The 287,549-nt window shown below is 45.3% G+C and overlaps 4 protein-coding genes and 1 long non-coding RNA gene across 21 annotated transcripts; 3 read left to right on the forward strand and 2 right to left on the reverse strand.

Annotated features, from left to right (window-relative positions):
• The first annotated feature begins 11,097 nt into the window (after window positions 1-11,097).
• Window positions 11,098-19,298, forward strand: LOC105481579 (adaptor related protein complex 5 subunit sigma 1). Of its 9 annotated transcripts, none has more exons than XM_011741252.3 (4): window positions 12,924-13,411; window positions 14,807-14,867; window positions 14,943-15,134; window positions 17,867-19,298. In XM_011741252.3, the coding sequence occupies exons 3-4, from the start codon at window positions 14,959-14,961 to the stop codon at window positions 18,291-18,293; spliced, it is 603 nt and encodes a 200-aa protein (XP_011739554.1). In that variant the 5' UTR covers window positions 12,924-13,411; window positions 14,807-14,867; window positions 14,943-14,958; the 3' UTR covers window positions 18,294-19,298. The 9 variants fall into 9 exon arrangements, with proteins under 9 accessions (XP_070935722.1, XP_011739553.2, XP_011739554.1 ...); XM_011741250.3 differs by having other exon boundaries at window positions 13,148-13,170; XM_011741248.2 differs by having other exon boundaries at window positions 13,176-13,314.
• A 3,985-nt stretch (window positions 19,299-23,283) lies between these two features.
• Window positions 23,284-69,442, forward strand: LOC105481575 (mitochondrial antiviral signaling protein). 6 transcript variants are annotated; one of them, XR_987034.3, is made up of 8 exons: window positions 38,428-38,502; window positions 46,195-46,378; window positions 49,587-49,761; window positions 53,000-53,172; window positions 53,923-54,082; window positions 55,920-56,455; window positions 57,342-58,645; window positions 59,565-69,442. XR_987034.3 is itself a non-coding variant. In XM_071079619.1 (7 exons), exons 2-7 carry the CDS (start codon window positions 46,262-46,264, stop codon window positions 57,804-57,806), a joined length of 1,626 nt encoding a protein of 541 aa, XP_070935720.1. In that variant the 5' UTR covers window positions 23,284-23,576; window positions 46,195-46,261; the 3' UTR covers window positions 57,807-69,442. The 6 variants fall into 6 exon arrangements, 5 of the variants coding, with proteins under 5 accessions (XP_070935720.1, XP_011739539.2, XP_011739538.2 ...); XM_071079619.1 differs by lacking the exon at window positions 38,428-38,502 and adding an exon at window positions 23,284-23,576 and having other exon boundaries at window positions 57,342-69,442; XM_011741237.3 differs by lacking the exon at window positions 38,428-38,502 and adding an exon at window positions 37,937-38,281 and having other exon boundaries at window positions 57,342-69,442.
• Window positions 69,443-75,156: 5,714 nt separating this feature from the next.
• On the reverse strand, window positions 75,157-85,184 carry LOC139358492 (uncharacterized). Its single transcript, XR_011613488.1, has 2 exons — window positions 85,001-85,184; window positions 75,157-75,689 (listed from the first exon to the last, which is right to left on the reverse strand). It is a non-coding gene; the product is annotated as an uncharacterized lncRNA (long non-coding RNA).
• Window positions 85,185-85,329: 145 nt separating this feature from the next.
• LOC105481577 (pantothenate kinase 2) lies at window positions 85,330-120,022 on the forward strand. Its single transcript, XM_011741240.3, is given in 8 exon segments — window positions 85,330-85,491; window positions 85,493-85,985; window positions 104,051-104,403; window positions 106,182-106,435; window positions 108,083-108,259; window positions 112,627-112,750; window positions 114,389-114,514; window positions 119,558-120,022. Coding segments are annotated over 8 exon segments (1,740 nt in total). The 3' UTR covers window positions 119,609-120,022.
• An 8,496-nt stretch (window positions 120,023-128,518) lies between these two features.
• On the reverse strand, window positions 128,519-220,368 carry LOC105481574 (ring finger protein 24). Of its 4 annotated transcripts, XM_011741232.3 has the most exons (7): window positions 220,174-220,368; window positions 176,509-176,577; window positions 165,073-165,222; window positions 148,691-148,733; window positions 145,925-145,966; window positions 131,241-131,320; window positions 128,519-130,441 (listed from the first exon to the last, which is right to left on the reverse strand). In XM_011741232.3, exons 2-7 carry the CDS (start codon window positions 176,562-176,564, stop codon window positions 130,303-130,305), a joined length of 510 nt encoding a protein of 169 aa, XP_011739534.1. In that variant the 5' UTR covers window positions 176,565-176,577; window positions 220,174-220,368; the 3' UTR covers window positions 128,519-130,302. The 4 variants fall into 4 exon arrangements, with proteins under 4 accessions (XP_011739534.1, XP_011739535.1, XP_011739536.1 ...); XM_011741233.3 differs by lacking the exon at window positions 176,509-176,577 and having other exon boundaries at window positions 220,174-220,367; XM_011741234.3 differs by lacking the exons at window positions 176,509-176,577; window positions 220,174-220,368 and adding an exon at window positions 219,939-220,140.
• Window positions 220,369-287,549: the final 67,181 nt, after the last annotated feature.

Genomic DNA, 287,549 nt, shown 5'->3' on the forward strand with positions numbered 1-287,549 from the left:
AGATATAATGTCTCCTAAGCCCACCCAGCAGGTATTCAGCTCCTTTTGCAGGAGAGATGGGGGGATTGGTCAAGCCAGGAGACAGCTCTTCCCTAAGAGAAGGCCCTGGTGCTGACATCTCTGCTGAGGAGGCAGGAGCCTGGGCCTGGGAAAGGGGGTGCTATGGGCTTGCCTCTCAGTTTCTGACTCGGGACCCCCTCTGCCCTGGAAAGTTCAGGGAGATAGGGGCAGGGGTGTCTTGTCTCCCTTCCCCCTCAGCAAGAGAAGCTATAACTTTCTTCCTGGATGTGCTAAAGGGAAGTGGATCAGGCAGGAAGGCAGTTTAAAATCCCAGGCTGCCAGCCAGCTTTAAAAGTTGTTTAGCTTTGGCCCGGGTGGGGCAGGAATTCCAGCCTGCAGGAGTTCCAAGCAGCCACGTGCTGCCAGCTCACATGGTTAGAGAGCTGCATGGGGCTGGCATAAGCACAGACAGCCAGTGGGGGGAACAGTGGTGTCTGGAGGGAATGGGGAAGAATCTTCATCCACTTCAATGTCTGAATTGTTCACCTGGTAACTTTTGCCATGACAATTTTACAAATTAAGGTTTTCTTTTAAAATTGAGGGATAATCGACATTTCATCAAGGGCACAGATCTTCAGCATGGAGCATAGACCCAAAGGACCACCACGAAGCTCATTATGTAGGACATTTCCATCAATTCGGGAGGCTCCCTCCCAGTTACCCTCACTCCAGAGGTAACTACTATTTTGACCTCTGTCAGTAATTTAGTTTTATCTGTTCACGAGCTTCCTATAAATGAAATTATACAGTGAGTACTCGTTTGTCTGGCTTCTTTCACCCAGCACAATGATTTTGAGATTCATTATTTTGTCCTGTATAGCAGGAGTCTGTTTCTTCTTCATTGCTGCATTTCTTCTTCATTGCTGCATTCATTATTTTGTCCTGTATAGCAGGAGTGTGTTTCTTCTTCATTGCTTCATTGGTGAATATACCCCTACTCTCTCTCTCTCTTTTTTTTTTTTTTTTTCGAGATGGAGTTTCACTCTTGTTGCCCAGGCTGGAGTGCAATGGCATGATCTCAACTCACTGCAACCTCCGCCTTCCAGGTTCAAGCGATTCTCCTGCCTCAGCCTCCTGATTAGCTGGGATTACAGGCCCCTGCCACCACACCCAGCTAATTTTTTTATTTTTATTTTTATTTTATTTTTTTTTTTTGAGACAGAGTCTCACACTGTCACCCGGGCTGGAGTGCAATGGCATGATCTTGGCTCACTGCAACCTCTGACTCCCGGGTTCAAGCGATTCTCCTGCCTCAGCCTCCCAAGTAGCTGAGATTACAGGTGCCTGCCACCACACCCAGCTAATTTTTTGTATTTTTACTAGAGATGGGGTTTCACAATGTTGGCCAGGCTGGTCTTGAACTCCTGACCTCATGATCCACTCACCTTGGCCACCCAAAGTGTTGGGATTACAGGTGTGAGTCACTGTGCCTGCTCTCTTTCTCTTATCTTTTAAAAAATACTTATTTATGGCTGGGCATGGTGGCTCCTCCCAGCACTTTGGGAGGCCAAGGCAGGCAGATCACCTAAAGTCAGGAGTTCGAGACCAGCCTGACCAACATGGTGAATCCCTGTCTCTATTATACATACACACACACACACACACACACACAATTTATTTACTTATTGTTATTTCTTTTGAGATAAGGTCTTGCTCTATTGCCTAGGCTGGAGTGTGGTGATGTGATGTCAGCTCACTGCAACCTCTACCTTCCAGGCTCAAGCGATCCTCCCACCTCAGCCTCCCCAGGACCTAGGACTATCAGTGCATGCCACCACAGCTAATATTTTTTGTATTTTTTAATAAAGATGAGGTTTCACCATGTTGCCCAGGCTGATTTTTTTTTTCTTTTCTTTTCTTTTCTCTTTCTTTTTTCTTTTTTTTTGAGACAAGGTCTCATTTTGTTGCTGAGGCTAGGGTGCGGTGGCACAAACGTGGCTCACTGCAGCCTTGACATTCTGGGCTCAAGTGATCCTCCCATCTTGGCCTCATGAGTAGCTGGGACCACAGGTGCGTGCCACCACACTCAACTAATTTTCCTTTTTTTGTAGAGACAGGATCTTGCCGTGTTGTCCAGGCTGTACTTGAATTCCTGAGCTCAAGCAATCCTCCTGCCATGGCCTCCCAAAGTGCTGGGATTACAGGCATGAGCCACCGCTCCTGGCTTGTTTCAAAATTAAAATGAAAAACTTACATGCGTAAAATTAAGTCTTCCTTTTTTTTTTTTTTTTTTTTTTTTTTTTTTTTGAGACACAGTCTCACTCTGTCGCCCAGGCTGGAGTGCAGTGGCCGGATCTCAGCTCACTGCAAGCTCCACCTTCTGGGTTTACGCCATTCTCCTGCCTCAGCCTCCCAAGTAGCTGGGACTACAGGCACCCACCACCTCGCCCGGCTAGTTTTTTGTATTTTTTAGTAGAGATAGGGTTTCACCGTGTTAGCCAGGATGGTCTCGATCTCCTGAGCTCGTGATCCGCCCGTCTCGGCCTCCCAAAGTGCTGGGATTACAGGCTTGAGCCACTGCGCCTGGCCAAGTCTTCCTTTTTTTTAGCATATGTGCTGCCAAAGTTAGTGCTAAAATTTCCCCTTTTGCGTGTACAGTTCTGTGAGTTTTGACAAATATATACAGTTGTGTAACCCCCACTACAATTGTGATACAGAATATATTCATCCTACCCTTGATGTATTATTTGGGCCTGTTACGAACTGTGCTGGAAATATACCCAGGAGTGGAGTGCTGGGTTACTGTGTGTACATTTAACTTTAGTATTTTCCACACAGTTGTCCAAGGTCCTTGCACCAACTTACCTTCCTACCTACCAGAGTTCTAGTGTTCCACAGTCTAGATAAAATTGGTAAATGTTGCTGGGCATGGTGGCTCACGACTATAATCCCAGCACTTTGGGAGGCCAAGGTGGGCAGATCACGAGGTCAGGAGATTGAGACCATCCTGGCTAACACAGTGAAAACCCACCTCTACTGAAAATACACACACAAAAAAATTAGCCAGGCGTGGTGGTGGGCGCCTGTAGTCCCAACTACTTGGACCCAGGAGGCGGAGCTTGCAGTGAGCCGAGATTGCGCCACTGCACTCTAGCCCGAGACACAGAGCGAGACTCGGTCTCAAAAAAAAAAAAAAAAAAAAAAATTGGTAAATGTTAATTTCACTCCCTTAACCAGAAAATGTGATTGCTGTATCTAGCAAAGAGATCTGTTAGCTGTCAAGTGCTGAACCCACATATCGGGATGTGGTGGTGGCAGGCATTTGGGCGTCACAGACTCAGCCAGTTTTCTGACTCTCCTATGTTGAAAGATGAGGCTATATTAGTCTTAGTCTTGATTTGTTCTCAAGTCAGATTCTTCAAAAATCAAAGAGCCTCTTTGGAGTTCATTAGCTGTATGTTAATTGCCTTGAGTCCTTCTGCTGACAACAGCCCACAACCATCTAGAAAACTTATGATTTCTACAAAGTCTTGATCCTGGAATGGAGCACACAGCCCTTGGTCTCCCCAGGCCATGATACTGCTGGTGGTGCAGAACGAAGTTTAGACAAGGAGGTGCATGGCCACAAGCAATCTGGAAACGATCAGAGGCCAGTTGCGTAATGATGGAGAAGCCGCTGTTTTGCAGTCACGAAAATCATGCCTGGAGACAGAATGTTCGGGGACATGAAATTATTCACAATCTATTATTCAAAGAAGACAGTTGATTATGGGACAGAAGGTAAGGAGCATTCCCACCCTCTCCACACAGGAGGAGTCTGTGTGGGTGCCAAGGGGCGCAGCGAGGGTTGCCTCGGCCCCACCCAGACCACACTGGCACGCACAACCCTGGGAGGAGTGCCAGGCTCTGAGTCAGCTGGGCCTGGGGCAGCAGGAGGGGAAGGGGCCTCACGTGGCTGGGCCTCCTCTGCCTCGTGGGGCCTCCTGGCTCTCAGCCCTGCAGGCAGTGCGGCTGTTTGAAAGGACAAATCACACATGGCCTAGTTCTCCTGGGGCCCAGCCAAGACTATGTTCTTGAAGGATGGCGGAAGGGAGGGTGCCTCCTGGGTTGGGATTGGGAGCACTGGGGAAGGAGGTCATCCAAGCATAGGGCGGGGAGGGAGCTCTCAGGGTTGGGTCATAGAGGATGATCAGGGATGGGGTTGCAGGGATGCTATGGCCTTCCAGAGCTCCAGGGGAAAAGGGCCGAGCCAGCCCTTGGGATGACCATGAGAGGACAGGGAGGAGACAGGGAAACAAAAGGGGAGTAGAAGGCTTCAGTAGAAGATTTCAGTAGAGGCTGAAATCTACTGATATGTACACCTCCAAGGACACATGTCTCACATCAGAATAGTTGCGAATCCCACTGGGCCTCTATTTCCTCATGTGTAAAATGGGAATAATAAAGTTCCTACTTCACAGGGCTGTGGATTGGATCAAATGAGCTGATGTGTGCAAAGCACTCAGAACAGGGCCTGCTGATCGGGTGCAGTGGCTCATGCCTGTAATCCCAGCGCTTTGGGAGGCCAAGCTGAGAGGACCACTTAAAGCCAGGAGTTGGAGACCAGCCTGGGCAACATAGGAAGATTCTGTTTCAAAAAAGAACAAGGGCATCTACAGCAAGTGCCATACAAGAGGCTGCTCTGGCCATTATTGCTTAGGGCCAATGTAGAGATTGACAGGGGATCAGAAAGGTTAAAAGGACATGCCTAGGCCGGGCGCGGTGGCTCAAGCCTGTAATCCCAGCACTTTGGGAGGCCGAGACGGGCGGATCACATCGAGACCATCCTGACTAACATGGTGAAACCCCGTCTCTACTAAAAAATAGAAAAAACTAGTCGGGCGAGGTGGCAGGCGTCTGTAGTCCCAGCTACTCAGGAGGCTGAGGCAGGAGAATGGCGTAAACCCGAAAGGCGGAGCTTGCAGTGAGCTGAGATCCGGCCACTACACTCCAGTTTGGGCGACAGAGCGAGACTCCATCTCAAAAAAAAAAAGGACATGCCTGAAAACATTTAATTAAAGGAGGCAGTCTGAAGGTTTCCTTTTCTTTATGCACATGGACAAGATTCTGGGTGATGGGTAACAGGAGAAAAGCCCAGTCTGGCAGGTCGCAGTGGCTCCCACCTGTAACAGGGAGGCTGAGGCGGGTGGACTGCTTGAGCCCAGGAGTGCAAGACCAGCCTGGGCAACAAAGCAACACCCTGTCTGTACCAAACTGTAATTTAAAAATTAGCTGGGTGTAGCACGTGCCTGTAGTCCCAGCTACTTGGGAGGCTGAGGTGGGAGGATCACTGGAGCCCAGGAGTTCAGGCTGCTGAGCTAGGATTGCACCACTTTGCTTGCTCCAGGCTGGGCAATAGAGCAAGACCCTGTCTGTAGGCTGGGCGTGGTGGCTCACACCTGTAATCCCAGCACTTTGGGAGGCTGAGGCGGGCAGATCACGAGGTCAGGAGATCGAGACCATCCTGGCTAACACAGTGAAACCCCATCTCTACTAAAAATACAAAAAATTAGCCAGGCGTGGTGGCAGGCACCTGTAGTCCCAGCTACTCGGGAGGCTGAGGCAGGAGAATGGCAAATGGCGTGAACCCGGCAGGCAGAGCTTGCAGTGAGCCAAGATTGCGCCACTGCACTCCAGCCTGGGCGACAGAGCGAGACTCCATCTAAAAAAAAAAAAAAAGACCCTGTCTGTAACAAAATAAGCAAAGCTCAGCTGTGGTGTGTAGGAAGCAGCAGCCTATGCAGCAGTACAGGTAGCAGTTAGGAAGCTGCAGAAGGGGTTTGGTGGAGACAGAAGATGGGGGAGCTGTAGGAGTGCCCAATGGGAGGCTCCCCACACAGAGTGCTGCCGTGTCTGAGAGGGTCCAGGGAGGTAGAGTAAAGGAAGGGACAGAGATTGCCCGACTTTGGCCCCCTTTATTCTGGGGCAGCCATAATCCACCCAATTTCTTGATCTGCAGAAAAGCATATTCCCTTTTCTTAGTTTCCTGCTTTGATATTTGAGAAATGACTAAACACTCTTATCAGGGAGGCATTAAGAAATCCACCTTTGGCTGGGCATAGTGACTCATGCCTATAATCCCAGCACTTTGGGAGACCAAGGCAGATAGATCCCTTTAGCTCAGGAGACCAGCCTGAGCAACATGGTGAAACCCCATCTCTACAAAAAATACAAAAATTAGCCAGACGTAGTGGCATGTGCCTGTGATCCCAACTATTCTAAAGGCTGAGGTGCAAAGTTGGCTGAAGCCCAGGAGGCAGAGGTTGCAGTGAGCCAAAATCATGCCATTGCACTCCAGCCTGGGTGACAGAGCAAGACCCTGTCTCAAAAAAAGAAAAAAAAAATCCACTGCCTAGAACTAGCAGATTCTACCTAACTGCTCTCCCCACATCCAGAAATAGGTGGTTGCTGGTCTAGCTTGAGGTCTCAGTTTCTGTAAAGATCATCAATGTGGCTGGGCATGGTGGTAAGTGCCTATAGTCCCAGCTACTGGAGAAACTGAGGTGGGAGGATAGCTTGAGCCTAGGTGTTGAAAGCCGTAGGAAGCTATCATCGTGTTTGTGAATAGCCACTACACTCCACCTTGGGCAACATAACGAGACTCCATCCCGGAAAAAAAAAAAAAAAAAAATTCACATCAATGAGTTTCCAGCTGGGCACCAGCGGAGCTCCAAAAGGCAAGCCCTGGCTGGGCATGGTGGCTCACACACCTGTAATCCCAGCACTTTCGGAGGCCAAGGCTGAAGGATTACTTGGGGTCAGGAGTTTGAGACCAGCCTGGGTAACACAGTGAGACCTTGTCTCTATAAAAAATTTTTGGCCGGGCGTGGTGGCTCAAGCCTGTAATCCCAGCACTTTGGGAGGCCGAGAAGGGCGGATCACGAGGTCAGGAGATCGAGACCATCCTGGCTAACACGGTGAAACCCCGTCTCTACTAAAAAAAATACAAAAACTAGCCAGGCGAGGTGGCGGGCGCCTGTAGTCCCAGCTACTCAGGAGGCTGAGGCAGGAGAATGGCGTAAACCCGGGAGGCAGAGCTTGCAGTGAGCTGAGATCGCGCCACTGCACGCCAGCCTGGGCGACAGAGCGAGACTCCGTCTCAAAAAAAAAAAAAAAAAAAAAAAAAAAAAAATTTAAATATTAGCCAGGTGCAGTGGGGTGCAACTGTAGTCCCGGCTACTAAGGAGGCTGAGGCAGGAGGACTGCTTGAGTCCAAGAAGTTGAGGCTGCAGTGAGCTGAGACTGCGCCATTGCACTCCAGCCTAGGGGTCAGAAAGAGACCCTGCCTCAAAAAACAAACAAATAAAAAGGCAAGCCAGGCTGCCTGTATTGTGGGGGCAGGCCCCACCCTATGTGGATAGAAAGTGGAAGGCAGGCGGGTGGGAAGGTGGGAAAGGGGCCAATGTGAGGGGGCAGGGAGTGGCTGTGGGCAACCCCCTAACTTGGAGGACCACTGAGAAAAGCAGGGTTGGTGGGGTGTGGTGATGGGCGCCTTTCCCCACAGTCAGAGGGAGGGGAAGGGAAAGAACGAGGGAGGCGTGGCCCCTCTAGGTAGGTGGGCAACCAGCCACCTGTTGCCTTCAAGCTCTTTTTTTTTTTTTTTGTAGTGCTTTATTTTACTTTTCTTTCTTTTCACTTTCTCTGTCACACACAAACACACAATCCCACATCTCCACCCACTGGGTGCCCACCTCTGCCACAAGCCCTGGGCTAACCCCTGTAAAAGCCTCACACACGGCTGGGCACGGTGGCTCACGCCTGTAATCCCAGCACTTTGGGAGGCCAAGGCAGGTGGATCACTTGAGATGAGGAGTTCGAGACCAGCCTGGCCAACATGGTGAAACCCTGTCTGTACTAAAATTATAAAAATTAGCTGGGCGTGGTGGTAGGTGCCTGTAATCCCAGCTACTCAGGAGGCTGAGGCAGGAGAATCGCTTGAACCTGGGAGATAGAGGTTGCAGTGAGCCAAGATCACACCAGTGCACTCCAGCTTGGGTGAAGAGCAAGACTGTCTAAAAAAATAATATAAAAAAGCGTCACACACATGAACATGCACACATGGCCGCAACACACTCAGACTCTTCTGTTTCGTCTTCAGGGCTGGCAACCACAGGATGTCCTGCTGGTTCCCCCTGCCCTCTGAGCTGCCCCACCTGTTTTTCTGGTGCTGATCAAGTCCTCTCTGATACCTTCCCATGTCTGCTGCTGGATTAATGGTTGTCAACATTTATTGACGTATTGAGTGCCAACTAGGTGCCAGGCTCCACCCTGTCCACTTCATATGCTGCATTAATTAGGAGTGCATTAAGTTGCATGTAACAGAAACCCCACTGAGCAGTTTAACCACATAAATGTCTGTACACCTCACTCAACAAGTAGACTCTGCAGCATCTCCAGGGCCGAGGCTCCTTCCTGCCTCACTGTTCTCAGCACACAGCTTTTGGTCCTAGGGCCACAAGAAGTCAGAGAATGGCACTGAGTCTGCCTCCCTTATTTGGAAAACAATGGCTTTCCTGAGGCCTCACCTAGGTGGCTCCTACAGTGCCCCACTGGCTGGGGAGGATGCAGAGGCATTTCTGATTGGACCCATGTCCTCTAAATAAAGGAGGGCCAGGGTACCCTGAGTCCAGGAAGGCTGGCTTCTTTTCACCCTTTGTATTTGCTCTGATCTAGTCCTTATATCCAGAATGCCTTTCCTGCAAGCTGCAGCTACTGAATTCCTACCTCTCTAGAAAGCCCAGTTCAGATGCTCCCTCCTCTGCACAGTCTTCCCAGATTGCTCCTCCAGAGTCCTCCCCACTTCTGAATCTGTTGGTCATCTTGACTCCTACCTGCCTCGGCCATTGCATCTGTCTGCACAGAGCCTGATGGGAACTCTAAGCACCCAGAGGATTTTCCCAGCAGAATGAGTGGATGAGCACACGAATGAATGGTGCATTCTCGCTTTTAGGCAATCTCCATCCTTTGCAATCTTGTTCAAGTCCTCCCCACACCTACAGTCCTCCCCCAACCTCTCTTACTTCCATGGTGGCTGCTCCACGGACCAGAGCTCATGTCCCTGATGCCTTCCACTTGGCACTGTGCTGTGTGACACTGGCCACATAAGGGAGCATCTCTGAGCTCACTTAGTTATCTGTCAAATGAAAGGCTATGCTCTAAATTTCTTCTCATGCTAAAAACCTCAACCCTGCTGGAATTCAAGCCTTGGGGCAGGGGAAGGATTCTATCACATTCTTATCTTCCAGTTTAAAGGCAGACTTCAAAGTAATACCATTTTAGTGGGATTGTCACAGCCATTATTAAAGTTTTTATTGAATCTAATATATAGAAAAGTGCATATATCTTAAGTGTCCAGCTTGGTTAATACTTACAAAGAGAATATACCCATGTAATCACCACCCAGATCAAGACTCAGAATGTGACCATCTCCTAAAGCTCCATGCCTCTCCAGTCACTGCCTCCCCAGGATAACCACCATTCTGACTTTAACAGTGCAGCATGGCTTGCCTAGATTTGGGCCTTTATGTTAATGGAATCACATGGCATGTACACTTCTGTGACTGGCTTCTTTCACCGAACATTGTGTCTGTGAGAGTCACTCATGTTGTGTATTATTAGTTGTTCTTTTCCATTGCCCTATACTATTCCACTGTACGAGTATACCACAATTTATCCATCATTCCATAACTTATGGATATTTGAGTATTTTCCACTTTGGGACAATTAAGAGTAAAGATACTGGCCGGGCATGGTGGCTCATGCCTGTAATCCCAGCACTTTGGGAGGCCAAGGCGGGCAGATCACGAGGCCAGGAGTTCGAGACCGGCCTGGCCAACATGGCGAAACCCCGTCTCTATTGAAAATACAAAAATTAGCCGGGTGTGGTGGCGGGCACCTGTAACCCCAGCTACTCAGGAGGCTAAGGCAGAAGAATCACTTGAATCTGGGAGGCGGCGGTTGCAGTGAGCCAAGATCGTGCCACTGCACTACAACCTGGGCAACAAGAGCAAGACTCCATCTCAAAAAAAAAAAAAAAAAAAAAAGAATAAAGATACTGTGAATATTCAGGCCGGGTGCGGTGGCTCACGCCTGTAATCCCAGCACTTTGGGAGGCCGAGGCGGGCGGATCACCAGGTCAGGAGATTGAGACCATCCTGACTAACACGGTGAAACCCTGTCTCTGCTAAAAATACAAAAAATTAGCTAGGCGTGGTGGCGGGCGCCTGTAGTCCCAGCTACACAGGAGGCTGAGACAGGAGAATGGTGTGAACCCAGGAGGCGGAGCTTGCAGTGAGCCGAGATCATGCCACTGCACTCCAGCCTGGGCGATGAGCAAGACTCCATCTCAAAAAAAAAAAAAAGAGTGGTGCAGCTGGGTCATGGAGCAGTGAGGTCACCATCAGTAGCCACTGATGGGCTTGCTGTTTTAGATGATGTCTGAGCTAGCAGGCATAGACATTCCCACTGTACCCAGAACAGACTCTCAGAAGCATGGGTTGGACCCAGGAGAGCCCAGCGGCTAAGGAAAAGGGATCTCCCAGGGCACACCCACAAGCACCCTCCAGCAAAACCATCAAGTGAAACCCCCACTCCCGCCAGGCTGAGGAAGCCCTCCATGCCACCACCTCCATCTGGGTCTCCCATTGTCCTCTGGAGTACTAGCTCAAGCCAGCCTCTCACAGCTGTCTCCTCCACACACCTCACGAGGCCAGCCCTCTAGTGGTGAGAAACTTGGTGTTGACTCACTGCCTAAGGAGTGGACAGAGGCTGGGAAACTGTGTTCCAGATGCCAGGTGGCCCCCAGCAACCAGAGCCCTCTCCTTGCTAGCTCTCTGCTGTAATCAGCAGCTGGCAGACACAAGCCCTGGCTGAGAGCGATAAGGACGGGACCAGGAGCTGTGCCAACATCACTCCCCAGCTTTGTAGCTGAGGCCCCACAGTCTCTGGGCTTGCCGCAACACCCACACACATATTTATGTGTTGTCACAGGCTTTGGCCAGGCCCTGGCCACCTGCAGCTTCCCTTCGGCCACCTCCTAACCTACCCTGGCTCCTATGGCTGAAGGGGCCCAGAGTGCACTTTCTCAGGGGGTGCTGCTCTAGGATCCCTGCCTGGGCCACCCTGCCCTGTTCTCCTTTCTTGTCAGCAAAGAGCTCGTTCAAGTTGGCTCCAGTCCTGCATTGTGCATGGCCCTGGGGAGCGAAGATGGAAGCCATCAGCAGTACTGGTGAGACCTTCACAGGGGTGCACAGGCCGCAGTTGAATGCCAATGGGCAGCCTGAGCAGGAAGCCTTCCTCCCATTTGGTCTGAGTATATATCTGCAAGGGCAATTAAAAGGACAGGAAAGGCCAGGCACTGAGACTCATGCCTGTAATCCTAACACTTTGTGGGGGAGAAGCAGGAGGATCACTTGAGCCTAGGAGTTCGAGACCAGCCTGGGCAATACAGTGAGACCCTATCTCTACAAAAAAATTTAAATTAGCTGGGTGTGTTGCCTGCCTGTAGTCCCAGCTACTTGGTGGGCTGAGGCAGGAGCACTGCTGGTGGGAAGGGGCAGGGAGGCTGCAAAAAAAAAAAAAAGAAAGAAAAAAAAAGACAAAAAGCCAGGAAAGGGAATTCTAGGCTGGGGGAACAGTCAGTGGGGGAGGCTCCGAGGCACATCTGGGGGACAAGGCTGAAGCCATTCACATGCCAAGAGATAAAGGAGGTGCACCTTCATGGTCGCTGTGGGAGTGGGTGGTGCTGGTGGTGGTGGTGGCTGGAGGAACATGCAAGTCAGTCAGCAAGGCCCAGGCAGGCCTTGTGGGGCCCCCTAACACCAACAGGCCAAGCCTCCAAGTTGGGGCTTTTACCCCATTGTAAGGCTCTACAGGTTAGTGCCAGAGTGCCCCTTTCAGGTTTAAGATATAAACCTCTTCCCTGTTGTTCTGATGGCCTCCAGTCAAGAAGGGGGCTTGCTGATCAGCCCTAGTAGGCGTTCGCCCTGGGTGACACTCTACTTTTCACTGGGGCCCAATGAAATTGACAGATCTGCCAGAGAGACAGTGAGAGTTCGGAAGCAGCGTTCGAATCGTTCTGCGCCGAACCGAGTGCCAGCATTAACCCGCTGCAGGAACCCATACATTCAGAATCCGCGCAAAATACACATATTTGTATTAAAAATCCGCGCAAAGGCCGGGCGCGGTGGCTCAAGCCTGTAATCCCAGCACTTTGGGAGGCCGAGACGGGCGGATCACGAGGTCAGGAGATCGAGACCATCCTGGCTAACACGGTGAAACCCCGTCTCTACTAAAAATACAAAAAAAACTAGCCGGGCGAGGTGGCGGGCGCCTGTAGTCCCAGCTACTCCGGAGGCTGAGGCAGGAGAATGGCGTAAACCCGGGAGGGGGAGCTTGCAGTGAGCTGAGATCTGGCCACTGCACTCCAGCCCGGGCTACAGAGCAAGACTCCGTCTCAAAAAAAAAAAAAAAAAAAAAAAAAAAAAAAAAATCCGCGCAAAATACACATGTACCTAAATATACGTATTTACCTCCAAAGTCATAATTTCCGGGGGTACAGCCCAGGAATGTACATTTGAACTGATGCCTCAGTAATTCTCACGCATGTTGGCCAGGTAAGAACTCAGACGCAGCCCGTAGCTGTGCTGCTCGGCCTAGGTCCACCCGCCGCCCGCCCCCGAGCCTCCTAAGGCCGCAGGCCACGCGCCCCTCCCTCCGGGGACAACCAGGCCCCGGCCTTTTCCGCGGACTCCGCGCTCCGGGCCGCAGCGCCCCCTCGCGGTCGCCGGGGTCGGCAGCCTGGGGCTCGGCTGGTCTAGGGCTTCGAGCGGGAACGCTTTGAGCCCGCAACAGGAGTGACGAGCATGGTTTCTGCCGGCAGCTTGGGGAAAGAGAGTTTCTGTCCCTCTGCGAGGCCAGCCCACTCCGAGGGTCCAAGCATCGGAAGATGCAGCCGGCACCTGGCTCCCACAGCACCGCCCTGGACGTGAGCGCTCCGCCCAACCCGATGGCGTCAGCTGGCGGGCGCGCCCGCGACCGACGTGCGCAGGCGCCTACAGGCCGCGCAGCCGCCATTGCTCTCCTGCCACCGAAGGGAGTGCTTGTTGGCAGTCCGCGGGCCCGGAAGGAAGGGTGAGGCGACGCCTCGACGACAGCGGACCGGAGCTGCAGGGGCAACACACTCAGGGCGGGGTGCCCTATTTAGGCCTGGCTGACCAGAATAAGAAACTACAACCCCCGAAGTGCATTGCGCCGCAGGGTTACGGAGGCAGTGTCGTAAGCTATCTTGACCGCTACCATTTCTCTGGTAGAAGGGGGGACGCGGCGGCGCGGAGTGATGACGCGCTCTTCCTGCGGCTGGAGGGTCGCGGAGGTCAGCGTCCAGGTGCTGGGCTCCGGTTGTCGAAGTGCCTTTGCGAACCTGCTCTTTGACTAGTTTAAACTGACGGTCTATTTAGCCTTAGTTACAGATACCCACTGACTGTACCTGCCGTCTTTCAACTCCCGGGCCGGCCACTGAGCCAGCCAGATAACCATTACTGTTATTTAGTTTTTATTTTGAGACAGTTTCAAGTAACTCCTGTATGCACTTTCATGAGATTCACGAGTTGTAACCTCTTTTACCGTATTTACCTTATGATTTCCTCTGTTTTTCTCTCTGCCTTTTTTCTTCCCTGGACCATGTGAGTTAGTTGCAGATATGAAATCCCGTTGCCTGCATATTTAGAGGCACATCCGTGTTTGTTTTCTAAAAACAAGGACAAGCGCCTGCATTCAAAATCGGGTAACATTGATCAAGACTTTTTCTGACCCATAGGCCATATTTAAATGTTTTTAAATGTTTTTATTAGTGTCCTAATAATGCCCTTTATGGAAATTATCCTTTTATTTTTCTTTTCTTTTCTTTTCTTTTTTTGAGACAGTCTCGCTCTGTCGCCCAGGCTGAAGTGCAGTGGTGCGATCTCGGCTCACTGCAGCCTCCCCTCCCGGGTTCAAGCGGTTCTCTGGCTTCAGCCTCTCAAGTAGCTGGGGTTACAACTATGCGCCACCATGCCTGGCTAGTTTATTTTTAGTAGAGATGGGCAGGCTGGTCTCAGACACCTGACCTCAAGTGATCCGCCCACCTAGGCCTCCCAAGATGCTGGGATTACAGGCGTGAGTCACCACACCTGGCCCAAATTACCCTTTTCTTGGTTCAGGACCCGATCCAGGAGCACACGTTGCATTCAGCTATATGGTCTCTTCAGTTTCCTTCAGTCTGGCGCAGCTTCTCAGGTTTTCCATGACCTCATGACCTTGACGCTTTTGAAGATTCCTGTTGTTTTGTAGAACTAGGTTTAGGGTTGTCTGAGGTTTTTGTTTGTTTGTTTTTTCAGTTTATGCCTATTCTGCTTGTGTATGTCTGAGGTGTTTGGTTTTTTTTTTTTTTTTTTTTTTTTGAGACGGAATCTCGCTCTGTCGCCCAGGCTGGAGTGCAGTGGCCGGATCTCAGCTCACTGCAAGCTCCGCCTCCCGGGTTCACGCCATTCTCCTGCCTCAGCCTCCTGAGTAGCTGGGACTACAGGCGCTTGCCACCTCGCCCGGCTAGTTTTTTGTATTTTTTAGTAGAGACGGGGTTTCACCGTGTTAGCCAGGATGGTCTCGATCTCCTGACCTCGTGATCCGCCCGTCTCGGCCTCCCAAAGTGCTGGGATTACAGGCTTGAGCCACTGCGCCCGGTCTTTTTTTTTTTTTAACCACTGGATTCTGTTATGTGATAACTGTTCAGATGCTGTTGTTCAAAGTGTCCAGCCTCACCAGCCTCTGGATACACTCCCAGACACTGCCAGGTCAGTCCCTTCCTATGGTTGCCTCTCCTGCTGGTGTTCACTCTCACCTTACCAAGGTCTCTGGCTTCACTGTAGCACCCACCCTGGAGCCATGGTCCACGCCTTCCTCATTCACACCTTGAGAGCCCCGAATACTGAGGACACGGGACTGTGCCGAGTGCTCTACTCCTGCGTCTTCGGTGCTGAGAAGTCGCCTGATGACCCACGGCCGCATGGTGCCGAAAGGGACAGGCTTCTCCGGAAGGAACAGATTTTAGCTGTGGCCAGGTAACCACACAGCCCAGCCCCAGGCCTTCATTGAACACGTGCCTGAGTGTAATAGGTATTCTCAGGGAGTGGGGACACAGATAAATAGGACTAAGAAGCAGAGAGGAAGTTTTAGAGTGGCATTTCCCAGGGAATCTTCCACAGCTTTTCATAAGTGTTATGTGAAAACAGTTAAATAAATAATTCTGTTATCATCATTATTAGTATAATTAGCATTTGTTCAGCCTGTAAGTGCTAAGCATTTATATTCTGAGTATCTTATGTGTATTAACTCATTTAACCCTCATAATAGTCTTTCGAGATAAGTATAGTTATTATCTCCACCTTACAGATGAGTAAACTGAGGTACAGAGTGTTTAAGGAATTTAACCTGTCCAAGGTTACGCAGCCAGAAAGTAGCAGAACTAACATTTGAGAGTAGGCCGGGTGCGGTGGCTTATGCCTATAATCCCAGCACTTTGGGAGGCTGAGGTGGGCGGATCACCTGAGGTCAGTAGTTCGAGACCAGCCTGACTAACATGGAGAAACCCTATATCTACTAAAAATACAAAATTAGCTGGGCGTGGTGGCGCATGCCTATAATTTCAGCTACTTGGGAAGGCTGAGGTAGGAGAATCACTTGAACCCTGGAGGAGGAGGTTGCGGTGAGCCAAGATTGTGCCATTGCACTCCAGCCTGGGCGACAAGAGTGAAACTCGGTGTCAAAAAAAAAAAAAAAGGTTTGAGAGTAGGCAAGCAGACGGTACAGATTTTGTTTTGTTTTGTGTTTTTGAGACGGAGTCTCGCTCTGTCGCCCAGGCTGGAGTGCAGTGGCCGGATCTCAGCTCACTGCAAGCTCCACCTCCTGGGTTTACGCCATTCTCCTGCCTCAGCCTCCCAAGTAGCTGGGACTACAGGCGCCCGCCACCTCGCCCGGCTAGTTTTTTTTTTTTTTTGTATTTTTTTTAGTAGAAACGGGGTTTCACCGTGTTAGCCAGGATGGTCTCGATCTCCTGACCTCGTGATCCGCCCGTCTCGGCCTCTCAAAGTGCTGGGATTACAGGCTTGAGCCACCGTGCCCGGCCTTGTTTTTTGTTTTTTTTGAGATGGAGTCTTGCTCTGTCACCTAGGCTGACCGAGTCTCGCTCTGTTGCCCAGGCTGGAGTGCAGTGGCGTGATCTTGGCTCACTGCAAGCTCCACCTCCCGGGTTCACGCCATTCTCCTGCTTCAGCGTCCCGAGTAGCTGGGACTACAGGTGCCCACCACCATGCCCAGCTAATTTTCTGTATTTTTAGTAGGGACGGGATTTCACCATGTTAGCCAGGATGGTCTTGATCTCCTGACCTCGTGATCCGCCTGCCTTGGCCTCCAAAAGTGCTGGGATTACAGGCATGAGCTACCGCGCCCGGCCAACAGTTTAAACATGCTTTTCAGTGCAGTACTTAACAGGGCCTTTAGTATGCCTGTAGACTTTATGAATCTCTTTTTTTTTTTTGCGACGGAGTCTTGCTCTGTCGCCCAGGCTGGAGTGTGGTGGCAGTTTGGGCTCACTGCAACCTCCACTTCCCAGGTTCAAGCAACTCTCTTGCCTCAGCCTCCCAAATAGCTGGGATTACAGACATCTGCCACCACGCCCGGCTAATTTTTGTATTTTTAGTAGAGATGGGGTTTCACCATTTTGGCCAGGCTGGTCCTGAACTCCTGACCTTGTGATCCACCCACCTTGGCCTCCCAAAGTGCTGGGATTACAGGCGTGAGCCACTGCGTCCAGCCCCTACTTTATGAATCTCTAAGGAAGAGAGAGGGTGTGGTACATGAGGACTCCAGAAAGCCAGGGATCCAGATCACAGTTTGGAATATACTGTTCCAGACTAGGGTGGCTAGCCTTGGCTCTTCCCTCTCAGACCCAGCCAGAGCTGGCAGGTGCTAGAGCCTCCTGGACCTCTGCATTCTGGGTGGGGTGGCACCACTCTGGGGCAACCGTCTGCCAACTCCTGCCTTCCCCTTGTTCTTCTCATTCTCCTTCCCCTCCCTGTAGCTCAGAAAACCAAATACATGCCTTTGAAACCAGCCTGTGCATGGCTCAGACTGGAAGGTAATTCAGGAAAGATCAAAGGGAGCGTCTAAGAAGCCTTGTTGGTCCAAAGGAAGGTCTTTCTTTCATACTTGGAGAGGGTTGCAGAATAGGGTGGAGATTGGACAGCCCATGTTGGGCAATGGCGTTTCTTTTCTTTTTTTTTTTTTTTAAATTTATTTTTTAAAATTTATTTATTTTTTATTATTATTATACTTTAAGTTCTAGGGTACATGTGCATAACGTGCAGGTTTGTTACATATGTATACTTGAGCCATGTTGGTGTGCTGCACCCATCAACTCGTCAGCACCCATCAACTCATCATTTACATCAGGTATAACTCCCAATGCAATCCCTCCCCCCTCCCGCCTATGGCGTTTATTTTCTGCCTCATCCCTTTCCTTTATGTGGAGAAGGCCTCTGTGAAGCAGGTGAGGGCAGGATCTTCTTCCTCTGGTGCCCTTTTTCAGCCCAAGGAGCTGGGTTGAAAACCTGCCCTCTTGGCCACATGGAATAAAGTGGTTCAGGACCTGGAGGCTCACACTTCCTGATTCTGTGGCCCTGGGCAGATCACTTAGTCTCTCTAGTCCTCAGTTTTCTCACTTGAGATATGGGGATCATGAGGATGACAAAGTTGGTGTGTGAGCCCACCATCCTGACCTGCCCACTCTCTCCAGGCAGGTGGAGTCAATGTGCCGGCTGCAGCAGCAGGCGTCCGGCCGGCCCCCCATGGACCTGCAGCCGCAGTCCTCAGATGAGCAAGTGCCGCTGCATGAGGCCCCACGTGGGGCTTTCCGCCTGGCAGCAGAGAACCCTTTCCAGGAGCCACGGACGGTGGTGTGGCTGGGCGTGCTCTCATTAGGCTTTGCCCTGGTGCTGGACGCCCACGAGAACCTGCTGCTGGCTGAGGGCACCCTCCGGCTGCTGGCACGCCTCCTCCTTGACCACCTCCGGCTGCTGGCGCCCGGTACCAACCTCCTGCTGCGGGCTGACCGCATTGAGGGCATCCTCACCCGCTTTCTGCCCCATGGTCAGCTGCTTTTCCTCAATGACCAGTTTGTCCAAGGCCTGGAGAAGGAACTCAGTGCTGCTTGGCCCCGCTGATTCCTCTTTGGGATGGTGCTTCTGAGGGCAAGCAGAGGGTGGACACACAGCCAGATGAAGCTTGGCATCTACTGCCTGCTCCTAGTTCTGATGTACTGCTATACCAGGACAAGTGGGCGACACAAGCCTGCAGAAAGGGGGCAGAGGGTGGAGGAGGTCCTGCCTATCCTCAGGTTAGTGGAACCACAGAATATCCTGAGCCTAGAGCTGCTGTGTAACTTAGACCATTGCAGTGCGGCAGCCACGCTTGTCCTTGACCCCACCTTCCTCCATCCCTGCCAGCCCTAGTGCTAGGGTAAGGAGCTGACTGGAACTCAGCCCACTCTTTTCCTTCCAAACCCACAGTCCAGGCCGGGCGTGGTGGCTCACGCCTGTAATCCCAGCACTTTGGGAGGCCGAGGTGGGTGGATCACCTCAGGTCGGGAGTTCGAGACCAGCCTGGCCAACATAGTGAAACCCTGTCTCCACTAAAAATACAAAAATTAGCTGGGTGTATGGCACCCACCTGTAATCCCAGCTACTCAGGAGGGTGAGACACGAGAATCACTTGAACCTGGGAGGCAGAGGTTGCAGTGAGCTGAGAGTGTGCCACTTCACTCCAGCCTGGGCAACAGAGTGAGACTCCGTCTCAAAAAAAAAAAAAAAAAAAAAAAACCAACCCACAGTCATTGAAAGACAAGGGGCCTCAGACTCCCCTGAGAGTGGAGGAGCTGTGCCTGCATGCTGGCAGGCCCCAGCCCCTGGCTTTGTGCCCACTTAGGCACTATTATCAACAAGGTCCTGCTCAGTGTCTGGCCCCCAAAGAGTTCAGAAATGCGTCTGTCAATCAGCAGCAGGATTCTGCAGCTCCTTTTATGCCAATCCCATGCCTACCAGGCAGGCTCTAGATAAAATCATCACAGCCTTCCCTCATCTGCAGGGAGAGAAGGTGCTGTCAGGTGAATGTGAGCAGTCTAGCCTGGATGATGTATTTCTCATTTTGAATTAAAAGCACTGGCTGTGTGATTTCACCCTCTCTTTGTGAGTTTGATGCGTGCATCCTGCTCCTACGAGTGAGTGCCTCTCTGGATGGCCCCCAAGCTGGGCGTCTGAGCCTTCATGGTCAAGGATCCCCCAAGGAGGCTTCTTGGGAGGCCTCCATCTCTCATCCCCACCTCACCTCTGTCTCCTTAGGGGCTTCCTTTAGATGGTGGCACACACTTTCTCCACCAAAGTATATATCACAAGTGGCAGGTGGCTGTGGCAGAGCCACCTGAGAAGCAGCGCCTGAGCCAAGAATTGGTGCGAGTGGTTTATGTGGGGCGGGCGGTGATCCTGGGAAGCAGGAAGGGGAGACAGTCCTTGTGAATGCTTGTCAAGCCTATTGGGACTGTGGTAGGGAGCTGAGTGCCTCTAGGGGCCTGCACACAGCAGTTGCCTCTGAATTACCTCGCCCGAGGGGTGGCAGCTGTGGGTGTTTGCCTGCTGCCTTTAGTCAGTGGTTACAGGTTGATCCCAGGGTGCATACATTCCCTGGCTCTTTCTGCCCCTGGGAAAAAGCCCTCAGACAATGTGGAGCTGGGCCTGCCTGTACCATGTTGAGTCCCAAAGGGATATGGGTGGGGTACCAAAAGCTGGTAGTTAGGAGGTCTTTAATCAGCAGCTTCTAGTGAAGGTTTAAACTTACTCAGTTGGGGGGAAAACACACCTCAGTTTACATTGATTTTCATGATCTTCCTGTTATCAAGGAAGGTGAGGCTTTCTTGGCAGAACGAGCATCCTAGGTGCTCAGCTCCGTCTCATGCTTACCATCCATCAGTTGCCCTTTAGCACCCAGGATGGACCCACCTACACCCACTTTGGAGGCAGCACTGATGATTAGCCCTTCCAAGTCCATGGCCAAGGCTACCAGCCATGCCAGACCTTCTACCACCACTGTCAACATAATTGGGATGAGGCCACCTCTTCCATTTTATGGTACCACAAACCACCTTGACCTTGAAGACTTAAAGGGATGTTACTCTGTGTGTGTGACCAAGTCCCACCCGTGGAAATGTCCCACAGGCCTCTAATAGGGACACCCCTTCCCTATACATTCTGTTCTCCTGGCCACCCCTCACCCCAGGCTGGTGGTCCTGGTGGATTGGCTGTGTTCTCAGGGAACAGGCCATTTTGTGCTCTATGGAAGAGCTGAAGCTTACTGATCTGAATTCTTTCTGCCTTTTTTTCTTTTCTTTTTTTTTTTTTTTTAGACGGAGTCTCGCTCTGTCACCCAGGCTGGAGTGCAGTGGCCGGATCTCAGCTCACTGCAAGCTCCGCCTCCCGGGTTCATGCCATTCTCCTGCCTCAGCCTCCCGAGTAGCTGGGACTACAGGCGCCCGCCACCTCGCCCGGCTAGTTTTTTTTTTTTTGTATTTCTTAATAGAGACGGGGTTTCACCGTGTTAGCCAGGATGGTCTCGATCTCCTGACCTCGTGATCCGCCCGTCTCGGCCTCCCAAAGTGCTGGGATTACAGGCTTGAGCCACCGCGCCCGGCCTCTGCCTTTTTTTCAAACTGAACTTAAGGAAAAGTTTGAGACCCTGCTCCCCTGGGAGCCGTGGGAAGTTGAGGTTAGGCATGGCTGGTGTCTTGGTTCCCATGATGTGGGGCAAACTGATGCACAAGAGAATAGTAGAGACTGAGACCACACCCTAGGGCTGCTGAGCTCCAGTTCCTGTTCCAGATGCCCAGTTGGACCAGGGTTTTCTTAACTGGATGAGCTTGCCCAGCACCCTTCTCATACTTCACACTTCTGCCCTAGCACCTTGGGCTGGGTTTCCACCACCACTTATGCTCACCATATATTCATTGAGCCTCCCTTGGGCCTAATGCTCTGCTGGGTGCAATGCAGGATACAGAATGTCCCCAAGGTTCCAGGAGAGGCAGAGCTAAGGCCAGGTGACTGCAGATGACTGCAAGGCAGCAATGGTTTGAGCATCCCTGAATTGCTGCTCACAAGTGCTTTAAACACCCAAAGGAAGAAGGGGCACTTTAGTGAGGAAGGCCAAGTGAAGGAGCCAGGATTTGGAACCAACAGTGAGATGGCTACGGAAGCAAACTTGCCTCCATCTGCAAGCCTCCTCCCTTTCTTCTCTCTGCCCCAGGAACCCTGGCCAAACCACACATCCCTCAGCTTCCTGAGAGAACTAGAGACTTTGAGCAGCTGGTAGTGTTACCAGTGTACCTCCACAAACACTCCTGGGACAACAGGTGATGACAAGAGGACGGTAGAGCCCAGAGAAGAGAGCTTACCTGGAGGGAGGAAGAAGTCACAGGTTTTAAGCAGGAACTGGCCTGCATGTATGTGGATCACTGATTGGGAGGGTGGTGAGCCCTGGGATAGGATTGGATCATCATGTCTCCTCTAGGGCAGGGTGGTTTTTTTCTAGCCCTGTGGCACTACTCACTGTACAGCATCCCCCAGAGCTCAATATTTTCTTTTTCTTTTTTTTTGAGATGGAGTCTCACTCTGTCACTCAGGCTGGAGTGCAGTAGTGCAATCTTGGCTCACTGCAACCTCCGCCTCCTGGGTTCGAGCAATTCTCCCGCCTCAGCCTCCCAAGTAGCTGGGATTACAAGCATGTGCCACCATGCCTGGCTAATTTTTGTATATTTAGTAGAGACAGGGCTTCACTGTGTTGGTCAGGCTGGTCTTGAACTCCTGACCTCAGGTGATCCACCCATGTTGGCCTCCTAAAGTGCTGAGATTACAGGTGTGAGCCACCACGCCTGGCCTTAATCTTTTAAACAATTATTCCTATATTTTATTTTATTATTTTAGTTTTTTATTCCTATATTTTATTGTAATGCAGTTAACTGTGTTTGTCAGATGCAATACTCTGTGACCCATTGACCAAGTCTCTGTATATTTATTACCATAATTGAAGTGGCTGTGACCGTTTCTTAAATAGACTTTATTTGTTTAGTGCAATTTTAGGTTCACAGTAAAACTGAGCAGAGGGTACAGAGAGTTCTCGTTTACTCCCTATCCCCACACATGCACAGCCTCCCCTATCACCAACACTGGGCACCAGAGTGGTCATTTGTTTAAATTGAATGACAGTGAATGACAGGTCACTATCCCCAGAGTCCATGGTTTACATTAGGGTTCACTCTTGGGGTTGTACGTTCTATAGGTTTGGATGTATTTTCAGTGATATGCATCTAGCATGATAGTATCATACAGAAGAGTTTCACTGCCCTAACAGTCCTCTGCTCCACCTATTCATCCTTCCCTCCCCTCAACCCTTAGCAACCATTGATCTTTTACTGCTTCCACAGTTTTGCCTTTTTCAGAATGTTGTATAGTTGGATTCATACCGTATATGTAGCCTTTTCAGATTGGCTTCTTTCACTTAGTAATGTGCATTTAAGATTCCTCCAAGTCTTTTCATGGCAGAATCATGAGCTTGACAGCTCATTTTAGAAGTACTGCTGAATAGTATTCCATTATGTAGATGTGCATTATCTGTTCACCTACGGAAGGACATCTTGGTTGCTTCCAGGTTTTGGCAGTTATGAATACAGCTGCTACAAACATTTGTGTACAGGTTTTTGTGTGAACATAAGTCTTCAACTCCTTTGGGAGTAGAAATATAAATACCAAGGAGTATGACTCCTGGATCCTGTGATAAGAGTGTTTCGTTTTGTAAGAAACTGCCAAACTGTCTTCAAAAGTGGCTGTACCATTTTGCATTCCTCTTGGCAGTTAATGAGGGTTTCTGTTGCTCCACATCCTCTGAGGCATTTGGTTTTGTCACTGGGCTTGGCCCATTCTCTTTTATTTTTTTTCCCTGAGATGGAGTGTCCTTTGTCATCCAGGCTCTAGTGCAGGGGCACTATCTCACCTCACTGCAACCTTGACTGCCCGGGTTCAAGCGATTCTCCTGCCTCAGCTTCCGGAGTAGCTAGGACTACAGGCACGTGCCACCACACCTGTCTAATTTTTTTTTTTTTTTTTTGAGATGGAGTCTTGCTCTGTCACCCAGGCTGGAGTGCAGTGGCGCAATCTCCACTCACTGCAACCTCCGCCTCCTGGGTTCAAACGATTCTTCTGCCTCAGCCTCCCGAATAGCTGGGACTACAGGCACACACCACTGCGCCTAGTTGATTTTTGTGTTTTTAGAAGAGACAGCGTTTCACCATATGGCCAGGCTGGTCTCGAACTCCTGACCTGAAGTGATCTACCTGCTTCGGCCTCCCAAAGTGCTGGGATTACAGGAGTGAGCGTCTGCGCCCGGCTGGCTTTTGGCCATTCTAGTAGGTATGTAGAGAAATCTTGTTTTAATTTGCAGTTACCTAATAACGTATGATGTAGAGTATCTTTCCTATGCTTATTTACTATCTGTAAATCTTTAGTGAGCTGTCCATTCAAGTCTTTTGCCCATTTTAAAACAGGCAACTTGTTTGGGTGATTTCTTTTTGTTGAGTTTTAAGAGTTCTTTGTGTATTTTGGATAACAGCTCTTTATCAGATGTACCTTTTGCAAATATTTTCTCCCAGTCTGTGGCTTGTCTTCTCATTCTCTTGACAGTGTCTTTCACAAAGCAGAGCTTTTTAATTTCAGTGAAGTCCAGTTTCATATAATTTAATGAAGTGGGCCGGGTGAGGTAGCTCATGAGTCCTATAATCCCAGCGCTTTGGGAGGCCAAGGCAGGAGGATTGCTTGAGCCCAGGAGTTCAAAACCAGCCTGTGCAACATAGAGACTTCATCTCTACAAAAAAATACAAAAATTGGCTGAATGTGGTGCACACCTGTGGTCCCAGCTACTTGGGAGGCTGAGGTCGAAGGATTGCTTAAGCCCAGGAAGTCAAGGCTGCACTGAGCTGTGACTATGCCGCCGCACTTCAGCCTGGGTGACAGAGCAAGACCTTGTTTCAAAAAAATAAATAAATAATTAATGAAGCTTATCAATTTCTTTCTTTTTGTTTTTTTTTGAGCTGGAGTTTCTCTCTTGTTGCCCAGGCTGGAGTGCAATGGTGCACTCTCAGCTCACTGCAACGTTGCCTCCTGGGTTCAAGCAATTCTCCTGCCTCAGCTTCCCAAGTAGCTGGGATTACAGGCATGCGCCACCATGCCTGGCTAATTTTGTATTTTTAGTAGAGACAGGGTTTCACCATGTGGGTCAGGCTGGTCTTGAACTCCCAACCTCAGGTGATCTGCCCACCTCGGCCTCCCAAAGTGCTGAGATTACAGGCGTGAGCCACCGTGCCCAGCCGTTCATCAATTTTTTTTAATGGATCCTGCCTTTACTGTTGTATCTAAAAAGTCGTCACCTATCCAAGATCATCTAGATTTTCTCCTATGTTATCTATTAGAATTTTTACAGTTTTGTGGGGTTTTTTGGTCTTTTTTTTTTGAGACGGAGTCTTGCTCTGTCGCCCAGGCTGGAGTGCAATGGTGCGATCTCGGCTCACTGCAACCTCCGCCTCCCAGGTTCAAGCGATTCTCCTGCCTCAGCCTCCCAAGTAGCTGGGGTTACAGGTGCCCGCCACCATGCCTGGCTAATTTTTGTATTTTTAGTAGAAATGTGGTTTCACCATGTTGGCCAGGCTGGTCTCGAACTCCTGACCTCAGGTGATCCACCCACCTTGTCTTCCCAAAGTGCTGGGATTACGGGCGTGAGCCACTGTGCCCGTCCTGTTTTGTGTTTTACATTTAGGTCTATGATCCATTTTGAGTTAATTTTTGTGAAGGGTGTAAGGTCTATGTCTAGATTCATGTTTTTGCATATGGATGTTCAGTTGTTCCAATATAATCTCTTAAAAAGACAATCTTTCTATCTTTGTTCCATTGTATTGCTTTTACTCCTTTGTCAGAGACCAGTTCACTGTATTAATATGGGTCTCTCCTGGGTTCTTTATTCTGTTCCATTAATCTGTTTGTCTATTTTTTTTTGCCAATACTACACTATCTGTGTTTTTTGTTTTGTTTTGTTTTGTTTGTTTTTTGAGATGGAGTCTCACTCTTACCCAGCCTGGAGTGCAGTGGTGCAATCCTGGCTCACTGCAACCTCCACCTTCCAAGTTCAAGCCACCCTCCTGCCTTAGCCTCCCTAGTAACTGGGACTACAGGCGTGCACCACCATGCCCTGCTAGTTTTTCTATTTTTAGTAGAGATGGGATTTCACCATGTTGGCCAGGCTGGTCTCAAACTCCTGACTTCAGGTGATCTGCCCGCCTCAGCCTCACAAAATGCTGGGATTACAGGCATAAGCCACTGTGTCTGGCAACCGCCCTATCTTTCTTCAAGGTTTTTTTTTTTTTTTTTTTTTTTTGAGACGGAGTCTCGCTCTGTCACCCAGGCTGGAGTGCAGTGGTGCAATCTCGGCTCACTGCAAGCTCCGCCTCCCAGGTTTACGCCATTCTCCCGCTTCAGCCTCCTGAGTAGCTGGGACTACAGGGGCCTGCCACCACGCCTGGCTAATTTTTTGTATTTTTAGTAGAGATGGGGTTTCACCGTGTTAGCCAGGATGGTCTCAATCTCCTGACCTCGTGATCCGCCCGTCTTGGCCTCCCAAAGTGCTGGGATTACGGGTGTGAGCCACTGCACCTGGCCCACTATCTTGATTACTGTAACTTTATAGTAAGTCTTGAAGTCAGGCAGTGTCAGTCTCCAACTTTTTTCTTCATATATATATAAAAATATGTGTGTGTGTGTGTGTGTGTGTGTGTGTGTATATATATATATTTTTTTTTTTTTTTGGAGACAAGGCCTTTACTCTGCCACCCAAGCTACAGTACAGTAGTGTGTTCACGGCTTACTGCAGCCTGGACCTCCCTGGCTAAGCGATCCTCCTGCCACAGGCATGCACCACCACACCCAGCTACATTTTAAATATTTAGTAGAGACAGGGTCTTGCTATGTTGTCCAGGCTGGCCTTGAACTCCTGAGCTCCAGCAATCCTCCCACCTTGGCCTTCCAAAGTGAGTAATGTGGTTTTAATATCAAATTGCACTGGGCTGGGCACAGTGGCTCATGCCTATAATCCTAGCACTTTGGGAGGCCGAGGCGGGTGGATCATATAAGGTCAGGAATCGGAGATTAGCCTGGCCAATATGGCAGAAACCCTGTCTCAACTAAAAATACAAAAATTAGCCAGGAGTGGTGGTACATGCCTGTAATCCCAGCTACTTGGGAGGCTGAGGCAGGAGAATCATTTGAACCTGGGAGGTGGAGGTCCCATGAGCTGAGATCATGCCACTGCGCTTCAGCCTGGGTGACAGAGTGAAACTCTGTCTCAAAAAAAAAAAAAAAAAAATTGCACTTGCTTATTGTTTGTATAAGAGAAAGCAATTGACTTTTTTTTTTCTTTTCTTTTTTGAGACAGTCTCACTCTATTGCCCAGGCTGGCGTGCAGTGATGCAGTCTTGGCTCACTGCAACCTCTGCCTTCTGGGCTCAAGTGATCCCCCCACCTCAGCCTCCCAAGTAGCTGAGATTACAGACGTGCGCCACCATGCCCGGCTAAAGTTTTGTATTTTTAGTGGAGATAAGGTTTCACTATGTTGGCCAGGCTGGTCTCAAACTCCTGACCTCAAGTGATCCACCCACCTTGGCCTCCCAAAGTGCTGGAATTACAGGTGTGAGCCACCGTGCCTGGGCACCTTTTTTTTTTTTTTTTTTTTTGAGACGGAGTCTCACTCTGTTGCCCAGGCTGGAGTACAGTGGTGCGGTCTCAGCTCACTGCAACCTCTGCCTCCCGGGTTCAAGCGATTCTCCTGCCTCAGCCGCCCGAGTAGCTGGGACTACAGGTGCCCCCCACCACGCCCGGCTAATTTTTTTGTATTTTTAGTGGAGATGGGGTTTCACCGTGTTCGCCAGGATGGTCTCGATCTCCTGACCTCGTGATCCGCCTGCCTCAGCCTCCCAAAGTGCTGGGATTACAGGCATGAGCCACCGCACCCGGCCTAATTTTTGTATTTTTAGTAGAGACAGGGTTTCACCATGTTGGCCAGTCTCTTGACCTCATGATCCACCCACCTCGGCCTCCCAAAATGCTGGGATTATAGGCGTGAGCCACCTCACCTGGCTGACTTTTTCTTTTTTTTAATAGAGATAAGGTCTCCCTATAGGGATGTTGCCAAGGCTGATCTCAAACTCCTGGATTCAGTAGATCTGCCTGCCTTGACCTCTCAAAGTGCAGGAATTACAGGCATGAGCCACTTTGTCCAGCCTAGCAATTGACTTTTGTATATTAACGTTGTATCTTGCAACCTTGCTGTAATGCTTATTTGTTCCAGGAGTTTTTGTTCGTTTGTTTTTGTTGATTCCTTCAGATTTTCTACATTAGCCAGGACTTTTGGTACAACATTGAAAATGAGTTGTTAGGACATTCTTGCCTTGTTCCTGATCTTAGTGGGAAAGCTTCTCGTTTCTCACCACTACGTATGATTTTTGTAAATGTTCTGTATCAATTTATGAAGTTATCTTCTTTCCTAGTTTGTTGAGAGTTTTTATTGAAAATGGTGGTTGGACTTTGCCACATGCTTTTTCTGCATTTATTGGTATGATAATGCAATTTTACATTGTTAGCCTGTCAATGCAATGGATTACCTTAGTTGATTTGCAAATGTTGAACTAGCCTCATATACCTGGAATAAATCCCGCTTGGTCATTTTGAGTAATTCTTTTTATACATTACTAGATTTGATTTGCAGCTATTTTGTTGAGGATTTTTGCATCTATGTTCACAAGAGATATTGGTCTGTAGTTTTCTTTCTTTCTTCTTTTTTTTTTTTTTTTTTTTGAGACAGAGTCTTGCTCTGTCAGTAGTCAGAGACCAGCCTGGCCAACATGGCAGAAACCCTGTCTCTCTTAAAATACAAAAATTAGCCAGGAGTGGTGGTACATGCCTGTAATCCCAGCTACTTGGGAGGCTGGGATTACAGGTGTGTACTTGCACCCAGGCTGGAGTGCAGGGGCGCTATCTTGGCTCACTATAATCTCCACCTCCCAGGTTCAAGTGATTCTCCTGCCTCAGCCTCCCGAGTAGCTGGGCTGACAGGCGCACGCCACCATGCCCAGCTAATTTTTGTATTTTTAGTAGAGATGGGGTTTCACCATGTTAGCCAGGTTGGTCTTGAACTCCTGACCTCAAGTGATCCACCCACCTCAGCCTCCCAAAGTGCTGAGATTACAACGTGAGCCACCACGCCTGACCAGCACTTGCTTTTTTCACTCACCAGTGTATTCTGGATATTTTTTTCATAGCACTACAGAGACAGCATCTGTATTCTTTTAAACTCTTATCCATCGTGTGGCTAGATTATAGTTCATTTAGCAAACCGAAAAATTATTGTGAACTACAGTATTTCACATTTACAAAAAGGTGCTTAGAATTATATAATGAGGCCGGGCGCGGTGGCTCAGGCCTGTGGTCCCAGCACTTTGGGAGGCCGAGACGGGCGGATCACGAGGTCAGGAGATCGAGACCATGCTGGCTAACACAGTGAAACCCCGTCTCTACTAAAAAATACAAAAAACTAGCCGGGCGAGGTGGCGGGCGCCTGTAGTCCCAGCTACTCGGGAGGCTGAGGCAGGAGAATGGCGTAGACCCGGGAGGCGGAGCTTGCAGTGAGCTGAGATCCGGCCACTGCACTCCAGGCTGGGCGACAGAGCGAGACTCCGTCTCCAAAAAAAAAAAAAAAAAAAAAAAAAAAAAGAATTATATAATGAGCATCTAAGTACCTGTCATTTCATTTAAGAAATAAAAACCGGCTGGGTGCCGTGGTTTACGCCTGTAATCCCAAGACTTTGGGAGGCTGAGGCTGGCAGATCACCTGAGGTCGGGAGTTTGAGACCAGCCTGACCAACATGGAGAAACCCTGTTTCTACTAAAAATACAAAATTAGCTGGGTGTGGTGGCGCATGCCTGTAATCCCAGCTACTTGGGAAGCTGAGGCAGGAGAATCGCTTGAACGCAGGAGGCAGAGGTTGCGGTGAGCCGAGATCGCGCCATTGCACTCCAGCTTGGGCAACAAGAGTGAAACTACGTCTCAAAAAACAAAAACAAAAAAGAAATAAAAACCAGCATTACCTCATTATTTTCTGCTTTTATTTTCATGAACTGTTTCCTTCTCTTTTCATATCCATACCTTAGTATATCCATACTTCTTTAGGGGTGTTTAAGTTGTTTGTTTGCAGTCTTAGAAAATAACGTTAGTCTTTAAGTTATGAATATTCCTATGACACAGCTTTAGTTGTGTCCCATAGGTTCTGATGTGGTGTTTTCACTGTTGACATTTTCTAGAAATCTGTAGTTTCACTTTTTTCCTTCTTAATTCCTTATTTTTACATGACTTCGTGAGAACAATATTTTTGAGTTCTTGTATGTTAAAAAATTATTCTTGGCCGGGCACAGTGGCTCACTCCTGTAATCCCAGCACTTTGGGATTATCATCATCATCATCATCATCATCATCATCATCTTTTTAGAGCCTCTGTACTTGATTTTTTTGCCTGGGTGCCCCAAATATTCATTATCTTTACATTTCAGTAACATTTCTAGAATGTATCTCATAGTGCAAACATAGTATTTTTTTTTTTGTTTTTTGTTTTCGTTTTTGTTTTGGGACAGAGTTTCACTCTTGTTGCCTCGGTTGAAGTGTGCAATGGCTCAATCTTGGCTCACCTCAACCTCCGCCTCCCAGGTTCAAGCAATTTTCCTGCCTCTGCCTCCTGAGTAGCTGGAATTACAGGCATGTGCCACCACGCCCATTTAATTTTGTATTTTTAGTAGAGACGGAGTTTCTCCCTGTTGAGGCTGGTCTCGAACTCCTGACCTCAGGTGATCCACCTGCCTCGGCCTCCCAAAGTGCTGGGATCATAGTGTGTTTTTTCAGAAGTAGATTGAAGTCCTTTTTTAGTTCAGAAATATTTTCCAGAATTATATCTTTTTATTATTATTATTATTTTTTGAGATGGAGTCTTGCTCTGTTACCAGACTGGAGTGCAGTGGTGCAATCTCAGCTCACTGCAGCCTCCGCCTTCCGAGTTCGAGCGATTCTCCTGCCTCAGCCTCCTTAGTAGCTGGGACTACAGGCACATTCCACCAATCTCAGCTAATTTTTGTATTTTTGGTAGAGATGAGGTTTCACCATGTTGGCCAGGATGGTCTCGATCTCTTGACCTCGTGATTCGCCTGCCTCAGCCTCCCTATATATATCTTTAAGTAGGTATTGTATTCCATTGTTTCTGTTTCGTGTAGGAATTCCAGTTATGCACTAGTTGGCTCTTCTTTGCCTATCAGTTGTAGCTATATTCTCCCCACCCCCTTAATCCTTTTAATTTGGCAGATCTTGGAAAGCACTAGAAAAGAAAAATTGCTTCCTGAAGATGTATCTCTTACTTGCAGTAAAGTAGGGACTACAATGTAGCTCTGTAGGGAAGACCCAGTTTAGTTTTAACCAAGGAGAGAGGCTGCAGGCTGTGAAATTCAGGAGGTTCACTTGTGTGACTCACCTCTCTGCCTTCTGCTTAGTTCCAGGTCCTCCACCATTATAGAATTGCTCCATCCCTTTGTATGCAGATGTAAGTTCCTGAGCCCTCATCCTACCTGCAGTGGGGTGCCTAGTACTCCAGCATTTCTGGGCTTCTCATGAGGACGTATGTCTCCTAGGCATTATGTACTTTAGTTTTCTGCTTCTATGGCATTGTCAGTCTCACTCAGGGTCAGGACATACAGCTCTTCTCCCTGCGCTGCTGTCTGTCTAAAGGAAGCTCTTTTCCTTGATATCCCTAAAGAAACAGAAATTTGGCTATAGCCAACTGTTAGAAAAGTTTAGGGGGACAGAGGAGAGTCATCTTACAGAATGACAGAGCAAAAAACTTAAAATTGATTGTTGTATGCTCCCTTTCCCCTGAGTCTCTTGCCCATTGCACCCAGTGGGGTTCCCCACTCCTAGTCCCTTCCTGGGGCCTCAGCTTCTCATCAGCTTTCATGCTACTCCTTATTTTTAAACTGTTTTCAGGCTGGGTACAGTGGCACCTGCCTATAATCCCAGCACTTTAAGAGGCCAAAGCGAGAGGATCGTTTGAAGCCAGGAGTTTGAGAGCAGCCTGGGCAACAAAGTGAGAGGAACACGATGAAACTCATGGACAAGACCTCCTTCCCCACTGATGTCTGTCTGCTGAAGGGTGCCACAGAAAGACATACTCTACTGGAGATGAATTATGCATTTTCCTTAAGAGGCAGATAGAGCTTTACCAATTTTTTCAACAACTTTCCCCCATTAGATAGTCTTCGTTATGCGTTACTTAGTTTACCATTTCTTTTTTCCATCTGGTTGTAACCTCCACAAGTTGTGTCTCTTTTGTTTTCTACATTATAACCAACAACTAGCACATAACGAGTACCCAATATACACTGAACAAACTAACGAACGAATGAAGGAATGAATGAATAGGTGGCTTATAGGAAACCCCTGGGGCCAGGGACTCTGCAACATCACCATGTAATGTTTCTTTCTCCTGGGAAGCAGAGAGAAACAACAGACGGTATCTCTTAATCTCTCAAGGATGCTACTCCCAGGACTGCTCGCAATTTCCCAGAAGATAAGCCACAAGTTACAGAAAGGAAGCAGCTGTGTAGGGCCTGCAAGTTTCCTGCTGCAAGTCACCCTATGTTCAGAAGTTACCCTGGCTGGGCCAGGCATGGTGGCTCACGCCTGTAATCCCAGCACTCTGGGGATGCTGAGGCGGGCGGATTGCTTGAGTCCAGGAGTTTGAGACCAGCCTGGACAACATGGAGAAACTCCATCTATACAAAAAATTAGCCATACATGGTGGCATGTGCCTGTAGTCCCAGCTACTTGGGAGGCTGAGGTGGAAGAATCACCTGAGCCCAGGAGGTCGAGGCTGTAGTGAACCAAGATCACACCACTGCACTCCAGCCTGGGCAACCAGAGCGAGACCCTGTCTCAAAAAAAAAAAAAAAAAAAAAAAAAAAAAAAAAAAAAAAAAGAAAAAGAGAGAGAGACAGAAAGAAAAAGAAGTTACCCTGACTTTTACACTGCTGTTAATGAATAGAAAATTATCTTTCCCCTCAGTGTTCTCCCTCAGTGTTCTCCCTCAGTGTTCTGGAAAAGTTTACAAATATGAATGAGGGGCTAGGAACCGTGGCTCACACCTGTGATCCCAGCACTTTGGGAGGCCGAGGCAGGTGGATCGCCTAAGGTCAGGAGTTCAAGACCAACCTGACCAACATGGTGAAACCCCGTCTCTACTAAAAATACAAAAACTAGCCCGGCGTGGTGGCGGGTGCCTGTAATTCTAGCTACTCAGGAGGCTGAGACAGGAGAATCGCTTGAACCCGGGAGGTGGAGGTTGCAATGAGCTGAGATCGTGCCATTGTACTTCAGCCTGGGCAACAAGAGTGAAACGCTGTCTCAAAAAAAAAAAAGACTATGCTTTCGGCTGGGCGTGGTCGCTCACGCCTGTAATCCCAGCACTTTGGGAGGCCGAGGCGGATGGATCACAAGGTCAGGAGATCGAGACCATCCTGGCTAACATGGTGAAACCCTGTTTCTACTAAAAAATACAAAAAATTAGCTAGGCATGGTGGTGGGCACCTGTAGTCCCAGCTACTCGGGAGGCTGAGGCAGGAGAATGGCGTGAACCCGGGAGGCAGAGCTTGCAGTGAGACAAGATCACTCCACTGCACTCCAGCCTGGGCAACACAGTGAGACTCTGTCTCAAAAAAAAAAAAAAATATGATTGGCCCCTTTGGGAGGCCGAGGTGGGCGGATCACGAGGTCAGGAGTTCGAGACCAGCCTGACCAACATGCTGAAACCCTGTCTCTACTAAAAATATAAACAAGATTAGCTGGGTGTGATGGCATACACCTGTAATCCCAGCTACTCAGAAGGCTGAGGCAGGAGAATCAGTTGAACCCGCAAGGCAGAGGTTGCAGTGAGCAGAGATCGATCCACTACACTCCAGTTTGGGCAACAGAGGAAGACTCCATCTCAAAAAAAAAAAAAAAAATATATATATATATAGAGAGAGAGATATATATATGATTAGGGGTCGGGCATGGGAGCTCACACCTGTAATCTCAGCACTTTTGGAGGCTAAGGCAGGCAGATCACCTGAGGTAAGGAGTTCGAGACCAGCCTGGCCAACATGGTGAAACCCCATTTCTACTAAAAATCAAAAATTAGCTGGGTGTAGTGGCGCATACCTGTAATTCCAGCTAACTGGGAGGCTGAAACACAAGAATTGCTTGAACCCAGGAGGCGGAGGTTGCAGTGAGCCACAGTCGTACCACTGCACTCCAGCTTCTGCAGCCCAGCCAAAAAACAAAAACAAAAACAGAAATAAATATGATTATTACCACAGGCTCTGGTTCCTGCTCTGAGGGAAGATGAGTTAAAAAGCAGTCAGAGGGCCGGGCGCGGTGGCTCAAGCCTGTAATCCCAGCACTTTGGGAGGCCGAGACGGGCGGATCACGAGGTCAGGAGATCGAGACCATCCTGGCTAACACAATGAAACCCTGTCTCTACTAAAAATACAAAAAAATTAGCCGGGCGAGGTGGCGGGCACCTGTAGTCCCAGCTACTCGGGAGGCTGAGGCAGGAGAATGGCGTAAACCCGGGAGGCGGAGCTTGCAGTGAGCCGAGATAGCGCCACTGCACTCCAGCCTGGGCGACAGAGCGAGACTCCGTCTCAAAAAAAAAAAAAAAAAAAAAAAGCAGTCAGAGGCTGGCATGGTGGCTCATGCCTGTAATCCCAGCACTTTGGGAGGCTAAGGCGGGAGGATCACTTGAGGTCAGGAGTTCCAGACCAGCTTGGCCAACATGGTGAAACCCTGTCTCTCCTAAAAATACAAAATTAGCCGGGCTTGGTGGTGCACAGTTGTAATCCCAGCTACTGGGGAGCCTGAGGCAGGAAAATCACTTGAATCTGGGAAGTGGAGGTTGGAGGTGGAAGTTGCAGTTAGACGAGATCATGCCATTGCACTCCAGCCTGGGCTAAAAGAGTCTCAAAAAAAAAAAAAGCAGTCAAAGCAGTCAGAGGTCTAATGTGCTTCACAACTGTAGTTCCAGCACTTTGGGAATCCAAAGTGGGAGGACTGCTGGAGCCCAGGAGTTTGGGATCAGCCCGTGCAACATAGCAAGACCCTGTCTCTACAAAAATTAAATAAAAAAAGAGCCAGTGGTGGCTGGGCACAGTGGCTCACGCCCGTAATCCCAGTACTTTGGAAGGCTGAGGTGGGCGGATCATGAGGTCGGGAGATTGAGACCATCCTGGCTAACACGGTGAAACCCAGTCTCTACTAAAAATACAAAAAATTAGCCGGGCGTGGTGGCGGGCACCTGTAGTCTCAGCTACTCGGGAGGCTGAGGCAGGAGAATGGCGAGAACCCGGGAGGCGGAGCATGCCATGAGCCAAGATTGAGCCACACTGCACTCCAGCCTGGGCTACAGAGCTAGGCTCTGCCTCAAAAAAAAAAAAAAAAAAAAAGAGCCAGTGGTACATGCTTGTCGTCCTAGCTACTTGGGAGGCTGAGGCGAGAGGATCAGTAGCTCAGAAGGAACTCCAGAACTGAGTTCTGAACAAGTGAAGCTTGAGAGGCAGTGACACGATCACTGCTCACTGCAACCTCCACCTCGACCTCCTGGGCTCAGTTGATCCTCCTGCCTTAGCCTTCCAGGTAGCTGAGACTAGAGGAGCGTACCGCCATGCCTGGCTAATTTTTTGTACTTTTTGTAGAGATAGGGTTTTGCCATGTTGAACCTGGGAGGCAGAAGTTGCAGTGAGCCGAGATCACGCCACTGCATTCCAGCCTGGTGACAGAACAAGACTCCGTCTCAAAAAAAAAAAAAAAAAAAAAAAAAAAAAAAAAAAAAAAGAAAGGGAGAGCTGGGTGTGGTGGCTTACGCTTGTAATCCCAGCACTTTGTGAGGCCAAGACAGGTGGATCACAAGGTCAGGAGATCGAGACCATCCTGGCCAACATGGTGAAATCCCTTCTCTACTAAAAATACAAAAATTAGCTGGGCTTGGTGGAGCATGCCTGTAATCCCAGCTACTCGGGAGGTTGAGGCAGGAGAATTGCTTGAACCAGGGAGTTGGAGGTTGCAGTGAGCTGAGATCGCACCAGTGTACTCCAGCCTGGCGATAGAGTGAGACTCTGTCTCAAAAAAAAAAAAATAAAAAAATAAAAAAAGAATCAAGTCATACACTTAAGCTTGATATATTTCACCAAATGTAAATTATGCTTCAAGAAACAAAACCCTTCCATGCATGAAATACCTAGGGTGACATCTGTTTCCTGCACTGAATACCTGATTTTGGGAGAGGAGTCCTAGGACGAGAGACAGGAAGAGGGGCTGAGAGCAAGCAGGGCACCAGCAATGTGGCAAGAAGCTGGGAGCATGGAAGGACATGACTAGGGAGAAATCTCCAGTGTTGGGAGAGGCCTGTGAATTTTAGGAACTCTGATATCTAACTCTCAAGGCATGTCCTTGCCAAGCAGCAATACAATTAAGCGTGCCTAATCTTATGGCTCCCGCACTTTTAATTGTTCTTCCTGAAATAATTAGATATGAAGCTGCTAGAGCCCAGAGGGGAGTAGGCAGGATTGATTCTTGAACTAATCAACATTTATGCCCTCTTGGCTCAACTAGGCAGAATTGGTTTTATTACAGTTGAGGTGTGATTACGCACACTGTATTGTGTCAGTGGCAGGCGATCAGCCACACAGTGTCCTGAGGTCTGATGAGAGGGCTATGTCATCCACAGTCCCAGAGGAGGAGCTGGCTGTAGCAGGGACTGACCCAGGAGCCGAAGTGAGCCAAGCCCCCTCCTCCTGAGACCCCTGAGAGGTAAGGCAGTCTCATGCCAGACCCTATTTTGTCCCACATCATGGCTGGAACCATCTTACATGGCTGGTCAAGGCAAGGATAATCCCATGAGGTCAGAGGTCTTAGAGACTGTGTATTGTAGGAAAAAAAATATACTAGAAAAGACACTGGAACGTCAGCAGCAGTCACCCCTGGATGGTGGCATTATGTGTTTTTGTTTGTTTGTTTTTTGTTTTTTTTTTGAGATGGAGTCTCACTCTGTCCCCCAGGCTGGAGTGCAGTGGCATGATCTTGGCTCACTGTAACCTCCGTCTCCTGGGTTCAGGCAATTTTCCTGCCTCAGCCTCCTGAGTAGCTGAGATTACAGATGTGTGCCACCATGACTGGCTAATTTTTGTAGATGGTGGCATTATGAATATGGATTTTGGTTTTCTTCATCAAATATTTCTGTTTTCCCCATATTAGCTGTAAAAAGTATATTTTTTTGGTAAACTGACAGAATGAAAAAATTAAAATAGTGTAAAGAACAGCTGTTTAAGTTTATTTTTTTTATTTTTTATTTTTTATTTTTGAGACGGAGTCTCGCTCTGCCGCCCAGGCTGGAGTGCAGTGGCCGGATCTCAGCTCACTGCAAGCTCCGCCTCCCGGGTTCACGCCATTCTCCTGCCTCAGCCTCCCGAGTAGTTGGGACTACAGGCACCTGCCACCGCACCCGGCTAGTTTTTTGTATTTTTTAGTAGAGACGGGGTTTCACCGTGTTAGCCAGGATGGTCTCGATCTCCTGGCCTCGTGATCCGCCCGTCTCGGCCTCCCAAAGTGCTGGGATTACAGGCTTGAGCCACCGTGCCCGGCCAGATCATGAGCTTTTGATCAGAATACTAGAAGCATGTTGTGTTCTTCTTTGTCTAAATTTTTATAAAAACTGTTGACAGGTGGCAGGGAACCACCTAGTCAGGCAGTGGGATTGTTTTAATGCTCTTTGAGGTCCAGCAAAGACAGGAGTGATAGCCTCATTTGGAAGCCCGCACCCACACTTTCAATGTTCTTCCCAAAAGAATTAGATATTGGCCGGGCGTGGTGGCTCAAGCCTGTAGTAATCCCACCACTTTGGGAGGCCGAGACGGGCGGATCACGAGGTCAGCAGATCAAGACCATCCTAGCTAACACGGTGAAACCCTGTCTCTACTAAAAATACAAAAAAAGTAGCCGGGCGTGGTGGTGGGCGCCTGTAGTCCCAGCTATTGAGGGGGGGGCTGAGGCAGGAGAACCCGGCAGGCGGAGCTTGCAGTGAGCTGAGATCGCGCCACTGCACTCCCGCCTGGGAGACAGAAAGAGACCCCGTCTCGGGGGTGGGGAGGGGGGAAGTATTAGATAGGAAGCTGCTAGAGCCCGGTGGGGAGCAGGCAGGCTTGATTCTTGAACTAATCCACATTTATGCCCTCTTGGCTAAACTAGGCAGAGCTGGTTTTATTACAGCTCAGGTGTGATTAAGCATACTTTGTAAATGCTGAAGGTTGTGAAATATTCACAGGGATATAAAGTACAGTAATAAAATCTCACTTGAGGCCGGGCGTGGTGGCGACAGAGGGAGACTCTGTCTCAAAAAAAAAAAAAAAAAAAGAAAAAATAGAAGGCCCTGTGCCTGGAAGGCAGTAAGTCCTCAATAAGTGCTGGCCTCTGCCCCAGAAGAGGAAGGGCGAGACAGATGGCAGGAACTGCGGGAGGTACCTGTCCCAGGCCCTTGGGCGTAAGAGGCCTCTCCCACGCAGGACCCAACCCATACCCAGCCTGCCAGCCAGCCAACCTCGGCGTCCCTGCCTTGCGCCTACCTGCCCGGCAGTCCCCCGCCCGCTCCCACACCCACAGGCCCAGCATGCGCGTCTCTAGGCTATGCATCCTTGCCCCTGTGACTTCAGCGTCACCCAACGTTTATTGGGCACTAACTGTATGCCTGGCCATGGGGATGCAGGAGAGAAAGACACGAAGACCCTCACCCATCAAAACTACCGGCGGAAGGAGGGTCTGTTTCACTTGGGAAGCGTGGGGATGGAATTCTCAGCCCCCTGAGGACTTCGAGGCCGGCCGCCTGCCTGGTTTCTGGCCGGACACTGGACTTCCCCTGGAAGTTGCTCGAGACTACGCGCCCTCAGCAGAAAATCAGGTCGGTTCTCGGTGCCCAGCCTAGCGCTTCTCGACCAGCAAACCAAGGCCCAGTGCCCGCCCCCGCCGGCCTGCGCCGCCAGCCAACCACGCGCGGCCGAGTAGCCCTGCCCCTCCACGTGACCAATAGCCGCGCGCCCTGCCCGCCCCGCCCCCTCGCCAAGGGAGGGGTCTTGGGCCCCGGGCGGCGGTCGCCAGGTCTCAGGGTCGGGGCTACTCGAGGTAAGATCGCTGCCCAGGCGATGGGTCCTCTCGGCTCAGCACGCACGGACGCCTTTAGGGAAGGTGGCTGCAGCGGCAGTACCGAGTCCGCCGGGACGCCCTGGGTCTGGGGCCGCGGGGGCCCAGGAGGGGACAGGGCGCGCGGGGCTCCGGAAGAGTCGGCCCTGTGGCGCACGGGGTTCGGGAACATTGAGGGCTCCAGGCGCCGCATCCAGCATCCAGGGAAAAGGGGGTGGGTGGCGCTGGGCGTCTGCTCCGGGTAGGGGAAAAGTAGGGCTAGAAGGGGACGGGCAGCGGCCGCTGACCTCTTCCTGCCGCCCGCAGGCCCAGGGTGACGCTAAGTTGGGGCGGAGCCTCGACTAGTTGCGCCTTGAGGTCGAGTGCTGCTGCCCTCCCCTGGGTCTGGACAGTTCTTGGCGGCGACACCAGCTCAGAACAGCCTCCCCGCCCTCAGCGGACCTGGGTCTCGCCCAGGAATCCGATCCGAGGCTGTGAGGCCTGTGCCTTTGGTGGGGGTGGGTATTTATTTCCGGGATGCACTCAGAGCCTCTGGACAATCAGGTCGGAAACTTTGCTGCATCGGGAACACTCTGTCACCTCCTTCCTTCTCAGATGGGAAGGAGGTGCCAGGAAAACAATGAAACAAACCAAAAACACGAAAAAGGCATTCTCTGTATGGAAGCCGTGAAGCCTCAAAAATATCTAGGAGGACAGCCAGCGACCTGGGGCCTGTGGCAGCCATGTGAGGGCAGGGTTAATGTTTGTACTAAATGTTGCTTCCTCCCAAGTGCACCCTCAGCCTCCCCTCCACCAAGTGACCTTGGGTCCTCTTTGGGCTTGAAGGCAGGTGACTGTGTGGGTCTCTCTTGCTGCAGGGGTCTCTGTGCCCTGCAAGGTTTATGACTGGCTACAGTGAGGCAGCAGTTTCTGGGTTCAAATCCTGTGCTAGCCTTTGGCCAGCTGTGCACCTTGGCATCACTTTCCCTGTCACGGGATTGGGGAAGGTTTAACTGAAAGAACCTTAGGATGTGCCTGTCTGCAGTGCGCCCTCCATAAATGTGAACAAATGTGGGCTTCCTTTCCTTTTGGTTGGGCCACATCGTCCCTTCTCCTCCATCTGTGGCTTAGGCTGGAATGCAGAAGAGTGCTTCATCTGACTGCCTCCTGGTACCTGGCTGATGCCATGAGAAAGGAAGGAGAAAGGAGTCTTTTTTTTTTTTTTTTTGAAATGGAGTCTCACTCTCTTGCCCAGGCTGGAGCGCAGCGGCCCAATCTGGGCTCACTGCAACCTCCGCCTCCTGGGTTTAGAGATTCTCATGCCTTAGCTTCCCAAGTAGCAGGGATTACAGGTGTCTGATACCATGCCTGGCTAATTTTTGCATTTTTAGTAGAGACTGGGTTTCACCATGTTGGCCAGGCTGGTCTCAAACTCCTGACCTCAAGTGATCTGCCCGCCTTGGCCTCCCAAAATGCTGGAATTGCAGGCATGAGCCACCATGCCTGGCCGAGAAAGGAGTCTGTTAACTCCCACAGAGTTGTTCTTTGCTTATTTCTTGAAGGCTCAGAGGACCCCCACCTCACCTTCCTGACTCTCCCGACCTGTCATTAGTACTTGCCCCAGGAGGAATGCAGCAGCGCCTGGTGGTTGGTAAAGCAAGTCGTGCATGTGAGGTTCTGAGGCCAGTGACAAGACTGTTTCCCCTGTGAGGAGGGTCTGGTGGCCCAGCAGCTTTTAGATGCTGTCTGCTTGCAGCACTGCCTCCTGAGAGAGGTTTCATGCCTGCCTGATGCCCATTTGGTCCTCTCCTGTCTCCTTCCCTCCCTGACAACCCACTTGGAATCCAATAGCATCTCAAGCTTCACTTGTTCAGACCTGAGTTCTGGAGTTCCTTCTGAGCCACTGCTCGTCCCCTGGCTTCTTTGGCTTGGTAAAAGGGCACCTTCCATCCATCCAGTGCCCAAGGAGTCATCCTTCTTTTCTCTCCCTTATCTCCTACACCCTCAAAACACCAGGAATCTGGCTGCCTCCTTCCATCTCTGTGGTTCCCATCCTGACCATAATCATCCTGTCTCCTGGGCTGTGGCCTCCTGACTGGTCTCCCAGTTTTCATCCTGGCCCCTCCAAAGTCCTCACAACCACCAGAGAAGTCTTTAACGCAAATCAGATCCTCTTCTTTCCCTGCCAGAACCTTCCAGTGGTTCCCTGTTTCACACCAACTAAAACCCAGAGTCCTTTCTTATAGCACTCTACATGAGTGGCCCCTGCCACCTCCTTGACCTTGACAATCTCTGCCCCTTTCCCTAGCTTGCTTGCTTGCTTTTTTTTTTTTGATGGAGTTTTGCTCTTGTCACCCAGGCTGGAGTGCAATGGGCTGCAACCTCTGCCTCCTGGGTTCAAGCAGTTCTCCTGCCTCAGCCTCCTGAGTAGCTGGGATTACAGGCACCCACCACTATGCTAATTTTTGTATTTTTATTTTATTTTATTTTTATTTTTATTTTTATTTTATTTTATTTTTTTTTTTTGAGACGGAGTCTCGCTCTGTCACCCAGGCTGGAGTGCGGTGGCTGGATCTCAGCTCACTGCAAGCTCCGCCTCCCGGGTTCACGCCATTCTCCTGCCTCAGCCTCCCGAGTAGCTGGGACTATAGGCGCCCGCCACCTCGCCCGGCTAGTTTTTTGTATTTTTTTTTTTTTTAGTAGAGACGGGGTTTCACCGTGTTAGCCAGGATGGTCTCGATCTCCTGACCTCGTGATCCGCCCGTCTCGGCCTCCCAAAGTGCTGGGATTACAGGCGTGAGCCACCGCGCCCGGCCTATTTTTTTTTTTTTTTTTTTTTTTTTGAGACGGAGTCTCGCTCTGTCCCGGGGCTGGAGTGCAGTGGCGCGATCTCGGCTCACTGCAAGTTCCACCTCCTGGGTTCACACCATTCTCCTGCCTCAGCCTCCCGAGTAGCTGGGACTACAGGCGCCCACCACCGCACCTGGCTAATTTTTTGAAGTTTTTAGTAGAGATGGGGTTTCACCGTGTTAGCCAGGATGGTCTCGATCTCCTGACCTCGTGGTCCGCCCGCCTCGGCCTCCCAAAGTGCTGGGATTACAGGCGTGAGCCACTGCGCCCGGCCAATTTTTGTATTTTTAGTAAAGAAAGGGTTTCACCATGTTGGCGAGGCTGGTCTCGAACTCCTGAGCTCAGGTGATCCACCCACCTAGGCCTCGCAAAGTGCTGAGATTACAGGCGTGAGCCACTGCACCCAGCCATCCCTAGCTTTCTTAACCTAGACCACACTGACCTGCTTTCTGTTCTTCAAACATGCCAAGCTCATTCCCATTTTAGGATTTTTGCATTTACCATACCCTTTGCCTAAAGCACCAATCTTCTCAGAGCCTGAGAACGGCTCAACTGTGTTCTGAATGCTAGTTCAAAAAGGCTTCTTTGACCCCCTAGTTCAAGTAGCATGCCTGTCTCCAGGGGCTCTGTCTCATCACCTGCTTTATTTTCTTTAGAACCTTTATTGCTATCTGGAATTCTTATTTGGGTGTTGATTTACTGATCTGTTATTTGTCCCAACCTATTAGAATATAAATTGGATGTGGCATAGACCTTGTCTCTTTTATTCCCTGCAACACTCCCTGATGGGGGAGGCAAAAAAATAACAAAAAATACATCTATAATTGCAAATTGTGGTAACTCCTACATAAACAACTGGCAGCAATTGCTTATATTTGAGGCACTTAAAAATTTTTAAGCTGCTAGGCGCGGTGGCTCATGCCTGTAATCTCAGCACTTTGGGAGGCCGAGGTGAGCGGATCACCTGAGGTGGGGAGTTTGAGACCAGCCTGAACAACATGGTGAAACCCTGTCTCTACTAAAAATACAAAATTAGCTGGGTATGATGGCGCATGCCTGTAATCCTAGCTACTCGGGAGGCTGAGGCAGGAGAACCACTTGAACCCGGGAGGCGGAGGTTGCAGTGAGCTGAGATCGCACCATTGCACTCCAGCCTGGGAAACAAGAGTGAAACTCCATCTCAAAAAAAAAAAAAAAAAAAAAAAGAAAAAAAAATTAAGCTTCCACAGTGGCTCAGCAATGTGGGAGGCCAAGGCAAGAGGATCACTTGAGGTCAGGAGTTTGAGACCAGCCTGGCCAACGTTGGTGAAACCCTGTCTCTATTAAAAAATACAAAAATTGGCCAGGCGCGTTGGCTTGCGCCTGTAATCCTAGCACCTTGGGAGACCAAGGCGGGCAGATCACCTGAGGTCAGGAGTTCAGGACCGGCCTGGCCAACATTAAAACATACAAAACCCCATCTCTACTAAAAATATAAAAATTATCCAGGCATGGTGGCGTGTACCCATAATCCCAGCTACTCGGGAGGCTAAGGTAGGAGAATTGCTTGAACCCGAGAAGCAGAGGTTGCAGTGAGCTGAGATTATGCCACTGCACTCCAGCCTGGGCAACAGAGCGAGACTCTGTCTCAAAAACAACAACAACAAACAAACAAACAAACAAATTAGCCAGGCATGATGGTGGGTGCGTGTAATCCCAGCTACTCTGGAGGCTGAGGCAGGAGAATTGCTTGAAAATGGGCGATGGAGGCTGCAGTGAGCTGAGATCACACCACTGCACTCCAGCCTGGGTGACAGGGAGACTCTGTCTCAAAAAAAAAAAAAAAAAAAAAAAAAAAAGAAAGCTTATAAGGCTGAATTACTGTATTGTCAAAACAAGGTATCTGAGCCATTTTAAGGGGGAGGAAGTCTGGAAACTGTTAACTTGCCCAGGACACACAGTGAGTTCAAGGCATGGAACTCAGTCTCCTATCTTAAGAATGTATGTGGGCTGGGCATGGTGGCTCATGCCTGTAATCCCAGCACTTTGGGAGGCCAAAGCAGGCAGATCATCTGAGGTCAGGAGTTTAAGATCAGCGTGACCAACATGGAGAAACCCTGTCTCTACTAAAAACACAAAATTAACCAGGTGTGGTGGTGCATGCCTGTAATTCCAGCTACTCAGGAGGCCGAGGCAGGAGAATCGCTTGAACCCGGAAGGTGGAGGTTGCTGTGAGCTGAGATTGAGCCATTGTACACCAGCCTTGGCAACAAGAGTGGAACTCTGTCTCAAAAAAGAAAAAACAGAATGTATGTGTAGCAGGCTTTAATGGTGGGCCTGCAGCCACGTCATGGAAAGAAGCTGACCTGAAGATCTCAGTTCTTTCCTCTTCTACTAACTAGCAAGTGTACCTCAATTTCTTCTTCAAAGTAGGACGATCCTAGTATTATCATGTTGAGGTTCGCTTTTTATTTTTTCATTGTGTCCCAAAGCAGCAGCACGTTTAGGTATAGCCCTCTTGCTATCAACTTGAGGGCCTTAGAGTCAGGACATTTATAGGCACAGAAACTAGGGTCACATACAGATCCTCCACCACATGTGCTAGGGGTACATGCAGACCTCCCCAGTGCTGACCACCCTGCAGGGAAGAAATGAGCCCTAGGTATTCTGGATCTGATTCTTTTTGGTCATCAATTATTTTTATTTTTATTTTTTTAGAGACAGGGTCTCGCTGTGTTGCCCAGGCTGGCCTTGAACACCTGGACTCAAGCGATCCTCCTGCCCTAGCTTCTTGAGTAGCTGGTGGTCATCAATTCATTTTTAGCAAATTCTGCAGGAATTTTTTTTTGAGATGGAGTCTCACTCTGTGACCCAGGCTGGAGTGTAGTGGCATGATCTCGGCTCACTGCAACCTCCACCTCTTGGGTTCAAGCAATTCTCTGCCTCAGCCTCCTCAATAGCTGGGATTGCAGGCACCCGCCACCATGCCCGGCTAATTTTTTTGTATTTTTAGTAGAGACGGGGTTTCACCATCTTGGCCAGGTTGGAATTAAACTCCTGACCTCGTAATCCACCCGCTTCAGCCTCCCAAAGTCTTGGGGTTACAGGCGTGAGCCACCGCGCCCAGCTTCTGCAGGAATTTTGGAGAGACCCAGGCAGTAATAAAATAGGATGTTTAAAGAAATTAAAGATGGCGGCCGGGCGCAGTGGCTCACGCCTGTAATCCCAGCACTTTGGGAGGTCGAGGCGGGCGGATCATGAGGTCAGGAGATCGAGACCATCCTGGCTAAAACGGTGAAACCCCGTCTCCAATAAAAATACAAAAAAATTAGCTGGGCGTGGCCGGGCGCGGTGGCTCACGCCTGTAATCCCAGCACTTTGGGAGGCCGAGGTGGGTGGATCACGAGGTCAGGAGATCGAGACCATCCTGGCTACACAGGTGAAACCCCGTCTCTACTAAAAATATAAAAAAATTAGCCGGGCGTAGTGGCGGGTGCCTGTAGTCCCAGCTACTGGGGAGGCTGAGATGGGAGAATGGAGTGAACCCGGGAGGCGGAGCTTGCAGTAAGCCGACACCACGCCTCTGCACTCCAGCCTGGGTGACAGAGCAAGACTCCGTCTCAAAAAAAAAAAAAAAAAAAATTAGCTGGGCGTGTTGGCGAGCGCGTGTAGTCCCAGCTCCTGGGGAGGCTGAGGCAGAAGAATGGCGTGAACCCGGGAGGCTGAGCTTGCAGTGAGCCGAGATTGCACCACTGCACTCCAGCCTGGGCAACAGTGCAAGACTCCATCTCAAAAAAATAAATTAAAGATGGCTGGGCACATTGGCTGGCACTTGTAATCTGACCTACTTGACAGGCTGAGGCAGGAGGATCGCTTGAGGCCTGGGCAACATCATGAGACCCTGTCTCTAGAAATAATATAAAAATTAGCTGGGCATAGTGGCGCAAGTTTGTAGTTCCAGCTACCTGGGACGCTGAGGCAGGAGGATTGCTTGAGCCCAGAAATTTGAGGCTGCAGTGAAGTATGATTGCACCACTGCACCCAACCTGGGTGACAGAGTGAGACCCCATCTCTTTTTTGGTTGGTTGGTTTGTTTTTGAGATGGAGTTTCGCTCTTGTTGCCCAGGCTGGAGTGCAATGGCGTGGTCTCGGCTCACTGCAACCTCTGCCTCCCAGGTTCAAGCAATTCTCCTGCCTCAACCTCCCGAGTAGCTGGGACTACAGGCATGCACCACCATGCCCAGCTAATTTGTTGTTGTTGTTGTTGTTGTTGTATTTTTAGTAGAGACGGGGTTTCTCCATGTTGGTCAGGCTGGTCTCCAACTCCCAACCTCAGGTAATCCCCCAACTTGGCCTCCCAAAGTGCTGGGATTATAGGCATGAACCATTGTGCCCAGCCTGAGACCCCGTCTCTTAAAAAAGAAAAAGAAAAAAAAGCCGGGTGTGGTGGCTCACGCCTGTAATCTCCAAACTTGGGAGGCTGAGGCGGGTGGATCACTTGAGGTCAGGAGTCCGTGACCAGCCTGCCAACATGGTGAAACCCCATCTCTACTAAAAATACAAATATTAGCTGGGCATGGTGGTGGGCACCTGTAATCCCAGCTACTGGGGAAGGAGGCTGAGGTAAGAGTCAATTGAACCCAGGAGGCAGAGGTTGCAGTGAGCCAACATCACGCCACTGCACTCCAGCCTGGGCGACAGAGTGAGACTCAGTCTCAAAAAAAAAAAAAAAAAAAAAAAAAGAAGAAAAAGAAGAAGAAATTCAAGATGAAAGAAAACAAAAATTCCAAAAAGTTGAGAAAGAATTGCCTTTTGTCCAGCCCCACTCCCAACCCTGTTGTCATGTGTGATTCTGTTTTCTTCCAGTCTCGTTTCCTCTCAGTCCATCCACCCTTCATGGGGCCAGAGCCCTCTCTCTAGAATCTGAGCAGCAATGCCGTTTGCTGAAGACAAGACCTATAAGTATATCTGCCGCAATTTCAGCAATTTTTGCAATGTGGATGTTGTAGAGATTCTGCCTTACCTGCCCTGCCTCACAGCAAGAGACCAGGTGAGCAAGGGAAGTGACAACCGGATACTGGCCTGGGGGCAGGACTGTGGAATTCAAAGCTCAGCCCTATCCTAGTTCCTCACCCAAGCCAGGGCTGGCTCCTTCCTTCTGCCTCTTGCTGTGTCTTGCTCCTTGTCCTTGCTGCTTTTCATTTTTTTTTGAGACAGAGCCTCACTCTGTCGCCAGGCTGGAGTGCAGTGGCATGATCTTGGCTCACTGCAACCTCCGCCTCCCAGGTTCAAGTGATTCTCCTGCCTCAGCTTCCCGAGTAGCTGGGATTACAGGTGTGTGCCACCACGCCCAGCTAATTTTTGTGTTTTTAATAGAGACGGGGTTTCCCCATGTTGGCCAGGATGGTCTCGATCTCTTGACCTCGTGATCCACCTGCCTCAGCCTCCGAAAGTGCTGGGATTACAGGCGTGAGCGCCGTTGCTGCTTTTCTAACTTTTGGATGAAGTGTGGCTCGGGGTGGCATTGCTGACTTCGCCAAACTCCCCGTTGTGTTGTTTTTGTACACTGCTCAAAAACATGGCACTGGCTCTCTGAGATTTCCTGGCTCTGGTCCACTTGCCCACTTTTTTTGGAACCTCCTATTTCCTTCATCTCTCTTGCCCTTCCTTGTCCTGCTCAGTTTTGACTCCATTCTCCTTGTCATGGGGCCCTGTCCAGGCACAGCGCTGGGACTCAGGTTTGAGAGCAGGCAGGAGCCAGGTCGCTCTAGCCCCAACAGAACTTGCTGCAGGCCCCTGGCACTCACTAGCTGGTGAAACGGGCACAACCCCTCCCCGTTGTAGCTGCTATTCTCAGATTGGACCCCTGTGCTCCAGAGGGTACCTGTTGGCTCTTTTGGGGCCTCCTGTCCTCAGATTTCTCAGGAGCCCCATTGCTGTCTCTGGTGTCCTCCCACACAGATCGTGTTAGTATGCAGGTCTGTTTGGGGTTTGCCCCTCCCTCTTGTATTTTGGGGTTTATAGGGATATCTTGTTTTGTAGTAAATATTTTCTGTGGGTTTTATTTTCTTTAAAAAATTTTTTTTGAGACAGAGTCTCACTCAGTTGCCCAGGTTGGAGTGCAGTGGTGTGATCTCAGTTCACTGCAACCTCCGCCTCCCGGGTTCAAGTGATTCTCGCACCTCAGCCTCCTGAGTAGCTGGGGTTACAGGCGCATGGCACCACACCTGGCTAGTTTTGTATTTTTTTTTTTTTTTTTTGAGACGGAGTCTCACTCTGTTCCAGGCTGGAGTGCAGTGGCGCAGTCTCGGCTCACTGCGAGCTCTGCCTCCCGGGTTCACAACATTCTCCTGCCTCAGCCTCCCGAGTAGCTGGGACTACAGGCGCCTGCCACCATGCCCGACTAATTTTTTGTACTTTTAGTAGAGACTGGGTTTCACCGTGTTAACCAGGATGGTCTCGATCTCCTGACCTCATGATCCGCCCGCCTGGCCTCCCAAAGTGCTGGGATTACAGGCATAAGCCACCACGCCCAGCTAGTTTTCTATTTTTAGTAGAGACAGAGTTTCACCATGTTGGCCAGGCTGGTCTTTATTTTTATTTTTGAGACCGAGTCTTGCTCTTGTCACTCAGGCTGGAGTGCAGTGGTACAATATTTTGTTTTGTTTTGTTTTTGTTTTGTTTTGTTTTGTTTTTGAGACGGAGTCTCGCTCTGTGGCCCAGGCTGGAGTGCAGTGGCCGGATCTCAGCTCACTGTAAGCTCCGCCTCCCGGGTTTACGCCATTCTCCTGCCTCAGCCTCCCGAGTAGCTGGGACTACAGGCGCCCGCCACCTCGCCCGGCTAGTTTTTTTTTGTATTTTTTAGTAAAGACGGGGTTTCACCGTGTTAGCCAGGATGGTCTCGATCTCCTGACCTCGTGATCCGCCCGTCTCGGCCTCCCAAAGTGCTGGGATTACAGGCTTGAGCCACCGTGCCCGGCCTTTTTTTTTTTTTTTTTTTTTTTTTGAGATAGAGTCTCCCTCTGTCTTCTGGGCTGGAGTGCAGTGGTGCCATCTCGGGTTACCGCAACCTCTGCCTTCTGGGTTCAAGCGATTCTCCTGCTTTAGCCTCCTGAGTAGCTGGGATTACAGGCAACGTGCCACCATGCCCAGCTAATTTTTGTATTTTTAGTAGAGACGGGGTTTCACCATGTTGGTCAGGCTGGTCTCGAACTCCTGACCTCGTGATCCTTGGCCTTCCAAAGTGCTGGGATTACAGGTGTGAGCTACCGCGCCTGGCTATTTTCCTTTTTCTAAAAATCTAGCTCCTGCAGGATTCTGTGGGTTTTTGTTTCTGCTATCTGGTTGCTTGTTTTTAATGTGGGAATTCAGATAGACATAAAAACTCTAGGGCTGGGCACAGTGGCTCACGCCTGTAATCCCAGCACTTTGGGAGGCCAAGGTGGGCGGATCACCTGAGGTCAGGAGTTTGAGACCAGCCTGTCTAACATGGGGAAACCACGTCCCTACTAAAAATACAAAAAAATTAGCCGGGTGTGGTGGTGGGCACCTATAATCCCAGCTACTTGGGAGACCGAGGCAGGAGAATAGCTTGAACCCAGGAGGCAGAGGTTGCAGTAAGGTGAGATTGTGCCACTGCACTCCAGCCTGGGCGACGGAGCGGGACTCAGTCTCGAAAAAAGAAAAAAAACTGCAGCCACTGTCATCTGCCCAGAATCTCCCCCAGCACTCTCAGCTTCCTTGTTTCTTATTGTCGGCCCCCTCCCTTTCCTTCTTTTGCCCCTTTCATCATACTTTTGCTATTTACCTTTTCCTTCTCTCCTAATCCAAACCTTTCTTTTTGCCCTGGGGGCCATATAAATCCAAGGCTTTTGTATCAGATTAACTGGGTTTGGATTCCTGCCCCACTGTTGTAGGATCTTTGCTATAGTACTTTGCTTCTGCTAAGCCTCAGTTTCCTTATTAGTATAGTGGGGATAATAATGGCATTAAATAAGATGATACATGCAAAGCCCTTAATGGAGAGTCCAGGACATACTTAATTGTCAGTTTCCAGCAGCTGCCTTTATTGATGTGGCTGCTAATTGCTCTTCCTCACTCCATACCTGGCCCCGTCCTGGGCTCTGATTCAGTTTCATGTGGCCACCTTGCTCTTCTGGCTTTCTTGGCGCCCCACCCCCCTGCTGTGGCTTCATTCTGGGTGGGTAAGTGGCTGGGGCCGCCTGGCTTGAGCCGGACAGTGGCATTGTGTCTTCCAGGATCGACTGCGGGCCACCTGCACACTCTCAGGGAACCGGGACACCCTCTGGCATCTCTTCAATACCCTTCAGCGGCGGCCCGGCTGGGTTGAGTCCTTCATTGCGGCGCTGAGGGACTGTGAGCTAGCTGATCTCGCGGACGAAGTGGCCTGTGTCTACCAGAGCTACCAGCCTCGTAAGTGTCCTGCCCTGGCCCTCCTCCTGGACCCCTGGCCTGCTCCCTGGCCTCTGCTCTCCCTTCCCCTCTCCCTGTACCTCCTGCCTTTCTCTGTCATCCTCTTTTTCATCACTGTGAAGCGATGGATAAACCTGGGTGTAGATCCAGGCTGAGCCACTTACCAGCTGTGTCCTTTTGGCCAAGTCCCTTAATTTCCCTGAGCCTCAGGCCTCTCCTCTGTAAAATGAAGTTCATGGCAGCATCTGCCGCGGGGGTCTGCAGTGGGTGATACCGCAGGACGATGCGTGTTGAGTACTGAGCTGGGCTAGGCACTTCCTGTATGCCCAGCACATGGGGTCTCCTCTAACTTTCATGGCTGTAGCGTTCGCCTCCCACCCTTCCTCATTTCTTCTCCCCCACCTACTCATTCATCCTCCCTCTCTCCACCTTCTCTTCCCGTCCCCTGGTTTACCTTGAGAGCCTTCAACGCCCTCTACCAACTGCCCAGTTATTCCTTAAGTCCCTCTCAGTGTCCCTGCCACTCTGAGTGCTTGGAGGGGATCTGGTGAGATTGAGTTTGATCCTGAGTGAGATCAAGACATGGGAAGAGGCTGGGCGCGGGGTGTCACGCCTGTAATCCAGAACTTTGGGAGGCTGAAGCAGGCAGGTCATGAGGTCAGGAGATGGAGACCATCCTGGCTAAAACGATGAAACCCTGTCTCTACTAAAAATACAAAAAATTAGCCGGGCGTGTTGTCCCAGCTACTCGGGAGGCTGAGGCAGGAGAATTGCTTGAACCAGGGAGGCAGAGGTTGCAGTAAGCCAAGATCGCACCACTGCACTCCAGCCTGGGCGACAGCGAGACTCCATCTCAAAAAAAAAAAAAAAAAAAAAGAAAAGACTTGGGAAGAAAAATCAAGCCAGCCCTATTTATATTTCAAACTAGAGGTAACCCCCGAGACCCTGGTCACATTTATAGCTGTGGGACATCCATGTTTATCTTTTCTTTCTCTTTCTCCTTTTTTCCCCCCCCCCCTTTTAGAGACAGAGTCTTGCTCTGTCACCCAGGCTGGAGTGCAGTGGTATAATCATAGCTCACTGCAGCCTTGACCTCCTGGGCTCAAGTGATCCTTCTACCTCAGCCTCCAGAGTAGCTGGGACTACAGGCATGGGCAACTATACCTGGCTAATTTTTAAATTTTTTTTAGAGATGAGGTCTCACTATGTTGCCCAGCCTGGTCTTGAACTCCTGGGCTGAAGCGATCGGCCTCCCAGAGTGCTGGGATCATAGGTGTGAGCCACCGCGTCTGGCTCTCATGCTTACTTTTCTTTCCTTTTTCTCTTCCTCGCTTTTCCTCCCTCCCTCCCTCCCTTCCTCCCCTCCTCTCTTCCTGTTTTTCCTTCCTTCTTTTTAAATGTGACTCTTCATGTGTGGAGATTAATAGTGATTCCCCTCGCTGGGTGCAGTGGCTCACACCTGTAATCCCAGCACTTTGGGAGGCCAAGGCGGGCAGATCACAAGGTCAGGAGTTCGAGACCAGCCTGGCCAATATGGTGAAACCCCATCTCTACTAAAAATACAAAAAAATTAGCTGGGCGTGGTGGTGCAAGCCTGTAATCCCAGCTACTTGGGAGGCTGAGGCAGGAGAATTGCTTAAACTGGGGAGGTGGAGGTTGCAGTGAACTGAGATTGTGCCATTGTACTCCAGCCTGGACAACAGTGAGACTCCGCCTCAAAAAAAAAAAAAAAAAAGAGAAAAAAATAGTGACCCCCCGAATACAATACAATGGCTGTGGTAGGGCCTGATGAGGGGTGGTGGCAAAGGGGAGGGGCTGAGGCAGCAGCATCAGGGCAGGGGTCAGTGAGCAATGACAGTCATGGGGAGGAGAAAGCCACTGGGTCCCAGGATGCCTGGGGACAGAGAAGAGTGACTGCTGACATGGTGTGGGTGGCTAGAGGCCTACGAGGCCTCCTCCACACTCCCTCTCCTTCCTTGCTACCTTGTCCTCCAACTGCTGTCTCCCTCCCACTCTTGCCCCCTTGCCAAGTGATGCTTGTCACTCTTGAGGAGTGGACCCACATCAGAACAGCTTTTGGACCTATGGCTGGGGCGGGGGGTATACCCAAGAGCACCCAAGCCTCTTTCATCATGAGGAGAACCCCCAATTCCTTCTTTTTTCTTTTTTTTTTGAGACAGAGTCTTGCTCAGTTGCCCAGGCTGGAGTGCAGTGGCGTGACTTTGGCTCACTGCAACCTCTGCCTCCTGGGTTCAAGTGGTTCTCCTTCCTCAGCCTCGCTGTAGTCCCTGATTCCTTTTTTTTTTTTTTTTTCTTTTGAGATAGAGTCTCGCTCTTGTTGCCCAGGCTGGAGTGCAATGGTGCAATCTCGGCTCATGGCAACCTTCACCTCCTGGGTTCAAGCAATTTTCCTGCCTCAGCCTCCCGAGTAGCTGGGATTACAGGCATGCGCCTCCACGCCTGGCTAATTTTGTTATTTTTAGTAGAGATGGGGTTTCTCCATGTTGGTCAGGCTGGTCTCGAACTCCCGACCTCAGGTGATCCGCCAACCTTGACCTCCCAAAGTGCTGGGATTACAGGCATGAGCCACCGCATCTGGTTTTTTTTTTTTTTTCTCCCAAGACGGAGTCTTGCTCTGTTGCCCAGGCTGGAGTGCAGTGGTGCGATCTCAGCTCACTGCAACCTCCGCCTCCCAGGTTCAAGCAATTCTCCTGCCTTAGCCTCCCGAGTAGCTGGGATTACAGATGCATGCCACCATGCCTTGCTAATTTTTGTATTTTTAGTAGAGATGGGGTTTCACTATATTGGCCAGGCTGGTCTTGAACTCCTGACCTCCTAATCCACCTGCCTTGGCCTCCCCAAATCCTGGGATTACAGGCATGAGCCACTATGCCCAGCCCCTGATTCCTTTTTTTTTTTTGAGTCGGAGTCTCACTCTGTCGCCCAGGCTGGAGTGTAGTGGTGCGATCTGGGCTCACTGCAAGCTCCGCCTCCCGGGTTCATGCCATTCTCCTGCCTCAGCCTGAGTAGCTGGGACTGCAGGTGCCCGCCACCACACCTGGCTAATAATTTTGTATTTTTAGTAGAGACGGGGTTTCACCATGTTAGCCAGGATGGTCTCGATCTCCTGACCTTGTGATCCGCCCGCCTTGGCCTCCCAAAGTGCTGGGATTACAGGCATGAGCCACTATGCCCAGCCCAGATTCCTTCTTGATATCACTACATCTTTGTCCTCCAGGGACCTCGGACCGTCCCCCAGACCCACTGGAGCCACCGTCACTTCCTGCTGAGGGGCCAGGGCCCCCCACACCTGCTGCGGCCCACAGTATCCCCTACAACGGCTACAGAGAGAAGGAGCCAAGTTACCCCATGCCTGTCCAGGAGACCCAGGCGCCAGACTCCCCAGGAGAGGTCTGTCCTCACAGGACACCTTGAGCCACCTGCTTTTGTGTTCCTATCTGCCTACTTCTGCCCACTGAGCCTTCCAGAAACCCTCTCCTGTCCCCTATAATTCACGCCTAATCTCTGCTCAGAACCCCAGGGCTTCCTTAGTGGCAATCTGCCCCAGACCAGCTTCCAGACTGCTGACCACGTCTTTCCCCTGTGGCAGCCCTAATCCTCTGTCACCAACCAGCTGGGAGAGCACAGTTTTTATTTTATTTTATTTTATCTTTTTTGAGACAGCGTCTCATTCTGTCGCCCAGGCGGGAGTGCAGTGGAGCGATCTTGGCTCACTGCTACCTCTGCCTCCTGGGTTCAGGTCATTCTCCTGCCTCAGCCTCCGGCGTAGCTGGGATTACAGGCATCCACCACCATGCCCAGCTAATTTTTGTAGTTTTTGTAGAGATGGCGTTTTGCCATGTCAGCCAGACTGGTCTCGAACTCCTGACCTCAGGTGATCTGCCCACCTTTGCCTCCCAAAGTGCTGGGATTAGAGGCGTAAGCCACTGCGCCCGGCGATGCTGTGTTTTCTGTGAGGTAGATGCAAGGACACCTGTGGACAGAGGGTCTGGGAATTACCAGAACCCAGACAAGGGCTCCCTTGGCTCCTGTGCTCCATGGTGTGGGCTGAGACCTATAGGAGATGCCCCAAGAGCACAAGCTGCCCTTTGAAAGCTCTTGGGAGAGGCAACTGCCTTAATCATATTTTCCCTCTTGCAGAGTTCAGAGCAAGCCCCACAGACACTCAACCCCAGAGTCATCCCAAGGAGTCCAGATGGTGGCCCCCTGGAGCCCTCCTCTGACCTGGCAGCCCTCAGCCCTCTGACCTCCAGCGGGCATCAGGAGCAGGACACAGAACTGGGCAGTACCCACACAGCAGGTATGCATGGAATCTGGAATTATAGGGTCCTTCTGATCTCTCAAGTGAAGGTGAGAATTAAGAGTTGCCCCTCTGGCTTCCTTGAACAGGAGACAAGGTGGGAATAAAGGGAGTTCAACCCAGGAAGCAAACCAGTTCCTTACCGGGTGTATCAGTTAGCATTTGCTGTGTAACAAATACAGTTTTCCAATTTTGTTTTTTTTCAGTAGCTTAAAATATAGCCATTTATTTAGCATATGATCCTGTGGGTCAGGCATTTGGGCTACCTACCTGGGCACTTCTTCTGGTCTTGACTGAATTTCCTCTCAAGTACTCACTGATATATACATAAGTTCTGCCTCTGGCTGTTGGCCTTGCACCTTGGTTCTCTTCTATGTGGTCTCTCATCCTCCAGCACACAAACCCATCATGGCAGCTGGGCAGAGTTCCCAGAGAGAGAGGGCTCAAAACTGGCACAGTGTCCCCCATGCCCCATTCTGTAGGCAAAAGCAAGTGATAAGGCCAGCCTAGATTCATGGAGTAGGGAAATAGACTCCCTCCCTAGAGGGGAGGACTGACAGGCACAGTGCAAAGAGGCTAGGTGGAGGTAAGTGAGATAAGTCGGGCCATTTCTGCCCTCTGCCAAAGGGACTGTGGGGATCAGCCAGGGCCTGGAGGGCGGTGGGCAAGGGACAGTGCAGGGCTGCATCAGCTGTTGGCAGGGGAGCCTTTAGGCACTGCCTTACCGCAGAGATCTCCAGTTCCCAGTGAATCATGAAAACTTCTCAGTTCCCAGACTTCTTCATCATCCAGTGGCCTGGACCCAACTCCAGACCTCAGTGCTCCCCCTCAGAAATATATAGTTGTCCATCTGGACCTCTCAGGCTAGCATGTCTCTTTCCTACTTCCCAAACTGTTCCACATGATGCTGGTGCCCAGTCAGCCCTCAGTGCCCTGGGACAGCCACAAGACAATGAGCAGTTAAAGGCTGGGAGACGTCATCTTAGTACTTTTGTCATCCCCAAACTGCTCCAAGCACCTGTCTGTGCTTTGTAGTGTCATCTGGCCATGGGATGCCTTTGAGGAGTTGCTGTAGACCATGCAGGCAGAGGGCACTTAGGTTTCAGTATGTTTGTAGACACAGGTCCCATGAGATTCTGTGGTATTAGATTGCCGTGGGGGGGGAGGTGTACATCAGAATCACCCTGACTTTTGCCAGCTGTGGGGCTTGGCATGTGCATTCCGAGTTCCGTGGAGAGTCCTGCTGCAACTGCCTTTATAGACCATCACTACCTGCTATCCCCTGCTTCCCCGACCCAGGTCAGGCAGCCTCCCAGGGGTGGCTTTGTCCCTGTTGCCTCTCTTCCCAAGCCTCTGGGATGGCCAGCCCTCTTGGCTGGTATGAGCCATTCTGCATGCGCCGTCCTGCCACCCCTCACCCTGATCCACGACTGCTTCCACTCGTGGTGGTCGGAGAGGGACAGCAATGGGGGAAGTGTTCAGGATTCCATGAGGCTAAGGTCAAGGTAGAAAAAGTGGACACAGGAGAGGGGAGGTTTCCTAGGTGGGAGAGGAAAAAGCGGAGAGAATAATTAATAATGATCTTCAAGTTCCTAGGTACCATTTCACTGTGTGCCAGGACAGACCTGGGGCTACAGGTCAAGGACTGAGGGCAGCTGTTGGGCTTTCAGGCCAGGAAGCAGTGACTAAAGGGACTGTGGCATCTCCTTCAAGGGCAGGAGATTTGGAGGCCTAGACACAGTAGGGACCGTGAAACCTGGGGCAGAGGGACCCTTCTCCAGGCCTCAAGGTAACGGTCTTTGGGTCTGTGTTTCCACTTGTGTTTTGCCACCTGCAGGTGCAACCTCCAGCCTCATACCATCCCGTGGGCCTGTGTCTCCATCTGTCTCCTTCCAGCCCCTGGCCCGTTCCACCCCCAGGGCAAGCCGCTTGCCTGGACCTGCAGGGTCAGTTGTATCTACTGGCACCTCCTCCTCCTCCTCCTCCTCATCCCCTGGCTTGGCCTCTGCAGGGGCTGCAGAGGGTGAACAGGGTGCAGAGAGTGACCAGGCTGAGCCTATCATCTGCTCCAGTGGGGCAGAGGCACCTGCCAACTCTCTGCCCTCCAAATTGCCTACCACCTTGATGCCTGTGAACACAGTGGCCCCGAAAGTGCCTGCCAACCCAGCATCTGCCAGCACAGTGCCCTCCAAGTTGCCAACTAGCTCAAAGCCCCCTGGTGCAGTGCCTTCTGTGTTCACCAATCCAGCACCATCCAAATTGCCCATCAACTCAACCCGTGCTGGCATGGTGCCATCCAAAGTGCCTGCTAGCATGGTGCGCACCAAGGTGTCTGCCAGCACAGTCCCCACTGACAGGAGCAGCAGAACTGAGGTAAGTCCTTGCACCTCCTGGCAGGGATCCACGCCCCTTCCCCTGGGAGAGCTTGCCCACCTGGCCCCAGCCTTGGCCGCTTCCCAGTCTGCATTGTCTCCAGCCTGGGCTGCTCTATGGCCTCTCCTTGCAGGTATACAGAACCAGCCTCATGTAGGCCCCACACCATGTTCTCCAGGAGGAACAGTCATTAGAGCTCCTAAGTCTGGACATCTCAGGAGGGTCAGCCACAGGGGGCACCCACTGGTCAGGTGCATAAGTTCATTTAAGGCTCGTAGCTCCTAGTGAAGCCGAACAGTGCCATTTAGAATATAAGGAAGCAGTGAGGGGGACAGCACGGTGGCCCATCTGCCTCTTGCCTTGCTCTTCACCACCAGGATGCCCGGCGTTCCCCTCCATGGCCAGGCTTTACAGAACGCAGTCCCACCTGAGCAGCCACTATGACCCAGCAGCCCCCCATTGTTGCCTGCTCCAAGCCTCACATCTGACTCTAGCTGTGGCTGTCTGCTGGGAGGAGCCAAGTCCATATGGCCCTATGGGTACATGGTCAGGCCTCTGACCCTGTGGCTGCTCTCTAGTTCTCAGGCCCAGGCAGGATGTCAGTGCAGGATGGGGCCCCGCCCTACCAAGGGCTTCCAGGTGGGCATGAGCTCACAGGCAGGCCAGGGAATAGGGAAAGGCTGCCCTGGAGGAGTCCACCATTGATGCAGGTCCTTGGTCCCCTCTTCCCCCACTGCTCCAAGAAAAGGTGGCCTAGGGGCATTATGGACTGGGAATTGAGGGGTTGGAGTGCTATTTCATGCCCTGGCCTGGGAATGGCACCGCCCCACTAGGCTCGTCTCCCTGCCAACCCCAGTCCCTTCCAGTGCTCTCCTTTCTTTCCCAGGAGACCTCAGCAGCTCCAACACCTGCAGGCGCCGCTGGAGGCCGCTCAGCCTGGCTAGACAGCAGCTCTGAGAATGGGGGCTTTGAGTCGGAGCTGAGTAAGCCTGGCATACTGGTATCCCAGGCAGACAGCCAGTTCTCAGGCTGCTCTGAGGATCTTGCCATCAGTGCCAGCACCTCCCTGGGCATGGGGCCCTGCCATGGCCCAGAGGAGAATGAGTACAAGTCCGAGGGCACCTTTGGGATCCACGTGGCTGAGAACCCCAGCATCCAGCTCAGAGAGGGCAACCCTGGGCCACCTGCGGACCCGCAGGGTGGCCCCAGGCCACACATCGACCAGAAGTTCCAGGAGAGGGAGGGGCCATGCCACAGGCCCTCACCTGGGGCTCTGTGGCTCCAGGCGGCTGTGGCAGGGGTGCTGGTAGTCACACTCCTGGTGGCGATGTACCGGCGGCGCCTGCACTAGTGAAGCCCTGGGCCCTTCCCTCCACTCATCTGCTCCATTCCTGCAGTACAACTTGCCCCTCTCCGAAGCCCCTTGTCCCTTTCTTGGGGATGGTGGAGGCTGGGTCAGAGGGAGCTAAGGGACTGCAGGCCTGCCTGCAGGACGTGCTTTGGCTGAACCAAGTCCTTAGAGCAGCATCTCTGTTCCCACTGTGCCCTGTGTGGGTCCCCGTCCTTGGCTTTCTGGGTCCTGGGCTGCCCCCAGTGCTCCAGACCTTCCCCACTGGCAATCCAGGTTATCATCCATGTCCTCCAGAGGAGCTTCCTCCTCCAGGCCTCAGCCCCGTTGGCCCAGGTGGATCAGGAGGGATCACTGGAGCACACGGTGCTCGGGAATGCTTCTCCTGTTGCATTGGTCCCCGAAGGCCTCAGGGCAGGTGTGTGGTGTGTGGGCGACTCCACAAGACCTGGCTCCCACCCTGGCAGCCCAGCCTGAGACCGTTGCACTGAGGCAGGCAGGAGCGGCAGGGTGGCTGCTCTCCAGGAGCCCAACTGCCTTGGGTTCCTGCCCCACTGGGTCCCCTCCCCTGCTGGGCAATCCTGGGAAGGTCTGGAGGTTCCTGTGGACCTCAGAGAAGCCAGGGGCAGGTGCCAGGCCTGAGGAAGACCTCTGGAGCTCCTCTGTAGCCTCCTCTTTCCCTCCCCTCTGGTCTTCATTCTCTTCAGCTCCCTACGTGGGCTGGGGAGGAGACACCTGGCGGGCAGAGCTCAGGCAGAGGTTTGGATTTCAGCTCCCTCACTTCCTGGGCTGTGTGGCTTTGGCGGATGTCAGACTTCTGGTTTTGCTTCTCCACGTGGACAGTGAGTATCTGGCTCATTCTTCACTGGGTGGTTCTGAGATTGAACCTACAGGTGTTTGCCAAGTGCCTGGCCCAGAGCAAGTAGCCACTAACTGCTTCTCCCACCTCTCTCCTGCCCAACCTAGTAGAGCTGAGGGCATGAGAGGCAGAGTGCACAGTGGTCCAGGGTGCAGCTCTGCAGCACAGGCAGCCTAGGCCTGCATCCTGCCCTGCCTCTCACCAGCTCTGTGACCTTGGGCAAGGGATTTATCTGTCTGTGCCTTAGTTTTCTCACCTGTAAAAGGAGGATGAGAATATATATGTATTTCCCAGTGTTGTGAGGATTAAAGGAGTTTATCAATGTAGATTTTAGGATGAGTCCTGGCATTTACCAAGGGTTAGAATTGTGTTATTATCACTATTAAGTGTTGAGGGGCCAGGCGTGGTGGGCAACAGGGCCCCATCTCTACAAAAAAGTTTAAAAAATTAGCCAGGTGTGCTGGTGCATCTGTCGTCTTAGCTACTTGGGAGGCTGAGGTGGGAGGATCACTTGAGCCCAGAAGCTTGAAGCTGCAGTGAGCTAGGATCGTGCCACCGCACTCCAACCTGGGTGACAGAGTGAGACCCTGTCTCAAGAAAAAAAAAAAAAAAAATGCAGAGAAACAGGAGCCTTGGCTACTCCTTTAGAGGCAGACTCAGACCCTCCTGCCTCACAGCTTTATCTTTGCATTTGCCCCTTACTTTATCTTGTGCCTTGAGAAATTGCTGGGGAGAGAGGTGTGTCCACTGGGCAGCCGTACAGGGTGGAGGCTCTAGGGTGTTTCCACTCCCAGCAGCCAGGTTCCCCCATCCCAAGTTCACCCACTGGTGGGGAGATTAGCTACAATAACACCAGAAACACATTGGAGTAGATTGAGGGTATCCTTGTGGGTTATTTTCAGGCAGCCATTGCTGGACAAGGCACAGGAGCCACCTCCATTTCTGAGCTCTGCAAGGGACAAGAACTAGAGCCATCGGGGGTGGGGCTCACTCTGGCCCCTCCCCAAGCTGTCAGCCTCCAGGTATCTACACTCTGCCTTGGCTGCTACATCCTTTTCACTCCACTGCCCTAGGAGAGTTCAGCAACCTAATGACCTCTATCTCTGAACATCTCTTCGTCCCATGCTCCAAGTCCAGCAACCTACACCATGAAACCAGGAGTGGACCCTACCCAAGCTGTCTGTACTACTCCCCATCCCTCACCACCAATCTTAAAAAGCCCTCTGTCCCCCCACCCTAAACCCCAGTTATGTACCCATGCTGGGCAGGTCAGTTAACAATTTATGTACAAGTACTAGTTTTAGTGTATTACCGTCACAGCGTAGCTTTGAAAAAAGCATTTCGAAAAGGCAACATGGGCCGAGCACGGTGGCTCACGCCTGTAATCCCAGCACTTTGGGAGGCCGAGGTGGGCGGATTGCCTGAGGTTGGGAATTCAAGACTAGCCTGCCCAACATGGTGAAACCCCATCTCTACTAAAAATATGAAAATTAGCCAGGTGTGGTAGCACGCGTCTGTAATCCCAGCTACTAGGGAGGCTGAGCCACGAGAATTGCATGATCTCAGGAGGCAGAGGTTGCACTGAGCCGAAATTGTGCCACTGCACTCCAGCCTGGGTGACAGAGTGGTACTCTTTCAAAAAAAAAAAAAGGCAATATGTAGCCGCGAAGACTGTTGCCCAAGTGGTAGAATTTTAGCACAGTAGGAGCCTAGGTAAAAAATACAAAAAGTAACAGGGCATGGTGGCACTCATCTATAGTCCTAGCTACGTGGGAGGCTAAGGTGGGAAGATCACTTGAGCCCGTCAGGAGGCGGAGGTTGCAGTGAGCTGAGATTGCAACACTGCACTCCAGCCTGGGTGATAGAGTGAGACTCTGTCTCAAAAAAAAAAAAAAAAAAAAAAGAGTTTTAGCACAGTAACCAGCCATTATGGGAGATACCCTGGGTAAGGCATGTAGAAAGGGTTGAGGGACCTTCCCAGCCCTGCCTCCCATGTTTTTGTTTTTTTGTTTTTGTTTTTGTTTTTAGAGAATCACCCAGCCTAGGGCGAAGTGGTGCAATCATAACTCACTGCATCCTCAAACTCCTGGGCTTGAGCGATCCTCCTGCCTCAGTCTTCTGAGTAACTAGGACTTCAGGTGCATGCCACCATGTCTGGCTAATTAAATTTTTTTTTCTTTTTTTTGAGATGGAGTCTCACTCCATCACCCAGGCTGGAGTGCAGTGGTGCGATCTCGGCTCACTGCGACCTCTGCCTCCCGGGTTCATGCCATTTTCCTGCCTCAGCCTCCTGAGTAGCTGGGACTACAGGTGCCAGCCATCACGCCCGGCTAATTTTTTTGTATTTGTAGTAGAGACGGGGTTTCACCGTGTTAGCCAGGATGGTCTCGATCTCCTGACCTTGCGATCCACCTGCCTTGGCCTCCCAGAGTGCTGGGATTACAGGTGTGAGCCACTGTGCCGAGCCAAATTAATTTTTTTGTAGAGATCAGGTCATGCTGTTATGTTGCCCAGGTTGGCCTCACATGAGATCTTGCCTTAGCCTCCCAAAGTGCTGGGATTACAGATGTGAGACACTGCACCCGACCCCCAACACTTCTTTTTTTCTTTTTTCTTTTTTTGAGACAGTCTTACTCCGTTGCCCAGGCTGCTGGAGTGCAGTGGGATGATCTCGGCTCACTGCAACCTCTGCCTCCCGGGTTCAAGCAATTCTCCTGCCTCAGCCTCCTGAGTAGCTGGGATTACAGAGGCCTGCCACCACACCTGACTAATTTTTGTATTTTTAGTAGAGATGGGGTTTCTCCATGTTGGCCAGGCTGTTCTTGAACTCCTGACCTCAAGTGCTCCACCCGCTTTGGCCTCCCAAAGTGCTGGGATTACAGGCATGAGCCACTGCGCCTGGCCAACCCCAGCACCTTTCAAATGATGCCGCCCAAAAGCCGTGACTTGGCCTACTTTGAACAGTGACCTTGCTGCTGTTGTCAACCCGAAGGCCTCTCAAATGCCAGCTTCAAGCAGGGTGTGAACTGGCCAGTGTCAAATCTCAGGAGTCCTGTGTTGGGAGTGTAGCTTTCAGCTGCGGGGAGCTGCACTTAGTGGGGAAAGCCAGGCAGGTCACCCTCACAGCCAGATAATGTGGAGGTCAGAACCCAAGGGAGGGAGTGAGACCTCCACCCCCAGTGGGGGACCTGGCCACCCATCCTTGGGGACCTGAGAAAGCATACTTCACCTTGGGGTGAAGGCTGGGTGGGGCCAGAGGGACTGGTGCCCTCCTCAGTGCTTAGGGGCAGAGCCACCTGCAGCAATGGTATCTTCATATTAGCCCCTCTCCACCTTTTTTCTCCTGCTGAATCATTTCCCTCAAAGCCCAAGACCTGTCACTGCTTCTCTCCCCCTGGGAAGAATGCGTGGACTCTGCCTGGTGACAGACTGAAGCCAGAACAGTGCCACACCCTCACCTTAATTCCTTGCTAGATATTCTCAGATTTATGAGACTTTAGTCAAAGATGAGGGAGGCTGGATGTGGTGGCTCATGCCTGTAATCCCAGCACTTTGGGAAGTCAAGGTGGGAGGATCCTTTGAAGCCAGGAGTTTGAGACAAGCCTGGGCAATAAAGCAAGACCCTATCTCTACCAAAAAAAAAAAATCTAGGAGATGCTCTTTACCCTGAGTGGCCTCAAATTATTAATAGTTCCTTTGAGCAACATTATTTATTGTGAACTTTCAAACCCAAAAAAGTAGAGAGAGTAGAATAACAAATCTCCATGAGCCCATCACCCAACTTCAGTAATTATCAATTCATGGCCATCTTGTTCACCCCTGCCTGCTTGCCCTCATTCTGCACAGGTTCTTTTTTTTTTTACTTTTTTTTTTTCTTTTTTTTGAGACGGAGTGTTACTCTGTTGCCCAGGCTGGATGGAGTGCAGTGGCACAACTTTGGCTCACTGTAACCTCCGCCTCCTGGGTTCAAGTGATTCTCCTGCTTCAGCCTCCCAAGTAGCTGGAATTAGAGGTGCCCGCCACCACACCTGGCTAATTTTCGTATTTATGTTAGAGATGGGGTTTCACCATGTTGGCCAGGCTGGTCTCAAACTCCTGACCTCAAGTGATCCGCCTGCCTCAGCCTCCCAAAATGCTGGGATTACAGGTGTGAGCCACGGTGCCTCGCCACTGTACAGGTTCTTTATAGAAGTTGGAGAGTGAAGGGTTGAGAAAGCCAAGGGGCAGACGTCGGTCTGGAGGATTTTGTGCCTAAGGCCCTCTCTTTGCTCCCAGGCAGCATGAAGTAACAATGAGGCATCCACCTCTTGGTTTTGTGGCCTCTGTGGATGATGTCTCTCTCCTTGAACCAATTCAGAGCTGGAGTAGCACTGGATCCTGTCTTAGGAGGAGGGGCTGAAGTGGGTTCCTCTGTTGTCAAGCTCTTTGGAGGTGCCTGGCTGCTACTACTGTCCCAGAGAGGTGATGATGAATGATAGGTGTGTCCAGCAGCAGTCTGCCCCACTGAGGCAAGGGCTTCCACTAGGCCCTGACAGAGCCCTTCCAGCAGGCAGAAATCCCCGTGTTGGGCAAGATTCAAACTCTGTAGCATGTCTCCTGCTTCCATCTCTTAGGAATGGAGTCCTTCAGGCTTTGAGACCCACATTTTCCATGATGCTCCATTAAGCAGCAGATAGCACCCCCACCTCCAGGGAAAGTGAGTCCAGAGTTCTTGGTCTAATGCATCTGTGTTGAAATTGAGTCCTCTCTCTGTGTTCACCTTTCTACTCTTTTTCCTTTAGCCCAAGGCTATGAAGGCCTCATTTGGTGCTGGGCATGGTCACTCCCAGCATTCCTCACTCTGTTGCTAACAGCAACAGCAATAATAAGGGTTACAAGGTACTCCATACCTCACTGTCTGCCAGGCATTACGCTAAGTGCTTTACATATATTAACTCATTTAATCCCCACAATGACCCTATGAAAGATATACCATCTCAACCCAATTCACAGCTGGTTTGCAAGTTTAGGAGGGATGAAGGACCCGGGGGACAATGTGAGGGAAAACTCTGGCTCCGGGGCCCCAGGCTGGATGCTCTTTATGCCTGTGAACCACAGCCTATCACCTGTCTGGAGTCAGGGACCCCACTTAAAGTGAGATTTTGGCTGGACGTGGTGGATCACACCTGTAATCCCAGCACTTTAGGAGACCAAGGCAGAAGGACTGCTTGAGTTCAGGAGTTCAAAACCAGTGTGGGTAACAGCTAGACCCTATCTCTACAAAAAATTTAAAAATTAGCTGGGTGTGGTGGTACGTGCCTATAGTTCCAGCTACTCAGGAGGCTGAGGTGGGAGGATCACTTGAGCACAAGAGTTTGAAGTTACAGTGAGCTATGATAGCACCACTGCACTTCAGCCTGGGCAACAGAAGGAGACCCTGTCTCTAAAATACAGAGATTTTCACACCAACACATCCCTGCCCAGTATGCCAAGATCTGCCACCTGCTATAATAGTACTATAACACTCAATATGTAATTAATGTAGTCTCAGGGATGTTGTGACAATATGATTACAACTATCATGTGTGTGCCCAGCCAGGCTCAATGCCCCGAGGCTGGGTGAGGTGGGGCAGGGGACACAGCCTAAAATGCCAGGCCTCAGGAAGCCATTTGGCTTAGCAGACATTGTTTATTAAAGGAGTTCCCTATGCCAGATTGAAGGCCTAAGATGATTAAGACACTATGAGTGCCTTCAAGTGGTTGGGGACGTTCATAAGGTGTGGTGCAGACAAATAGGCTTTCACATCATTCCTTTTATATAATCATACAACAGATATTTGCATCTGCATGTGCAGAGCACTGGGATAGGCCTCAGTGACACGGAATAATACAGCAAAGACCCCACCCGATGGGCCCCCTCCCACCACCCACCAATACAGTAGGGGGTGGTCTAATGGAGTGTTCCGGGAACATGAACGGGGGCAGGCATTAGGGGTGGCAAGGGGACAGGTGTTAATCTGATCAGTTATGTACTGTTTATAATAACTAAATCAGGGGAGGAGGAATAATACTTAGAGCCTATAGAGAGTAAATCTGACAAAAATGAAACTCTCAAGGGTTTTGCAGGGAATCTGAGTCAGTGCTGTGGTCTGAATGTATGTGTCCCCTTTGAATTCATATGTCGAAACCTAACCCCCAAAGTGATGGCATTAAGAGGTGGGCCTTTGGGGCTGGGCATGGTGGCTTGTGACTATAATCCTAGCACTTTGGGAAGCTGGCGGGGGGCAGATCACTTGAAGCCAGGAGTCTGAGATCAGTCTGGCCAACATGGTAAAACCCCGTCTCTACTAAAAATACAAAAATTAGCCAGGTGTGGCGGTGTACCTCTGTAATCCCAGCCACTCGGAGGCTGAGGCAGGATAATCGCTTGAACCCAGGAGGTGGAGTTTGCAGTGAGCCGAGATCGCACCACTGCACTCCAGCGTGGGTGACAGAGCAAGACTCCATCTCAAAAAAATAATAAAATAAAATAAAGATGTGGGGCCTTTGGGAGGTGGTTAGGTCATGAGGGTGGAGATCATGAATGGGGTTAGCACCTTATAAAAGAGGCGTGAGGGAGTCCTCTGTCACTTCTACCATGTGAGGATGCAGTCAGAAGGTGCTGTCTCTCTGAAGCAGAGAGCCCGCCCTGGACACTGGATCTGCTGGCACCTTGATCTTGGACTTCCCAGACTCTAGAACCGTGAGAAATAATTTTTTGTTGTTTACAAATTACCCAGGCTATTTCACTGTAGCCTGAATGGACCAAGTTGGTGTGACCCTGTTGGAAAACTGGCAGTATCTACCAAAAGCCAAACATACATATAAACTGTGATCCAGCAGTTCCACTCCTGGGTGTGTACACCACACAAACAAGAGCTACGTCCACTGAGACATTGGCAAGAATGTTTCCAACCACCACACTGACTGTAGCCCCAAACTCCAAGCAACCCAAATGTCCATCTACCAACCCAAATGTCCATCCACAGTTGAAGTTGCAGTGAAGTCACAGGGTTGAATACTACTGTACAGCAATGAATATGAATGAAAATACTGCTATGCACAGCAACATGGATAAATTTAACAGACATGAGGTCAAGCAAAAGAGGTCAGATTCCTCACCATCAAGAAAGTATTCATTGTATGATTCTGTTCCTACAAAATGTACAGAAATCAGCAAAACTGATCCATGGTGTTAAAAGCCGGGAAAACAGTTAACAGGAGGGATACTGCGGAGGGCATCCTGGAGTGCTGGTCTACCTCCTCATCTGGGTGTTGATTTCATGAGTATTGTCAGTTTGTGTCCAGACTCCCTGTTGGAGATGTGGAAATAAAGATCACCTAAACAAGAGCAGAGAGGCTATTTAGCCCAAGTCTGCAAAGGAGTCAGCCATGATTGCTTGCATTTGGCAGGGGTCAAAGGCAGGCAGGGACTGGGAAATGTTAATAGTGGGAAAAAAGGGAAGGCTTTGGGTGTGCTGTGATTGGAGATTGTTGGCATGAGGACAGAGTGGACTAGGCATAGGGACAGAGCGGACTAACTGTGGAGGGGCAGCTTTAGTTGGTTGGGGGGGTATATTTGGCTTTCTCTGGTTGGTCTGGAGTTGGAAGAGGGGGTGTGGTGGCTGGGGATTGAGAAGCAGCTGGCAGCCACTAAATTCAGACTGTTCTGGATCCGATTGCTGCTGAGGCTGTGGTTCGGCTTCCTAGGCAGGTTATGGGTTTCTGGTCAGGGTCTATTGTCATATGTGGCCTGGCCATTGTCCAGTTGTATGTTCAGTCTCTTGAAAGGAAGGGTATTGACTCTGAGAGGGGCCGCCATCACTGGAATGGGGGACACATAGCACTTCCTCCAGCTGCCTACACCCCCCTGGGGTCAGTGGTGCCTGCCTGTGAGGGTGAGCCCAATGGCTAGAGAGCTCTGCTCCAAGTCATTGCTTACCACACCCACAAACATTCTTTGTTCTTTAAGGCCTAATTTAAAGCCCCTATCCTACAGGAAACCTTGATTAGACCCCTCTCTTTATTAAGCTTCCTAAATTTCTATGGCTTACTTCAAACCCTGCTTTTGTGTAAATGCTGACCTCCTTGCCTACATTTTAAAAACCTAGAGCTGGCATGATGGCCATCATGCCCAGCCTGTAATCCCAGTGATTCAGGAGACTGAAGTGGGAGGATTGCTAGAAGCCAGGAGTTTGAGACCAGCCTGGGTAACACAGCTAGACCACATCTCTTAAAATAATTAATTCAGCCAGGCATGATGCTATGTGCCTGTAGTCCCAAATACTTGGAAGGCTGAGGTGTGAGGATCTCTGAGCCCAGGAAGTCGAGGCTACAGTTAGCTATGATCTCACCACTGTACTCCAGCCTGGGTGACAGAGCAAGACCCAGACTCAAAAAATAAAAATAAAAACCCTGAATGTCTTCCTTCTACTTCTTCAGTGCTGTTTTTATTTTTAAAAAACAAAACCACAACTTTTTGCTGAAGTGTAATGTAAATGCTGTAAAAGGCAGTGACAGACACAAGGGAGGTGGAGGGGTAGGAAGGGTGGAAGCGGCAGGGCAGGCAAAAAGAAGAAGGGAAGCCCTGGGTTCTTGTCCTGCGTCTGCAGCTAGCTCCCACTTTCCTCATCCTCCAGCACCTGCAAACTGTGAAGCTGGACCAGTTATGTCAAATCCGTCCTCCCCCAGAGCTCAGTCCTTCTGCCCTTGGGTGTCCTTGGAACAAGGCAGGCTAGGCTGCACCAGCTTCCTCCACCTCTGTCGCTCCTCCTCCATCCCCAGGTGCCATTCCCACACAATCTGAATCACTGATTTCCTCACAATCAGACGCTATCTTCTAGTTAATCACTTCGCTTGTATTTAACATAAGAAAGAAAAACCCTTTCATTACGACGTACAGCTGGAAATCGGCCTCTTGCAGGAGGCGTATCCAAAGGAATTGGAGAAGAGAGAAACTGGTACTTGGTGAAATAATTACTTTTTTTTCCTACTTGCTGTCACGATGATGTCCTCAGAATTGTGAGCCCATGGACACTTCTGTACAGTAAATCCGCTATTATTACTTCTAGAACTAGTTATAATGGTCTATAGTGGCCAGATGCCTGCTTGTAATGAGAAGCTACTGCAGTGAAGATCAACAGAATTGGGGGCTTACCTGTGACCTCTCCCCATTTTCCCTCCTGCCTTCTCCCTGGGGATGGGTGGGTTTCTACTTAAAGACAAGCTCCCAGCTCTCAGACAGATAATGTGTGAGAGCAAAACAGAAGTCACAGTCTGTTGGTACTTAATCTTGAAAGTGACATCCTAACACTTTTTTTTTAAGACAAGGGTGTGCTCTATCACCCAGGTTGGAGTAGAGTGGAGTAGAATGGCTCACTGCAGCCTCAAACTGCTGGGCTCAAGCAATCCTCCTACCTCAGCCTCCTGAGTCGCTGGGACCAGAGGCACACGCTACCATGCCTGGCTAACTTTAATGATTTTTAGTAGAGATGAGGTCTCGCTGTGTTGCCTAGGTTAGTCTCAGACTGCTGGGCTCAAGTGATCCTCCTGCCTCGGCCTCCCAAAGTGCTAGGATTACCGGCATGAGCCTCCGCATCCAGCCCCATCACTTCTGTAAATTGCAGTCAAGGGGCAATTTACCCAGAAGTAGGAACCACTGGAGGCACCATTATAGCAGCTGTCTTCTTCAGGAGGAGATTATGACTCTGTCCTACAAAATGACATATGCATGTGTTTTTTGACCCAGCAATTCCATTTCTAGTAGTCTAAGCCAAAGAGATAACACTGGCAAAAATAAAGATGTATGTACAAGACTAGTCATTATAGCATACTTTGTAAATAGCAAAAGCCTGGAAATAACTCAGGTGTCCATCTACAGGACACTGGCAATAAACCAAGGCATATCTACATTGGCGTGCTATGCAGCTGTGAATAGAAATGAGTATCTCGGCCGGGCGCGGTGGCTCAAGCCTGTAATCCCAGCACTTTGGGAGGCCGAGGTGGGTGGAGCACGAGGTCAGGAGATCGAGACTATCCTGGCTAACATGGTGAAACCCCGTCTCTACTAAAAATACAAAAAAACTAGCCGGGCGTGGTGGCGGGCGCCTGTAGTCTCAGCTACTTGGGAGGCTGAGGCGGGAGAATGGCGTGAACCTGGGAGGCGGAGCTTGCAGTGAGCCGAGATCACGCCACTGCACTCCAGCCTGGGAGACACAGAGAGACTCCGTCTCAAAAAAAAAAAAAAAAAAAAAAAAAAAAAAAAAAAAAAAGAAATGAGTATCTCTATACTGCTATGGCATGAACTCCATGATGTTTAGATAAGAGGAAAAAAAGTGGAAAACTGTATATATAATATAGAATCTTTGGGCTGGGCAGTGGTTCATGCCTGTAATCCCAGCACTTTGGGAGGCCAGGGTGGGCAGATTACAAGGTCAGGAGATCGAGACCATCCTGGCCAACATGGGGAAACCCTGTCTCTACTAAAAATACAAAAAAGTAGCTGGGCATGGTAGTACACACCTGTAGTCCCAGTTACTCGGGAGGCTGGGGCAGGAGAATCGCTTGAAAATCACTTGAACCTGGAAGGTGGAGGTTGCAGTGAGCCGAGATCGTGCCACTGTACTCCAGCCTGGGCAACAAAGCAAGACTCTGTCTCAAAAAAAACAAAAAACAAAAACAAAAAAAAACCCTGTGTGTGTGTGTGTGTATATGTATATATAGTCTTTTACTTCAGAACGAATAAATCTTTTATTTGAGTTGGTGCTTGGTGTCCTATGTGACTCTATGGGAGAGGATTCTTGGAAGTTGGGACTGGTTTCCTCTGGAGTCCCCAGCGTAGCTTTTCCCTTTGCTGATTTTGTTTTGTATCTTTTTCTTGTAATAAATCTTAGCCAGGAGTACCACTTTTTTTTTTTTTTTTTTGAGATGGAGTCTCGCTCTGGCGCCCAGGCTGGAGTGCAGTGGCCGGATCTCAGCTCACTGCAAGCTCCGCCTCCCGGGTTTACGCCATTCTCCTGCCTCAGCCTCCCAAGTAGCTGGGACTACAGGCGCCCGCCACCTCGCCCAGCTAGTTTTTTTGTACTTTTTAATAGAGACGGGGTTTCACCGTGTTCGCCAGGATGGTCTCGATCTCCTGACCTCGTGATCTGCCCGTCTCGGCCTCCCAAAGTGCTGGGATTACAGGCTTGAGCCACCACGCCCGGCCAGGAGTACCACTTAAAAGAGTTGAGACTGAAGTCTGTTTTATGGGAGGGTAAACCAAAAACTGGTTTAAAAAATAATCACCTGTAGAAAAGAAGAGGGAAGGTGCAGAGTGGAGGGTTCAAGGATGAAAGCTACACTTCTCTGAACCTAACTTGTTTTGTAGATTTGACATTGGACCATGGTATTTTACCTAATTATATGACAATTAAATAAAAAAATCATTAAAAATTGAATCAAAATGAAAAACAAAATAGGACTCAGCTGCATATTGAGTTGATGGCTGACCTTCATAAAGGGGAATTCTTTCTTTTTTTTTTTTTTTTTGAGACGGAATCTTGCTCTGTCACCCAGGCTGTAGTTCAGTGGCACGATCTTGGCTCACTGCAAGCTCCGTCTTCCAGGTTGAAGCAATTCTCCTGCCTCAGCCTCCTGAGTAGCTGGGATTACAGGCGCGTGCCACCACACCCGGCCAATTTCTTTTTTTTTTGTATTTTTAGTAGAGACGGGGTTTCACCATGTTGGCCAGGCTGGTCTCGAACTCCTGACCTTAGGTGATCTGCCCACCTTGGCCTCCTGAAGTGCTGGGATTACAGGTATGAGCCACTATGCCCAGCCTAAGAGGAATTATTTCAAATGATTTATTATATATATTTTTTCTGACACGGAGTCTTGCTCTGTCGCCCAGGCTGGAGTGCAGTGGTGCGATCTTGGCTCACTGCAACCTCCGCCTTCCTGGTTCAAGCAATTCTCCTGCCTCAGCCTCCCGAGTATCTGGGATTACAGGCGCCCACCACCACGCCTGACTAATTTTTGTATTTTTAGTAGAGATGGGATTTCCCCATGTTGGCCAAGCTGGTCTCGAACTCCTGACTCCAAGTGATCCTGCCCACCTTGGCCTCCCAAAGTGCTGGGATTATAGGTAGGAGCCACTGCGCCTGGCCCAAATGACTTTAAAACACAACAATTTTGTGGCTATTAAGATTAAAAACTCAAAATATAACATCCTGGTGAGGTTGCAGAGAAAATGGAACACTTATACACTGCTGGTGTGAATATAAATTAGTTCAGCCATTGTGGAGAGCAGTGCTGTGATTTTTCAGAGAACTTAAAACAGAATTACAGTTTGACCCAGCAACCTCACTGCTGGGTATAGACCCAAAGGAATATAAATCATTCTGCCGTAAAGATACAGTTGTATGTTCATCACAGCACTATTCACAATAGCAAAGACATGGAATCAACCTAAATGCCCATCAACAGTAGACTGGATAAAGAAAATATGGTACATATACACCATGGAATACTACACAACTATAAACAGCAATGAGATCTTGTCCTTTGCAGCAACATGGATGCAGCTGGAGGCCATTATCCTAAGGGAACTAATGCAGGAACCAAAAACCAAACACCAAATGTTCTCACTTATAAGGAGAGCTAAACATTGAGTACACATGGACACAAAGAAAGGAACAACAGACACCAGGGCCTGCTTCAGGGTGGAGGGTGTGAGGAGGGAAGGATTAAAAAATGACCTATCTGGTAATATGCTTAATAGCTGGGTGATCAAATCTGTAAACCAAACCCCTGTGACATGCAATTTATCTGTATAACAAACCTGCACACGTACCCCTGAACCTAAAATAAAAGTTTAAAAAAATAATAAAACACAACAGTTTTGCTCTTTCATCCCAGTGCAATATATCCCAAGCATAAAAAGAACTGCAAAGAAAATCTTAAACAGTATTCAGCAATCACATTGTTAGTAATAATATTGATATATTTATCCTGAAACTGTTATCTGTTTATTTAATGATAAAGCCAATAAGTAGTTAATGTTGTCAGAACTTGCATTTTCTTTTATTTTTTTTGAGATAGGGTCTCACTCTGTCGCCCAGGCTGGAGTGCAGTGGCTTGAACACAGCTCACTGCAGCCTCTACCTCCTGGGCTCAGGTGATCCTCCTGCCTCTCAGCCCTGCCAAGTAGCTGGGACTACAGGTACACACCATCATGCCTGACTAATTTTTCTGTTTGTTTGTTTTTGAGACAGAGTTTCGCTCTTGTTGCCTAGGCTGGAGTGCAGTGGCGCAATCTCGGCTCACCACAACCTCCGCCTGCCTGGTTCAAGCAATGCTCCTGCCTCAGCCTCCCAAGTAGCTGGGATTACAGGTTCACGCCACCACGCCTGGTTAATTTTTGTATTTTTAGTAGAGACAGGGTTTCACCATGTTGGTCAGGCTGGTCTCAAACTCCTGACCTCGTGATCCGCCCGCCGTGGCCTCCCAAAGTGCTGGGATTACAGGCATGAGCTACCATGCCCGGCTTTTTTTTTTTCTTTTCTGAGACTGAGTCTTGCTCTGTCACCCAGGCTGGAGTGCAGTGGTGTGATCTCGGCTCACTGCAAGCTCTGCCTCCCGGGTTCATGCCATTCTCCTGCCTCAGCCTCCCAAGTAGCTGGGACTACAGGCACCCGCCACCACACCCGGCTAATTTTTTGTATTTTTTGTAGAGACACGGTTTCACCATGTTGCCCAGGCTAGTCTTGAACTCCTGACCGTTTAAAAAAAAAAACAGGCCGGGTGCGGTGGCTCAAGCCTGTAATCCCAGCACTTTGGGAGGCCGAGACAGGCGGATCACGAGGTCAGGAGATCGAGACCATCCTGGCTAACACGGTGAAACCCCGTCTCTACTAAAAAAATACAAAAAACTAGCCGGGCGTGGTGGCGGGTGTCTGTAGTCCCAGCTACTCGGGAGGCCGAGGCAGGAGAATGGCGAGAACCCGGGAGGCGGAGCGTGCCATGAGCCAAGATTGACCCACTGCACTCCAGCCTGGGATACAGAGCCAGGCTCCGCCTCAAAAAAATAAATAAATAAATAAATAAATAAATAAAAAAGACCCCATGGTATATGCTTGTCGTCCTAGCTACTTGGGAGGCTGAGGCGAGAGGATCAGTAGCTCAGAAGGAATTCCAGAACTGAGTTCTGAACAAGTGAAGCTTGAGAGGCAGTGACACAATCACTGCTCACTGCAACCTCCACCTCGACCTCCTGGGCTCAATTGATCCTCCTGCCTTAGCCTTCCAGGTAGCTGAGACTAGAGGAGCATACCACCATGCCTGGCTAATTTTTTGTACTTTTTGTAGAGATAGGGTTTTGCCATGTTGAACCTGGGAGGCAGAAGTTGCAGTGAGCTGAGATCGCGCCACTGCATTCCAGCCTGGTGACAGAGCAAGACTCCATCTCAAAAAAAAAAAAAAAAAAAAAAAAAAAGAGAGAGCTGGGTGTGGTGGCTCATGCCTGTAATCCCAGCACTTTGTGAGGCCAAGACAGGTGGATCACAAGGTCAGGAGATCGAGACCATCCTGGCCAACATGGTGAAATCCCTTCTCTACTAAAAATACAAAAATTGGCTGGGCTTGGTGGAGCATGCCTGTAATCCCAGCTACTCGGGAGGTTGAGGCAGGAGAATCGCTTGAACCTGGGAGGCAGAGATTCAGTGAGCTGAGATTGCACCACTTCAAAAAAAAAGACCTTGACTCCAGTGGACTGAAACTCACCAAATAGGTTTTAAAAATCCATGAGTTGGCTGGGTGTGGTGGCTCACACCTGTAATCCGTGCTTTGGGAGGCCGAGGTGGGCAGATCACGAGGTCAGGAGTTCGAGACCAGCGTGGCCAACAAAGTGAAACCCCCGTCTCTACTAAAAAAAAAAATACAGGCCAGGTGCGGTTGGTCACGCCTGTAATCCCAGTACTTCAGGAGGCTGAGGCGGGCGGATCACGAGGTCAGGAGATGGAGACCATCCTGGCTAACATGGTAAAACCCCGTCTCTACTAAAAAAAAAAAAAAAAATACAAAAAAATTAGCCAGGTGTGGTGGTGGGTGCCTGTAGTCCCAGGTACTCGGGAGGCTGAGGCAGGAGAATGGTGTGAACCTGGGAGGCAGAGCTTGCAGTGAGCCGAGATTGCGTCACCGCACTCTAGCCTGGGTGATAGAGACTCCGTCTCAAAAAAAAAAAAAAAAAACACACAACAAAAATTAGCTGGATGTGGTGGCATGCGCCCGTAGTCCCAGCTATTCAGGAGGCCGAGGAAGGAGAATCGCTTGAACCTGAGAGGCGGAGGTTGCAGCAAGCCGAGATCTGCCAATGCACATCAGCCCCTGCGAGTGTGAGACTCTGTCTCAAAAAAAAAAGAAGCCGGGCATGGTGGTGCATGCCTGTAATCCCAGCACTTTGGGAGGCCAAGGCGGGCAGACTGTATGAGCTCAGGTGTTCAAGACCACCCTGGGAAACATGATGAAACCTCCCCTCTACTAAAACAGAAAAAATTAGCTGGGCGTGGTGGCGCACGCCTGTAGTCCCAGCTACTCAAGAGGCTGAGGCAGGAAAATCGCTTGAATCCAGAAGGTGGAGGTTGCAGTGAGCCAAGATTGCACCATTGCATTCCAGCATGGGCGACAGAGCAAGACCCTGTCTCCAAAAAAAAAAAAAAATTCCATGAGTTCATGGTAATACTAAAAAGAACAGAATTCGTTGCTGACCTCTAGAGGATGCCCCAGGAAACCAACTCATTCTGAAAACTGGTCAGTAAAGGGAAAGAATTGATCCTGCCTTTTCTATTTGAGTAGTTCCAGCTCCTCTGGAGGCTGAGGTTGAGGTACTTCAGGATAACAAAGAGTTGATGAGGGAAGATTCTTTATAGAAATATTCCAGTTAGGCCAGGTGCAGTGGCTCACGCCTATAATCTCAGCACTTTTGGAGGCCAAGGCAGGCGGATCACTTGAGGTCAGGAGTTACAGACTAGACTGGCCAACATGTTGAAACCCCGTCTCTACTAAAAATACAAAAGAAAAGTAGCCGGGTGTCGTGGTGCACAGCCGCAATCCCAGCTACTCGGGAGGGTGGGGCAGGAGAATTGCCTGAACCCAGGAGGTGGAAGCTGCGGTGAGCCGAGGTCCTGTCACTGCACTCCAGCCTGGGCAACAACAGCAAAACTCCACCTCAAAAAAAAAATTCCAGTTAACCAAGCATAGAGGAAACTACCTGATAAGAAAATTACATTAGGGGCTGTAGCCCCTAACGTAAGTAGTTAATGTTATGAATTTCTCTTCTCTTGATGAGATGAATAAAAAGTAAATAGCCGACACAGTGACTCACACCTGCAATGTTTTCACTTATAAGTGGGAGCCACTTTGGGAGGCCAAGGTGGGAGGATCGCTTGAGGCCAGGAGTTTGAGATCAGCCCGGGCAACATAGTGAGACACCTGTCTCTTAAAAAAAAAAAAAAAATTAGTTGGGTGTGGTGGTGCACACCCGTACCCTGTACCCTCAAGTACCTGGGAGGCTGAAATGGGAGAATCGCTTGAGCCCAGGGGTTTGAGGCTGCAGTAAGCTGTGACTGTGCCATTGTGCTCTTGCTTGGGTGACAGGGTGAGACCCCATCTCAAAAACAAAACAAAAATAGAAAAATAATGTTTAAAAAGGTAAATAGCATCTGTGAAGAATTCTTTTAAAGAAATCAAACCTGGGCCAGGCACAGTGGCTCATGCCTGTAATCTCAGCACTTTGGAAGGCTGAGGCAGGCGGATCACCTGAGGTTGGGAGTTCGAGATCAGCCTGACCAACATGGAGAAACCCCATCTCTAATAAAAATACAAAATTAGTCGGGTGTGGTAGTGCATGCCTGTAATCCCAGCTACTCAGGAGGCTGAGGCAGGAGAATCGCTTGAACCTGGGAGGCAGAAGCTGCGGTGAGCCGAGATTGCACCATTGTACTTCAGCCTGGGACACAAGAGTGAAACTCCACCTAAAAAAAAAAAAAAAAGGGCAAAGCAATCAAATATAATATGTTAATATATTGATTGCATTTGGAAACTAAATTGATTTTCTAAAAACTTTACTTAACAGACTGGGTCTTGCTATGTTGCCTAGGCTGGACTCAAACCCCTTGTCTCAATCAATCCTCTAGCCTCAGCCTCCACTACAGGCTTTAAGAAATTAGCTCTGAGTCCTTACGGTAGGAAAGCTGTAACTCAGGGTATTGGATCATGGAGAGGCCAGGATTAGGTGGCTTTAAAAATGTAGGCTTGGTCTCCATCATGATTATTTAATTAAGACTCTTGGTTCCGGCTGGGCATGGTGGCTCACGCCAGTAATCCCAGCACTTTGGGAGGCCGAGATGGGCGGATCACAAGGTCAGGAGATCGAGACTACCCTGGCTAACATGGTGAAACTCCGTCTCTACTAAAACAAAACAAAACAAAACAAACAAACAAAAAAATTAGCCGGGCATGGTGGCGGGTACCTGTAGTCCAGCTACTTGGGAGGCTGAGGCAGAAGAATGGTGTGAACCCAGGAGACGGAGCTTGTAGTGAGCCGAGATTGCGCCACTGCACTCCAGCCTGGGTGAAAGAGCGAGACTCAATCTCAAAAAAAAAAACCAAAAAAAAAAACCTCTTGTTTCCAAGTAACAGAAGACAATGTAAGCTAGATTAAAATATGGGGTGGGAAACTTAATAAACTTATTTTAATGTTGCAGGGGGAAACATATGGAACCCAGACAGGAAAGTATTCAGCCTAGGAAAGGATAGAAACAGGCAGGACTGGGAGAGCTAGCAAAGCGCTTTTTCTGTTCTGTTCATCTGTTCACTCTTGGATCTCTGTGCAAACCAACTTTTTTTTTTTTTTTTTTTTTGAGCCACCACACCTGGCTAATTTTTGTATTTTTAGTAGAGACGGGGTTTTGCCATGTTGGCCAGGCTAGTTTCGAACTCCTGACCTCAGGTGATCCGTCTGCCTCGGCTTCCCAAAGCGCTAGGATTACAGGCGTGAGCCACCAAGCCTGGCCGCAAACCAACTTTTCCTGCTTCTTTGCCCCCATGAGGAATGTGGCATCACACTTTGAGAAGTGACTCTCTATTCCAAGGTGGTGGCCTAATCTACGATCTATAGGAGGAATAGTTGTACACTGGGTAGATGTCAAATATGTCCACTACACAGACATAGTTTTTTTTTGTTTGTTTTTTGAGACAGAGTCTCGCTCTATCACCCAGGCTGGAGTGCAGTGGCGTGATCTCAGCTCACTGCAACCTCTGCCTCCCAGGTTCAAGCAATTCTCTGCCTCAGCCTCCCGAGTAGCTGGGATTATACATGCCTGCCACCATGCCCAGCTAATTTTTTTTGTATTTTTAGTAGAGACAGGGTTTCACCAAGTTGGCTAGGCTGGTCTTGAACTCCTGACCTTGTGATCCACCTGTCTCGGCCTTCCAATGTGCTGGGATTACAGGTGTGAGCCACCACACTTGGCCTTTTTTTTTTTTTGAAGATGGAGTTTTGCTCTTTCACCCAGGCTGGAGTGCAGTGGCATGATCTCAGCTCAATGCAATCTCTGTCTAAGATGTAGGTATTTTGATGTAGGTATTTTAAGGGATCCTAAACTTGGTACTGTCAGTGTAATCATTCCTTAGCACATGGTGTGTGTGCACATATGCACTCACACTCTGAAAAGCACTGGGGGACGCAAAGACGCAAAGTCTTAATCTGATAGCTCTCATATCTAGTTGGTATTATACAATGTGTACACCAAGAATCTTAAGACCAGGAAGTATGAGATAAATGTCATTGAGAGTGACATAAGGCTGGGCAAGGTGGCTCACACCATAATCCCAGCACTTTAGGCTGATGGGGGCAGATCACTTGAGTTCAGGAGTTTCAGACCACCTTGAGCAATGTTGTAAAACCCTGCCTCTTCAAAAAATACAAAATTAGCCAGGTATAGTGGTATAGACCTGTAGGCCCAGCTACTCGAGTGGCTGAGGTGGGAGGACTACTTGAGCCAGGGAGGTGGAGGTTGCAGTGAGCCATGATTGCGTCACTGCACTCCAGCTTGGGTAACTGAGCCAGACCCTGTCTCAAAAAACAAAACAACAAAACAAAACAGAAAACCATAAAAGATCAGGTTTGGCTGGGTGCAGAGGCTCACGCCTGTAATCCCAACACTGTGGAAGGCTGAGGCGGGTGGATCACCTGAGTTAGGAGTTAAAGACCAGACTGGTGAAACCCTGTTTTTACTAAAAAATACAAAAATTAGCTGGGTGTGGTGGCACGCACCTGTAGTCTCTGCTACTCGGGGGGCTGAGGAAGGAGAATGGGCGTGAACCCAGGAAGTGGAGGTTGCAGTGAGCTGAGATCGCGCCACTGCACTCCAGCCTAGGTGATGGAGAGAGAGACTGTCTCAAAAAAAAAAAAGATCAGGCTTACATTGAACTTTGGTAATCAATGAAGACTTTAAGGAGGAGGTATCATTTGGGCCATGTCATAGAAGTTGGATTGGATTTTGATAAGCAAAAATGTGGCGGGAAGGAATTTTATGTAGAGATGTAGGAGATGCACTTTGGGAGGCTGAGGCAGGCAGATCACCTGAGGTCGGGAGTTCGAGCCCAGTCTGACCAACATGGAGAAACCCCATCTCTACTAAAAATACTAAAATTAGCCGGGTGTGGTGGTGCATGCCTGTAATCTCAGCTACTCGGGAGGCTAAGGCAGGAGAATTGCTTGAACCCAGGAGGCAGAGGTTGCGATGAGCTGAGATTGTGCCATTGCACTCTAGCCTGGACAACAAGAGCAAAATTCCGGATTAAAAAAAAAAAAAAAAAAAAAAAAGATGTAGAGATGAAGGATGAGCCAAAGCTGGGTAAGAATAAGGCTTATCTAAAGAATTATGAGATTTGTTTTTTTAGAACAGTTATGCAAGCAAAATAATGAGAAAAAGTGGGAAGATACCAAATGGTGGAGCTCCTTGGATGTCAAGTTGTTTGAACTTCATTCTGTAGGCAAAGAAGCCACCAAAACCTTTTCAACATAGGCAAGATTATAAACAGAATACTTTAATAAGATTACCCTGGGAGCTGTGGGCCTGGAGAGTAGAGATTAGAGGCAGAACATTTAGGAAGCCATTGAAATAAATTACTAATTAGAGCTTTCTGTTTGTGATAGCCACTAGACACTTGTGGCTATTTATTGACTACTTGAAATGTGACTAGTGCCACATGTAGAAATGATAATATTTTGGATGTATTGGGCTAAATAAAATATATTAAAATTGTTTCTTTTTTACATTTTATTTTTTTTATTTTTATTTATTTATTTATTTTTTTTGAGGCGGAGTCTCGCTCTGTCGCCCAGGCTGGAGTGCAGTGGCGCGATCTCGGCTCACTGCAAGCTCCACCTCCCGGGTTCCCGCCATTCTCCTGCCTCAGCCTCCCGAGTAGCTGGCACTACAGGCGCCGCCACCATGCCCAGCTAATTTTTTTGTATTTTTAGTGGAGACGGGGTTTCATTGTGTTAGCCAGGATGGTTCTTTTTTACTTTTTAAAATGTGGCTGCTGGAAAATTTTAAGTTACACATGTGGTTTGCATTATGTTTTTCTTGAACAGTGCTGGATTCAAGGAAAGGGGCAAATGAGGGGGAAGAATCAAGTTACTCAGCAATAGAAAATGGCAGTACAGTTAGGAGAATTAAGGAAAATGGGGAAGTGAAACTGTTTAAGAGAAATGAAGACACTTGTTTTTGGGAGAGACATGCTTTTACAAATAGGTTTGTTTGGGAGTGAAAATAATACTAGCCATCAAGCTTTCAAAGTAGAAAGAACCAGATCTTCATTGACTTCAATATAACAGAGTTGCAAATAATTTCTGCTGAGATGAATTTCTATGTTCTGAGGAATAAGCCGCTCTGTGAAAAAAGGGTTCCATGGTCAACTACATTTAGAAGATGGCTACATACCCAGGCTCCTCTTGGAGATTCATTATGCCCGTTAGTATATTAAAAGCTTTAAGTAGCACTTAACTTTACCTGTATTTCTCAAATGTATTTGCTTTTCTGAGTAACAACTATTAAAGCACTAGACTTGAGTCAGACGAGCTGACTTATGCCTATAGTCTCGGCTACTTGGGAGACTGAAGCCATGAGTTCGCTTCAGCACAGGAGTTGGAGGCTGCCAGGAGCTACGATCATGCCACTGCACTCCAGCCTGGGTGAGAGTGAGATCCTTTTTTTTTTTTTTTTTTTTTTTTTGAGACGGAGTCTCGCTGTGTCTCCCAGGCTGGAGTGCAGTGGCGCGATCTCGGCTCACTGCAAGCTCCGCCTCCCGGGTTCACGCCATTCTCCTGCCTCAGCCTCCGAGTAGCTGGGACTACAGGCGCCCGCCACCACGCCCGGCTAGTTTTTTGTATTTTTTTAGTAGAGACGGGGTTTCACCATGTTAGCCAGGGATGGTCTCGATCTCCTGACCTCGTGATCCACCCGCCTCGGCCTCCCAAAGTGCTGGGATTACAGGCTTGAGCCACCATGCCTGGCTTTTTTTTTTTTTTTTTTTTTAAGACAGGGTCTCGCTCTGTGGTTTAGGCTGGAGTGCAGTGGTGCCATCTTGGTTCACTGCAACCTCCTCCTCCCTGGTTCAGGCGATCCTCCCACCTCAGTCTTCTGAGGAGCTGGGACCACAGGCATGTACCATCATGCCTAATTTTTGTATTTTTGTAGAGATGGGGTTTTGCCACGTTGCCCAGGCTGGTCTCTAACTCCTGAACTCATGTGATCCGCCTGCCTTGGCCTCCCAAAGTGCTGGGATTACAAGCAAGGGCCATCATGCCTGGTCCCAAGATCATGTCTCTTAAAAAGAAAAAAATAGGCTGGGTGCAGTGGCTCATCCCTGTAGTCCCAGCACTTTGGGAGGCCAAGGTGAGTGGATCACCTGAGTTGGAGTTCGAGACCACCCTGACCAACATAGCAAAACCCCACCTCTACTAAAAGTACAAAAATTAGCCAGGCATGGTGGTGAGCGCCTGTAATCCCAGCTACTCGGGAGGCTCAGTCAGGAGAATCGCTTGAACCTGGGAGGCGGAGGTTGCAGTGAGCCAAGATCGTGCCATTGCACCCCAGCCTGGGCAAGAGACTCCATCTCAAAAAAAATAAATAAATAAAAATAAATAAATAAATAAAAGCACTAGACTATTAGTAGTTACCAGCAAGTTAACAGTCCAAACCAGGGCTATTTAGTCAAAGATAAGTTAGACCTTGAGCTTGAAAACTAAGGGAAAATTTTCATCTTTTTCAATACTTGGGAAGGGATAGGATCTTCCATATTTAGGAAACTGAGTTGTCCTAAACTCATTGTATTTCATCTTGAATTTTCTCTATTTTCTGAGACAAGTGGAGACTTTGTGAAAGCAGTTAACGCTTTCATATTGCCTGTGAGCTCCATCGAGGCCACCAGAATGCCATATGCTAGCTATACTATGCGTATGTATGTGCGCATATAACACACATCTCTGCCCCTTTTCAGCAGTGGACTCTGTGATACAGGCCAGACCTTGGAAGAGTGTCTAGGGGCTTAAGAACTTCATGTTCTTCATAGCTTTGTCTTTTTTTTTTTTTTTTTTTTACCCCCTCATACCTTTGTCCTTTGAGAGAGACAGTTAAGTAGGTAAGGTCTTCCCAAGTCCTCATACATTACACTCTGGACAAAAGGCCTTGTGTTTGAAAGAGGCCTGATCTACACCCCTCATGTCCTCGGCACCAATGAAGCACAATGACAGGAGAAAAAACTTGGTCTTTAAGCCTCTGTGCCTGGCAATCTTGTGATATCTTTTTCTTTTTTTTTGAGACAGGGTCTTGCTCTGTCACCCAGGCTGAAGTTCAGTGGTGCCGTCTTGGCTCACTGCATCCTCCGCCTCCGGTTTCAAGTGATTCTCCTGCCTCAGCCTCCTGAGTAGCTGGGATTACAGGTGCCCGCCAACACACCCAGCTAATTTTTGTATTTTTAGTGGAGACGGCGTTTCACCATGTTGTCCAGGCATGTCTCGAACTCCTGACCTCAGGTGATCTGCCCACCTTGGCCTCCCAAAGTGTTGGGATTACAGGCGTTAGCCACCATGCCTGGCCTTTGTGATGGCATCTTAATTTTTACTCCTAATGATGCTCTATTTTAGCTGCAAGAAAGCTCAATAGAAGTCGGTCACCTGGCTCCTAGAGAGTAGGAACAGATGAAGATGTGAATCATTAGGGGGCAGAGGGCGGACTATGGGCTCCAAGATGGCCTCCAGAGATTCTCTTCCTCCTGATATTCATGTCCTTGTGTAGTACCAACCCACACTGAATAGGGCTGACCTGTGTGATAACAGGATATTGCATAAATGATGGAGTATAACTTCCCAGCCTAGGCCATAAAAGACATTGCGATTTCTGTCTTGTTTTCTCATCCGTCACTAGCTCTAGGGAAAGCCTGCTGTCATGTTGAAAGGATACTAACATAGTCCTATGAAGGCCTGCATTGTGAGCTGAGGCCTCCTGCCCACAGCCAGCACCAACTTTCCAGCCATATGAGCAAGCCACCTTGGAACTGGATACCTCAGCCCACTACACTTTCAGAGGACTGCAACCTCTTGAAAGATTCTGAGCCAGAACCCCCCAGCTAATCAATCCTGAATTCCTGACTCACAGAAACTGGGATAATACATACATACTTATTACTGTTTAAGCTGAAATACCTAGCAATAGGCCTCTAATGTGGTAGATGAGTATTTTGTATGATGTTTTGTCATTGAAATGGCTCTTGATTTTCAAGTCATTCCTTTAGAATCTGGCTGTTTCTCTGAAGCTCTATGCTTACCATATCTCTTGTACTTATTCTGGCATACACAACCAGAAAGTTGGCTTCTCTCTAGGGGTAAACAACCAGAGAGTGATAAAGAACTTAGTAAGTTCTCACTATAATAACCACAGAGAAAGGATGCTTCTTGTTACGTTCATTTTACTTTTTTTTTTGAGACGGAGTCTTGCTCCGTCTCCCAGGGTGGAGTGCAGTGGCGCGATCTCGGCTCACTGCAAGCTCCACCTCTGGGTTCACGCCATTCTCCTGCCTCAGCCTCCCAAGTACCTGGGACTACAGGCGCCCGCCACCATGCATGGCTAATTTTTTGTATTTTTAGTAGAGATGGGGTAGAGACCACCATGTTAGCCAGGATGGTCTCGATCTGCTGACCTCGTGATCTGCCCGCCTTGGCCTCCCAAAGTGCTGGGATTACAGGAGTGAGCCACTGCGCCCAGCCTCATTTTACTTTTTGGGGGGAAAAAAAAAAATCTAAGTTTAATCATAGGTTTACCTTACTCTGCTCCAAGGCAATTTTTCAATTTTTTAAAAAATAAATGTTTTCTTAAGTATAATACCCAGAAAAGTACACAAAATGTCTTGATAACATATTACAACACCCATGTAATCCCTACCCAGATCAAAGAAACAGAATATCATTAGCCTTCTAGAAGCCCATCTGGTCATCTTCATTTTCTTTTCCTTTTTTTTTTTTTTTTTTTTTTTGAGGCAGCGTCTCACTCTGTTGCCCAGGCTGGAGTGTAGTAGTGCAGTCTTGGCTCACTGCAACCTCTGCCTCCCAGGTTCAAGCAATTCTCCTGCCTCAGCCTCTGGAGTAAGTGGGATTACAGGCATGCACCACCAGGCCCAGCTAAGTTTTGTATTTTTAGTAGAGATAGGGTTTCACCATGTTGGGCCGGGCTGGTCTCAAACTCCTGACCTGCAGTGATCCGCCCGCCTCAGCCTCCCAAAGTGATTGGATTACAGGCGTAAGTCACTGCACCTGGCCTAATTTTTTAATTTTTTTGTAGAAGTGGTCTCAAACTCATGATGTGCCTTCTTATTTATTTATTTTAGAGACGGAGTCCCACTCTGTCTCCCAGGATGGAGTGCAGTGGCACAATCTCGGCTCACTGCAACCTCCACCTCCCGGATTCAAGTGATTCTCCTGCCTCAGCCTCCTAAGTAGCTGGGATTACAGGTGCCCACCACCACGCCCAACTAATTTTTGTGTGTGTGTTTTTTTTTTTTTTTTTTGGTAGAGACGGGGTTTCACTGTGTTGGCCAGGCTGGTCTCAAACTCCTGACCTTGTGATCCACACGCCTTGGCCTCCCAAAGTGTTGGGATTACAGGCATGAGCCACCACACCTGGCCGCCGCCTTTTAGTTATCATAAGGCGGGCAGTAGCTGAATTTCTCAGGAATCCAGGCTCTGTCATTCTCTAGGCTTTGTGTTTCTGGATAAGTTGCCTCATCATCCAAATGTTACTGCAAGGACTAAGTGAGATGCTGAGGCAGTGGGCAAATTGTGTAAAAATACTACTGTTTCAAGTGTTTTGATGTTGGAGTTCATCTTGCCAGCCAAGGGATGATGATACTTTGATTCTTCAGGATGATCAGAGCTCACAGACTTGGATGGAAGCTCCCTCAGGTCAAGGAGGACCACATTTTTTGAGGGGTGGGGGGAGGAGGCAGAAAGAGAGGCAATGTTAGCCACTGAGATTTAGAAGAGTAGCTACAGCTGTTTTTGGTTCTTGTGGATCTACCTGTGTTGGCTTCCTGCAGGAGCTAAAATTTCCAGAGCTAGTCCTACAGCGAGGGGAGCTAACGTGGAGTGGGCATGAGAATTCTATTCAACAAGCACAAGTGAAGCTCAACCATTTTGTTCATCCTGCTACAACCAATTATTATAGGAGAGGGGAATAAGGATCACTGCCCAAGGGGCATTACAGTCTCCCCAGGGAGGCACTCTTTTTTTTTTTTTTTTTTTGAGACGGAGTTTCGTTCTTGCTGCGAAATCTCAGGTCACTCAAACCTCCGCCTCCCGAGTTCAAGCGATTTTCCTGCCTCAGCTTCCCAAGTAGCTGGGATTATAGGCATGGGCCACCACGCCCCGCTAATAGGGAGGCACTTTTCATTAGCCCACAGTCCAGTTAAACTTGACGGAATGAGGAAGTGACCTGGGAGTACAGAACAGGATGGGATGCTTCCGGACTTGGGCAGCCTTTGGTAGTGGGCATGCTTGGAAGGGTCAGGGTCTCAGGCCTGGAGGTGACCAATTTTTCTCTCCGAAAGGAAGATGATTAAAAAAAAAAAAATTCCATGCTCCAAAGCGGCAGCCAAATCCTATGTCGCCCAATGCATCACCCAGAAAGGGGCTCCAGACTCTCCTGCAAAAGGCCAACTCTACTTCCCGGCTCCCACTTCCCCTCCTTCCCCACAGGAGGGTGGCGAAGGATTTATAACCCACCTCTTTCTTTCAGTTGCCATGGAGACAAGCCCCAGTCCTTTCATTCCTTCTGGTACCTCTCTCTCCAACGCAGGCGGAAAGGAGGCGGCTTAGCCCAAACATGCTGGGGGAGGGGCTGGCGACCTCGACGGCAGCTGCGGAACCAGGCCGAGGGACAAAGGCTAAGGTCAGCCGCGTCAAGCCCTTTCATCTGCCGACGACCAGCGGCCAGACGCTGCGGGAGCATTGCTGGGCTGGAGGAGGGCTCGAGCTACTAGGACTGCACGGAGCAGCGGGGTGGGACTTGGGGTCGCCTCAGGAGAGTTCCGCGGCCCGGGGCGGGCAGAGGCATGCACCGTGGGGGCAGACGGCTGGGGTGGATGAGGAGGCACGGGCCCTTCCACCCACGCGTCCATTGGGCGGCGCCGCCATCACTCTCTTCTGGACTACACCGCCTTCTCCTCCTCCGCGGAACCAGGATCCCCTCCTCCACCACCCTCTCCCCGCCCCTGTCACGGGAGCCTCTCATTGGGCGGGGGCATGGTCAATCCTCCTCGAGTTAGGGAGTCTATTGGACGCGAGGCCTTCGGGCCGCCCCCAGCCTCGTCGGATTGGCTTCCTGCGCGTTGGCGCAACGGAAGAGGCGGCCGGCCGAGGGCGCGCCTCTGCTCCGGCTGGACTGCCGCGGAGGAGGGGAGGAGTTCGACGCTGGGGGGCTTGCTCGGGCGGCAGCGGTGGCTGCTGCGGATGGGAGCGGGCCGGCTCGGCGCGCCTATGGAGCGCCACGGCAGGGCCTCCGCCACCTCCGTCTCGTCGGGTGGGGAGCAGGCGGCCGGAGGCCCCGAAGGGCGGCGGCAGGAGCCACTGCGGCGCCGGGCGAGCAGCGCGTCGGTACCCGCGGTGGGGGCCTCAGTGGAGGGCGCGAGGCGGGACCGACTGGGCTCCTACAGCGGCCCCACCTCGGTCTCCCGCCAGCGCGTCGAAAGCCTGAGGAAAAAGCGGCCGCGTAAGTGTCCCGTGGGGCGCCCTCCCGGTCCGCCCTGCCCCCCTTCCGGCCCACCCTGTCCCCTTCCGGCCCCGCCGCTGTTTTTCCCGCGCGCGAACACTGCTCCCGCACGGTGGTCCGTCGTTGGTGCTTGGCTGACATCCGTCTGGAGGCCTCGTGTGCTCCGAAAGCGATACCTGCGGGGGCCCCCCCGCACCCATTGGTATGCACTTCCCGCTTGTTGAAGTGGAGGGCTTTTCCCCAGGTCCCGTCTTCCCTTTTCTTAGCTCCTTGGGCATTCTTTTCCGGAGGGTCACATGATTTTATCCTCGTGAAGGCTTCTTTTGACTCATTTCCACCTCCTCTCCCCCCAAATCCTTTGAATCCCCAATGCTTGTTTTCCGTGGGCTTCCAAAGAGCTGCTGTCTAATATTTAAGTCCCTTTTATTCGTCAATTTCGGGCTTACTGGAAAATGGGTCGCTGCCTCTTGAGTTGCAACAGGCCTAAAACTGTATTCCGTGCACCTCTAAGGTGGCTGCCCTTCTTCCCATGAGAATCCAGGTCATCTCTCACCCACATATCCCCTCCGTTTTCCTTCCGTCTGTTTGCAGGTACTCACGATTCAGAACTATGGCATTCTGGGCAGTAAGGTTCTTTGTTTTGAGGAGAAACTCCATCTCTCTGAATTTTGCCTTGGAAGTTGCATACGCTCTTCCCAAAGAATCGGTTTCCCCATTTTATTATCAGGTTTCTTTTTCTGTGTTGTGTATTTTCTCCCCTTTACAAGTCTTCAATTCAGGACCGCTGCCTGGCAGCCATTGCTGCTGTTAAAAGTATCAATTGTCCTGATACTGTAATAGGAGCTTTACAGTATGATGCCTTTTTACATATGGTTGGACTTTTTGGTGGGTGTTGCCAGATTCCTATTTCAGGAAATTGACTTGTTTAAATGCGGATTGTGAGAGGGAGGGAGAATGGCAAGATGTGTGTGAGATCTTTATTGGATAGCCTTGTACCTTAGCCCAGTCACCCAGCTGCTTTTTTGAATCTTCTCTGATTTGGATGATTAAATGTAGTTCTATGATGCTGTGAAAAGTTTGGGAGTTTTCAGTTCTTTTGTCTTTTTCCATCTTCTTGCAACAGATTTGGAAAACAGATTCTTAACCTGTGCCATTTTCAGAGTCAGTCACCTAGTTTTATTTGAGAAGCACCTGAGTTTGAAGCAATGCAAAATATGGGATCCTTCATGGTTTTGTATTACGTTATTGGAAATAGATGTAAATTCCAAATATTCAGCAAATAAGAATACAGCCATTAGCCACAAGGGTTTTTTTGGTTTGTTTTTTGTTTTTTAGTTTGAGACAGTGTCTTGTTCTGTTGCCCAGGCTGGAGTGCAGTGACATGATCATGGCTCATTGTGGCCTTAACCTCCTGGGCTGAAGCGATCCTCCTGCTTCAGCCTCCTGCATTGCTGTGACTAAAGGCACGTGCCACTATGCCAGGCTAATTTTTAATTTTTTTTTTTTTAAATAGAGATGGGATCTCGTGTGTTGCCCAGGCTGGTCTTGAATTCCTCCTGGTCCCAAGCGACCTTCCCACTTCGGCCTCCCAAAGTGCTGGGATTACAGACGTGAGCCGTTGTGCCCGGCCTGGCAGTCTTCTAAGAGCTTTGGTAACTCATTAGCCTCGTGGCTCTGAGGTAGGTGGTAGTATTCCATTTTACAGATGAGAAAACTGGGGCACGATTGCCCAGTGTCAAAGGGCTAGTGCATTGTGAAATAGAAGTGTAAACTCAGAATTGCTGGCTTCATAGCTTTTGCTGTGGACCACTGTGTTTTTCTGAATTATCTGCGTTCTATTAGTTGTTTCTTCATTGCTCTAAGACCAAGCATAAGTTTGATCTTTTCTTTTCAAGACTGACTGACTTGAGGTGAAAATTTTTAGCTACTGTGGAAGTACTTCCAAATATTGAGCATGAGAATGACCTGGTAAAAGTGCAGATTCAGTGGGCCCGGTTAAGCTCCTCATATTCAGATACAGGTGACTTAAAGACCACACTCAGAAAAACTGGTGTGGAGAATTAAGGTAGTTTTGAAACTTCTTTTAGGGAACTGAGTAGACACATATTCATGCTATAGGATTTCTATTTTGTTCTGGTGTTTGATGTTTGTCATTCCCTTCATTGCCTTCTCTGACTGATAAATCATGAAAACCCATCTTTCCGGTATGAGACCTGCTAAAGGAATAAACAGGATACTGATTGTTCTTCCTTCCATTTGTTTCTTCTGTACTATCTAGGGGTGCCCCTGTTAGATGGAGAAGCAGGCTGGGCGCAGTGGCTTACGCCTGTAATACCAGCACTTTGGGAGGCCAAGGCGGGTGGATCACCTGAGGTCAGGAGTTCGAGACCAGAAACCAGACTGGCCAGCACGGTGAAACCCTGTCTCTACTAAAAATACAAAAATTAGCTGGGAGGTTGAGGCAGAGAATTGCTTGAGCCTGGGAGGCAGAGGTTGCAGTGAGCCAAGATCGCGCCACTGCACTCCAGCCTGGGCGACAGAGCAAGACTCTGTCTCAAAAAAAAAAGAAAGCCTTACTCTGATACTGCACTACTTGTCTAAAGGTGCAGATAGATACTAGTTGCCATTTGAAACTCGAAGGAGCTATTCAGGTTATCTTAGGCATTCTTGTGGTCCTGGTTATAGTTTGTTCTGTCACGCATTTCCTAGAGCAGTGTAGTTCCCAAACTTGCCCTCGTCCCAGACTTACTGCATCAGAATCCCTAGCGATGAAGCTAGGCATGTGTATATTTCAGTTCTTCAAAAGTTTTGCATCAGGTGGGGAGGGGGGTATGTCTCACAGGGCTGAGAGAAATACCAAATAAAGATTGATTTTAAAATGATGGAAACCAAGACGCTGTTGATGGTAATGTAGCTACCATTTTCTGAGCACTTACTTGTCTTAGACACTATGCTGAGTATTTTATAAACATCTTAGTTAAGTCTCATAGTTATCCTGTGAGGTAGGTGTTTTTTATCCCCAATTTCCAGATGAGAAAACAGGCTCAGTGAAATTGTCCTTTTGTCCAAGGCCATATAGTGAATTAGTGATGGAGTTGGGTTTTGATTCCTGGTCTCTTGACTTCAGATCCAGTGTTCTTGGTCCACATTTTGAGGTGGGGGAAGGTACACGTGATGTAATCCAGAGCTGTGGTTCTCAAGCTTTTAAAACTTCCCCCAACCTACCATTGCATGCTATAGGTCTGCAAAGGGGTCTAAAATTATATTTTAAATTTTATTGAGGCATAATTAAATAGAGTAAAATGTACAATTTTGGCAAATGTAGACACGTAACAAGAGAACATACATTTTTATCAAAGGCTCCAGGTGTTCAGCGTATGTGCAGAAGGTGTGAAAGCCCTGTGATCAGAGTGCTCCACAGTAGTGTGGAGGACGAACTGGTTCCTTGAAGATGACTCGCAAGGCATGTTGTAGCACGCCAGGGAGACCTTTGGGGCTTGCTGATTTTGGACTGCTACAAATCATGGATTATACTTAACCTTCATAATACAGCTTTCGTTTGTAGCTTGACAATACTAGCCTAGAAAATGGATTACTTTTTCTTGGCTTTTGGAGGAGCATCGACAGTCTGGAAATGGTGCCGGGGCCCTGTTAGACTGCCTTTATTAGGCTCAGCATTTCAGCTTCAGGGAATTAGGACGAATTGACCCCTGGGAGCTCAGGAAAAATGTTAGATTGCTATAGCTTTGTGGCCCATTTGGAGAGGCAATTTTTTTTTTTTTTTTTTTTTTTTTTTTGAGACGGAGTCTCGCTCTGTCGCCTAGGCTGGAGTGCAGTGGCCAGATCTCAGCTCACTGCAAGCTCCACCTCCCGGGTTTACGCCATTCTCCTGCCTCAGCCTCCGGAGTAGCTGGGACTACAGGCGCCCGCCACCTCGCCCAGGTAGTTTTTTTTTTGTATTTTTTAGTAGAGACGGGGTTTCACTGTGTTAGCCAGGATGGTCTCGATCTCCTAACCTTGTGATCCGCCCATCTCGGCCTCCCAAAGTGCTGGGATTACAGGCTTGAGCCACCGCGCCCGGCCTTTTTTTTTTTTTTTTAAGACAGAGTTTTGCTCTTGTTGCCCAGGCTGGAGTGTAATAGCGCAATCTTGGCTCACTGCAACCTCCGCCTCCCAGGTTTAAGCAATTCTCCTGCCTCAGCTTCCCAAGTAGCTGGAATTACAGGCATGTGCCACCATGCCTAATTTTTTGTATTTAGTAGAGATGGGGTTTCACCATGTTGGTCAGGCTGGTCTTGAACTCCTGACCTCAGGTGATTCATCTGCCTCGGCCTCCCAAAGAGCTGGGGTTACAGGTGTGAGCCACTGTGCCCGGCTGAAAAGGTTTTTTTTTTTTTTTTTTTCTTTTTTTTGTGAGATGGAGTTTCGCTCTTGTTGCCCAGGCTGGAGTGCTGGAGTGCAGTGGCGTGATCTCAGCTCACCACAACCTCCACCTCCCAGGTTCAAGTGATTCTCCTACCTCAGCCTCCTGAGTAGCTGGGATTACAGGCATGCGCTACCACGCCTGGCTAATTTTGTATTTTTAGTAGAGACAAGGTTTCTCCATGTTGGTCAGGCTGGTTTCGAGCTCCGGACCTCCTGTGATCCGCCCACCTCAGCCTCCTCAAGTGCTGGGATTACAGGCGTGAGCCACTGTGCCCAGCCTGAAGATGTTTTTTAACATATTGATTTATCGACTATTTATTTATTTATTTATTTATTTACTGAGACAGAGTCTCACTCTTGCCCAGGCTGGAGGGCAGTGGCAGGGTTTCAGCTCACTGCAACCTCTGTCTCCCGGGTTCAAGTGATTCTCCTGCCTCAGCCTCCTGAGTAGCTGGGACTACAGGTGTGTGTCACCATGCCTGGCCAGTTTGTCAACTTTAAATGGAACTGAAGTAAATATGGTTTGTCTTCTTAGATATATAATAAATACTAAGCAATAAGCAAGGACTAAAAATAGTCCAATTATGCAGCTGTGTAAAATGGTACAGTATATTGCTTTAGGGGCCATGTGTAAGAATCATGCAGTTGGATAAATACGGTTGTTCAGTGTTGGTGTCCCTGCCTGCTGTCTGGGGAGACCATAGCAAGAAGAGATGTAGGTTGTTAAAAATATTTTGCTGGCTGTGTGTGTTGGCTCATTCCTGTAATCCTAGCACTGTAGGAGGCTGAGGTGAGAAGATCACTTGAGACACGAATTCAAGACCAGCTTGGGCAACATAGCCAGACCTTGTCTGTCCAGAAATAAAAAGGCCATGCATGGTGGCTCACACCTGTAATCCCAGCACTTTGGGAGGTAGATAGAGGTGGCGGATCACTTGAAGTCAGGAGTTTGAGACCAGTCTGGCCAACATGGTGAAACCCTATCTCTACTAAAAATACAAAAATTAGCCGGGTGTGGTAGTGCATACCTGTAATCCCAGCTACTTGGGAGGCTGAGGCAGGAGAAACACTTGAACCCAGGAGGTGGAAGTTGCAGTGAGCCGAGATCATGCCACCGTACTCCAGCCTGGGAGATGGTGAGATTCCATCTCAAATAAATAAATAAATAATAAAAAACAAATTAGCCAAGTGTGGTGGCACATGGTTGTAGTCCCAGCTACTTGGGAGGCTGAGACAGGAGGATTGCTTGAGCCCAGAAGATTGAGGTTGCACTGAGCTATGATCATGCCACTGTGCCAGAGGGAGACCCTGTCTGCCTTTTTTTTTTTTTTTTTTGCTTAAAACATTTCAAAAAAGGGGAGGAGGAAGATAGACTAGGCTATTGTAGAGCGTCAGGCAGTGAAAAGAATGGCTATTTTGATTATTTAAAAGAGCAATGATGTTTTTTGAACTTAAGTTTGTAGCCTTCTGAGCTTTTCTCAGGTTCATAATTTGGGGTATCTTTATCTTCAGGCACTGTTCAGGTCAGACTGACTGGGATATGAAAACTTCTGAATTGTGGCTTAAAGTTTGCTTTCTAAAAGTGAAACCCGTCTCAGTTTTTTAGTAGTCTGTTACATTTTGTGTGTTTATATTTCCTGAATGTAGAATTTGTTGTTGAATCTGCTGATTTTACAATATGTGGTCTTTTGTAAGTATCTAGTCCCTGAGTTCAAAACTATTTTGGGAATAAGAATGATTATTAAAGTACATCTTTTAATGTTAGGCCAAGATATTGCTTCCTGTAACAGCCTAGACATGGATTTGTGGTGTTATTAACCGTGTGTGGTCTGGTAAAAGTGTAGTTCATAATATTGGAAAATTGAGCACTCTTTTGTGAACTATGTATTTCCTTTTTTTTCTTTTTTTCTGAGATGGAGTCTTGCTCTGTCGCCCAGGCTGGAGTGCAGTGGTGTGATCTGGGCTCACTGCAAGCTCCACTTCCTGGGTTCACGCTCATTCTCCTTCCTCAGCCTCCCGAGTAGCTGGGACTACAGGTGCCTGCCACCATGCCTGGCCAATTTTTTTTTTTTTTTTTGTATTTTTGTATTTTTAGTAGAGACGGGGTTTCACCATGTTAGCCAGGATGGTCTCGATTCCTGACCTCGTGATCCGCCTGCCTCAGCCTCCCCAAAGTGGTAGGATTACAGGCATGAGCCACTGCTCCTGGCCCCCCGCTTTTTTTTTTTTTTGAGATGGAGTCTCGCTCTGTCACTCAGGCTGGAGTGCAGTGGCGCAATCTCGGCCAACTGCAAGCGCCGCCTCCTGGGTTCACCCCATTCTCCTGCCTCAGCCTCCGGAGTAGCTGGGACTACATTCGCCCGCCACTACCCATGTTAGGCTAATTTTTTTTGTATTTTTAGTAGAGTCAGGGTTTCACCATGTTAGCCAGGATGGTCTCGATCTGCTGACCTCGTGATCTGCCCGCCTTGACCTCCCAAAGTGCTGGGATTACAGGCATGAGCCACAGTGCCCAGCCTGCTGAACTGTGTATTTCCCATTGGAAAGTGTGATGTTGTGAAGTATATATATGTATTGGTCTTCTGCCCATTTCCTGGCATACAACTCCTAAAATCCTTAGAAACTCCACAGTGATGTCCTTTTGTGTGCTAAGGAGTTAACTGATGGCTGGAAGCCTCTGGGACTTGGTTGTGGAAAGAACAAGACAGAATTAGAGGGTTGGGACTTTGACTCCTCCCTAGCCTCTAAGTTGATCACCAGTGGCCAGTGATTTAATCAGTTATACCTACTAATGAAGCCTTCGTTAAAAACCCAAGAGAACAGGGTTTGGAGAGCTTCTGAATAGCCATACAAGAGGTTTCTGGAGGGTGCAGTGCCTGAGAGCACGGAAGTTCGGTATGCCTCCCCCATGCCGTGTACTATGCGTCTCTTCCTCTGAATCTTTTGAAATATCTTTATAATAAACCAGTAAATGTGTTTCTTGGGTTCTGTGAGCTGGTCTAGCAAATTAATCCAAACCATAGAGGGGTCACGGGAACTCCAACTTGAAGCCAGTTGATCAGAAGTTCTGGAGGCCCAGACTGGTGACTGGTGTCTGGCAGAGGTGTGGTGGAGGAGCAGTTTAGAGGGACTTAGCCCTCAACCTGTGGGATATGATGCTATCTCAAGGTAGATAGTGTTGGAATTGCATTGGAGGGCACCCAGCTGGTGTCTGTTGCAAAATTAGTTGCTTGCTTTGTGTGTGGGCTCACAGAAGTCTTCTGTGTTGATCGTTGTTGTGATGTGACAGCAGAGGAAAAAGTTTGTTTTTCCACACTCTTAAAGCATTTCAGTCGTTGAGACCTATAATGGGACCTTGTGCTTTGCATAAGTTGGGAAATATAGCCTAAGTCAAGTATAGATTGTCTAGATTGAGTACCTTGGAGGTCTTAATATCAGGAAATATGTTAAGGGCTGTGAATAGACTGAAATATCTGAAAATTAATGGCCAGAACTCACTAACTAGAAGGCGGGGGCCTTCTCTTATTAGTGAGATATGAGGAATGGGATGATATAATAAAAGTTCTAGGCTGGGTGCATTAGCTCCTGTCTGTAATCTCAGCACTTTGGGAGACTGAGGCAGGTGGATCGCTTGAGCTCAGGAGTTTGAGACCAGCCTGGGCAACATGGTGAAACCTCGTCTCTACAAAAATTAACTGGTTGTGGTGGCATGCACCTGTAGTTCAGCTACTTGGGAGGCTGAGGTGGAAGGATCTCTTCAGCCAGGGAGGTTGAGGCTGCAGTGAGCCTGAGCCTGGTGATTGTACCACTCACTGTACTTTAGCCTGGATGACAGAGTGAAACTGTGTCTCTCAAAAAAATAAAACAACAAAACAAAAACAAAACCTGGGTACGGTGGCTCATTCCTATAATCCCAGCATTTTGGGAGGCCGAGGTGGGCGGATTAGTTGAGGTTATGAATTCAAGACCAGATTGGCCAACATGGCGAAACCTCTGTCTCTACTAAAACCATAAAAACTAGCTGAGTGTGGTGGCACGAGCCTGTAATCCCATCTTCTCGGGAGGCTGAGGCAGGAGAATCGCTTCAACAACTGGGAGGCGGATGTTGCAGTGAGCTGAGGTCTGCCACTGCACTCCACCTGGGCAGCAGAGCGAGACTGTAGTCCCAGCTACTTGGGAGGCTGAGGCAGGAGAATGGCGTGAACCCGAGAGGCGGAGCTTGCAGTGAACTGAGACCGTGCCACTGCACTCCAGCCTGGGTGACAGAGCAAGACTCCGTCTCAAAAAAAAAAAAAAAATTCCTCTTGGTTTTAATTGGTTATATTGGATTTTATTTTTTGGAATCTGTTGAGATAACCATGGTTTTTTTTTTCCTTCATCTTACTACTTGGAATTTCTAATGTAAAAGCCATCGTTGCTCTACTGAGAAGAATCTCTTTTGGCCATGGCCTATTAATCTTGCTGTACAACTAGATTCCATTTTTTATTTTATTATTTGTTTATTTATTTTGAGATGAGTCTCTTTCTGTTGCCCAGGCTGGAGTGCAGTGGCACGATCTTGGCTAACTGCAACCTCCGCCTCCCGGGTTCAAGCAATTCTCCTGCCCCAGCCTCCCAAGTATCTGGGATTACAGCGGCCCACCACCACACCTGACTAATTTTTGTATTTTTAGTAGAGATAGGTTTTTACCATGTTGGCCAGACTGGTCTCGAACTCCTGACCTCAGGTCATCCACTCGCCGCAGCCTCCCAAAATGCTGGGATTACAGACGTGAGCTACCTCACCCTTAGGCTCTGTTGAGTATATTTAATAAATATGTAAGGCTAGATGTTTCCATTTAAGTACTACTTTGGGTATATTCTATTGGTTTCTATATATTGTATTCTCATTGTCATTCATTTAAAAATAAATTCTGTTTTGATTTCCTTTTTAATTCCAGAGTTAATAGTTTAAAGATTTCCAAGTAGATATATTTATCTCTTTGTCTGTTGGATTAATTTCTAATTTTGAAGTTTTGCAGTAAGTGAATGTGACTTGTTTTTTGGAATTTGAAGTTCTTTAAGCTAGTGCAGTTAATTTTTGTGAATGCTTCATGGGTTTTTAAAGGAATGTTTGCCTGTTTTTTTTGTTTGTTTGTTTTGGGAAAGTGTTGGTGTTGCCCAGGCTGGAGTGCAGTGGCATGATCTTCACTCAGTTCAACCTCTGCCTCCCCTGTTCAAGCGATTCTCCTAGCTCAGCCTCCTGAGTGGCTTGGGACTGTAGGCATGCGCCACCACATCTGGCTAATAGTTTCTGAATTTTTTTTCTTAGTAGAGATGGGGTTTCATCATGTTGTCTAGGCTCGTCTCGAACTCCTGACTTCAAAGGATCCACCTACGTTGGCCTCCCAAAGTTCTGGGATTACAGGCATGAGCCATCCCGCCTGACTTTTTTTTTTTTTTTTTTTGAGTTGGAGTCTTGCTCTGTTGCCCAGGCTGGAGTGCAGTGGTGCAATCTTGGCTCACTGCAACCTCTCCTTCCTGGGTTCAAGTGACTCTTTTGCCTCAGCCTCCCTAGTAGCTGGGATTATAGTTGCCCACCACCGCACTTGGCTGATTTTTATATTTTTAGTAGAGATGGGGTTTCACCATTTTGGCTAGGCTGGTCTTGAACTCCTGACCTCATGATCCACCCGCCTCGGCCTCCCAAAGTGCTGGGATTACAGACGTGGGTCACCGTGCCCAGCAGGTTTTTTTTTTTTTTTTTTTTTTGAGACAGGGTCTCACTCTGTCACCCAGACTGGAGTGCAGTGATGCAGTGTTGGCTCACTGCAACCTCCACCTCCTGGGTTCAATTGATTCTCCTGCCTCAGACTCCCAAGTAGCTGGGACTACAGGCACATGCCACCACGCCCAGCTAATTTTGTGTATTTATTGAAGACTGGGCTTCGCCATGTTAGTCAGGCTGGTCTTGAACTCCTAACCTCAGGTGATCCACCCGCCTCGGCCTCCCAAAGTGCTGAGATTACAGATGTGAGCCATTGCATCCGGCCGGTTTTTTTTTCTCCAGAGTTCTGTTTGTGTTTACTAGATCCACCTTATTAGCCATGATATTAAAATTCTCTTTCTACCATGGTTTTGTGGGTGTGTGTGCAATCTACAAATTTCTGAGATCTGTGTCATTCTCATACTAACTTGTAGATGTGTCACTTTCTCTGTTAGTGTTTTAAGTATGTGTTATGTGCATAAGGAGCATGGCTATTACATTCATCAGTTGTACTTTTTATGCACATGAGACAGTTCTTTTTTGTCCTCTCTTAATGCGTTTTTGTTTGTGTTGTTTGATCCGCTAGTATTGTATCTGCTTGCTGTTAACATTTGCTTGATATAGTGGAGTAGCATTCTCCAGGCATTTATTTTAGTCATTTAAATTCAATTGTATAAATTAAGCAAGTGAGTTAAGTGAATGGTGCCAGTGATTCTACCCAGTGTTTGCGTCAGTAACTATATGATTATGAGTGAGTATGGGGATGAGAATGGTGAATCTCTTTTTCCCTGTAGGGAAAGGAAGGGGCAGTGACTGTCTGGAGGGGCATCACTTATAATGTGAGCATAGCTCTTTGCCAAATGAAATGTTGGTCTTGAAACAAGGTATGACCTTTACTTACTATGTCTCTTAAATGTAAATCAACTGCTCTATCTAGTATTCATCTCTAGTGAGGTGCTTAGGAGTGCTTAAAATTTTTATAATGTGTAATACTTTTGACTAAATGCCATTTTCATCTTTCAAAGCATTCAACTCCTCCTCATGATGTGACTCCATTGTGGATGATTTACGGTTTTTCTTTCAGTTTACTTGTATAATCTTGTTTGAAATGTCTTTTTACATCAACATATACTTGAATTTCTCCCTTTTTCTCCTAATTCCTGGTTAAGCTCACAGAATTTCCTCTTCAGTCTAGAAGAGAAATTTTACGTATTTGTGATGAATGCACTGATAAGTGCATTCATTCCCATCGTTATTTATTTTTTAAATTATTTTTTACTTTTTTTGAGATGAAGTCTTACTCTGTCGCTTAGACTGGAATGCAATGGCATGATCTTGGCTCACTGCAACCTCTGCCTCCTGGGTTCAAGTGATTCTCCTGCCTCAACCTACTGAGTAGCTTGGGTTACAGGTGTGCACCACCACACTCAGCTAATTTTTGTATTTTTAGTAGAGATGGAGTTTCACGATGTTGGCCATGCTGGTCTCGAACTCCTGACCTCAAGTGATCCACCTGCCTTGGCCTCCCAAAGTGCTGGGATTACAGGCTTTATTATTTACTTACTTACTTTATTTATTTATTTATTTAAGAGACAGGATCTTGCTCTGCTGCCAGGCTGGAGTACAGTGGCTCTATCACAGCTCACTGTAGCCTCAAACTCCTGGGCTCAAGTGATCCTCCTGCCTCAGCCCCTGGAGTAGCTGGGACTACAGGTGCATGTCATCATGCCTAAATTTTTTTTTAGAGATGTGGTCTTGCTATGTTGTCCAGACTAGTCTCCCAAATCCTGGCCTCAAGTGATCCACCCACCTTGGCCTCTCAAAGTGTTGGAATTACAGGCATGAGCCACCACACCTGGCTGTTTTCTATTTACTGTACTTTTCCCCTTTTCTTGTCAATCAGTTTTTTTTAACTGATAGCTTTTTTTTTCCTAATGTAAAAATCATGGTTTTTTTTTTTTTTTCCCCTCCTCTGGAGTTACCTCTGAATTTTGACAAATTTAAACTATCACTTCTCCATTCTTGTGTAGAATTAATCAGAATCTATCTTTTCTTCCCTTTTCCAACAAGACAGAACTGCTGCTTGCTTTCATTTCCTTCTCCCTTCTCTTCCCTCTTCGACTTCCTATGTCGAAATCATGTAAGTATTTTAGTTTCAGATTGCTTATTTTTGTAAAAGTCAGTACTTTTGTTTATTTCTTAAAGCTCTTGGATAACAAAAGAGTTTCTTAAAGCTCTTGGATGTTTTCAAATTATGATGGCATTCATCTACCAATTATGTTAGAGAAGGTCTTTGAATAGTAAAGTTGATGCCTTACATGTGTAAAAATTGTTTTTGCACTCCCACTTCAAAGCTTATTTGGTTGGCTGGATACAAGTTTCAAAATCATTTTCCTTATAACTTTGAAGCCAGTGCTCCATTGTCTTCTGGCATCTGTGCTGCTGATGAAAAGTCTAATACTGACTATTATGTGATTTATGTATCTTTATAGGAATTCAGTTTTTTTCTTGTAATATCTTGAAATTTCAATAGGATGTATCTAAATTGTCTTTCCCTTCTCTCCTGACTGATAAACACTGTTTAACATTTAGAGTAACCTGATGATTGGTGTCTTCCCTCTCCCCAAGGAAATTTCTAGAAGTCACATAAGATGTTGGTCTTTTTAGTTCTATATATATATATATTTAGATATATATATATATATATTTTTTATTAGAGACAGGATCTCACTCTGTCACCCAGGCTGGAGTGCAGTGGCATGGTCATAGCTCGCTACAACCTTGACCTCCTGGGCTCAAGCTGTCCTCTCACTTCACTCTTTCAAGTAACTGTGACTACAGGTGTGCACCCGACTAATTTTTTATTTTTTATTTTTGAGATGGAATCTCGCTCTGTGGCCCAGACTGGAGTACAGTGGGGCAATCTCAGCTCACTGCAACTTCCGCCTCCTGGGTTCAAGCGATTTCCCGCCAATTTTTGTATTTTTAGTAGAGATGGGGTTTCATCATGTTGGCCAGGCTGGTCTTGAACTCCTGAGCTCCAGTGATCCGTCCATCTCGGCCTCCTAAAGTGCTAGGTTTATAGGCATGAGCCACTACATCTGGCCTAGTTTTTTTTTTTTTGATAGTAGAGATGGGGTCTGGCTGTGTTGTCCTGGGTTGTCTTGGACTCCTGGCTTCAAGTGATCCTCCCATCTTGGCCTCCCAAAATGTTAGGATTACAGGTGTGAGCCACTGCACCCAGCCAGGTTCCATTTTCTCTATATTGACCTTTCCTTCATACTTGAGAAGCATTTGGGGATAATCTTTAGTTTGTTTTCCATTTGTTTTTTCTGGGTCCATTTTGCTGTTAAGTATATCTGTCAGGCTTTATTTTAGCAATTGTTTTCTCTCTTTTATAACAGTGTCTTTTAATGTTATAATTTACATAGAATAAACTGCATGCATTTAAAACGTATAATTCCATGAGTTTTGACAGATATATATAGCCACACACACACACAACCCTTTTACCCCTAAACAAGAGTTGGGTTACCACAGAGTTTTCCCCTGCCCCTGTGCAGTCCAACCCCAGCTCTCAAGCCCATGATTTGCTTGCTTTCAGATGTAAAAATGATTAGCTTGCCTTTTTACATTTATTTTTACTTTTTGAGATGGAGTCTCCCCTCTGTTGCCCAGGCTGGAGTACAGTGGTGCAATCTTGGCTCATTGAAACCTCCTCCTCCTGGGTTCAAGTGATTCTCCTGCCTCAGCCTCCCGAGTAGCTGGGATTACAGGCATGCACCACCACACCCGGCTAATTTTTGTATTTTTAGTAGAGACGAGGTCTCGCCATGTTGGCCAGGCTGGTCTTGAACTCCCGACCTCAGGTGATCCGCCCGCCTTGGCCTTCCAAAGTGCTGGGATTACAGGCATGAGCCACCATGCCTGCTTTTTTTTTTTTTCTTTTTTCTTTTTTTTTTTTTTCTTTTTTGAGACCAGGTTTTGCTTTTATTGCCCAGGCTGGAGTGCAATGGCATGATTTCAGCTCACTGCAACCTCTGCCTCCTGGTTCAAGCGATTCTCCTGCCTCAGCCTCCGGAGTAGCTGGGATTACAGGCGCACTCCACCATGCCCAGCTAATTTTTTTTTTTTTTTTTTTTTGAGATGGAGTCTCGCTTGTCACCCAGGCTGGAGTGCAGTGGCGTGATCTCGGCTCACTACAACCTCCATCTCCCGGGTTCAAGTGATTCTTGTGCCTCAGCTTCCTGAGTAGCTGGGATTAGAGGCGTGTGCCACCATGCCTGGCTAATTTTTTGTATTTTTAGTAGAGACGGGGTTTCACCATGTTGGTCAGGCTGATCTTGAACTCCTGACTTTGTGATCCACCTCCCTCAGCCTCCCATAGTGCTGGGATTACAGGCGTGAGCCACTGTGCCCGGCCTAAGTTTTGTATTTTTAATACGTATGCTTAGTACAGTATGATTTAACCATATTGGCCAGGCTGCTCTTGAACTCCTGACCTCAGGTGATCTGTCTGCCTTGGCCTCCAAAGGGCTGGGATTACAGGCTTGAGCCACCGTGCCTGGCCAGTTTGCATATTCAAAAGTTTCATATAAATGGAATAATATAGCGTGTAGCCTTTTGTGCAAGGTTTGTTTTATTAACTCAGCCTATTTTTGAGATTCATGAATATTAAGTATGTAGTAGTTTGTCCTTTTTTTTGGTTTTGAGAGCATTTTTTCCCACAGTTAGGAAGTTAACATGGACAAACCGTATGTAAATTTTGCTGATTTTGGCTGGGCGTGATGACTCAGGCCTGTAATCCCAGCACTTTGGGAGGCCAAAGTGGGAGGACTGTTTGAGGCCAGGAGTTGGAGACTAGCCTGGACAGCACAGTGAGACCTTGTCTCTACAAAAAATTAAAAAATTAGCTGGAATGGTTGTGTTCCTGTAGTCGTAGTTACTTGGGATGCTGAGGCAGGAGGATTGCTTGAGCCCAGGAGTTCAAGGTTAACAGTCAGTTGTGATTGAGCCATTGCACTCCAGCCTGGGCAGCAGAGTGACATGCTGTCTCTAAAAATAAAAATAAAAGGTGAAAAATAAATAGAAACAGTTTTGCATAGACTCTTTTGTACATTGTGTATTCAGTTGTACATAATTTTATCATGTGTTAATTTTTGCAACCACACACATCTGGCAATTGTTTTTTAATTTTTGATTGTATGGTAGCTTTTTTTAATGGATGAGATATAATTTTACTTCTGAGAATATTTTTGATTCTCTTGTTTATTCCTGCAACTCGTTCTTCAGATACTTAGTTTCTCATTTTCGTGGTTTTAGTTTTTCTAGTTTGTAAAAGTTTAGTTTTACAAACTAGAAAAAGTTTAGTTTTTCTAGTTTGTAAAAGTGATAATCACTGGTTTGAGAATTGCTGTTCTGAGAATTGCTGTTCTTCTGCCAGTGGATTCAGTATCTGTTTACCAGTTGGTCAGAATTGATTGTAAGGGAGTTATGAGATGTGTGGCAAAATATGGGGCAAAATGTCTCCTTACTTATTCTGGGAAATAGCAGCCACCTGAGTGCCATCCTGATTCTGGGGCTCTAGTACCTGTTTCCAGTGAATACTGCTTCTGTTGGTGTTGGGGATAGAACATGGTTATTAGTAGAGGGAGTGACCTTTCCACTTGTGCCAGGCACATTTCCCCACCATCACTTGTGACTGCACCAGACCTGCTTTTGTTTCCCCATGGTAGCCACCCTAAACCTACATCTTGGATAGAACACCCCTACGTTCTCTGTCTCACCTTCATAGCTGATCCCAGTTTTAATAGCATTCCTCTTTTGAGGCTTATGCATGGTTATTGCCTCTGTAAACCTAGTTCTGCTCCTATCTCTTCTTGGTTCCCAGAATTATTTTAAAAAATAATATATCAATAAACCCAAATTGTTTTTTTTTTTCTGAGGTGGAGTTTTGCTGTGTCACCCAGGCTGGAGTGCAGTAGTGCAATCTCAGCTCACTGAAACCTCCACCTCCCAGGTTCAAGCAATTCTCCTGCCTCAGCCTCCTGAGTAGCTAGGATTACAGGTGCCCGCCACCACGCCGGGCTAATTTTGTATTTTTAGTAGAGATAGGGTTTCACCATGTTGGCCAGGCTGGTCTCAAACTCCTGACCTCAGGTGATATGCCCTCCTCGACCTCCCAAAGTGCTGGGATTACAGGTGTGAGCCACCGCGCCTGGCCTAAACCCACATCTTTAGTAATTTCTAGGATTTAGGTTGGGAGGGGAAGCATTTACAGATGCTCTTTGATGTATGATGTTTATGCTACATTCCATAAATCCATCAGAAGTTGAAAATACTGTAAATCAGGTGGGGCGCAGTGGCTCACATTAAATTTGAGCCCTCATTAAATTGGGACCTTCCATATGTCTGTGTAGTCCATTTTGATCCAATCTCTTCGGGCCTTCTTTTTCTTTTTTTTTTCTTTGGGATGGAGTCTCGTTCTGTCGCCAGGCTGGAGTGCAGTGGTGCGATCTCGGCTCACTGCAACTTCTGCCTCTCGGGTTCAAGCGATTCTCCTGCCTCAGCCTCCGGAGTAGCAGGGACTACAAGCGCACACCACCATGGCCAACTGATTTTTGTATTTTTAGTAGAGATGGTTTCACCATGTTGGCCAGGATGATCTCGGTCTCTTGACCTTGTGATCCACCTGCCTTGGCCTCCCCAAGTGCTGGGATTACAGGCGTGAGCCTCCATGCCTGGCCTTTTTTTATTTTTATTTTTATTTTTTTGGGGATGGAGTCTTGCTCTGTCACCCAGGCTGGAGCGCAGTGGTATGATCTCGGCTCACTGCAGCCTCCGCCTCCCGGGTTCAAGAGATTCTCCTTTCTCATCCTTCCTTAGCCTCCGGAGTGCTAGGATTATAGGTGCCCACCAACATGCCTGGCTAATTTTTGTATTTTTAGTAGAGACAAGGTTTCACCATGTTGGCCAGGCTGGTCTCGAATTCCTGACCTCAGGTGATTCGTCCGCCTCAGCCTCCCAAAGTGTTGGAATTGCAGTCGTGAGCCACCGCGCCTGGCCCCCTTCTTTTTTTTTTTTTTGGAGACAGAGCCTCACTCTGTTGCCCAGGCTGGAGTGCAGTGGTGCCATCTCAGCTCACTGCAGTCTCCATCTCCCAGGTTGAAGCAGTTCTGTTTCGAATTCCCGAGTAGCTGATACTACAGGTGCACGTCACTGTGCCTGGCTAATTTTTGTATTTTTAGTAGAGATGGGGTTTTACCATATTGATCAGCCTGGTCTCAAACTTTTGACCTCAGGTGATCCACCCATCTTGGCCTCCCAAAGTGCTAAGATTACAGGTGTGAGCCACTGTGCTTGGCCTAAAGGACATTTTGGTAACCGATGTTAACATAACGTCTATTGAAACCTTTTATTTTTGGGATATCAGATTTTGAAAGATAAATTGACCATTGGAGGTTATATGTTACATAGGGTTGGGAATTTCCTGTTTCTAGTTTGCTGCTAAACCAAAACTCTGAAGTCTCAATTTTTTTTTTTTTTAAACTAATAGGAAATATAGCTTTTCATTCTGAATCTTTGTTTTTCACAGTTGAGGCTTATGAGTAGTCAGCTTGTTATTGTTAAAGTATTTCATAATGCAGTTTGGGCTTGTCAGGATGATTGGGTTGGCTCAATACTTTGATATTTTTATTTTTCATCTTTGCTGTAGTATTTTTTTTAAGTTGTGCATCTAAATCAAGACAGAATCACAATTCTTTGCCCCAAAACCTTTTTGTGTAGAATTATGTTCTTTGGAAACCCTAGGGTTTGAAATAAGTTGGTACTGTGGTAAGTGTAAATTTAGTTTTCAGAAAAAAGCTGTGCTGACTTATTTTTCTTCCCCGTTTAGTTTTTCCATGGTTTGGCTTGGATATCGGTGGAACTCTGGTCAAGCTGGTTTATTTTGAACCCAAAGACATCACTGCTGAAGAAGAAGAGGAAGAAGTGGAAAGTCTTAAAAGCATTCGGAAGTACCTGACCTCCAATGTGGCTTATGGGTCCACAGGCATTCGGGACGTGCACCTCGAGCTGAAGGACCTGACTCTGTGTGGACGCAAAGGCAATCTGCACTTTATACGCTTTCCCACTCATGACATGCCTGCTTTTATTCAAATGGGCAGAGATAAAAACTTCTCGAGTCTCCACACTGTCTTTTGTGCCACTGGAGGTGGAGCGTACAAATTTGAGCAGGATTTTCTCACAGTATGCATTTTTTAGCTTATATACAATTTATGGTAATTTGATTGTTAAAAATAATGCCAGTAGCAAGTGGTGAAATAATTTCCATCTCTAGTAGAACTTGAATTTTCTTGAGTCAAATGAAGATTAAAGGGTACACTAGTGATAGAATGTAGCCGTCTAGAGGTGGTTGTATAGTTCAGATATATGGATATGGATGACAATCAGAGCCACTAAAAGGGTAGCATTTTGTTGTTCCTTTACTATGAAAAATTAGGGCATCTGCTGTATGTTGAGGAAGAAACTACCTACAAGGAACATCATTAGATCATGAACAATGAGATTGAAATATAATTTTAAAAAATCATTTCATGTCATGAAATTGTTTTCAATCTTGTCTACCACATAATTTCTCTTGTCTCCCTCAGTTGTTTTCCGGCATGTTCACCAACTGAAAAAATAAGGAACTCTGGTCAAAAGTGGTGTTTTCAGGCTCAGGGCTGGTCTGAGATGGGTAACTGCAGAGCCCTTCTCTCCCAGAATGCTTTCTGATGTGTTCTGTGCTGCACACTTAACTGGAGTCTTGCCACCATGTCTGGCCCCTGGGGCGTGCTGCCAGGCGCTCTATCTTGCTTTTTTTGAGTGAACACTGGTGAACATTATGAGCAAGGCCTTGAGGCTAGGTCCTTTCAGGGTGGATGGTGGGGGTAGGCCAGAGAACTGACAAATGAATTGGCCAAGATCCTGACCTTCAGGGTGCAATACAGATTGAAAATGTCTTCAGTGACTGTGTTTTTCTGTCGCTTAATGAGAGAACATTAGTCCAAAAGAGATTCTGCCTTTTTTTTTTTCTTGAGATGGAGTTTCACTCTTGTTCCCAGGCTGGAGTGCAATGGCACGATATCGGCTCAACACAGCTTCCACCTCCTGGGTTCAAGCAATTCTCCTGCCTCAGCCTCCCAAGTAGCTGGGATTACAGGCATGTGCCACCACGCCCGGCTAATTTTGTATTTTTAGTAGAGACAGGGTTTCTCTGTGTTGGTCAGGCTGGTCTCGAACTCCTGATCTCAGGTGATCTGCCCGCCTCAGCCTCCCAAAGTGCTGGGATTACAGGCGTGAGCCACCACACCCGGCCAATCCTCTTCATTTTTAGTTGCTATACAGTGCTCCGTAATACAAATAATAACTTAGTCATTCCTCTATTATTTAAATGGAATTAATTGATTATAAAACAGCTCAAATTTTGACTGCTAAAATTCCCCTCCCTCCCAAGAAGCTGTAGCTGGTTTAGATAGTGAAAAAAAAAAATCTTACCTTCTAACTGGATACTTTCAGCCTTTTGGCTTCAGATTGTTGAATAATGTATGGCCTCTTTTGATACTGCTCCAAAGTCTTGAGATGGTCCTCTGTCACAGTCCTTGTGGCTCCTGCCCTGTGTCACCAGGTGGTTTCTGATAGTGCTGTGGCCTGAGCTGCGCTTCAGCCCCATTGTCCCTGTAAGCAGAGATCTGGATTTCTGCTTGAAGGTTGATAAATACTGTGGGGTTTTTTTTGGTCACACTTATTCAGCTGCTGCAGTAGTTTCTATGTAGAGTGTATTTGGCTCTGTGGTAGCAGGAGTCTGTCTCAGCATTCTATCCCTATGTTTGCTCCTAAATCTGTTCTTAAAGCATGCACAAATAATACACATCTGTGAGTGCACATTTATGGTTTGTTTCACGTAGTGGGGATGTCTTACTGAATGGAATTTTTGTTTCTCTTGGGTTATTAAAAAGTCTGAGTACATTCTTATTTCATTACAGATAGGTGATCTTCAGCTTTGCAAACTGGATGAACTAGATTGCTTGATAAAAGGAATTTTATACATTGACTCAGTTGGATTCAATGGACGGTCACAGTGCTATTACTTTGAAAACCCTGCTGATTCTGAAAAGTGTCAGAAGTTACCATTTGATTTGAAAAATCCATATCCTCTGCTTCTGGTGAACATTGGCTCAGGGGTTAGCATCTTAGCAGTATATTCCAAAGATAATTACAAACGGGTCACAGGTACTAGGTAAGTTGTATATAAAACTCATTGTTTATTCTTAGTATCATAACGGGCTGAGTTTTCAGGTATTACATGTAACTAACTATACCTTCGAGAACCTGCTAGGTGAAAGATTTAAGTGTTTCTAGATTATGCAAACAAATGTTTCTCTTTGAAAATTCTGATTTTATGACCCAGTTTTCTTTAATCTCTACTGTTCAAGACTTACTATCCTAGGTGTTTCCTAAACGGTCGCGCCAGCAGACTCGTTGTAGCCCTTGCCCTCAGATAGTTTATGGTGTGCATACACAAAGTAGCTAAAGTTATTAGGCAGCATCTGTAAGGAGAAGGCATGGGAAAGGACCTAGCTTTGAAACCTGTGTAAATTTCATGCTTCTACACACATATATGTGTGTGTAGAATAATGATTTATTCTAGGTATGTGATTCAGAAGTTGATATGTACTAATCAGTAGAAAAATTATTGAGGGAAGGTAGTATGAAAAGAGAGGATTAGCCAGGCGTGGTGGCTCATGCCTATAATCCCAGTGCTTTGGGAGGCCGAGGCAGGTGGATGACTAGGTCAGAAGTTCAAGATCAGCCTGGCCAACATGGTGAAACCCCATCTCTAGTAAAAATACAAAAATTAGCCGGACGCAGTGGCAGGCGCCTATAATCCCAGCTACTCAGGAGGCTGAGGCGGGAGAATTGCTTGAACTCAGAGGGTGGAGGTTGCAGTGAGCTGAGATTGTGCCACTGCACTCGAGCCTGGGTGACAGAGTGAGACTCCGTCTCAGGAAAAAAAAAAAGAAAAGAAAAGAGAGAATTAGGGCCGGGCACAGTGGCTCACACCTGTAATCCCAGCACTTTGGGAGGCCGAGGCGGGCGCATTGAGGTAGGGTGTTAAAGACCAACCTGGCCAACATGGAGAAACCCCGTCTCTACTAAAAATACAAAATTAGCCGGGCATGGTGGCACATTCCTGTAATCCCAGCTACTTGGGAGGCCAAAGCAGGAGAATCACTTGAACGAGGAGGCAGAGATTGCGGTGAGCCAAGATCGTGCCATTGTACTCCAGCCTGGGCAACAAGAGCTAAACTCCATCTCAAAAAAAAAAAAAAAAAAGGATTAGATGAAAGAAAATGTTTCGGCTTAAGGGTCAGAAGTCACTTCAGGAAAAACAAAAACAGGGATCTGGGGTTGGGATAAACAAATTTTTTAAAAAGCAGTTGTGATTTAAATAGAGGAGTAATTTTTTTGTGACAAAACACATTGCAGGAGGAGTATGATGGGGGGTGCACTGATAAGCCAGGGTGACAAGGTGCTCAGATGAGAATGACTCAGGGAATGTACTTGGAGAGGGAAGGGGAGGAGGTGTTAGCATGACCCCAGGCGTGTAGGGCTAATTTGCACTTGAGGCTCTTCATACTTGGCAGCCAGCCAGACTGCTCTGGGGACATGGGCCCTGTAGTTTGGACTTTGCATGTTGGCTCACATGCATATGTGTCTTAAAGGTATATATCAGGCACCTTATCTTTTCACAGACTTGTTTCCTACCAGTGACATTTGCATGATTGGGTTGGATATGTGAATATGGTTTTGGGTTCATAAATGTTAACTTCCTGTTCTTATTTTTTAAAATGTTACAATACTGTGTTACTTTTTTAAATCATAGTCTTGGAGGAGGAACTTTTTTTGGTCTCTGTTGTCTTCTTACTGGCTGTACCACTTTTGAAGAAGCTCTTGAAATGGCATCTCGTGGAGATAGCACCAAAGTGGATAAACTAGTACGAGATATTTATGGAGGGGACTATGAGAGGTTTGGACTGCCAGGCTGGGCTGTGGCTTCAAGGTAAGGGGGCATGTGTGTTCTAAGAAATACAGGAGGGCCGGGCGCAGGGGCTCATGCCTGTAATCCCAGCACTTTGGGAGGCCGAGGCGGGCAGATCATGAGGTCAAGAGTTCGAGACCAGCCTGGTCAACATAGCGTAACCTCGTCCCTACTAAAAATACAAAAATTAGTCGGGCATGGTGGTTTGTACCTGTAGACCCAGCTACTTGGGAGGCTGAGGCAGGAGAATCACTTGAACCCTGGAGGCAGAGGTTGCGGTGAGCTGAGATCACGCCACTGCACTCCAGCCTGGGTGACACAGTGAGACTCCGTCCCAAAAACAAACAAAAGAAATACAGAGATAAAATAATGGGCATATTTTTAAAAAAAGCTCTATTGAGATATAATTTACGTACTATAAAGTCACCTGTTTAAAGTGTACAATTTCGTGATTTCTAGTATATTTACAGGATTGCGCAACCATCACTGTAATCCCAATTTTAGGACATTTTTATCATCCTAGAAAGAAACCTTATATTCATTAGCTGCCACTCTCCATTCCCCCCATAGCCCCTGTCAAACAGTAATTTATTTTGTGTCTCTGTAGGTTTGCCTCTTCTGAACATTTAAGTGGTATCATACAGTATGTGATCTTTTGTGATTACTTCTTCGTTTAGCATAATGTTTTCAAACATTCACATTACAGTGTGAATCAGTACTTTATTCCTTTTTATTGCCAAATAATATTTCTTTTTTCTTTCTTTTTTTTTTTTTTTCTGAGACGGAGTTTTGCTCTTTTTGCCCAGGCTGGAGTGCAATGGTGTGATCTCAGCTCACTGCAACCCCCGCCTCCCGGGTTCAAGCAGTTCTCCTGCCTCAGCCTCCTGAGTAGCTGGGATTACAGGCATGCGCCACCAAGCCTGGCTAATTTTGTTTTTTTTTTTAGTAGAGAAAGGATTTCTCCATGTTGGCCAGGCTGGTCTCCAACTCCTGACCTCAGGTGATCCGCCTGCCTCAGACTCCCGAAGTGCTGGGATTACAAGCGTGAGCCACCGTGCCCTGCTGCCACATGATATTTCATTATGTGGATAATACTACATTTTATCCATTTATTGGTTGATGAACATTTGGGTTGTTTCCTTTTTTTGGTTATAATGTTGAACATTTATGTGTAAGTCTTTGTATGTATGCACATATATTTTTAATTCTTTTGGGTATATACCTGAGAGGAGAATTGCTGAGTCATATGATAACTTAATGTTTAATCTTTTGAGGAACTGCTACACTGTTTTCCAAAGTGGCAGTCCCATTTTACAGTCTTGGCAGGTTATGAATGTTTAAATTTCTTGTCAACACTTACTGTCTGTCTTCTTGGTTTTAGTTGTCTTAATAGGAGTGAAGTAATATCTTGTAGTGTTTTTATTTTTTAAGAGGCAGGGTCTCGCCCTGTTGCCCACGTGAGTGAGAGTGCAGTGTTGCGATCATAGCTCATTACAGCCTTGATCTCCTGGGCTCAAGTGTTTCTCCTGCCTCAGCCTCCTGAGTCACTAGGACTATAGCTGTGCACTGCCTTGCCTAATTTATTTTTTGTAGAGATAGGGTCTTTCTATGTTGCCTAGGCTGTCCTGGTCTCAAGTGATCCTCCCACTCCCACCTTGGCTTCCCAACATGTTGGGATTACAGGTGTGAGCCATCACGCCTGACTGAACACCTTTTTTGTGTGTGTGGCAAAGTCTCGCTCTGTTGCGCAGGCTGGAGTGCAGTGACACCATCTTGCCTCACTGAAACCTCTACCTCCTGGGTTCAAGCGATTCTCCTGCTTCACCTCCCAGGTAGCTGGGATTACAGGCACACCTGCAAATTATGCCAACATACCTGGCTAATTTCTGTATTTTTAGTAGAGGTGTGGTTTCGCCATGTTGGCCAGGCTGGTCTCGAACTCCTGACCTCAAGTGATCCACCCATCTCGGCCTCCCAAAGTGCTGGGATTACAGGTGTGAGCCACCGTGCCCAGCCCGAACATCTTTTCATGTGTTTACTGGCCATCGCTCTGTGGTCTTTGGAGAAATATCTGCTCAAGTCTATTGCTAAGTTTTTAGTTGGATTGTCTTTTTATTATTGAGTTCTGGATACAAGTCCCTTATTAGATACATAATTTGCAAATATTTTGTCCCATTTTGTTAGTTGTCTTTTCAGTTCCTTGACGGTATCCTTTGCAGCATGGAAATTTTAAATTTTGATGAAGTTAATCTTATCTATCATCTATCATTTGTGCTTTTGGTGTTATATGTAAGAAATCTAAGATAATGAAGAATTGCCTAATTTAAGATCATGAAGAATTTTTTTTTTCTTCTGAGAGTTTTATAGTTTTAGCTCTTTTATTTTATTATTATTATTATTATTATTTTTTTTTTTTTTTTTTTTTTTTTTTTTTTTGAGACGGAGTCTCGCTCTGTCACCCAGGCTGAAGTGCAGTGGCCGGATCTCAGCTCACTGCAAGCTCCGCCTCCCGGGTTCACGCCATTCTCCTGCCTCAGCCTCCCGAGTAGCTGGGACTACAGGCGCCTGCCACCTCGCCCGGCTAAGTTTTTTTGTATTTTTAGTAGAGATGGGGTTTCACTGTGTTAGCCAGGATGGTCTCGATCTCCTGACCTCGTGATCCGCCCGTCTCGGCCTCCCAAAGTGCTGGGATTACAGGCTTGAGCCACCGCGCCCGGCCATATTATTATTATTATTATTTTATTTTATTTTATTTTGAGATAGAATCTTGCTCTGTCACCAGGCTAGAGTGCGGTGGCGCGATCTCAGCTCATTGCGACCTCCGCCTCCCAGGTTCAAGCGATTCTCCTGCCTCAGCCTCCCGAGTAACTGGGACTACAGTGCATACCACCACGCCCAGCTAATTTTTGTATTTTTAGTAGAGGCAGGGTTTCACCATATTGTCCAGGATGGTCTCATCTCTTGACCTCGTGATCCGTCCGCCTCGACCTCCCAAAGTGCTGGGATTACAGGCGTGAGCCACTGCGCCCGGTGGTTTTAGCTCTGATATCTAGCTCTTATATTTGATCCATTTTGAATAACTTTTGTGTATGGTGTGAGGTGGAGGTCCAAGTTCATTTCTTTTGTGTGTGGATGTCCAGTTATCCTAGTACCATTTGTTGAAAAGATGATTCTTTCCCTGTTAAATTCTCTTGCCCCCTTTGTCAAAAATCAGTTGACCATAGATGTTTGGGTTTATTCCTGGACTTGATAAGTTCTGTGCCATTGATATATATATCTGTTTTTATGCCATTACCTCATTGCCTTGATACTGTAGCTTTGTATTAAGTTCTGAAGTAAGAAAGTGTGAGTCATCCAACTTCTTTTTTCAAGATTATTTTGGCTATTCTGGGTACCTTGAGGGTATGAATTTTAGGGTTAACTTGGCAAGGTCTATAAATAAGACAATTGGGATTTTAATAGAGATTGCGTTGAATCTTTTGGCCAATTTGGAGAGTATTGCCATCCTAATACAGAGTCTTCTGATCCAAAAAGATGGAATGCCTTTGCATTTATTTAGATCTTTGCTTTCTTTCAACGGTGTTTTGTAGATTTTATTGTACAGGTGTTACACTTTTGTTAGATATATCTGTAAGCGTTTTATTCTCTGATGCTATTATAAATGAAATCGTTGTCTCCATTTTGAGATCGTTTAGAAGTAAAATTGTTTTTCGTATGTTGGGGCACATGGCTTTTACTAATAGAAAAATCACTTATATACATGCTTGTTTACTAAGTTTAGACACTTGGTAAATGCTTTGATTTCATTTTCTGTGTTTGTAACATTTGCTCATTGGTCATCACTTCTTTTTCTGATTGGCAAATTATTGTAGCAGTTCTGCTTGGCGTGTACATTGAAGTACTTTTATCTTGTAGGGAAACCTGAAACTCTTAAGTAGCTCACTCTGGGACTCAGCTGTCTGTGCTTTGCTCTGCTCTGATGGAACAGTTTACTGGATGTGCATGTGACCATCTGAGTGGAACAGCTGTGCAGTTGAGATGAATGGCTGTTAGAGGTGTTGTCCTGGAACTGTCTGGTTGCAGGAGCAATGGTGCCTTCCAGTGCATCTGATGAGATTCTAACTGAATGTGTGAATATCTGGTATCAAAGCTCGACTTTAGTAGAAACCGCAGGGAAAGCTGTCTGCTCATTTAGATTGTTTGAGGGCTCTATTTGAAGCTGCATTTCTCTTTGAGCAGATGCTCTATTATTGCAAAATAAAAAGTTTGAAGATTTCAACAATGTTGCCCTAAAAGCTAATTTTATTTCAATAAAGTAACATTCAAGTTCTGTTGGGCTTTGTTGCTTTTGGTTTAGCAATGGGAATTTTTTTTTCCCCCCATCACAGCTTTGGAAACATGATGAGCAAGGAGAAGCGAGAGGCGGTTAGTAAAGAGGACCTTGCCAGAGCGACTTTGATCACCATCACCAACAACATTGGCTCAATAGCAAGAATGTGTGCCCTTAATGAAGTAAGGGGACATGGGTTTCTTTAATTGCTCTAAGGAAAAAACTGAACTTAAGTGGGCCCCACCATATGTCTGTCTTCTCAGAACAGTGCCTAAATGTAGTCATTTGGGGTGGGGTTTGTTTTAGCACGAAGTTAAAACTCTTCAAATAGAGATTAATCATCATCTTCTTTTTTTTTTTTAACTGAAGATAAACATTGCTACTTGTCTAGAGGTAAAATGACATATTTTGAGGACAAAGTAGAGGAAGAGTAGAAGGTAGCCAGTGTTCCAGATACTGGGGACTGTTGGGGGTGATGATGGATAACGATGCTGAATGTAGACTCCACACTCACCGCTGAGCTCTAGAGGCCCTAGGGAGGAATCCAGAGGAAGTCACTGAAGCTGGGAGAAGACTGAGCAGGCCGAGGAGTGCCCTCCTTGGCTCCCCCACCTCAGCAGAGCTGTGTCTTTGTGCTTTCAGCTTCTTTACAGTGCTGCCTTGTAGCATTCAGGTCAAGCAGCATTGTACAGGGCTATGAAAGAACCAAGAATGGGCTGCCCTTGGGGAAAGAGGATCTAGGATCCAGTTGGTGCAGCTTATGGCTTGTCCCTGTGTGTACAGTTGTTAAATTATTCTTTTATTTTTATTTTTAAAAAGTTATACTTTAAATAGATGATACAGGCATGGAGCTTAAAAGGAAACCTCAAAAGGCACAAAGGATTTGTCTCATTTTAAGTGAAAAAATACTGTATCAACATCAAGTAATTAAACATTTCTTTGTTTGAATATCATAACTACTTTTTTTCTTTATTGTATGTTCCCTTTCCTGTGCTTATGTATTTTCAGAAATTTTAGTTGGTGTGCATACCACAATTTGTATTTTGTACTTAAATATTACACATTTCATGGCTGTATATTTATTTGATCGAGTTATTTTATATTAAACAACATAGAGCTTGGCATTCGGTTGCTTGCTGATAACTTGGCAGTAAGCATTTTTAAGCATGAAGTTATTCTTTGGTTGAATTTTATTCTTGATATGGGGCTTACTTAGGAGGGAGATTTCTGGTCTACAGAAATGATCATGCTCATGAATTTTGACATTTATCGTCATGATGCTTTGCACAAGGGCTGCACCAGTTTAGATCATCTTTAGCAGTGAATGAGTGGATTAATTTTACTACAACTTTACTGACATTGGTGGTGGAATTTCAGTTGCTTTTTTTTGCTAGCTTATTAGGTCTAAAATTTTACTTTGATAACAAGTGGTTTGATTTTTTCCCTGTGTGTTATATTGCTTGTATACTTTGCCTGTTTGTGTCACTGTCCTTTTGGATTGGGGTCATACTGGTTTTTGTTTGTTTTTTTAACTTCTCTGTATAAAACATTGTATTTAAAACTAGTTATTACTGGTCATATTTAATACAAATGTTTTTCCTAATCTGTTTTCCTCTCCTGTGACATTATCTAGCATGCTTTGCAGTGGGTCCAGAGTTGTCTGGGGATCAGGTTTAAGTAGCCCTAGACCAACTGGACTAAATTTGATCAGCAGTCAAATTGTTGCTAAGAGCTATGCACATGGTGCTCTATTTGGGGTAGCTTTTATGAGAAAATAGGAATTAAGATGACAACTAATTGCCTTTTTTTGGTGTGCTCAGAACATTAACCAGGTGGTATTTGTTGGAAATTTCTTGAGAATTAATACGATCGCCATGCGGCTTTTGGCATATGCTTTGGATTATTGGTCCAAGGGGCAGTTGAAAGCACTTTTTTCGGAACACGAGGTAAGCTGACTTGTTCTTTGTGATATATTATGTACACAGAGGGCTTGCGGGTCACACTGTCATGGAACTTGAGGTAGAGGGTGGAGGTGAGATGGGCTGCAGTGTTTCTTTTGTTTTTTGTTTTTTCGAGATGGAGTCTCGCTCTGTCACCCAGACTGGAGTGCAGTGGTGCAGTCTTGGGGCTCACTGCAGCCTCTGCCTCCTGGGTTCAAGCAATCCTCCCACCTCAGTCTCTTAAGTAGCTAGGATTACAAGCGTGCGCCACCACACCCTGCTAATTTTTGTACTTTCAGTTGGCCAAGCTGGACTGATCTCAAACTCCTGACCTTAAGTGATCTGCCCTCCTTGGCCTCCCAAAGTTCCAGGATTACAGGTGTGAGCCACTGTGCCCACCTTTTTTGGTAGTTTAACTTTGTAACATTCGAAAGCTGTTTCTTCCCTGATACTAATGCAAGGTAGATTTTGGGTTAATTTAATCGTAAGCTTAGGAATTTTAGAGAAAAACCCTTGATGAACATTCCCCTATATTTCTGATGCCACATTTTTGTCTGAACTGTCCTTTATATCTTTTCTATTGCACTGACTGTGCCATTACTCTGGGTTCTGGTTTTTTTCATTTTTTTCAATGCCAATTTTTATATATTGTAATTCTTGTGCCAGTTATTTAAGATGCATGTTGTAAAAATGAATAGATCAGTAAACCTGTCAGACTAGAACCACACTATCATAAGAACTTAAGTACAATTGTAGACAGGCTGGAAATGATGGAATGGAAAAGAATCAGATTGCTCAACCTCATAGCCTGTCTTGGAAAGCACTCTTACTTTTCCTGTTGGGGAAAAGAAGCAGAGGTGTGGAAAGAGGATAGGGTTTGTTCTTCCCTTCTTGGTTGTGGGTCAATTGAACTATTATTTCAACTGTTCTTGGATTTTAGATATTGTTATGATGAACATTTTTCAGAATTGTATTGCATATTTAGTTAAATAGTCTATATCAATTAAAGGAAATCAAAGTCCAGATAGTAGCACAGATTTGAAGTGCTAGATTACTTTTTCTCTTTAAATTGCTTTAGTTCATAGTTGAAGTCCAAAGTACACAAATCCCCTTATCAAAAAGCTTAAAATTGAAGTCATCTAACTTAGTTTTAAAATTCTAGCATTACTGTATTTGTAAACCAGCACTGAATTGCCATTAAGTTTCTTACAGTTCATAGTGTTTCTGTATACATCTTTTTTTTGTGATCTCAGATTTATTTTATTTTGCTTTATATTAGAATTTTAAAAACTCGAATGTTAGATCTTTTTCTGCTTTATTTCTGCCTCTTGTTTAACCTTTTCCTAGGTAGAACATGGAGACTAGTTTTTTAAGTTAACCTTAAAAAAACCACAAAAAACAGGCTGGGTGCGGTGGCTCGTATCTGTAATCCCAGCATTTTGGGAGGCTGAGATGGGCAGATCACCTGAGGTCAGGAGTTTGAGACCAGCCTGGCCAACATGGCAAAACCCCATCTCTACTAAAAATACAAAAATTAGCCGGGTGCAATGGCGGGTGCCTGTAATCCCAGCTACTCGGGAGGCTGAGACAGGAGAATCTCTTGAACTTGGGAGGCGGAGGTTGCAGTGAGTTGAGATCACACCACTGTACTACAGCCTGGGCAACAGAACGAGACTCTGTCTCAAAAACAAAAAACAAAACAACAAAACAGACAAAAACACCAAACAGGCCAGGCGCAGTGGCTCACGCCTGTAATCCCAGCACTTTGGGAGGCCGAGGTGGGCGGATCACCAGGTCAGGAGTTCGAGACCAGCCTGACCAACATGGAGAAGCCCTGTCACTACAAAAAATACAAAAATTAGGCCGGGCATGGTGGCTCAAGCCTGTAATCCCAGCACTTTGGGAGGCCGAGGCGGGCAGATCATGAGGTCAGGAGATCGAGACCATCCTGGCTAACACAGTGAAACCCCGTCTCTACTAAAAAATACAAAAAACTAGCCGGGCAAGATGGTGGGCGCCTGTAGTCCCAGCTACTCGGGAGGCTGAGGCAGGAGAATGGTGTAACCCCGGGAGGCGGAGCTTGCAGTGAGCTGAGATCCGGCCACTGCACTCCAGCCTGGGAGACAGAGCGAGACTCCGTCTCAAAAAAAAAAAAAAACAAAACACACACACACACACACACAAATTAGCTGGGCGTGGTAGCACATGCCTGTAATCTCAGCTACTTGAGAGGCTGAGGTGGGAGAATCGCTTGAACCCGGGAGGCAGAGGTTGCAGTGAGCCGAGACGCGCTACTGCACTCCAGCCTGGGCAACAAGAGCGAAACTCCATCTCAAAATAAAAAACAAAACACCAGACTGATACTGTCATGTCATAATAGTTATAAGCCCTTTGTGAAATTCTTGGTTGCATTTTGTCCTTATTGCTCGCTGACTTTGTTTTTCCCACTGGTTAGCTTTGCTGGTCCATTTGTCCCTGTGTTTTCCATTTGCATTCAGGCCTTTGACTCTTTTGTTGATCTCTGTACTTGTGGAACTTTGATTACTTCAGCCTCTCTGAGCCTTGAAATATTTTCTTGCCCTCACATTGAAGTCACTTTAACTTTTCTTGTGAAAGCTTCCTATAGATTCTCTCAAGCCTTTCCTCTTTTCTTCCTTTACTCTTATCTTAGCATGTTGTAGTTTATAACCACCTGTTTCTGTCTCGATAGTAGCATCCCAGTCTTCAGTGGACCCCTCCCTCTCTCTCTCTCTGTGTATATATATGTATATACAATGGTTGACTTTATCTTCTGTATTTTATTATAAAAGGTACAGAAAGCTACCTAAAACAGACTGTATAGTGAACTATTAAGACAAATACCCTTGCCTCTGTATTTCCGTTGTGCTTTGTCCTGTAGCTGCTGGCTGCCTCACATCACAGATTGGTGTGGCTGCCTTTATTTTATTTATACACACCAAAACCAAAGATGGTCAATATGCCTTTCTTTTATTTGTTTGTTTTTGTTTTTTGAGATGGGGTCTCACTCTGTCAGCCAGGCCAGAGTACAGTGGCACAGTCTTGGCTCACTTTAACTTCTGCCTCCTGGGTTCAGGTGATTCTCTTGTCTAAGCCTCCTGAGTAGCTGGGACTAGAGGCACATACCACAGCACCTGGCTAATTTTTGTATTTTTAGTAGAGACACGGGGTTTGCCATATTGGCCAGGCTGGTGTTGAACTCCAGACCTCAAGTGATCCACCTGCCTTAGTCTCCCAAAGTGCTGGGTTACAGCTGTGAGCCACTGTGCCCGGCCAGTATGCCTTTCTTTTAAATTGCCAACTAGGGTGTGACAAGAAAGGCTTTGGCCTCTTTTGTTTGATCACGTTTCTTGAAGAAGCTTTTCGTGAAAGATAGAGTGGTTATTTATGATGTTTCAGAGACTTGTTTATTTTATTTTATTTTTTTATTTTTATTTTTATTTTTTTATGATGGAGTCTCCCTCTGTCGCCCAGGCTGGACTGCAGTGGCCGGATCTCAGCTCACTGCAAGCTCCGCCTCCCGGGTTTACGCCATTCTCCTGCCTCAGCCTCCCGAGTAGCTGAGACTACAGGCGCCCGCCACCTCGCCCGGCTAGTTTTTTGTACTTTTTAGTAGAGACGGGGTTTCACCGTGTTAGCCAGGATGGTCTCGATCTCCTGACCTCGTGATCCACCCGTCTCGGCCTCCCAAAGTGCTGGGATTACAGGCTTGAGCCACTGCGCCCGGCCTGTTTATTTTTTAAAAATCCATACACAAGTCTTTCAGGATCTTCTCATTCCTTATTTGGTTATTTATTTTAAAAAGTAGTCTGATACCTTACCTTACGGGTCGGAGACCCTGATGGATTCTGCATCGTTTTAGGATTTACCTCTGATTCTTGCTACCATTCTCTTTTCTGTCATTATGGGGTTTGCCTCGTTTTCTCTAATGTGCTATTCCTGTGTTTTGGTTGTGAGTTCTTGGTTGCATGTGACCAGACTGCTTGCTTCTGGAGACAGCACAGTGCTTGTCCTCTCTCAGCTGCTGCTTCTGTGTCTCAGGAGGGCTGAGGGCTGCCCTCCCTCAGGAACCTCCGTGCTTCCTCAGAGTTTGCTCTTTGTTCTGTGCCTCTCCACGTTGCCTCTGGGTGGTGGTGTTCCTTCCTATGCTCCCTGCTTCTGGGCCAGTGATCCAGGTGTGTGGTGACCACCTGGGCACAGCTGCTTGGCTGCTGTGGGCACCTCAGCTTCTCATGTCCTGTAGGGAACTCACCCACTGGCCTTGCTCTCCACATCTCTTACTCCTGTGTCCCCATTCTCAGGGATGTTGGCCCCCCCCCCCATCCTTGTCCCCTCTGGCTTCTGGGCCAGTGATCCAGGTATCTGGTGACCACCCGGGCACAGCTGCTTGGCTGCTGTGGGCACCTTAGCGTCTCATGTCCTGTAGGGAACTCACTCACCAGCCTTGCTCTCCATGTCTCTTACTCCTGTGTCCCCATTCTCGGGGATACTGCCCCCCCTCCTGCTGTCCTGTCCTCTGTTAGGGGTGAATCTTGAATCCATCTTATCTCTTACTCTCCCTCCCCCAGCCCAGTCGGGCTCTCACCATCTGTGACCCACCCCCCAACTGCACCTGCTTCATTGCACTTCACATCCCACCTCGCCTTCATTCCTTAGTTGTCTAGAAATGCTCCAGGCCTCTGCTGCTTCTCACCTCATTCCCCAGAAATACAAGTCAGTTTCTGTCTCTTACCAGAGGTAACTGAGCTGCTGCTAGCCTCATAGCTCCTATCGGCCCCTCTGCGGGTTTGGTTTTGCTCTTATCACAGTGGTCTGAAGTGCTTGGATAGTCTAGGACATCCAGCCCCCTCCCCAGACAGGGACTCCTTAGGGCATCTGTGCTCCCAGGCTGGCCTTGGCCCTTCTGGGGTGCTCAGGAAATGGGTATGCTGTGTGAAGGGCAGTGTTGGCTTTAACACTAGTCATCACATGTAAGGTGAGCTGAATAAGTCTAAGGAAAATTGCACTTATTTTTGGTGTATTTTCTTTCAGGGTTATTTTGGAGCTGTTGGAGCACTCCTTGAGCTGTTGAAGATTCCCTGATCGTTACCTGGGGAGGGGTTCCTGAAACCTTCCACCATGGGATCTGTGGACTTTCATTTCTTTAAGAGACTTACTCAATTTCATGACTGTGCACTACCTGAAACAAAGTGAGAAAGGATGCGTGTATTTTTCTAAGTCATCAAGATAAATCCTTAAGAATTCAGTCTAAACTAGCAACCAGGAAGGAAAGATATATTAAAAACAACAAAAAAGTGGCCCATGTCCAAGCAGTGTGAGGATTTGCTGTATATAAGTTGCCTGCTTTGTATTTTTGAAATCTCTGCATCACTCACTGGAGATGCTTTAGAAGAGAGCTGCTCTGTGTTCAGTTGACTGTGGTTTTGTGTCCTGTTTGAACTTGCTGAATGTAAGGCAGGCTACGATATGTTAAAATCTAATCACAATTTGTCAGTATGGTCTTGGCAATCATCTGTGCATTACTCTGGTTTGCATTAAGCCTGTGTGTGAACTTAACTGTAAAACATGTTTTATTTCAAGGTTCTGCAAACTTAATTGGGCAGGTTAATTGTGTACCTGAAACTTAACAAGCAGTTTTTGGAAGGGCAGTTCCACGTACTTTACACTAAATCCTGGGAATGAATGTCTGGAAAGACAGGACTTCTTTTCTTGGCAGAATTTCCTTGGGTAGTGGGAGGACTGTTCTGATGAAAGTGGGTACACTGGCAGAACCAGCACAATCTGGAAGACTAATATGAGTCAGAAGGGCCACTAGAATCAACACCTCCTCAGGGGATCAGGGAGAATCTGGTTTTTCTTTCAGGCTAAGTAGAAACGGAAGAACTGAGGTGTCGGTCAAAGAACTCATGGGGAGTTGGGGGTCCTTCAGGGCACTGTGGCACTGGGAGGTGAGGCTCAGAAGACTGCCCGAGTGCCAGGCTGCAGGTGCTCTTGGTAGGGGCTGAAGCTTTTCTTTCTGCTGTGCAGAATAATTTCAAAAGCCTTTCCCAAGGAGAGAATGCACCTTTCATATCTGAGGTCTTAAGTGGTGCCCATATTGCTGTTGAAGGCAAGGACGGGCCTGTACAAAGCAGCCTTGGACCAGGAAGGAAAACCCCAAGGCTGTGCAGCCTCCCCGCAGTTTAAGGCTGCGGTCAGGGAGGGATGGGCAGGGTGCCAGCCAGCCGCATGGGGGCAGCAGAGGCATCTGCGCTCCAGCTGGGGCTAGGGGAACTGATGTGTGGGTTGTTCCACTAGGCATGGCCACATCTGCACTTGGGCCTTGGCACTTAGGAAATATGGTGCTGCTGCATTGGGACCTTGGGTGCAGAGCAGGATGGCTGCTGCATGGAGGGTAATTTTGTCCCCTGGACAGTGATTGGTGATCCTCCTCCCTGCTGCTGCTCTTTGCAGGCTCCTGGCCTATAACTACCTCTGATGTCCTAATCATGAGTTCCTCTGCCCTCCTCTGCTCCCAGCGGCGCTTTTGGTGGTCTCACCCTTCTCCAGTACCCAGCCACCAAAGATGGCACCACCATCCTCCTGTTTGTACCACAGGGTGCTGCTCCCTGGGCCAACTTCTGTGAACTTGCTCACTTCCCATGGAGACCCAGGCCAGGGCCTGCCCCTCTGGGGTCCCTGTGCTGTGGTCCTGCTGCCTCTGCTGTGCTGACTGTTCAGGAGGTTGTCCATTGCTCGACGTGGGGCATCATGCAGCCCTTGCTGTTCCCACAATTTTAACAGAGAAGGAAACTGAAACCCAGATGAGTAAGCCTGCCCAAGGCCACTCAACTGGAAAAGAGCAGAGCTGGACGCAAACCCAGGACTCTCTGTCTCTGGTGCCTGAGTTGGGAAGATGCTGTTGATGTCCCCTTCTGCCTCGCTTTGAGCTTCCTCCTCCATGGGCCTTCCCCCTCCTCTAGAGAAACCAGTCCATTTCCTCATGTTCCACCTTGTGCTTAGCACATTCTGTCACTCCACAGCAGGTTTTTTTTTGTTTTTTGAGATGGAGTCTCACTCTGTCACCCAGGCTGGAGTGCAGTGGCGCGATCTTGGCTCACTGCAACCTCTGCCTTACTCCTGCCTCAGTCTCCCGAGTAGCTGAGACTACAGGCGTGCACCACCGTGCCCGGCTGATTTTTATATTTTTAGTAGAGATAGGGTTTCACCATGTTGGCCAGGCTGGCCTCGAACTCCAGACCTCAGGTGATCCGCCTGCCTTGACCTCCCAAAGTGCTGGGAATACAGGTGTGAGCCCCTGTGCCCGGCCCACAGCAGGGTTCTTGGTAGGCCACCAGTGAATCCCATGGCACTGAATCTGGCATTCATTTCACAGCTTTGTCTCAGTTCTCACTCAGCACAGCCCTCTTGCGTGTCCTGCCAGTCTACTAATGTTCTGGCTCATTCTCTGCTGACAGTTAGCTGTGGCTGTCCTCAGCCGCAGTCCAGGGTCTCCCCAAGCAGTCATCAGCAGCACCTTGACTGATTTCCAGGGAACACTTCAGCCGCCCCTTGCCTCTGAGCTCCAGCCCCAAGGCACTGCCTTCTCTCTACATTTGTAGATCTCTATGCAGCATTGTCCACACCCTCATCCCAGCTTACTGCTGTCTCACCACCTCCAGGTTGTGAGGTGCCCATAAACTCTGCTGTTACCATTGCCACTTCCCTGTCTTCTCTCAGCAGCTGTCCCTTTCAGTCTGCCCTCCACTAGTGGCCGTGAAGGGGGCTGTGACCATGGTCCAGGTGAGAAAGGAAGGCCTGAACTAAGATGGGAGAAGTGGATGGCCAGAATGGAAAGATGCTTAGAGGGCTTGTGTTGGGAAGTAGTGACTGGATACAGGGGAGGGAGGGGAGATACCAAGAGGGCACCTGGGCTCATTTGTGGACTACCTGATTTTGAGACTCCAAATAAGCACTGGGTATTTGGATTGGAGATACAGAGCTGAGAATGATCTGCATGTAGGTGGGCAAAGCAAGGGGATTTCATGAGTTCTAAGGTAGGGTGAGAAAAATAATGGCGAGTTGAGCAGTGAAGGAAGAAGCTGCAAAGAAAACGACTGCTCAGGGAGAGGCCGGCCAGGGGCCTGTGGCTCGGGACTGAAGGAAGAGGAGCTCTCTGGGCATCTGAATTGAGGTTGCCCACATTTGTTTGCAAGATCCTGGCTGGCCTTGATGAAAGCCAGGAAGCCACGGGGCAGAAGCTGACTTGGAGAGGTCCTAGTGAGGGGTGGTGAGAGCAGCAACAGTCACAGGAAGGCTTTGGATGAAGAGTTTTTTTCTCCTGACACTAGTTATTTCCAGGCCTCGGATATAACTAGGAGCTTGGGGTGGGGGCACTTCTTCACGGTGGTGTAGCGTGTGGAGGAAACACTCAGTTAACGCTACTTCGGCCAGGTGCGATGGCTCACGTCTGTAATCCCAGCACTTTGGGAGGCGAAGGCGGGTGGATCACCTGAGGTCAGGAGTTCAAGACCAGCCTGGACAACATGGCGAAACCCCATCTCAACTAAAAATACAAAAATTAGCCGGGAATGGTGGTGCGCGCCTGTAATCCCAGGCACTCAAGAGGCTGAGGCAGAGAATTGCTCGAACCCAGGAGGCGGAGGTTGCGGCAGTGAGCCGAGATTGCTCCACTGCACTCCAGCCCGGGTGACAGCAAGACTGTCTCAAAAAAAAAAAAAAAAAAAGTTCTATTTCAGGTCACCCTGGTGCTGGTGTTCACGTGGAAGACAGCTTATCTGTATCTAGCTGTTTGCAGAGCTCAGGGACGCCAGGGGGCTTCAGCCTCCACTGTACTCTGCATTCCAGGATTCTCTCTTCTCTGGCTGTGGTGGCCTGGCACTCTCTTCACCACTGACCCCACCCCCGCTTGCACACCATGCCATAGGCGGGGACAGGAGCTTCCATCACAATCACTCAGTACTAGTTACCAGAATCACTCACCTTGAGTTTCCAAGTCTTGCTGAAGGTGCTTAAGTGGCACATGGATGTTCCCCCTGTTCAAAGGCATACGCACAACACTTAAGTATTTTTCAGAATTTGTTTTTATTTACACGTTTGACTCAATTACATGCATGTTTTATTTTTTAAAGAGTGATTAGCAAAATGCATTAAAATTTTAAAATAGCAATTAAATATACAAAAATATAGCTTACAAAAAACTGCGAATGTTTAAAAATATTCTGCTGCAGAATTTTTAGTGTACAAACACGTCTATGAAACCTGAGGCTCAGCATTTCATAAACCTTTTTTTGAGGGAGTTACACAATACCTAGTGAGGAAACCCGAGGGCCAAACTACAAGACGAAGGTGCCCCCTTTCCTGGCAATGATGTCAAAAGACCAAGAGGCGACAGTTACCAGCAACACTCTAGGAAGACCAGCTGTCACCAGAAGGGACTTCCTAACACTTGCCACACCTGCTCCCCCGACTCCCCCGCCCTAGTGGGGGCCTGGGAGGGAAGGGCAGATGGAGAGGAACGGTGTGCAGTGGGCCTGAGACACAGATCCACCAGGCCTGGGGCTGGCACAGGGAGCTGAGAAGAGCTCCCTCAAAGCACAAACAAGTCCGCTGACACTGGTGGGGCCCTTACAGTTACAGAAGCAGGGACTGGATGGTAAGCCAAAGGTGCTGACGCTTGATCAAAAAGTGGAGTACATCTTTGCATCTTGTAACAATTTGGGCTCTGTAGCTGAATTGGCAAAGTAAGGTTTACTGAGCAAGCCCCTCTTCTTCTGATATCCCCACTCAAATGGAAGCACATTCCACAGCACATGGGGATCCCTCACTAATCTTTACTAAAGAACCATGACCCAGCATTTTCCATTTATCAACTGGATATTTAGGCATGAATCTGGACACGTCCATCTCCTTAAGAAATCTGTAACAGCTACAGGAAAAAACACCCAGGGCCAGAGATTCTACAAGTGCCAGAAGGGTGGAGGTGATAAGAATTTTTTCACAAGTTTTGGGTTAGGGCACCAGTTGCAGTTTTAATCCAGAGGAGGATCTGAGCTGCTGCTGTAGGGGGCAGGTACACCAGGGAGGTGGGTGTGGACAGAGAGGCACTGGGCAGCTGCTGGGAAGCAAAGCACAAGTCTGTGCCCCTACCACCAGGGCTGCCTGGAGGAAGCAGCTCTTTTCATCAGCGGGGACAAAAATGAACTTAAACTAAAAGAATTACTGGCCGGGCATGGTGGCCCAGCACTTTGGGAGGCCAAGACGGGCGGATCACGAGGTCAGGAGATCAAAACCATCCTGGCTAACACGGTGAAACCCCGTCTCTACTAAAAAAAGTCGGACGTGTTGGTGAGTGCCTGTAGTCCCAGCTACTCGGGAGGCTGAGGCAGGAGAATGGCGTGAACCCGGGAGGCGGAGCTTGTAGTGAGCTGAGATCGTGCCACTGCACTCCAGCCTGGGCAACAGAACGAGACTCCGTCTCAAAAAAAAAAAAAAGTTGGTGGGGTAATTTCTGTTGTCAAATGGAAAACAAGGGATAAGGGGAAAATTCTGTAGGAAGCATTTTTTTGTGTTTTGTGGGTTTTTTTTTTAGCTAGTCTCAAAAAACTCTGTCGCCCAGGCTGGAGTGCGGTGGTGTGATCTCGGCTCACTGCAACCTCTGCCTCCCAGGTTCAAGGAATTCTCCTGTCTTAGCCTCTTGAGTGGCTGGGTTTACAGGCATGCGTCACCATGCTGGGCAAATTTTTGTGTTTTTAGTAGAGAGGAGGTTTCACCGTATTGTCTAGACTGGTCTTGAACTCCTGACCTCAGATGATCTGCTTGCCTCAGCCTCCCAAAGTGCTGGGATGTTGGGATTACAGACGTGAGCCACCATGCCTGACCAGAAGCATTTTCTTTTCAAAGTGTGTGCATAGAGTCGGGAGGCCAGCCTGGGCAACGTAGTGAGTTAGGACCTGTCTCTACAAAAAATACGAAAATTAGCCAGGGTGTACACCTGTAGGCCCAGCTACAGACTGAGGCAGGAGGATCACTTGAACCCAGGAAGTTGAGGCTGCAGTGAGCTACAGTGGTGCCACCGCACTCCAGCCTGGGTGACAAGACCCTGTCTCAACAACAAAAAGCTGGGAGGGAAAGGGAGCAGCTTCATGAACTGACACTGGACATTCAGGCATATCCACAGTTAAACATGAGACTCACTGTGTGCTTGCTCAGTAGATGTCTGCCCCACAAAATAGAAGCCTTCAGTTGCTGCTGCTCAGACTCCTGCATCAAAGACACAAGAGTTTGCCTAAGAGACCACCACAGTTGTAGCCACACATCACCACTGGTCCTCACTTGGAACTGGCCAAGGTCGGGGAGGGACCAGCAGCTGTCCAGGCACCTGCAGAGGCTGCTCAGAGCTGGGAGAGGCCTGTGCCACTGCTGTCAGCTAGAGCCTGATCTTGAGCATCCTGTCACAGAAAGTCAATCAGAAAAATCTGGTTGTGCTCTTGGATTAGCTGGGCATTTGGTGTAAGGGAGGGACTGCAGATTCTGATTTGTATAGAAAACTAAACTTCAGTATGTTGCAATAAAATGAAAGTATGTCTTATTCAACAGGAATGTGATTGCAAAAATATCCCCCAATTCTGGGTTCACATTTTGTATTCTGATTTCTGGGATGGCTCTTCCCACATTAGTAGGAATGTTCCTTGAATACACTTGTCTGGTATCGCATGAGCAGAAAAGGAGAAAAATTATATACACACACATATACACATGTGTGTACATGCATAAATGATCTCTGGAAGGATACCCAAGGAACAAACTAAGAGTAAGTACTCGTGGAGTGAGAAGCTGAGCTTGCTGGGCATCAGGAACTCAAGAAAGGCTTTTAACTACTTTATGATTTGTGAACCACGTGAATGGACTACCTATTCAAAACATTAAGAAAGGAATACACAGCACTGAACAACCAAGTCAGAGTTCACTGTGGGCAAAGGCAGAGATGACCAAGGAAGAAAGGGGCCAGGTGAACCTGGGCCTCAGGGAAAGCCCCTACAGCTCAGGAGGCTTTTTGGCTGAGGTTCTATTCCTATCATGACAGCAGAGGAGCCCATGTGACCCAGATAATGTTATGTGGCATCAGCAGCCCCCATGACACCAGGCCTGCTGCCCACCAGGCTCTGGGCACCAGCTAACCCTCACAAGAGGTGCCAGGGGTGTTATTACAATACCTGGGTGGTAGATAAGGAAAAAGAGACTCAGAGGCTAACCTGCAGAAAGGCCTGAGGCTAGTGAGTGGCAAGAGGCAATTCCATCACTCTCAGCACTCTGCCTAGAGCTCTGGGGATACCGCCCAGAATGGATTTCATAATTCCCAAAAAGCCTCTCAGAAAAATAATTCCTACTTGTTCAAAGTAGCTTAGAGCAGGATCAGGCCATGGAGATGACATGATTTTGAAGTGGGGTTGTGAAAAGGACAAGGCCCAAGGCTATTCCTCTGATGGATCCAAGGGGCTTGGCACTGGGGAAAAGGATCTTCTTGTCAAGAACAGGGCATCCGGTAATGGTGGGAGGTCCCCTGTATCCCTCAGCTCAGACCTTCCCAGAGGTCACCTGCCCCTATTTGGCCATTTCTGTCCTGCCTTCCCTGGCTAGGCAAGCACAGGCTCCAAGGACCTTATCTGCCAGGGACAGGCCTAACCAAATCACAAGTGGCAAAGAAAAGCAGATGTCAACTTCCTAGTGTCTGATACCGACCCAACCAGGAATCAAGCCAGGCTGGTTTTGTTCCGTTTCTGAAGCCAGCTGAATTCAAATGTCTCCCTAGCAACTACTACTGATTCAGCCACCCATGGAGTCCAGTTGGGGCTGAGTTATGCTCCACTAACCCACAGCAGACCAGCAACATTCTATCTTTGAGCTGCTTAAGAAACACACAAAGGATACCAGCCAGTGGTCCAAGAGCAGACCAGAATCCCCACGCATCTACGCAGTAACAAGTCCCAGCAACTCCTTAAGATAGATGTGGAAAGGGTGACTTTACCATGGGGTTCGAGTGTTTAGCTAAGAGAGTATAAAGGGGTCCCTAACTCATTCTTTAAAAAAAAAAAAAAAGGATTGTCTTTCAAACAAAAAACCCTGCGATTTTAATAAGAATTAAAGGAGGATGTAAATTAAAAGGCCTTCTATTTGCATGTACAGCAATGCAGATGCACAGGCCCGCCCTGGTGGAGGACCCAGATGCAGGGAGCAAATATTCAGGTTATGTGGCTAAGAGTCGCAGGAACTACTGTTAGTGATACTAGGCTTGCTGCAGGAGGATGTCACGCTGAGAAAGGGAGGTGACTACGAGCAGAAAAAGTACTCTCACTGTTCCAGCTTCCAGCCCAGTCCTAGCAGAATGAATGCATTTTGAAATCACTCCACATTCACATGTGCTGAGAAGGTTGTTAGTGGTCCCTCATCCAGGCAAAGCAGACCCAAGATGGTGCCGAGTGCAGACTGCAGACTGCAGACATTCTTGTGCTTTCCTCTCACGGCTGGAACTATCTGGGCTTTGCACCCTGGTCCAGTGCTACGTGTCAGCCCCCTCAACATGCCTGTGGCTCTGACACAGGGGGCTGAATTAACTTGCCTCTGTTCAAATACACGGACTTGGTGAGGCTGTCTTTTGTTAGTACTGATGCACAGGGACAGAAAAAGGCTGCAACTGAAAGACTAGAATCCTGCAAAAGCTGTGAGCAGCAATAATTTGCAGTACTGATCATAGGAAATTCCTCCTTTGGGGGAAAAAAATTCTCTTTCCTATTAGAGCAACATAACGGAGAAGTGACATCTGTCCCAAGGCCATTCCATGGAAAATGGTAGCTGCTGGTAATTAGTGAGGCTAGTCCAGAAGCAAGCCTCCTTCTGACATTGGTCACTGAAAACAGCTCACTATAAACGGGGTGTCTTGCAGCATTCAATTCTATCGTGCTACAAATAGAGAATGCAAAAAGACGGTGAAAGTAGGAGTGCATACATAGTTCTTTTCATGGGTGCCAGACAGGCTAAGGCTTTCATATAAAAATATTCCTCACTTTCCTTGTCCTGTTTAGGAAGCAGTCCAGTTGGCATACCACGAATAGGTCACACATAGGAAATGGCCTATTTTGACCAACTGGATTTGTAATTTTCCAAACTGGATTCTGTCCAGCACTTTTCTAGACTAATGGAAATTTTCCTCCTCATCTGACCCCAGCCATCTGAGCCAAAGACAGGTTCCCTCTCCTAAGAGGACACAGGTTGGATTCCAGAAAAAAATCCTGGAGTCATGCCAAGAGCAGAGTAGCAAAGCTCCCTCCATCCATTCTCCATGTCACGCAGACTGTATTCCTAATGAAAAACTTCCCCTACTCACATCTATGGGATGGAGTGGAACAAAGCAGTTGATGAGGAATTGAGGCAGGCGCTCCTAAGATGGAGGGAGGTGGAGAGCAGGGCTGTGGAAAAGAATTTTCCATCTGACCTGCTGCTTTCCATAGCTAATTTATACAATATTCACAAATCCTAATGGACTCTGAGTCAGTTCTAGAAAAGTTGGACAGAAAGAGCTAAAGAGCAGCATGCGTTTCTCTCCTATAAAGACACTTTCACTTTCGCAAGTCCAAATACTGAGGCACACACCAACGGTGGACAGCCTGCAGGAGCTTCCTGAAATTATTTACAATTCCAAATGGATCACCAGCTGCAGAATTACACAGGGACCTTATTTGGGATAAAGTGTTAAAAAGTGAATGACAAGCATTTTTTTTTTTTTTTTTCCTGAAGTAGAAAGAGAGAGAGGGCAAGAGACGGAAGAGATGGAAGGAGGAGTGGGAGAGGCCAAGGGGTCGGCATCCCCTTCATCCAGCTTGGCCAGTAGTATGGGCCATTCTCAAAAAGCCACCGCTCTTTGGAGCCACTCAAGGGGTTCACAGTGGCTCCCTCCTGAGGCGGTGGCAGTGGGCCCACAGCAGCTACACTGGAACCACAGTGCACATGTGGGGATGTGGGCAGCCTCCTGGATCACTCAGGGACAGTGTGGACTCAGGGCCCACCCCCTGCTGGGGCTCTGGATGGGCCTCACTGGTGCATAGGAGAGGGAAATGATAAGAGGAAATGGCTTCTGACTAGGCCTTTCCAAGTGCATCTAATGTTTTCAGCTTAGATGATTTGATAGCAGGTGTTGTAATCCTGAGGGGGAAATGGGTGGTGAGGGACACTGCTACTCAAAGCCCTTGGGTTCCAAGATGGCCTTATCAAAGGAATATAATATGAGCCTTGTGGGCACTGCCTCACCGACCACTGGCGGCTGGTTGTGCTGGTTTTACTTGGCTCAAGGGCTGCTGGAAGGATTTGCTGCTACAAAGGCCTGCATGGCCCATATAGAAACCCATCCATCCGCAGGTGGGGGTGTGGCTTTAAAGACCTGCTCTTAGTTCCCTTCTTTACCCTCCTGCTTGACATGGAGATGAGACTCCAGGAGAGAGAGTGTAATGGAGTTAGTAAGAGACCCTCATGAAGTTTCTTGAGGCAAACCCGCAGGCTCATCCACTCCTCTTCTCTCGGCAGGGGGTAGTGTCAAAGTGCTTTGGTTGTCACAAGACCCAGACACCCAGGTTCCCAGCTTGGCTGGCCCAAGAGTTCTTCATGAGGCAAAAGAAGTGGCAGCTGGTGTCCTAGGTAGAGAGCAGCCAATACAGACACCGCTTGTGTTCCTCCTGGCTCCACACGGATGTCGTGTCCAGCAACAGTCTGATCCTTGTGGTAAGCTATACAATGTTCTCTGCCCCAGGAAGGGGCCCCTGAGGGGGTCCACGGTCCTGCTTACTATGCAATTGGGCCAGCTGTAGAACTGGCATGTTGCACAAGGGACATACTTTACGAACCTCCAGCCACTTAATAAGGCACCTGCAGAAGGAGACACCACAGGGGGAAGACATCAGTCCTATGCTCATGGCACGGCTGTTTTGCTGAACATCTCCATATCTGTCACCCGGACAATGTCTACTGTATGGTCCAAGGAGCTCCCCTACTAGGTGGTGAATGGATGTCACCCCCTGGAGAGGGGGAAGAGACAGAGGGAAGGAGAGGGGAGAGGCCAAGGGGTCAGCAATCCCCTCCTCCTTCTAGAGCCTCCCATCTTCCACGTGTGAAGCCACAGATAGTATGTGATACCCTCAGTTGCCCATGACTCCTTACAAGAACAAAGTACACTGAGGAGGGACATAAGAAGTAGGAAAATAAAATTTTCTAACAGAAATACAAAACAAAAAGTTGTAAGAGAATGAGAAATATTAATATGTCTGCAGGAAGTGGGAGGAGAGGGCCCCACACTACCATTTATATCCAGACTTCATTTATTTTGATTTTAAATAACTATGGTTTTGATTTAAATAAGTTTTTAGGAGATGGAGGCTCTCACTGGAAAGTTCCAGCTAAATAGCTGTTTATTGCTTGGGCTCCAACTGTAGACCCATTTGGCTCTCTGCCCATAGTTCTGACGTGGTGGTCACGTTCCACCACTCTGCTGTCTCCTAATGTCACGCACACACACATACATTCCGCCTGTAGGGTGCTGTCAGCTTTCTGCATTACAGACCAATCATGAAGCCATCAAGCTTGTCTGGCACTGCCCTAAAACCCAAAAGAAGTTGGTCGATGTGCCTCAAACTCGGGTCCCATTAAACAATTCCATACCAATACTCACTTTCTGTGGAAGGCGTGCTTACATGGGCAAATCCCCAACTCATCTCGAGGCTTGAAGTCTTCTAGGCACACTGCACAGAGCTGAAAGACAAATGCACAAATGAAGCCAAGTGTCTGTTAAGTACCCTCCCAGGTACAAAGTAGAGTGCAGGCTCCTAAGGCTCAACCATTTGAAGGGACTCATGAGACTCTTATCTTAAAAAAAAAAAAAAAAAAAAAAAAAAAAGGAATGAATAAATGAATGAAAAGAAACAGGCCCAAATAGATGAGTCTCCTGCTCTTCCTGTCCCACATCTTCAAGGAGGTGGGCAGATGGGAGAAGACAGAAAGCAAGAGGCAGCTGCCTTTACTTCAGTGTCAGAAGTGTGGGACTGAGGGAGGGTTACTCTCACATCTGCCAGCTTAACCTGCTGTCCCTTTCCTGGTGTGCCAAAGGACTGAGGCTCCCTGGGTTCTCCACCTTGTCAGCAGCACAGCCTGGCTCCCAAGCACTCACTGAAAGGGACTGCTCAAGGCCTGGCAATCTTTTCTCCTGTTTTTGTGGTACAGCTTGCAGTAACACGCTATTTATAGTTCCTGGGGCCTCCCACTTTGGCACTGTCCCTCTGTCAGTGTCTTTGTCATATAAAAAGTTACTGAAGACTCAGTTAACTCTTGAACATGTGCAGATGGGACCAGGACTGCTCTCAGGCGATGATTAGTCTCCATGGCTTGGAGAGAGGCCTTTGCCTTCGTACCCAGGGGCTGGGTTCCAACACTGTTTCCTGGGCATTCACCAGGGCCCGTGGATACCACGTGTCACCACACTGACCCATTTTACAGATGAGTAAACAGAAGCTCAGGAAAATAATGTTGCTTGAGGCCATTTAGTTGGAGAGTGGCCAGGCCTGGCTGGGGACCCAGCTCTGTTGCACTAATGTGCTACTGTGCCATTTCTTTCTCCTGCCCAGTGGTTGAACTCCTTCCTCCCTACTTGCTTCCCTGTCCATTCCCAAGGATCCCGGTTCAGGCCATCACCATTTCTAGCCTGGACTGTTGATGGCTTTGCTGTCACTAGTTTCTTAACCTATAACACGTAACCCAGTCTTCTTAGGTTATATAACATCATCTAGGCAGGACATGTGGCTCTTGGTGCCCAGTGAACAGTGCCATGTTGGTTTTTAAACATCCTTGCTGAGGTAGCTTTCAGGGCCTTGTGTGTACGACAGACAGGATCTTCACAGGAGGAGGAGAATGGATAACTGTGCTCTGTTGGACTCAGCATCCCTACCAAGATGGCAGGGGAGCAGGGAGGAGAGCAGGATAGGTGGCTGGCCTTGGCTGAGACACACTAGCTGTGTGGCCTCTGCCCTCAAGATTCCTCACAGAGCTCTGTTCCTTCATTTGTACAATAAGGACATGACCTGCCCCACCCCACACAGGGCTGTCATCAGCTCAGCTTGGAGGGCAGGGCTAAGGATACATACAGTAAGGCGGTCTACCAATGCCAGTTGTTTTTATTGATGTCTACATTTTATAATGGAAGTACTGTTTTCAAGCCCATTTTTGTTTTCTGAAGGGAGGTTGAGAATAAGCTGTGCTTTGGTAAAGGTAAGAATCCAGCAGTTTCAGCCTAGTGGTATCTTTTTGGGCCTCAGCTTCCCACCTGTAAAGAGGGAATGATGCTCCCATCTCCTAGACTGTGTGATTGGCCCTCTGGCCTTCAACAGCCAGTTTTCCTCTCAGCCCCACCTTCCGAAACAGGGTCAGGACTGTCCTCTGGAGATTTAGCACTGATCCTATTGACGCACAGGTTGGATGAGTTGCTTATTTTTATTCACTTATTTTTCCAGGACCCAAAATTAGATTAGTAGTCTTTCCAAAATGGAGTTTGTTTCTTTTTTTTTTTTTTTTTTTCTTTTGGAAACGGAGTCTTGCTCTGTCGCCAGGCTGGAGTGCAGTGGTGTGATCTCAGCTCACTGCAACCTCCGCCTCCTGAGTTCAAGTGATTCTTCTGCCTCAGACTCCTGAGTAGCTGGGACTACAGGCGCACGCCAACCATACACAGCTAATTTTTTATATTTTTAGTAGAGACGGGGTTTCACCATGTTGGTCAGGATGGTCTCGATCTCTTGACCTTGTGATCTGCCTGCCTCAGCCTCCCAAAGTGCTGGGATTACCATCATGAGCCACCGTGCCCAGCCCTAAAATGGAGTTACTATTAATGGTATAATGTGCTATTATGTTCTGAATAAACAAATCCTAAAACTATAGCCACCTGAGAAAAAACAAGATAAACTCCGACACGTTAAATGCTAAAGGTGGCCAAAGTCAATGGCAATCACAAAAAGAGAAAAGCCTCAGATGACTTCCTAGAAGTTCCCTGAGAGCCAAACTCATTTTACAACTTTCCTTTACAGATATTTTGCAAATAAACTTTCATTTCCAGTATTCAATGAGATTGTTTCTCCAGTGTGACTTCCCATCACCATTAAAAAATTGAGATACAATTAATGTACTATAATATTCACTCCTTTAAGTAATATTACAATTCGCAGGTTTTAGGTATAGATTTGTGCAGCCATCTTTACAATCTAATTCCAGAACATTTGCATCAAATGCCACCCCCACCCCCCCAAAAAGCCCATATTCATAGGCAGTCACTCCCCATTCTCCCCTTTCTCCAATCTCTGGCAACCAACCGCTAATCTACTTTCTTTATTGATGGATTTGTCTACTCTGGACATTTCATATAAATGGAACCATACAATATGTAATCTTTCGTGTCTGGCTTCTTTCCCTTAGCATAATGTCTTCAAGGTTCATCTACATTGTAACATATATCAGTACTTCATTCATTTTCATGGCTGAATAATATTCCATTGTATGTATGTAATGCATTTTGTTTACCCATTTATTGGGTAAACAATAAAAAAAAAGTGTTGATTGCCACTTGGGTTGTTTCTACCTTTTGGCTATTGTGGACAATGCTGCTATAAACACTGGTGTATAACTATCTGGCTGAGTACTTGTTTACATTCTTTTGGGTATGTATCAAGAAGTGGAATTGCTGGGTCATATAGTAACTCTATGTTTACCTTTTTGAGGAGCTACAAAACTGATTTCCAAAGTAGCTGTACCATTTCATTCCTATCAGCAGTACGTGTGGGTTGTAATTTCTCCATATCATCACCAATACTTATTCTTGTCTTTTTTTACTATAGTTATCTTAATGGGTGTAAATGGGTCATTTCCTTAATGACTAATGATGCCATGCTTATTGACCACCACATATCTTCGATGGAGAAATGCCTATTAAGTCCTTTGTCAATTTATTAGTTGGCTTATTTTTCTTTTTATTATTAAGTGGTAAGAGTTCTTTATATATTTTAGACTGAACTCCCGTATCAGAGAGCCAACTAATTTTGACAAAGGTGCAAAAAGCATTTCAATGGCAGAAAGAAAGCCTTTTCAACAAATGATGTTAGAGCACTGCACATTCATAGACATTAAAAACATAGGCAACCTAAGCAGAAACACAACCAAAGCACAACCTAAGCAAAGCAATCAAAGGAAAAAATGGATAAACTGGACTTGATCAAATTAAAAAACTTTCTTTCTGCAAAGGACCCGTTAGGATGAAAAGACTGGGAGAAAATATTTGCAGACCTTTTTATTTTGCAGGCTTATTACTGAGTTCTAAGAGTTCTTTATACATTTTAAATACCAGACCCTTATCAGATATAAGACTTGTGAATAGTTTCTCCCTGTGGGTTGCCTTCACTTTCAGGATAATGTCCTTTGAAGCACAAAAGTTTTTAATTTTTTTTTTTTTTGAGACAGTCTTGCTCTGTCACCCAGGCTGGAGTGCAGTGGTGCCATCATAGCTCACTGCAGCCTCAATCTCCTGATCTCAAGCAATCCTCCAGCTCCTCAAGCCTCAACCTCCCAAATAGCTGGGACTACAGGCACACACCACCACACCCAGATAATTTTTTTTTTTTTTTAAGTACAGACAAGGTCTCCTCACTATGTTGCCCAGGCTGGTCTCGAACTCCTGCACTCAAGCAATCTTCTCGTCTTGGCCTCCCAACATGTTGGGATTATAGGAGTGAGCCATGGCTGGCCTGATGAAGTTTAACTATTTTTTCTTAGCTTGCTTGTGCTTTAGATGTCATATCTAAGAACCACTGCCCAATCCACAGCTATGAAGATTTATACATCTATGTTTATTTCTTCTTTTTGTTTTTTAGAGACAGAGTCTTGCTATGTTGCCCAGGCTGGTCTCAAATTCCTGGACTCAAGGGAGCTTCCCCCTCAGCCTCCCAAGGAGCTGGGATTACAGGCATGTGCCATGACACTGGGCTCACCTATGTTTATGTCTGAGTGTTTTATAATATTAGCTGATACATTTAGTTCTTTAACTTTTGAGCAATCTTTGTATATAGTATAAAGTAGATGTCTAAATTTATTCTTTTGCATGTAGATATCCAGTTGTCCCAGCACCACTGATTGAAAAGACTATTTTTTTCCCACTGAATTGTCTTGGCACCCTTGTTGAAAATCAACTGACCATAAATGTTTGAATTTATTTTTGGACTTGCAGTTCTATTCCACTGATCTATATAGCTATCAATATACCTATGTCACGCTGTATTAAATACTGTAGCTTTGTATAGTAAGTTTTGAAATTGGGAGGTGTGAGTTCTCTAACTCTGTTCTTCTTTTTCAAGATTCTTTTGGCTATTCTGGATCTTTTACATTTCCATGTGAATTTTAGAATTCATATGCTTGTCAATTTGTGCTTAAAAAGGGCAGATGGGATTTTGAAAAAGATGATATTTGGTAAATACTTTGGATACTACTGCCAGCTTACCAATATTAAATTTTCTAACCAATGAACATGGGATGTCATCCCATTTATTTAGGTTTTATTGTGTTTTCAATGTTTTATAGTTTTCAGCATATAAATCTGGGCTTCTGTTGTTAAATTTATTCCTAGGTATCTTATTATTTTTGATGCTATTACAAATGAATTTTTTTTTTTTTTGAGATGGAGTTTTGCTCGTTGCCCATGCTGGAGTGCAATGGTGTGATCCCAGCTCACCGCAACCTCTGCCTCCTGGGTTCAAGCGATTCTCCTGCCTCAGCCTCCTGAGTAGCTGGGATTACAGGCATGTACCACAATGCTGAGCTAATTTTGTATTTTTAGTAGAGACAGGGTTTCTCCATGTTGGTCAGGTTGGTCTCGAACTCCCGACCTCAGGTGATCCGCTCTCCTCGGCCTCCCAAAGTGCTGGGATTATAAGTGTGAGCCACCATGCCTGGCCACAAATGAAATTTTCTTAATTGCTAGTGTGTAGGTTTAACTAGTTTTTGTATATTGATCTTATATCTAGGAAACCTATTGAACTCATTATTAGCTCTCACAGTTTTTTTTTTGTTCTTTTCTTTTTCTTTTTTTTTTTTTTGAGACAGAGTCTCACTCAGTCACCCAGGCTGGAGTGCAATGGCATGATCTCTGCTCACTGCAACCGCTGCCTCCTGGGTTCAAGCGATTCTCCCATCTCAGCCTCCTGAGTAGCTGGGATTACAGGCACCCACCATCATGCCTGGCTAATTTTTGTATTTTAGTAAAGTCGGGGTTTCACCACGTTGGCCAGGCTAGTCTTGAACTCTTGACCTCAGGTGATCTGCCCGCCTTGGCCTCCCAAAGTGCTGGGATTACAGGCATGAGCCACCGCACTCAGCCTCTCAGTTTTTTTTTTAATTTAGTATTCTATAATATTTATAAAGTCATGTCATCTGCAAATAGACAGTTTTACTTCTTTCCCATCTGAATGCCTTTTATTATTTTTTCTTAACTGCCCTGGCTAGACCCTTGAGTAACAAGTTGATAAAATTGATAAGAGCAGGAGTCCTGTCTTCTTCCTTGTCTAAGAAGGAAAACTTTGTCTTCAACCATTAAGTATAATATTAGCTGTGGGCTTTTTACAGATGCCCTTTATCAGGCTGAGGAAGTTCCCTCTATTTTTAGGTTTATTGAATTATTGAATGCTTTTATCGTGAAAGAAAGCTGGGTTTTGTCAAAGGCTTATACTGTATCTACTGAGATGACCATGTCTTTTCTTCCCCCATTTATTCTATTAATAAGGTGTATCACACTGACTGATCTACTTATGTTGAACCAACCTTGCATTCCTGGGATAAGTTCCATTTGATTATGGTATATAATCTTTTTTTATATACTGTAGGATTTGCTTTGCTAATATTCTGTTGAGGATTTTTACACTTATATTCATAAGAGATACTGGTTTGGCATTTTCTTTCTTTGTAATATCTTTGTCTGGGTTTGTTATCAGGGTAATACTAACCTCTTAAAAATGAGTTGGGAAGTGTTCCCCAACACTCTTGTCTTTTTTTTTTTTTTTTTAAATAATCTCACTCTGTTGCCAAGGCTGGAGTACAGTGGTGCAATCATGGCTCACTGCAGCCATGACCTCCTCAGGCTCAGGTGATCCTCCCAGTTCAGCCTCCTGAATAGCTGGGATGACAGGCACTGCCATTCCTGGTTAATTTTTGTATTTTTTGTAGAGATGGGGTTTCACCATGTTACCAAGGCTGGTCTTGAACTCCTGGGCTCAGGCAATCTGCCCACTTTTGGCCTTCCAAAGTGCTGGGATTACGGGTGTGAGCCACTGTGCCCAGCCTATCTTGTCTTTTTTTTTTTTTTTTTAAGTGAAAGAATGAGTCCTATGATAATGTCAGGCCTGTTGGAAGCTAGGCTAAGAACAGACATTTACTGATTGGTCAGTTTATAGATACTTGAGTTTGTTTTACATATTGAAAGTCAGAAAGGTACTTAATGGGATCTCCAGAAGGCAGAAGAAAGCTGGGTCAAGTCACTCAAAAGTAATTTTTTGCAACTTGGAGAACAGTAGAAGCTTCACATCTGTGGGGGCAGTAGAGGTATCCTGATGTAATGGTTCCAGATGCAAACATCCCCATTCTACACACAGAAGCTAGATGACTTGCCCATTCTATTCAACCTCTCTTTTTTTCTCTAACTTTTTTTTTTTTTTTTTTTTTGAGACAGGTCTTGCTATGTTGCCAGGCTGGACTCCAGGGTGCAAGTGATCCTCCTGCTTCAGCCTACTGAATAACTAGGACTATAGGCACAAACCACTGTGCCTGGCTAGTAAACTTTCTTAAACCTCAATATCTGCAAATGCAAAATAGGGAATAATACTTACCTTGTCTAAATTTGTCAAAGTGTTAGTTCCCTTGCTCCTAATTATATGAAGAAGCAGACATCTTGATAATCTTGTCACCTTTTGTACATGATTCCATGTATATCACACTATTATACCCATAAATAAAACAAGTCCTAGGTAAAAATGACTTTAACTACAGCATGTGTGTTGGAAACAGGCACAATTTTCTAGTACTCACAGAGTGTATGATCTCTAAAATGCCCAAGAAGGAAGGATTTAATAACTTCCAAGTGGTTGACATAGTCTATAAATTTGCCTCAGATACAGACTAAGGAGTGGAGAGTCAGGGTGAGAGGAAGACAGTGTCACACAATGAAAATGATCTATAGCTCAGGTGATTCAGCCAAAATGGTTCTTTTCCTTTTCTTTTTTTTCCCTATTCATTCATTCATTCATTTATTGAGATGCAGTCTTGCTCTGTCGCCAGGCTGGAGTGCAGTGGCGCAATCTTGGCTCACTGAAACCTCTGCCTCCCAGGTTCAACCGATTCTCCTGCCTCAGCCTCCTGAGTAGCTGGGACTACAGGTGCCCACCACCAAGCCCAGCTAATTTTTTGTATTTTTAGTAGAGACGGGGTTTCCCCATGTTGGCCAGGATGGTCTCAATCTCTTGACCTCGTGATCCGCCCACCTCAGCCTCCCAAAGTGCTGGGATTATAGGTATGAGCCACCACACCCGGCCTTTTTTCATCTATCTATCTATCTATCTATCTATCTATCTATCTATCTATCTATCTATCTATCTATCTATCTATCCATCCATCCATCCATCCATCCATCCATCCATCCATCCATCCATCCATCCATCCATCCATCCATCCATCCATCTATCTATCTATCTATCTATCTTAGAGACAGCCTCTCAGAGACAGGTTCTTATCTATCTATCTATCTATCTATCTATCTATCTATCTATCTATCTATCTATCTATCTATCTATCTTAGAGACAGCCTCTCACACTGTTGCCCAGGCTGGAGTGCAGTGGCATGATCATGGCTCACTGAAACCTTGACCTCTGAGCTCAAGCGATCCTCCTGCCTCAGCCTCCTGAGTAGTTGGGACTACAGGCATGCACCACCACACCTGGCTAATTTTTAAAATTTTTTGTAGAGAAGAGGTCTCACTATGTTGCAGTCTGGTCTTGAACTCCTGGGCTCAAACGATCCTCCTGTCTGAGCCTCCTAAAGTGCTGGGATTACAGCTGTGAGGCCACTGCACACGTCCAGTTTTCTTTTTAGATAATCATTCTGTGACAGTGGTGGTGGGCATTCATTATTATACCTTTCCTTGAATACTTATAAGGATATCACATCGTCTGCAGAGGCAGCAATTCTGGTTCAGAGATGTCATTTAAGGCTAGAATCCTTGAGAGCTAGTATAGCAACTTAAAGATGGTTTTGCCACTCAGGATAAATTTGGCTTTCTTGTTCCAAACTGAAGTACAGCAGGCAGCTTCTGTGGCCCTTCTGTGCTCACGTGCTTGCCCCATTACTGACTGTACTTGTCTCACTGACTAATGACTTTCTCTCCTGTGGTATCTGTGCTCCTGGAGGGAAGGGAGGGACTATACTCTGACAAATCAATCTCGAGGGTCTGGCACACTGTTGGCTCCCTATAAATGCTTTGGATTTTTAAAAGATGTTTTAACAATTTTAATCTGTGACCAACTTCAGCTGAACTCCAGGTATTTGTATACTGATTCAAAAATAAATTTAGGAGCCAGGCATGGTGGTTCATGCCTATAATCCCAGCACTTTGGAAGGCTGAGGTGGGTGGATCGCCTGAGGTCAGGAGTTCGTGACCAGCCTGGCTAACATGGTGAAACCCTGTCTCCACTAAAAATATAAAAAATGAGCCAAGCATGCTGGTATATGCCTGTAATCCCAGCTACTTGGGAGGTTGAGGCAGGAGAATCGTTTGAACCCCGGAGGCGGAGGTTGCAGTAAGCCGAGATTGTGCCACTGCACTACAGCCTGGGTGACAGAGTAAGACCCTTGTCTCAAAATAAATAAATAAATGTAGGAATGTGATTTATAAGAAGACTGATCAATAATCCTAGAAAGACCAAGTGGATTGAATCTCCTATATAAGAAAGGGACAAAACAGAACTCACATAGCCAGAGCCACTTTCTCACTGCAGCAAAAGGAAGGGGATGAGCCTATGAGGAGGTGAGGAGAAAGAAGAATAAGGAAGCAATGTCTTTAATGCCACTCCACACAAGGGGCACTCCAATAGAGTTACTTTGTGTAGTCTTTTTCTACAGAAAGCAGGGCAGAGCAGGGCCACAGGGTGTTGCCACATGAATCATCTCCAATAATGAGATGACACGTATGTCAGAATTATACAACAAAGGTCTTTTGTTTAAGGTCTTTATAACAATGCTCAAATGAGCAATCATGAATGCTCTTGAAATAAATGCTAAAACAGATATTATTAGCAAAGGTATAGAGGATATAAGGACAAAGTGAATGAAAATTTTATTTTATATGTATTTTTGAGACAGAGTCTTGCTCTGTCACCCTGGCTAGACTGCAGTGGCACAATCTTGGCTCATTACACCCTCGACTTCCCAGGCTCAAATGATCCTCCCATCTCATGAGTAGCTGAGACTACATGCGCACACCACCACACCTGGCTAATTTTTGTATTTTCTTTTGTAGAGATGGGGTTTCGCCATGTTGCCCAGGCTGGTCTTGAACTCCTGAGCTCATGCAATCCTTCCACCTTGGTCTCCCAAAGTGTTAAGATTACAGCCGAGAGCCATCATGTGCAGCTAAATGAAAATTTTAGAACTAAAACAGAATAATCACAATAAAAAAACTTAAAGGATGGGCTCAACAGCAGAATGGAGGGGATAGAGGAAAGAATCAGTGAACTAGAAGACAGAACATTGGAAATTAGTCTAAACAACAGAGAAAAATTACTGAAAAGAAATCCTCAAGGACTTGTGTAACAACAACAAAGGGTCTAACACTTGTGTCACTGGAGTTCTGGGAGAGAGGAAGAGTGAAATGCAGAAAAAACATTTAAAGAAATAATAGCTGAAAACTTCCCATGCTTGGCAAAAGTCAAACCTATATATTCATGAAGCTGAGTAAACTGCAAATAGGATAAATCCAAATAAATCCATGCCCAGACATATCATAAATTGCTGAAAACTAAAGAAAAAGAAAAAAGTCTTAAAAGCAGCCAGAGAAAGTGATACATTACTGATAAGGGATGAATGATTCAAGTGACCTGATTTCTCATCAGAAATCATGGAGGGCCAGAAGGAAGAGGCATAAGAACTGTCAACCTGGAGTTCATATACAAGAATATTCTTCAGGAATGAAGGTGAAATAAAAACATTCTCAGATGAAGGCAAACTAACAAAATTCATAGCCAGAAGACCTGCTTTAAGAAAATTACTAAAGGAGGCCAGGCACGGTGGCTCATGCCTATAATCCCAGCATTTTGGGAGGTCAAGGCGGGTGGATCACAAGGTCAGGAATTCAAGACCAGCCTGGCCAATAAGGTGAAACCCCGTCTCTACTAAAAATACAAAAATTAGCTGGGCGTGGTGGTGGGTGCCTGTAATCCCAGCTACTCAGGAGGCTGAGGCAGGAGAACTGCTTGAACCCAGGAGGTGGAGGTTGCAGTGAGCCAAGATTGTACCACTGCACTCCAGCCTGGGCAGCAGAGTGAGACTCCATCTCAAAAAAGAAAAGAAAAAGGTGGAAATACACATACCATGCAAACAATCAAAAGGAAGCTGGAGTGGCTATATTAACATCAGAAAAATATTTCCGTTTTTTTTTTTTTTTTTTTTTGAGGTAGGGTCTTGCTCTGTCACCCAGGCTGGAGTACAGTGGCACAATCTTGGCTCACTGCAGCCTAAACCTCTTGGGCTCAAGCAATCCTCCCACCTCAGCCTCCCAAGTAGCTGGGACTATACATGTGTGCCACCAGGCCCAGTTAATTTTTTTTTTTTCGTAGAGATGAGATCTCACTGTGTTGCCCAGGCTGATACTGGACTCCTGGGCTCAAGCAATCCTCCCACCTCAGCCTCCCAAAGAGTTGGGATTACAAGTGTGAACCACCGTGTCCGGCCTGGACATACATATATATATATATATATATTTGTTGTTGTTGTTGTTGTTTTTGAGACAGAGTCTCGCTCTGTTCCCCAGGCTGGAATGCAGTGGCGTGATGTCGGCTCACTGCAAGCTCCGCTTCCCGGGTTCACGCCATTCTCCTGCCTCAGCCTCCCGAGTAGCTGGGACTACAGGTGCCTGCCGCCACACCCGGCTAATTTTTTGTATTTTTAGTAGAGACGGGGTTTCACCATGTTAGCCAGGATGGTCTCGATCTCCTGACCTCGTGATCTGCCTGCCTCGGCCTCCCAAAGTGCTGGGATTACAGGCGTGAGCCACCGCGCCTGGCCAATATATTTTTCGAGACAGAGTCTCACTCACTCTGTTGCCCAGGCTGGAGTGGAGTGACGCAATCTCAGCTCACTGCAAGCTCTGCCTCCCAGGTTCATGCCATTCTCCTGCCTCAGCCTCCCTAGCTGGGACTACAGGTGCCCGCCACCTTGCCTGGCTAATTTTTTTGTATTTTTAGTAGAGATGGGGTTTCCATGTTAGCCAGCATGGTCTTGATCTCTTGACCTTGTGATCCACCCGCCTCGGCCTCCCAAAGTGCTGCGATTACAGGTGTGAGCCACCACGCCTGGCCTGGATAAATATTTCAAAGCAAAGGAATTTACCTGGGATGGAGATTTTTTTTTTTCTTTTTTTTTTGAGCTGGAGTCTCACTCTGTCGCCCAGGCTGGAGTGCAGTGGTGTGATCTCAGCTTACTGCAAGCTCCACCTCCCAGGTTCACTCCATTCTTCTGCCTCAGCCTCCCGAGTAGCTGGGACTACAGGCACCCACCACTACGCCTGGCTAATTTTTTTGTATTTTTTTTTAGTAGAGACAGGGTTTCACCATTTTAGCCAGGATGGTCTCAATCTCCTGACCTCGTGATCTGCCCGCCTCGGCCTCCCAAAGTGCTGGGATTACAGGCGTGAGCCACCGCGCCCAGCCGATCTTTTTTTTTTTTTTTTGAGACGGAGTTTTGTTCTTGTTGCCCAGGCTGGTGTGCAATGGCATGATCACAGCTCACTGCAACTTTCACCTCCAGGTTCAAGCGATTCTCCTACGTTAGCCTCCCGAGTAGCTGGGATTACAGATGTCTGTCACCATGCCTGGCTCATTTTTGTATTTTTGGTAGAGATGGGGTTTCACCATGTTGGACAGGCTGGTCTTGAACTCCTGACCATAGGTGATCCGTCTGCCTTGGCCTCCCAAAGTGCTGGGATTACAGGCATGAGCCACCCTGCCCAGCGAGAGACTTTGACAAAAGGGTCAGTTCACCAAGAAGATATTTAATGTGTATACACCTAACAACAGAGCTTCAAATAAATAAATAAATAGACATAATATATTCACAGGTCAAAATACTCACCATGGTAAAGGTCAACTCTCTCCAAACACATTTATAGATTTAATGCAATATAAATCCCAGCAGGATTTTTTTTTTTTTTTAAAGATACAGATGAGCTGATGCTACAATTTACATGGAAGGGTAAAGGAACCAGACTAGCTAAAACAATTTTGGAAAAGAATGAAGTTGGAAGAATCACACTACCTGATTTTAAGATTTACTATAAAGCTATTAATAATCAAGACAGTGTGGTACTGATGAAGAAACAGACACACACAAATCCAGAGAATATAATGGAGAATCCAGAAATACAGTCACAAAAAATATGGCTATTTGATTTTTGAAAAAGGTGCAAAAGAATTTCAATGGAGAAAGCAACTCACCATAACCAAAGCTGGGGATACTATGGTGAAAAAAATCTAAGACTATATACAAATGACCAGCAAAACAGGAATTGGTGGGTGTAGTTGGTTACTAACTCTGATACATACTGATGCAACACACAATGTACGTATTCAGGACAAAGTTTCTAAACTAATAGGTCAAACAAACAAGGAAGACTTGTTCTGGATTAACCTGTTAAAAATTTAATCTTTTCATTTATGGTCATCAAAAAGACTCCAAATGAGAAACAGACCACCTTCTATTACTTCATGTTAATTTTGGCCATGTGTCAAAATTAACTTCTGGGAAAAGTAAAAAATCAAACAGTGGCCAGGCGCCGAGGCTCACGCCTGTAATCCCAGCACTTTGGGAGGCCGAGGCGGTGGATTACTTGAAGTCAGGAGTTCAAGACCAGCCTGGCCAACATGGTGAAACCCCATCCCTACTAAAAATACAAAATTTAACTGGGTGCGGTGGCGCATGTCTATAATCCCAGCTACTCGGGAGGCTGAGGCAGGAGAACTGCTTGAGCCCAGGAGGTGGAGTTTGCAGTGAGCCAAGATTACGCCATTGCACTCCAGCCTGGACGACAGAGTGAGACCCTGTCTCAAAAAAAAAAAAAAAAAAAAAAAAAATCGAACAGTAATTAATGCTTCAGTTTAATCCAAAGTTAGGTCTAAAATGCTATTAAACAGAAATATATAAACTCTTTGATGAAAAATATGCAGAAAGAGCAAAGGACCAATAGATGATTTCAAATATTTAACAATAATATGATTATTTTTATTATTATTCAAATAACCTAACAAATTAACTTTCTTTGAAGAGACTGGCAATTTAGCTTCACCACAGTTAGGCTATATATGACACAGCTGTTGCAACGCACAGCTTTTCAAGTCCTTGCTTTAAATACCAATTAGAAAACCCAGAAAGGGAGAAGGAAAGGGTGACAAAAAATAAAAATTCTGAATATTTGTAGTCAGAGGCAATACAAGAAATAGAATTAAAAAGAATTCTTACAGGCTATGTATCTTAATGTATACAGCAGGATATACACACCCAAGTTTGTACTTAAGTTACAAAGCACCTATGACCCAACCATGCAACTGAATAGCTAAACAATCCCGAGAATTCATATCTCTACATATGTGTTCTTCCCCTATTCCGTATGTCTTACCTTCTTAAATCCCTACCCCCATGAGATAATTGCTCCCTTTTTTTGTACCACTGGTAATAAAGAAATATTGGGAACATTTTCAGTGGGGAAATTAGTATATACTCATCTTGAGTAGAAAAACTAACATATCTGTTTCCTATTCATACAGCATGGCAGCAAGCAGCATCCCTACTGCTATGAAACTTTATAATGGTGTCATCACTATTAAAAGTATCAGTTATACTACTCTCGTAAAGCCTTCACACAATTGATTTTTATGTGACCTCATCCTGAAATACTCTATTACCCCAATCAAAATAAGCCTATTTTTTTCAACTACTGAAAATAAAAGTGTTTAAACATACCACAGCATACCACTGCTACTAGAAAATGGAACAAGAAGATTTACTTATCATCAACTTACCTCATGTAAATTCAATTCTTTTACTTTCTCTTTTAATATAACCTGTAAGACAAAAAAGTATGTTCTTATGCCCATTTAAATCTGTAATTTTAAATAGTTTTCATATGCACACATATTTTTATTTTGTATATATGGCTCATTTCCCTCATACTCAATATTGGAGAGAATTTCTTTTACAGTTTGAGACAGATCATTTTAGCCCCATTTTTTTAACCTGAGCAATGATGCAATATTCTCCTAAAAAAGGAATTTTGGCCGAGCACAGTGGCTCACACCTGTAATCCTAGCACTTTGGGAGGCCGAGGCAGATAGATGGCCTGAGGTCAGGAGTTTGAGACCAGCCTGGTCAACATAGTGAAACCCTGTCTCTACTAAAAATACAAAAATTAGCTGGACGTGGTGGCGCCTGGCTGTAATCCCAGCTACTCGGCAGGCTAACGCAGGAGATTCACCTGAACCCGGGAGGCGGAAGTTGCAGTGAGCCAAGATCGCTCCATTGCACTTCAGCCTGGGCAACAAGAGTCAAACTCCGTCTCAAAAAAAAAAAAAAAAAAAAAAAAGTAAGTCAATCTTAATTTTGAAAGTTTTGACTCCATGGTGACCAGACAGTAGTTAAAATGAATGCCAAGTGATAAGAAGGAAGTTTGCTATTTAAGAAAAAACTCTGAGACTAAATATAGCTTATTAGAGTATATTTCATCTTAAAGTGAAGAAAATAGGCAAGTAAAATTTGAGGGGAAAACTTCTAAATGTTGGTGTCTTACATTCCTGAACTAAAAATGGATTTGAGGGTAAATTCTGTTTTCAGAAATCACACTAGAAGCTACTATCAGGTCTCATAGGGATATACTAAATTTCCTATCCAGTATATTTTAAAGATCAAATTTACTGTATGTCTTGTGACTTGACTAGTTTTATCAGTCAGTTTCACTTAAGTGACTGCAAAGGCCAATTTTACTTTCTAGTTAGCCTACATACAAATATCTTGTAAGTTGTCAAGATCATAATAGGTGGCCAGGCACAGTAGCTCACACCTGTAATCCCAGCACTTGGGGAGGATGAGGCGGGCGGATTGCTCAAGCCCAGGACTTTAAGACCAGTCTAGGCAACACAGCGAAACCCTGTCTCTACAAAAAATACAAAAATTAGCGAGGTGTGGTGGTGCACGCCTGTAATCCCTGCTACTTGGGAGGCTCACTTGAGCCCAGGAGGCAGAGGTTGCAGTGAGCTGAGATTGCACCACCGCACTCCAGCCTGTGTGACAGAAGTGAGACCCTATCTCAAAACAAAACAAAACAAAACAGATTATGATAGAAGCCTGAGAAACATGGTGAGACCCCATCTCTACAAAAAGTACAAAAATTAGCCAGGGGTGGCGGTGTGCGCCTGTAGCCCCAACTATGCATGCCACCACACTCAGCTAAGGTGGGAGAATCACCTGAGCCCAGGGAGGTCAAGGCTGCAGTGGGCTGTGATCATGTCACTGCAGTCCAGTCTGGGTGACAGAGACCCTGTCTTAAAAAAAGAAAAAAAAAAAAAAAGATTATGATAGGACTGAGGCGAAAATATTCATTCATTTAGAAAACTAAAATACTCAACTCTGATTATGGATCCCACATGAGACCTATGAGAGTGTGGGGTTACCTAAGGACATCAGTATGTCCATCTAGGGAAGGTGCCAATGAGCTCAGATTTCAAAGATACAAGGACAAAAGATGAACAGAAAGATAAGCAGTCCTGGCTGGGCATGGTGGCTCACACCTGTAATCCCAGCACTTTGGGAGGCCAAGGCAGGCAGATCATGAGGTCAAGAGATCAAGACCATCCTGGCCAACATAGTGACATGGTGTCTACCAAAAATATAAAAATTAGCCGGGCGTGGTGGCAGGTGCCTGTCGTCCCAGCTACTTGGGAGGCTGAGGCAGGAGATCACTTGAACCCGGGAGGTGGGGGTTGCATTGAGCCGGGATCTCGCCATTGCACTCCAGCCTGGCGACAGAGTGAGACTCCGTCTCAAAAACAAACAAAAACAAGATAGGCAGTTCTGAAGTGTTACAGTTCCATAACATCAGTGTCAGCAAGGTTAAAGACTCAAAGAAGGTGAAGCTCCCCTGTACCCAAGAAGAACGCTAAGAGTAAGAAAAAATAAGATTTTCATGCTTAGAGCCCAAGGAAAGTCTAGGCCACCTGTTTGGTGTTAGTGGTAAAATATTAATGGAAGAAAAAAATAATTTTACTTGGCCCTGAAGAAAAGATAAGTGTATTAAAGACAAAATCAGTGAAGGACTAGGTCATTAACAGCTATGATCCAAGTTTGCAGACTTCTAGTGGATAATATGAGTTAACATTTAAAGTACAAAAGGCAGTAGATGAGATCACTGTAACACAGCTGGTCACCTCCGAGGAACTATGTCTTCTAATAAAGAAGGAAGGAAAAATTTCACTTAATGGTATCTCAGAACTCCATTAAGTTGACAGTAACTTTAAGAATTACAAGCTATATAGCATTTCTCTTTAGCAAACTGTTGGCTCAAGTTTCCTGCTAAATTATATCATTTGAACTTTCCATAGCTTCAAGTAATGCTTATAAAATAAGAGAATAATACTTAAGAAAATGAAGTTGATATATTATACTGCAAATTGGCGGTGAGATGCTAAAATGAACACAAGTAAATTCAGTCCCAGTTTAAAGTATGAGTGGAAATCAGAGTTCTCAGTTTTTTTGGAGAAAAAAAACTCAAAGCCAAACTGAATTAATTTTCTCACCTGTTTGTAGGCATAAAATTCTTTGTGTGCTTGATGTCTTAGCCTAAAAGACAGAAATTAGCAATGCAATATTGAGATTTCAAACATAGTAACTTGAAGAAAAATAAAAAGCTGCTGGTTTTGGTATTAATTTATATCATTTATGGCTCAAATGATATAAATTAGAACCTTTACCCTGAAATGCACCCAAATGACGTATCTCTTAACATGTTACGTGAAAGTGACCAGGGAACCATGAAATGTTACCCAAACGTAAGATGACTCAATTCTTTTTATACTGACAGTCTACTTATTTCAATAATATTTATATTTTTTCTTAATTAGAAAAAATGTCAGTATAACATACATCCAATGAAGTATAAAAACCTTAAGTATACAGCTCAAAATCTTAAAAAATGTACATACCAGGATAACTATTGCTCATATCAAGACATGGTACATTTCCAGCACATCTGGGCCCTCTAAAATGACCCTTCCTAATCAATATCCATGCCCCAGAGGTAGCACTATCCTGATTTCTAATACTGTAGACTAATTATATCTGTTTTTGAACTTCATGTAAATGGATCATTTGGTATATACTCGTTTGTGTTTGGTTTCTTTCAGTCTACAATGCCTTGTGAGATTCTTCCATATGGTTGTAGTAATTGTCTGACTGACATACAGTATTCCATTGTATGAATATAGTATCATTTATTTATCCATTTTACTGCTGATGAATATTTAACTACTTCCTGTTTGAGGGTATTACTAATAAAGCTGATACACAAATTCTACATGTCTTTTAGTGGACATATACACTCATTTCTGTTAAGTATATACCCAGGAGTAGAACTGCTGGTTCAAAGTACCACACCAAGGCTGGGCACTGTGGCTCATGCCTGTAATCCTAGCACTTTGGGAGGCCGAGGGAGGCGGATGGCCTGAGGTCAGGAGTTCGAGACCAGACTGGCCAACATGGAGAAACCCCCAACTCTACTAAAAATACAAAAATTAGCCAGGCGTGGTGACATATGCCTGTAATCCCAGCTACTTGGGGGGCTGAGGCAGGAGAATCACTTGAACCCAGGACGTGAAGGTTGCAGTGAGCCGAGATCATGCCACTGCACTCCAGCCTGGGTGATACAGTGAGACTCTGTCTCAAAAAAAATCAAAGTACTCACCCCGGCTGGGCACAGTGGCTCCTGCCTATAATCACAGCACTTTGGGAGGTTGAGGCAGGAGGATCACTTGAGCCCAGGAATTCGAGACCAGCCTGGGCAACACAGCGAAACCTCACCTCTACAAAAAATACAATTATCTGGGCATGGTGGCGTGTGGCCTGTAGTCCCAGCTACTCAGGAGGCTGAGGCGGGAGGATTGCTTGAGCCTGGGAGGTGAAGGCTGCAGTGAGCTGGGACTGTGCCACCCCATTCCAGCCTGGGTGGACAGAGTGAGATCCTATCTCAACAAAAACAAAAAGAAAAAGAAAAAACAACCTCATAACAATTTTACTCCTATGGGTAGTTCACGAGAGTTCTAGGTGTTCACATCTTTGCAGGTTAAGTTTGAAAAATTTTAAATTTAAGTAAGTCTAATTTATCAACTTTTCCCAATTAGGTTAGTTCTTTTTGTGTCCCATTAAAGAAATCTTTGCCTATCCCAAGACTATGAAGATATTCTCCCATGTTGTGAAAACAATTTGTTGTTTTACCTATAGAATATAGGTCTATGATCCATCTGAAATTGGTCTTTATGTATGCTGTGAGGTAGGGGTCCAGATGCTTTTTATCCTCATGTAGATTTTCATTTGCCTCACCATCATTTATTGAAAAGATTCTCCCCTTTCCCCACTGCACTGCAGTGGCACATCTGTTGTAAATCAGATGTATCGAATATGTGAGTCTATTTCTAGAGCTGCTATTATTATGCTCCATTGGTCTATTTGCCTATCCTTGTATACTGACTGGGGTGAACGTGTCCCCCTCAGCTCCCAATTCATGTCAAACTGGAACCTCAGAATATAACCTTATTTGAAAATAGGGTATTTTCAGATTATTAGTTTGTTAAGATGAGGTCATACTGGATTAAGGTGAGCCCTAAATTCAATTTGACTGCTATCCTTAGAAGAAGAGGAGAGGATACGCAGAGACAGACGGAAAAGAAGGCCATGTGAAGACAGAGACAGAGACTGAAGTGAGGCAGCTACAAGCCAAGGAATGCCAAGGCTTTCTGGTACTCCCTGCAAGCTAGGAAAAGGCAAGAAAGACTCTCTCCTAGAGCCTCCAGAGGAAGCATGACTCTGCCAGCACTTTAAGTTTGAACTTTTCTAGCCTTCACGATTGTGAGAAATTACATTTTTGTTTTAAGTTGCCCAATTTGTGACACTTTGTTATATCAACACCAAGCAACCAATGTACCTTATGTCAATATCATGCTATTTTAAAAACTTTTATTTTGAAATAATTTTAGACGGAAAAGTTGCAAAAAATAGAATTCACATATACCTTTCTACCAGCTTTCACATTTATATAACCATAGTTGTATATACTATGTCCACATTTAATACAACCAGAGTACAATTGTCAAAACCATTAAATTAACATTGATATATTAGTATTGATGTAACGCTGATGTATTATGAACTAAACTACAGACCTTAATTGAATTTTACCAGTTTTTTCTCTCATGTCCTTTTCCTGTTCTATGATCCAATCCAGGATCCCACCTTGCATCTAGCTATGTCTCCTTAGCCACCTCTAATTTGTTTTTTTTGTTTTGGAGACAGTCTCGCTCTGTCACCCAGGCTGGAGTGCAGTGGCACGATCTCAGCTCACTGCAAGCTCCGCCTCCTGGGTTCACAACAGTCTCCTGCCTCAGCCTCCTGAGTAGCTGGGACTACAGGTGCCCAGCAACACACCCAGCTAATTTTTTTTGTATTTTTAGTAGAGAGGGGGTTTCACCGTGTTAGCCAGGATGGTCTAGATCTCCTGACCTCGTGCTTCACCCGCCTCAGCCTCCCAAAATGCTGGGATTACAGGCGTGAGCCACCGTGCCTGGCCAGCCACCTCTAATTTGTTGAGAGTTCCTTAGTCTTTCCTTGTCTTTCAAGATTCTGACATATTAAGTATGATCACTTTTTCTTGGTGGAATTTGAAGATTTCAATTTAAGATTAAGACAGTGTCCACTGGGTTTCTCCACTGTAAAGTTGTTAATTTCTCCTCTGTAACTGATAAATATCTTGAGGGAGATATGCTGAAATTCTACACATCCTCTATTTTTTTCTCAAGCTTTTGCCCACCAATTTTAGCATGCACCTTGCTTGCAATAATTACTGTAGTGTTTGCCTAAATTCTAATGGTGGTTTTGTAGTTCTCTAATTCCTTGCACATTTGTTAACTGGAGTTCTTCTATAAGGAAGAGATGTGCTTCCTTATTTATTTGTGCAATTATTTATTTCTAGCAGTCTAGACTCATGGATATTGGTTTTAATCTATGGGAAGAGATGTGCTTCCTTGTTTATTTGTGCAATTATTTATTTCTATCAGTCTAGACTCATGGATATTGGTTTTAATCTATGGGAAGAGATGTGCTTTCCTCATTTATTTGTGCAATTATTTCTATCAGTCTAGACTCATGGATATTGGTTTTAATCTATGGGTTACAGTTCAATATGATCACTACTTTTTGTTGCTCAAACTGATTGGCCTGATTGGCTGATTCTTGTGTCCTTTCAACAAGCCCCCATCCTTTCCCATGTATTTCCTTATTTACTGGCACCAAAAGATATTTCAGGCTCATTTTATATGTTCTGTGTTCCAGTCCCGGGGTTAGCCACTTCTTCCAAGGAACCCTAATTCCTTTTACTGGAGAAAAGTATTTAGAACTTCAGATATGGGTGCCTGGTAAATAGCACTTTCTCTTAATATTGTTGATTTAAAACAAGTTTTGGGGTCTGGTAGTAAAAGTCCTCAAGTTTTATTCTTTTTAATGACTGGCTTGGCTATTCTTGGTTCTCTGCATTTCCATATAGATTTCAATTGCCACCAGAAAGGAAAAAAAAAAAAACCCTCGTGGGATTTTGGGTGAGAATGTATGAAATTTACAGATCAATTGAGGAAGAACCGACATTTTTGCAAGACTGAGTTTCTAACCTAAGAACATTATTTCTTTATTTACAGCTTTCATGTCTCTCTCACACATTTCTCCTAGACATTTGGTAATTTTTGATGCTACTGTAAATAGTATTTTAAAAATCTTTTATTTTCTAATTATTTCTTGCTACTTATATGGAAAAAAGTAATTTTTGTATATTGATCCTGTATCTGGTGACTTGCTAATTCTAAATAGTTTTTCTGTAAAAACTTTTGGATTTTTTAATGTACATAATTATGTTGTCTGCATATAATCACAATTTAAATCCTGCCTTTATAATCTTTATATACTTCTTTTCTAAATACACTTTTCTTTTATTCTTTTTTTCCCTGTTTTGTTGCACTGACTAGCTAGGCCCTCCAGTATGATGCTAAATAAAAGTGATAGTGAATGTCCCTATAAATACATCACTATTAAGTATGATGTTTTCTTTAGTTTTTTTTGTAGATACCCTTTCAAATTTTAGAAAGTTCTCTTGTAGTACTAGTTTATTTTACAAAAAAATCATGAATAGGTATTAAACTTTATCAATGCTTTATGATACTATACTATTAATGTGCTATATTGTATTGATTGATTTTCAAATCATTCTTGGAACAAACTTCATTTGGTTGTAATATTCTACCTTTTTTGTAGATCCCTGGATTTGATTTATAATATTTTGCTGATGAAAAGATCGGTCTATAATTTCCTTTCTCATAATATCATTGTCAGGCTTTGAAATCAAAATTATGCTGGCCTCATGAAATGAGTTGAGAAGTATTTGTTCCACTTTTATTCTCCGGAAGTGTCATATAGTAGTGGTACTTTTTTCCTTAAATGTTTGGATCAGTTACTTGGCTTAAAATATCACTGTGGGAATGTTTTAAAAATACATTCAATTTCTTTTCTCTTTTTTTTTTTTTTTTTGAGACGGAGTCTTGCTCTGTCACCCAGGCTGGAGTGCAGTGGTGTGATCTTCGCTCACTGCAACCTCCACCTCCCGGGTTCAAGTGATTCTCTTGCCTCAGCCTCCTGAGTAGCTGGGGCTACAGGTATGCACCAACATGCCCAGCTAATTTTTGTATTTTTTAGTAGAGATGGGGTTTCCCCAAGTTGGCCAGGCTGGTCTCAAACTCCTGACCTCGTGATCTGCCTTGGCCTCTCAAAGTGCTGGGATTACATCATGAGCCACCGTACCTGGCCCAAAATACATTCTTTTTTTTTTTTTTGAGACGGAGTCTTGCTCTGTCGCCAGGCTGGAATGCCATGGCGTGATCTCAGCTCACCGCAGCCTCCACCTCCACCTCTTGGGTTCAAGGGATTTTCCTGCCTCAGTCTCCCAAGTAGCTGGAATTACAGGCACATGCCACCACGCCTGCCCGGCTAATTTTTGTGTTTTAGCAGGGATGGGGTTTCACCATGTTGTCCAAGATGGTCTCGATCTCCTGACCTCGTGATCTGCCTCATTTCTTATTATATATATAATTATTCATATTTTCAGTTTCTTGTATCTTTTTCTTTTTGAGACAGAGTCTTGCTTTGTCGTCCAGGCTGGAGTATAGTGGCACAATCTCGGTTCAATGCAACCTCCGCCTCCCGGGTTCAGACGATTCTCTTGTTTCAGCTTCCTGAGTAGCTGAGAATACAAGTGTGTGCCACCACATCCAGCTAATTTTTATATTTTTAGTAGAGATGGGGTTTCATCATGTTGGCCAGGCTGGTCTCGAACTCCTGACCTCAGGTGATCCGCCTGCCTTGGCCTCCCAAAGTGCTGGAATTACAGGCATGAGCCACCATGCCCAGCCCCAGTTTTTCCTTTTTAAAATTTTTATTCTTTGATTGTTATTCATATTACAACTAACCGCCTTAAAGTATACAATTCAGTGGTAAGTAGTGTACTCACAATGTTGTGCATCTACCAGCTATCTCTAGTTTGAAAACTTTTCATCACTCCAAAAACACCTAGTACCCATTCAGTGATCACTCCCCATTACCCCTTACTTCTATCCCCTGCAACCTCTAATCTGCTTTTTGACTCTATAGATTTGCCTATTATGGATATATTATATAAAAGGAACAATGCAATATACAGCCTTTTGTGTATGGCTTTTCACCTTAGCATGTTTTTGAGGTTCATCCTGGTTGTAGTATGTATCAGTACTTCACTCCTTTTTACGGCTGAATAATATTCAATTGTATGTACATACAATTATCCATTCATCTGTTGATGGACATTTGGGTTGTTTATAGCTTTTGGCTATTATGAAACATTTCTGTACACATTTCTGTGTGGACATATATTTTCATTTGTCTTGGGTGTATACCTAGGAATGAAAATCTGGGTCACATGGTTTAATATTTTGAAGAACCGGCCAGGTGCGGTGGCTCATGCCTGCAATCCCAGCACCTTGGGAGGCTGAGGCAGGTGGATCACAAGGTCAGGAGTTCAAGTCTGGCCAACATGGTGAAACCCCATCTCTACTAAAAATACAAAAAATTAGCTGGGTTTGGTGGTGGGAGCCTGTAATCCCAACTAAGTTGGAAGGCTGAGGCAGGAGAACTGCATAAACCCGGGAGGCAGAGGTTGCAGTGAGCTGAGATTGCGCCATTACACTCCAGCCTGGGCAACAGTGCGAGACTCTGTTTCAAAAAAAAAAATAAAAGAAAAGAAAAATTTTTTTTTAAGATCTACCAAATTCTTTTTCACAGCAGCTGCATCATTTTGCATTCCTACCAGCAATATATGCAGGTTCTTATTTCTCCACATTCTCATTAACACTTACTATTTTTCTGTTTTTGATTACAGCATCCTAGTAGGTGTGAAGTGGTATCTCATTGTGTTTTTAATTTGGAATTCCTTTTTTTTTTTTTTTTTTTTTTGAGATGGAGTCTTGCTCTGTCGCCCAAGCTGGAGTGCAGTGGAGCGATCAAGGCTCACTGCAACCTCCACTTTCCAGGTTCACGCCATTCTCCTGCCTCAGCCTCCCGAGTAGCTGGCACTACAGGCGCCTGCCACCACGCCCGGCTAATTTTTTATATTTTTAGTAGAGACAGGGTTTTACCGTGTCAGCCAGGATGGTCTCGATCTCCTGACCTCATGATCCACCCGCCTCGGCCTCCCAAAGTGCTGGGATTACAGGCGTGAGCCACCGTGCCCGGCCTGGAATTCCTTAATGACCAATAATGTCAAACATCTTTTCGTGTGCTTTTTGGCCATTTGTGTATCTTCTTTGGAGAGCTGTCTAAATCTTTTGCCCATTTTTAAATTGGGTTGTCTTTTCGCTGTTAAATTGTAAGAGCTTTTAATATATTCTGGGTATTAAACCCTTATCAGATATGACTTGCAAATATTTTTCTCCCATTCTGTAGGTCGCCTTATCACTTTCTTGATGTCCTTTGATGTACAAATGTTTCACATGTTAATATCCAGTTTCCCAGTACCAATGGTTGAAGAAACAATTCTTTCCCCATTGAATGATCTTGGCACCCTTGTTTGCATATTAATTTGGCATAGATGTTGGATTTATTTCTGGACTCTCAATTCTATTCTATTGGTTTATATGTCTATCTTTATACCAGTACCACAATTTTTTGATTACAGTAGCTTTTTGAAGTTCTGAAATCAGGAAGTGTGACTCCTTCTATTTTGTTTTTCTTCTTCAAAACTGCTTTGGCTATTTGGGGCCCCAGTTCCAAATGAATTTGAGGATTGCTTTTTCTATTTCTGTAAAAAAAGGCCATTGGAATTTTGATAGGGATTGCACTGAATATATAGATTGCCTTGGAGAATATTGACACTAACTATATTATAAAGACTATATAAATCCATGAACATGGGGTGCCTTTACATTTATTTAGGTCTTCTTTAATTTCTTTCAGCAATGTTTTGTAGTTTTCAGGGTATAAGTCTTTCACTTCCCTGGTTAACTTTATTCCTTAAAATTTTATTCTTTTGGATGCTATTGTAAATGGGATTGTTTCCTTTATTTCCTTTTCAGATTGTTCATTGTTGATGTACAGAAACACAACTGATTTTTGTGTGTTGATCTTGGACTCTGAAAGTTTGCTGAATTTATTTGCTCCAGTAGTTTGTGTGTGTGTGTATGTATCCTACGGATTTTCTCTATATAGGATCATATCATCTGCAAATGGAGATAGTTTTACTTCTTTCTAGTTAGATGCCTTCTACTTCTTCTTCTTCTTGTCTAATTATTCTGGCTAGAACTTCCAGTACAATGCTGAACAGTAGTCATAAAGTGGGCATTCTTATTGTGTTCTGATCTTAGGGGAAAGCTTTCCATCTATTACCAGAAAGTACAATGTTAAGCTGTTTTTTTTTTTTTTTTTTAAATAAATGCCCTTTCTTGTGTCAGTTTTGATATACCTCTTTTGTTTGTTTTTTTTTTTTAAGGGATCTATGTAATTCACCCAAAACTTCAAGTTTATTGCCATAAATGCATAATATTCTTTGTGACCTTCTAATGTTTATAGGATTTGTAATAATATCCCTTTTTCATTAGTGATATTAGTAATTTATATTTTCTTTCCTCTTTTTCCTGATTAGTTTTTCTAGAGATTTATCAATTTTATTAATATTTCCAAAGAACCAGCTTTGGTTTCAATAATTTTTACTATTATACATTTATTTTCTATTTCATTGATATCATGCTTAGTTTTTTTACTTTCTTCCTTTTACTTTTTCTTGGGTTTAACTGGCCTTTTAGCTCCATGAAAATGCAGCTCATTGGTTTTTGTCTTTCTTGCCTAATATATGAATTTTTATGTAGTTCAAATAATCTATATCCTTACGGGGTTTTTGCTTGTTTTACATTTTATTTCTTTATGTGAAAACAGTAACATTTTCACGTAAAGAAACTATTTTCACGTAAAGAAATAAAATGGACCAGACATGGTGGCTTATCCCTGTAATCCCAGCACTTTGGGAGGCTGAGGTGGGAGGATCACTCGAGCCCAAGAGCTCAAGACCAGCCTAAGGAACATAGTGGGACTCTGCCTCTACAAAAAATTTAAAAATTAGCCGGGTTCGGTGGCTCATGCTTGTAATCCTAGCACTTTGGGAGGCCGAGGCTGGTGGATCATTTGAAGTCAGGAGTTCTAGACCAGCCTGGCCAACACGGTGAAACCCCATCTCTACTAAAAATATAAGAATTAGCCAAGCATGGTGGTACACGCTGTAATCCCAGCTACTTGGGAGACTGAGGCAGGAGAATTGCTTGAATCTGGGAGGCGGAGGTTGCAGTGAGCCAAGAATGTGCCACTGCACTCCAGCCTGGGTGACAGAGCGAGACTCTGTCTCAAAAAAAGAAAAAGAAAAAATTAGCCAGGCATGATGGTGTGTGCCTATAGTCTCAGCTACCTGAGAGGCTGAGGTAGGACTGCTTGAGGCTGGGAGGTTAAGGCTGCAGTAAGCTATGATCATGCCATTGTACTCCAGCCTGGGTGACAGGGTGAGACCCTGTCTCAAAAAAAAATTAATAATAATAAAATAAATAATAAAAAAATAAATAAAATGAATTCCATTAGAAGTCATTAAAATTAGGCTTGATTCGTTAATTCATTTTGCTTATTTGAATATTTTAATTACATCTGCACGTTTTCCCAAAACCGAACTTGTTACTTCCAGCTACAACATGGATCAATTTGTGCTCACCTTTTTCTTCTATCTGTGGCTCAAAATTCATCCCTTCTAGAAAGTTTTCCCTTAAATTAACTTGATTCTATGAAGTTAATTTGATTCCTCCATTACTCTAACTCCCACTAAATATCAAATATTTTACACTGCACTATTTTATTTTGCATTGCTAAACAGATATCTAAAGAGTATTTAAGAAGGCATGATTAACAATGCTGAACAGTGCTAGAGAAATTATAAAACTGTGTAGCTTATGGCCACTGCAAATTTGTGGTCTCCAGTCTCAGCCTGATTCTCCACATTGCTCTCTAATCCTTCTATCTATTCATGCTCAGTATCCTAAGCTTTCATGCAGTGGTTCTTTCAAACCCTTGACACTCTCTTTAAGTGTTACCCTATCACTCCCTCCCCTATAATTTTCTTTTTTTTTTTTGAGACGGAGTCTTGCTCTGTCACCCAGGTTGGAGTGCGGTGGCCCAGATCTCAGCTCACTGCAAGCTCCGCCTCCGGGTTCACGCCATTCTCCTGCCTCAGCCTCCCGAGTAGCTGGGACTACAGGTGCCCGCCACCACGCCCGGCTAATTTTTTGTATTTTTAGTAGAGACGGGGTTTCACCGTGTTCGCCAGGATGGTCTCAATCTCCTGACCTCGTGATCCACCCGCCTCGGCCTCCCAAAGTGCTGGGATTACAGGCGTGAGCCACTGCGCCCGGTCTATAATTTTCAACTGTCAATTTTTTACTACACAGATAAATCAAGGGGGCTGTCATGTATGCAAGCTTTCTCACTCCCAGCTCCACATGGCTATGAGTGTTTTGTTTTCCACAGTTACCCTCATCTCCGTCTTAGGAAAAGGTGTTCTCCTAATTAGGAATAATATTGCTATCTCTCTTATGTGTGTGTCTTTTCACCTCTATGATTTATTCTTTCTCATAAATCTTCCACAATTGGCTCATTCTCCTTAATGTATGCATAAACATACCAAAATCTCTATCTTACAAAAAAACCCAGCACTAAAATACTTCCTTGATTCTACAGCAACTCCTTCTCCCCTCAACCTAATCTTTTCTCAGCCAAGGTTCTTCAAAGACAGCGTTATATTCCTTGTATCCACTTTCACCTACTAGCTAGGTCTTGCCCCATTATAGCCTCTACTATCCCTTACCCTATACTATGGAAATTTTTCTACCAAAGATTAAGGATGCAAACCTTATTGTCAAATGTAATACGAACTTTTCAATTCTTATCCTCTTTGTGAGCAGCTGACATAATTGACTCAATCCATTGAAACACTACTTGTGAGGCATCTTTCTCACAATATTCCCTGCCCCGGTTTTTTTTTTTTTTTTTTTTTGAGACGGAGTCTGCTCTGTTGCCCAGGCTGGAGTGCAGTGGCACAATCTCAGTTCAAGGCAACCTCCGCCTTCTGGGTTCAAGTGATTCTCCTGTCTCAGCCTCCTGAGTAGCTGGGATTACAGGCATGTGCCACCACGCCTGGCTAATTTTTATATTTTTAATAGAGACAGGGTTTCACCATGTTGGCCAGGCTGGTCTCAAACTCCTGACCTCAGGTGATCCACCCATCTTGGTCTCCCAAAGCGCTGGGATTATAGGCGTGAGCCACCATACCCGGCCTTGATTTTCCTCTTATCTCCTGCTAGTCCTTCTCAGTCTCTTTTAAGGGCTCCTCTTAAATATCAATGTTTCCTTAGGATTCTGCCCTGGGCCCATTTTATTTTACTATACACATTCTCTCTAGGCAACACTCCTGGCTTCAGCTTCTACCTATTAATTACATGACCTCCTTTTTCCAGATCAGACTTCTCACAAGCTTTAGAGCTATACATCCAACTAAGTATTAAACATCTTGACAGTTACTCAGGGAACTCAGACCCCCATCTCTGAAATGGAATCTATCATCCTTTCACTGAAAACGTGCCATTTCATTTTCTATCTCTCTGAAGGGATTGCTATCTACCCAGCTGCCTAAGCCAGAAGTCCAAGATTCTAAACTTATCCCCTTTTCTGTCCTTAATGTTCAGTCATTAATTTCTGTTTATTTTCACCTCCCAAGTATTTCTTACAACCACAACATCTTTTCTAGAACTACTGTCATTATCTTGGTTCAAGACCTCATAATAAATGTAGCCCCAAAATTTCCCTGTATTCTTCAAAATTTATTTTTGATTATTATTAAAACATAATACATAATAATTGTACATATTTATGGGGTACATGTAATATTTTGATACAAGCATAATGTATAATGATCAAATCAGGGTAACTGGGATATGCATCACCCCTCTCTATTTTGTTTTTAATTTTATCCAAGTTACATATGTTGTCATATGTGGTTCTACAGGGTTAACAACAAAAAAATCAGCAGTCATCTGCCCTCTTCCCAAGAGATAACCCATTTTTTCCCCCTTTAGCTCACTATTTTGATCCTGACTTCCAAGTTTCTAAGTAACTTGCTTGTGTTGGTACTTCTTGATTTTTTAGTCTTAGGCATATCTAATGACTTCCTACTAGGGAACCATTCATTCATTTACCCACCAAATACTTATCAAGTGCTTAATATTGTGCCAGGTACAATTCTGGGTGTTTGAGATAAAACAAACAGAATAACCATCAGGGAAAAAAATGAACAAACATAAATTAGAATATAATTCATTATAAAATAGGATCTTTCTTTGCAAGGTAAGATGCCCTTCTTTTGTGTTCCAGCAGTGCCCTGTTCACAGCCCTATCATAGTCAGCACATTCTCTACTACAATCCTGTGTATGACTGTGGTTGGTGGTGACTGTCTTGTTTAGACCTAAGTTATATTCTTCCTATGGTTCTGATGAGTCCAGTGGTGGTGACTGGAAGGAGCTCTCTGCAGAACAGAAGAACCTCCTGGGAAGGTGCTGGAGAGCTTAGGTTATCATAAAAAACGAGCTAGGGTAGTTCTGGAGGAGCTGACTCCACGGATCTCTAGATTAACTGCAAAGACTTGCTAAATCCCAGTTTACTATTTGAAACATTAAAGGTAACAAATTAGGATCATCATAAAGGAAAGCTCCTTACGTCATGATTAAATTTTTAAAATTGGCTGGGCGCAGTGGCTCATGTCTGTAATCCCAGCACTCTGGGAGGCTGAGGTGGGTGGATCACAAGGTCAAGAGATCTAGAATATCCTGGCCAACATGGTGAAACCCTGTCTTGACTAAAAATACAAAATTTAGCTGGGCATGGTGGCGGGCACCTGTAGTCCCAGCTACTCGGGAGGCAGGAAAATGGCGTGAACCCAGGAGGCAGAGCTTGCAGTTAGCAGAGATTGTGCCACTGCACTCCAGCCTGGTGACAGAGCAAGACTCTGTCTCAAAAAAAAAAAAAAAAAAACAAGATTTTACCAATGACTAGTAAATGAAGTTTAGAAATGTTTGAACATTTCTGATTAAACATGATAATTCAATTTTAGTGTAACAGATCCTAATTTCTTTGCCTTGCTAGCTTATTTTTTAATCTTTTAATTTTTTTTTTTTTTTTTTTTTTTGAGACACAGTCTCACTCTGTTGCCCAGGGTAGAGTGCAGTGGCGCGATCTTGGCTCACTGCAACCTCTGCCTCCAGGGTTCAACTGATTCTCATGCCTCAGCCTCCCAATTAGCTGGGACTACAGGCTTGTGCCACCACACCCAACTAATTTTTGTATTTTTAGTTAGAGATGGGGTTTCACTTGTTGGCCAGGCTGGTCTTGAACTCCTGACCTCAAGTGATCCGCCCGCCTTGGCCTCCCAAAGTGCTGAAATTACAGGTGTGAGCCACTGCACCTGGCCTGTTAGGCTGATTATAAAAAAGGATAAGGCTGGGTGTGGTGGCTCATGCCTATAATTTCAGCATTTTGGGAGGCAGAGCTGGGAGGACTGCTTGAGCTCAGGAGTTCAAGACCAGTCTGGAAAACATAGTGAGACTTTGTCTCTACAAAAAATACAAACATTAGCTGGGTGTGGTGGTGTGTGTCTAGAGTCCCAGCTACTCAGGAAGCTGAGATGGGAGGATCACTTGTGCTAGAAGGTTGAGGCTTCAGTGAGCCTCATGTCACTATACTCCAGCCTGGACAACAGAGTGAGACACTATCTTGGAGGAAAAAAAAAAAAAAGATACAAAAGGATAAAATTAAGTACATATCATTATTTTTTCTTTATCACTTTACTTATTTGCTTATTAAAAGGAATACAATGAGGTAAAAGGGTGTTTCATAACTTACTTTTCAAAGAATTTACCCAGAATCACAAACTGGTACATTAGTGGGAGTTTTTTTGGTTTGTTTAAAGTTAAAGGCTTACTTAATTCTTTGACATAGTAATACAAAATATATTATGAGCTATATATTTTAGAATTAAATATTTTACATATAACTCTCCCTTAATAACATTTTCTTTTTTTACATTTTGTTATATTTTTATATTTTTTGCCTCTTTAAAAAATAATTTGGTTTTGAATATTAAATTTACATATTTCTGAGTTAAATCAACATTTGTACAGGAATTATCAAAAAAACTAGTAAGTCTGAAAAAAAAAACCATATTTTTATATTCTGAGGTCCTATATATGCTATGGCTAATTCTCTAATTTTAAAAAATGCTGAATATTTATATAATGTTTATCAAACTATTATTAATTTATATTTGAGTGTTTTACTATATTGGAATTGCAGTAATATTAACATTTGTGTAAACACACAAAACCTTGCTCTTCTTGCTAGAAAGAGATGTAAAAATCTGAACTAGTCGAACAGTCTTAAAAGAACTCATTGTCTAGCCAGATGTGGTGGCTCATCCCTGTAATCCCAGCACTTTGGGAGGTTGAGGCGGGTAGATGGCTTGAACTCAGGAGTGCAATCCCAGCCTGGGAAACATGGCAAAAGTCTGTCTCTACCAAAAATACAAACAAAATTAGCCAGGTGTGGTGGCAGGCGCCTGTAGTCTCAGCTACTTGGGATGCTGAGGTGGGAGGATCGCTTGAGCCTGAGAGGAAAGCTGTAGTGAGCAGAGACTGTGCCACTGCACTCCAACCTAGGTAACAGAGTGAGAAACATCTCAAAAAATAATAATAATAATAAAGAACTCATTGTCCATCGGTAATAATAAATGTGTTTACGATGCAAAAAAAAGTGTAACACAAAAATATATTAAATGCTGCAGCAAGTATTTACATGTATGTACCTCATATTTTTTTTTTCTTTCCACTAAGGAAGGTGTTGTAATAGACAAACACAAATGCTTCGGTGTTTACAATTACAAATACCCCAAGTCTAGAACTTAAAAGTGGCAGTACTTTTTTTGGGACTTCTTCAGTTAACGGTTACTTTACACAGTGCTAAGCTTTTTACTCTTAATTACATTTTTGGATGATATTTATATCCCATTGTCCTAGAACACTGTGATCAAACTTTTTTTTTTTTTTTTTTTTTGAGATGGAGTTTTGTTCTTGTTGTCCAGGTTGGACTGCAATGGCATGATCTTGGCTCACTGCAATCTCTCCCTCCCAGGTTCAAGGGATTCTCCTGCCAAGTAGCTGGGATTACAGGTGCCCACCACCACACCTAGCTAATTTTTGTATTTTTAGTAGAGACAAGATTTCACCATGTTGGCCAGGCTGGTCTCAAACTCCCGACCTCAGGTGATCCACCCACCTCAGCCTCCCAGTGTTGGGATTTTGGACGTGAGTCACCGCACCTGGCTGATCTAATTATTTAAGTAATAGTTTAATAGAAATGTTAGAAAAAGGAATTTCTGGAAATAAACAGGTTTTGTAAAGGTTTTTTCTGTAGATTACAATTATATTTGTCTCAAGTATTTAATTAATTTGAGGAAGAAATAAAAGTCATAAGCAGTCAACATATCTATGAGATATAAGGAGCATCCTTTATGTTTCTTTATTATTTTATTTTTTGAGACGGAGTCTTGCTCTGTCACCCAGGCTGGAGTACAATGGCACGATCTTGGTTCATTGCAACCTCCGCCTTCTGGGTTCTGGTGATTTTCCTGCCTCAGCCTCCTAGGCAGCTGGGATTACAGGCATGAGCCACCATGCCCAGCTAATTTTTGTATTTTTGGTAGATACGAGGTTCCACCATGTTGGCCAGGCTGGTCGAGAACTCCCGACTTTAGGTATCAGAAAAGTAGGGGAGGCCGGGCTCAGTGGCTCGTGCCTGTAATCCTAGCACTTTGGGAGGCCCAGGTGAGCGGATCACCTAAAGTCGGGACTTTAGCTAACAAGGAGGCCATACCTTCTTGAAAAGCAATTTTGAAATCTCTGTGAGAGTAGTTAAATCTTGGAGATAGACAATGACATATGTGTATTTGGTAAAAAGGCAGAAAGGCAGAAAAATGAATAAGGACAATTTTCTCCTACAGAGTAAAACATTTCATCAGTAGGTAAGATTGAAGATTATATAAAGGTGTTTTACTGATTACTAATGCACAGATTAAAGTATTAAGCCATCTTAAGTTTTTAAAATTTTGCCAATTCTCATACTTCATTTTAAAAAAAAAATCTGAGGATAGAAACTTGATTATTGATTGTTTAACATATTTTGAAGTAACATAGAATGAAAATTGGTTACCTAATCAAGTAGCAACAGAAGAGTAAACTAAGGATGAAGACAAATATAGCAGTACCAAAAACCACAATATATATGTTGAGAGGCAGATTCTGGAATCCAATATTAGGCATCCTGAAGTTGTAATGTGGGAAATCCGAGCTCATGGATGAACTGTGGGGCAAGAAAAGAATGGAAAAAAAAATAGGTAAAGACTAAGAACAAAGACAGCATTATCATTGTGCACGTACAGAAGCACAATGACCCCATCTGAAACAAATATGGTAGACAAAGTGTTAATATTCTTGCCATTCATTCATTCACCATGCCAAATATTTACTACTATGTACCTGGCACTATTTCAGAGACTGGAGATTCTACATAAAAGCTTTGCAAGTTGCATTTATTCACTAAAAGGCATTTCACTGAAATAATGCCAGTAATTAATAAACATGAAAATGTTCAACCTCAGAGAAGTGCAAAAAGAAAAAAAGTTTTAAGATTCTTCAAACTCTTTAGCCTTTAACCTAATAACCCTTGAAGTAGCAATATTTATAATGCTAAAATATTAGAAATAACTGAGATATCTCACAAGGAGATAATAATTAATTATATAGTCATATGTTACAGTATTAAAGGGTCATGAAAACATTTTAAAGTAATTTTTTTTTTCTTTTGAGACACGGTCTTACTCTGTCACCCCAGGCTAGAGTGCAATGGTGTGATCTCAGTTCACTGCAGCCTTAATCTCCCAGGCTCAAGTGATTCTCCCGCTTCAGCCCCCCAAATAGCTAGGACTACAGGCACGTGCCACCATACCTAGCTAATTTTTAAAAATTTTTTTGTAGAGATAGGGTCTCAGCATGTTGCCCAGGCTGGTCTTGAACTCGTGGGCTCAAGCAATCGTCCCCACTTGGCCTCCCAAAGTGCTGGTATTACAGGTGTGAGCCACCGCGCCCAGCCAATTTCTCCCCATTTTATATAGACAAGGAAACTGAAGCTTAGACAGTTCTGGTCCCACGGCCATGACTGACCAAGTATGTACACAGCCAGAGCCTCTCCAACTCCAAACTCAGCACTCTCAGTCCATATGCTCCACTGCCTTTCTCATGTGTTACTTTTATAATCAGAAACAGTAAGTGTTGTTTAAACATTAAAAAAAGGACTATTTCTGTCAGTTTGTTTGAGAATACTTACTGATCACTACAGTTAAAATTCCACAGATAAAAGTTGCCTCTCCTGTAAGTGATAAGCTGTAGTTTGTCATTTTGATTCCTTACAAAATAAAGAGCTCCTGCCAGGCCTGCTTATTAAGACCAAAGACTGATAATGGAATTATAATTATGAATAAAACAAATCCAAACCCAAACAAAACTCTACCAAGCAAAGAAAACTTCTACTTTTATTTATGCATGGTAAATTAAAAATGTATTCACAGATTTTTAGTTTTCTTGTAGGTTCCCAGAAGAGTGTATTTATACTGTTGACACCACTGAGATGTTAACTGGCTATACCTGAAACCTAAATCTTATTATTAGTTTCTAGTATCTAGTAACATATATCAGGAAGTCAGTACCTGCAAAGAACAACTTCATCCCATGTAAATTCTTCTCTGAGAGCTTCCAAACATAAATAATGGGTAATATTTAATTTTGAACCTTTGGCCATTTTCTGGGTTGGCTCAGTTAGAGCAAGTGCTTTTACTCAAATACATATTTAATTTCCTTTTTCCTACATTCAGATCTTCTTAGAAAGGGAAGGAAGGACGTAGTTAAGGAGTGCTTTACCAAATATACATAGCACATACGCTGTGGAGCTATTAGAAAATTACAGGGCACAAAACTTAGCTCTTAACTTTTGTATTTCTGACAGGGCCTCACTTGATGACCCTTGTTATAGCCAAGACTGTCCTTTAATCCCTTACAAATATGCCTCCCCAGACAAGACTGGCTTGGTAAGATATCTCTCACCTTAGAAAATAAGGGATTAGGCCAGGTGCCGTGGCTCACACCTGTAATCCCAGCACTTTGGGAGGCTGAGGCGGGTGGATCACCTGAGGTCAGGAGTTTGAGACCAGCCTGGCCAACATGGCAAAAATGCACCTCTACTAAAGATGCAAAAATTAACCCGGTGTGGTGGCACGCACTTGCAATCCCAGCTACTCAGGGGGCTAATGCAGGGGAATCGCTCAAACCAGGGAGGTGGTAGTGAGCCAAGATTGCTCCACTGCACTCCACCCTGGGCAACAGAGTGAGACTCTATCTTAAAAAAAAAAAAAAAAAAAAAGAAAATAAGAGATTAAATATCTGTACTGGACAAGCTAAGAGAGAGGAAACAGGCAAGTGACAGAAAATGGTATGGTAGAAAGATAGAGAGGTTTGCAGTCAGCAAATCTGGATGCTTGCTCCCAGGATGTCACTGTCTAAATGTCAGAGCTTCATCTATACTTCAATTTTCTCATCTTTCAAATGGTATGACTGTCCTATCGATCAACTTTAAGGAATTCCTGAAAGGATAAAATGAGATAGCAGATAACGAAGTGTCTGAAAACTCTAAGAGGACAAAACTATTAAGGCTTTAGTGTGTGTGTGTGTGGGGGGGGGGGGAAGGGAATGACATTAAATCAAAGTAGTAAATAACGGCCAGGCGTGGTGGCTCACGCCTGTAATCCCAGCAGTTTGGGAGGCCAATGCGGGCGGATCACCTGAGGTCAGGAGTTCGAGACCAACCTGACCAGCATGGAGAAATCCCGTCTCTACTAAAAATACAAAAATTAGCCGGGCGCGGTGGCAGGCGCCTGTAATCCCAGCTACTCGGTAGGCTGAGACATGAGAATAGCTTGGCGCGGTGGCGGGCGCCGATAATCCCAGCTACTTGGGAGGCTGAGACATGAGAACAGCTTGAACCCGGGAGGCAGAAGTTGCAGTGAGCTGAGATCACGCCATTGCACTCCAGCCTGGACAAAAGAATGAGGCTCTGCCTCAAAAAAAAAAAAAAGAAAAGAAAAGAAAAGAAAGTGGCCGGGCGTGGTGGCTCAAGCCTGTAATCCCAGCACTTTGGGAGGCCGAGGCGGGTGGGTCACGAGGTCAGGAGATCCAGACCATCCTGGCTAACACGGTGAAACCCCGTCTCTACTAAAAATACAAAAAAATTAGCCAGCCGTGGTGGCGGGCGCCTGTAGTCGCAGCTGCTCGGGAGGCTGAGGCAGGAGAATGGCGTGAACCTGGGAAGCGGAGCTTGCAGTGAGCCGAGATCGCACTCCAGCCTGGGGGACAGAGCAAGACTCTGCCTCAAAATAAATAAATAAATAAAGTAGTAAATAACATAAAAGAAGCCTTGACAAAAATAATGTCTCTGGAGAGGATTCCACCAAACCAAGTACCCCTTCCACAGGGAGCTCTTCTGCACTCACTGAGAAGCTTTCTATCAGGTGGCCTGCCAACCTGGCCTCCAGATGCAGGAACTAGAAACCTTGTCTGGCCAAAGGCAGCCAATAATACAGGCTGGGTAGGAGTGAGGCCAGCGGTGTGGGAATGTTGCTCTGCAAGGTCCTCGAAATTGGTACAATTCTTGTAGCATTCTGAACAAAGACTCAGACACACACAGCAGTAGAGGTAGCACTGTCATCAGAGGGAAGAGACATCTGCCTTGGTGCTGCTGGGGGCTGGATGTTGAGAATTTTGTGAGTCCTCACTACCCAGCAGGGCCTTTTAATAAACCCCAATTACCAGAGGGATCTAGGCTGGTAGAAGATACGTTGATGCAGCATATATTTTAGGAATTTTTCTCCCTTTGTTTTAGTAAATAAAATGGCTTTGCTACAATTGATATGTTGGACCAACAATTTAAGTAGATGGTAGATTATTCCAAGATGTTAATCCTGATCTAGTAATACATTAGTTTTTACAAAATTTTCATCATAATGTATTTTCAGCAGGAGTATTAATCTTTTAATTTATAAAAGGCTACATATTCATCATCTTAGTAATATGCATTCTTTGCTATTGAAGTCTTACACATGTAAGTTATTTAGTAATTGCTCCTCGTGGGAGTAAAGAGGAGAAATAGAACATACAGCACACTGTTGTATCTTACTTGGCATTTCCAACTTCATTCACGTGAAAACCTTTTTTTCCCCTTATGTAAATTCAGTTCTTGAAATCTCTAGCCTCAGCCTAAATTTCAAATCACCCAGTCAGTTTATTAAAACCAAACCCAAACAAACAAACAAAAAAGACAAGAAGATTTGAGTATTTTATCAGCAATCTTAGAACAAAGAAGTTCTAAGAGGGACAGATTACTTGAGATTTGGATGCCTACAGGACCTGAGTTTAACACAATACACCACAGCTAAATGGGGCTGCAGTAGCATTCCTCAAAGCATGCTTGGTAGCCACATTTTTCTTAGATCAGTTCCTATTCCCTGGACAATACCATATCATCTTCCCAGGAGTCAGTATTCTAGTTTCGCTTCAAAAATTCTCAGAAGTGCCAGGCACGGTGGCTCACGCCTGTAATCCCAGCACTTTGGGAGGCTGAGGCGGGCAGATCACGAGGTCAGGAGATCAAGACCATCCTAGCCAATATGGTGAAACCCTGTCTCTATAAAAATACAAAAATTAGCTGGGCGTGGTGACGCATGCCTGTAATCTTAGCTACTCGGGAGGCTGAGGCAGGGGAATCCCTTGAACCATGGAGTCAGAGGTTGCAGTAAGCCAAGATCATGCCACTGCACTCCAGCCTGGCGACAAAAAAAAAAAAAAGAAAGAATACAAAATGTAACATGTGGCTGCGTGTGGTGGCTCACGCCTGTAACCACAGCACTTTGGGAGGCCCAGGCGGGTAGATCACGAGGTCAGGAGTTTGAGACCAGCCTGGCCAACATGGTGAAACCTATCTCTACTAAAATTACAAAAATTAGCCAGGCCTGGTGGCATGCGCCTGTAATCCCAGCTTCTCAGTAAACTGAGGCAGATTAGGTTCAACCCCAGAGGCGGAGGTTGCAGTGAGCTGAGATGGCGCCATTGCACTCCAGCCTGGGACACAGAGAGACTCCATCTCAAAGGAAAAAAAAATTGCTCAGAAAGGGGCCTGGGTGCAGTGGTATATGCCTGCAACCCCAGTACTTTGGGAGGCTGAGGGGGGAGGACTGCTCGAGGCCGGGGGTTTGAGACCAGCCTGGGAGACATAGGGAGACCCCACCTCTACAAATAAAAATAAAAATTAAAAAATTAGGTGGGCATGGTGGCACATGCCTGTAGTACTAGTTACTCTGGAGGCTAAGATGGGAGGATCACTTGAGCCCAGGAATTCAAGGTTACAGCGAGCTATGATACTGCCACTATGCTCCAGCCTGGGTGACAAAGTAAGACTATCTCTAAAAAAGAAAGCTTTCGGCATATTAGAAGGAACTAACTTCTTTGTTCTTTATTGAGTATCTTTATGACCACATGAAACACCTTCTGCAAAATCTTTTTTTGAGTGGGTGGATGTGAGGAAAGATTAAAAATTTTAAAAACATGTCACTGATCAGTAGAAAGACCTAAGCTTTCTGATCTAATGGATATGCTGGGTTCTAGAGAGAATTATTTTAAAAATAAGACCTATATTTAGACAGATCCTAGTAAAATTTCTGAATTCTATGATAGAAAACCTGTGACAAGTTTCAAAAAAAAAAAAAAAGTTGTTATAATGGAAAGCATATAGATTTGAGATTTATCTTAGGCCATGAGTATTAGAGTGGGCTTATGGAGTCAGAAAGCCAGGGGTTTAACCATGGATTTGCCAGTAATTTGGGGCTTGTTACTTATCTTTTCTGTCTCAGTTTCCTCATCTGATAAGACAGAATAATACTAGTAACTATTTCATAAAGTTTTAAAGGAATTAAATGACTCCACACACGAAAAGCACTTAGAACAGCACCTGGGCACATACTGGGTACTTGAGAAATGTTAGTTTTCATTATTAACTAAAATACAACAATAAAAGATAATGGAATCACTGTCTGTATCTCCATTAAAAGACAGTCAGGTAGACTTCTGACTCCAGAAAGATGGCATACACATGCATTTCCCTATTTATCCAGCTAAATATAACTAAAAAACATGGACATTAAGTTGGACAGAAGGTAGCACACTAACTAGGGGCCTGGGGACCCAAGGAATAGCATGGTAATGAGTTCTCTGGGCTTTGTATTTGTCTCCTGTATCCCAGACTTAGAGCTGGCAAAGTTGGCAAACCAGAATGCCAACAGGTGAAGACAGAAAAAAAAAAAAGCCCCAATGAACCTGTTCTCTCTAGCCAAAGAATCACAAAAGGAGTAGTCTAACAAGACTGAAAGCTTTTAAACAAGAATTGCCCTACTTCAGCTAAACAACCCAGAAAAAACTATGGCCACACCCCTACGGACATGCCAGCAAAGGCTGAAGGCAGAGCCTAGATTTTCACTCTTGCCAGGATGTAACAAGATGCCCCCAGCCATTTTGCTGGGATAGTGTTAGAAAAGGCCAAGTAGGAAGCTGGATTTTTTTTGTTGTTGTTGTTTGTTTGTTTTCTTTTTGCTTGTTTGAGACGGAGTCTTGCTCTGTCGCCAGGCTGGAGTGCAGTGGTGTGATCTCGGCTCACTGCAACCTCCACCTCCCGGGTTCAAGCGATTCTCCTGCCTCAGCCTCCTGAGTAGCTGGGACTACAGGCGCCCACCCCCACGCTCAGCTAATTTTTATATTTTTAGTAGAGACCGAGTTTCACCATGTTGGCCAACTGGAATTTTTACCCAACATGGTGAAAAAGAGGCTCCACCTCAGTGATATCAGTGGAGACTACATGTGGACCCTGACTTCTACCCCTATCCAGCAGTAACAAAGTGTCCTCACTGGGGTGATGACAGAGGAGATCTAGTGAAGAATCAGGATTTTACCACCACCAACTGGCAACAAGCACTCCTACCTGTCCCAGCCAAAGAGGTATCAGTGAAAGCCTAGTTGAGAGCTGGAACTCCATTCCTGCCCTGTCCTTGCCACCCATGTCAATAGAGGCTGAGTAGGGAACCTGGACTTCTACCTTTACCTGGCATTAATGAAGCAGCATTACAACCCACCGTTTCACTGACACCCACTGGTGTCAGAGGAAGCCAGTTAACACAGAAGGTTTAAATAAAATCCAGAGTCTCATAACATAATACACAAAATGTCCAGGTTCCAACTAAAAATTACTCATCATATCAACACTAGGAAGATCATAAATCAAATGAGAAATGACAATTAACAGATGTTAATGCCAATGACAAAAATGTTAAAATTATCTGATGAAGATTTTAAAGCAGCCATCATCAAAATGTTTAAGCAAGCATTTATGAACATGCTTGAAACAAGTGAAAACACTGAAAATCTCAGCAAAGAAACAGAAGATATAAAGAGGAACACAATAGAAATTATAGAACTGAAAAACACAATTGAAATAAAAAAACTAAAACTAAGCGATGGGCCCAACAGCAGAACGGAGAAGAAAGGGGAAAGCATAAGTGAACCAGGGCTGGGCACGGTGGCTGATGCCTGTAATCTCAGCACTTTGGGAGGCCAACGTGTGTGGATCACTTGAGGTCAGGAGTTTGAGACCAGCCTGGCAAACATGGTGAAACTCTGTCTCTACTAAAAATACAAAAATTATCCAGGCATGGTGGTGGGCACCTGTAATCCCAGCTACTCGGGAAGCTGAGGAATCTGTACATAAATGTACAGATTTAAGAAGCTGAACAAACTCCAAAGAGAATAAACCCAAAGAAATCTACAACAAGACACATCATAGTCAAACTTCTGAAAACTAACAACAACAACAACAAAATCTTTTTTTTTCTTTGCAGAGGTAATTGAGTTAAAAGAATAATAAAAATCTTGAAAGCAACTAAGGAGATACCATTGGGGGAAATAATATGAAAGCAGAGATTTCTCATCAGAAACAATGGAGGCCAAAAGGAAGGAACACATTTTTCAAGTGCTGAAAGAAAAGAGCCTTCAACCCAAAATCCTACATCCAGCAAAAATACCCTTCAGGAATGAAACAGGAAATCAAGACAGCCTTGCATGAAGGAAAACAAAGGGAATTTGTTGCTAGCAGATCTACTCTTAAAGAGTGACTAAAGGAAGCTGTCTTAACAGAAAGGAAATAAGAAAAGGAACCTTGGAACATCAAGAAGGAAGAAACAACATGGTAAACAAATATAAGGGTAAATACCATAAACTTTCTTCTCTTGAGTATTCTAAATCACATTCAATGGTTGAAGAAAACTTATAATTCTCCAACCCGGTTCTAAATGTATTCAGAGGAAATATTTAAGATGAGCATATTAAAAATAAGGGAGGATAAAGGGACATAAAAAGAGGTAAGATTTCTAGCCTGAACTGGTAAAGTATACTAGTAGACTGCATATATAATATAATGCCTACAGCATTCAGTAAGAAAACTATACAAAGACATACACTCGAAACACTACAAAAAATCAAAAAGAACTTCAAAAAATTATTCAAGTAACAGAAATAAAAAACAATGAAAACAAACAGAAAACAAAGTTTAAAATGGCAAGCTTAAGTATAAATGGTTTAAATACACCAATTAAAACACAGAGATTGACAGAATGAATTAAAAAACATCACCCAATAATATGCTGTCTACATGAAACTCACTTTAAAAATAATGATACATGCACATTGAAAAGGACAGAAAAAGATATGTAATGCAAGCATTAATCAAAAGAAAGCAGGAGTGGCTATATAAACATCAAAGCAGACTTCAGAGCAAATAAAATTACCAGAGAGAGAAAGAAACATTACATAATGATAAAATGGTCAACCCATGAAAAATACATAGCAATCCTAAATGTGCATGCACAAAACAACAGAGCTGCAAAACTTGTGAAGTAAAAACTGACTGAACTGAAAGGAGATATAAACAAATCTATAATTATACTCAAAGACTTCAAAACCATCTCTCAACAACTGATGAAACAACTAGAAAACCAGCAAGGATAAAGAAAAATTCAAAAACACAATTAGACAACAGGATCTAATCAAAATTTATAGAGCACTCTACCGAGCAACAGCAAAATATACATTATTTTCAAATACCCATGGCACCTACACCAGGACAGACCACATCCCTAGTCATAAAACAAATCTCAAACAAACTTTCAAAAATCAAAGTCATATAGAGTGTGTAACTGGACATAGTTGAATCAAACTAGACATTTATAACAGAAAGGTAGCAAGAAAATATTCAAACACTTAGAAACTAATCAACACACTTTTAACTAATCTATAAGTTAAAAAGAGGTCTTAAAAGAAATTTTAAAAAATACACTGAATTGATTGAAAGTGAAAATACAGGCTGGGTGTGGTGGCTCACGCCTGTAATCCCAGCATTTTGGGAGGCCGAGGCAGGCAGATCACCTGAGGTCAGGAGTTCAAGACCAGACTGGCCAGGCCGGGCGCGGTGGCTCAAGCCTGTAATCCCAGCACTTTGGGAGGCCGAGACAGGCGGATCACAAGGTCAGGAGATCGAGACCATCCTGGTTAACACAGTGAAACCCCGTCTCTACTAAAAAATACAAAAAACTAGCCGGGCGAGGTGGCGCGCGCCTGTAGTCCCAGCTGCTCGGGAGGCTGAGGCAGGAGAATGGCATAAACCCAGGAGGTGGAGCTTGCAGTGAGCTGAGATTTGGCCACTGCACTCCAGCCTGGGCGACAGAGCAAGACTCCATCTCAAAAAAATAAAAAAAAAGACCAGACTGGCCAACATGGTGAAACCCCATCTCTACTAAAAATACAAAAAAATTAGCCGGGCGTGGTGGCACGCACCTGTAGTTCCAGTTACTCAGGAGGCTGAGGCATGAGGATCGCTTGAACCCTGGTGGCGGAGATTGCAGTGAGCCGACATTGCACTGCTGTACTCCAACCTGGACAACAGAGCAAGACTCCGTCTCAGTTAAAAAAAAAGGCGGGGGGGGCGGGGAGCCGGCACAATGGCTTACACCTGTAATCCCAGCACTTTGGGAGGTCGAGGCGGGTGGTTCACCTGAGGTCAGGAGTTTGAGACCAGCCTAGCCAACATGGTGAAACCCCATCTCTACTAAAAACACAAAAATTAGCTAGGTGTGGTGGCAGGTGCCTGTAATCCCAGCTACTTGGAAGGCTGAGGCAGAGGAATTGATTGAACACTGGAGGTGGAGGTTGCAGTGAGCTGAGATCATGCCATGGCACTCCAGCCTGGGTGACATGCACAAAACTCCGTCTCAAAATAAAAAAAAAGAAAATGAAAATACAACACATCAAAATTTGAGAGACATAGGTAAAGCAGTGCTGAGTGGGTAATTCATAGCACTAAATGCACACATAAGAAAATAAGAAAATCTCAAATCAATAATCTAAACTCCTACATCAAGAATCTAGAAAAAGGGCAAGTTAATCAGGAAAAAAGAAATAGTAAATAACAGAAACCAATTAAATTGAGAAACAGGAAAACAACAGAGAAAAATCAATGAAACAAAAACCTGAGTCTGTTCTTTGAAATGATCAATAACACTGACAAATCTCTAGGAAGAATGACAAAAAAAAAAAAAAAAAGAGAGAGAGAAGACACAAATTACCTATATCAACAATTAAATAGGAGAGATCACTATAGACACTGCAGACATCAGAAGGATAAGAAGGGTATACACACATATACAGACATAAATTTAGTAATATAAATAAAACAGACCAATTCCTCAAAAAACACAAACTACAAAAACTCACCCGATATAAGATAGATAATGTGAACAGTTTTATAACTATCAAAGAAACTGAATCAGTCATTTAAAAATTCACAAAAAAGAAAGCTCCAGGCCAAGATGCTTTTACCAGAGAATTCTACCAAAGGTTGAAGTAAGAATGAGCACAAATCCTTGACAATCTTTTGCAGAGAATGGGAGGGAACATTTCTCAAAGCATTTTTTGAAGCCAATGTGATCTTGATATCAAAACCAGATAAAGACAGTATCTGGCAAATACAGACACAAAAATTCTTAACAAAATATTAGCAAGTAGAATTTGGCAATATGTAAATAGTTTTACAACACCATGACCAAGTAAGGTTTATTCAAGAGATTCAGGGCTGGCTTAATATTAAAAAAAAAAAAAAAAAAAAAAAAAAACAAAACAAAACAAACAAAAAAAAAAACCTCAAAGTAATCTACCCATATTAAATGGCTAAAGAAGAAAAATCACATGGTCATATTAACTGATTTAAAAAAAACACATTTCACAAACATCAGCAAACAGAAATGAAAAAACTCCCAGAAATAGAAATGGAAGAGAACTTCTTCAACATGTTAAAAACCATCTACAAAAAACAAACCAGCAAAAACCAACCAAACAATAACAACAAAAACTGTACAGCTAATATTATTCTTGTGAAAGACTGAATACTTACCCCCCTAAGACCGGGAACAAGGCAGGATATCTGCTCTCACCACTCTTATTCAACATAGTGCTGGAAGTTCTAGCCAGTGCAATAAGGTAGAAAAGGGAATAAAAGGCATACACATCAGAAAGGAAGAAATTAAACTGCGCCTATTTGCCAACATCAACATCTACAACAACAAAATCCCAAAGAATCTTCAAAAAAATTTCTAAAACTAATAAATGAGTTCAGCAAGGTTGCAGGATACCAGATACACATATAAAAATCAACTGTATTTTTATAAATTAGCAATGAACATATGAACACTGAAATTATAAATACAATGACATTTACCATTGTTCAAAAAAAATACAAGGAATTAAATTTAATAAGACATTAGATATGTACAGGACTTATATGCTAAAAATGACAAAACGCTGATTAAAGGAGTCAAGTAAGATCTAAATAAATGCAGAGACATACTGTGTTCATGGATCTGAAGACTCAGCATAGGAAAGATATTCTCTCCAAATTGATATATAGGTTTAACATAATTCCTATCAAAATCCCAGCAATTTTTCTTGTAGACATAGACAAGTTTAACAAATGTAGACAGAAAGAAAGACAAGGAAATAAAATAGCTAAAGCAATTTTGAAAAAAGAAGACTAAAGGGAGAGGAATCAGTCTATTCAATATAAGGACTCATAGCCTAATAAAGACACTGATTGGTTTTGGCAAAAGGACAGACACATGGGTCAATGGAACAAAATGAAGAACCCAGAAATAGACCTATACAAATAAGCCCAAATGATTTTTGAGAAATGTGCAATCCTTTCTCAATAGAGAGACTATATAGTCTTTTCAACAATTAGTGCTGGAACAATGGGACATCCACAGGCAAAAAAAACTGAATCTTGATCTTAACCTCACACACAAAAAACAACTCAAAATAGATCCTGTACTTAAACTTAAAATGCAAAACAATGATATAGTTACAAAAAACCTAAGAGAAGATATTTGGAATCTAGGATTAGGCAAAAAGTTCCAGACTTGACACCAAAAGCAAAGAGTATAAAAGGAAAAATGGATACATTGGACTTCATTGAAATGAAAATTTTTTTTGCCTTGAAAGACTCTGTCAAGAGGATGAAGAAAGAAGCAAAAGACCAGGAAAAATATATTTGCAAACCATACACCTGACAAAGGGCTAATATCTAAACACAAAACTCAATAGTAAAAAACCAACCAATTATGGATTGAATTGTGTTCTCAAAAAGATATGGTGAAGGTGTAACTCCCAGTACCTTTGAATGTGACTTTATTTGAAAATAGGGGTGTTGAAGATGTAATTAAGAAGTTAAAGTTACACTAGAATAATCCAATATGATTGGTGTCTTTATAAGAAGAGGAAAAGAGACACAGAGATATAGGAGGAGAGAATGCTGTGTGATATTATAAGAAGCAGAGACTGAAGGATTGCTGGCTGTCATCAGCAGTTTGAAGAAAGGCATGAACAAATCCTTTCTCAGAGCCCTCAGACAGAACAACCTTGCTATTTATTTATTTATTTATTTATTTTTTGCAAGTGATTCTCCTGCCTCAGCCTCCCTAGTAGCTGGGACTACAGGAGCGCACCACTATGCTCTGTTAATTTTTGTATTTTTAGTAGAGATGGGGTTTCACCATGTTGGTCAGGCTGGTCTTGAACTTCTAGACTCAAGTGATCTGCCTACCTTGGCTTCCCAAAGTGTTGGGATCACAGGTGTGAGCCACTGTGCCCAGCCACCAACATCTTGATTTCAGACTTCTAAACCCCAGAATTGTGAGACAATAGATTTTCTGTTGTTTTAACCCACCCAGTTTATGGCACTTTGTTAAGGCAGCCCTAGGAAACAATTCAATTAGAAAATGGGCAAAAGAGATATTTCACCAAAAGGAATATACAGATGGTAAATAAGTACACAAACGTATGTTCAAAATCATTAGCTATTCGGGAAATAGAATGTAAAGCCACAATGAGAAATTACTAAATTATACCTATCAGAATGGCTAAAGTAAAAAGTTGTAACACCACCAAATGCTGTCAAGAATGCAGAGAAACTAGAGCATTTTATCTTGGTGGTGGTAATATAATATGGTATAGCCACCCTGGAAAATAGTTTATCAGTTTCTTGTAAAATTAAACATGCAACTGCCATACAACTCAGCAGTTGCACTCCTGGGTATTTATTCCAGGAAAGTGAAGACCTATGTTCACATACAAACCTCAACACAAATGTTCATGGCAGCTCTATCTGTAATGGTCTAAAATTAGAAACAACCCAAATATCATTCAATGGGTGAATGATTAAACAAACTTGGGTATGCACATCATCAAATGCCACTCAGCAATAAAAAGAAACAAACTACGGATAGATGCAATAATCAGAATCACTTTCCAGATAATTATGGTGAATGAAAAAAGCCAATCCCAAAAGGTTACATACTGTATAAGTACACTTATCTTGATGTACTATAAGAAATCCCTGATGTGATGGAAACCTTCTGTATGTTGACTGTATCAAAATTAATATCCTGGTTATGATATTATACTATAGTTTTACAAGATGTTATCATTACAGGAAATTGTGAAAAGAGTACATAGGATCTTTCTGTACTGTTTATTATAGCTGTATGTGAGTCTACAGTTATCTCAAAATAAAAATTTTAATTAAAAAATATACAATGGAGCAACATCTATACAGGTCTGATGGAAAAGAACTATGATGCTAGAACTGTATATCCAGCCAAACTATCTTTCATTTGTATAGAAAAAAAAAAAGAAAGAAGGAAAAAGACATTTTTAGACACATAAGTACACTTCTTTCTCTCTATATAGGTATGTAATCATTCCACTAATTAAAACCCCCCACAGTAATCTAGACTAAGGCTTCAGATTATGTCAGCAAAGCATGGAAGATGAATGGGGAGAAGAAAGTTAAGTTGTGCTAATAGTTTTATTTTGAAAAGTTATAACTACTTAATTAAAAAAGTTGTTACAGAAGTATAAATCTAAATATGTATTTTTAAATGTAGGGAGCCACAAATAGTACATGTAATTTTCATAACTAGCAGAGAGGAAAAAGCAGCAAAGAAATCTGGATAATTTCAGCAAAATATAGGGTAAAAAGGGGAAGAAGGGGAGTCATAAGAAAGCAAATGATAGAAATATAAAATAAAACGGTGGGAACAAAATGAAAACTCAATCATGAGAAAAATAAGTGGTTTAAATCCTCCTATTTAAAAAGGCTCTAGCTCCCACCATTTGGCACACACACAAAAACCCCAGAAAGACTCTAGGATGAAGAGAAGTCGGTTAATGGGTACAAAAATACAGTCAGGTACAAAGAATAAGTTCTAGTATTTTATAGTGCAATAGGGAAACTGTAGTTAATACTTTGTTGTATTCCAAACACTATGAAATGAATAAAACTAGATTTTTTTTTTTTTTTTGAGATGGAGTCTCACTCTCTCGCCCAGGCTAGAGTGCAGTGGTGCCATCTCGGCTCACTGCAACCTCAGCATCCTGAGTAGCTGGGATTACAGGTGTGCGCCACCACACCCAGCTAATTTTTGTATTTTATCTATATAGAGTGTGTGTGTATGTATAAATAACTTTGTGTCTTAACAAAGAAAACACCTTTTCAAATGAATCTGGAACATCTACATTTAGATAAATTATTTATTATGCCATAGGAACAGTCCAAAGAACAGAGCTCTTAGAGGCCACAATATGTGACTACAATGTGTAAAATTAACTCAATAAAAAGATAAACAAAAGGAAACTACTTATAAATTTAAAAAATAATCTTTAAAATGACTTTAGGCCGGGTGTGGTGGCTCATAGCTGTAATCTCAGTGCAGCACTTTGGGAGGCCAAGGTGGGCAGATCACCTGAGGTCAGGAGTTCGAGACCAGCATGGCCAACATGGTGAAACCCCGTCTCTACTAAAAATACAAAAATTAGCCAGGTGTGGTGGTGGGTGCCTGTAATCCCAGCTACTCAGGAGGCTGAGACAGGAGAATCCCTTGAATCCAGGAAGCGGAGGTTGCAGTGAGCAGAGATTGTGCCATTGCACTCCAATCTAGGTGACAAGAGTGAAACTCCACCTCAAAAAAATAAAATAAAATAAAATAACTTCTGTCTAGTAAGTAACTAAAACAAATCACAGACCATTTGAAAGTTAATCACATTGTGGGAAAAAAGTCTCATACTGAGAGAAAAATCCATAACCTTCAACGTGGGAAAAGTATTCTTACAGGCTACTGTGTAGGTGTGGAAGTGTAACTGATTGTATTATCAATCTAAAAAATAATAATGAAAATAAATGGACACAAGAATTCAATTCTGGAAAGTAGAAAAAGAACAAATCAAACAAAATAAGCCAGAAGAAGGAATTAATAAAGGTCAAACAAAAATGTATGAATTAAAACAAAACAATGAAAGGAATTGAAATCAACTAACCAAAACACTAAGAATGAGACAGATAAAAAATATTCTTTTTTTTTTTTTTTTTTTTGAGACGGAGTCTCGCTGTGTCTCCCAGGCTGGAGTGCAGTGGCGTGATCTCGGCTCACTGCAAGCTCCACCTCCTGGGTTCACGCCATTCTCCCGCCTCAGCCTCCCAAGTAGCTGAGACTACAGGCGCCCGCCACCACGCCCGGCTAGTTTTTTGTATTTTTAGTAGAGACGGGGTTTCACCATGTTAGCCAGGATAGTCTCGATCTCCTGACCTCGTGATCCACCCGCCTCGGCCTCCCAAAGTGCTGGGATTACAGGCTTGAGCCACCGCGCCCGGCCAATAAAAAATATTCTTATGCAGAGATTTAAAAACATCCATGAGATAATTTGAGTACTAGTTTTAAAATCTAGAATAGACTTTATAGGAATATAACCAAAACTGGCTCAAGAAGAAAACTTGAAAATATAGAAATATCTTCACAAAAAAGGCTTCAGACCCTAATGGCAATGAAGGTAGAACTCGCCAAACTTGCATAGATAAGCAGTCTGCTATGTACAGTAGTCCCTGCTTATCGACGGTGGATATGTTCAGAGACCCCCACTGGATGCCTGAAAACCTGGATAGTACTGAGCCCTATGTTTTTTTGAACTGATAACCAAGACCCTAATGGGCAGGTAGTGTACACAGCATGTAGACACTGGGCACAGGATGATCCACGTCCTAGATGAGATGCAGTGAGCACAACAGCTTGAGATTTCATTACACTATTTAGAATGGTGAACAATCTAAAACTTACAAATTGTTTTGGGAATTTTCCATTTAATATTTTCAGACTACAGTTGACCATGGGTAACTGAAACTGCAGAAAGCGAAACTGAAAATAAGGGGGAACTACTGTAAACTGATCCAGAGTATAGAAAAAAATGATGGAAAGCATCCCAACTCATTTAAAGGTGTAAGCATAATCTGGAAACTAAAACCACAACTTTACAGCACAGTTCATAAACCCAAGGCCTCTGGACTGAATCTGGCCTGAAAAAGTACTTTGGCCTATACAAAGTTTTAAAGATTAAGATAATTTAGATTTGGGAGATTTAACATAAAATTAGCAATTTCCAGCTCTATACAGAAAAAGGTCAGATCTAATAACCCTGGGCTCCATTCTTGCACCGCAAAAACAGCCTGGAGCTGAGTGGCCTCTGCTCCCAGGCTGCCATGTTGCGCAGTGTGTGTGTGTGTGTGTGTGTGTGTGTGTGTGTGTGTGTGTGTGTGTTGGGGGGGTGTGCGGTGCTGAATGCTCATGGGTTACAGTGTAAGTGTGCCTGGCCCTATGTCAACAGAATCGCCATTTGTCACCATTTCTACCACTCCTTATCACTTCCTAATTCTGGACCAAATGCAGGTTGCCATTTGTGCTTAGGCTGTTATTTTCCTCAATGTAAATATTTCTACCTCTATCAAAAAAACAAAATAAAATAAATTGATGGATTCATGATTTTGCTTTCTACCAAGTGTATTTGGCTGATTCAATTTCTTGCCTGGCTTCTGTTGGCACTGAGTTTGTGCCCCTGCTTTACGATTTCTATCTTTGGTTTCCCCACATCAGATGACAGAAATACCCACTTATATTCTCTTTCATTTGCGTAGTTTTGTACCTTAAATTTAAATGTTTAATCCATCTTGAATTTATGGCATGGAAAAAAAACCTAAAATGGTTTTTCCAATTTAGTCAACTATTCCAACAGCATTTATAAAATTCTTTCTCCACTGTCTTAAAGTTCTACCTTTTTCAGTCACTTTTTTTTTTTTTTTGAGACAGAGTCCTGCTCTGTCTTCAGGCTAGAGTGCAGTGGCGCCATCTCAGCTCACTGCAACCTCCACCTCCGGGGTTCAACTGATTCTCCTGCCTCAGCTTCCCCAGTAGCTGGGACTACAGGCATGTGCCACCACACCCAACTAATTTTTTTGTATTTTTACATACATACATTACATATAAATTAGCATACCACTAATTCATATATGCTAGGGCAATATTTTCATCATTATTCTTCCTCTTTAATATTTTCAAGGCTATTCTTATAAAATCTTTTTTTCAGCTAAACAAGTCTTTTTTTTTTTTTTTTTTTTGAGACGGAGTCTCGCTCTGTCACCCAGGCTGGAGTGCAGTGGCCGGATCTCAGCTCACTGCAAGCTCCGCCTCCCGGGTTTACGCCATTCTCCTGCCTCAGCCTCCCGAGTAGCTGGGACTACAGGCGCCTGCCACCTCGCCCGGCTAAGTTTTTGTATTTTTAGTAGAGATGGGGTTTCACTGTGTTAGCCAGGATGGTCTCGATCTCCTGACCTCGTGATCCGCCCGTCTCGGCCTCCCAAAGTGCTGGGATTACAGGCTTGAGCCACCGCGCCCGGCCTAAACAAGTCTTTAAAATATTCTATTGGGCCGGGCACAGTAACTCATGCCTGTAATCCCAGCACTTGGGGAGGCAGAGGTGGGCAGATCACTTGAGCTCAGGCGTTCAAGATCAGCCCGGACGACAGGTAAAACCCCGTCTCTACGAAAAATATAAAAATTAGCTTGGCATGGTGGTGCATGTCTATGGTCCCAGCTACTTAGCGGGCTGAGGTGGGAGGATCACCTGAGCCCAGGAGCAGTGAGCCCTAATCGTACCACTGCACTCCAGCCTGGGCAACAGGGTGAGACCCTGTCAGTCTCTCTCTCTCTCTCTCTCTCTCAATCAATCAATCAATCAATCAATGCTATTGTGAAGCTAATTGAAAGTACATTAAATTTATTGCTTATTTTGGGGAGAATGGGTCTTGCTATAGTCTGAATATCTGTTCCCTCCCAAACTCATCTTGAAACCTAATAACCATTTTAACAGTATTAAGAGATAGAGGGCTGGGCGCGGTGGCTCACATCTGTAATCCCAGCACTTTGGGAGGCTGAGGCAGGTGGATCATGAGGTCAGGAGTTCGAGACCAGCCTGGCCAATGTGGTGAAACCCCGTCTCTACTAAAGATACAAAAAAATTAGCCACGCGTGGTGGTGTGTGCCTGTAATCCCAGCTATTCGGGAGCCTGAGGCAAGAGAATTGCTTGAACCCGGGAGGCAGAAGTTGCAGTGAGCCTAGATGGTGCCATTTTGCGCACCAGCCTGGGCCAACAGGGTGAGACTCCATCTCAAAAAAAAAAAAAAAAGAGAGGTGGGAGCCTGCTGCAGTGGCTCACACCTATAATCCCAGCACTTTGGGAGGCCAAGGCAGGAGGATTCCTTGAGCCCAAGAGTCCCTAACTAGCCTGGGCAACATAGGGAGACCCTGTCTCTACAAAATTAAAAAAATCACTAGCCAGGTGTGGCGGCACATGCCTGTGGTCCCAGCTACTTGGGATGTTGAGGTGGAAGGACTGCTTAGGCCCAGGAGGTCAAGGCTGCAGTGAGCTGTGATTGTGCCGATGTACTCCATCCAGCCTGCGTGACAGAGTGAGACCCTGTCTCTACAAACAAAGTGAGACCTTTAATAGGTGATTAGGCTACGAGGGATCTGCCTTCATGAATGAATTAATGCCATTACCAAGGGAGTGGGTTCCTTGTAAAAGGAAGAGTTCGGACCCCTTTTGTGTTTGTTTCTCCCTGTCTTTCCCTTTCTCTCATCTCTGACCTTCTGCAATGTGATGCCTTCCACCATGCTATGATGCAGCAGGTACCTTGCCAGATACCAGTATCTTGTTGATTGTGAACTTCTTGGCTTCTGGAACTCTAAGAAATAAATTCCTGTTCATTATAAATTTCTTAGTCTGTAGTATTCTGTTATGGCAGCACAAATGGACTAAGGGAGGTCTTTACATCCAGGCACATGATTTGTTTTTTCATTTATTCTAGTTTTATTTTACTACTTTCAGTAGATTTGTATAGCTTATTCATACAGGTTTTGGACTTTAGTTTATCCCTAGTTACCATATATACATTTGCCTATACGTATTATAAATGGAATCTTTTTTCCTTTATATTTTCTAAACTGGTTATTCCTAGCATTTAAAGAAGCTACTTCTTTGTATATTTATTTTGCAGCCTAACCTAGAAAAAATTTTAGTGCAAGTGCAACTAACTGCCATATAAGTAAATCTTAATAAAGTACCCACAGAATACCCAGCTTGGAGCAGTGAGCTCTCCAAGAAAAACTAGCTGCGAAATATACACCAAGACAACTAAACAGAGTGACTTTCTGTGTAATCTTTTTATTTATATATCACCTAAAATAATTATAAAAATACATATCAGCCAGGCGTGGTGACTCACACCTGTAATCCCAGCACTCTGGGAGGCCAAGGCGGGCAGATCACCTGAGGTCAGGTGTTTGAGACCAGCCTGGCCAACATGGTGAAACCCTATCTCTACTAAAAATACAAAAATTAGCTGGGCATGGTGATGTGCACCTGTAGTCCCAGACACTTGGGAGGCTGAGGCAGGAGAATCACTTGAACCCAGGAGGTGGAGGTTGCAGTGAGCCGAGATTGCGCCACTGTACTCCAGCCTGGGTGACAGAGGAAGACTTGGTCTCAAGGAAAAAAAAAAAAAAAAGTGAAAAAGCCTGGGCACCGTGGCTCATGCCAGTAATCCCAGTGTTTTGGGAGGCTGGGGTAGCAGGGTAGCAGGACAACTTGAGCCTGGGCGTTTGATACCAGTCTGAGCAATATAGCAAGACCCAGGCAAGGTGGGGTACACCTGTAGTCCTAGCTACTCAGGAGGCTAAGGTGGGAGGATTGCTTGAGCCCAGGAATTGGAGTCTGTGGTGAGCTATGACCAGATCATACCACTGTACTCCAGTCTTGGCAACAGGGCTAGACCCTATCTCTTCAAAAAAAAGAAAGAAAGCTTTTAGCAAATTAGAAATAACACACTTCTTCATTGAGTACCTTTATGGCCTCTTGTGAGCTTTGGTTAGCAAGATTTTCCTGGGACCTAGTCATCCCTGGCAAGGCTGCATTTCTGGATATTTGAGGACCAGATACTGTAATGCAGCACCTCCGGTGGATATCCTGCACTGAGAGATTTTGAGCCTTAGCACCTAAGCTGGCCCTCCTGAATGATATCACTGCCTCACTTAAGGTGCTCCAGTCTCTACAACTCATATTTCAAAGGTCTCCCTCTGTATTCCCAGTCTTTTATGATCTTTTATAATCTGTAAACTTAATTATTTGAAACAGATATCGGGGTTCCACCAGGGAAAAAGAGATCAGGGTTCAAACATCTTTTATCTTCAAAAGGCAGACAGCTAGGCAAGAAATTGGCTGGCGTTCCATAAATATTTTTCTAAGAGTATCTTCTCTCTATTGTTTAAAGTTTGAGGTTATCCTTGTTTTTTCATTCTTCAGAGGATAACTCTTCTTTCTTTCAAGTTTTTTTTTTCTTTCTTTCAAATCTCAGTATACACCAGAAGACTTCTTTCTAGTTTTAAGACACTGATAATTAGGTATCTGGGTATTCTGTCTTTAAGTACCAAATCTGGAAAGAAGTAACTCCGAAACCTCTCAGTCTTTAGGCAAAAGTCTATTTTTCTACAGTAACTTCTTTAATGTTTCCTTTTCTGGGGCTTCCTCTTATTTACACCCCTTCCCATTATTTAAAGGACAGTTGGGGGAACAACAACAAAAAACTATGTCTATTGGAATTGCCATAATCAATTTGTCTATTCCATCTATGTTTTAATCGGGATCTTTCCATTTAGCCTTAATTTTACTGACTACCTCATTATTTTGATTACTTTTTTATCAAAGGATATTGTGATTTTAAAGTATGTTTCATTGCAGTGTTTTAGTTTTTTTTCACCTAATTCTAACCAGACGTATATATGTATGTATGTATGTATGTATGTATGTATATATTTGTTTGTTTGAGAAATGGTCTCACTATGTTGCTTTGGCTGGACTTGAACTCCTGGGCTCCAGCAATCCTCCTGCTTCAGTCTCCAGAGTAGCTGGGCCTACAGATGTGTGGCACCATGCCTGACCAGTTCCTTTAATTTACTTATTTTTTTCCCCTGATCAGTTCCTTTTAATAGCCTTTGTGTTTTTTTATCCTTTCCAGCCCTGTTATTGAAAATTCCAATTTCTTCACAGTTTGGATTTTTTCTGTTTCTTCTGCTACCATTGTCTTCTCTGGGTTTGTGCACAGCTTTTCTCTTTGCTGCTGTTCCACAGTTCTAAAATCAAGCCTGAGGTGCTATCTTTAATTTGTTTACCATAATTGAAGTTTGTCTACTTGAATATTTTTAAAAATTTCAGATGTTTGTCATTTTGGTGAGTCTATTTTTACTCTGCCATATTCCCAGTAATTTTTTTTTTTTTTTTTGAGACGCAGTTTTGGTCTTGTTGCCCAGGCTGGAGTGCAATGGCGCGATCTCAGCTCTCTTCAACCTCTGCCTCCCGGGTTCAAGCGAATTCCTGCCTCAGCCTCCTGAGTAGCTGAGATTACAGGCATGTGCCACCACAGCCAGCTAATTTTGTATTTTTAGTAGAGACGGGGTTTCTCCTAGTAGAGGTCTGGTTTCTCCTCGAAGAGAGTTTGAGACTGGTCTTGAACTTCCGACCTCAGGCCCTGGCCTCCCAAAGTGCTGGGATTACAGGCGTGAGCCACCATGCCCGGCCATTTTCTCCATTTTTATGTAATGATGAAATCTATTTTCAATGTAAATCATTCTATCAGATCTTTATGAGACTTCACTTTGAGGGCAAAGAAGACTTTAACGTCTCATGCTCCCTTTTTTTTTTTTTAACAATTAAAAAAAATTAAACAATTTTTTTTAAATAATTAAATCCATACCTTTTCACAGGTATGGATTTAATTATTTTCTTTCTTCCTTCCCTTTCCTCCTTCCTTCTGTTTCCTCCTTGCCTCCTTCCTTCCTTCTTTCCTCCCTCCCTCCTTGCTCTGTCGCTTGGATTGGGTGCAGTAGTGCAATCATACCTCACTGCAGCTTCGACCTCCTGAGCTCAAGGGATCCTCCTGCCTCAGCTTCCCGAGTGGCTGGGACTATGGGCACATGTCACCATACCCAGCTATTTTTTGAAATTATTTTTGTAGAGGCGGGGTTTAACCATGTTGCCCAGGTTGGTCTTGAACTCCTGGCCTCAAGTGATCCTCCCTGCCTTGGCCTCCCAAAGTGTTGGGATCATAGGCATGAGCCACCATGCCAGCCCCTTTCTTCTTTTGTTTTTGTGCCATAGATTCAGTAGAACTCAAATTCCCTTCTGACATCTGTATCCCAGGCATGAGTGTGCATGCAGTGTAATTTTTTTTTTATTTTTATTTTTGAGACAGAGTCTCGCTCTGTTGCCTAGGCTAGAGTGCAGTGGCACAATCTTGGCTCACTGCAGCCCCAGCCTCCCAGGTTCAAGCAAATTTTCCTGCCTTAGCCTCCCGAGTAGCTGGGACTACAGGCGCGTGCCACCATGCTCAGCTAATTTTTTGTATTTTTAGTAGAGATGGGGTTTCACTGTGTTAGCCAGGATGGTCTCGATCTCCTGACTTCGTGATCCATCCACCTTGGCCTTTTTTTTCTTTTTTTTAAAAGAGGCAGAGTCTTGCTCCATCACCCAGGCTGGAGTGCAGTAGCATGATCATAGCTAAGTGCAGCCTCAAACTCCTAGAGTCAAGGGATCCTCTTACCCCAGCGTTGGGATTACAGGCGTAAGCCACAACTCCCAGCCCTACACTTTTACAAAGAATCTGCTAATCAACATTTAACTATTGACTTCTACATGATTAATTGTTTTTTGATTAACTGATGGCAGCACTCTTAGGAATATGAGTTAGGGGGAAACAACACAGAGTAATGCAGACAGAAGGAGGATGAAATGGAAGACAAGTTATAAAGGAAGAAAATACTCTCAGGTTGAACTTTACATCTTAATTACACAAAGGCAGTGTGAAAAGAAATACGAAGCAATGAGCGGTTCCCATCTCAACATGAAATAAACTCTAGGGGTAATACCATAACTACTTAATTTTAGAAAAAAGCTGATTTCGTTCCCAAGAAAACAACATTTTTTTTTCTGCTGCGAGGAAAATCAAAATGCAACAGGAGAGCAATGCCTCATTTTGGCACTCAAAACTATCCTCTGATTATCTGCAGATGTTTACTTTTAAATCTCTCTCAAGTCTGATGAATGGGCCTGTGAGTCTCTTTACTCAGAGCCAATTTTTAGTCTACATTAAAGACTCATTAGCTCCTGGTTCTCATATAGGTCAGCATAACAGATATCTGCAGAGCACAAAACAAATATGATTCTTAAAAATTTGGTGTTTCCATGAAAAGAATCCCACAATAGAGGATTCAATGAGCCATGTGAACTGAGGTTCTGAGATTCTCATATTATTTAAACAGCTCAGCTTCTTCTGTGATTGTACTGGACTCTTGGAAGGGGATGAGTGGGGACATAATTTAAAGAGTTTTCACTGCCGGCAGTAATTTACAGTAAACTAGAGAGTATTCACTCTTAAGAGGCTAGCTAGATATACGAGAAAAATACAAGCAAGCATAGGTAGAGATGATGTAAATTAGGGAAATTAAACAAAAATTTTCCAGATGTATAGGTAACTAATCACATATGTAAGCATCTTTATCTTCAGCAGCAGCAGCAGCTTAAAATTAAAAAAAAATTTTTTTTTTTTTTTGGTGTTTCAGGCTGGGCGTGGTGGCTCATGCCTATAATCCCAGCACTTTGGGAGGCCGAGGTGAGAGGATAGCTTAGGCCCAGGAGTTCAAGACCAGACTGGACAACATGGCAAGATCCCGTCTCTACAGAAAAATTTAAAAATTAGCCAAGTGTGATGGTATGCACCTGTGTGGTCCCAGCTACTCAGGAGGCTGAGGTGAGAAGGTTGCTTGAGCCCAGGAGGTCGATGCTGCAGTGAGCCGTGATCATGCCACTGCACTCCAGCCTGGGTGACAGAGAATGATCCTGTCTCAAAAAAAAAAAAAAAAAAATTGGTGTGTCCAGTAGCTGAAATAAACAGCAGTTATCATTAATGTTAACCTACTTATTCACTGGAATTAATATAGAGATGGATCATGAAAAGAAACTCTTTTTTGTTGTTTGTTTTTTTGAGACATGGTCTTGCTCTGTGGCCCAGGCTGGAATGCAGAGGTGCAATCACAGATCACTGCCACCTCAACCTCCTGGGTTCAAGCAACCTTTCTGCCTTAGCCTCCCCAGGAGCTGCAACTATAGGCATGCACCATGAAGCCCAGCTAATTTTTTTATTTTTATAGAGATGGGGTCTTGCTATTTTGCCCAGGTTGGTCTGGAATTCCTGAGCTTAAGGGATTCTCCTGCCATGACCTCAGAAAGTGCTGGGATTACAAGCGTGAGCCACTGCACCAGGCACATATGAAATTTTTTGAAAAATATTTTGGGTAATAGATATATATTATTTGAAAATGGCTGTATCTTGTCTAATCCTTCAAGAAAACCAACCTGATTGCAAAGAAGAAATTAAAATGATTATTTGCAGGTGATGGTAAAATAAAGAATCTTACTAAAAGAACAAAAAGAATACTAATAAATACATGCAATCTGTATTAAGAAAATATAAAAGACACAAAAAAAGATGTGAGTAACTAAAATATCCTCTTCTTGGTTGTAAAGATTCTAAATATTATAAATATGTCAATTTTCCTTAAATCCATCAATTTAATGCAGATACAATTTTAAAAAACTGACAGGGTTTGTCTTTTCTGAGAGGATAAGAGTGGTTGGAGAAGCTAATTCTAGTTTAAAAGTAAAAATGAAAATGAAAGCATAGCCAGAAATATTCTAAAAAAGAAAAACCTGTGCCACTGACACTTGAATTGACGGATGAACAGGACAGAATAGAGATAGGATAGTTGCTGTTTACCAAATATTTTCAGCTTTCCATCTTCCTTCTGCACACATGTATGACTGTACTTCCTGGCTGTCTTGTTGTGGGTAGGGTCATGTGACTAAAACTTGTCAGCAAGCTGTGAAGGGAACTGATGTATGTCTCTTTCAGGCTGAACATCTTATTGATGGTGTGAGATTCTCCAGGCCCCTCTTTCCCTTAATCAGGACAGCTGGTAATGTTCAAGATGGTGGCAACTCCATTAGTTTCTGAGTGAGAAGACATGGAGTACAGCTCTCAGCCAACTCTTGATGAACACGTACCAAAAGGAAGGAAAATTCTTGTTGTAAGCCATTAAGATTTTGAGGTTGTTTGTTACCACAACATAACCTAGCTTATGCTAGTGGATACAAGAAAGTTAAAGAATAGCCCAAATTAATATAGGAATCATAAAGATGACATTTCCCATTAGTGAGAGAGAGAGAGGGATTATTCACAAATGATATTGGGACAATTAGGTAGCCAGTTGAGAAAAGGAATTAAGATAGCCTTATTCTTTGTATTAAAATATATCTGAGCTGTACCAAAGGTTTAAATATAAAAAATGAAATTATGAAAATATTAAAAGATATCAAAGAATTTAAAAAATAATCTCAAAATGCAGAAGGCCTTTCTAAGTAAAACCCAGAAGCACCCCCTAAAAAAATCCACAGAAACTTTCTGCTTAGGAGAAAAAAGTACTCTCACACATTATTAGTGGCACTGTGAGTAGAATTATTGGCTTCCACAAAAGCAACTCAGCAAAATTATACATGCACTTACCTATTGACCCAGCAACTCCACATTTAGGAATTTATCTTTCAGATGTAGTTGCACGCATACGCAAAGACACGTTTGTACCAGGCTCTTCACACAGCCTTGTTTATAAAAGCAAAAGGTTGGCGGCAACCTGAATATGTAATTGGTTACGTCATGGAATATCACTATAATCTAATATTTTGCAGTTGTTAAAGAATGATACCAGGACAGCCATGGTGGCTCACACCTGTAATCTCAGCACTTTGGGAGGCCATGGTGGGAGGACTGCTTGAGGCCAGGAGTTAGAGACCAGCCTGGGTCAACACAATTAAAAATATATATATTATTATTTTTAATTAGCTGGGCATGGTGGCACATGCTTGTAGTCCTAGCTACTCAGAAGGCTGAGGTTAGAGGATCATCTGTGACCTAAGGTTCGAGACTACAGCAAGCTATGATCAAATCACTGCATTCCAGCCAAGATGACAGAGCAAGATCCTGTCTCTAAAAATTTAAAAAAAAAAAAAATGTAGATTTGGCACAGTTCCATAACATTGCTAAATAAAAAACAAAACAAAATAACATACAGACCGTGCATGTGGCATACTACCACTGATATAAAAAGAAAAGAGAAGCTAGCTTTGTATATGTCTAAAAAGGTCTCTAGAAAAATATATAAAAACTGGTATCAGTGATTGAGGCTCTGACAGGGCTAGAAGGACAATGACTTCACTGAATACCTGTTTATAATATCTTTAGTATTTTGTTGCTAGTATATGTTAATGTTACTTATTGAAGAGAATAAAAAATTTAATTGTTAATGGAATTGGAAGAAGCTACTTTTATTTTTATTTACTTTTTAAGCAGCTTTTTTTTTTTTTTTTTTGAGATGGAGTCTCACTCTGTTGCCCAGGCTGCAATGCAGTGGTGCCATCTTGGCTCACTGCAACCTTCGCCTACCAGATTCAAGTGATTCTCCTGCCTCAGTCTCCCGAGTAGCTGGGACTACAGGCATGTGCCACCACGCCCGGCTAATTTTTTGTACTTTTAGTAGAGATGGAGTTTCACCGTGTTAGCCAGGATGATCTTGATCTCCTGACCTTGTGATCCGCCCGCCTCGGCCTCCCAAAGTACTGGGATTACAGGCGTGAGCCACTGCTTCAGGCCTTAAGAAGCTATTTTTAAAGAAAATTGTCCCAGTTGTTTGTAAACATTCATAGAAATTTAAAAATCTTGATTCTTATTTAAAAGACTTAGTTGAAAATCCTGGCTTTTTCTGGATAAATGTAATGAGGAAAAATTATCACAAGGATAATTAGATACTTCACAAATATCCTATAGCTATCTGTTTTAAATCAGCATTTCCTTAGATAAGGTAATCACTTAATGATCATTTTAATTATTCCTTTATAATTATATATAAATTGTTTCTTCTCAGTTGTCTAATATCTCTAGAACGACAGTAAAAGTAACATGAATAATGCACATTCTTGTCTTAATCTAATGAGATTGCTGTTTCATGAATAGAATATGTGTGGTTACACACACACACACACACACAGAATTTCCATCTATACCTGCTAACACACTACTTTTTACTGAGTTGGAAAATGTACTCCTTGAGCCCAGAATTTCATTGATTGTAATCCTGTAATACTACATTGTTTACATCCAGTGTAGCAATACAATACTCCTTGGGGGTAACAGAGATCTTACTCATTACTTTACCCACTCAAATAACAGTTAGCTTTTTAAAGTATTTCTCTTTATTCAAAGGTAAGCACTAATGATGAGCAGCTCTGACTTCACTAGGAAATCTTCCATTTCTTTGATCTCTTTTGGTTTTGGCATTAGATTGAAATTTTTGGAGAAAATCCTGATTGAGTTATGTGAGGCTGCTTTAGTAAAGCAGCTAAATCAACATACAGGAAGAAGAATAATTAGAATCTGGTTGAAACCACACTGCAGCACTTTACCAGGCAGAATCAGAGCATGAAGCCACATGAACTACGGACTTAGAATAAACTTTAGATCCCTCGGATGTAAAATAGGAAACATAAAATTTCATCACAGCTACCCGGTAGCACTTCAGTATTTTGTCTTTTTTGTTGTTGTTGTTGTTCTTTTGTACACTTCAGTATTTTGAATAAGCTCCTTGTTTTCAATTAGATATAGAATAATTTACTTTTGCAAACAAACTACAATGTTGTAAGTCTCATACAATTGTTAGACTGGATATTGTATCTCTCTAGGGTCTCCCTTGAAAATAGCTCCATGGATTCCATTAATGACTTTGGCTTTAAATTTCATGGAAACTGACAGATTTGGGATTTTAATATTTGAAATTCTCTTCCTAGTGTCATAATTTCCAAAGCAAAAAGGCTAGACATTGGCTTAAATAAGTCAAAATAATAATGCAAGTAAATCTTTGTATTAAATAGACTACAGTGTTCAGCTTACTACTTTGTTTCTCTGCCATCCTGGTTTACGTTCAAATGGACTGTTAATAATAAAAATGCTATAAGCACAACTGTAAATATATCATCTATGGATTTTGATTACATCCAATGTAGCAATACAATTAATCTAGGAAAAATTAAAAGAGCTAGCCTGATATATATATAATCCCTGAAACTGAAGAACCTTTTTTTTCCAAGTGATTAATTCAGATATTAATCAAAACGAACATTTTACATTGTGCTTTAGAGTTTGTGACTAGGATGTATATATATTATTTAATCCTTATAATCACTATGGGATACATACTATGCTCCCTAGTATTCAGATGAAAAACTGAGACTCAGAAAAGTCAAGCTGGCTGCCCAAACTGAAACCACTAGTGAGTGGTAGAAGAAACAAACTCACATCTTTTTTTTTTTTTTTTTGAGGCGGAGTCTCACTCTACTACCCAGGCTGGAGTGCAGTAGCCTGATCTCGGCTCACTGCAACTTCCACCTCCCACATTCAAGTGATTCTCCTGCCTCAGCCTCCCAAGTAGCTGGATTACAGGAGCCCGTCACCACACCCAGCTAATTTTTGTATTTTTAGTAGAGACGGAGTTTCACCATGTTGGCCAGGCTGGTCTCAAACTCCTGACCTCAAGTGATCCGCCCAACTCAGTCTCCCAAAGTGCTGGAATTACAGGCGCGAACCACCACGCCTGGCCACATATCTGAATTCGAATCTCTTACTCTTCCCATGAGAACCTGCTGCCTTCCATGGACCTTGATAAGCCTGGACTGCAGTAGTAGGGTTAGAATGGATACACAAGTAAAAACAATTTCCTTGGTTGGTTCCTGTTGGCAGTTAGTATGCTGATGCATCTTGGATCATCTTCATTGCCTTAGAGGGCCTCCAGAAAGACCAACACCATAATTCCTAAATAAATGGCAACAAAGTATATATTTTTAAACTTTTTATTTTGAAATAATTTTCGATTTATAGGAAAGTTGCAAGAGTTCCCAAATACCCTTCGCCTAGCTTCCCCAAATGTTAAAATCTTACATAAGGATAGTAGAAAGACAGGAAATCAACAGATATAATCCTATTAACTAAAATACAGACTTTATGCAATTTTCCCCAGTTTTCCCATTAATATTCTTTTTCTGTTCTAGGATCCCACATTGCATTTAGTTCTATCTTTTTTTTGAGACGGAGTCTCACTTTGTTCCCCAGGTTGGAGTGCAGTGGCGTGATCTCTGCTCACTGCAAGCTCTGCCTCCTGGGTTCATGCCATTCTCCTGCCTCAGCCTCCCAAGTAGCTGGGACTACAGGCGTCTGCCACCACGCCCAGCTAATTTTTTTGTATTTTTAGAGACGGGCTTTCACCATGTTAGCCGGGATGGTCCCATCCTGACCTCGTGATCTGCCCGCCTCGACCTCCCAAAGTGCTGGGATTACAGGCATGAGCCACTGCGCCCAACTGTTGCATTTAGTTATACCTCTTTAGTCTCCTCCAATCTGTGACAAAGAACTGTGTCTTTTAAATTAAAATTAATCAATGTTCATTTCATTCTGAAAATGTCATGACACTTCTCGAAACAGCACTGAATATTAAAAACCTGCTTTGGGAATTGCTAGGTCTATGTGATAATCAAGAAAAATCAAGAAAACATCCTGAAATAAAGAGCCAGAGTGGCCCTAAAGATAGAAAAAAGAAAGCCACTCTTTAAACGCAGGAATTGGCTGTGACAATCTGAATGTATCAGTTGTATTTGAGACACCTGTCCATCAACAGTCAGTTATAACTCCCTGGAAAAGCACAGGGTTACAACATCTACCTCTGGAGTATAACAGATATAAATCAATACAACTCTGTTTAATGGAGCAGTCATTAAAGAGTTATTTAGTCTCGATCTCCTGACCTTGTGATCCGCCCATCTCGGCCTCCCAAAGTGCTGGGATTACAGGCTTGAGCCACCGCATCCTGGCTAACACGGCGAAACCCCGTCTCTACTAAAAACACAAAAAATTAGCCGGGCGAGGTGGCGGCGCCTGTGGTCCCAGCTACTCGGGAGGCTGAGGCAGGAGAATGGCGGGAACCCGGGAGGCGGAGCTTGCAGTGAGCTGAGATCTGGCCACTGCACTCCAGCCTGGGCGACAGAGCGAGACTCCGTCTCAAAAAAAAAAAAAAAAAAAAGAGTTATTTAGTTTGTTTTAAATTAAAGGAGTTGAGTTTGTTCAGTCTACAGACAGGGTAAATTAATAACTAAATTCAAGTATACAAAGGTGATTAGAAGGCACTAAATTTTCTCTACATAGTGACCTCCTTTTCTAATTGGTAGCATAAAAGTTGCTGAGCTGTCAGTGATCCTAATTCAAACCCAAACCCCTGTGAAAGGTGAAGAGTCTTTGGACCCTATTGAAGCTACTCTGGGAGAAGTGTCAACAGGGTTCTCTATAAACCTTGATAGCTCACTTCTTATTCTTGAGGATTCTAGATTGAGCACATTAATTCCAGGACTTTAATGGTGAATTCTTAGTTACCCGAAAAGGTACCAGAATTCCCACAGGAGTTTAGAATCCCTGAAGACAAAAGACTAGAAAGCATAAACTGTATGCACTAAAAGTGAAATAAAGAAGTTTAGTAAACCACAAGCACTTCTAGAGTGGGAAAACAGCAACAAGCTAACAAATGAAAAATGGAAGATTCTTTCATTGTAGAGCCTTAAAAGTGAGAGAAGATAATGTCACTGATAGTTTAGCAATTCATAGCCAGGAACTCAGAGCAAATTAGAGAAAGCTGCATGGCAGTAAGTGGGTTCCGTGAAAGATGGCATAGCAGAGGCATTAACCTTGCAGAGTTGAGTTTAGCCACACCCCACCACTACGACTGTAGGCAAGTCTCAATGTCCCATCTATAAAATAGGGAGAGTTACCCACATCCACCTCTGGGGCGTGCCTGGCATATAGTGAGTCCTCATCATTACCATCAGGTCTCTTTTTGTTCTCTGGTGTGAGGCTGGCATTGGGGTTAAGAATCATTTGGGCCTGAGCACATCTCCCTGGGCCACTCTGGGTTAGATCTACATCTTTGAGCCTGAACCACAAGGGGACTCCTCTCTGAAGTGACAGGGACAGGGTACAGAATACTGAGAAACAGACATCAGTTTAGCTACCTTTCTTCAACAACAATTTCCAGATAGCCAACCTGTTTAAATTAAAAGCCTATCTGTTTTTAGATCTAAATTCTGTAGAAGGAAAATTCTATAGCCACAAAACAGCATCTAAGATGTTCATGACAAATTCAGCATTCTTCAAATGGTTATGAATCCAGCAAAGTGTGCAGGCTGCCTGGTAGGTTGACACTGGTGATAATTACCTTGCATTTCTAGATATTATACTCCTAAGCACTGCTTGAAAGTCTCCCCTTTGTCTACTAGGATCACCTCGTTCTTTTAAGAAAGATAGTGAAGACTTCATCTTTAAAATGATTTTAGGCAGGCAATGGAACAACTGAGACAACGGGGCAGATCAAATGCTATTCCAATATTTAGGGGGTGAATTTGGTTCTGCTGATTTTATTTTTTTCAAAAATGCTGAAAATCACAATCATTTCAGAACAGCGAATAATCCTCTAAATGAGTCTTAAAGAATCAAGATTTGCAATTTCATTAGCCCTGAAAGCTCTCTTTCCTTTATAAAAATGTTTTACAAGACTACTACTAATCTTCATCACACAAAGTGCTATTATTCTGGTTTTATAGATGGATATATTAAAGACTATCTAAGTTTGTAATTTTTCTCTTCCTTCAAGATCAGGAATGAATGATGAGCGCCTCAGGTCATATGAAGCTGTACAAGATATATGCTCCCAGTAAGGTCACAGTATGTCAAGGGTTGGGTCTATTCTCTGCTTCATCATTTTCCCCAGGGGCTCACAGACTCACTGGAAAAATTTACACTTAACCAAACTCACAAGAGGTTGGCTTATAAACCATAATATCAACTCCAAAATTCAAACCAGAAAATATATTTAGCAGGTTTCTTTTGGAAGATTCTCTGCACTAACACAACTACAGAAAAGAGAAAGACATTTTAAAAATACATATATATATATATTTTGTAGAGATCAGGTCTTGTATATTAGTATATTCTCTGAATGGACATTTCCATTGAGAGAATTCATATCAGCTATGAGAAACAGAAGCCTCCTTATCTAGAGGAAGAGACATAATGGTAGCTGCTCTTTGGTTTTTCCCTTTGTTTATCATTAACGAGTTTGTAGCAGAGACTGATGGTTTTCTGTCCTACCCCACCCTCAATATCTGTTCTCCCTTTCTTCCACTTAATTATAATTTTTGGCTGAGCACGTGACTACACTTCCTAGCCTTCCTTGCAGCTGTACATGGCCATATGTCTCAGTTCTGGCCAATGTAACTGATGCACATGAAGTTTTCTGGGAATCATGCTTAACAGAACACTGACAGGTGCCTTCTATCTTCTGCTTCATCCCTTTCTCCATCCTGTACCTGCAATGGGTGCTACCATCTTGCTCAATAAAAATGAGGTTTACACCCAAGAAGAGGGTAGAGTGGTAAGAGAGAACTAGGAGTAAGTGGTAAAATGTCCCTGATGCCATGAAGCTCCATTCCAGATCTGTACCAACTTTTACATGAATAAGAAATACATTTTAATCTTATTTTAAGCCACTTGTTTCAGGTTTTCTGTCACTCACAGCTGAACCCTTCTAATATACTGATGTTCTAGGTAGGTCAGTACTGTTTTATTTTGTATTCACAGACCATTTAGAATAACAGATCATGGATTCTAATTCTAGTTCAGAAAAATACAGGATTTTTTTTTTTTTTTTTTTTGAGGCAGGGTCTCATTCTGTTGCCCAGGTTGGAGTGTAATGGTGTGATCATGGCTTACTGTAGCCTCAAACTCCCACGCCCAAACAATCCTCCCTCCTCAGCCTCCAGAGTAGCTTGAACCACAGACATGTGCCACCATGCCCAGCCAATTAATTTTTTTTCCCACAGATGGGGTCTCCCTATGTTTCCCAGGCTGCTCTCAAACCTCTGGGCTCAAGTGATCTTCCTGCTTTGGCATCCCAAAGTGTTGGGGTTACAGATGTAAGCCACTGCACATGGACAGAAAAATACGCTTTTGCTAAGGCTACAGATACTTATGACACTACATGAAGCAACTAATTAGAATATAGGAAATCTAACATTACAATGTAATCTTTTTGATATGATGTAAGAAGTAATGGGGACCATCAGCAATACATTTGCCAATTATTTTCACAGAACTATATTCAGCACTAATTAAGTATCGCAGTCCAAATGCTCCACTTCTCAGAGGAAGAAATTGAGGCACAGAGAGGCTGGGTTTTCAAAGTTAAAAGGCTGGCTTTTATTTATTAAACCACATGCAAAAATCTGAGGGGGAATATGCTCTAAGGGTTGCACTTCTATGTATCCTGTCTCCAACATCTCATTTATACTAATATGCAATAATTGGGTTTCCCGAAATAAAATACTTAACATTCAGCCCATCAGGCTCACATAAGAATAAAAAATGTGGCCAGGCATGGTGGCTCACACTTGTAATCCCAGCACTTTGGGAGGCCGAGGCGGGCAGATTACAAGGTCAGGAGTTCGAGACCCGACTGACCAACATAGTGAAACTCTCGACTCCACTAAAAATACAAAAATTAGGCCAGGTGTCGTGGCTCACGCCTGTAATCCCAGCACTTTGGGAAGCCGAGGTGGGTGGATCACCTGAGATCAGGAGTTCGAGACCAGCCTAACCAGTATGGTGAAACCCCGTCTCTACTGAAAATACAAAAATTAGCCAGGCATGATGGGACATGCCTGTAGTCCCAGCTACTCGGGAGCCTGAGGCTGGAGAATCGCTTGAACCCGAGAGGCAGAGGTTGCAGTGAGCTGAGATTGTGCCACTGCACTCCAGCCTGGGTGACTGAGGGAGACTCCATCTCAAAAAGAAAAAAAAAAATTAGCCAGGCCTGGTGGCATGTGCCTGTAATCCCAGCTACTCAGGAGGCTGAGGCAGGAGAATTGCTTGAACCCAGGAGGCAGTGGTTGTAGTGAGCCGAGATCACGCCATTGTACTCTAGCCTGGGTGAGAGAGTGAGACTCCGTCTCAAAAAATAAAATAAAACAAAAATAAATAAAAAATGTAACAAGTGGCTGGATGTGGTGGCTCATGCCTATAATCCCAGGACTTTGGGGGTCAGGGTGGATGGATCACCTGAGGTCAGGAGGTCGAGACCAGCATGGTCATCATGGTGAAACTCCATCTCTACTAAAAATACAAAAATTAACCAGTTGTGGTGGCGTGCACCTGTAATCCCAGCTACTCAGGAGGCTGAGGCAGAAGAATCATTTGAACCCGCAAAGGTGGGGGTTGTAGTGAGCCGAGATCAGGCCACTGCACTCAGGCCTGGGTGACAGAGCAAGACTCTGTCTCAAAAACCAAAACAAAACAAAAAACAAAAATGTAGCATGTAACCATATATATTATATAAGAATGTCTCCGTTATGCAGGATAGTCAGCTGGAAAATTAATTATAAGAGAATAACTCTTATAAATAAAGAGAATAAAAATAAATAAATAAACAAATAAAATAAAATAAAGAGAATAACCCTTATAAATAAAAATAACTTTTATAAATAAAAGTGAGAGTGTTACAACAGTTTTAGTTACAATAGTCCCATAGAGTTGCACGTTATTATCCTTTGTACTGAAAGATTCACTAACAACCATGACATTATTCATGTATACAAATGCAGATAAAATGATGGGACATGAACCTTTTCCACATGCTACACTAGAACACCATTCTTAGGTCTATAGCTACAGTAACTGTTTATAGGGCTTTTCTCGTCATTTGTGACTGAAGACTCATGAAACACTAGTTAATTTTCTTTGTTTAAAAAAAGTCACGGCTGGGCATGGTGGCTCATGCCTATAATTCCAGCACTTTGGGAGGCCGAGACGGGCGGATCACCTGAAGTCAGGAGTTCAAGACGAGCCTGGCCAACATGGAGAAACTCCGTCTCTACTAAAAATACAAAATTAGCTGGGCGTGGTGGCGCATGCCTGTAATCCCAGCTACTAGGGAGGCTGAGGCAGGAGAATCACTTGAACCCAGGAGGCAGAGGTTGCAGTGAGCCAAGATCGTGCCATTGTACTCCAGCCTGGGCAACAAGAAGCGAAACTCTGTTTCAAAAAAAAAAAGTCACTTCATCTCTTCTTTCTTTGGGATAAGTCAGTATACCTCTAAGAACCTTAAGATAAAAAAGAACATGGATGAACTTTGAAAACATCATATTAAAAAAAAGAAAAAAGAAACAAAACATCATATTAAGTGAAAAAAGCCAGTCATAAAGGATATATTTTTAAAATTCCATTTATATAAGAGGCCCAGAATAGGCAAATCTATAGAAAGTAGATTGGTAGTTGCTTAGAGTGAGGGAAGGGGGAGGAGTGGGGAGAATGAGGGGACTGAGGAGCAAAGGCCATTCTTCTTGGAATAATGATAATGAAAATGTTCTAAAATTGATTGTGGTGATAGATAGACAACTCTGAATATTCTAAAAGCCACTGAATTGTACACTTTGAGCGAACTATATGGGATATAAATTATGTCTCAATAAAGCTGTTTAAAAAAGGCAAAAGAGAATTGCCTAAAACAATCATCAAAAATGATATTTTAATGGCCAGGCACGGTGGCTAAAGCCTGTAATCCCGGCACTTTGGGAGGCCGAGGTGAGTGGATCACCTGAGGTCAGGAGTTCGAAACCAGCCTGGCCAACATGGTGAAACTCCGTCTCTACTAAAAATACAAAAAATTAGCCGGGTGTGGTGGCACAAGCCTGTAATCCCAGCTACTTGGCAGGCTGAGGCAGGAGAATTGCTTAAACCTGGGAGGCAGAAGCTGCAGTGAGCTGAGATGGAACCATTGCACTCCAGCCTGGGCAACAAGAAGGAAACTCTGTCTAAAAAAAAAAAAAAAAAAAAAAAAAAAGGATATTAATGCATATACAATCTCCTTAAAAGTTAAGAAGTATGTAGCGCAGTTAAGTAGTTACAATTTTTACATCATCTGACATCCACCAAAATGGAACTTCTGACCAGCCACAGTTCAACAGCCAGGCTAAGCTGGCAGCATAACTGATCTCATATTTATAAAAAGAGGAGAACTGAGATGTAGCAAAAATTGTTTGTTGTTATACCTTGCTTAGTAACAATAATCATTAGGAGAGCATTTCATTAAAGGAGACAAACTACACTGACAATAACTAGAATATTCAATGATAATTACCCCCATTGGAGGCTAAATAGTGATTCACGAAGGCGAAATACGTAACAAATAATAGGGTCAAAAATCCCACAAGCTTTTCTGTATATCACCCTGCTTCTTTTTTACCTTTATGGAAATTTACTTGGAACTTACCGTGCAAAAATATACATGGCCAGGCACAGTGGCTCATGCCTGTAATCACAGCACTTTGGGGGGCCGAGGCAGGTGGGTTACCTGAGCTCAGGAGTTCGAGACCAGCCTGGGCAACACAATGAAACCCCGTCTCCACTAAAATACAAAAAATTAGCCAGGCATGGTGGCGTGCGCCTGTAGTCCCAGCTATTTGGGAGACTTGAGGCAGGATAATTGCTTGAACCCGGGAGGCAGAGGTTGCAGTGAGCTGAGATCACGCCACTGCTCTCCAGCCCAGGTGATAGAGCGAGACTCCTTCTCAAAAAAAAAACCTCATGAAGAGCCAGTTTTTTTCAAATTACAGGAACTTTTAAGTCAGATCATATGTAAAATGTCTGAAAAAATAATAAAATGATGTCAGATCTAATAAACTCAGAGGTGAACTAAAACAATAAAATGTAGTGGGGTTATTCATCAAGTGTTTCTCACCACAAATGTAGATTTCTGTAAATTCACGCTGAACACGAGGCACATAAAAGATACTCAATAAATAGTTACTGACATGAATAAAGGTAAGATTGTAAATCCAAAACGCATATTAGATGAAATGATTGAAATATTACTTAAAAGACAAAAATCACCCTTATTTCTGGTACAGGAAAGAAAGGAGAATGTGTAAGATTTGTAGTCACCAAAGAGCAAAGTTTCAGGCCAGCATGGTGGATCATGCCCGTAAGCCCAGCAGTTTGGGAGGCCAAGGTGGGAGGATCACTTGAACATAGGAGTTCAAGACCAGCCTGGGCAAGAGAGTAAGACCTCGTCTCTATAAGAATTCAAAAAAAAAAATAAACAGCTGGGCATGGTGGCATGCGCCTGTAGTCCCAGCTACTCAGAAGGCTGAGGTGGAGAGATTGCTTGAGCATGGAAGTTGAGGTTGTGGTAAGCTAAGATTGCACCACTGCACTCTAGCTTGGGTGACAGTGAGACCCTGTCTCTTAAAAACAAAAAAAGAAGAGGGCCGGGCACGGTGGCTCACACCTGTAATCCCACCACTTTGGGAGGCCGAGGCAGGCAGATCATGAGGTCAGGAAATCGAGACCATCCTGGCTAACACAATGAAACCTCGTCTCTACTAAAAATACAAAAATTAGCCAGGCGTGGTGGCGGGCGCCTGTAGCCCCAGCTACTCGGGAGGCTGAGGCAGGAGAATGGCAAGAACCTGGAGGCGGAGCTAGCAGTGAGCCGAGATTGCGCCACTGCACTCCAGCCTGGGCGACAGAGAAAGACTCCGTCTCAAAAAAAAAAAAAAAAAAAAAAAAGGACAAGCTGTGCTCTACCACTTTGTAGTTCCCACATCTCCACATACTTAACAAACAAGAAAACAGGACAAAGGCTGATGGTGGGGCCCAAGTGCAGTGAGGTTCTGGTTGTATTAAATGAGGGCCAGGAAGCAACAGAGTTGAAACAAAATTTCCTAGAAGAGATCTTTGAAGAGAGGAAGTTTGTCTTTTTCATCAGAATGGTGAAATCAATCCTACTGCTCAGCACCTAGCACAAAGACGTGCACATAGTAGGTGTTCTACAAGCATCTGTTTAATTCAACAGGTAGAAAAATGTAATTTTCAGCACTAAAACAATTTTAGAGCCTTGAAGAATAATCAACATTCGTGCTTAGCTCAACTGATTAAAAATTATACTGGTATTGTCTACGGTCTTTTTACGCATCCCTTTATAATGGCATTCTTTTTTTTTTTTTGGAGACGGAGTTTTGCTTTTATTGCCCAGGCTAGAGTGCAATGGTGTGATCTCAGCTCACTGCAACCTCTGCCTCCCGGGTTCAAGCAATTCTCTTGCCTCAGCCTCCCAAGTAGCTGGGATTACAGGCACCCACCAACACGCCCGGCTAATTTTTTGTAATTTTAGTAGAGACAGAGTTTCACCATGTTGGCCAGGCTGGTCTTGAACTACTGACCTCAGGTGCTCTACCCATCTCAGCCTCCCAAAGTGCAGGGATTACAGACATGAGCCACTGGGCCTGGCCTATAATGGCGTTATTTACCTTTCAGAGAAGACCCGCAGTGATATCATTTTTAAGTAAACAACATAATCAGTAAACATAGCAAGGGTTCCCTTATAGAGAAATCACAGTAGCACATACTTTTTTTTTTTTTTTTTTGAGACAGAGTTTTGTTCTTGTTGCCCAGGCTGGAGTGCAATGGCGCGATCTCGGCTCACCACAACCTCCATCTCCCAGGTTCAAGCTATTCTCCTGTCTCAGCCTCCTGAGTAGCCGGGATTACAGGGCACCACCAAGCCGGGCTAATTTTGTATTTTTAGTAGAGACGGGGTTTCTCCATGTTGGTCAGGCTGGTCTTGAACTCCTGACCTCAGGTGATCTGCCCATCTTGGCCTCTCAAAGTGCTGGGATTACAGGTGTGAGCCACCACGCCCGACTGGTAGCACATACTTTTAATGGCCTTCTCAAATAATATGATTAGAGGTTGTCTACAGATGGTTACTAGGCCAAGAATACCAACTTGTTTACTTTTCATCTGACACTAAGATAACTTTCCCCAGGATATGAGTTCAGGAGATGAATAAAAACAAACTGACTTAAGGAAAAATGCAGCGGGATTTTAATAATAAGGCTTTACTCAGCATTTCATACTCAGTAATTTAACGGCATAGGAATGTGAAGACATGAAGTTAAACAAAAGGTATTATCAGAAATGGTGATCAAGGGACAATCCCCCATAAAGTACAACTGAAATAAAGACTGATATTCAATGAAGAATTCTCTCTGCCTTTAAAAATACTTAGGCATTAATTATACAATATACAACTTTCATTTATTTAGTCTACATGCAATTTCACAATAACATTGAAAATATTTTAGAGATATACACACGTGAAAAACCCAGTAATTGCTGGAGAGAAATAATTATATTAGAAAACATAAACAAGGCAAAGCATGTCCTGCGGTTTTCATTTCTGCCTGTTCAGATGATATGTGCACCACAGATCTGACTGGTCAAGCTCCTTCTGCTCAAAAGATTTAAAGCCAAATTAAAATGCGTGAAAGAAACAAAGAGAAACTAAAGGATCTGATTGTATTCAAATTAGCCGCCCTCAATAGTATAAGTCCTAGGGTAATTACGAATTTGGAATCACTAAGTGATATCTCTGACAAATTATAAAAAATGGGCAAATAAGGTTCTTGACTATTATAAAAAAACAAATTCTCCTAATTTCAGTCAAGTGGAGGGGGGTTAGCAGAGACAGGATAAGGAGGGGAACAGTATTCTTTGTAAACTAAATAGCTCTAGATCAAAGGTTTAGCTCTCTAAAAATATTATTTTAAGCAAACAGGTCTAGAAAAGATCATTACTATTTTCCTTTGCATCTTATTAACGAAATAAAGTTAAAAATAATGTATGTTTGCAGTGTCTCTTTATCATTTGTCTTTGATTCCAGATGCAGAACCTATCTCCAGGAACTTAGTAGCATTTATCCTTCCAGAGACACTAGTTTATGAAGAATTAATGGATTAAACATTCGGTTGCATTTATGGAATGGGGGGTAGGCCCAGGCAATCCTGGTAATCCCCTGACTTTTTATGCTAATCTAGTACTCTTTCCTCTCCGCTGCTTGACTCTAGTCTATAAAAGCCTTCCATATATCCCTACTGTTAATTTTCAGAGGTACTGGAGTACATATCTCAGTTATAACAGAAGAGCAATCTTTTCCATTTTGCTACAGTACTCAGAATTTCATTGTAACCCTCATTAAAACAAAATATAAATCCTCAATTCAATTAACTCAATTCCTTTTACTCTGATTAAAATAATTATCTTATGAAATATACAATAGTATAATATTACTCATCAGTCTCTCATACAAACTGTATTTCAGAGTAACCCCAAACAGTCCTAGTTGATATGTGCAAGAGATAACAGAATAAGAAAATCAACATTTTGCCACCACAGAAGAAATAACTTACATTGACATAACCATCAGTGGAGTCTTTTAGCAACACTAGAAATGGAGTAGCCAGACACCATGGACCTTTGGATGTGATGCAATATTACGCACCTAGTAACTTATTCTTGCCAAAAACCTTAAATGTGATTTTAATCAAGTCTCTAGAACTAATTTCCATTTATGGGAAACACACAGAACAGAGCAACAAACTGACACCATGATGAAGCAGACAAATCCCAAATGTGAGAAATTCCACAGAATAACTGACCCAGTTCCTACAATGAGTCTATTACACAAAACAAAACAAAATGGGGAGGAGGAATTGCCACAGACGTAAGAGACAAAATGACCAAATGTGATCTGTGGATTCTGAATCCCAGGATGAACAAACCGTCTCTATAAAAGATATTCTTGAGACAATCTGGCAAGCTGAACAAAGTCTAGCTATTAGATGAAACCAAGAAGCAACTTGATTTTATTAGGTGTGAGAATGGCATTCTGGTTCTCTAAGACAATGTCCTTATTTTTTAGACGTCCATATAGAAGTACGCCAGGGTGGCCGGGCGCAGTGGCTCACGCCTGTAATCCCAGCACTTTGAGAGGCCAAGGCGGGCGGATCACGAGGTCAGGAGATCGAGACCATCCTGGCTAACATGGTGAAACTCTGTCTCTACAAAAAATACAAAAAAATTAGCCAGGTGTGGTGGCGAGCGCCTGTAGGCCCAGCTACTCGGGAGGCTGAGGCAGGTGAATGGTGTGAACTCGGGAGGCAGGGCTTACAGTGAGCTGAGATCACAGCAGCCTGGGCAACAGAGCAAGACTCCCGTCTCAAAAAAAAAGAAAAAGCGAAACAAAAAACAAAACCTCAGCAAAGAAAGGTAAAAGATGAAAGGATAAATGAAACAAATGTGGCAAAATCTTGTTAATTGTTGAATACCACTGATAGGCATAGGGGAGTATGTTGTAGTATCTACTTTTGGATGTGTTTACAATTTTTCCATAATAAAAAAATTTAAAAGAAGAACCTCACTAGCAGAAAAGTCTGAAAAAAAAGTATAGGTAAGCCTATTAAATAATATTAATCTCAGGTAGAAAACAAAAGGACCAATGAAAAAAAGTCATGGCAGTTGATTATTTAGAATCAGAATAAGTTATATGGAAAATATTATTTTTTCCTCAAATATGACAACTATATAATATAAATACTGTTTCCTGAAGTAGGTTATTTCACTGGAAATCAACAGTAGATAAAAAAGGTTTTATATAATACATTAAAAAAAAAAAACTTTAGGAATGTAGTTGTCCATTTACTCCCCTTAGAACTGGGTCATGCTTTTATATAATTCTGGAGTTCTAAATGGATGGTGGTAATGAACTGAAATAGAGAAAATGAAGACACAGAAAACAGAAGTCACAGCTGCATTCTGAACTGAATGCTGTGAATTTTTCTTTTTCTTTACTTTTTTTTTTTTTCTTTTTGAGACAGAGTCTTACTCTGTCACCCAAGCTGGGGTGCAGTGGCATGATCTCAGCTCACTGCAACCTCTGCGGCTCGGGTTTAAGTGATTCTCCTGCCTCAGCCTCCCGAGTAACTGGGATTACAGGTGCCTGCTGCTGCGCCCGGCTAATTTTTGTAGAGACGGGTTTTCACCATCTTGGACAGGCTGGTCTTGAACTCCTGACCTCATGATCTACCCACCTTGGCCTCCCAAAGTGCTGGGATTACAGGCATGAGCCACCACGTCCGGCCCAGAATTTTTCTTTTTGTGTAATCATTTTCTAAGAATCCAGGGCCTCCTTCACATCCCTTCTGAAATAGTATTTTAACTTTTAATATACAAAATTTACAATATATTCCACAGACAGCGCTAAGTTTCTTTGGAGGTCAATTTTCAAATTATCTTCCAAGCAATTCAAAGTAAACAGAAGAGAAAATCAATAGTTTTCCAGAAACATCTTCAAAGCATAAAACATTTCATTTTAAATTAGAGCAGTAGTTCTTAACCTTTTCTTAGGGTTATGGAATCTTCTGAAAAATCTATTTTGAAACAAAATCTACATATTTATTTCAAAGGGTTTTATCATTGTTTTGAGGGCCCCTGTTAGAAACTTTTTTTTTTCTGAGACAGAGTCTCGCTCTGTTGCCCAGGCTGGAGTGCAATGGCGCGATCTCGGCTCACTGCAACCTCTGCCTCCTGAGTTCAAGAGATTCTCCTGACTCAGCCTCCCAAATAGCTGGGATTACAGGGATGTGCCACCACACCTGGCTAATTTTTGTAATTTTTAGTAGAGTCAGGGTTTCGCCATGTTGGACAGGCTGGTCTCAAACTCCTGATCGAGGTGATCTGCCCACCTCGGCCTTCCAAAGTGTTGGGATTCCAGGCGTGAGCCACCAAGCCTGGCCAGAAACTCTTACAATATAGCATTCTTACGGATAAGCAACTCTAAACCAAGTACAAATTCACCAGCTCAACGCTAAAGGCCTCCCATGAATTGGCCCGAACTTTTCATCCTCATTCCCCACTATTTCTCTAAATACCAGACTTCAGTCAAATGCATTAGTTATGGTTCCCTGAAGATGACTCCCTATCTTTGTTCTTGATACTTCCACTATCTGCACATCCCAGGCTATCCCCAACTATCTGATAAAATTTTGTCCATCCTTCATAATGTACCTCAAGCAATACAACCTCCATGAAAGCTGCCTTGATCCCATAAACCTTCCCCTGAACTTCAATCTTCTGTCTTTCTATACTGCCAGTATCTTTCCACACTTTGTATCATGGTCTGCTGAATACTTGTCTAATCTTGGATTCTATGTGACACAGTAATCAAAGTAAAAATTATTACCAAGGAAAAATCTTACTCTCTTTAGTGGATTGAAAGGTGGCCCTCAAAGAGATATTTCCATTTCTTAACACAAGGAATCTGTGAACGTGACTTTATTTGAACTGACTTCATTTATGAAAAAAAAAAGGGGGATCTTTGCAGATATAATTTAAGGATCTGGAGATGAGAGCATTTTGGATTATTTGGATGGATTCTAGATCCAATGGCAAGTGTCTTTGTAGGAGACAAAGAGAAGACCATGTGAAGACAGAAGCAGAGATTGGAATGTGTGGAATCACCAAAACCTGAAGGAGGCAAAGAAGGATTCCCCTCTAGAGTCTTTGGAGGGAGCACAGCATCCCTGCTGACACCTTGATTTTGGACTTCTACCTCCAGAACTGTGAAAGAACAACTTTCTGTTGTTTTAAGCCACTAAGTTCATAGTAATTGTGTTACAGCAATGTTAGGAAACTAATAAACCCCCTTTGCTTCATCTGATTCTGACAAGTCATTTTTATTTACTGCAGTAGTTCTTCAGGAGCATCAGAAGAGATTTAAAAAATATAGATTCCCCCCCAAATCTCTTCTTATTCTCCAGCTATTCTCTGCAAAGATCTCTGCACTTCCCTTATCAATAGCCCTCCAGAGGTGCCAGTACAGGATAACATCTGAACAGTAAAGAGACTGTATTCTTGTGAAAAGTTGGTAACATCAACTGTGACAGGCTCTAGAAGATGAAGGCCTAGGTTCAAAACTGGACCCTGAACTTGTAAACCTGAACAGGTTACTTCTTTGATCTGTAGTTTGTCATCCATAAACAACTCTTTGAGGATTGCTGTAAGCAGTAAATAGGCAATATATTTAAAGCTACTGGCATAGAAGCTTTTTAGTATAGGTTAACCAATATGAAAGATGATTTTCTAAGTACAATATTGCCCCTGGCTATTGATATTCTGTTCTGTGATTTAAGGAAAAAAAAAAAAAATCTTACTACCCCAAAAATTCCATCTGTCCTGTTTACAGAGATAATCGACAAGTTTGAACAAAAGCCTTTATTTAATTATAGCCATGCATGAGATGTCCAACACATTTCTGAAGAAGTTTTGTTTCATGCTAAAGAAAATGAATGAAAGCCTACACCTTTGATTTCCCTTCCCACCCATTTCCCACAAACTACATTAGCTCATAATTTGATGTTTCATTATCTGTCAACTTTTTTCATTCAGTCCAAGATAAAGAGACTATTTAGATATAATATCTAGGTTCTATTTCAAATTTATATCACTGAGCATAATTTCACATGCTTAGATTTGGGAAGGAACAATAAAGAGATACAGGTAGCTATAATTTTTTTTGGTTTGCTGAGATGAACTTAACAAACTTAACAGATACTGCAGCACCATTCAATCTCCAAATGTGAAAAAAAAAAAATTAAGGCAACATAAAGCATACTGATACAGTGAAGCTATTAATTTTAAGAATTCAATAAACACTCATCAAATGAACAGAATGCTCATTATTCTTGCCGTATGATATCTGCACTTCTTCTGTTGTCAGTTAAACAATTATGATATTAAATTTGCTGAAGGAAGTGAAAAACTATCTGATACAAGCACCTGTCTAATTGGGAAAATGTAAGTACCATCAAAATGAGAGACGAGCTAAGACTACATACATAATTAACCTTCTATAGAAGTCTGTGGTTTATGGCCAGGTGTAGTGGCTCACACTTGTAATCCCCGCACTCTAGGAGGCCGAGGAGGGTAGATCACTTGAGGTCAGGAGTTCAAGACAGGTTGGCCAACATGGTGAAACCCTGTCTCTACTAAAATACAAAAATTAGCTGAGTGTGGTGGCGCATGCCTGTAATTCTAGCTACCCAGGAGGCTGAGGCAGGAGAATCGCTTGAACCCAGGAGGCAGAGGTTGCAGTGAGCAGAAAGAGCACCACTGCACTCCAGCCTGGGCAACAGAGCAAGACTCCAAAGACTCCGTCTCAAAAAAAAAAAAAAAAAAAAAAATCTATGGTTTATACAGGAGCAAGCTTTACGACAAGATGGAAAAATTTTCCTAATTCAAATGACTAAAACTTTAGAAGATGACAAGAAAAGGAACAGACAAACCTCACTTTAAGAAAAGTCGACAAATAAAAACTGGAACTTTGAAAGCAGGTAACCTGGAAGTTACTTACAATATAAAAACATTCACTACAGTTCATTGCAACTTTAATACACCTAACAGTAGTGAATCCATAAAAATTCAAATTACATTAAACTTTTCTAGAGTAAATTTGTAACACGAGGTTCACTTGTAACGTTATCTAAAAAGCAGTTTCCTTTCTCTTGCTACTGCAGGCTTCCTCCAACTCCCTGGGGTACTATGGAGGGCTAGAGCAACTCTCTGGTATCAGACTGTCCTTAGGGCACATGGAGGGCCCAGGCCAGCTTTCCCAAGAGTGGCCAGCCAAAAGCCAGGCCACTGGCCAGCTACTCCTGGGCCAGCTGGCATGGAACAAAGTGTCTGGTTCCTACCTTCAGAGCAGAGGAGGCTCTGCCAACTGACTTTCAAAGGACTACACTAGCTGGAATGCTCACAGTTCCTTTCAAACCATCTGGCATTCTTTTAGAACTCTCAATTTACCCAACACTACATTCTGAGGTCTGAATTGCTCAGATAATTGAAGGAGTCCCCACTACCTACCTAGATAAGAAAAGAAAGAGGCAGAGCAAATGCTAAGTCAATTACTTCAAGAAACAGTTTCTACATCTAAAAATTGTTCTCAATTTTAACTTATATATTTTGTATTTTTAAATCTGAAATATTCCCATGATTATTAAGCAAACTTTCAAAATAAAAACCAAGACAAAGAATAAGAGAATAAGCTAAAACAGACTACTTAACATGCAGAAAAGCTGCAGGAATCCCTTAGGGTTAGAAGTACCTGACTCTCCCCAGTCTGAACTCCTACAGAGCCTATCTGTACTTTTTATGTGGTCCTCAGAACATACTTTGTACTGCTACATATATTTACCTTCCCAGCTAGCTAGTAGGTGAAAAGAACACTTATAGTTACTTAAAAAAAAAAAAAGTCTGTTGACGATATATTGGGTGTTTTTAAAGCTTCATTTCCAGAAATAAGAAAACTTAACGTGGAATAACATGAAGAAAGAACCTCACCTCTGAGAAAACCAAATAAACAAAGAACAGGACTTGGCTTGAAATACAAATATTTTATCAGCTGATCAAAATGATTTATTGGCTGGGCACGGTGGCTCCCGCCTGTAATCCCAGCACTTTGGGAGGTCCTGGGAGGGTCACTTGAGCCCAGGAGTTGGAGACCAGCCTGGGCAACATAGTAAGACCCTGTCTCTACAAAAAAACAAACAAAAAAATTAGTCTGGCATGCTGGTGTGTGCCTGTGGTTGCCGCTACTTGGGAGGTTGAGGTGGAAGGACTGCTTGAGCCCCAGAGGTTAAGGCTGCAGTGAGTTGGAGATCATACCACTGCACTCCAGCCTGGATGACAGAATGAGATTCTCTCTCTTAAAAACCAACACACACATACACACACACACACACCCCCCACACAAAACCAAGAACAGCTGAATCATCATACTGATAGCCCATATACCCGAGGAGATACAGTATTTTGAACAAAAATACTAGAGACCAAGTCAGAGTCAAATATTATAAACTGCAGGAGGCTATAATTACTATTATTTTTCATTGAGTTTACTCCCAAGACAAGTACTGAGTTTAGCATTTTACGTATTATCTCATTTGGAACACAAAACAAACACATGAGGTAGGAACTATTATTATCCACATTACAAATGAAGAAAGAGAGAGGTTAGGAAACCTGCTGGAGGTCACATACCAAAAAGTGAAAGAGCTGGAATTCAACTCCAAGCAGTCTGATGCCAGAGTCCAGGTGCAAGACTGCATACATATATATATATATATTTTTTTTTTGAGACAGAGTCTTGCTCTGTTGCCCAGGTTGGAGTGCAATGGCACGATCTTGGCTCACTGCAACCTCCGCCTCCCGGGTTCAAGCAATTCTGTGTCTCAGCCTCCCGAGTAACTGGGATTACAGGCACCCGCCACCATGCCCAGTTAATTTTTTGTATTTTTAGTAAGATGGGGTTTCACCATCTTGGCCAGGCTGGTCTTGAACTCCTGACCTCATGATCCACCCACCTCTGCCTCCCAAAGTGCTCGGATTACAGGCATGAGCCACCGCGCCCGGTCCAAGACTGCCAATATTAAGTCATACTTATGAAAGAATGAAATGTAACATAGGGCAAAATTCGATCATTAATATACTCTTCATAATTTTTTCAACTCTTAAGTGTAGCAAAAAATGGTGAGTAATTAAAAAAACATGGATTCTCTTGTTAGAAATTTTTAAAAATCAAAAGCTATTTTACCAGGTCAGTTGTGCCTCTTTTGCCCATATATTGAGTAGATACTTGTGCCACCTGCTGTCCTAGGGGACAGAGTGGTGAACAGGACAGACGAGGTCCTTGCCTTCCTGGAGCTGACCTTCTATTGAGGGTAAGTCACACAAAAATTACTAACCAACAGAATTTCAGAGGGTAGTACATACTATAGAGGAGGTAGGGAAGAAACGTAACCTTCTCTTTTGAGAGACTTAACCATGTAGGTAAACAGAAAGGGATAGAGGAGGGTCAGGGAAAAGTTTTTTGCTGAAGCTTACTATTCTGATTTTAAAGATGGGTAACATCACAGCATGTGTGTATGCTGACATGGATAGCCCCCTGGAGAGTTGCTGACGATGCAAGAGAGAGGGCACAAATGCAGAAGCTGTGAGATATGAGGGAGCATGAGGTATAGAAGATGTGAGGAGGGAAACAGCAGAGAGGGGAACTTGCCTCCCATAGGAGACAGAAAACATGGGTCTAAGGAAGGCAGACTTCTAGATTTGGTTGGGGGCAAGATGAGTGGTTTCTGTCCGATATCTCCTAAACCCTCAATGAATTATGAGGTCAGCTCATCTGAGTAGGAGGGGTGGGTTGCTGATGAGTTTAAGGAGTGGAGAGAAGTTATGAAATAGTGATAGGCAAAAAGATCTTATTAGGAATCAATGGTAGCTTTGTCGGGCAGTGCTGAGTGCCTACTTCAGATTTTTGGTCATGAATCTGAAGTTCTCTTGTAATATCCAGCCACTTGGGTGGTGTCATTGAAAAGCCAAGTGAATGATAAAGCAGCTACAAATAGAGAAAAAGGATTTTTAATTTTAAAATTTTTAAAGTGTAAACAAAGGATGTTTTAAAAATATGTATCCAAATTAGCCAGGCATGGTGGCAGGCACCTGTAATCCCAGCAACTGGGGAGGCTGAGGCAGGAGAATCGCTTGAACCTGGGAGGCAGAGGTTGGAGTGAGCCAAGATCATGCCACTGTACTCCAGCCTGGGTGACAGAGTAAGACCCTGTCTCAAACAAACAAACAAAAAAGGCCAGATATGGTGGCTCACGCCTGTAATCCCAGCACTTTGGGAGGCCGGGGTGGGTGGATCACGAGGTCAGGAGTTCAAGACCAGCCTGACCAACAGAGTGAAACCCTGTTTCTACTAGAAATACAAAAATTAGCTGGACATGGTGGCACACGCCTGTAGTCCCAGCTACTCTGGAGGCTGAGGCAGGAGAATCGCTTGAACCTGGGAGGCGGAGGTTGTAGTGAGCCGAGATTGAGCCACTGTACTCCAGCCTAGGCAACAGCATGAGTCTCTATCTCAAAATAATAATAATAATAATAAGCATCCATGAGATAAACACAAAAATACTGACAATGTTCTATCAAGCTGTGATCTATGCAGCTCCTTTTGCTTCCATGTTCTCATCACAGAAATTCTTGCAAACAATATTATTTGTTACATTTAGTAATGACATATTTAATCATGAAGCTCAAGATAGTTTCTTTTTTGGTCTTGAATAGCTCTGTCATTTCCTAAGGTGGATTTTTAAAAACTGCACCTGACAGCCTTAATGTTCGTTCATTTCACTGCTTGAAAGAAACTCTCTCTGATGTCAACTGATATTTTCACTGATGATTTCATTTAAAAGTAAAAAAAACTTAATCCCCTCTCTCAATGAATACATACACATCTACAGCGCTTAACCTCAATGCCTGAACAGTGGTCACAAGGCAAATGGGAGCAGAGATGCTGGCCTGATGGCTCTGGGCACCTAGCAGTGCCAGGTGCATGCTCTTGATCTTGCAACTGTGCTCTTAAAACACAAAGCTCAAGACCCAAAACGTTCGGGGGAGAATTCATGTTTGCACAGGTTTAAGAGGAGGAAACAAAGACCCCACTGTTTGATGGAGGCATGAACAACAACACAAATAATAGCATATTGGGTGAGATGGAGGGGAGTGTGCATACACATACATGTACAGCCATTTTTGGAAAATACAATCTACCCCACAAGCAAAAGGAAAGAAAAATAACTATTCCAAAGTACATCATGAAATGTCAGGAACACCAGGGATAAACTGAAGATCCTAAAATCTTCCAGAGTGGGAAGAAAAAGGGAATGGGGATTAAAATGACATTGGACTTCTCAATAATGACACTGGAAGCTAATGGAACAATGTCTTCAAAACAGTGACATTAATTTTCAATCCAGATTTTAACACCAACCTAAACTACCATTCAAGTATGAAGGTAAAATGAAGGCATTTCCAGACATGTAACTTCTGAATTCAGGAAGGAATTTCAGATTTTGTATGTACCCTTTCTCAGGAAGCTACTCAAGAACAAGGAAGACACAGGGTCCAGGAAATAGAAGACCTAACAGGAGGAAGGCAAAGGGAATTCCCAAGATGATGACAAAGGGAAGTCCCAGGATGATGGCTATGCAGTAGTCCAGGGAGCAAACCAGTCCAGACTGGAATAGGAGAGAGGGGGCTCCAGCAGGACCATCTCCTGGGGAAAAGAAATGAAAGTGAGTGGTTACCTGAGAATATTCAAAGATAAACAGTTTTGTCATAGAGTTTGGATGAATTAGTGACCGATACAAAGAAAACTCAGCAAATGAAAACCAAACAAGCAAAAGAGGCAATTATTTAATTTAGGAGCAACAAAAGTTGTTCATGAAGAAAACACAGTAATAGTACCCTACGTGGCTCATCTGTGAATAATAGGTACACTGTCAGTCATACAAATACTGAATACCGACCTAACTGTCAAGTATGAGTGGGAAATGGAAGGACAGTTGTGTGAGACAGTTAAGTCTTCAACTTCCAAAATAGAACTCCACAGATAATATCCAAAAGTGAAAAGCTAAGAAATAGCAGTATAAACATTAAAAATGAAATAAGTATAAAGGTAAATACCAAAAGAAACCGGTAAGAGTTGAGAGTGGTTGAACTATGTAAGACTGCTGATTTTGAATTTTTCTCAGTCTAAAACATGGCAATTTTGTATGATTCAAGCTAACACATTGTAATAACGTTATTACTGATCTTAGAATAAACTCCCATTTAAAACAATAAACAATTATTGGCCAGGCGCGGTGGCTCACACCTATAATCATAGCACTTTGGGAGGCCAAGGCAGGCAGATGGTTTGAGGCCAGGAGCTCAAGACCAGTCTGGCCAACATGACAAAACTCCGCCTCCACCAAAAATACAAAAAAAAATTAGCCAGGTATGGTGGCAGGTGACTGTAATCCCAGCAACTGGGGAGGCTGAGGCAGGAGAATCGCTTGAACCTGGGAGACAGAGGTTGCAGTGAGCCGAGATCACACCACTGCACTGCAGCCTGGGGAACAGGGCAAGACTCCATCTCAAAAAATAAAAATAAAAACTCCCAAAAAACAAAAAAGCAATTATTGATAGAGAATGCTCAATGGAAAAAGAAATTACTTTTTATGATGAGACATTATTGGGAAGATAATAGATCCTAGTTAACAAAGTGTTACCATATATGCTCTTACCATCACCAACATATTACTATTCTAATGAAAAAACATTTACTACTAAAACAGCATTTAACATTACTGTATCTATTTTAATCATCTAAAAGTTTGTTTAGAATTTTTCTTCAATCATCATACTACAGAATGCTAAACTATGGGTTGGCAAATATTTTGATTAACAGAATGCTGAATAACAAGGCCAGGCTGTGTTTAGGTTCCTTTGTTGATATTAAAAATAGCTAAGTCACTCTTGCAAAATTAAGCTTCCATGAAATTGCGATACTGTGCAAGCCTATTTCAGTGATAATTCCGGTTATACTACTCTGTTTATCTAAGACTTCCCCTTATGGTTTGTTTTAAGGAGACTCCTAGAAAATGTCTTATGCAGTCAAGACAGGCAGTTTATAAATGCATTGGGTTGCTTCTTTAGTTAATAAAGCTCTTGCTTTTTTCTCCTGCTTCATATTTCCTTCATAAAAGCTCTTGTTTTAAATTAACTTATCTGAATTAAATTAATTTATATTGAGATTTTATTTAAATCATGCATCATAAAACCAAAACTTCCCCAAATGAAAAATCAACTTTCATTAATTTTTTTTTCACTCTTACAAAAAAAGAATTTGAACGTGGTAAGAATTTTACCAAGAATAATGTATCCTGATCCAACCATGGAAAATTTCCCCTTCAAATTAAAAGCAAATGTTTTAAACAGAGGGAATATACATAAACAGATGCTGTGGAAGACTGCTTAGTTTACATTTCATTTTCACTGAAAACTACTAGGAATTAAAATACATGTGATTTTTAAAAATATTAAAGAGACTCTTAAACAGAACTCATACAATTATTCATATTATCGAATATAAGCGCCTCTTAATTTTTTAAAACCGCTATTTTGAATCCAAAGATCATAATAAAAATATCTTTTTCTTTCTTTCTTTCTTTCTTTTTTTTTTTTTCAGACGGAGTTTCGCTCTTGTCGCCCAGGCTGGAATGCAATGGTGCGATCTAGGCTCACTGCAACCTCCGCCTCCCGGGGTTCAAGCGATTCTCCTTCCTCGGCCTCCGGAGTAGCTGGAATTACAGGGGCCTGCCACCACGCCCAGCTAATTTTTTGTATTTTTTTAGTAGAGATAGGGTTTCACCATGTTGGCCAGGCTGGTCTTAAACTTCTGACCTCTGGTGATCCACCCACCTCGGCCTCCCAAAGTGCTGGGATGACAGGTGTGAGCCACTGCATTCGGCCCATAATAAAAATATCTTGGAGGTGTATTTCTTGTAACTGAGTTTGGCTAATTTTCCAACACCCTGTAAAAGCATATGGGTAAAAAAGAAACTGAAAATCATCATGCAACCAGAGTTAACAACTATCTTGCAAAATTCATATAATTTGTTTTAAAAACAAAATAGCAAGGAAGAGCTGGTGCTATCCCAATAGCCTCTTTTTAACTGGTCTACATCAACTGCAACTCTTCATAACTTAACCAACACAACAAAGTCAGGCAGGGAGTCTGACAGAGTCAACGTTTGTGGGAACCTACAGAGCTTCCTTCTCTCTCTGAGGATGAGGACAATGAAAAAAGGTGTTCTGTTTTCCAGTAGTCCTGTAAGAGGAGCCATTGAGCTGGGCTGTACAACCAGACAACAGAACACAGGAAAATTCACATCAAAGCAAGGGCGCATGCCAGGGTAATATGCAATAAAACCCTCTGCCAGAGCTTTAAGAAAAAAAAAAAAAAGCAAGGAGGTAGAGAGAACCTGCTGGACCACCTTCTTATTAACACAGACAGGCAGAAAGAAACAAAATCTGCCTGTATTCAGGAGCGGAGAAAACGGTGTCCTAGATATATTGGAGTATTCCTATAGACATGGTTACGAGCATTCTGACAAATTATCAATGAACTAAACCCAGAAAGCAGTGTCCTATACGTTGGAGTATTCCTATGTAGACAGACATGAGAATCTTACCATTAACTAAGCTCAAAAAGGCAAAGTATTCTAGAAACACAGATATATGAGAATTCAGATGCACATTTCCAATGAATAAAACCCGCTGGTTTTACAGTGAGAAAAAACTGAAACAACATCAGAGAATTGGGTAAAGGTGTGATGAAGTTATATCCCCTCCCCTTTTCCTCATACCCTTTTTGACAATCTGATTCTCTCATTTCATAGATGTCCCTTTCACTTGCATGCGCACACACAAACACACACACACACCATTAGGTCTCCAGAAACAAAGGAGGGTCCTTAATTTTCCGGCCTGTGGAAGCACACAGGCCCCCTGTCCACAGATGGTGACTTTCATTAATGAGTAAGCCGAGGGGAGAGGTCTCCACCCCGACCACTGCCATGCACACTGTGACAACGGGGCACGAGACAAGCGCCACAAAGAAAGGGGAGGAGTGGACGGGGACCAGGAAAACACTGCCACGCCGCACCCCCCAAGGCACGCACCCACCACCAACGCGGAGACAGCGTCCTCGCCATCCTCCTCTTCGCCTCCCAGCTCATCCCAGCCGCCTCCCACGCCCGGGGATCCGATGCCAGGGCTTCGGCGAACAGGACGTGCGGGGGCCCGCGCACCTTCCCTCCGTGACCTCCCGGTGACAGCCCCGCTCCGCCCTTTGTGCGGGACTCACCCTCCGGTCCCGGGGCCGCGCCGGACCCTCCTCCGCGTCCCTCCTCAGCCTGGAGCCACCGCCTCACCCCTGCGCACCGCGCCCGGCCCGCCCAGACGCCCCGAGAGTGTGTGTGTGGGAGAGGGGCGCGGGCCCGCTGTCTCCTCAGCATCCCGAACCCGGACCGGCTCAGTCCCCCAAACCCCAGCCCGGGGGCGGCGGCCCGCGGCGCCCCCGCCCTCGCTCGCTCACTTACTCGGGTGCGCCGGCTGCAGCGGCAGACTTGCGGGACCGTCAGCGCCCTGCGGCGGGCGGCAGGTTGCGGGTGGCGGGCTGCAGGCGGCGGGCGGCGGGTGGCGGGCTGCAGGCGGCGAGTGTCTGTCCGGACACAGCGCGGCTGAGGTGGCAGCGGCTGACTGAGCGCTGCGGCCCCTCGTGAGGGGCGGGCCCGGCGGGGGAGGGGCGGGCGCCGCGCCTCTCATTCATGCAGCGGGGGCGGGGTGAGGGACCCGGATGCCCGGGCAGCGCCCCCCCGCCCCGCCCACCCCGCGGAGGGTTCGGTGACTTCAGAGTCTGCAGTGCGCAGGCGCGGCGCCCCCTGGCCAGGCCTGGTGCGGCACCGCCCGCTGGCGCTGTTCCCGGTTAGAACTACGCCAGACAGACCTTGTCCATCGACCGTTTAGTGTTTTTGCGTGCCCTACAAGCATTTTTAAAAGTGAAAGCTTGGGGCCGGGCGCAGTGGCTCAGGCCTGTAATCCCAACACTTTGGGAAGCCGAGTCGGGTGGATCACCTGAGGTCAGGAGTTCCAGACCAGCCTGACCAACATGGAGAAACCCCCGTCTCTACTAAAAATACAAAATTAGCTGGGCGTGGTGGCGCATGCCTGTAATCCCAGCTACTCGGGAGGCTGAGGCAGGAGAATCACTTGAACCCGGGGGGCGGAGGTTGCAGTGAGCCGAGATCACACCACTGCACTCCAGCCTGGGCGACAGAGCAAGACTCCGTCTCAAAAACAAAACAAAACAAAACAAGTGAAAGCTTGGAACGCCACCTCCTGTCAAGCATGCAGCTTGACAGCCCCCGGGGACACAAGAAAGGTCACGGGGGGGGTGCCCATTAGTTTGATGGGGAGATGGTATGCATCGCACCCTCCTCCATCTGCCCCTCCTGCTGCAGCCTCTCAGCTGAGTGCTAGAACCTTGGTGATGGATGAGACCTAGACCCTGCCCAGATAGTGGAGAGAGGTGTGTGCAAGAAACAGTGGATTCCTTTATTAACATCCACTCCTCAACTTCCGGCTCCCATTCTACAGGGCGGGCAATAAATTGACCTCCGATTTTGGGAGGCTAAGCTCTTCCTGCAATACCAAGGCCTAGGGTCTAATGCAAGGATCTGGGGAGTCCTCTCGTCTTTAGTAGGCAGTGTATTCTGCAGATACTCTCTTGTTCCCATCGCCTTGTCTCTGCCACTCTGGGGTACGGAAGTTTCGGAAGTTTCTGGAGAGGCTAGGAGCCTGCAGAGGGAATGGCTGTGAAGCTCCACAACTGAGAGTGTGTGTGTACACTGCAGCTCAGGGCTTGCAGAAATGATTGCCCCCTCTTCCTCAGTCTCTATGTGTCTCCCAGAAGTTCTCCTTCCTTCACCTAATCTCTCAGGCCCCATCATATAAACTATAAAGAGTTCAGTAGCTTAACTTTTGGAAGCAAAAGTCATCCAGGCAAGCGCCTACAGGCACGTTCCTTCTGCTTTGGCAAACCATTAACCACCAAGGCAGGGAGGAAGTAAAGAGGGAAACGTTAGTGAATTTCTCAAGAAGTCACCTGCCACTCAATGGTCACAGTCCCCCAAAGTGAGAGAAGGATGGAGGCATGTGCTAGGGAGACTGTGGCAAAAGGAAGAGAGTGGAAGATCCATGCTTCCTCTAGAGCTGCCTGTGCCAGGGCTGTGCTGGGGGAACCCTGCCCTCCTAGCTGTCAATCGTAACAGTTACCTGGAGGGTCTTTTCAATTTTGCTTTGCTCAAACCTCTCACTGTGTCTAAATCAGCCCCCTCGTCTCTCCCCTGGGCTGTTGCAGAAGTCTCAATCCATTCTCATGCAAATCGAATCTCACAGTATTCAAATCTACCTGTGTTTCCGTCTTTTTCTTTTTCCCTGCCCCATCTGGCTCCTTGAGCCTTATTTTCCAGCCATTTACAGAACAGCACCATGGTGTTTCACCTCGGTAGTCACCAAGGTGAGTCCTGTTTCCTGCTGTTCCCCTACTAGGAAAGCAACACTTACCTAGTGTGTAAAAGTCGCTCTTTTCTCTAAAAACCCACAGATGCTTTTTAGGGCAGTGAAAATACTCGGTATGATACCATAATGATTGATACATGTCATGACACATTTGTCTAAATGCATAGAATGTATAATACCGGCAGCAAACTCTAATGTAAATATGGATTTTAGGTGATAATGATGTGTCAGTGTACGTCCAACAGTGGTAATAAATGTTCCCGTGGGAGAATGTTTATAATGGGGGAGGCTAGGTACGTGTAGGGGGAAGAGCTAGATGGGAACTCTGCACATTCCTCTCACTTTTGTGGCAAACCTGAAACTGCTCTAAAAAAAAGATAAAGTATTTACAAAGTTATTTTTTAATAAAGTCTTTTTTTTCTGCCCCCACTTATTGACAGACTTTCCTTGGGAATCCCCACCTGTGCCCTGTACCCACTTCCCTCTCAGCACCCTTCAAGGTCCCTGCTCGTTTGCATACTTTTTGTATCCCACCAGCATGTGAGTCCTTCATCAGCAGGATCAGTATCTCCCAGGACCAAATATGTGACTGGCACACAGTGGGTCTGCTGTGGTTATTGGTGGAGGTGATGTTCCCTGGTGGGCTGGGGAGGCTCCACAGGAGAAGGAAGGGCTGAGCTCTTTTCTTTCTTCTTCCTTATTTTGGCTTCCTTCCTCTGCCCTGTGTTTGGAAACCTGTTTTGTTTGTTTGTTTAGAAAGCTTGGCTAGTAATTCACTAGCCAAATCAGGCTGTAGGGTAGAGGATGGAGTGCCTCATTTCATGTATTTTGTTCTTGAAAAAATTAGGGGTGAGAGGGAAAGTGAATGCGAGAATGAACATAAGGAGGAGTTGCTGTTTTCAGGGAGACTCATTACAATTTTGCTGAGTCATCAGCTGGCCCAACTGGTTTTTAGGGTCAAGGAGAAAGTTTTCCTTTGGGACTGGACACGTGGAATCTGGCCTCACAGTTTCCACAACATATGGCAGGATCCTGCTCTTTTGTCCCCTGTAGCAGGTTGACCCATGTCCCCCTTGCGGAAGAAATCACAGTTTTTGTCTTCCTAGTGCTTCCGGCTGGAGGTTCACCTGTTAGTCCCTGATCCTCTTTGCTTAGTGATGCACATGAGTCTACTCATTCCCCCCACCACTCCCACCCCTACTACTTTAGGCAAAATGCAAATAATGGGAGAGTGTGGGTGGGCAATTCTTTCTCTGGAGGGTTCATGTGGGCACCTCAAAACAGCAGGCAGCTAGGACTTGAAGTGGTGGCTTCGCAGCTAACACATTCCTTGTTCCACATGATGGTTAGGGGTAGGGTAGGGAAGTCTTCACGGTTTGGGGTTTCAGAGGATGCCCCTCTTTCTCTCTCTCTCTCCTCCCCACAGTCCCCTCCCATCTCTTCCCTTATACCTTTTTTTTTTTTTTTTTGAGGCAGAGTTTCGCTCTTGTTGCCCAGGCTGGAGTGCAGTGGTGTGATCTAGGCTCACTGCAACCTCCACCTCCCAGGTTCAAGCGATTTTCCTGCCTCAGCCTCCTGAGTAGCTGGGATTACAGGCATGCGCTACCACGCCCAGCTAATTTTGCATTTTTGGTAGAGATGGGGTTTCTCCATGTTGGTCAGGCTGGTCTCAAACTCCTGACCTCAGGTGATCCGCCCACCTCGGCCTCCCAAAGTGCTGGGATTACAGGCGTGAGCCACTGCACCCAGCCCTTATACCTCCTTTTAAGCAATGTCCTCACCCCAAATCCATCTCAGAAAACTGTCCCTACCCATATGGTCAGAAGTCCTTCAAGACTCTCCTGGAAAAGAAATCACATCTACTTTTAAATCAAATGTCTGACTAATTTTGGAACGGTGAGAGCAGGGGCTGGTTTTAGTCATCTTTGGATGAGGTGCCCAATACGAGTTTGTTGAATGAATGCCTGACTGGTCAAGACAAAACCAGTCTTTCAAACAGAAGCCAGAAATCAAAGGTTGCCTATAGCCCCATCCCTCTGTCCATCCGCCCCATCTGTTGAGATGGCATGATTTCAGAAAAACATCCCTCCCACTGGTCAATCCTTTGAAAGCTTAATTATTCAGAGTTCTAAATGGCCCTTTAAGGGTTGACCATATAATGCCTTGGCCCGTTGGACTGTGCCAGTAGAGGAGGAGGTGTTCTGTGTTCCCTGAGCCTCTTCATCCAAGAATTCCAAAGAGACTCCTCCTGCCTAGTTCCCTCCCCATGGCCCTCTCCTCCTCATAGCCCACGGGGACCTCTTGCTGGGGCATGACCCTGCCCACGGAGGGGTGGAATTGCTTCTTTTTTTTTTTTTTTTTTTGAGACGAAGTCTTTTTCTGTCGCCCAGGCTAGAGTGCAATGGTGCGATCTTGGCTCACTGTAACCTCCGCTGGGTTCAAGTGATTCTCTTGCCTCAGCCTCCCGAGTAGCTGGGATTACAGGCACCTGCCACTGTGCCCGGCTAATTTTTGTATTTTTGGTAGAGACAGGGTTTTGCCATCTTGGCCAGGCTGGTCTCGAACTCCTGACCTGATGATCCACCCGCCTCATCCTCCCAAAGTGCTGGGATTACAGGCATGAGCCACCAGAATTGCTTCTTAAAGAAGAATGTGTGTGTACGACTGTGAAACAGCAAGCGTCAGGGAGAAAGCATAGGTTTCTGTGTGCATGGTACCTTTAGGCCTGGCTCTGTGTCCACCCACAAGCCAGCGAAGGAGGTGGGAACCTGGGATTCTGTTTACCCAGCCACCAACAAGCCACGTTGCCTTTCTGGCACACGCAGGCTCAATCACCCAGAACTCCTGAAAATATAAATGTTCTCAGGATCTCGTGTGGGAGCTTTTTAGCTGAGACCAGCCACACATGCAGGAGAATGGAAGCATGATTTCCCAGGGGTAGAACAACCTGCTCAGACTCACTTTTGGATTGGAGGATACCCATGCCAGTGTAGATTCTCCTAAGAGCAGACCTTAAGACAAGGGCTTGGATGTAGGTAATTTACTTGGGAGGTGATTCCAGGAAATAGGAGTGAAGAAATTGGGAAAGCAAGCTGTGAAAGGGAGAGAAGCCAACAGTAAGGTATGTTGATGGGCCAGTTACTGCCATGGGGAACTGAGGCTCGGTCTGGCTGGGTGTCCACTGAGAAATCTTGTAGAACAGCCCTCAGCATTGTCCGCCTGGATGACCAGGAGGCTAGAGTATTTCTCCATTGACTTCAGTGTCTCGGTTGCTTCTCTTCTCTTCTCTTCTCTTCTCTTCTCTTCTCTTCTCTTCTCTTCTCTTCTCTTCTATTTTTTTGAGACAGAGTCTCACTCTTGTTGCCCAGACTGGAGTGCAGTGGCGTGATCTAGACTCATTGCAACCTCTGCCTCCTGGTTGTTCAAACGATTCTTGTGCCTCAGCCTCCTGAGTAGCTGGGGTTACAGGCGTGTGCCACCATGCCCAGCTAAATTTTGTATTCTCTTATTTTATTTTATTTTATTTTATTTTATTTTATTTTTTGAGAGGAAGTCTCGCTCTTGTCCCCCAGGCTGGAGTGCAATGGCGCGATCTCGGCTCACTGCAACCTCCGCTTCCTGGATTCAAGTGATTCTCTTGCTTCAGCCTCCCGAGTAACTGGGATTACAGGCGCCTGCCACCATACCCGGCTAATTTTTTTGTATTTTTAGTAGAGACGGGGTTTCACCATGTTGGCCAGGCTGGTCTTGAACTCCTGACCTCAGTAATCCGCCTGCCTCAGCCTCCTAAAGTGCTGGGATCACAGGCGTGAGCCACCGCGCCCGGCAATTTTGTATTCTTAGTAGAGACAGGGTTTTGCCATGTTGGCCAGGCTGGTCTCGAAATCCTGGCCTCAAGTGACCTGCCCAGCTCAGCCTCCCAGAGGGTACTTTCAAGTTACATCTATGGAACAAAGCAAGGCATTCTGCTAAGCAACTCCAGTTATTGATTACACAACCCCCACAGCTGTGACCACCATTTGGCTACCACCATCATCACAACTTCTGCCCCTCCAATTTCCCCCAGCCAATTATATCACTGCCTTTTCTCTCTGCTGGGTTCTGTTAGGCCTGAGCTTGAAAGAGAAAGGAATAAAGTGGAATGATGTATCTTTGCCCATAACTCATTCTAGGAGAAAGGAACTATGCTGGTTTTCTTTTTCCTCAATTTCAACATATCCAATCTACCCAAATAGCTCTCAGTCATATCACTTCATCCCAAAGCAACAGATAGGAAAGAGGAACAGGGCAAGAAAGCAGGCAGGCTTTCTGGAGTGACTTTTGTCACCACAGAGTCATAGATGCAGAGTTGGAAGAGATGAATTCTCTCATTTGGGAGATAAAGACATCATGCAGATAAAGAGACTCAGTATCTTCTGCTTTTCCTGCTGCTGCAGCACTTCCTCCAGGCAGGCTTCCCTTGGTTTTTCTTGGCTTTGTACCCTTCCAGCCTACACCATCATAATCTGGACTCAGCCCTTCATTCCCTCAAAGGCTGACTCAGGCCATGACTGAGGGAAGAAGCTTGGACTCTGTAGGGGAACAGCATTGTCCATGGGGAGACACGGCTTCCATCCCAGGCCTTTGGTTCCGTTACTTAGAGTTTCTCATTTGCCTGTCTGTCATCCAAAGGGGCTCACAAGGAGGGGAATGCAGGGAGGAGATATCTCCCTAATACCACTGGAGTTTTTTTTCCAAGTTAAGATGGGGCATTGAATCCACCCATCTACTTTTGCTCCTCCCAAAACTCACTAAAACTATTATAAAAGGATTTTTTTTTTTTTTAAAGACACAAACTCGTAAGGACAGAGAGAACAGAATAGACAATAGTGGGGGGAAAAATAAGTTGGAAGATAGAAAACAGATGGATGAGTGGTAATTGACTTAGCAGCCCCAAGAAAACTGAAACCCAGGGAAAGTTAAGAGTAGCCCTATTTTCATGGCAAAATCCAAGGGGGAGAAAAAAAGAAAAGAAAGAAAAAGAAAAAGGAAAAAAAGGAATTGGCAGTCCTAGATATCTCTGGTACTGAGCAAGCCAAAGAATCAGAATAACTGGGTGAAAGGTGATTGGGAAGTAGTTAAAGTCTTAGTTCCCCTCTTCCACTGTGCAAGCAGCAGGTTTCTCTCTCTCATCAGGCAGAGGGCTGGAGATTTCATCTCCAGAGAGAGTAAAAAGGAGGGTCTCTGTGCTGGGGCACCAGGCACAGCTGAGGACAAAGGTGGCGTGTGGAGAACAGGGGCGTTAAGTAACTATTTCCTCACTGCGTGCTGAGAACCTCAGCTTTCTTCTCTGCTCACTTCCCAAATCACTGGCAGCTACTCCCCACCTCTCTTCTCTGAGAACTCTGACCAGCCAAAAGGGAAAGAATGAAGGATACTGGCATTCAGGTTTCCAGTAAACAACCATCCATGTCTCCCTACAGTGAATCAGAGTTGACAAGCCCAGTTCCTGCACTCAGGGTTTTTCACAGTCCTTTACTCTTAATCAAGAGCAGACAGCAAAAGATTATGTCTTAGGTTCCCTAGAAACAGAGGCTGTGATGCAGATTCAGATGCATGCGATTTATGGCGGGCAGGTTCTCAGAAGAAGCTCCTTTTTCCACCCCCAGAAAGAGCATGGAAAGGACTGAGCAAGGATTGGTCTTGGCTGGAGTCTAACCTCAGTCTGACCCACAGGGAGCCCTGGAGCATGAATTGCACCACAGGGTTGATTTCACCTTGAAGCAAGAGGGCCAGCTTTTGTATCCATATATTGATCAATCACTGGCTATGGGCTGCCAGGGAGGAAGCCATGAATTCCCAGGCGAGGTAGTTCCTGACCGAGGACAATTCTTTAGAGAAAGTGGCAGCTCTGGTCTATTAATGAACGAGACTCATAGCAGCTGAAGGTATGGGCAGAACACTGATAATATCTACTATAGATTACCAGAATACCAAATATCTGATGAAAGCTGCTAACATGGAAGATAGAGAATAAATAACAATAAAAACAAGTCAAAACAAGCAAGCAAACTAATAATTAAAATAAACAGAAAAAGTCAAGTTGGAGGAAACCAAGACTTATTTTTAAGAATAAGAAGTGACACTATACCCATGAAACAAGGATAAGATGCTATTTTGAGACAAGAAACAAAAAATAAGCTTTAAAATAAACACACACACACACACATACACACACACGATAGCAGAAATGAAAAACTCAATAGATGGTTTGAGAAAAATGTCTAGAATATCTCACAGAAAATAGATCTGAAAGACAGAACAATGAAAAACAGGAAAGAAAAGATGAGGAATGTAGGGGGAATAGTCCAAAAGGTTTAACATCTGAATAACAAGCGTTTCAGAAAAGGAGGGAAGGAAATCATTAATGAGATAATTCAAGAAAAATTTTCCAAATTGAAAAACATAAATTGCCAGGTCAAAAGGGCTCACCGTTTGCCTAGTTCAACCAAGGTACATAATTGTGAAATTTCACAGCCCTGAGGATAAAGAGAAGATTCCACAAGCTTGAATAAATAAAAGAATAAGTCATACACTAAGTCTTAAGAATCAGAATGGCTCCAGACTTCTCTTCACTGGAATTGTTCCAGCAACACTGGAAGGTAGAATACTAGAGTAATATCTTCAAAATTCTGAAGAAAAATTGTTTCCAATCTAGAATTCTATATACAGTGAAACAATCAAGAAATGAGTGGAATGAAGACAATTTCAGGTATGCACATCCCATGTTTCCTTTTCTGGGAAGTAATTTAAGGATGTGCTCCACCAAACCAAGGGAGTAACCCAAAGAAAAAGACACAAGATGTGGGAAATGGGGGATCCAACACAGGGGAGAGGGATGAGGAATCCCTATGAGGCTGAGATGATGAACCTCAGAGGATTGGAGCAGAGAGACTCAAGAGATAGATATGTTAAAGACTGTCATCACCAAAGTGACTACTGTCATCTTTATAGCCACTTTTCGTTAGAAGCACAGACTTTTGAGGTAAATTAGGTAAAAGACAGAGACCCCACTTATTGTTGGAAAGAGGACTGGCCTAATACTATTGAGGCATGGATTCTAGTCCTGGCTTAGTCTCGAAGTAGGTATAAGTTCTGGGTATGTCATTTTTCCTCCCTGGATCTCAGGATTATCCTCTATAAATGTCAAGGATAGGCTAAGTGAATTCCATGTATTTGTAAGGCGATTGTACCTTGGTGACATGTATTCTCCATGGTACTGTATATAGTTATATGGTTTTTGAAAAATGCAGAGTCATGTAACTACCTCCACAGTCATGCTACAGAACAGTTGCATCACCCCCCAAAAATCTCTCATGCTCCCCTTTGCAGTCAGCCTCTTGCCTCCCTCTTAACCCTGTCAACCACTGGCCTTTTCTCCCTCCCTATAGTCTTACCTTTTCTAGAATGTTAGATAAATGCAGTCATACAGTATGAAGCCGTTCAGATCTGGTTTCTTTCATTTAACACAGTGCATTTAGTTTGATGTACTAACCAGCAATTACTACTGATCTTGTTTTCAGTTCTCCCCCAAAGCAGATGCTAAGACAAGAATTCAAGTGCAAGTAGTTTATGTGGGAGGTGATCTCAGGAAGCACCAGTTAGTGGAGTGAGACAGGGAAGGGAAAGAAGTCAATACAGGGTATGTCAGCAAGCAAGCTACCACTGTGGGAAACAAGCTCACCCCGCTGGAGACTCTGGGATCTAGTGTGGAGCATACATCTCAGCTCTATCCAGCCCAAGGAGTGAAAAAGCTGGGATATTTATCTACCAACTCCCTGTCCATCAGTGGTTGAGTGCTACTTCTTAGGGCCTTCACTCTCCAGCACTTCTGGCTTGCCCTGTACACAGACCAAGCATGTTCCTTTGGCTAGAAATAAAAGCCCCCAGGCAGAAAGCAACAGGTGTTCACATTAAGCAGCTTTCCATGTGCAGGGGTGGATGCCAAGGGTGATGTGTAAGACACTGGCAGCATCAGCTGCTTCCAACCCAACCCAAATATTTTTATTGTTGTATGTGAAGGGAAACAAATATATACTATAAATTCTTAAATTCATTCTGCTGGATAAAGAGAGAAAAGCCTTGGATTTCTTCTCAATAGACCAATTTTAAAGGCTACTTTTCATATATAGGCTGGGCAAAGCACTTTTAGAAACACTTATCTTAGATTTTCACTGTATTTATGGTTTACAAGGGTGCTTTGCATGTAAAACTTAATGTTTAAGTAGCACAAGCTCCATATTCAATCCCTCGATTATTAACACAAATCTCAATTCAAGCAAAGACAAAGGATATAACAGAAGCTAAACCCAACTTGTGAATAATGAAAATAATTGATTTGTTTAGGTTCTGTTATTCAGAACATTATGTCTTTTTTTTTTTTTTTTTTTTTTTTGAGGCAGAGTCTTGCCCTATAGCCCAAGTTGGAGTGCAGTGGCACAATTACGGCTCACTGCAGCCTTGACCTCCAGGGCTCAAGAAATCCCTGTGTAGCTGGGACCAGAGGCACACGCCACCATGCCTGGCTAATTTTGATATATTTTTTTGTAGCGATGGGGTTTTGTCACGTTGCCCAAGCTGGTCTCAAACTCCTGGGTTCACACAATCCACCTACCAAAGTGTTGGGATTACATGCGTGAGCCACTGCACCCAGCCAGAATGTTATGTTTTAAATTTATCTGTGTAATCAGTTGGGTCTCTTTGCTTTTTTAAAGAAAATTTAATACTTAAATTAACTTTTTTTTTTTTTGAGATGGAGTCTTGCTCTGTTACCCAGGCTGGAGTGCAGTGGTGTGATCTTGGCTCACTGCCACCTTCGCTTCCCGGGTTCAAGCAGTTCTCCTGCCTCAGCCTCCTGAGTAGCTGGATTACAGGCATATACCACCATGCTTGGCTAATTTTTGTATTTTCAGTAGAGACGGGGTTGCGCCATCTTGGCCAGGCTGGTCTTGAACTCCTGATCTCAGGTGATCCGCCTGCCTCGGCTTCCCAAAGTGTTGGGATTACAGGCATGAGCCGCTGCACCCAGCAATTAACTTATTTTTTATACATTTAAAATGTTCAAGTGCAGTTTTGTTACATGGATATATTGCATAGCGGTAAAGCTTTTCGTTTACCATTGAGATGTATTCTTTGTATCTTTGGCAGTCAGTTCACACAAATCCTCGCTGGCTCCACCCACATCCTGGATTGTGTGATTCCTTGGGGGCTGGCTGCCACTCCTGTGTACCTCTTGATGCCCAGTGTATTCTAAGGTCCTATGCTAGGCCAAGGGAACTTAGTAGATTATCTAAGGCACTTATTTATTTTTGGGTTATTCTTAGGTGTGCACAACTCATTCTTTTACTTCCACATTTTGCTGATTCTTGGCAGCCCTGGCAAGGCTGTCTCAGCTTGCCTCATGTGCACACAGCTATCTCTATTTGGGGGTCTAACTGCCACCCTAAGCTCTACCCAAGGTTCTCTCTGTACTTACATTCCCCCAAACCTGAATGGGTTTCTTTCCTTCCTCCCTTCCTTCCCCCCTTCCTTCCTTCCTTCCTTCCTTCCTTCCTTCCTTCCTTCCTTCCTTCTCCCTCTCTCTCTCATCTCTCTCTTTCCTCTCTTTCCCTTCCTCCCTCCCTTCCCCCCCCCCTTCCTTCGTTCCTCCTTCCCTCCCTGCCTCCCTCCCTTCCTTCTTTTCAATACAGAGTTGCCCAGGCTGGAGTGCAGTAGCACAATCTTGACTGACTGCAACCTCTGCCTCCCAGGTTCAAGCAATTCTCCTGCCTCAGCCTCCTGAGTAGCTGGGATTACAGGTGCCCACTACCACGCCTGGCTACTTTTTGTATTTTTTCGTAGAGACGGGGATTTCACCATGTTAGTCAGGCTGGTCTTGAACTCCTGACCTCAAGTGATCTGCCCACCTCGGCCTCCCAAAGTGCTGCTGGGATTACAGGCATGAGCCACCACACCCAGCCAGAGCTGTTTTCTTTCAGATATCAACCATCATGTAACTCTCCTTGCTACTGAGTTTGGGGATTTATTCTGTATATGTGGGTGAGTGCTTGCTCTCAAATGCATTCTCTCAAATCTGTTATATTGTCTACACCTATATTCCTCTAGGTTTCTTTCTAATGAACTTTCTTTAAAATTTACTTTTAATTTTGAGATGATGGTAGATTCACATGAAGTTTTAAGAAATAACACAGAACAATTCTGTATACCTTTCACCCAGTTCCCCCAACGGTAACATCTTGCGTAACTATACCATGGTATCATAGCCAGGAGATTGATATTGATACGTCAATCTTATTCCATTTTCACTAGTTTTATAGGACTTGTGTGTATGCATGTATTTTATTCTAGGCAATTATCATATGTGTAGATTCATGTAATCACCACCATAGTTGAGATTTAAAAAAAATAGTTCGATCACCACAAGGATCTTTTGTGCTGTCTTTTTATATTTATTTATTTATTTATCTGAGACAGAGTCTAGCTCTGTCGCCCAGGCTGGGGTGCAGAGGCATGGTCTTGGCTCACTGCAACCTCTGCCTCCCGGGTTCAAGTGATTCTCCTGCCTTGGTCCCCCAAGTATCTGGGACTACAGGCACGGGCCACCACAGCCTGCTAATTTTTTGTATGTTTAGTAGAGACGGGGTTTTGCCATGTTGGCCAGGCTGGTCTCAAACCCCTGACCTCGTGATCTGCCCACCTCAGCCTCCCAAAATGCTGGGATTATAGGCGTGAGCCAACGCGCCCAGCCTTGCCCTTTTATAATCACACCTGCATCCTCCCTCCCGACCTGCCTTTTCACTAACTGGCAACTATGAATGAGGGTTCTCCATCTGTACAATTTTGTCTTTTCAAAATATTATATAAATGAAATAATGCTGTATGCAACCTTTGAGAATTGGCTTTGTTTACTCAGCATACTTCCCTGGAGAGTCATCCAAATTGTTGCATGAGTCAGTAGTTTGTTCCTTTTTATTGCTGAGTAGTATCACAGGGTATGGATGTTCCACAGTTTGTTTAGCCATTCATCTTTTGAAGGATATCTGGATCGTGTCCAGTTTTAAAAGTTACAAATAGTCAACACAATAAGATAGTGATGAATGTTTGTATATGGGTTTTTGTATGAATATAATTTCTCTGGGATAAATGTCCAGGAGAGCAATTGCTAAGTCACATGGAAGTTGCATGTTTAGTTTTGTAAGAAACTGCCAAATTGTTTGTCAGAGTGGCTGTGCCATTTTACATTGCCACCAGCAATATATGAGTGATCTGGTTTCTCCGCATTTTCACCAGCATTTGGTATTGTCATAACTTTTTACTTTAGCTATTCTGATAGGTGTGTAGTAATAACTCATTATAGTTTTACTTTGCATTTCTCACATAATTACTGATGTTCAATGTTTTTTTTTCTTATCTCTATTTGCCATCTGTATATTCTATTTGGTGAAATGGCTGGTCATATCTTTTGCCTATTTTCTAAGTGGATTATTTGTGGGATTTTTTTTTCCCTTGAGTTTTGAGAGCTCTGTATGTATTCTAGATAATAGTCCTTTGTTAGACACGTGGTTTGCAAATATTTTCTTTCAGTCTGTGGCTTGTCTTTTCATCAGCTTAAAGGGTCTTTCACAGAGTAAAAGTTTTGATGAAGTTTAAATTATCCAATTTTCCTTTTGTGGATTGCACTTTTGGTGTTAATCCTAAGAACTCTTTGCTTAGCCCTAGATCTTGAAGATTTTCCCCTAAGTTGTTCTCTAAAATGTTTGCATTTATATTTAAGTTTGTGCTTCATTTTGAGTTAAGTTTTGTATAAGATGTCACATTTTGGTTGGAGTTCATTGTTTTGTTTTGCCCTTGGATGTCCAATTGTTACAGTACCATTTGTTGAAAAGGCTATCTTTCCTTCACTGGATTGCTTTTGCACCTTTGTCAAAAATCCACTGGCACTGGGCAGGGGGCTCATACCTGTAATTCAAGCACTTTGGGAGGTCAAGGCATGAAGATCTCTTGAGCTCAGGGGTTTGAGGCCAGCCTGTGTAACACAATGGACCTCATCTCTATAAAAAATAAACAAAATTAGCCAGATGTGTTGGTGTGTACCTGTAGTCCCAGCTACTCAGGAGGCTGAGGTGGGAAGATTGCTTAAGCCAAGCAGGTCAAGGATACGGTGAGCCGTGATCATGCCACTACACTCCAGACTGGGCAACAGAGTTAGGCCCTGTCTCACTGCTGGAGTGCAGTGGTGCGATCTTGGCTCACTGCAGCCTCCGCCTCACAGGTTAAAAGATTCTCCTGCCTCAGCCTCCCCAGTAGCTGGGATTATAGGCGAGTGCCACCACACCCAGCTAATTTTTGTATTTTTAGTAGAGACGGGATTTCACTCTGTTGGCCAGACTGGTCTCAAACTCCTGACCTAGTGATCTGCCCTCCTCAGCCTCCCAAAGTGCTGGGATTACAGGCGTGAGCCACCACGCCCGGCCCCTTCCTACACTCTTACATAGCCTCAGCCAATGACTGGGGGAAGTAAGTGCATAACAGCCCAGTTCCCTTTCCCCTCTGGTGGGGTAATGCTGAGGCATGTTTCACACTGGCTCTCAGAGTTCCTCTGTGGGACTGAGCTCTAGTTGCCCACAGTGGTGACTTGTAAATAACACACCCTTTATTGGCTGACTTCTCTTCCCTTCTCTGTCTCACTTCCCCACTCTCCTACCAGTGTTTCCTGGTGTTACCTCTCAATTAAACTACTTGTATCCAATTCCTTGTATCAAAGTATATTTCTTGGGGAGCCTAAACCAAGACAACCCCTGAAGGAAATCATAGACAAATTGAAACTGGCAAAGGCATCTAGGCATCTGTGCATGGGTGTCTGGGGGAAGGAGGTGGAGGAAGCCAGATGATGGCGACAGCATTAAACAGGGCTGCCATGAATAGCTGCCCAGGCTGTGCACTGTGCAACTAGTAGGGTTGTATCAATTGGTGCCTGTTGGAGTTTCCTATTGCTGCTGTAACAAATTAGCTTTAAACAATATAAATCTGTTATCTTACACCCCTGGAGCTCAGAAATCCAAAATGAATTTCACTGAGCTAGACTTCCAAGGAGTTGGCAGGTCTGTGTTCCTTCTGGAGGCTCTAGGAGGCAAACTCTTTCCTTGCCTATTCCAGCTTCTTAATTCTTACATTCTTTAGCTTGTGGCCTCTTCCACCACCTTCAAAGCCAACAGTGTAACATCTGCAACTCCCCCCACACCCACATACATACAAATATGTCATCACATCTTCTCTGACTCTCTTGTCCCCTCTTTCCTTTATAAGGACCCTTGTGATTACATTGAACCAACCTGGGGAATTCAGGATAATCTCTCCTTCTCAAGATTCTCATTTTTTTTCTTTTTGAGATGGAGTCTCACTCTGCTGCCCAGGCTGGAGTTCTGTGGCATGATCTCGGTTCACTATAACCTCCACCTCCCGGGTTCAAGTGATTCTCCCGCCTCAGCCTCCGGAGTAGCTGGTACTACAGGCATGTGCCACCACACCTGGCTAATTTTTGTATTTTTAATAGAGACAGGGTTTCACTATGTTGGTCAGGCTGGTCTCAATCTCCTGATCTCATGATCCACCTGCCTCAGCCTCCCAAAGTGCTGGGATTACAGGCGTGAGCCATGCACTGCGCCCGGCCTTTTTTGTTGTGTGTTTTTGAGACAGCGTCTTGCTCTGTCACCCAGGCTGGAGTGCAGTGGCATGATCTTGGCTCACTGCAACCTCCGCCTCCCAGGTTCAAGCTATTCTCCTGCCTCAGCCTCCTGGCGACTACAGGCGTGTGCCACAATGCCCGACTAATTTTTGTATTTTTTGGCGGATACTGGGTTTCACCATGTTGCCCAGGTTGGTCTCGAACTGACCTCAAGTGATCTGCCCACCTTGGCTGGTATTACAGGCTCTCAAGATTCTTTTTTCTTTTTTTTTTTTTTTTAGACAGAGTCTTGCATTGTCCCCCAGGCTGGAGTGCAGTGGCGCGATCTCGGCTCACTGCAAGCTCCGCCTCCCGGGTTCACGCCATTCTCCTGCCTCAGCCTCCCGAGTAGCTGGGACTACAGGTGCCCGCCACTGCACCCGGTTATCTTTTGTATTTTTTTTAGTAGAGACGGGGTGTCACCGTGGTCTCAATCTCCTGACCTTGTGATCCACCCGCCTCGGCCTCCCAAAGTGCTGGGATTACAGGCTTGAGCCACCACGCCCGGCCAAGATTCTTAAACACATCATATCATAAAGTCCCTTGTGCCATGTAAGGTGCCATGTAAGGAACCTACTCACAGGTTCTGGAGATTAGGATGTGGGCATCTTGAAAGGCATCATTATTCTGTCCACCACATGCCCCTGGTCCAGGGTTCAGAATAAAGGGGACTCTGAGTTGGCAACTTCTGCCCAGAGGAAGCCAGTGCTGTGAGAAGGGGAAGGTGGTATAAGGGGCTATAAACTAAAATGCAGAAATACGAGGAAGACATATTTCAGTGGTTACATAGCATGTGGTGTGTGTATGTGTGTATGTGTTTGTGTGCATGTGCGTGTGTGTCTGGGGGAAGGAAGTGGAGGAAGTGAGATGATGGTGACAGTGACAGCAGCTTGGAGAAGACAGGGGGGTGGGTCTACTTCTGAGGAAGTCCTTGGCTGAGGTGGGGCCGCAGAGAGGCAGGGTGAGGGTGGAATCTGTGGTTTCACAGAGAGGAGTTTTAATGGCTGCCAAGAATGTGCACATGAAGCCAAGAGGGAGTGCGGCCTGGAGCTGCAGTCAGCCCAGAGGCGGGGCGGGGGCGGGGGTGGTGGAGCCTGTCCCAGGGCAGTAGGATCATCCCAGAGAACAACAGGAGGGAGCAGGTCTCTGTGAGCAGGGAGAGGAAAAAGAAAGAGAAACTAGGTTTGTGATGGGAAATGGACTGTGGTTTCATAATTAGAAGTGTCTGTGGGCAATGAGTATAAATGGAGGCTTTGGTAACACTTGGGGAAAAGTTATTAATTTGGAACTTCTATAAAGCCTTTTGTCTCCTATTAAAAATCCTGTGTGTACCAAGTGAATTTCATCACTTAATTCACTCAATAAACAATGAACTGCTACTTTGCATGGGACAACATTCTCTGAAGATACATACAGTGAACAAACAAGGTGAATGAATGGACTCAGGGAATTAGGTGTCACAGGAATAGAAAGGCAAGGAGATGAAGGAGTAAGTGGGCAAGAGGATGACGGAGGCAGAATAGGCTTTCCCCGGCAGGGGATGACATAGGGTTTTTGATATCACCTGCGCAGGGAGGCTTGCCCATTTCCCCTCTCCAGCCTACCTGCCCAGGGGAGTGGCTTCGAAGCATATATTCCCTACTTCCCTCCTCCTTGGAGCCATTTCTTCATTTCTTCCTTCTTCCTCTTCCTCTCCCCTTGTCTTCCTTTGCCTTGGAGCTTGGGAGGCTCCAGGTAAGAAGAGAGGGAATGTGGCTTCTTTCTCTTGCTTCCCTCTTTTCTTTCTACCCTTTGGATCCAATTCGAAACAGATAAATAGAGGTCTACTGTGGGCCTGGAATCATGCAGGGGTTACAAGATGGGGGACTCCCATGACCAAGGGCAATTATCCAGCAAGGGGATTTCTGGGAGCCATTAGCAGCTGACACACGCAGCAGCTGGGCCAGGGGTAGACCAGCCTGTTAAGGGGATCTGTGTGGGGCACCAGTATCCTCCACTATAGCAACAATGTGGAGTAGCAGATAATCGCACACCCTGCTGTAGATTGGAATAAAACTTTGGAAAGCAATCTTCTAATATTATGTAGAGTGGAAGACACACATGGCCTGTGACCCAGCAATTCTACTTCCAGCCATATACCCTAGAGAAACTTTGCATGTGCATGAAGAGACAAGGAATGTTCATTGCAGCATAATTTGAAAAAACAAAAGCTGGAAATAAATGAAATGTGCCTCTTATAGGAAGTTGGATATATTCACATAATGGAATACAGCAGGTAAAATAAACAAGAGTTATGGGCATCATCAGACATAACTCTAAAAGCATGATGTTGAGTGAAAAAAGCATGCTATCAAATGATATATATATATATAATGTTGCCATTTATTTACGTATTATTTATTTATTTATTTTTGAGACTGAGTCTTGCTCTATCGCCCAGGCTGGAGTGCAGTGGCATGATCTCGGCTCACTGCAAACTTTGCCTCCCAGGTTCAAGCGATTATCCTGCCTCAGCCTCCCAAGTAGCTAGGATTACAGGCATGCACCACCATGCCTGGCTAATTTTTGTATTTTTAGTAGAGACAGGGTTTCACCATGTTGGCCAGGCTGGTCTCAAACTCCTGACCTTGAGTGATCAGCCCGCCTTGGCCTCCTAAGGTGCTGGATTACAAGCATGAGCCACCAAGCTGGGCCTAATGTTGCCATTTATATAAAGTTTAAAGACACGCAAAACAATATGTTTACATGTATATGTGTATGTATATATGCATTTATATATGTATATATCTGTGTATATATAGTAAACATATACGTATATAACATATATATTAAGCATATATACACACATACTCAAACACACACATACATAGTAAAAGCGTAAGAGCATGCTTGGGAATGCTAATATTCAATATAGAGTAGTGGGACTTGCAGCCAGATTGCTTGGATTTGCGTCCTAGTTCCATCTCTTACTAGTTGTATAATCTTGGAAAAGTTATTTAACCTCTGCAGGTCTCAGCTTGCTTATGTGTTAAATGGGAAATGCCAATTGTATCAGTCAGCTATTGCTGCCCTAATGCTGTGTAACAAACAACCCCTAAGCTCATTGGCTTTCAACCACAAGCAGTTATTTTCCATCCACAAGCCTGTGGGCTGGCTGTGGCTCTGTTGGACTGGCCTCCAGGAAGCAACTTAGGTTCATGTCTGCTCCACGTGTCTCCACCAGCAACTATCCAGGGCTTGTTCTTTTCAGGGCAGAGGTCACATGCATGAGTGGCTGCTGGAAGCACATGATGCCTTCTTGAGTCTTTGGCCCAGAACTGGCATATTGCTTCCACCCACATTCCAGTGGGGTAGGGAAAGTATACACCACCCACAGTGATCCAGAGCAAGGGCAGCGGGAGAAGGAGGTACTGGGAGCAAATAATGGTGCAATAGTGCCCACCTGCTTTGTCTGAAGCATTAAATGAGTTAATGCATGTGAAGTGCCTGGCACATAGTAGGTGCTTTATTTTTACTAATCAGAAGAATGATGAACTCTGGGAGAAAGAGGAAATTGAACTTATCTATTAAATTTCTTTTTTTAAAAACAAAGATCATAAAAAGAAAAAGAGGGAAAATATTTGTTTTCAGAAGAGAGAGCAAGAGTGAAAGAAAGAGGACAGGAATGCTGCAGACTGAACCACAGGGAGCATTGGCATTCAGGAAGAAGACGAAAATGGAAGACTTAATTGTAGACTCCAGGAGGCAAGGAGTGTGTGGCCTCACTCATTTCTGTGTCCCCAGCACCATGTCTGACACATGGTAAATGCTCCTAAGGAGCACAGGGAAAGAAGAAACGATGACAGAGGCAGAGGTTGGAGAGAATCCGAGAAAAATGAGAAGCTCTCACCCTAAAAGCCAGAGGAGATCGTTAAATAGGGCTGGACAGCTGCCTGGTGGACTGGTCAGCAGTGGCCCTCATCGCAAGCTGGACCCGGGCTCTCTATTGGGTCTGGTGTTCCAGGACACAGGGGACAGACTTGCTATTTCATTTGGTGAGTTTTGTCTCAGGCCAAGCTTCTGAGTAGTAGGAGGTGAAGGGCCCAGTCCTCTCCTGTTGATCTCTTAATTTCAGCATCCTCTTCTCTCTCTTTTCCTGTTGGCCATCCGTGATTCTTCCTTTCAAGTCTGCTTCCAGCCTCCCCCTCCTGAGGTCCCCACTGCATGGAGGAATATGCAGAGGACAAGACGGGAAGGAGGCTGGGCACAGAGGCTCACACCTGTAATCCCAGCACTTTGGGAGGCCAAGGCAGGCAGATCATTTGAGCCCAGGAGTTCAAGACCAGCCTGCGCAACATGGCAAAACCCTGTCTCTACTAAAAATATAAAAACTAACTAGTGTGGTGGCACGTGCCTGTACTTGGGAGGCTGGCTTGAGCCCCGGAGGTGAGGCTGCAGTAAGCTGTGATCGCACCACTGCACTCCAGTCTGGGAGGGAGTGTTGGGGGCTCTCAGAGACCAGGAGGGGGCCAGAATACAGCCTCTCTTCTTTGCTTTTCTACTTTGGCCTGAAGAGTTCCACTGAGCCTTCGTGAAGAGCAGGCAGCCAAAGGCTAGGGAGAAGGTGGACTCATTTCCTTGTAAATTACGTGGTTATGAGGGCGGGAGTTTCACATGTGGCTTTTTGCATAATCAGGTTATCAGGTAGTTGGCCCATTCCTGGGCTCATAAAGTCTCTGGTTGCTCTGACTCATACCGTGGAGCGGGAGTCAAGCCAGCAGGGATGGGGCTCAGAGGAGGTGCCCGCCAGCTGTCTGCTTGGGTGGTGTCAGGTGGGGATCCTTTTTCAGAGCCCAAGTGTCATAAACATCTGGGCTTGAGAATCAGTCTGCTTGAGTTCAAGTATTGGCCTCACTGCTTGCCAGCTGTGTGACCCTGGGCAAGTTCCTAACCCTCCCTAATCCTTTATTTCCACATTAGGGCGATGGTGGTGGTTTAGAGAAGGATTTGCCTGGGAAAGAGAAGGTGGCTGCTTAGGCAGATCTCCAGAAGGGTAGTATGTGGGGGTGGCCACCAACCTTCTGAATCCAATCCTCAGATTTCCCTCAAAAATGTAGTGGTTGACGCTCTGGCAAACCATTGGGCGATATCTAATAAACTCACTGCATTAATTTTCTAGGTCTGCCATGAGAAAGTACCATACACTGGGTGGACAGAAACAACAGATATTTATCCTCCCGCAGTTCTGGAAGCTGTAAGTCTGAGATCAAGGTGTTGGTAGACCCAGACTCCCTCCAAGGCTCTAAGAGACAATCTATTCCATTCTTTTTTTTTTTTTTTTTTTGAGACAGAATCTTGCTCTATAGCCCAGGTTGGAGTGCAATGGCATGATCTCGGCTCACTGCAACCTCCACCTCCTAGGTTCAAGCTGTTCTCTTGCCTCAGGCTCCTGAGTAGCTGTGATTACAGGCACCCATCACCACACCCAGCTAGTTTTTTTTTTGTATTTTTAGTAGAGACAGGATTTCATCACGTTGGCCAGGCTGGTCTCAAACTCCTGAACTCAGGGGATCTGTCTGCCTCAGCCTCCCAAAGTGCTGGGATTACAGGTGTGAGCCACTGCACCTGGCCTATTCTGTGCTTTTCTCTGACTTTCTGGAGTGGCAGTCCTTGGCTTGGGGCAGCATCACTCCAAGCTCTGCCTCTGTTGTCACGTGGTGTGCTCCTTGCATGTCTCTGTCTTACATGGCTCTCTCCTCTGTGTGCGTCTGTGTCCAATTTCCTTCTTATAAGGACCCCAATCATATTGGATTACAGCCCACCCTAATGACCTTCTCTTCATTTGATCACATCTGTGAAGACCCTGTTTCCAAGAAAAGTCATGTATGTAGGTATCAGGGATTAAGTCTTTAACATATCTTTCTGGGGGACATCATTCAACTCATCTCACCCACTTTACCTACGAACAATAGGACTGAAAGGCCCAGTCCCCTCCTGTCCATCTCACAATTCCATCAACTCCTCTCCTAGGAATATAACTTAAAGAAATTAGTGGTTTGTCCACTGAAAGCTTAAAGGCATGTGCTAGAATGTTTCTAGCAACTTTATTTTTAATAGTCCCAAACTGGACACAACTCTAAGATCCATCCACAGGAGAATTGAAAAACAGATTAGAGTACATTCACGCAATGGAATACTACTCGGCAATAGAAAGGACAAATTGCTGATATAAGCAATAGTATGAATGAAAGACTACCTTTGCTTGGCCCTGGCTATTTGTAGTCCTACTATGTGACTCTGTTTCATGAAATTCAAGAAGAAGCAAAACTAGTCTGATAGATGTCAGACTAGTGGGGAAGGTATTGAGTGGGAAGGAGCAGGAGGGAAACTTCATGTGGTACAGTTGGGAATGTTCCATATCTTTAAAGGAGTTTGGATTGCATATGCATACTAATACATAAATAAAAATTTATTGAGCTATACACTTAAGCTATGTAAATTATATCTCAATTTAAGAAGTTTAAAAATCAAAAAACTGTAGTCCTTGGCATGCCCAGAAGTCAATGACTTACTTCCAGGGCTTGACTCCCATTTGCCAAAGTCCTAGGAGCTTGATGTATAAACTGGAAAGTTGACAAGGTAAGTTCTAATGAGAACTCTAATGAGCCAGGGGCCCAGTGCCTGTGTCACCTGGATAGTGGCAGAGACAAACTGTCCAGTGAGGTACTCAGGACACCCTCTTCTGAGGTGTTGCTGGTTGATTATGCCCCTTCTTTGGACTGGATGCCACATAATGAGCTGGGTTCTGACTTCACCAGTGAAGTGTCCTGTGTCTTTGTGGAAATGACTCAGCCACCTGTGATCTAGCTTCCTCATCTCTAAAATGCGTATACCTACCCTCCCTCCCAGGGTGGTTGTGAGAAACATTTGACAAAACACCGTATTTAAAGTCCCATTCATAGGAGGTAGGTACTCAGCTAATGTGGTTTCCCTTTCCTTTCACAGAGCTGGGATGCAGCTACTGGCTCAGACATTTTTCTTTGGATCCTTTTGGGTGCAGAGCCTTTTGCTGGTAGCCAAAAGAGGTGACAAAACACTCCTGAGAACTTCCTTGTTTCTCAGGTCACACAGATAACAGATAATAACTTATATCTGCAGAGCTATTTAAAAAGATACTGGGAAGCTCACAGCCTAAGAATAAATCCTCCACCAGCCAGCTACCTGGAGTCCCCTCTAAGTGTGTCTTCCTGTGGGGTCACTATTGTCCTCTGTCTAGTGTGCTGACTTTGTGAGTGCCGGGGTGGGGCATAGTGGTGCATTTGTTAGTCCTGGTGGTGGATGGAAGGGTTGGGAGCCCTCACTGCAGGAAAAAAAGACAGAATATTACGGAGCCTGAGCTCATTGAGGGGGAGATATCTGAGGGTCCTCACATCCCCCCTGTCCCCCTGAGATGGCCCTGAGTCCCTAGCACCCTGGTGAGATTACCAGGAGTAGGTAGGAGTGGTGAGCTCTGGCAACTGCTGCCCTTTTGGGTCTCCCCTTCATCGCCGGGACTCACCCTTCCATGTCCCTACCACCTTAGGCTAGGACAGGAAGGCTGCAGAGCGGTAGGGCTGGTGGGGACTGGTGAGCAGTGCCCGGGTACAAGGTACATTCCTGAAGGGGCTACTTGGAGAGCAAACTCCCCAGGTAAATGCCAGGCTACATTGAGAGAGTGGGAATCTGTTTTGATTCCCAAGAATTCAGCTTTAGAACAAGTAGTGAATGAGGGGATCACGAACTTCCTATAAGCATAGTTGTGTGGTGCACAGGAACATGGCCTTGGGCCAATGTCATGAGCCCTGGGCTACTGGTGTTATTTCCCTCTGTATTAGATTTCCCCAGAGAAGCAGAACCAATAGAATAAATACATAATGAGAGAGAGAGATTAATTTTAAGGAATTGGTTCATGCAACTATGGAGGCCAGCAAGTCCAAAATCTGCAGAGTAGACTGGCAAGCTGGAGACCCAGGGAAGAGCCACAGTCTGAAAAACCCTCTGTGGGTAGAACTCTGTCTTGCTCAGGGTGGGGATGGGGGGGTAGGTCAGCCTTGCTCTTTTCAGGCCTTCAACTGATTGGATGAGGCCCACCCACATTATGGAGGGCAATTTGCCTTACTCAAATTCTACTGATTTAAATGCTAATCTCATCAAAACAGCCTCAGAGAAAAATCCAGAATAATGTTTGATCAAATATCTGAGCTCTGTGGCCCAGCCAAGCTGATACGTAAAACTAACCTCCTTATTAAAATGACTTCGCCAAGCAATACGAATGGTAGCTCCCAGTTCCTGAGGCCCTGCCTTGTGTTGGGGGCATTGTGCTTTGCACTGCAATGGCCTGATTCAAGTGGACCTTCCCAACACGCCTGTATGGTAAGTGTCATGCTCGTTTTACAGACGGGTCAACTGAATCATGACCGATGTGACAGGTGATGTTGGTACCCTATCTGGATCCCTTTTCCCAGTTAGTGTCCCCCTCCCCAGCTGGTGATGGTGCAGTGGCTAACAACTTATGTCCGAGACCTTTCATGGAGGATTCCCCTGGCAGTGGGATTGTCCTTGTCCAGGACCTAGAGACTCACGTTCCCTTCTCCTATCCTCCAGGGGTGGACAATGACTGACGACATTAGGGTACAAAAGCCTGTCCTGCTCATCTCAGGGGACAATTCTGTGGACACCCCAGAGCTCCCTGTGGATCGGGCTGAGGCCAGGCTGGGCTGAGGCCACGCCCTTGCTAAACATCTTCCTCTGCTACATCCTGCTTCCCTCCATCCCTTTCTCCTGAGATCATTTCCTCCATAAATCATAGGGATTCCACAAATCCTCATCCCGGGCTCTGAGTGTAAAGAATGGGACCTAAGACACCTGTGAGTGAGGAATGTAAGCCCAGGTCTAGCTGCCTTCAAAGGTGGCCCGCAGGATCTTCGCATTGTCTATAGCTGACAGGGGTGAGGATCTCCCTGGGGAAGGGTTCCTGGTTGCAAAGAGGGAAGACTCCCCCCCTTTCGGAAGGTCTCTTGGGTTTGTCCCCTTCCTCCCTTGCTTGCCCACTTCTTTCTTGCCTCATTTCGCAGAACAGCACCAGCCGCAGGCTAGGAGCCTCTACCCAGGGAAGGCAAGCGGAGGTTGAGGGCTATACTTGTGGATGGGAAACGCTGAGTCTGTGAGTCCCATCCCCAAGGCTTCTTAGAGCAGGGAGTTGCTGCTTTCTGGGGCAGGGGTGCAGATTCGCAGCAATGGGAATGTGCTCGAAGGCCTGAGCTGCTCCTTGGGAGACAGCATGAGCCAAATCCTGGTGGGCAGGCCACCTGGTCAGCGGGCTCCAGGCCTAGGCTGTGCTCCGAGGCCTCCATTTGCAGCCTCTGCCTGTGTGAGTGCTGCGTCACCACCCTGGGAAGGCCTCTGCTGGGTTTTTCCAGAATGTGGAGGTTTATAAGTGTCCTGGTCTTGGCTGTTCTAGTTAGAATTTCGCTTCCAGCTTTCCAAGGGGACCTCCAGCCCTCTCTGAGACACAGCTGCTCAAGGACAGTGAATGAATGAGAGCAAGGGGCCCCCTGTGGGGATGAGAGAGTTTGCAGCAGAGAGGGTGGCACCTGGGCCTGGCACAGAAAGTGCTGGGGGCAGCTGCGTGATGGGGCAAGGCTCCTCATTGGCCCCCAAAGAGCCTTCCATCCCACCTGGCTGGAGAAGACAATGAAGGATGGTGGAGGAGGGGAGGTTGCGCCAGTCAGCAGAAGGCTGCTTCTCTTAACAAAAAAGAGGAGTGTCGAGCTGTTCCGTTTGGTTACAGACCTCTACTACTGCCTTCTCTATGAAAAGATATAGTTTGGGGGCTTTGGTGTCACATAGATCTGATTCAGAAACGTCTGTTTTATTCTTATAAATTCTGTGATGCTGTGAAGGCCACTTAACATCTCAGAGCCTCAGTTTTCTCATCCATAAAATGGATGGCCATGCTCACTGCATAGGCTTGCTGTCTGGGAAGGGGCAAGTAGATGAAGGAAGTAGCTCAGCAAGAGCCAGAGATAGCTTTGCAATCTCTGGAATGTGAATGAAAAATTGAGCCAACTTCACCATGAAGGAACTCATTTGCTTCTAGAGCCATGGTGATGGGGGCAGACATAAGGCCACTGCTCACCCATTCCAGTGTTCAAGGCAGACATTACTAATTATATCTGCACACCCCAAGCCTGGGTAGAGAAGCCAGGTAGCTCCTCTTAATTGATCAGAGGTGGCACTTAAAATGGAACTTATGTGTCATCTCTGCCCTCTGTCAAGAGGCCTTGACAGCCACCCTGGAGGAGTCCCTAGGTGGGTGAGGGAAGATTTAAGGGAAAGTAAGTTTGCTTTTTAGGTCTTCTAGTTTGAGTGCCTGGGAATAGAGATGGTTTCTGATTGAGCAGCCCAAAGGCTCTATCATTTTCTGGCAGCTTAAGCTACTGAGAAGAGGCCAGGATTGGAGTGGGCCTTCCGGATGACCACTCACTTGGCAGGGCTGGCCTCACTAAAGGTGGACTCTTATCTGCCTCTCACCAGGAGCAGATCCTGAGACAAGGATTCGAGTGCAAGTAGCTTATTTGTGAAGTGAACCTAGGATCTCCAGTAGGTGAGTGAGGAAGTGAGACTGGGAAAAGAAAGCAGTGAGGGAGCTGGGGTATTTATATACCAATTCCCATTGATTGTTAGTTGAGGACTTCTGGGGTAGGATGTTAAGTCCTGGTTACAGATGGACAGAACAGGGTCAGGTGGTCAGAGAAAGCTCTTTGACAAAAATAATCCCAGGTACTAGTAGTTGGAAGTGGTAAGAGCCCAAAGCAGTATCTGCTACACATGTAGTCCCACAAATCCTGAGCAACTCAAGTGAGTTTGTCCATTGAAAATCAGAGCGGCTTAACCTTTCCCAATGTAGCGCTCTCCTTAAAATGTAGGCAGCCTCACCTTACCCTACTCTGCCTCTCTCAGGGGGAGGCCTAGTCCTTACCCAGCATGGCTGCTATCACTGCCTTCTCCTACAACCATGAGGACAGTGCTCATTGATCACAAGACTCTTTCAGACAAGAACTCATAACCCCCTCTCAAGAGAGTGAGTGCTCTAGTCAGCCCCTGTAATGTAAAAGAAATAATCCCAGAATAATCTCTGATGGGCATTTAGCATGAGACCTGACACACAGTAGGTGCCCAATAAATGGAAGCTATTGGTAGCACTGCTGTTGCTATTTAGAGATAAAACCTATTGGCCAAACCTATCCTGACCCCAAGAGAGATGGAATTTGTCAGATTCATTCCTCTCTGGCAGCTACTAGAGAGCAGGAGTGGAGGGAGAGAGCTGGGAAAAGCCGGAAGAAGTTGGAGTAATCTGGGAGGAGAGTGGATTTGGAGCATGGAGTCCTGCCAGGAAGGAGCCCTGGGCAATGTGAGTCAGGGGGGTTGATGAGAGCTTGGTGTCCAGGAGGAGGTGGCAAGGGAGGAGAGATGAGAGGTACTAAAATTGTGCCCCATTTTTCATTCTCTCCTGGTGAGTCCCTGTCATTAGAAAGGGCATGTTTGGTCTCATCTTCCCTTCTGGTTCCCACTCAGAGATGAGGACTGGCCTCCAGGGTTCCCAGTGGCTTATTCCCATGGTCTAGACTCAAGGAGGGAGGGGTCTCTCTCTCTCTTTCTTTCTTTTCTTTTTTCTTTTTTTCTAATTTAGAGACAGAGTCTGGCTCTGTCACTTGGGCTGGAATGTAGTGGTGCAATCATAGCTCACTATAGCCTCAACCTCCTGAGCTCAAGTTATCCTCCCACCTCAGCATCCCGAGTAGCTGGGACTATAGGTGTACATCGCCATGTTGGGCTAATTATTTTTTATTTTTGCACCATGTTTAGCTAGTACCCAAATGTTCATACCCAAGCTATGAACATTCATGTACAAGTCCTTCTGCAATCAAGGATTGCTTTTTATACAGGGTTTTGATTTGCTGTCTTGCTCCACTGGAAAACTTCCCTGCCAAGTTAGTGATAGACCTCAGCTAGCAAGACGGATGAGTTGAGTTTCTCCATGAAGCTACAATTCAAATCTCAAACTGAAATTCTCATCTATGTCCCTGTATTAGCTCGTTTTCACACTGCTGATAAAGACATACCTGAGACTGGGAAGAAAAAGAGGTTTAATTGGACTTACAGTTCCACATGGCTGGAGAGGCCTCAGAATCATGGTGGGAGGCAAAAGGCACTTCTTACATGGTGGTGGCAAGGGAAATGAGGAAAAAGCAAAAGTGGAAACCCCTGATAAACCCGTCAGATCTCGTGAGACTTATTCACTATCATGAGAATAGAATGGGAAAGACCAGCTCCCATGATTCAGTTGCCTCCCCCAGGCCCCTCCCACAACATGGGGGAATTCTAGGAGATACAATTCATGTTGAGATTTGGGTGGGGACACAGTCAAACCATGTCAATCCCTAAACTCACTCCTTCCACAGTCTCTGTTTCACTGTGTTTCTGGACTCGTTGCTCAGGCTAGAAACCTGGACTCCTCTCTGCTCATATTCTTCCACCAAACGATCAGCAATCCGATCCTAAGTGCTTTCAAAACACCTGAACTTTTATCCCCTCCTCTGCTACCAGTCTGGTCTGGGCCACTATCGCTTGTCACCTGGATTACTGCAGTATTCTCTCCAGCTTCTATCCTTGTTTATCTTCCCACTCACTCTGCTCCTGATGTAATTCTCAACACAACATCCAGATTAATCCTTTAGAGGCTGAGACCATGTTCCTCCTCTGCTGGAAACCCTCCAATGTTGCAATAGCTCTCAGCCCACTGTAAGTATAAGCCACAGTCCTTACAATGTCTGTGAGGCCCTAGGTGATCTCCCCCATCATACCTCCCTCCTATCATCCCCCTACTTTCTCCTCTTTGGTCACTCTGTGCATGTGCCTTTAATATGCTAAAGTTGCCCTTGCCTCTCAGCCTTTGCACTGGCTATCACCCTGAATGGAAAGTTCTTCCCTTTGATATACATATGGCTCCCTCCTTTACTTTCCTTCAGGCTTGTCAACTTCACCAGCTCTATCTGTCTCTATAGTACTTACCACCGTCTGACACATTCTATTTACTGGTTTACATGTTGTCATCTGTCTGTCTGTTTGCCTTGCTTATCAGCATGTCAAGCACACAGTTCAGAGACTTTGCTTAGTGTGCACTTATATTCCTAGTGCCCAGAACAGCAGGGGCCTTGTCATAGGCACTCAAATAAGAGACACGGTGGGGCCTAGGAGCACCTAAAAGGGAGAACCAAATCTGGCAGCTTCCAGCTTTAGCTCACTAGTTGGGTGCTGTGTGTATTAAGAGGCTGCTAAGAGATCCTCTGGGGATCTCAGTCTGCTCAGAGATTTAGGTGCCTGCTATGATTTGAATACCTCCTTCAAAACTCATGTTGAAACTTAATCCTCTGCCGGGCATGGTGGCTCACGCCTGTAATCCCAGCACTTTGGGAGGCTGAGGTGGGTGAATCACGAGGTCAAGAGATTGAGGCCATCCTGGCCAACATGGTGAAACCCCGTTTCTACTAAAAATACAAAAATTAGCTGGGCATGGTGGTGTGCTCCTTTAGTCTCAGCTACTTGGGAGGCTGAGGCAGGAGAATCGCTTGAACCCCACAGGTGGAGGTTGCAGTGAGCCGAGATCGCGCCACTGCACTCCAACCTGGCAACAGAGCAAGACTCTGTCTCAAAAAAAAAAAAAAAAAAAAAAAAAGGAAAGAAACTTAATCCTCAAAGTGGCAGTATTAAGAGGTGGGACCTCTAGGATTAGGTCATGAGGGATCTGCTCTCATGAATGGATTAATCCATTTAAGGATTAATGGCTTAATGGATTAATGAGTAATCATGGGAGTGGAACTGGTGGCTTTACAAGAAGAGGAAGGGAGACCGGAGAAAGCGCATTCAACGCCCCCAACCGTGTAATGCCTTGTGCCACCTTGAGATTCTGCAGAGTCCCACCAGCAAGAAGGCCCTCACCATATGAATCCCCTCGACTTTGGATTCTCAGCCTCCATAACTGTAAAAAATAAATTTATCTCCCTTATAAATGACCCACTTCCAAGTATTCTAAGTAACAGAAAACAGACTTAAGCCTGTAACATTAGGCCAAGCCCCCAAAAGCTCCTAGTCTCATAGCCTGTGTGAGTTCAGTGCAGGCTTGGGAATTGGAGAAGCCTTCAGGAAATGATGAAATCAAGCTAGGCCCAGGAGCGTAGGTGGAGTTTGGGTAGGCAGGGGACAGAAGAACAGTGTGGGCTAGCTTAGGGTAGTGCTGCTTCGATGAGTTACGAGGCACAGGCACCTCGAACAGAGTGTCTGAAGGGCTGAACCCAGCAGTGACACCATCACCTCTCTCCTGTCCTGACTGGGCTGGGTTCTGGGGGAGAGGTCCCAGCACTACCCACCTCTTCTTGTTCTCCCAATGTCTGTCATCAGCTCCAGTTTGCATTTCAGTTATTTTTAGATTGTTTTTTCCTTAGCAGTGAAGCAAGCCTGTGGAGGGAAACATATTCCTTCTAAAGCAAGCCTGCAGTTTTTCTGGACAGGCAAGAGTGAGGCCGCCCTGCCTGAACAAAGAGAGATCTGACAGCTGCTAAGGTGCTCTGGGACTCAGTGGGTCCACCCTTGTCTTCAGTCTCGGACCTGGCCACACCCAGACCATTTCAAGCCTAAGACAATGACACATCTTGCTGGTTTTGAAATCTGCCAGAGGAGCTTCCTAACCTCCTTGGCTGTCCCCTTTACAGCTGCCTCCACTCCCAAGACCCTGCGCTCAGTGTTTTTGGCAGGGAAGTTCTTCCTTAAGTCCAAACTGTGGCTCCAAAGATTTTGTTACTGAGGGAGAGAGGGAGAGGCTGCCACTGTTGTGCAGTGCCCAAATTGGACTGGGTGGCTTGCTTGGGATGAGTCTGGGAGAAACTGTCACAGGGGTCATGGGAATGATGACAGCTGCAACACAGGGTGGCTCAGAGGCTTCTCAACACCTGGTAGGTAGGATGATAGGTATAGGCAGGCAGCTGGCTGCAGAGGCCTCTATACTCACCCCATATTCTGCCCTGCCTGGGGTCTGGGCTCTCCTGAGCCTCAAGGTCTCTGCCCTTTCTTTAGAGAAGAGCTGGGTCCCAACTCACAGGGCTTCCTCTAAACCCTCCTTGACCTCTTCCAAAGTCCTCTCTGGGTCACTCAAAGGAAGGTCCTCACTGGGGACGACAAGCTGTCTCAGGGTTTGGCTTCTCAGTCTTCTCCCAGACCAGGACTGTTGTCCCAGGATATGTGGGGTTGGGCTGGGCTGAGTACCCCTGTCTCTTCCCATAACTTTGTTCAGGTTGTGGACTCCTTTAGCAAGCTGGTGAAGTCCATGGAACTCTTCAGAATAATGCTCTTAAATGCCTAAGGTAAAATACACCGGATAACAAAGGAAACCAATTACACTAAAATGCAGATATTAACATATTTTAATATTTATAAGATCCAGCAATCCCACTACTGGGTATATATCCAAAGGAAATGAAATCAGTGTTGAAGAGATAGTTGCACTTCCATGTTTATTGCAGTACTACTCACAATATCCAAGCTATGAAACCAACGTAAGTGTCCATCGACGAATGAATGGATAAAAGAAATGTGGTTTATATACAAAATGCAATTTTATTCAGTCATAAAAAGAAGGAAATTCTGTCATTTGTGACAACATGCATGAACCTGGAGGACATTATGCTAAGCAAAATGAACCAGACACAGAAAGACAAATACCACATGATCTCACTAATGTGGAATTTTTGAAAAAGTTGATATCATGGAAGCAGAGAGTAGAACAGTGGTTACCAGAGACCTGAGAAAGGAGGAGAGACGGGAGGATGGGGAGAGGTTGGTCAATGGGTGTACAGTGACAGTTAGAATGGAGGAATAAGTTCTGGTGTTTTATTGCATTTTGGGGTGATGATGGTTAACAGTAAGGTATTGTATGTTACTAAATAGCTAGAAGAGAGGTTTCTGAGTATTCTCACCACAGAGAAATGATAAACACCTGAGGTGATGAATATGCTAAATATCCTGATTGGGTCATATATTGAAACATCAAATTGTATCCCATAAATATGAGTAATCACAAGATGTCATGAGGTGGTGTATTTGTTAATTGCTACATTTAACCATTCCACAATATATATACTTCAAAACATCATGTTGCACGTGATAAATACATATGAAGTCATCTGTCAATTAAAAAAAACAAATTTAACCTACCTAGGCAACATAGTGAGACCCTGTCTCTACAAAAAATAAAAAAAATTAGCTGGGTGTGGCCAAGCGTGGTGGCTCACGCCTGTAATCATAAGACTTTGGGAGGCCGAGGTGGGTGGATCACCTGAGGTTGGGAGTTCAAGACTAGCCTGACTAACATGGAGAAACCCTGCCTCTACTAAAAACACAAAATTAGCTGGGCGTGGTGGTGCATGCCTGTAATCCCAGCTACTCAGAGGCTGAGGCAGGAGACCTGCTTGAACCTGGGAGGCAGATGTTATGGTGAGCCGAGATCGTGCCATTGCACTCCAGCCTGGGCAATAAGAGTGAAACTCCATTCCCCTAAGAAAAAAGAAAAAAAAATTAGGTGGGAGAGGTGGCATGTGCCTGTACTCCCAGCTGCTTGGGAGGCTGAGGCAGGAGAAGTGCCTGAGCCTGGGAGATTGAGGCTGCAGTGAGCCATGCTCACTCAATGCACTCCAGCTTGGGAGACAGAAAGACTGTCTTAAAAAAATATTTTTTTAAAAAGTGATATATACTAATGTATTTTTTAACACATTAAAAAAGAAAATCTAGCAGATCTTTTTAACACATTAAAGAAGAAAATCTAGCAGTGGATCTGCTATGGTTTAAATGTGCCCCCCATAATCATGTGTTGGAAATTTCATCTCCATTGCAATATCGTTGAAAGGTGGGATCTGGCCGGGCGCGGTGGCTCAAGCCTGTAATCCCAGCACTTTGGGAGGCCGAGACGGGCGGATCACGAGGTCAGGAGTTCGAGACCATCCTGGCTAACACGGTGAAACCCCGTCTCTACTAAAAATACAAAAAATTAGCCGGGCGCGGTGGCGGGTGCCTGTAGTCCCAGCTACTCGGGAGGCTGAGGCAGGAGAATGGCGTGAACCCGGGAGGCGGAGCTTGCAGTGAGCTGAGATCCGGCCACTGCACTCCAGCCTGGGCGACACAGCGAGACTCCGTCTCAAAAAAAAAAAAAAAAAAAAAAAAAAAAGAAAGGTGGGATCTTTATGAAGGTGGGACCTTAGGCAAAAACCTCATGAATGGATTAATGCCATTATATCATAGAGTGGGTTGTTACAAAAGTGAGTTTAGGCCAGGTGCAGTGGTTCATGTCTGTAATCCCGGCACTTTGGGAAGTCGAGGCAGGCAGATGATTTAAGCTCAGAAGTTCAAGACCAGCCTGGCCAACATGGTAAAACTCTGTCTTTACTAAAAATACAAACATTAGCTGGGCATGGTGGCGGGCATCTGTAATCCCAGCTACTTGGGAGGCTGTGGCAAGAGAATCACTTGAGCCTGGGAGGCAGGGGTTGCAGTGAGCCAAGATGGCGCCACTGCACTTCAGCCTGGGCGATAGAGCAAGACTCCCGTCTCAAAAAAAAAAAAAAAAAAAAAAGTGAGTTTGGCCCCTCTTGCTTTCTTGCCCCCTCTTGCCTTTCTGCCTTTTGCCACAAGATGACACAGCATGAAGCCCTCGCCAGACACTGGTGCCATGCTCTTGAACTTTGTGGTCTACAGGACTGTGAGCCAAATAAATTCTGTTCATGACAAATTACCCAGTCTCAGGCATTCTGTTATAGCAGCAGCAAACAGATTAAGACAGGATCTAACATCTATCATAATTTCATAATATCATAAATGATATTTTAAGATATCTGCAATATCTGTAATATGTTAGGGAAATAGCTGTGATTTTTGTTGGTGACAACGTTGCAGACACTGCTAAATACTACTGTCTTCTGTTACCTACATTCATAATGCAAGGAAATACCATATTTCAGTTAGAGGCAGTGAAAATAACGGGGACACTTTTTTTTCTCACCCAAGTTTATTGACATCAGGATAAGAATTCTGCCTTTGGGCCTGACGCAGTGCCTCATGCCTGTAATCCCAGCACTTTAGGAGGCCGAGGCGGGCAGATCACTTGAGGTCAGGAGTTTGAGACCAGCCTGGCCAACATGGTGAAACCACGTTTCTACTAAAAATACAAAAATTAGCCAGGTGTGGTGATGGACGCCTGTAATCCCAGCTACTCGGGAGGCTGAGGCAGGAGAATCGCTTTAAGCTGGGAGGCAGAGGCTGCAGTGAGCCGAGATCATGCCACTGCCCTCCAGCCTGGGCAACAGAGTGAGACTCTGTCTCAGAAAAAAAACAAAAACAAAAACAAAAAAACCAGAATTCTGCCTTTGACCTTCTCTTACCTTTATTGTCTTTTGGGGCTAGATTGAGTACCTGGTGGGGCTGGAGGGGGCACCAGGCTTGGATTTCTTATTTGTAAAATATACTTATTTTATTTTTACTTAAAAAAATGTTTTTTTTAAATTTTTTTGAGACAGAGTCTTGCTCTGTCACCCAGCCAATATACTCATTTTAAATTAAACAAGAAGTAATTGGTGTTTGTAAGAAATTCAGGCAATATAGATAAAGACAGCTCTCATTTATCCCCTAAACCCTCTTCCCTCTTCAGTGGTAGTCCCTGTTAATCTGTGTGCTATATATAGTTTCAAATTACAAATATAATATTTGAAAATATTTGCCTTGGAAAAAATCAGATTTTTTTTCTTTTTTTTGAGACAGAGTCTCGCTCTGTTGCCCAGGCTGGAGTGCAGTGGCACTATCTCGGCTCACTGCAAGCTCTGCCTCCTGGGTTCACACCATTCTCCTGCCTCAGCCTCCTGAGTAGCTGTGACTACAGGCACCCGCCACCACGGCTGGCTAATTTTTTTGTATTTTTGGTAGAGACGGGGTTTTACTGTGCTGACCAGGATGGTCTCGATCTCCTGACCTTGTGATCCGCCCGCTGTAGCCTCCTAAAGTGCTGGGATTACAGGCGTGAGCCACCGCGCCCGGCCTACTCTTTTCTAAATTAAAAAAAATACCAGATCTTTGGCTGGTATGTGTGTAGTCTTTTCTCAAATGCAAATAGGAGCATACTGCACATGCTCTCTTGAAACTTGCTCTTTTCCTGTACAATGTGACAGGGAGGTCTTTCCATGTGAGCGCGTATGGACTTGCCTTCTTTTTTACTGCTGCTTAGTATGTTGCGTAAGTGCTGGGTCAAAGGGGGAACCACATTTTGAATTTTACTCAATAGAATTCAGCAGCCTCTCCCATGCCCAGGATGTGGGCCAGGCATCAGTCACCCAAGCTAGAATTTAAGGCACTAATTTCCCTCTACTCCACTCTTTTTGCCCAACCTATCAGCAAGCCTCCCGAGTATCTGCTAGCATTGGCTCCAGTTCTCCAACCCCACTGTCACTTCCTTCATTCATCATCTATTTCTCCTGTCGGGATGAATGCATTAGCTTACCCCTCCCACCTCTCATCCCTAGTCTTCGTTGTCCGATCTGCTGTGTGGCCCATGTTATTCTGTAGTCAGGTTTATCTTTCTTGATCTCGAATCCAATCATGTCCTCCCTGATCTTAACTCTTCCATTGCTTCCCATTACCTTAGGATCATTTCCAAGTCTTTCACCTTGGCCTATTCCCATCATTCCAGCTGTGCCAACCTCCCTGGCAGCATCATTCCTCTCGGGGATCTCACTGCACACCCTAGATGTCAGCGATGCAGACAGTCAGGACCCTTAGCATGTCATGCTGCCCGCACTCCATGCCTTGCTCAGTTTCTCTGACTGTAATGCAGTTTCTACTTCCTTCTCTCTTTTCTCCTCCCTTTCACCTGGTGAACACCCAGCCATCTTTTGGGGGCTCCTCTTACCAGTCACTCATTCTGGAAATTCTTTTATATCCCCTAAAAGACAAGTGAGCATTTTGCTTTGCGCTCCTGCTGATGTTGTTCAGGCCTTTGGCATAGTTTTGTCACAATTTACTGCCCAATTTGTTTCCCTGCCCTTCTCCCTTCTAGGCTGTGAACTTTTGAGGAGGCTGAATGAACAGTGATGACATGCCATGTACAGGGAATGCATATGCAAAAAGTACACACAGCACAAGTGTGCAGCTTCCTAGCACTCTGTAAACTGAACCTACTAATGTCACCAGCACCCAGATCGACAGAATATTACTAGCACCCCAGAAGTCCCCATGTGTCCACACCCACCAAAATCCACTTTCTCTTCCTTAAAGAAAATGGTCCACGATATCCTTGTTGAGTTTTAGTTGTTTGTTTTGAAACAGGGTCTTGCTCTGTTGCCCAGGCTGGAGTGCAGTGGGGCTCACTGCAGCCTCAACCTCCTGAACTCAAGTGATCCTCCCACCTCAGCCTCTTGAGTAACTGGGACCACAGGTGCATGTTACCATGCCCGGCTATTAAACACTTTTTTTTTTTTTTTGTAGAGACAGGGGTCTTCCTATGTTGCTTAGGCTGGTCTCGAACTCCTGGCTTCAAGCGATCCTCCTGCCTTGGCCTCCCAAAGTGCTGGGATTACAGGCATGAGCCACTGTGCCTGACCTAAGTTGTTTTTGCTTTCTGGTTTTAGTTCTTTTGCTTTCAGTTTTTCTTGTGTTTGTATTTTGTATAAATGGATTCAAACAGTATGTTCTCTTTTGTGTCTAGTTTCTTTGGCTCAGCATCATATTTGTGAAGTTTATCAAAATTATATGTGTAGTTACAGTTTGTTCATTCTAGCAGCTGTGTATTATTCCATTGAGTGTGTATACCACAATTTATGTATCCATTCTACTGTTGTCGAGTGTTTCCAAGACAAACTGGCAAATGAAAATGTTGCAGAATGCATTTAGAATACATAAACATATACATGCAAAACAATCCCAAGCATGTCTGTAAATGCATTGAGAAGTGGTTGCCTGGGAGGAACTGGAGATCGGGGAGGAAACAGCTAAAGGGACTGTAAACTTATCCATAATGTTTTACATTTTCTACATGGAAACTATATTCCAGTATAACTTAGATAATTAAAAATTAAATGTAATTTTTTTTTTTTTTTTTTTTTTTTTTGAGACGGAGTCTTGCTCAGTCACCCGGCTGCAGTGCGGTGGCGCGATCTCGGCTCACTGCAAGCTCCGCCTCCCGGGTTCTTGCCATTCTCCTGCCTCAGCCTCCCGAGTAGCTGGGACTATAGGCGCCCGCCACTACGCCCGGCTAGTTTTTTGTATTTTTAGTAGAGACGGGGTTTCACCGTGTTAGACAGGATGGTCTCGATCTCCCGACCTCGTGATCCGCCCGTCTCGGCCTCCCAAAGTGCTGGGATTACAGGCTTGAGCCACCGCGCCCGGCCAAATGTAATTTTTTTACACAAACTCATGCTCTGTGCATTTGGGTCCTCAGGGCTATGTTGGTAGAAATATCAGTCAGTCAACCAAGCAAGCAATATTAAATGTATATTTATGGCCAGGCGCGGTGGCTCATGCTTGTAATTCCAGCACTTTGGGAGGCCCAGGCGGGCGAATCAGGAGGGTCAGGAGATCCAGACCGTCCCAGCTACTTGGGAGGCTGAGGCAGGAGAATGGCGTGAACCGGCGAGGCGGGGCTTACAGTGTGCCGGCGCGGCGGAGCTTACAGTGAGCCGGAGCTTGCCGAGATCACGCCGCTGCACTTGAGCCTGGGCGACAGCGAGACTCTGCCTCAAAAAAAAAAAAAAAAAAAAAGAAAAAGAAAATAGTGTATGTATTTATTTACTTGTAAATTATTTTATTTCTTCATTGATGACTTAGAGGGACTATCTTCAAACCAGTACAAATCTTTCATACATAATACCTGGCCATTTTCTAACCAATTGAGTAATTTGTTGTACAATAAACTACTTCATGCCTTTCAGCAATAAATACATTAAATTTGAATAGTAAAGACATTACATAATGAATTAGGAAACAATTAAAATTTGCTTTAAATATTTCTTTGGGGGAGAGGACACCACACCTCTACTCAATGAAGAGAAACATTTTTACAGTCCAGAGGTCTTTTATTTTTTTAACACCTATTATGCCATGAATTCACAGGAAGAGGTTCCAGCAGCTCAGGCTCCTTCCCAGTGGTTCTCACAAAGTGTACTGCTCTGGGTGGAGCAGGCTGGCGCTTTAGTTGAACCCAGGTACTTTTCTCTTTGACTTCTTTCTTTTTCTGATCATTTTCCTTCATGCGTTTCAGGAAGCCATCTCGGCTCTTAGAGTGCTTAATGTGCTCAATATGCACATTAATTCTCTGGGCAACAATGCCAACAGCGTGTTGGGGAACATTGTAGACTCTTCCAGTTTTGCCATGGTAACACCTGTGGGGCATTCCATTTTGAACAGTTCCTATTCCCTTGATGTTTACAATATCACCTTTCTTATAGATTTGCATATATGTGGCCAAAGGAACAGTTCCATGTTTTCTTTTTTTTTTTTTCTTTTTCTTTTTTTTTTTTTGAGACAGAGTCTCGCTCTGCCGCCCAGGCTGGAGTGCAGTGGCTCGATCTCTGATCACTGCAAGCTCCGCCTCCCGGGTTCACGCCATTCTCCTGCCTCAGCCTCCTGAGTGGCTGGGACTACAGGCGCCCTCCACCACGCCCGGTAAATTTTTTGTATTTTTAGTATAGACGGGGTTTCACCATGTTAGCCAGGATGGTCTTGATCTTCTGACCTTGTGATCCGCCCGCCTTGGCCTCCCAAAGTGCTGGGATTACAGGCGTGAGACACCGCGCCGGGCCCAACTCCATGGTTTCTTTCTTTCTTTTTTTTTTTTTTTTTTGAGACGAAGTTTTGGTCTTGTTGCCCAGGCTGGAGTGCAGTGGCACCATCTCAGCTCACCACAACCTCTGCCTCCCAGGTTCAAGTGATTCTCCTGCCTCAGCCTCCTGAGTAGCTGGGATTACAGGCTTGTGCCACCACGCCCGGCTAATTTTGTATTTTTAGTAGAGACAGTGCTTCTCCATGTTGGTCAGGCAGGTCTTGAACTCCCGACCTCAGGTGATCTGCCCGCCTTGGCCTCCCAAAGGGCTGGGATTACAGGCGTGAGCCACCGCGCCCGGCCAACTCCATGGTTTCTAAAAGGCCTAGAGAACATATATCGGGTGCCTCTCCTCTTTCCCTTTGTGTTCGTCATCTTGGCGAATTATTGGAAGATGGCGGTTCCAGTCGAAAAATAAAAGAGTATTTATTATTTGATCAAATATATCAGATCAAATAGATCACACTTACAAGCCATGTGGCCTTGAGCAAGCGACTTCACTTCTTTGATCCTTAGTTCCCTGTTGTCTTAGCTTGGGTCCTCGCCCCACCCCTCCTGCTGCCTGCCAGGAGAACCTGAGACAAAAACCTGTGAACAGGCAGTTTATTTAAGAATGTGATCTTAGGGAGCAGGAGGGAGGGACAGGGATATTGAATCAAGAAATGAGGGAGAGCCAATACAAGATGTGAGGCCAAGTTAGCCAGTGCTATCTATGGGTGTCTGGAGGCGGGAGCCATCACAGCCTTTCATGGAGCCTTCTGAAATGTCTCAGAACTCCCTGCTGGAGGACAAAGGCAGAAGCGTTATACACTGGTTCTCACCCCTGTTGGTCAAGGGACATCCCACAGCTTCTTTTTTTTTTTTTTTTTTTGGAGACGGAGTCTCGCTCTGTCGCCCAGGCTGGAGTGCAGTGGCCGGATCTCAGCTCACTGCAAGCTCCGCCTCCCAGGTCTACGCCATTCTCCTGCCTCAGCCTCCCGAGTAGCTGGGACTACAGGTACCCGCCACCACAGCTGGCTAATTTTTTTGTATGTTTGGTAGAGACGGGGTTTTACTGTGCTGACCAGGATGGTCTTGATCTCCTGACCTCGTGATCTGCCCACCTTGGCCTCCCAAAGTGCTGGGATTACAGGCGTGAGCCACTGCGTCCGGTCTAGGGGTTCTTAATTTAGGGTCCTGCAGATACAGTGTGAAGGGGTCAATAAAACATAGTTGAAAAAAATGGCATCTATATTTTGCTCTAAATTAAATTGAGCACTACCTTCAGTTATGGATTTAGGCAACAAACTACACAGCTGAGTCTTTGTCACCAGTAGAAGCCACAGATATTTTCACATCACAAGACAGTTATAGATATTTTGAAAGCTCATTTATACTTCAAGATTGCAGTAGCTATTAGGCCCTCTGCTAGATATCTTGGTATGTAGTGTATTAAGGAAGAAGCACATAAATAAAATCTTTTTTTTTTTGAGACTGAGTTTTACTCTGTCATCCAGGCTGGAGCACAATGGCGCTATCTAGGATTTTCCTGCCTCAGTCTCCCGAGTAGCTGGGATTACAGGTGCCTGCTACCTTGCCCGCCTAATTTTTGTATTTTTAGTAGAGACGAGGTTTCACCATGTTGGTCAGGCTGGTCTTGAACTCCTAACCTCAGGTGATCCACCTGCCTTGGCCTCCCAAAGTGTTGGGATTACAGACGTGAGCCACCGCACCTGGCCTGAAGCATATATATTCTTATATTACACATTTTAAAACATTTTGATAACATTATTTCAATATAATTGGTTTCCTTTGTAATCTGATATATTTTATTTTATGCATTTAAAAATATTCTTAGAAGGAGTCTATAAGGTTAACAATACAAAAAGTGCAAGAATCCCTGCACTAGATCAGGAATGGCCAGTATTGACCTGCCTGTGCTTATGGCAGACATTATGAATCAATCATGGCAGCCTTTCTAGCAGATGCCAGATGCTCTTTAGGCATTTTCTACTAATTTGTCTGTGGAGACATATGAGGTCAAACTTAGTTGCCCTTCCTGGTCTATAATGAACCAATGCAGGACAAAACAAGGCAGGATAAAGATAAGATTAAGTGCTTCCTTGGCAAGCATAGCAAATTAGAGCAAACTTTGAGACTAAGTGTGCCAAAGGAGTTGGAACAAGAAACCCTTCAGAGTAAAGCAGACCCACAGTCAGGGATTAAAAAGACACGATTTTGAGAGGTGGAGAAAGGAGGGTGATGGTATTCAGGGTAGGGGCAGGGGCAATGCAAGGAGGAAAGACTTACATAAGCAAAGGGTTTGAGGATGGAAAGAACAAGAAATTTCAGGGGACACTGTGGCGACCAGGTTTTGGAGAAGTTGTGGGAAATGAAACGGAGAAAACAACTTCATTAGGAAGGCTTGTATATGAAGAATTTTGCCTCAGAAGTCCTTTAGAGGACTTCTGTGTAAAGGACTTCTGTGAATAGAGGACAAAGGGTGTACCAGTTTGCTTTTACTGTGTAACAAGCCCCCTCAAAATCTAGTGATTCAACACCACAACCGTTTATTATTTCTTACTCATCTATGGGCTTGCTGGGTGGTCCTTCTGGTCTGGGCTGGCTTAGCTGATCATGGAATTTCCTCATGCATCTGCTGTCAGCTGATTGGCAGGGGATGGAGGGGGCTGGTGGATTCAGGAGAGCCTCATCTTATGATTGGTTTGGCTGGCTATTGGCTGGGCCAATGGGGGGGCCTGGGCCACATGGTTTCTCATCCTCCAGAAAGCTAGCCTGGGCTTACTCACATGGTGGCAAGACAGATTTCCAAGAGAAGAGGAAATGCAGATGGCATCTTGAAGCCTAGGCTCAGAATGGGCAATTCTACCACTTCACTTCTACCATATTTGAATTACCAAAGCAATTCATGAGGCCTGCCTAGATTCAAGAAGTAGGAGAATAGACTGTGCCTTTTCAAGGGAGAAGATACAAAGTCACACTGGCAAAGGGTGTGGATACAAGAAGAGGAATCATTGTGGCCCCCCTCCATTTTTTTTAAGAAACAAGGTCTCACTCTGTCACCCAGGCTGAAGCGCAGTGGCGTAATCATAGCTCACTGCAGCCTCAAACTTCTGGGCTCAAGTGATCCTCCCACTTCAGCCTCCTGAGTAGCTGGGACTATAGGCACGCCACCACGCCCCAGCTAACTTTTTAATTTTTATTTTTGTAGAGTGGGGTCTTGCCATGTTGCCCAGGCTGGTCTTGAACTCCGGGGACTGGGGCCACTTTTGTAATTAGTCTATCCTGGAGGGTTTGAGGGCAGCTGTGGAACATAAAATACTAGGAGAAAAGCCCCAGGGACAGGGGGGCTGGTTGGGAAACAATGACAGTAGTGTTTGGGAAGATAGGGATAGGATGTTTGCCCAGACTCTAAGATGGGGTAGGCCTGAGGTGGGGAGCAATAGAGGGGATGGGGAAGAAATAGGTCTCTGAATTTGGGGCCTGTGAGCCAGGCAAGGAACGTAACCATTCGTAGAACTGGAGATGTCAGCAGGCAGCTGATGGGATCAAGGCCCGCCTGATGTGGAGTCCTACACTGAGAAGGCCTTGAGGCCTTGGCAGATGGCAGCCCAGGTGTGCAGCTGAGTCCTGAGGCCTCTGCTACCTACAGGCCGAGAGGTCTTGTGAAGCCCATTGGCATTTCCTGCACTCGTTGAGTGTTCTGCTATGTAGAGTAGTGGCAGGAATGCGAACCTTGCAGGGCCAGGAGGGAGTGAGATATGGCTCACTGTGTAGAAGCATTTTGTAAACTATTTTAGACTGTACACTTTTTAGTGGTTTTACGGTTTTGTTTTAAATTGAAGAGACATTAGCCACACAGATGAGGAACCTAGGAGGAAATGTGAAGGGAGAAGAGGAGGACCTGGGGTTCTGTTTGGGGGAGGGGCTGCAACTGTCAGGAGGCCATGGGACTAGAAGGATCCAGAAACAGAGAGGGATTGGCTTGTACAGAGTTCCTCCAGCTTGAGGTATGGGGAGCTCAGGACAGCAGCAGTGGGGGGGGGGGGCATTCAGTCATGAGTGGCTCTGTGCTTGCCCAATCCTTGGGGTCAGACAGTTGGGAGTCGGGTGGTGGGAAAATTAGTCTCCCTGCCTAGTCTTCCAATTGCAAAGTCCTGGGTGGTCTGGACCGACGTCAGTGCAGCTCCCCACTCCTCCCTCCCTCCTCCTCCTTGCTGCTCTGAAAAGTCCAGCAGAGTCACTGCTTCCAGATGTGGCCTCCAGATGCAGCCTGGAGTTTTTCCAGAGGCAGCAGCCAAGCTCCTGGCTTTTCTTCCTCCCTCCTTCTCCAATGGGACTTGCCCATTGCTACCCCTCCTCTGACTTCTCTTTCACCACTAGGTTAGGTACCAGGTACCCAGGGGTCCTGGCAGATGGATAGATAAATACCATTTCTAAATAAACCTGAGCCAGACACATGTGTCTTTATTCGTTTTGGAAAGAGTTTACATCTGGGGGAGTGGAGAACTCTCCAATGTTTCCGTTCTGAGCAGTCCCAGCGGCTCCAGAAGGAGGAAGTGAGCTGTCTCCTCGGCTGGGGACCCGCCAGGGCACTGGGCTTCAGGCCAGCCAGGGCCTGGGAGGAGCTGCTGGAAACCTCCCTCTTAATGGGAACAGCCTGGGCCCTGATGTCTCACCGGGATAGAGCCCCAGTTAGGGGGAAAAGGCAGCTGTTTTATTAGTAGCAGACCATGGAAACCAGCTGGGGCTGCTAAAAGTTAGTTCTCTGGTTGCCTGAATCAATGTGTCACAATTAGTAACACCTGTACTAATTCCCTGGGGCTCTTGTTAAAAATGCAGATTTTGACTCAGTTTATCTTGAGTAGGGCCTGGGTTCTGCATTTCTACCTAGTTTTCAGGTGATTCTGATGCTGCTGATCTATGGACCACATTTTCAGTTGGAAAGTTCTAGACTGGACATCAAAAACATGTCTCTATTTTTTTGTGTGTATACGTTTCTGTATTTTTTTGTATGCATTTTGTATTTTCTGTAGCTTTTCCGTTTTTTTCCCCCCTGTGTGTTTTTAATTCAAAAAGTACCAAAGGGTAGGTAGTGAAAAGTCTCATATCCCTGCCCCCAGCAACCCAGCCATCGCTTCCCATGGCCAGCCAGTGTTGTTGATTTTTGTGTACATCCTTTAGAGATATTTTATGAATATACAGGCAAATATATATTTCCTCTTCTGTCTCCCTGCCCTGTTTTGGTTATTATATGATATGTACTAGTACACATCTTACTTTATTATGCAACGTACCTTGGAGATTGCACTAGCTCCTTCTTTTTTTTTTTTTAATTTTCAGATATTTTTCAGTGATGGATTTCTTTTTTAAAGTTGCACAGTTTTATTATATACCACAACTTACCAAGCAGATTCTTCGTTGATGGATACTTGGTTGTGTCCAACCTTTTGCTCTTGGGTAGTACATACATTACTTACTTTGCCCAGGCTTGAGTCTATTTAGAAAACAAAGGCCTACAAGTGGAAATGCAGGGTCAAAGGGTGCGTGCATTTGTAATTTTGATGAATATTGCCAAACTGACCTCTCCAGAGAGGTTGTGCTAACAACGTGTGAGAAAGAGCCTGTTTCCTGTACTCTCCCAACACCGCGTGTTAACAAACTGTTTGATCTTTGTCAGTCTCATGTGTGAAAAACGGTAAACTGCTGTTTCTGAAATTCTCTCTTCCTTCAGCTTCCAAGGCTCTCTTCAACAGTATATTTGTCAGAGGGTCACTGCATTCATCTTCTCTGGGCCAGCCAACTTATCAGCGCTGGGGTTCCGAAGAAGACCAACACTAATAATCCTTGCTCTTGCCTCTGGAAAGGAAGACAAAACAATTCATTTGTCAATGATGACCAATGAACGGGATGAGAGCTATGATAAGGGGTGACTCCTTAAGGCAGCACTTTTCACACCTCAATGTGCACACACATCAACTGAGGACCTTGTAAAAATGCAGACTCAGAATCAGCAGGTCTCATTGAGGGTCTGAGATTCTATGGTTCCAACAAGCTCCCAGGTGAAGACGTTGCTGCTGGTCCCAGGACTGCATTTTGGGTACCTAAAACAAGGGTTGGCAAACTTTTCTGAAAAGGACCAGAGAGTGGATATTTTAGGCGTGGGTCTCTGGTGCTGTTATTCAACTCTGCCTTTGAAAGCAACCATACAATATGTAAATGAATGGGTGTGGTTGTGTTCCAATATAATTTTATTTACAAAATAGCTGGCTGTGTTTGCTGACCCTTGGCTATAGGCATCCAATAAATAACCTATTGAAGCAATGAGTGAAAGGATATCATTGGGAAGTAGTAGGGGCCTGAGCTAATCTAGGGGTCGGGGATACCTGAAAAAAATGTGTATTTGTCAGAGTCCCACTGGGAAACAAAAGCCAAAAGTCAATGTTTAAAGAGGGGTAATTACATGCAGGGAATGGTTTAAACGGGTAATGGAAGAGCTGAGAAGTCACTTAGGTGCAATCCAGAGACTAGCAACAGCAGGAAGCTGTTATCACCCTGGGTAGGATGAGGAGGGAGGTGAGGAGCTCTCAGATTACCACCCACTAGGATGGGAACCATGGTGGGTGTACCTACTGGGAGCTTGGAGCCCTGGACAGACCCAGCTAGGGTCAGAGACTCTTGGAAGAATCTCATTTCTTTCTGCTCTTTCATCTTCCACCTGTCGTTCAAAATCAGCTGTGATCCGGTCTATACAGGAACCTGCGGGGGCCAGCCTCTGCCCTATAGCTTAGAGCAGGGTAAGTCAAAGCACGGTGTGAGGCCAATAAGCCTAGGCCTAAGGGATATTTAGAGTAAGTGTGAAAGTGTAGGTAGTTGACCAGGCATACCAGGGAAGGAGAGAGGGTGTATCAGACACAGAGGACAGGCTTAGGGTGTGCAGGGGTGAACGGTGTGGGATGAGGCTGGTAGGGAGGCCACTCCTTTAAGCAGGATGAGATTTATGCTTTAGAACAGAGGTTGGCAACCATCTCTGTCACATAGTTTTCTTTGTTTTGTTTAAAAACAAATGTAAAAAATGTAAAAACCATTCATGGCACACAGGCTATGCAAAAACAGGCCACAGGCAGCTTTTGGTTCATGGGCTGTAGTTTGCCAGCATGGTTTTGAAAGATCCACTTCAGAGGGATGGATTGGAACAGACAAGAGGCTGAGAGAGGAGTCAGAAGGGCTGGAAAGGAGAATGCTGGAGCTTCCAGGTGGGAGACGATGAGAGCCCAATGGGTGGTCATCATAATGAACAGAAGAGAGGGACTTAGAATTGTAGAATGCATGGGACACAGAATTAGCTGGTCTCAATAGAAGGTCTAAGCCTGGTCTGGAGGGATGTGCAATCGGGCACATTGACTATTCCTCTGATTAGCTTGGAACCCCTTCATCCCTTGCTTCAGGGAGACATAGGGAAATCCTGTCATCCTGGAGAATGAAATTCCCTATGGCCCACCTTCCCACTGCCCAGTCCTCTCTTTGGGTGGAACTTGTGGAAGAGCAGGTTGCACTGCCTCTCACTAAAGGAGGAGTTGGGCACTCTGCTGTTGGTGACTCACTTGTTGCTCATTCTAGAACATGGGTCCCAAGCATCTCCTGTCCTCAGTTTCAGGCCTTGGCTGCCATTCCAGGACAACAGAGGAAGTCCCACCAACATCGTCTGACACTTTCTTGTGGAGTTTCCTGTGGGTCCAGAGTAGAGATGAGGGCTGGGAAGACCCTCACCGAGCCCTGGGCTCAAACACCTGCTGGTAGCCTCTGCCATCATCTTGATCACACACAGGTTAATGGTATCGCAGACAGGCCTGGGATGATGTCTTAGTTTGGACTCCCCTGGAGGCAGACCCTGAGACAAGGCTTTGAATGCAAGTATTTCTGTGAAATGGGGAAGGAAGGCAGCCCACAGGGGGTGTATTATCACGTGAGTTACCATTGTGGGCAACTGGAGCTTCATCTTGCGGAGGAAATCTGGGTATCAGAGTAGAACATGTGCCCCAGAGTTATCCTGCCTGAGGAGCAAGGGAGCTGGGGTATTTATCCATCAACTCCTGTGAGTTATAGCTAGAAGAAGGGCTCCTCCAAGGGGTATTAATTCCCTGGCACTTCCAGTCTGTTACCTGGCCTTCTGCAGTTTAGGAAAGAAAGCTCTCAGGTGCAGACATGCAGATTCACAGGTGGAGGGCAGTGGGAGCTCCCTAAAGCAGTGAGGCCTCAAGGAGTGAGCAGGATGCCTGTAGGATCCGCTATCAACAGTTATCATCTCCACTTGACAGATGGGGAAACTGCGAAGCAAAGTGACAGTCCCAAATCACACTGCAGTTTTGTGACAATGAGGGGCTGGAGCTCAGAGCATGTGGGTCCAGTGTCTTCCACTATTTTTTATGCCATTGTTATGAATCTTCTGGGCATGAGAGGACCTGCCCTTGCTATTACATAGGCTGATTCTGGTTGCCCTACCTGCCTGCCTGCTGCATTGTCTCCCCTGATGACCCCCACTTCCTGGGTCTACCCAGAGACCAGAGCCCAAAGCCATACCTGAAGGAAGGGAAGCCTGCAGGACATGCACATGTGGCAAGGCTTGGCTTCTTACCAAGTGTCTATGTAAGACTCGCAAAGCCTGGGTAGGAGGGTAAGCAGGAGACAGGGTAGGGTGGGGACCCGGGAGGTGGCCAACTTGTCAAGCTGTGTGGGGGGAAGGCGCGCTGAGCAGAGGTAGATGGAACAGGACGGAGTCAGCACAGAGGGCAGTCCAGAGGACCGAAAGGCGGGCTGGGCAAGTCTGAGCCCCCTGCCCCTTGCCTGGTTAGTTGGGACATGGGACTGTTTGCATACCTGGGAGCAGATGTCTCAGGCCTCAGCACTGAAGGCTGTGTGTGTTCATCTAGGAATTACTTATGGGGGCCCAGTATGTCCCAGCTAGAGTGCCAACAATCTTTCGGGACACGTGGGAGAATCAGACATTTGGTTGCTCTCAGAACCTGTTGGGTCCTATAGGGGGAATAGGACGCTTCCTCCAGTCTGTAGGGATTTTTGTTTCTGCCCAGAGATAAGGTCTTGTTCTGTCACCCAGGCTGGAGAGCAGTGGCATGATCCTATCTCACTGCAGCCTTCAGTTCCGGGGCTCAGGTGAGCCTCCTGACACAGCCTCCTGAGTAGCTGGCACTACAGGCATGCACCACCACATCTAGCCAAATTTTAAATTTTTTTGTAGAGACTGGGAGTCTCACTATGTTGCCCACGCTGGTCTCAAACTCCTGGCCTCAAGTGATCCTCCCACCTCAGCCTTCCACAATGCTGGGATTAAAGGTTCTGGAGCCACCATGCCCAGCCTCCATTCTACATTGAGTCCTGTGTTGGATGGTAGAAAACAGCACAGCCTCAGGAAGCCCCTAGTTTGAGGGCAAGTACATACTCCCAAATCCAGTTGTGAGGTTCCCCGCCTTCTGTTCACAGAGGCTTGGAAACAGTTTTCTTCCCAGTCTTTGATATCCAAAAGGAGGTGGAAATGACTGGGAATTCCACTTGGCTGGCCCAGCAGAAGCTCAATGCTCGAAGGTGGACACCAAGAGCTGCAGGATACCCTGCCCACCCCCACTCATTCCTAAAGCCAGCCTGTGGTTGCTCATGAGCAGAGGTGACTGTATTAGTCCCCTCCTTGTGCCCTCATCCTTTGCAACGTGACTTTGCCATTCCTCCCATCAGGAAGTGGAATGTGTCCCCCACCCCTTGAATCTGGGCTGGTGTATTAGTCAGTGTTCTCCAGAGAAACAGAACTAACAGGATGTGTGTATATATAGAAGGACATTTATTTTAAGGAATTGGCCCATGTAATCATGGAGGCTTGGTAAGTCCAAAATTTGCAGAGTAGGCCGGCAGGCTGGAGATTCAAGGAAGAGTTGCCATTTCAGTCCGAAGGCATTCGGCTGGAGAATTCCTTCTTGTTGGGGGGAGATCAGTCTTTGCTCTCTGCAGGCCGTCGACTGATTGAATGAGGCCCAACCACCTAATAGAGGGTCATCTACTTTACTCAAAGGTCCCCAAATGAACTGTTAACTGCATTAAAAAATATAAATAAAGAAAAACCACCTTCACAGAAATATCCAGAATAATGTTTGATCAAATACCTGGGCACTATGGCCCAGCCAAGATAACAACATTAACCATTATGGCTAGCCTGTCACTTGCTTTGGGCCACAGAATGTGCTGACAGTAAAGCTGTTGAGTCCTGCACCTAGGCCTCAAGAGGCCTTGCTCAAGTCCAAGTCCATTCGCTTTCATGGAATTCTGCCAAGTCATCAGGCAGACAATCTTGATTTGAAGGATGGGAGACACTGTGGAACAGAGATGAGATGTATCAACTGACTCCAGTTCCCAGCTACCAGGTAGCTGACTGCACATGCCCAAAGGGAGCCCAGCTGAGATCAAACTGCCCAGGAGAGCATGGCCCAAATTGCTGACCTGCAGAACTGTGAGCTAAATCAATAGTTGTTGTTTTAGGCCACTCAGTTTGGGCATGGTTTGTTACACAGCCATAGCTAACTGATACACAGCCCAACTTCTGCAGTGCTCCCAGGACGGGTATCCTAACAACCTGCCACTCAACTGATGGAGAAGACACAGGCAAATAGAGGGGCAACTTGCAGCTACCATAGGCTCTGTGGGTGTCCATATCCATTGATGGCATACATGTAGACACTCTTCTACCTTGATATTTAAATGTAGCTCTGCCAAGCACACTCTGGCCTGGCAAGCTCCCACAATACTGTGCCAGAGCAGAGGAGAGGCTGACGGCTGGCAACTGGGAAAGCTGCGTGCTGGAGGTAGAGGGAAGCCAAGGGCTGGGTGCTGGAGGCTGCTTCAGTAGGCCCAGGGGAGTTGCAGGAATGGATCATAGGATGGAGGATGGGAAAAGAACTTGGGAGGCAGCAAACCCGGGTCAGCTTCTGCTTCTGTTGCTCATCAGGCCTGTGTCCTGGGACAAATCACCTCACCTTTCAGAGCCTCCATTTTTCCAAGGGTAGAGTTAGGTTTTATGGGGCCTGAGGCTGATACAATGTGGGAGCCCTCCTCAAGCAGAAGAATAAAAACTCTGATTACAAAATTGCAGGGCTTCGGGAGGGGCCCATGCAAATGAGCTTAGGCAGCCTTGGCTTTGCAGTAAATTGCTTCTGACTTCTCCACTAGAAAAATAGGAGAGTTAATACTGATGGAACAGAATGGTTTTGAAGGTCAAATACATTCAGCATACATAGCGGGAGTCCTGGGGGTGGGATCTGGCAGGAAGGCAGCTTTGGAGGCGGGATAGGGCTCAGGCGGCAGCTGATGGGTGGGCTCCTGGGAGAGAGAGGGGTGGAATGAGGAGTGCAGTGGAGAAACACAGTGGGGTGTCTGTCTTCCCATCTGGTCTCCCCATGACTGCCCCCAAGGCATACAGAGAGGGTTGTAGGCAGAAGCAGGAGCTGGTTTCATGAGATTCTGAGGCCGAAGCAAGGTTGGGGTAGGGTTCCAGACACAAACGTGGGAAGAAGGGTATGTTTTCTTCTCTAGAGTGAGAGGCTGAGATGAGGATTCTTGAGCAGGTGATTTATTGAGAGTGTACTCTTAGAGAGACGTAAGAGGGAGGGAATGAAGCAGGCCAGGGCAGGGAAGATGCTAAGCAGGAATGTGGTCTCAGCTGGGGTCTGACTTCAGCCTGATCCAGGGGAAGCTCTGGGGTGTGGATCGACCACAGAGCTGTCTCCCCTTATGGTAAGCAGGACAGGTTTTTTGCACCTCTGTGTCAATTACTTGTTGGGCAGGTCTTAGCAACAGCTGGTGGGTGGGTGCACTGGCCAAGGAGAGGGATCTGGGCAGGACACCAACAGAATCCATTATAAGGGTCCTTCTCCCATTTCTGTATGATACACAGACCTACTATGGTCTGAGGTTGCCAATGTGGAGGCTGTAGGGGGAGAACAGATGGAATTTAGGAGGGTCCATAGTCCTAGTCATCAGGGCACTCTGTCAGGGGCAGTGGTGAGGTACTGCCCCCAAGTGGTTTCTAAGGCCATGGCTTTCTAGGAGGGGACCTGTGCTAAGGAGATGTAAGATATCCTAGGGAATTTCAGACATAACTGGGACAAATCGAGGGGCCCTAGAGCACCTGTAGTCTGCGGATGGGAGCAAAATCCCATGAAGTGTGTGTTTTCCCTGTTAATGCCACCTCATTTGTGTCCATAGGATGGAGAAACCCGGAGGAGCACGGGGCACACATGGGAACAGCCCTTGTGACTCTGAAGTGTAGGATGATTTTCAAGGCCATGTACCTGATCAGCAGGAGGTAGTTCCCATCCTATGGAAGACATTCATCCCAACCTAGCTATGGCCCATTGGTTGATTCATGAAGAAGGGAAGCCAGGCAGGAGGGGATGGCAGTTTGGTGCAACTGGGGTCCTGCAGCCTGCCATGTCCTAGAATCAGAGGCAGTGCTATTTGTCTTTGCTGAGATGAGTTGCAGAAAAACAAGCCCTTAGAACTTGCCTATGGTGTCGTTGTAAAATGGTACAAGAAGGAAGGAATCCTTGCGGGCCATCTTGGCTGGTGACCACAGGGGTTAATGCAGCCATGCCTCCTCTGTTACACACACACACACACACACACACAGACACACACACACACACACACACACACACACAAAAGGAACCTTGAGATTCTGGTGCATTGAGTCCTGAGGATCCCTGGAGGAATCTGTGTGGCGGCTGCGGGGCCGGTGGAGCTGTAACAGTGGCAGTGGCTGCAGAAGACTGCAGTATTCATCAAGGGGCTAGGCAGAGGAGCAATGGCCAAGCTGGAGTGCATTGGTTCCTGAGTGAACATCGGCCCTGGTATGCGGTGTGGCTTGGTGCAGGTTAGTTAGACCTGATTGGAGGGCCCTCCCTTGGTGATGAGGTCTTCATTTTTATGTGCCCTAAACCAAGGACCCAGGACCCTCCAAGCAGCCTCTCAGCTAGTGTGTCAAGGTTCAAATGAAGAGCGATGTAGAAGTATTTTGATGAGGAGGCATCTTCAAACCTGAGGACTTGTCCTTTTCTCAGCCTGGAGTCTCCCTGGCAGGGGAAGGAGAGTGTGGGGGTCTCTGCTGTGCCATGAAGCCAAGGCAATGCCAGTTCCCAAATTGTGGTCACATGAGGCCTCTCCTGCCTCCCAGGTCAGGAAGTGGGATGCACCGTCCACCTATTAAGGAACTTTAGTATCTGGCCATGTGCTTTATAAACAGGTCACTCCATCAGAGCTTGCAGGGAGCTCTAATTGCTGGGCTATTCCCTAGGGAGCTGGCTCCTAGGCTGAGAGTATAGGTCCTCAGAGCCCAGTCCTTCCCCCATGCCACCAGCTCAGTCTCTAGTCTGGAAGACTTGGGGGTTTGGGGGTGTACCCCTTTCCTATTTCTATGAGCTGTGCTTGGGGATGGAGGGAAGCAGGACATATCCATATCCTCCAGTTCTCAAAGACAGCTTGTGCTTCCATAAAGGAATTTTGGACCCTCAATAAATGGATTTTATTTTTATTATTTTTTTAAGAGACAATGTGACAGCAAGAATCAATGTCGCTTTAACAACCCCTGTACTCAATTATTTGACTACCTCTCTCTGACTTGATCATTTGTTTTGGAACATTGTAAACCACTCCCGAAGTCTTGCTTTGTCACCCAGGCTAGAGTGCAGTGGCGTGATTATAGTTCACTGTAACTTCAAACTCCTGGGCTTAAGTGATCCCCCTGCCTCAGCCTCCTGAGTAGCTGGGACTATAGGGGCATGCCACCACACCTGCTAATTTATTTATTTATTGTTTTTGTAGAGATGCAGGGTCTCACTGTGTTACCCAGGCTGCTCTCGAACCCCTGGTCTCAAGCAATCCTCCTATCTTGGCCTCCCAAAGCACTGGTGTAAGCATGGTGTCTGGCCAGTACATGAATTTTGAGTAGGGACCACCCCCTCCCCTGCTTGTTTTTCATCATCAGAGCCCACTTTTCTTGGTGACTGGTTAAGAGATGAGGATGAGATGGGAAAGAGAGGCACTGGCCCTTTAAAGGGGAAGCCAGGGTTTGTAGCAAAGTGCAAATTGCATGCAAATGGATCTGCAAAAGAGACTTGGGACCCAGGGACAGCTGGCTTGGATGAACCAAAGGGTTTTTGTGCCAGTTTGCCCAGCCCTGAATCATGGTTCCCTGCTGGATGTGAGAAGAGGCACTACAGCTCCAGAATTTCTATAAAGGAGGCACTGGCATTGGGGGTGGGGCGCAATCTGGCTGGGAAGGTGAGAGGCTGTGGAAAGTCACCCAGCTGCCTAGGAGTCACGCACTTTTTATTAATCGTATGTTATTAGCGAATGGCTTTGACTTTCAAGTTTCTCTCTAATCTGTCAATGTGACAGCAAGAATCAATGTCACTTTAGCAACCTCCATACTCAATTATTTGACAACCTGTCTCTGACTCGATCATCTGTTTTGGAATTTTGTAAACCACTCCTCCCTTCTTGCCCCTTTACCACCTGGGTTCAACTGTTCTTTTTTACGCCTGATGGAATTTGACATTATCTTCATGTACTTGCCTGGTCCTATTGTCCCAATGAACAATGCAGACCTCTTCCTGGAGCTCCAGGCTGAAGTAGCCCGGTGTCTCCTAAACAACTCCTGTGGATGTCTCCCAGGGACCTCAAGCTGAGTAGATCTGAAGTGGAACTCATTAATGGTCCTCCAACACTCAGTTCTCTGCAATGAGTATCCCCCATTACAATAAAATGGTGGTCCCATCCAACCAGTGGACAAGCCGGAAGGCTGAGGTCAGCTTGGACACCTCCCTTACCCTCATGGCCCTCATGCAATCTATCTCTAAGACGAGTTCTCTAGTCTCAAAGCTCTTGTCTGACACCTTGACTACTTCAGAGGCCCTTAACTGGTCTCCTTGCTCCCTCTTTTACTATCCTCCCCACACTCCATCCTCATCTCCTCCAGTCCGCATTCAGAAGTCACGGTTATTTGTGTCTCTATTCTGATGCAATCATCTATCTGTATGACACTGGGAAATTTGCTGTCCTTTTCCGAGCCTTAGTTCTCTATTGGTCAAAGTTGGTCTAGAGACTTGCCAAAGACCAGCACAGATCAGTTTCTGGGGCGTCACGGCCCCAGGGCACCAGCTGTGTTCTGGATAGAGAGAATCCCACAGTGGGGTAGGGAGCCCTCTAGGGTCCAGGAACTGCAGTGTAAGTGGTCACAGCAGTTCTGCTCCTCCTTGGAGTCTTCAGCTTCCAGGTCTTTGCAGCCTGCCTAACACTTCCTGCCATCAAGAAGGAAGAAATGGTTGCCACCCACAGCCGAAAGCTTTATCTGTTCTGATTCCTCTCCCCTTCTCCCCACATACCAAAATATGCTTACTCCTTTCTCAGTCCAGAACTTCAAACCCAACGCAGTCTTCAAACCCAACTGAAGCTCTCACCACTGTGAATGTTCATATATTGATTTTTTTAAAAAAAACTTTAAATTTTGAAATTGTTAGAAATTCACAGAGTTGCAAAGATAGTACAGAGAGGAGCCTTGAACCCCTCACCCTGTTTCCTTCAATGATTACATCTTATATAACTATAATATAATATCAAAACTAGGAAGCTGACATTGATACAAGTGTGTATAGTTCTATGTTATTTTACCACTTCTGTAGGTTTGTGTAACCACCACCTGCCAAGATCCAGAACTGTTCCATTACCAGAAAGATCTCTCTCTTGTAACTCCTTTATAGTCACACCCTACTCTCTCCCCACCATCCCTAAGCCCTGGTAACCACTAATGTGTTCTCCATATTTTTGTCATTTTGAGAATGTTATGTAAATCGAAGCATACAGTATATGACCTTTTGTGATTTTCTTTTCCCCACTCAGATGCATGCCCTTGAGATCCATCCAGGTTGATGCATGTATCAATAGCTTAATTTTGGGTGGTAATCTATGGTGTAAATTTACCACAGTTTGTTCAACTTATCGTAAAACATTTTGGTTGTTTCCATTTTGGTATTTGTGTTGCCATAGCTCTATTTCACTGGGATAAATGCCCACAACTGCATTGCTGGGTTGTATGGTAACTATATGTTTAGTTTTTAGAGAAACTGCTAAACTATTATCTGCAGTGGCTCTATCATTTTATATTTTCACTAGCAATGGATGAGAGATTCAGTTCCTTCACATCCTCTCAAGTATTTGATATATTCACTGTTTTTAATTTTAGCTCTTCTAACAGGTGTATAGGGATATATCATCATGGTCTTAATTTACATTTTCCTAAAGACTAATGATGTTGAACGTCTTTTCATGTGCTTATTTGCCATTGTATAGCCTCTTGGATAAAACATCTCCTCATATCTCTTGCCTATTTTCTAATTGTATTTTTTTTTAAACTGTTGAGTTTCGAGAGTCTTTCTATATTCTCATACGCATCCTTTGTCAGATAAGTGGTCTGCAAATATTTTTTCCTAGGTGTAGCTTGTGTTTTTATCTTCTTAAGAGGGTCTTTTGTAGAGAAAATGTTATTCATTTTGATGAGTTCCAATTTATTGATTTTGATGTTGTGGGGACAAGAGAGGCTTTATTTTAAATGCTAATCCAGTGACTAACCACAAGTCCGGGAATGCCTCCAACATGTCTCGCTGATGTATTACTCTTTATGTAGAAACACCTAATGATTGTAAGTTTCCTCCAAAATAACTCTTGATGCTGTTGCAGAAGTCATAGGCTGTGACGCTCATAGCCAACTACACATTCCTTCCAGAGCACATATACTTTCCCCCCAAGATGTAAGCCCCCGGCCTGGGGGGGTATGGTGCAGAGATCTCCCTGTCTTGTGGTGGCCCAAGACCAGGCTTCTGCCTATAAGTTGCCCCCAATAAGCCACCTTATACTGACAAACTGGATTGGTCTGCCTCCTTCTTTGGTCTCTTGGCTGCTCTGGCTTCTTGGCTTCTTTGGCACTGGAGGACTGCTTTGTATATGCAGCCCTTTCATGGAACGGGTGTCACGTATAAGAATTCTTCACTAAGCCCCAGGTCCTGATGATTTTTTCCTATGTTTTCTTCTAAAAGTTTTATAGTTTTATGCTTTTTTTTTTTTTTCCTTTGAGACGGAGTCTCGCTCTGTCTCCCAGGCTGGAGTGCAGTGGCATGATCTCAGCTCACTGCAAGCTCCGCCTCCTGGGTTCACGCCATTCTCCTACCTCAGCCTCCAGAGTAGCTGGGACTACAGGCGCCCGCCACCACCATGCCCGGCTAATTTTTTGTATTTTTAGTAGAGATGGGGTTTCACTGTGTTAGCCAGGATGGTCTCGATCTCCTGACCTCGTGATCCACCCGCCTCGGCCTCCCAAAGTGCTGGGATTACAGGCGTGAGCCACAGTGCCCGGCCTATAGTTTTATGTTTTACATTTAAATCCATGATCCATTTTGAGCTACTTTTTGTATAAGTTGTGAGGTTTATATCTAGGTTCATATTTTTGCCTGTGGATATAAAACTGCCCCAGCACCCCTTGTTGAAAAGGCAATTCTCTTCCCATTAAATAGTTTTTGCACCTCTGTCAGAGATCAATTGGCTGTGCTTGTATGGGGCTATTTATAGGTTCTCTATTCTATTCCATTGAGCTATGTATCTATCACTTCACCAATAAGACACTATCTTGATTACTGTGGCTACATAGCAGGTCTTAATATCAAGTAGAATGATTAATCTTACTTTATTACTCTTTTTTGAAATTGTTAATTCCTTTCCATATACATTTTAGAATAATATTCTCTCTATACAATATTGCTGGGATTTTAATAGTGATTACATTAAACTTGTATATCAATTTGGGGAGAATTGACTGCTTTATTACAGTGAGTCTTACAATCCACAAATATATTATGTCTCTCCATTTATTCAGATTTTCTTTGATTTCTTCTTTAATTGGTGTTTTGTAGTTTTCAGCATACAAGTCCTGTATATGTTTTGTTAAATTTACATTTAAATATCTCATTTATTTTGAACAATCATAAGTAATAGTGTGTTTTAAGTTTTGTTTTTCAAATATTCATTGCTAGTATACAGAAATACAGTTGATTTTTGTTACGTTGATCTCGTATCCTGCAACTTTATTAGTTCTGGAAGACTTTTTTGTAGATTCCTTGGGATTTTCTACATAGACAATTGTGTAATCTGCAAACAGCAGAGTTTTATTTCCTCCTTTTCAGTCTATATGTGTCTTATTTCCTTTCCTTGCCTTTTCATTCTGGCTAAATGTAACACTACCATATTGAATGGCAATGGTGAGAATAGATATCTTTGCCCTGTTCCTGATCTTAGCAGAAAAGCACTGTCTTTCACCATTAAATATGAGTTAGTTGTAGGTTCTTTTGTAGCTATGCTTTATCAAGTTGAAGAAATTCCCCCCATTCCTATTTTTCTGAGAGTTTAAAAAAGTTTCGAATGGATATTGAGTTTTGTCAAATGCTTATGGATATAATTCTTCTTTAGCCTATTGATATGATGAATTACACTGATTTGTTTTTAATACTGAACAAGCCATTAATACCTGGAATAAGCCTCATTTGGTTATAATCTCTCTAATATATATATTATATATAATGTTTATGTGTGTGTATTTTAATATATTGCTGAATTGTTTTAGTTAATATTTTGTTAAGGACATTTTCATCTGTATTCATTAGGGATATTGGACTATAGTTTTCTTTTTTGTACTTTGTCTTGTCTTGGTATTAGAGTAATATTGGCTACATAAAATGAATTAGGAAACATTCTTTCCTCTTCCATTTTCTGGAAGAGATTATGTAGAACTGGTGTTAATTTTTCTTTAAACGTTTGGTATAATTCTCCAGTGAAATCATCAGGGTTGAAGATTTCTTCTTTCATTTTAATAGTCTTAAGATTATGAATTCAATTTTCCTTAGAGTTAAAGGGCTACTCAAATTATTCACTTCGTATTGGGTGAATTGTGGTTGTTTGTGGTTTTTGAGGAATTTGTCAATTTCATTGAAGTTGTTAAATGTATGTGTGTAGCGTTGGTAGTATCATCTTACTCTTTTTTTTTTTTTTTTTTTTGAGAAGGAGTCTCGCTCTGCCGCCCAGGCTGGAGTGCAGTGGCCGGATCTCAGCTCACTGCAAGCTCCGCCTCCCGGGTTCACGCCATTCTCCTGCCTCAGCCTCCCGAGTAGCTGGGACTACAGGCGCCCGCCACCTCGCCCGGCTAGTTTTTTGTATTTTTTAGTAGAGACGGGGTTTCACCGTGTCAGCCAGGATCGTCTCGATCTCCTGTTTGTGGGGTGTTCAGTGATAACAAGGGATACCTGTTTCTTTCCCGAAATTTGTAACTTGTGTTTTCTTTCTTTTTTCTTTCGTCAGTCTTGCTAGAGGTTTGTCCATCTTACTGATCTTGTCAAGGAATCAACTTTTTGTTTTATTGCTTTTCTCTATTGCTTTCTGCCTTTACTTTCATTGATTTCTGCTCTTATTTATTATTTCCTGATTTCTGCTGAAGTTGGGTTTATTTTGCTATTCTTTTTCTAGTTTCTTGAGATGGGAGATTAGATTATTGATTTGAGTTTTTTCCTCATTTCTAATGGAAACATTTAGTTTCACAAATTCCCCCTTAACACTGTTTTAAGTGTGTCCCACACATTTTGATATGTTGTATTTTCATTTTCATTTAGTTCACTGTATTTTTTTTTTTTTTTTTTTTTTTTTTTGAGACGGAGTCTCGCTCTGTCGCCCAGGCTGGAGTGCAGTGGCGCGATCTCGGCTCACTGCAAGCTCCGCCTCCCGGGTTCACGCCATTCTCCTGCCTCAGCCTCCCGAGTAGCTGGGACTACAGGCGCCCACAACCGCGCCCGGCTAATTTTTTGTATTTTTAGTAGAGACGGGGTTTCACCGTGGTCTCGATCTCCTGACCTTGTGATCCGCCCGCCTCGGCCTCCCAAAGTGCTGGGATTACAGGCGTGAGCCACCGCGCCCGGCAGTTCACTGTATTTTTTAAAAATTTCCCTTGAGCCTCCTCTTCAACCCATGGATTAAAGTGTATTGTTTTATTTCCAAGTGTTTGGAGATTTTCCTGTTACCTTTCTGTTATTTGTTCCATGTGGTCAGAAAACACAGTGTGATTCAATTCTTTTAAATTTGTTGAGGTGTACTTTATGGTCTAGGATATGGCCTATCTTGATATATGTTCCCTGGGTGCTTGAAAAGAATGTGTATTCTGCTATTTTTGGGTGGAATGTTCCATAAATGTCAGTTGGAATCTGTTGTTTGATGGTATTGTTGGTGTCTTCTATATCTTTGCTGATTTTCTGTGTGGTTGCTCTATCAATTGCTGAGAGAAAAATGAATTCTCCAACTACAATAGTGCATTTGTCTATTTCTCTTTTCGATTTGTTCAAGTTTTGCTTCACATATTTTGCAGCTCTGTTGTTTTGTGCATAGACATTTAGGATTGCTATGACTTCTTGGTGGATTGACAATTTTATCATTGTAGAATGACCTTGGTAATTTTCTTTGCTCTGAAGTCGCTTTGTCTGACATCAATATAGCCATTCTTGCTTTCTTTTGATTTATGCTTGTGGTGTAAAACTGATCTTTCTAATTTTTTTTTTTTGAGGTGGAGTCTCGCTCTGTCTCCCAGGCTGGAGTGCAGTGGCGCGATCTCGGCTCACTGAAAGCTGTGCCTCCTTGGTTCATGCCATTCTCCTGCCTCAGCCTCCTGAGTAGCTGGGACTACAGGCGCCCGCCACCACACCTGGCTAATTTTTTTTTTTTGTATTTTTAGTAGAGATGGGGTTTCACCATGTTAGCCATGTTAGACCATGATGATGGCTCTGTATGTATTCTCTTGTGGTCACACTATCTATGAGTATTAACATTTAGTTCAAGTGAAGTGTAAAACCTACCTTCCTAACATCGCATTACTTTCTTCCATTTCTAATATAATTGTCTTAAATATTTACATTCATTGAGAACCACATCATATGGTATTATAATTTTTGCTTTATTTATTTATTTATTGAGACGGAGTCTTGCCCTGTCGCCCAGGCTGGAGTACAATGGTGCGATCTCACGATCTCAGCTCACTGCAACCTCTGCCTCCCGGGTTCAAGTGATTCTCTTGCCTCAGCCTCCTGAGGAGCTGGGATTACAGGTGCACGCCACCAGGCCCGGCTAATTTTTTGTATCTTTAGTAGAAACGGAGTTTCACCATGTTGGCCAGGCTGGTCTCAAACTCCTGACCTCGTGGTCTATCTGCCTTGGCTTCCCAAAATGCTGGGATTACAGGCATGAGTCACTGCGCCTGGCCTTTTTTTTTTTTTTTTTTTTGAGACGAAGTCTCGCTTTGGTTGCCCAGAGCAATGGTGTGATCTTAGCTCACTGCACCCTCTGCCTTCTGGGTTCTAGCGATTCTCCTGTCTCAGCCTCCCAGGTAGCTGGGATTACAGGTGTGAGCCACTACGCCCAACTACTTTTTGTAGTTTTAGTAGAGATGGGGTTTCACCATGTTGGTCAGGCTGGTCTTAAAGTCCTGACCTCAGACAATCTGCCTGCTTCGGCATCCCAAAGTACAATTTTTACTTTAACTGTCAAACATAATTTAGAAAAATCAAGAGGCTTATGCCTGTAATCCCAACACTTTGAGAAGCTGAGGCAGGAGGACTGCTTGAGCCTAAGAGTTCAAGACCAGTCTGGGTAACATAGTGAGACCCCGTCTTTGTATTTAAAGAAGAGGCCTGGCACGGTGACTCACGCCTGTAATTCCAGCACTCTGGGAGGCCGAGGCGAGTGGATCATGAGGTCAAGAGAGCGAGACCATGCTGGCCAGTGTAGTGAAATCCTGACTCTGCTAAAAATACAAAAATTAGCTGGGCATGGTGGCGCGTGCCTGTAGTCCCAGCTACTCGGGAGGCTGAGGCAGGAGAATTGCTCGAATTCGGGAGGCCAAGATTGCGCCATTGCACTTCGGCCTGGTGACAGAGCAAGCCTCCGTCTAAAAAAAAAAAAAAAGGAGAAAAGAAGAAAGAAAGGAAGAAAGAAAACTCAAGAGGATAAGGAAAGTCTGTTGTATTTATCCACATTTTTGTGCTTTTCATTGTTCTTTCCTCTTTACTGTTGTTCTAAGATTCCTTCATTTGGCCAGACGTGGTGGCTCATGCCTGTAATCCCAGCACTTTGGGAGGCCGAGGCTGGAGGATCACGAGGTCAGGAGTTCGAGACCAGCCTTGCCAATATGGTGAAATCCCGTCTCTGCTAAAAATACAAAAAATTTAGCCGGGCATGGTGGCACGTGCCTGTAGTCTCAGCTACTCAGGAGGGTGAGGCAGAAGAATCGCTTGAACCTGGGAGGTGGAGGTTGCAGTGAGCTGAGATTGCACCACTGCACTCCAGCCTGGTGACCAAGCGAGACTCCATCTCAAAAAAAGAAAGAAAAAGAAAAAAGAAAAATTCATTTGTTCATCATTTCCTTTCTGTTTAGATAACTTCTTTTTAGTCATTCCTAAATGACAGGTGCTGACAACAAATTCTCTTTGTTCTCCTAATCTGAGAACATCTGGATTCCCCTCATTCTTGAAGAATCTTTTCACTGGATACAGAATTCTGGGTTGACAGTTTCTTTTTCTTTTCAGCACTAGAAAAATAATGTGCCACGCTCTTCTGGCCTCTAGGGTTTCTGATAAGAAATCTGACATCTTTCCAATTATTTTTCTCCTGTAGGTAATGTGTCATTTCTCTCTGCTTTCAAGATTTCTTTTTTTTTTTTCTGGCTTTAGTTTTTAGAAGTTTGGCCAAGATATGTTTTGATTTTAATTTCTTGGGGTTTATTCTGTTTGAGTTTCACTTAGCTTCCTGAATCTGTCGGTTCATGTCTTTTGTCAAATTTGGGACATTTTTAGCCATTATTTCTTCAAATACTTTTTCAAATGTACCTCCTTTCACCTCTCCACCTGGGTCTCTAGTGACACAAATGTTAGATCTTTTGTTTCCATTTTCTCTCTGTTGCTTGGAATGGATAATTTTATTGTTTTATTTTCAAGTTCAGTAATTCTTTATGTTGTCATCTCTATTTTGCTGTTCAGTCCATCCATTGAATTTAAAAATTTGTTGATGTATATTTTGTTTCTAAAATTTCCATTTTTTTTTCTTTTTTCTTTCTTTCTTTTTTTTCTTTTCTTTTCTTTTTTTTTTTTTGAGAAAGAGTGTCTTGGTCTGTTGCCCAGGCTGGAGCGCACTGGTGCAGTCATCTCGGCTCACTGCAAGCTCCGCCTTCTGGGTTTAAGCGATTCTTCTGTCTTAGCCTCTTGAGTACCTGGGATTACAGGCATGCACCCCCGCGCCTGGCTAATTTTTGTATTTTTAGTAGAGACAGGGTTTCAGCATGTTGGACAGGCTGGTCTTGAGCTCCTGACCTCAAATGATCTGCCTGCCTCCGCCTCCCAAAGTGTTGGGATTACAGGCGTAAGCCACTGTGCCTGGCCTCCATCTGGTTCTTTTTTATGTCTCCTGTTTCTTTGCTGAGACCCACGACTTTCTGTTCCTTTGGCGAGACTTTCTATTTTTGTGTGTTTTTTTCAAGTGTGTTTGTAGTTGCTCATTGAAGCATTTTCATGATGGCTACTTTGAAATTCTTGTCAGATAATTCTAACATCCATGTCACCTAGGCGTTGGTGTCTGTTGATTATTTTTCCTAATTCAATATGAGATTTTCTTGGTTCTTGGTTTGATGAGTCATTTTCAACTGAAACCTCAACATTTTGAGTTTCTGTTGTGAGACCTTGGAGCTTCTTTAAACCTGATTTAGCAGGCCTCCTCTGACTTGCTGCAGGGCAAGGGGCTGCTGCTCGGTTCCTGTCAGGTGTGGTGAAGGTCCAGGTTCCCCACTCTGCCTCTGTTGACAGTTAGGGTGAGGGAAGGAGCGCCTCATCACTGTTGGGTAGTGGGTAGGGTTCAGGCTTCCTACTAGGCCTCCATCGACAACATCCTGGCTGGGAGGAGCAGGGTTCCCATGTCCCACTGCTTCACATGTGGCCTCCACTGATACTTTGGGGAAGAAGGGTAGCCTCATTACCGTTTGACAGTTGCAAAAGTCCTGGGTCTCCACCAGGCTTCCTCTGAGACCACTGGAGAGGGGGCGGGGAAAAGGAGGAGGAGTGCTTTGTTACCACCAGATGGGAGTGAAAGTCCAGGCTTCCCACGTGGTCTCCACTGACAGCCCTGGGAAGGGAGATCTCATTGCTGCCCAGCGGGATAAAAGTCCTGGCTTCCCACTCAGCTTTTTCTGATACTAGCCTGGCCGGGGGAAGGAGATTGAAACCTCATGATAGCCTGAAGCCATGAAGTCCAGCATGAGCCTAGCCATGAAGCCTAAGCTCCCCACTCAGCCTTGGATGGTGTGGGTGGGGGTGGGGTCATACATTTTTTCCTATGGTGTTTGGCCGGCATAGAACAATCATTGTCTAAAAGTTTTCTCTTTTGCTAGGCCACCCCATCTTGGTCCTTTGTCAAGCAGAGCAGGATTTTCTTGGGCTTTTGGGGGGCATCTATTCCCACTGTTGTTTCCAGATTGCCGGCTTCTTTGCACATCGTCCAGGATATGTGAGGCAAAAAGATAAACCCAGAGAACTCCTTGTTGTGTCATTTCCTAGGCCCCAAAGCCCCTAGCTGGTTTGCCTTCTTCTCTCCGCTTTCAGATGCTTGTTTTAGTATCTAGGGTTTTTAGCCATATTTACTGGAGAGAATAGGAAAAAGCACATCTACTCCATATTTCTGAGAGTTGAGGTGTCATAGATTGATTTAACCATGTCACTGATGCCTTTAGCTCTATCTGCCATGCAGCAGGCATCTTCTAGTTCTTTCATGGGGACCAGGCACTGGTTGAGGCCAAAGAGCAGACAACGACTGACTCTGACTTCAGGAGCTCACAGTTTTGCTGGAACACAGGGCTTTGCCTCAGGTAAGCTTCGATAGTGAAGAATAAGATGCTATAAAGGAAGGAATTACTTGGATGGCCTGGTTGGGGAGAGCTTCCTGGGAGGGTGAAAGTGGAGATAGAGTATTTTGGTAAATTTTAGAGAGGAGCTGCAGGAAGTACAGGTGCCAGGAGAGGAGCAGAGGTCCTGAGGGGTAGGTAGGGATGGCAGGAGGCAGCAGGGAGAGAGCTTGCCTGGTTGGAGCCTCAGGTGAAGCGGGTGAGCCTGAAGGACACCATGCACAGGGGTTTGGCAGTACTATCTTCAGAACAGGAATCTGGGGTTCAACTATGACACAGCAATTGTGTGGGTGAGTAAAGATGGTGGCCTGGCCAGTGCAGTGGCTATGGGGTGGAGAGGAGAGAACAGGATCAAGAGGCATTTAGAAGGTAGAACTTATGGGTGTCTGGATTGATCTGGGGAATAAAGAGAGAGGAATTAGATGTGAGGCTGAGATTTCCAGCTGAGTTCTCTGGGGGGGAATGGTGCCATAAACACGCAGAGAGAGAAGACAGAGAGGGGAACCAATCTTTGGAATAAGAGGATGAGATTTTGGCCACTGGTACCCAGAGGCCCTTCTTCAGAGAATGATCCAATAAGACAGGCGTGAAATTTTTCTCTGAGCACTGAAATTTCAGATCAAATAAGCAACAGATTTCTGCTCTGTGAAAGCACTGTAGTCAAAGGGCAGCACATTGCAAATTTCAAAGAACAAGGGACTATCCTCTACTTTTGAGAGAAAGAAATGGAAGTCACATGCCGAAAAGTTGAAGTCTCTCCTAGACTCAGATGTCCTCAGTCTTCATCACTCTCCCTGGGTCTGATGGTCAGGAGGCCTAATGCTCAAGCTGTAAGGTGAGGCTCCTCAGAACCACTCGACTCACCTGTCTGAGGCTGAATTGATGAGGGCTCCATTCAGAGCCACCCAAATCATTCTGGCCAATCACGGGCAACTGTGGATGGTTCAATGGCACCTTCCTTTCAGAGAACAGAAGTCCCAGGAGGGCAGGGGTCTTTGTCTGATTTGTTCACTGAAGAATCCCAAGTGTCTAATAGGCTGCTGGTATATAGTGGATGCTAAATAAATATTGGTTAAACAAATGAAGGATTGCAATGGGTTTGGGGGAAGTCTGAGGCCAGGGTTAGGGGTCACATCAAAGTCAGGTTTTAAAAGTATAGGATCCCATCTTTGGTACTGAAACCTGGTTGGGGTAGTTAGGGGTCTGCCTATTGGGACAAAGGTTTCTTGGAGGACATTGTACACCTCTCAACCTGAGGCCTCCTTATGGGCTCAGGGGAGCAGCCACTGGTTGGGATTTTTAAAGCAGGGTCTCAGCCAGTGAAAGCCTGACTGTCTTTCGCTGAAGAGGAGAGCTATGCAGGTGCCTGACCGGGGGCTCACAGCTGCCCCCTGGTGGTCAGCCGCAGTCCCTGCCAACTCTTGGACGTAGTATTTTTCCAGCCTTAAATCAGGCAGTAACTGCACGTCCTAACGCAGGGTCCGTCTGGTTCTCGGGCCCCAGGTGGCGAGGGAACAGGAATGAGGGCTCTCCAGCGCTCTCCGCTTTGCCCTTGGCCTCCTTTTTTCATCAGGGAAGACTCAGGGGAGAGCCTGCGCTGTGCCTGTTTTCAGCATCTGTGAAGATTCTGCCAGCTCCTCAGCCCCGTGCATTCCGAGGCCATTTTTGTGCATGCAGGACAGATTCCGGATTCCAAGAACATCAGTCATGGAATGACCTCCCTCCGGCCCCTTGGTGTGACCTCGCTCTCTTGCCTCCTCCACCTGCACATTCTTTGCCAGCTTGTAGGTCCTGTCTTGGGGACTCCTCCCTCCCCTCTGCCAATATGAAGTGGGAACTCAGATGAGTGCCTCTGACTCTCACAAGGGCTCATGTCTTCAGTTCCAGGCAGGCCCTGGAGGGGCATGGGGCAACCTCTGGGGCGCCCCCACGGCTGCCTCTCTCTCTCCCCCCGCTGCCCTGTGCCCCTCAGCAAAGCTTCTTCGGAACAGCTCTTTGGACAGCATCTCTCAGGGTATCTGTAGCTGGTGCCAGCCTACACCCCAGATGCAGCTATCATGGACAGAGAGGGCACAGGCTCTGGCCATAGAACCCCAGCACCAACACCACCACCATATTCTGAGTTAATGGTGGGGATGTATCTCCCAGCATGATCTGTCATGGTCTGACAGCAAGCCCATGACATTCTGCCTCCATGGTGTGGACACCTCAGGCAGATGGCATGGATGTGGGTGGGGAGATAGCCCCCTTCATCGCAGGCAGGAGGAACATGCTCAGGGTACTGCGCTGTAGGGTCAGGTCTTTATGCTTCTCATCATGCAGAGCAGGCTTAGGGGCTGTGTCTGCAGCCCCTCCCTGATTCCCAGGGATGAAGAGATGGGGCAGGCTCTCCGCAGCTCTGGGGGAGTTTCCTTCCCTTTTCTCCTCCTCCCTCTGCCCTTCCTTCCCTCTTCTCCTCCTCCCTCTGCCCTTCCTTCCCTCTCTTGTGTTCCGTCTTAGCCCATGTCTCCTGCTCTAACTGAATACCACAGACTGGGTAAGTTATAAAGAAAAGAATGCATTTGGCTCACTGTTCTGGAAGCTGGCAAGGCCAAGAGCATGGCGCTGGTATCTGACTGATGAAGGCTTCATGCTGCTTTATCCCATGGTGGAAGATATCACATGGTGAGGAAGCACATGTGTGAGACAGAAAGAAAATTGGCCGAACTCATCCTTTTATCAGGAAACCACTCCGGAGATAACTAACCCTTTCGAGTGATAACAGCATTCACCAGCCTCTTAAAGGCCCCACCTCTCAACCCTGCTACAATGGCAATTACATTTCAACATGAGTTTTGGAGGGGACATTCAAACCATAGCGTGTCCCCACCTGATCCAGGCACATTCTTTGTAGACCAGTGGTCCCCAAACTTTTTGGCACCAGGGACTGGTTTTGTGGAAGACAATTTTTCCTTACACGGGGTAGGGGGAGGGGATGGTTTTGGGATGAAACTGTTCCACGTCAGATCATCAGGCGTTAATCAGATTCTCATAAGGAGCGTGCAACCTAGATCCCTCACATGCGCAGTTCGCAATAGGGTTCACGCAAAAGGGTTCACCCTTTATTGTAATGCATCACACTAATGCCGCTGCTGATCTGACAGGAGGCGGAGCTCAGGCAGTAATGCTACTCATTTGCAGCTCACATCCTGTTGTGTGGCTCGTTTTCTAACAGGCCATGGATCCGTACTGTGGAGGCTGGGGACCCCTGCTGTAGAGGATCTGACTCGTTTTGGCCCTGGGAGGGAGTGGTTCACAAAATAAAAAAGAAAATTACAATAGTCCCCCACCTTATTTTGGCAATTTTGCATTCTGTGGTTTCAGTTAGATGCAGTCAATCACAGGTTGAAAATACTAAACGGAAAAATTCCAGAAATAAACAATTTATGTTTTGGCCAGATGCGGTGGCTCACACCTGTAATCCCAGTACTTTGGGAGGCCAGGGTGGGCAGATCACTTGAGGTCAGGAGTTTGAGACCAGCCTGGCCAACATAGTGAAACCCTGTTTCTACTAAAAATACAAAAATTAGCCAGTGTCGTAGCGGGCACCTGTAGTCCCAGCTACTTGGGAGGCTGAGGCAGGAGAATC

This window comes from Macaca nemestrina, chromosome 15, assembly GCF_043159975.1.
Source record: "Macaca nemestrina isolate mMacNem1 chromosome 15, mMacNem.hap1, whole genome shotgun sequence".
Taxonomy (NCBI): Eukaryota; Metazoa; Chordata; class Mammalia; order Primates; family Cercopithecidae; genus Macaca; species Macaca nemestrina.

Coding starts and splice junctions, on each gene's coding strand:
- LOC105481574 (XM_011741232.3), bottom strand. CDS start 176,564: ATGTTGAATAAGAGTGGTGAGAGCAGATATCCTGCCTTGTTCCCGGTC. Junction 148,734..165,072: donor TTCTGTTGCTACTTGATTAG/GTAACCAATTTT, acceptor TCTGTCTTTTAG/GCTAAGACATCAAGCACACA. Junction 130,442..131,240: donor AAGCACGCCTTCCACAGAAA/GTGAGTATTGGT, acceptor CTCCTTCTGCAG/GTGCCTTATTAAGTGGCTGG.
- LOC105481575 (XM_071079619.1), top strand. CDS start 46,262: ATGCCGTTTGCTGAAGACAAGACCTATAAGTATATCTGCCGCAATTTC. Junction 46,379..49,586: donor GCCTCACAGCAAGAGACCAG/GTGAGCAAGGGA, acceptor TGTGTCTTCCAG/GATCGACTGCGGGCCACCTG. Junction 49,762..52,999: donor CTACCAGAGCTACCAGCCTC/GTAAGTGTCCTG, acceptor TTTGTCCTCCAG/GGACCTCGGACCGTCCCCCA.
- LOC105481579 (XM_011741251.2), top strand. CDS start 12,986: ATGCAGCCGGCACCTGGCTCCCACAGCACCGCCCTGGACGTGAGCGCT. Junction 13,171..14,942: donor CCGCGGGCCCGGAAGGAAGG/GTGAGGCGACGC, acceptor GCTTCACTGTAG/CACCCACCCTGGAGCCATGG. Junction 15,135..17,866: donor CAGATTTTAGCTGTGGCCAG/GTAACCACACAG, acceptor CACTCTCTCCAG/GCAGGTGGAGTCAATGTGCC.